Raw genomic sequence first — 238,218 nt, 5'->3', positions numbered from 1 at the left:
AGTGAGAGGACCGACTAGAGAGGAAAATCAGTTTAGCTGCAGCATTCATTACAGACTGTAGCGGGGCAATACGGCTTTTGGGGAGACCAATCAGGAGAGGGTTACAGTAGTCCATGCGGTAAATTACTAGAGCATGGACAAGCTCCTTGGTAGCATCTTGCATAAGAAAGAGGCGGTTGCGGGCTATGTTTTTGAGTTGGAACCTACAGGACTTGGCAACAAACTGGATGTGAGACTCAAAGGTGAGACCAGAGTCAAGTGTGACGCCAAGACAGCGCGCTTGCAGGGATGGACATATGTGGATATCACTGACTTGAAGGGAGAGCGAGAGAGGAGGATCAGTATTAGGAGGAGGAAAGACAAGGAATTCAGTTTTAGAGAGGTTAAGTTTGAGAAAGCGTGACGACATCCAGTCAGAGATGGAAGAAAGGCAAGCAGTGACACATGCAGGACAGCAGGGGAGAGGTCTGGGGAGGAGAGGTATATCTGATTGTCATCAGCGTACAGGTGGTAGTGGAATCCAAAAGAGGCAATACGTATTCCAAAGAGAGGCAGTATAAAGAGAAAATAGAAGGGACCAAGGACAGAGCCTTGGGGAACTCCAACTGAGACAGGACGAGGGGAGGAGGTATCCTTGGAAAAGGAGACACTGAATGAGCGTTGGGAGAGATAGGAGGAAAACCAAGAGAGGACAGAGTCACAGAGACCGAGCGATTGAAGAGTTTGAAGGAGGAGAGCATGATCAACTGTGTCAAAGGCAGCAGAGAGGTCAAGGAGAATTAATATGGAGTAGTGACCTTTGGATTTAGCAGAGATTAGGTCATTCGTCACTTTGATAAGAGCGGTCTCAGTAGAGTGGAGAGGGCGGAAGCCAGACTGAAGAGGGTCAAGGAGAGAGTTGGAATTAAGGAAGTGAGAAACACGGGTAAAGACAATTCTTTCCAAAAGCTTTGATGAGTAAGGGAGCAGGGATATGGGACGACAGTTAGAGGGGGTGATGGATCAAGAGATGTTTTTTTCAGGATAGGCAATACAGTGGCATGTTTAAGGTCAGCAGGAACAGTGCCAGAAGAGAGAGAGCAGTTAAAGATGTGTGTTAGGGTAGGCACAAGACAAGGGGCGAGAGATCTGATGAGGTGAGATGGGACAGGATTGAGCGGGCAAGTGGTGGGGCGAGAGGAACGGAGAAGCGCAGCCACCTCTTGTTCACTAGCCGGGGAGAAAGTCTGGAGGGTAGGGAAAGCATGATTTACGTGTGGTTGAGAGAGAGAACGGCAAGGAGGGGAGAATTGTTTCCTTAGCTGTTCAATCTTGTCAGTAAAGTAACATGCAAAGTTATCAGCTGTAAGGTTAGTTTGGGGGGTGGCCACAGCAGGGCGGAGAATGGAATTAAAGGTGTCAAAGAGACGTCTGGGATTGCGGGAGCATGAACTAATGAGAGAGGAAAAGTAGGACTGTTTGGCGAGGGCAAGGGCTGCGCTGTACGAAAGCAACATGAATCTATAATGAAGATAGTCTGCCTGGGTGCAGGACTTCCTCCAGGAGCGTTCAGCACAACGGGAGCAACTCTGCAGATAGCGTGTTAATTTATTATACCAAGGTTGGGGTCGTGTCCTCCTCGAGGTGCATGTTTGGAGTGGGGCTGCAGTGTTCAAGGCAGATGTGATGGTAGTGTTACATGTGGAGATGGCCAGTGAGGGACAGGAGAGGGAAGGGATGGATAGCAGTTGTGAATCAATGTCAGCTGACAGCTGCTGGAGGTCAATAGAGTTAAGGTTCCTCCTGAGCTGAGGGAGGTTAGGCTGAGGTTGTTGGGTGAGGGGGTAATTGAGAGGTGGTGATCAGAGAGAGGAAATGGGGTGTTGCAGATATTAGATAATGTACATGAATAAGAGAAAATAAGGTCAAAGGTATTGCCAGCTACATGAGTGGGAGAATTAGCCCACTGCAATAGTCCAAGGGATCATTATCTGTCCCTTTTGGCTTGTCCAAATTATTTGTCTTGTAATGACTGAATGGGTGATATTTATCCCAACGGAAACATTAAATGGACAAATCCCAAAATGACCGTGACAATTTTTTTTCCCAGAGACAAACTAAATTATTTGCCATGTACAAGTCTATTACTGACATAGACATGCAGCAGGGAATACTGCCCAATATTGGGAATCATGATATCAGCACAGAGCAAACTAAACACTTATGCCATGATACAACTTGTCTAATATACTCAGCAAGCTGTTTGAAATGGGGTGGCTTCCATATAAGAAGAGAGTGCTAGAAATAACAAAATAAAATATATTTTATCTTTATAGATATCTATTTGAATATCTACAAGACAGATACCTACATACCCCTTGTGGCGGTGCAGTGGTAAGCATAAAAGAAACATAGAAAATCTTAACAAAAAAATTAAGTAGATCCCCGTGAGTTTGAACTGTATACACTTATGTCACTAAGTCCTGTCCCTTCCTCAGGACAAAAGCCGAGGAACAGCTGAGCACAGGTCTTGGTGCTGCTCGGGACAAATCTTTTAAGCCAATAAGTCTGAGAAATAAGGAAGCCTCTTCAGGTGATGTGGCCTTGAATATTTTTCCCTTCTGATAGACCGCCAATGTCCCCGGAGACGAGCGATATGTAATGCATGCTTTGTATTTGGCTGCATGTATTTCCTCCATAGTAATGTGGAATGATGTAAATCTTAGAAGAACGTGATATGATGTGTTTCAAAGTCAAGAGGCACTTTCTCCTGGAATATTTTCATTTGCCTTTGCTTGTCTGCATAGGATTGACCTAAGTATTTTGTCTCTTGATGAAGACCTGGAAATATGATAGGCCCAGTCTGTTGTTATCTGCTTAACTTGTTTACTGAGCATCACAGAGGCCATGAGTCGTCTTAGGAAATGGGGTAGTTCTTCAGGCGTTACCGAATCTCATACTCCTCCGACTCCTGTCATCGAGAGTATCCACTGTGTGAGTGTAGCGGTACTTACCCTCTCCAGGGGCCGGCCGGGGTCCTCTCTTCTCGCCGCGCGCGGTCCTGCTCCTGCACGAGCCGCGCGCGGCTCAGCCAACGATAAGATCAGTCAGGCGGGCAGTGACCGCGAGAAGCGGTCACGTGTCCCGCCCGACACTAAGAGCGCGCTGCGCGTCTCGGGCGCGCTCTTAAAGGGACAGTGGGAGACTAAATTAGAATCAGTCTCCCATTGGCCCCTGTCATGCCACGTTCCCCATACACTCACGTTTTGGGGGCGTGGATATGACAAGGGCCAATCAAGTGAACATTAGGGTATTTATACTCACCTGTTTCCTTTGCTCCTTGCCCTATCGTGGTTTCTGTCCAGTTCCCTTTAGTGCTTGTATCGTTCAGTTGGTTTTTTGGTGCTTGACCTTGGCTTTGTTCCTGACTCCGCTCTCTCCTTATCCTTGCTTGCTTATCCGCTGTTTTGTCCTCTGTGTACCAGTCCTTGGCTTGTTCTACGTTACGCTGTCTCTCAGTTCCCTTGACCTCGGCTTGTTCTAGACTCTGTCTTTCTTACTCGTCCTAGTCCGGCCATTCTAAGGTCCGGTAAGACGAACCCTGGTTTCTTGTCTCTTGACTATTGAACTATTCCTGCGTGTTGGGGTATATTACCGTGACATTACGATAGGGACATGGACCCCGCAGGTTTAGGACAACAGATGGCCACTCATGAGGCTAGATTCGCAGAACAGGATCACCGTATGGATCAAATGGCTCAAGCCATCCAGACACTGTTATCCAGATCAGCTCCGGTACCTGTACCTGCGCCTCCTGTAAACCCTATACCAGACACAGCTAATATGCCTAATGCTTCAGCACATCTAACCCCGCCACCTAGGTATGGAGGGGACGCTAAGACATGTAGGGGATTCCTTAATCAAGTGGAATTCCACTTTGAAATGTACCCACGTTCATTTCCCACTGATAGATCTAAGGTGGGTTTTCTTATGCACCAGCTTACGGATAAGGCACTAGAATGGGCAAATCCTATTTGGGAGGCTAATGGGCCTATGGTACACGACTTCAATAGCTTCCTCACAGCGTTTCGTAGAACATTTGACACGACTAAAAGGTCAAAAAATGCCGCCAGGGCATTAATGAGAATAAAGCAAGGATCTAAATCTGTAGCCGATTATGCTATTCAGTTCCGTACCCTTGCCTCACAGGTAGATTGGACTAATAATGGGCTTACTACTGCGTTTATGGAAGGTCTGTCTGAAACTATGTTGGATGAGGTAGCAGCTAAGGACCTCCCTGTACCCCTGGAGGACCTGATTGACTATCTTATCGATATAGATAACAGGATCCGTGACAGGTTATATACCAGGTCCAGAAATAGACGTTTTGTTCCCGTTAACTCACCTAGAGCTGAGACCCCCGAGGGATCTAAAGGTTCTGAGGAGGAACCTATGCAGTTAGGGGTTGCCAAACTTACTGACGCTGAAAAGCTTTATAGGAGAAAGGAGGGACTTTGTCTTTATTGTGGTAGGAGGGGTCATATGAGACAAGAATGTCCCGTGCGTCCGGGAAACTGTCGCACCTAAGACCGTATAGAGGACTGGCCTTGGGTGTGACATCACAGTCCTCACATTTGCCTCTTAATAAATTACTTCTCCCTGTTTCCCTGCACCTTGGTAGTAACTGCATAGCAGGGAATATACTAGCCCTGGTTGATTCCGGAGCGGCCGAAAACTTTATTGATTCCAGTTTTGTCAAGGAGAATAACATACCCACCAGAGAGAAGGAGACACCCTTGGCCGTTGAGGCCATAGATGGTAGACCATTATGCTCTCCAGTTATCACACATGAAACTGTTCCACTTCATATGTCTACAGGGGTGTTACACTCTGAGACCATTCGGTTTCAGATCATTACTTCTCCTTCCTCTCACCTCGTGTTAGGGTATCCTTGGTTACGTACTCATAATCCCACCATTGATTGGGAGTCAGGACAAATAGTTTCTTGGAGTGATTCTTGCCAAGAGTCTTGTATTGTTAAAATCACCCCTTTGAATTCTACTAATATACCTCCCGTGCCTACGGTCATACCCCCTCAGTACCTGTCTCTTAAATCTGTTTTTGATAAAAGGGAGGCTGAAAAATTGCCACCTCACAGGCCTTACGACTGTGCTATTAATTTACTACCTGGTACGATGCCTCCCAAAGGGAGAATATATCCTTTATCTCCTCAGGAGAATCTGGTTATGGAGGAATATATTAAGGAATCTTTAGAGAAGGGATTTATAAGAAGATCCTCTTCCCCGGCAGGGGCGGGTTTCTTCTTTGTATCTAAGAAAGATGGCGAATTAAGGCCTTGTATTGACTATAGGGGCCTAAATAAAATCACAGTCAAAAATGCGTACCCCATACCTTTGATCACAGAACTATTTGATAGGCTTAAACAGGCCACAGTTTTTACTAAATTGGACCTTAGGGGTGCTTACAATCTCATACGTATCAAAAAGGATCACGAATGGAAGACCGCATTCAATACCAGGAGTGGCCACTACGAATATACTGTGATGCCCTTTGGCCTTTGTAACGCCCCAGCAGTTTTTCAAGAATTTATTAATGATGTCCTACGTCAATATATACATACATTCGTTATAGTATACTTGGACGACATATTAATTTATTCTACTGATTTACAGACTCATCACATGCATGTTAAATTAGTGTTGAGAACTCTTCTGGTTAACGGTCTCTATTGCAAACTCGGAAAATGTTCATTTGATCAATCTGAAGTCCAATTCTTGGGTTATATAATCTCTGCCAAGGGTTTTCGTATGGATCCCAAGAAACTGTCTGCCATTATGGAATGGCCTCTACCTCAGGGTTTGAAAGCCATTCAGCGTTTTCTGGGGTTCTCAAATTATTATAGGCGTTTTATTAAAGGGTTTTCTGCCATTGTAGCACCTATAACCAGAATGACCAAGAAGGATGGTAATACTCATGTCTGGAAACCAGAAGCACTCGAGGCCTTTGAATTCCTGAAGGCTTCATTTGCCTCTGCTCCTATTTTACAGCATCCTGTCCCTTCACTGCCCTTTATTCTTGAAGTTGATGCTTCTGAGATAGGGGTAGGTGCTATCTTGTCGCAAAGAGATTCACCTGAAAAGCCGTTACACCCTTGTGGCTTCTTTTCCAGACAGATGTCCAAAGCAGAGAAGAATTATGATGTAGGCAATCGTGAACTCCTTGCCATCATTTTGGCGCTCAAGGAATGGAGACATCTGCTAGAGGGTACTAGGGATCCCATCCTCATTTTAACAGACCACAAAAACCTCTCCTATCTCAGTGAAGCAAAAAGATTGTCTTCTAGGCAGGCCAGGTGGTCTCTGTTTTTGTCTCGTTTTAATTACATAATCACATACAGACCAGGTGATCGTAATACTAAAGCTGACGCTCTGTCCAGACAATTCGAGACTACTGACAAACTCGAGGTCGATGTTACCCCTGTCATTCCGCCTGACAGAATAATAGCTACTACTGTTCTTTCTATTTCGTCTTCCCTCTTACAGGCTATTCAGGCTAAACAAAACTTGGCTCCTGGGGAGAGGCCTGCTGATAAGCTATTCGTTGATATACCGGAGAGACGAGACATCTTGTCATTATATCATGACACTAGAACTGCTGGACACCCTGGTATTTCTAAGACATTCTCAGCAGTTTCTAGATATTTCTGGTGGGCTTCCTTGCGCAAGGACGTCACCGATTACGTTAATGCCTGTAGTACTTGTGCCAGTATGAAGTCCTCCCACAGAGTTCCTTGTGGGTTGTTGCATCCGTTGCCCATACCCGAGAGGCCGTGGTCCAATATATCCATGGATTTTATTGTTGAATTACCTCCCTCTAATGGTAAAACTGTCATCCTGATGATTGTGGATCGTTTTTCTAAGATGGCTCATTTTGTGTCTCTTGTCAAATTGCCATCATCCAAGGAACTTGCCTCTATCTTTGCCAGGGAGGTGTTTCGGTTGCATGGTATTCCCACTTCGATCGTGTCCGATAGGGGTAGCCAGTTTATCTCCAGATTCTGGAGAACGTTTTGTACAGAGATGGGTATCTCCCTCTCGTTTTCTTCCGCCTACCACCCCCAGTCTAATGGAGCTGCTGAACGTGCCAACCAATCTCTAGAGCAGTATCTTCGTTGTTTCTTGTCCCACCATCAGAACAATTGGGCTGACCTTCTTCCTTGGGCTGAGTTTGCTCGTAATAATGCTGCTCATGAATCCTCCGGTAACAGCCCTTTTTACGTTGTTTATGGCCGGCATCCCGTGGTTCTTCCAGCTGCATTCTCCTTACAGGGCATGCCAGCTCTGGACGAACATTTGGCTAGTCTACGTAATACTTGGGAGCAGGTTCAGTGTTCTTTGGTGGCTTCAGCTGCTCGCCAGAAGATTCAGGCAGACAAGCATCGCAGGGCGGCTCCATCCTATGCTGTGGGAGACCGGGTTTGGCTTTCTACTCGCAATATTCGTCTTCGTGTGCCTTCTATGAAGTTGGCCCCTCGTTTCATTGGTCCTTTTCGTATCTTGCATGTGGTTAATCCTGTCTCGTATGCTTTGGATCTTCCTAGGAATCTACGCATTCCTAACGTGTTTCATACCTCCTTGTTAAAACCCCTCCTGTGCAACCGTTATACTCGGCATGTCCCTCCTCCTCCTCCGGTTTCTGTGGAGGGCCATGAGGAATTTGAAGTGGCGGCTATAATTGACTCTCGTTTTCTTCGGGGTCGCCTCCAATATCTGGTACATTGGAAGGGCTATGGGTCTGAGGAACGCAGTTGGATTTCCGCTGACGCTGTTCACGCTCCTCGCCTTGTGAGTTCTTTCCACGCTCGTTTTCCTGCCAGGCCTGCTCCTCCCCGCCCGGTGGGCGTGTCTTCAGGGGGGGGTACTGTAGCGGTACTTACCCTCTCCAGGGGCCGGCCGGGGTCCTCTCTTCTCGCCGCGCGCGGTCCTGCTCCTGCACGAGCCGCGCGCGGCTCAGCCAACGATAAGATCAGTCAGGCGGGCAGTGACCGCGAGAAGCGGTCACGTGTCCCGCCCGACACTAAGAGCGCGCCGCGCGTCTCGGGCGCGCTCTTAAAGGGACAGTGGGAGACTAAATTAGAATCAGTCTCCCATTGGCCCCTGTCATGCCACGTTCCCCATACACTCACGTTTTGGGGGCGTGGATATGACAAGGGCCAATCAAGTGAACATTAGGGTATTTATACTCACCTGTTTCCTTTGCTCCTTGCCCTATCGTGGTTTCTGTCCAGTTCCCTTTAGTGCTTGTATCGTTCAGTTGGTTTTTTGGTGCTTGACCTTGGCTTTGTTCCTGACTCCGCTCTCTCCTTATCCTTGCTTGCTTATCCGCTGTTTTGTCCTCTGTGTACCAGTCCTTGGCTTGTTCTACGTTACGCTGTCTCTCAGTTCCCTTGACCTCGGCTTGTTCTAGACTCTGTCTTTCTTACTCGTCCTAGTCCGGCCATTCTAAGGTCCGGTAAGACGAACCCTGGTTTCTTGTCTCTTGACTATTGAACTATTCCTGCGTGTTGGGGTATATTACCGTGACAGTGAGTAAGATTGGAATGTGAGTCTTGTAACTGTTGTATGGTTTCCTCCAGTGCAGATAGGCCTGATCCAACACATCCTCCTCATTAGCTTGCACTATGGCCGTTACCGAATGTGCTTCCAGTTTCACTAAGGCAATGTCTGCATCAATCAATTTCCTTATGTTTTCATCCAAATTAGAGCTATCTAGTTTAGTAGCAGGGGTTGTCCCTAAAGTCTCTGACAGCAATGCCTGTGTTAGGCAGAACGTCTCTGCTGTTCTATAACAGCCGGCAAACCTTCTTTGTCCTCCGATGGTGTAACTGTGGCCTCCATGTCAGCAGGGCTTGCCATCCTCATGTGCTTTAGATTAGCGTGCCAATATCTGTACTTTCATTTAATGTTGCATTAGGTGTTTCCTATGTTCTGCGGCCCATCTCCGTAGAGGTTGGATTCCCCGTATAGAGCGGTATGTATGCGATCCAAGCTCCAGACTCTACCACGAGGTATTCTACGGCTAGCAGGCTTTCTGGTCCTGATCTTCCTTATTACTTGAACGGCAATTTGTTGTGTGAAACATAAAAGAAGGGCATCTAAAGAATCATTGGTTACTCCCACAGCTATATCTAGCACATCTGGGTATGGATGGATGTAGATTCTCCTGAGATTAGCAAAATATGATAGCTAAGGTCCGGAGCAGTAAAATATGGCGACTGAGCGGTATGGGAACTAGGCTCTACCCCCCCCCCCCCAAATATAAATTTTATTGTTTTATTAAATAATGTTTTTTTTAAGAAAAGTTCAGATAACAGTGCTGCGCATGTCTATAATTAGAAATGAATATATTTATCATCTGCTTCAAATGTTGATTTGAAATTGATTAGTTAAGCAATGCATTTCCTTTGGAATTCTTTCTTGATTCTTAGCTTTGCCTCCTGAAACTTATGAATAATACATATCGCAGGGCATCACTTTCACATACTGCGCAACAAAATGAAAAGTCATATGTATCCGGGAAAACATGCTAAATCTGGCAACCTAACGTGGAGTTTACTTGTTTTGCTTAGACGATTGTTCAGAGTAAATATTTGGGAATTAAAAGTAAATTCAAAGTTAATAACATTATAAGCTACAATAGATTAAATTGAGAAAATATCCACGTCAACTATGTTTCCAGTTCAACTATTTATGCTTAAAATTATAAATTCACATTTTAATAAATAACCGTACTCTGGGTTTATTCGCTAAACGCCACACTGACATGAACTGAAATTGAAGCTATTTGAAGATCCCCCCCAAATCAGCTATTATTTCCCATATCTAGCAATTAAGTTTCCAAATGCAACACTGATAGTATTTATTGAATAAATCTGTATAGCATTTGAACTGTCTGGAGTTGCTATTTTCTATTTACATTCTGCTTCTACGTAATTATTCTTGGAAATATTTCTCACTGGCTTCATCCCTCAAGGCACAGAGGGAAGGGGGCGGACCTGTCCAATTATCTGCAGATCTCAGCGGCCATCTTTGATTTGGGCATCTGAGATAGTTATTGTTGGTGTAATAGATATGATGACACATTTTAAAACTTTTTTTTTTCCAAAAGGCAGAAATTCAAATGTCCTGAAAAAAAAAAAAGATTTTTCATTAAGAGAATGGAAATATAATTTTTTTTTTTTTTTTTTTACTAAACTACCTATTTAATATTAATCTTGACAAAATTGAGAATCCCATTATAATTTCTAATTTTTTGCCTTTAATTTTTGTTATGATATAGACACTATATCCATGTTACCACATGTTTCCCACCTCAGCTTCATGAAGAAATGAGTGCTGTATGTTTTCAACCTGTTTATCCTGAGCTTTAAAACACTGTTTTACATTTGTATTGAATTAATAATAGTGATAACAAGAAGCAGATAACTGGGACAGTACTTAGATAACAGTTACCCAGCTCAAACAATGCTTTGTAACAAACAATATAATATATGTAAGAGTCCTGCTGCTTGTTGCCACATGTATTGCTGCACACATTGTGCTAATGGCTTGCCCCATACAAAGATGGCCGCTGGGTGCTCATAGCCCCGCCTACTGGTGGTTTGTCCACCAACAGCCCGTAGCCCCGCCTCTCCCGTGCTCGCTGTGTGCTGATTGGATGGGGCGCTGGTGGCAGTGCAGGGCCAGATTGCCGGCTCTGTCTCCGGGAAGCTGGTTGCGCATGCGCGGCGGAGTATGAGTAGCGCTGCTCGCTTGGGATGGTGACTGTTTCGGGGCTGTCAGTGGAGCCCTCGCTGCTGCTAACAAGGGGGGGTGGGAGCCGGGCTGGGGGGAGCCGGAGATTGTGACTGAAACCCGGATCGGCAGGATAAGTAGGAGAGAGTCCTCGGGGGATCCCTGACATCCAGAGCCAGACTGCACAGCCCAGGGGGGAATGATGAACAGGTTCAGAAAGTGGCTGTACAAACCCAAGGTGAGCACTGACACACGGTATACACTATACACACTGACACACGGTATACACTGTATACACAAACACTGACACACGGTATACACTATACACACTGACACACGGTATACACTATACACACTGACACACGGTATACACTGTATACATAAACACTGATACACGGTATACACTATACACACTGACACACAAACACTGACACACTATACTCTGTATACACTGACACACAAAATGTATACACACTGAAACACTGTATACACTATATACACAAACACTGACACACGGTATACACTATATACACAAACACTGACACACGGTATACACTGTATACGCAAACACTGACACACGGTATACACTATATACGCAAACACTGACACACGGTATACACTGACACACAAAATGTATACACACTGACACACTGTATACACAAACACTGACACACGGTATACACTATACACACTGACACACAAACACTTACACACGGTATACACTGTATACACAAACACTGACACACGCTATACTCTGTATACACTGACACACAAAATGTATACACACTGACACACAGTATACACTATATACGCAAACACTGACACACGGTATACACTGTATACACTGACACACAAAATGTATACACACAGACACACGGTATACACTGTATGCACAAACACTGACACACGGTATACACTGTATGCACAAACACTGACACACGGTATACACTGTATGCACAAACACTGACACACGGTATACACTGTATGCACAAACACTGACACACGGTATACACTGTATGCACAAACACTGACACACGGTATACACTGTATGCACAAACACTGACACACGGTATACACTGTATGCACAAACACTGACACACGGTATACACTGTATGCACAAACACTGACACACGGTATACACTGTATGCACAAACACTGACACACGGTATACACTGTATGCACAAACACTGACACACGGTATACACTGTATGCACAAACACTGACACACGGTATACACTGTATGCACAAACACTGACACACGGTATACACTGTATGCACAAACACTGACACACGGTATACACTGTATGCACAAACACTGACACACGGTATACACTGTATGCACAAACACTGACACACGGTATACACTGTATGCACAAACACTGACACACGGTATACACTGTATGCACAAACACTGACACACGGTATACACTGTATGCACAAACACTGACACACGGTATACACTGTATGCACAAACACTGACACACGGTATACACTGTATGCACAAACACTGACACACGGTATACACTGTATGCACAAACACTGACACACGGTATACACTGTATGCACAAACACTGACACACGGTATACACTGTATGCACAAACACTGACACACGGTATACACTGTATGCACAAACACTGACACACGGTATACACTGTATGCACAAACACTGACACACGGTATACACTGTATGCACAAACACTGACACACGGTATACACTGTATGCACAAACACTGACACACGGTATACACTGTATGCACAAACACTGACACACGGTATACACTGTATGCACAAACACTGACACACGGTATACACTGTATGCACAAACACTGACACACGGTATACACTGTATGCACAAACACTGACACACGGTATACACTGTATGCACAAACACTGACACACGGTATACACTGTATGCACAAACACTGACACACGGTATACACTGTATGCACAAACACTGACACACGGTATACACTGTATGCACAAACACTGACACACGGTATACACTGTATGCACAAACACTGACACACGGTATACACTGTATGCACAAACACTGACACACGGTATACACTGTATGCACAAACACTGACACACGGTATACACTGTATACACTGACACACGGTATACACTGTATACACTGACACACGGTATACACTGTATACACTGACACACGGTATACACTGACACACGGTATACACTGACACACGGTATACACTGACACACGGTATACACTGACACACGGTATACACTGACACACGGTATACACTGACACACGGTATACACTGACACACTGTATACACTGACACACTGTATACACTGACACACTGTATACACTGACACACGGTATACACTGACACACTGTATACACTGACACACTGTATACACTGACACACTGTATACACTGACACACTGTATACACTGACACACTGTATACACTGACACACTGTATACACTGACACACTGTATACACTGACACACTGTATACACTGACACACTGTATACACTGACACACTGTATACACTGACACACTGTATACACTGACACACTGTATACACTGACACACTGTATACACTGACACACTGTATACACTGACACACTGTATACACTGACACACTGTATACACTGACACACTGTATACACTGACACACTGTATACACTGACACACTGTATACACTGACACACTGTATACACTGACACACTGTATACACTGACACACTGTATACACTGACACACTGTATACACTGACACACTGTATACACTGACACACTGTATACACTGACACACTGTATACACTGACACACTGTATACACTGACACACTGTATACACTGACACACTGTATACACTGACACACTGTATACACTGACACACTGTATACACTGACACACTGTATACACTGACACACTGTATACACTGACACACTGTATACACTGACACACTGTATACACTGACACACTGTATACACTGACACACTGTATACACTGACACACTGTATACACTGACACACTGTATACACTGACACACTGTATACACTGACACACTGTATACACTGACACACTGTATACACTGACACACTGTATACACTGACACACTGTATACACTGACACACTGTATACACCGACACACTGTATACACTATACACAAACACTGACACACGGTATACACTGTATGCACAAACACTGACACACGGTATACACTGTATACACAAACACTGACACACGGTATACACTGTATACACAAACACTGACACACGGTATACACTGTATACACTGACACACAAACACTGACACACGGTATACACTGTATACACTGACACACAAACACTGACACACGGTATACACTGTATACACAAACACTGACACACGATATACACTGACACACAAAATGTATACACACTGTATACACTATATACACTATATACACTGTATACACAAACACTGACACACGGTATACACTGTATACACTGAAACACTGACACTGTGTACACTATATACACTGTGTACACACTGTATACATGGACACACATACTGTGTACACACTGTATACATGGACACACATACTGTGTACACACTGTATACATGGACACACAAACGCTGTACACACTGTAAACGCGGACACACAAACACTGTATATACAGTATACACTGATACTATACACATTGTACACACTGAGAAACTAAACGCTGACACACTTCATACACATTGTAAACACGGACACACAGACACTGTATATACACACTATAAACACTGAGACACTATACACATTGTACACACTGACAGTCATTACACACTGACACAGTCATTAAACAAAAACTGACACATTAAACGCACTGATACACACGGTGACACGCTCATTACACAAACTGACACTTTGATTACATACACTGACACACACTTCAATACCGACACTGGCACACAGATACACTGTCTGACACAGTCATACACACAGATACCCACACTGACAACAAATAAACATCTGGTAGACACAGTGACAGGTATATACACAGACTCTCAAGCTGTCACATATGTGTGTATTTATTACAAACACACTGGCACACATTAATACCTACAAATGCTGACACCTACACAGATACACTCTGATCCTGGTAGGCACAATGACAGACCCTCTGATACAGTTGCATACACACACAGATAGTAATGTATAAATATATACATACATGTACACACGGTTACAAATATAGATACAATAATAGGTATTCACACATGCATATATGCAGGTATGTGTGCATATACACGTGGGTATAGTTGTCACATGGCTGGCAACTATACCCACGTACATTGATATACACACTTACAAGTATACAGAAACACTAATACACTATGACAAGTGTACACACTGAGACACATACACATTCATACATTTACATACCCGTAAAGGTATACATCCAGATCATCTGAAACACACAGTGACACAAACAATATCATGTATACTTCTATAAAGATTGATGCATACAGAAACTCTGATACAAAACATAAACAGGGATACATGCAGAAACACATAAACAAACACTTACATGTATACACATAGACTCACTAATAGGTACACACTATGATACATAGACTTATACAATGTGAAACAGCCTTGTTCTGTGCATTTTTTTTCTAAGCTATGACATCTGTTAAATGTGACAATGTATTGGATTATGGCAATCAGATTTTTTTTCTGTATCATGATGTCAAGGTATATGCCAAACAGCCTTATCCTATTATATGACATCATGTTCTATGAGCTTTCCTGTATTATTACGTGATGTCATGGTCTATGCCGAGCTTTCCTGTATTATTACGTGATGTCATGGTCTATGCCGAGCTTTCCTGTATTATTACGTGATGTCATGGTCTATGCTGAGCTATCCTGTATTATTACGTGATGTCATGGTCTATGCCGAGCTTTCCTGTATTATTACGTGATGTCATGGTCTATGCCGAGCTTTCCTGTATTATTACGTGATGTCATGGTCTATGCCGAGCTTTCCTGTAATATTACGTGATGTCATGGTCTATGCCGAGCTTTCCTGTATTATTACGTGATGTCATGGTCTATGCCGAGCTTTCCTGTATTATTACGTGATGTCATGGTCTATGCCGAGCTTTCCTGCATTATTACGTGATGTCATGGTCTATGCCGAGCTTTCCTGTATTATTACGTGATGTCATGGTCTATGCCGAGCTTTCCTGTATTATTACGTGATGTCATGGTCTATGCCAGGTGTAGGTAACTTTCAGCACTCCAGATGTTGTGGATTACACCTCCCCTAATGCTTTACTCGCCCTTGGCACTCCATTCTGAATGGCTGGCTTAGTGTTATGAGAAACGTAGTCCGTGTCTTCTAGACAGCCAAAGGTAATCCATTGTCGCTACTACAGCCTGTGCTGTGCTCCGCTCCCATCTTACAAGATGAAGCAACGACTGCTGCATTGGATTGCTAATTTAATGAGTTGAAAATTCTCAGGCATTCTAAATTCGTACCTGTGGATTAGTCACTGCTTAATTTTGCACACATTTTGCACTTGTCCTCCCCTGCTCTCTTACGAACATAAGCTGAGATGCCACTGGTTTTATTTATAAGAGGTTGTTATTATAAATTGGAAACAGTGTAATGTTGGCCATAGAAAGTACTGATCAGATTATTTTCGAGAGACTTTGCACTGCTGCAACGAGAGCGTTCGGTCTTGTTCTGTAATGTTAGTCTATATCTGGCTGTTACCTCTTACCCCAAGGCAAAGTCAGCTTCACGACTTTTTTACTTTCTATGTGTTGCTTAGAGGAGAGAGAACTTGTTGTGAACCGTTCATATAATTTTTGAAATAAAAATCCAAAAATGCTTTGTCAGTTTGTGTTCTAAAGTAGCCTTTGGCAGACAGTTTGGGGATTTCCAGTCTAACAAAAGCCAGAGAAACTTATACCTTGTTTTCACTGAGCGGTACGGTTCGGGTCAGTACGGTCTAGTACGCTATTTTGAGTGTTTCCATTATGAAAGTGACCCATACCCACCAAACCGCATTATTCCTGGGTCCCCTTCAGATGTAGGTCCATAGGAAATGGTACGGCTAGGGCGGAGCTACTGGCGTCACACTATATAATCCATTGATTGGCGGACAGGAAAACGTCTATGCTCACGACAAATGACACACTAGGCATTTGGTCTAAACCCCGCATGCCGCCTGGCGGTTCGACTTGCAGTGGAAACGCTCACCTGATTAGTTTGACCATTCTAACCCTTCCGAACCGTACCGACCCGAACCATACCGCTCAGTGGAAACGAGGCATTAGTGGTTCATTCTCTAAACAGGACCTTTTAGAGAATTGAGAATCTGATCGCACATTTTAGGACAAAATAGCTGAGATGGAGAATTTTTCGATTTTTGTCTAAATTTTCTTTCCCCATCATCTGTTATCTACAATTCCTGTTTTAGTGACTTAACCCCATGTACGTTCTGACCCTGTCTTCAGATTTTAAAATTAACTTTTGAATGCTACTTTATATCGCTCGTATTTTAGATCTTGTATACAGTTTTTTAAGGGTCACTCGACTATGTTACTTTGCCAACTTTTTCTTTTTCGTGTTCCCATCAGGCCTCAATATGTACTGCAGTACTATGAGTTCATGCCCGATACGTGTTTACTGTACTGATCAACGTTCAGAGCAGAGGGAGGCCTGTCCTAGTATTTAACTATTGCTATGCATTTAATTTGATACATTGATCTCGCCTTACAGCTATTTGCTCTGCAGATTACCTGGGAGATCTCGGAGAATCATGCTTGTAGGAGATTAAAGGGATATGTTTAAAACTTTCCCATTTTATTATGGACACTTACAATCACTTAAAAAAGGTGACGTGATTCATCTTCTTATGCAACTATTTAACCTATGACTGTGAGTCATCTTTTTTGTCATTATTATTGAGTCTACACCGGTTGTGTGCTTTAAAATGGAATCAGGTTATGAATAATTTATACACTGTTATTGTTGTCTCTCATCTTGTAGCAGCTCTCGTTTTCGTGATACGTCACACTGTAAGGTCTGAGGCAGAGTTAACAGTTTGTGTGCCTGGGGCTTAACCCTTTAAGTCCACATTGCAGTCATTGCATTCTAGAAATGCAAAGCCCAGTGTTGGTGACACTGATCCTGTAATTGAGGCTTCCAGCACAGTGTGCGATAAAATCTCTTTGGCCTCAGATGCTGTTGTGCTGCAGGCCTCTTTGCAGGTAAAAGCGGTGAATATGCTGTTTCATTAGCTGATTCACTTAAAGCGGCACTGTCATGCCGAACTTACCTTTCCTCAATCTCTTCCTCTTCTCCCCCTCGCTCAGGATCTGTTATTCTTTTCTTCCTTTCTTCTTTAGTTTTCTTTAAAATCATAAGACAAAGTAGGGACTCTGTCTTATGGAGGATTCCTCTGCTTGACGAGCACTGACCAGCGGAGGAGCAAAGTGTGCTTCATTTCCGCTGGTCAGAGCAATTTTCCCATAATCCTTACCTTTCCTCTGTGTTCCCGCGGTGCTTCCTGTCATTTTAGACGAAACTGCCGAATTGCGTTCTAACTGAATGAGAACAGTATGTTTGTTTCTGTTAAAACGCAATTCGACACTTTGTTCGGATCGGAATTTCATTTGAATGAATGAAACTCCGATCCTATTCATTGCTGCGGCTGCATCTTGCAGCCGCTTAGTAGATAACTCCCTAATTCCCACGGTATTAGGGAGCTATCTACTAAAAGGCTGAAAGACCTAAATTGGTCTTTCAGCCACATTTACTAATACTAAGTAAAGATTACTTAGTATTAGTAAATAATATGCCCCTACTCGCTATATCGCGAGTAGGGGCATGTGCAGTAAGCAGCATGTGTAGTAAGCGCGGTGGGTGGGGGCCTTAAATAAAGATGGGGGGGGGACCTACCGCCCTCCCCCCTGGCCCCCACCCCTGTGCGGTGGGTGGGGGCCCTAATAAAACAATAAGGGGGGGGGACCTACTGTCCTCCCCCCCTTGGCCCCCACCCCTGAGCGGTGGCTGGGGGCCCTAAATAAAGATAGCGGGGGGACCTACCGCCCTCCCCCCGGCCCACACCCCTGAGTGGTGGGTGGGGGCCCTAAATAAAGATGGGGGGGGGGACCTACTGTCCTCCCCCCCTGGCCCCCACCCCTGTGTGGTGGGTGGGGGCCCTAATAAAACAATAAGGGGGGGACCTACTGTCCTCCCCCCCCTGGCCCCCACCCCTGAGCGGTGGGTGGGGGCCCTAAATAAAGATAGCGGGGGGACCTACCGCCCTCCCCCCCGGCCCACACCCCTGAGCGGTGGGTGGGAGCCCTAAAAAAACAATAAGGGGGGGACCTACTGCCCTCCCCCCCCCTGGCCCCCACCCCTGAGCGGTGGGTGGGGGCCCTAAATAAAGATGGGGAGGACCTACTGTCCTCCCCCCCGGCCCCCACCCCTGAGCGGTGGGTGGGGGCCCTAAAAAAACAATAAGGGGGGGGACCTACTGTCCTCCCCCCCCCCCTGGCCCCCACCCCTGAGCGGTGGGTGGGGGCCCTAAAGAAATAGCGGGGGGACCTACTGTCCTCCCCCCTGGCCCCCACCCCTGAGCGGTGGGTGGGGGCCCTAAATAAAGATAGCGGGGGGACCTACCGCCCTCCCCCCGGCCCACACCCCTGAGCGGTGGGTGGGGGCCCTAAAAAAAGAGTAAGGGGGGGGACCTACTGTCCTCCCCCCCCTGGCCCCCACCCCTGCGCGGTGGGTGGGGGCCCTAAAAAAAGAGTAAGGGGGGGACCTACTGTCCTCCCCCCCCCCTGGCCCCCACCCCTGCGCGGTGGGTGGGGGCCTTAATAAAACAATAAGGGGGGGACCTACTGTCCTCCCCCCCGGCCCCCACCCCTGAGCAGTGGGTGGGGGTCCTAAAGAAAGATGGGGGGGGACCTACTGTTTTCTTTTGGCTTTCCTTTCCTAATGCTTCATGTATCTTAATGATTATACCCACTCGCTTGTCACTTGGCTTTATTTATATTTACTATCTTTTCTTCCTGGTGCCAGATTTTTAATACCTGGGTGCAGCCATTTTGTTCTCATCTGCCCACGATGTCTGCCATTTGCCCTTTTGTGTGATGATTTTACTGATGGATTGTGGGTAAACTTGATTGGTAACAGAACATTACTTTAAGCTCCTGCCCATTGTCACCTAAAAAATTAAAAGCGATTCAGATATAATGAGCTGTATAGAAGCAGATTAGATATAGTATATTTTGGTGACTTCTTCTTTAAGTTTTTATTTTTTTTAAATGATCCCTTTTTGAGGTTGTAATTTTTTTTTTTTGCCTGATTTATTGTAGAGTATGTAATTGAGTTATCAGATCATTAAATAATTTAATCTATACAGTGTGATAGCATATGCATAAATTTTACAGATATAAAAAATACCACACCTCTGGTTTGCATATGTTGTTGCATTGAAGGCCCATTTGTCTGTCTCTTATGTAGAACCCTCTCCGATATGACCCAGAATGCTTTTATTTTGAAGCAAATGATAGAAAATACTGAGTGAAACAGACATCTTTGTGGCTACCTTTTTGTTCTGGTCTGGAACTGAAAATATTTAATTTTTTTTTTAGAATTTGTTGTTTTTCTACATAATTTTTTTTTTCTCAGACATAAATTTCCTTCAAGATATTGCAATGCGTACATTTGTTCTCTACAATACCTGCAGGCTGCAGACTTTAAGATCAGCAGTTTCAAAGATTTGCCCATAGCAAATACTTTACTATTTAAAGTTAAAATTGGCCTCTACAAATCGTATGGCTGACAAGTTCACATTCAGATAGATACAGATGCAATCTATACACTGTGCTGGCAAATTTTCCATAAAATGTATAGTTAACAGAATTTCTTCTTCTTTACTGCTTATCTAACATGGCATTCCAAAACCGTCAGAGCAGCTCCAATCCTTTCCAAAACGAGGAACGCTCCATCCCTTAATTGCTGTGAAGCCCAATATGGTTAAAATTAATGTTCAGTTAATTAACTTTTTATCTATACCTTTGCTAGCAATTTGTGTAACACTGGATTTAGATACAATCTTATTCTCTATAAATGACAGCTGTCATCATATTCTTGCTTATTATTATTTTTTGAATGGTCATTATATTTTTTTGTATAAAAATGATGTACATTGTTTTAACACTTTTTCATTTTTTTTCTTTTTTAAATCTGGCTGAACAGCACACTACTGATATTGGACCGGCGACTACTCGATCTAACTTGCCTGCTGCTGCTGCAGTTTCACACAGAGCAATCACAGCAGCAGGCAAGTTAGGTCGAGCAGCAGTTGGTCAGGTATCTGCCCAGGCAGATGGAAAAGTGGAATTTTCTCAATCAAATCAATATGCATTATTTAAAAAAAAATAAAAATAAAATAAATAATAATAATTGAGCTTCATTACGTGTAGTAGTGAGTATTTAAAAAAAAAAAGACATTTAAAATGTGACGTTTTTTTTAAACCATAGATACACTCCACTTAAAATTAAACTAACTTTCATAAAGTGGGTATAATCATTGAGTAGGACCGGGTTAACTTGATGTAGGTATAAAAACTAAAAGGGATATAAATTTATAAATATAAACCTTTGATAATGCCGGAGTGGGTAAAATGCCATTTAGAATACTAGGCTTACCTCCATTCTGTTACATTGAGTTTACTGTCCCCTAATCCAGTAGTCTCACTCTGCTCCACCTTATGGAGTGGTCATTCTTTAACCCATAGGGGGCCCAACAGGTAGATCCCCAGATGTTTTAAAACTACACCTTCCCCTATGCTTTGTCATTCTAAAGGCACTCGAAAGGCATGCAGAGCATCATGGGATTTGTAGTTCCTTTTGGGCACCCCTGCTCTATCCAATCCAGTTTACAGGCACTACGGGCTGTGTGCACAAAAGCATCACTATGCTGCACCACCTATGCTTCTCAAAGGGAAGCATTGAATCTGGTGCTTCTATATGAGAAGCAGTGCCTTCCTTGTGTTGATATTTACAGAAGTGCTTTTGGGGTTTTGAGTGTGTATCTATATACTACAATTACATTAATAAAATATACTGCAAGCTTGCTAATGGCTGCTTCATGCATCTTTCTTAACCAAAATGCTTCAGTGTTGTATCCCCAAATTCAGATACATTGGTGGATGCAGTATTTACCCCCATCATAGCATCCTAGAGGTAATGAATGAAAACATAATATTTAAAGCAGACCCACTGAGCTGAATGTGAACAAATTATTCTGGTTGAATTTGCAATAGCTATTTATTTTGGGATTAGACCTTTTGTATATGTATTGGTAACACTTTATATTGCACAATGAACAGATTCCCTTTTATTCGTTGATATTGCATGCTCTTGCGCATGAACTCGAAAATTGATATTATTGTCTGGAATAAGAACATTGCAACAGCATCTGTCTCATACAGTATTCATCTCTTGTTGTTTTTCCCCAAAATAATTTTATCCGTTTTAAAAAAACAAAAAAACAGGTTACCTACTAGTTTTAGTATTGAACATAATTCAAAATAATCATTTTATGTCCTAATAAAACCAAACATGCAAAATATGTTATTGAACTATATAGTTTATGGAGTAACGAAAAAGCAATGAAAAGAGGAATTCATAGTAAGGATAATTGAAGAATTGAAATAACAATCCCTGTGATGCAATAATGTTTATTTATTGAGTGCACTCTCATTGTGATTAGTCTGTTTAAATTAACCTATCCTCTTCAATACATCTATATTAAAAAGCCAATGCTGAAAATGAGAAATTATGTTTATGTTTATGTTTAACTTTTTTCAGCATAAGAAGTAACGCATGTTTTGATTTTTTTAAAATCATCTTTCACTGGAAAATGTATTCATGCCAATACCATGTTTGCACACACATTACTTCTGTTTTTTGCTCTTTACCCAATATATATTTACTAGAATATACTTGACCTACATACTGCATATTGTCCTCCTTTTGTCCATGTTATAAATAAATAATGAATATTCTTGTGAAAAGGTTAGGTGTGACACCTATACCGCAAATACCACGGATTTTCAATGGCTGATAAGTTTGTTATTCATTTTCTTCCTCTTACATTTAAAAACTTGTTTAATTTTTTTTGTTTTCTTTTTAATGTCATTAAATGTATTTAAATACATTCTGTTTAAATTCTGTTTTGACAAATTAAGTAAAATGAACTCACAAAATCAAATGCATTTCATTATCATTCATTTTTATTTGCGCCGAAAACTATTTTCCCAAGATATTTCCTTTTTAACTTTCTCTACCTTATTTCTCTATTTCACCAACCCTTTTCTGTGTTCTATTTCTATGTATTGTCGCCATGTGTATATTGTGCAACACTGGGTAGTGTAACCAATATATTTTCATAATACTTTTTATTTGCTGTGTACCTTAATATTCAAGATTTGGTTTAAAAATGCTTGCCATCACTTTCATATTTTGTTGTAAGTAACTTTTTGTGTGTCTGTGCACTAGAAAATATTAGTTTTTCTTGTTTCTTTAATAAGAGTCAGCTCATTTTATTAAAATTTTATTTAACAAAAAAACAAATAAAATCTTATGTCTAGGCTGTTTTAAGTAGTAGTTGTTGTTGTTGTTGTTGTTGCTGTTGTTGCACTCCTGAACAGCATTTCTCATATATAATTGGTGTAATATATAATTTGTAATTTTAGTTTTATGACAAAGGTGCTTTTAGTGGGTTAAACTGATAGAGTTCAATTTGTTCTGCAAAACCTCGCATTTATGCAATATTTCAGACATATTACTTATGGGGGTGTCTACCTGTAGGTTTAAACTGTTTGCCTGGGGATTTTTTTTGAATGCCTTGATCTATACATTCAATCGTGCTTGATTGCTGCTTTACAATACCTGCCAAGATGCTGCTATCGGACCCACTTTGTTGCCTCGTGGCTGCGTGCACAAAGTGGCATCCCTGACAGGGGAAATCAAAAGATATCTCTGTTTAGCCTTTTGGAACGTGCCTTAAAAATGCATTGCTTTCTACTTACACTTCTCGTCTCTTGGTGCTTAATCAAAAAAGCCCTCTAGCTACAAACAGTATGCTTTTGAATCCAGGAGATCAAACGCCCATTGATATAGAATTCTGACAGATCCATATGGAGGCTGTCGTTAATGTCCAGTGGGTGAGATTTGCATAGTAAATTGACTTAGTGCCTACTGAACGTCCTAAAATTGTTCTTCAGTGGAGAATGGTTTGAAGTGAAGATATAACCTAGCTAATCTAAAAAAAAAAAAAAATCTTATTCATTGTCCTCTCTTCTGGATTCTATTTGAATGTGTGTTTTTTAAAATATAAAATAAAAATGTTTAAGTGCCAACATATTTAATATTCTTGCATTGTAAGGTGTGCACTTTATAGGGCATACGATTGTTTATGCTCTTCCCTTTTTTTTGTTTTTTTTTATTTAATTAAAAAAATATATATATATTTGGGTTTTTTTTTTATTAAATTTTTTGTTTTTTCTCCATTTTGTGTTCTACTATTTTAATGCAATATCATTACGCTTTCTTAATTTACCGTTTTGTTTATTATTCACTAAAGAAATTGTGGAAAAATGATTGAACTCCTATATTTTTCTAGCTTGAATAATTTTTTTCATAAAATTGGGAATAGGTGAATTAATTATTGTGTGCCTGTGTGTTTTAGGATGTCTATTGTGGTGACAGTTTAAAATACTTGAAAGAAAAACAATTTTAATTAAATTTAGTGCTTTAAGATTTGTCCTTATTTGTTTGTTTTTGTTTTTTTCAAATTTATTTTTAACTTTTTTTTTTTTCGAGACTCTTATTTGTAATTCATATTTCTTTTTCTGAAAAAAATTAAATTAAATTTCATGTGTCTAAAATACATTAATCATCCCTTGCTGTTGGTGGCAAATGATGTTTTAGTAGGGTTGCTGGACAGCAGAGTTGTGTGCAGTGTGTATCAGGGCTCTGTGTGCTGCTGTGATAACACTTGTGCTGTTTATTTTATATTTTTAATTTACAGTTTATTTTAGAATTTACAGTGCTTACCTGCCTGTCCAGCTGTTGCCAGAGCAAACAATGTAATTTTAACCCCAGTAGTGCTGTCCGCATGGGCGATTGTGTGTCACTAAGGAGGGGGATACATTTGTGCTGCATTTCTCTGCAGAAACCGGCATGCATCCGGAGCATCCTTAGGGACGTGATGTTGACTTGAACACAGAAGTGCTGTGGAGGTGTTTTGCTTACCTGTAAGTATCCTTAGTGATGAGAGAGAGTGAAGAACAGCTGTGTCCAGAGAAGTGATGCAGTTCAGCTTTAACGGAAATTGAGTCCCAAATTAATAATAATTGGAGGATTGATAAATCAACGCATTAAATCTGGGATCCTTTTTATTTAATGTAATCTAATCTTTACACCTGCATTGCCATGGAGGTTCGAGCATTTTTCTATACGGCTTGAACGCAAAAAAATAACCTCTTGCTGAGTTTGATTGTGCACATCATTGGTCTTTTTCAAGTTTGAAAAGTATATGAAATAAAGTGTTGCATTATAATAGTAACTGTGAATTCAAATGGACACTGTAAGTACCATAATCACTGAAAACCTATCTGATTTTAAATCATTCCTGGTTTTGTGGTTTACATCTTCATCTGCACTGTCTGAACCTCATTCCCACACCACTGAGTGCACACTTGCACAACAAGAAGATAAGCATATTCAGAACCTGCTTCTTAGCAACACAACCATAACTGTAATACGCTGCAGTGGTTATGGTGTGTTTAGTGTTCTAATACTGGATTCTATTGAACTCCAATTCTATAAAAAGGAAGAAAAATGCTTGCAAGATGTATAGTTACTATACATTCCTCAACGGGTCAGCTCCCATAATAGTCCCCGCTCTAAGTATTTGCATGATTCTAAACAGAACAAAATTATACGGAAATAAAGATCATAGCGTTATAGGAAGTGAAGTTTCAGACTTTCGTGATGTATTTGGATTCCGGATCCAAGACATTAATCAGTAATGATGGGCTGGGAGTGATTCACCAAGCCTCCAGCAGCTTATCATTGCTGTCCAAGGTTGGACATGTTCATTTGGATAGTGCTAGCGTGTAAGTTCTGCATTATTCATGTAGCTGCAGAGGAGCTAGGATATGGACGCTGGAGAAAGACTGCTCCAAAATAGCTTAACAGAAAATTGGGGCATGGCTCACCACCTCAAAACCGTCACAATAAGCCGTAGTGATTATAGCGCAAGAAATAACCTGTCCCCATTTCCTGGTAGTCTTTCTGGCAATGGGGTAAACTGTTTTGGCCCCTGTGGGCGCCAAAGGCCCTCTGTGCCTGCTGACATTCATCTAGCTACTGCAGCGCTGTCAGCCTTGCTGGCCATTCTGTTAATGAATGCACTGTGCGTAGAAATAGGCACGGAATTGACATTAGCTGCTGTCAGTTTAAATGCAGACTGTTGTTCTATTTAGTGAAGTGAGTATTATTTTGCTATCGAGAGAGCCACGGACTGCAAATTAACTCTCCAAAGCTTTGTTTTCTAAGTGCTGTATTTGCAGGATATGCCTAAGCAAAGCCATTGATAATGAGTAAGAGATTGTTTGCAACTCAACAAGCAGTCAGTACAACATAGCTATATATATATATATATTATATAATTATATTTATTTGTGCTCTTGTTCTAAATGACAAATGCTATAGGTCCACATTGATTATACAAGCAAGTGGTGTGTTAATGTACTTGGATTATATAATGGTAATGGAACAAATTATTTAATTTTGTTGTAGGAAATTAAAATAAATAAAAAAAAAAAGGGGGGGGGGGGTGGAGAAAGTATATATATATGCATGTAAGTTACAAATCTTTAAGAAGAAAACAGCCCTTCATTTGCATACAAATCGGTTGTGATGTGAAAATACTAATAAAATGTTATGGGAAAGCCAGTAGTTTGACAAGAAGACTGTAGTCTACAACGAAAGCCTCTGTAGTCTAGAGACAAGTTGTAGGTTTCTTATGATGTGTTTGTATATGACGCGAATGGCATGATTTCCTTTGTACGGATTAATGATTGTATTCAGCTCTGTCGATAGGGTGTGTGCATTCCTAGGCCACCCATGTGTATCAGTCACTGCGATTATCATTGTCTAGGTGGAGTAAAGCATTGTTCGTGTTTTGATTTTTAGTTCAGTCCTTGTTTTTAATGATGTTATAACAGTTAAAGAAAGTTCAGAAACATGTCACATTAGTGGGATGGGCAGCTAACATCTTGAAGTGTTTATAGGCTGTATACACTGATAAGATTTTATGACAAGTGACTAAGCAATAACAATATGGCTGTTGGAAATATATTTTCATAAGCCTTCTTAAAAAGGTTCCGTACATGCAGTGATTGTTCTTGGTGCGACTTAGTGATAATTATCTCATTGTCTTTTATTATTACAGCCAGAGAATCCCTGGTATGCTCATCATTTAATGAATACGAATTTTATTGACACATTCCGCATGCATTGTGACAGCAGATTTTTTTTTTTTTGCCCGGATATATAAACGTCTTAGTAAAATCTCAAATCTCAACTTTTGGACCAAGTTCGTTAGAAAATCCTCAGATTAAAAAAGTTTGCATTAGTAATTGGGAAGATTATTCTATTTAAAATATAACCCTATATATATATTTATTTTATATTCTGTAGGTCATGGCTGCCCAAAAGGTAGACCTCCTGATGTTGTAGAACTACAGCTCCCACAATGCTTTGCATGCCTTTAGAGTGCTTTAGAATGGCAAGCTGTTTTATGGGAGCTGTAGTTTAAAAACTTGTGGTGGTCAACCCTTTGGGCACCCCAGCTGTAGGTAGTGCATAAGATGGCATTAAAAAAAATTACTTCTATTCAAGATTTACCTTGTAATGTTATAAAATCTCCTTGTATTTGCAGACAGACATCTCCCACACCAGGGTGAGTTGCTCCAATCAGGGAGTCCCATTCTGGCGTGTGGGGATTGATCTTAATCTATAAATTCCCTGTCCAGCAGTGATTTTATTCAATAACTGGTTTATTCCCCAAAGACTAATTGTACAGCGCTGCAGAATCTGTTGGCGCTTTATAAATAGTCATACATAAATAAAATAAAGAGTTTAATGCATCGCATAGGATTATTGAAACCGTGTAATAAATTGAAAGCAGCCACACTGCATGTCCCCCACCCCAATCACTGCTACTGAAGCACATGTAGGTGTGAATCTGCCTGGCATGCTCTAAGTACCATACACCTTGCAAATAGGCAACATACACATGGGCTTTAACCTTTTAATCCTGTGCTGTCACCTGCTATGCCTTCTGTTACCTGCCATTAGCTTGTCCGGAGTGCCTGTTCAGATGCCCGTCATTTCACCTATAGATCTCAGATGTCAGGCCTTGGCTAATGCTCATTCATGAGCACTCTAAAAGTTCTAGAGACTTGTTGAAGCCTGAGATTGGTAAAAGCCTATTGCCATCCTGTTTCGTACTTCCTTTGGCATGCGACCTTGATTAGTTCATTAACACCAGAGTTTCATATAGTGCTGTGCTTGACTTAAAGTGTCACTGTCAGCGTCTGGGGACTTTGCAGAATTCGCAATTTGAATTTGAATCCCTGTCTAGATACAAAGCTTGTATCAAATCCTACGTTGTAAAGAGACCTGGGTAGCAATGCCACAGACGCTAGTGGCAGATATAGTTTCCATTTTTACTAATTTTCTTTTCCTACTTGCAGAATGTAAATCTTTCATGCGGTCATCTTCTGCAAGAAAACTGCAGCCAACTGCACAATCTAGCTTTGCTAGGAAGCTGGAATTAAGGGAATCCATTAATTAATCACTGCTGGCATCCCATAGGAAAACTCTCTGATTAAATGATTCCCTTAACTCCTTCTGCATATCCGCACCATGCACTGCTTGGCTTCCTCATTGAACGTGAAATATTTTATGCAGCCAGTAACAAAATATCTGGCATTGTAAGCTGATCAGAGACCTGGGGGGACTGCACGCTACGACATGGTTTCCTTGACACATCACTTCTTTTTGGTGATAGGACGCATATGAGAAGTACTGCTGTGTAGTATGTAGCATTCCAATGCTGCAGGATAGAAAATTCATACCAGTCCCTTTTGATTCCGCGTTGGTGTAATAAACTAAGATATACCTAAAAAAAAAAAAAAAAAAAAAAAAAGTACGAAACCCGAAAAGCAACTCATGGGGTAATACAGTAAAAACTCTTAAAGTATCTAAATTTTCGACAAGATTTTAAGAGTTTCTACTGTATTTAGGTATATCTTAGTTTGTTTATGTTTTTTGAGTATAAAGTGGAATCCTTTGTTATAACTATATCTTAAATGTGGAAGGCTGAATACCATTTAGTTTTTTTTTGTTTTGTTTTTTACTGCACCTACGGTGGTGGTTATACTGTTTTGAAGCTACTTGGTTTCATGAATTGAGTTCCCTTCTGACGTATATGAATTCTACATGCAGGCGAACACCATTGTTTATGTGCATACAAGTATTGTGAGGTATGAAAGCATGATGAGGTGTGCCAGTAATGTTATAGTGTGCATTCTGTATTATATATTTAGGTGTGCCAGTAATGTCATGTACATCACCAGGGCACTGACGAGAGCCGGCACGTCAGGTTTATGTACAGGACAGCCGGGCTAAGGGATGCCCATGTGCAGAGCGTTCTGGTGTGTGCTGAATGCCCTGAGTTTAGTTTGCACAGAGAATGCTGTCTAATCTCTTTAGTTCTAAAAGTGGGACACTAGGGAACATTCTCTGGGATGGTTGGCAATGAAATTCAGGACTGCCGTGCCAAATCAGGGACCTTTTGTACCCAGGGGAATTGTGTAACAGCCATGCCATATTTCATTAGATGAAACAGAAATGCATTTTCCCCTTTTGGATTATACTTTACGTTTAGCTCTTTGATTGGCAGCAGTGTTTATAGCCCGTGGCAAGGTATCATGGCTACTGGGTATTAGATGTTATCTTCCCAATAACACTGCCTGCACCACTGTAACGGACCGTTTCAGCATACAAGGGGAAAAATGCGTTTAGGCGATAATCCCCTTTTCCATAGACAGGCACAGCTACTGCAGAACATCAGAACTCACGAGCTGGATACGAAATAACACTCCGAACTGGAACAGCTGAACAAGAAAAGCATACAATCGGCTTACACTCTTGGCAGTCAGCTTACAATCCAATCCCCCCCAAGAACGAGACGACACTTCATTTTGAGGGTTAAGCAGGAACTCCAGACTGGGACACCCAGTCTGGCTTTTATTACCAACAAGTACATACAGGACACTCCCAGGGGGAGGATGAAATTAACCAATCACATGGATGTACCTCCCACACATTTCCTCCCCTTAGATTAACACTTAACACAATTATACTGTACACCTTTTTCCCCAATTCCTGGATGTACCCCAAATACATATGCTACACCTCCAAAACAGGTATCCCCTGATAGCCCTTATTCAGGGGGACAACATATGCAAGAATCAGCCCATTCGGATAAATGGTTCAGGAGTTATGGAACTTTAAAGTATTGACCGACCGCATGGGTAAAGTATCCGAAATCAGTTCCATGCATTTTGGCCCTGCGGTCGGTCACAAACAAGGGAATGAAAATAGGCGAATTGCCTGTGTTATAGAGCCTGGAGAGGGTTAGAATGAATTCCCTTGTTTGTGGGGTTCTTTCTACCGAACGGCGGGTCATTCGGTAGTTTCCATACGAATTTCTGGAAGTATGGAGGTCTCAGCGGTGTTTGCCTAGTCAAGTGTCCGATTTTAGTTCCAGACACTCGACGGCAAAACACCGCTGTTCGGTAGTTTAAGATGGCCGCCGCCACGTGGTTGTTTCCTGAATGGCGGCCACCCAGAGGACACAGAACACATTACATGATTGCCAATTACCCGTTTGCAACATTGTTGCAAACGGTAATTGGAGGCACACTTAGTCCTGGGTGGTCTGGTTGTTCGGTAGTTTCCTCAATACAATGAATGGAGTGATTCTACCGAACAATCAGATGAATGCTGTACACACATATAACCCAGGTTAACTGCACACAAAAAATACATACATGACATGAAAGTATTAAAGGCAGGATTACTGTACTACGCTCCACAGTCTTAAAGGGACAGTAGTCCCAAAATGTCCATTGCTGATTTTAAAGGGCCAGTAGCAGCAATACAAATTAGTACATGCCCAAATATAGTCTTTAGAGTGTAATATGTCCAGGGGCCATAGTCAGCGGGCAGGAGGCTAGCAGCCAGGCCTCTCCAGTTCACAGTGGCGAAGCTGGTTTCGCCACAACCACTGTTTTGGTTCTATAAACTTTCTGATTTATCTGGATATTCGTAGTTGTCACACAGGGGTTAAATATGTCTGTAGGTTGTCTTATTTGCCCAGCAGCTGATCAGTCACTTGCATGTGAATGGATCAGGGTGCGTGAGGTTATCAAGGTCCTAATTCCACACAGGCACGTTCTTTATCGATCAGGAACATGTGAGATCCATTTCACCTGCTGTTATCTGAAGGAGAGTATTGACTAGTTGGTCATAATATCAATTAATTGCTCTAGGGTTTCTTCCTGGGTTCTCACTTGCTTTTAGAATAAATACACAAATTCAGCGTTAAATTAACATGGGCACAAAAAATAGCTTCCCCCCCCCCGACTGTGTTAAACAGCTATGCCAGCATTGGGCATTATCTGCACTGCCCCTTTAGTTAGAGAGCTTATAAAATATTCATTTCACAGGACAGAAGGATTGTAAAGACCTGCAGTATGAATTTTCCATAAGTGTCTCCATGAAAATGTTAAAAGTGCTTTAATTCTAAGATGCGTATTGTGGTGCTTGCCTTATGCGGCTGTGTTCTATTTGTAATTCACCCACAGCTGGAGGTGGGAATTCAAAAGGCAGCTTATATCTGTGATTGCTGTGGCCAAACCGGTTGAGTAGGAAGATCAGTATTGGTGGATTTAGTCAGAAATTTCTAACTTGAGCTGTTATTTTCTTAAGCACATGAATATATTGCTAGCAAGGGCCAAGCGGACTATACATGCTGCCCTTTTTCCTAGATTTTATTTTATACCTCCCCCTTAGTTTTCTCTCTCCAATTTATATCGTCCCCTGTATTGTTCCCCTCATTTCATGCCATATTTACTTTGTCATTGCTATTTACATTTCTTCTGTTTAAGGTAACTGTTATTTCCTCACTTTTAGCACACCCAAATAGCCAAGTAAAAAGCTAACTATTGCTTGTGTTAACAATTTTTAAAAAAAAATTTAAACTTGCACAAATGTGTAATTTACGGAGCTCTTGCAGTACCCTACTCCCGACGCATGCATGCGTACAACATACTAGAATTCTGAACGTGCATGTGAGCACTTGAGTCACCAAGGGGGTAACAAAACCCCCAAAATGTGAAAGTGGAAGCTGGATCCTGGCCTTGGGACCAGGGTGGGTGGACGACAGCGAGACCCCAGCCAAGCTGTAACGCTGGCTGTGGGTTTTAAAGTGGTTATGGTGTTCGGTGGAGTGCTTCGGAGTACTCGGTGTTGCTAGAAAGGCGCGATTGATGGAGGCACCCAGTCGGGTGCCAGGAGGTCCGCCACAGTGACAATTCCTCTTTAATCAGTGATTCTTCCTTTTTTTATATCTCCATTTTATCTTTGCTGTCTCCAATTCAAATATCAAACTTGATGTGTTTGATCTGTCCCATCATATCATATCACCCCTTTTTTCCATTAAATCTTTGCTCTCTTTATTGCGTTGCTCCCTCCTTATGCCCACACCAGTCCTCATGACAGACCAGCTCTGATGAGAAGATTGAGGGAAAGTGTAGCGGAATCTTATGATTATACTCCTTTCGCTACCCTTTAACTCACTTTCTGGGCATTTAAAGCTTTTGTGCTGGGATCTCATTGCCTACTTTATGAACAGATATGTTGTCTGTGACATCCAAGGCTCACTATAGGCACCTAGACCACTTTATCTCCAAGCAGTGATCCGGGTGCAGTGCCCCTGGCGTTTACAGCAATGTTTTGAATGCAAGGTTTAACACACGCATTAGCTGTCTTCGTGACACTACTAGAGGTGCTTCCGTACCCATGAGAGTTTCACTTGGTTATGGGATGTTGGAAACATGCACTTCTTTCCAGTGCTTCTATATGACATCATGGGAGGAGGAGAACGTGTCAACACTGAGTACGTTTCTGTGCTGGCTAAAAGTTAAGTAACCCCCCCCCCCCCTTTTTTTTTTTTTAAATTTAAGTTAGGGGGCCCATCTAATCTGATCTAAATTTTGAGGATATTCTATAGCGTTAGAAATACATGTTTATGTTTCTAATACTGTAGTGTTCCTTTAACTACATCATAGAAATGTTTTCTACCTGCCTTTTTTTTCTTCTAATTGTAGTATCTTATTTTACCAAGCAGTTTTTGTTATTTTCTTATTATTATTCACGTCAAGCAGTCACAAGATTTTAATTAGGTGGACTTGTCAAGTCATGGTTATTAGGCACCAGGATCTCTTCATTGAAATGAAGCAGTTTGGGTGCCCATATTATCCCTTTAAGCTACAGTTGTTTTGCTATTTAGAGTATCTCTTTTAGAACTCAAATATGAGGAAGTTATGACCATCTAAGGGTAATCTGATTCACACATGTCTCTAAGGAAAGAGGAGCCAAGCATTTACTTTTGTTTATTTGTCTTTCACTTCTCTCAAAGTTTGATTTATCCAGCTTAGTACTTTAAGATGTCTATTTATTTATATAACCTTTTTTATGGTTGCACCTTGAACCTCCTCTTCCTCTCCTGATCATTGATTATGGTTTCCTGGTTCCTCTAATTATAGCCCTTATATCCGTTTTTAGTCCATATTGGCTTTTGCTTCCATATTTTTAATATTTCAAGTACCAGTAATTTCTCTTGCTACATCCAAGCAAGACACCTTAATTTCATTAACTGAATTCGTTCATCTGTTTAATCTTCGTTCCCTCCACTTCATATCCATCTTCACAGCTATTTGTTATGTTCTGTTTGCACCAACCATTTCTATCTAGTCTTGCATACATTAAATTTTTGCTTTCTCCAGTACTTATCTCTCTCTCTCCTCATCCATTTCCAGTTTATCATTAAGTATATTTCACTTTCTTAATTTCAGAACTCTTATATCCCTACTATCTTTCTCATCTGTTTAATATTTACTCCAAAATATTTACCTTTCTCCCATCCATTTAAAGGAACACAATCATGTATTCCTGACCCTATCGTGTTAACACCACCATCTAGCCCCCCTTCTCTCCATAAATATAGTAAAAGCCTACTTTTGCCCAAGTCTGCAGCTGCTGGCTCTGCCCCCGATCTGCCTCATTGACTGACATAATCAGAAGGGATTTTCTGAACCAATCACAATGCTTACACATTGGATTGGCTGAGACTGTCAAGGAGGCAGATCGGGGGTAGAGCCAGCACAAGTCAAACACAGACCTGGTCAATCAGCATCTCCTCATAGAGATGTATTGAATCAATGTATTTCTATGTGGAAAGCTCAGTGTCTCAATGCAGAGGAGGAGACACCGAATGAGTGTGCAGCACTGCCCCAGGAAGCACCTATAGCAGCCATCTGAGGAGTGGTCACTGGAGGTATCCCTAGCCTAGACAGACATGTAAACACTGCATTTTCTCTAAAAAAAAGTCTACTCACCAGAACAAAAGCAATAAGTAGTTGCTGTAGTTGTTCTGGTGACTGTAGTGTCCCTTTAGTCTTTGCTTCCCCCTATTTCACATCTTCTTTAACACATTGCATTTTTGCTCCCTCCAGTTGTCTCGTTCTGACCCTTTTTTACCCTTCCATCCGATACTTGGTGATATTCACTAAACTCTGAATTGAAGCGAATTGACAGCCCACAAACTTTTCATGCTGGTGGCTCTGGGGATGATCATACAGAAGCTAAAATAAATATTCTCCGACTGTGTTATAATTACAGTTTAGCTATTCTAGCCTGTGTTTGCTTGTAAAATTCACTGCAGTTCAAAGTTTAGTAAATATCCTCTTAAATTTCCCAAACTCAACGCTGCATTTCTTAAACGCCTTCTCTGCATTATTTTCGCCTTGTTCCCTTGTCATTTTTGGCTCTCCTCTCACCTACCCTGATCAGAATGCAGCGAGGATCCAATTGTTAATATGTGCTGAGTTTTTTTTATAATCTGCATAATGATGTCATTTTTGCTACTTCCCTCCTCTTTCAGTGTCAGATGATGGCTCTATCTACCACTCTTTATTTATTTTCCCTTCCTCCTTTATATTATCGGAATGGCATTTTTTCCCCCCATACCTGCTTTAATCAATATGCTGGTTATTTTGTAGCTGCAGATGAATGTACCTGATAAACTCTCTCCAAGTGACTGCAGTGTCATAAATATCTCAGGAGGTAGCTAAGACTCCTCTTATGTAAGCCGGCTGTAAACCAGGAGACAGTTTAAATCCTTTGCAATGGGTGCTTATGACACTCTCTGACAAGCAAAATCTAATATTCCTCCTCTGTATTCCCTTAGGTTATACACTGGAAGGTTCATACAATAGAGAGCCCTTGTATAATTACATTCTGGGAATAGACAGAGCTTTGGGTAGTTGCAGGGCAGAAAGGGTTAACCTATCTTTTTCCAGATTTTGAGTACATTCTCTCCAGATCCCTTGTATGGTACAGTGATTTGTTTTGCTTGTTTTTTTTCCCTCTGTCATCATGTCATGTATTCTTGAATACATTTTGTGTATCTCTGCCTTGTATATGTGTGTGCACCCCTGTCTCACGTTGTGTTTAATCCTTCAACTCTCCTGTCTCTCTGTTCACTCTCCACCTTTTTCTGACAGTGTGTGGGTATTCACAATACCCCTTTACCAAGCATGCATGTGTTCACAGAAACCCATGTTATGCAGGCTTGCATCTCCCAACCTCTAGGTAGGTACCCGTGGTGTGGGTTGTTATGGTACTTTTTAGCAGTAAACCAAAATGTTTAAATGTCTATCTGTTCCTGTCCAAATTAATAAAATTGAATTGCGTATATACGCTGAAGTAATTAAGTCTGACACACAAGGTTCAGGTTAAAATAACTTCGAGAAAATTTATTGGCAAGTGATTAAAAAGCGGGCGCGCAGGCCCTTTTAAGAGGCATTTTACGTCATCATTGATTATTAGAATATCAGCAAATAAACATCATTAATTGGATTAATTGTTAAGTGTCGGGATTAGTGTCCACCTATCAATATTATTAATTGGCTCAAAAACTAAGTGGTTAGTCCCGTGCCCACCCACCAAGAGGTGGGATTGTTCTGGACACGGGTGGGGACAAGGGGGTCTTGAGCGTCATTTTACACGGTCGGTGATCTCAGGCCTCGTGGCCAGGTGCAAGGTCTCTTATGAATAGAACATTTCATTACTACTGTGTTCTCATGGCCTTCAAGTTATACTATGTTGCAAGTTAAGGGAAAGTCAGCAATTTCTGTGTTAATCATGTCTTTATACTAAATACAGTCTTTGTCTATTGTATTAGATGTGCTGGGAAATTCTGTCATGTAAGGTAGTTTTAAAATGAACAAGTTAGGTTATGAGGACAAAATGGAGGAATGAAGAAGTCAGGTTAGGAGGACAAAATGGAGGATTCACAGTATGAGGTTAAAATGGAGTTAGTGCAATAATTGAATACAAGTACAATAAGGATTTTTAAATAATCCCACATCATGGGTGACACACTTAGTGAGCAGAATCACATCTTCTAGAATACCTTTGACCACCAACGATAGTACTTGTGTGTGCCACTTCATTGCCTTCAGTATATTTCAGTGTCTGTGCTGCACCATTGAACTTTGTATGTGTGTGCACATCTTCATTGTCTTCTGTGTTTCTATGCTTGCACTTTACTATTAATCAAGTGTTTGTGTGGACCATCTCATTGTGCTCTGTCTGTTTCTTTGTCTACACTACACCTTTCAACCTTAATTGATCCTTAGGTATGTGTGTGTGTTTGTATAGGTATGCATATATGTGTGTGTGTGTCTGTGTGTTTCTGTCTATCTATGTATGTTCATACACACAAATGTCATTTTCATGTTCCTCAAATCATTTCTGGCAGGGTGCATTATCTTGCTTAAAGAGGTGACTGATGATTGCCATGAAGGTATGTGTATGTATATACGCAGTAAAATAGATTCTAGTGCGTGGTCCATTATAAAGTGATTCTCTATGTGATTATAGGTTATGCACAGGAATGACATCAGCCTTTCAGGACAATACAGTTAAAGGAACTCTATGGAGTTGATAACACAAACAAATATAGTGTTTAACTATTTAGGTCCCCAACCAAGCTTGCATTGCATGGGAATGGTATATGATCTCAGCCAATCCAATTATTTCCCATAGGAATGCATTGGGAGGCTCTTGCTCATGTGTGGGAAAACGCCACGCTGGGCTCCTCATAGAAGTGCATTGAATCGGCGGATCTCTATAGTGAATGTTCAGAGTCTTCATGCAGAGCGTGGAGATGTTGAACTCCAAGAAGCACCGCTAGTGACCGTCTTAGTGACCAGGACTACAGGTGTAACTAACCAGCATTAGAAAGCCTGCAGGAACAGGCTACAAATTAAAGGGCCACTCCAGGCACTCAGACCACTTCTGCCCATTGGAGTGGTCTGGGTGCCAACTCCCACTACTGCTAACCCTGCAAGTGTAATTATTGCAGTTTTTTTTAAAACTGCAATAATTACCTTGCAGGGTTAACTCCACCTCTAGTGGCTGTCTACTAGACAGCCACTAGAGGTCTCTTCCTGGTCCATAGCACAGGAAACCTGTGCTAGAGTGTCGCTGGAGGTCCTCACGCTGTGTGAGGACCTCCAGCGTCGCTCATTTCCCCATAGGAAAGCATTGAAATTATTTTTCAATGCTTTCCTATGGGGAGCGCTAATGCGCCTGCGCAGCATTGCCGCGTATGCGCATTAGGTCTCCTCAGCCGGTGGGTGGGATCAGTCTCGCCCACCGGCCGATGCAATGCAGAGGAGGAGCGGCGCGGAGGAGGAGACAGCGATGAGGGACATCGTCGCTGCCTGAGGTACTCTCCCTCTCCCCCTCCCTCCCCCCTCCCCCTCCCCCTCCCCCTCCCCCTCCCCCACCCTCAGGGACCCCCTCCCGCCCGGCTCTGGAAAGGGGAAAAGGGTTAAAACTTACCTTTTTCCAGCGCTGGGCGGGGAGCTCTCCTCCTCCTCTCCGCCTCCGTTCCTCCCCGTCGGCTGAATGCGCACGCGCGGCAAGAGCTGCGCGCGCATTCAGCTGGTCGCATAGGAAAGCATTCATAATGCTTTCCTATGGACGCTTGCGTGCTCTCACTGTGATTTTCACAGTGAGAATCACGCAAGCGCCTCTAGCGGCTGTCAGTGAGACAGCCACTAGAGGAAAAATGGGAAGGCTTAACTAATTGATAAACATAGCAGTTTCTCTGAAACTGCTATGTTTATAAAAAAAAAATAGTTAACCCTAGCTGGACCTGGCACCCAGACCACCTCATTAAGCTGAAGTGGTCTGGGTGCCTAGAGTGGTCCTTTAATGTTTGATGTGCTCTATTAACCGTTTATAACTCCTCTAAAATAAATGAAAATAAATACCTTTTTACTCCAACGGTCCTCTCTGGTTCACCCCGGGGTGATTCTCCGTGCCGACCGTATCCTTTCCTGGCACAGTGATTGCCCAATAGAATTCTTAGTTAATGTTTCCCTATGGAATCCCTTACTTTGATACACTTTTACTAATGGGAAGGGGTTGCTGTTGGCCCTTAAAGCATTTCAGCAGTCTGAAAGGCTTTAGGACTCTGGAGTGTGCCATTAATACCTCACTTTTTTATTTATGCATAAAAATACATGTATTGTAGATCACACATTGTTATTGTAATTCAGCTTTAAGGGGTCCTGCCACCTGCGTTCTTCTTTATATAGATCAATTTAAAACCATACTCCTAGCTGATTAATATTTGCCATCTAATGAAGCTATAGTAAGTTTAACTACACTGCCCACATTTTCAGTCTGGAAGGCGATCATCTTGAAATTGCATTGCCATATTTAACACCTCACACAAAATTACTGATACGAAGAAATACCCACAGCCTCCGGACAATCAGATTAGCTAGACCTGTATTATTACATCTCTATTAAAAATAAAATGGGTACACTGTGTAGCAGAGTTAAACTTTACCACACCAAGATCTCCGTAGTATTTGCAGTGTTATGAGTGAAAGAAAATGTCAAATCAAAGTCACTTTCATTTCTTTGTACCAGAATCCTGCACTATTTCTGTTTTATATAAATTGTATAATAACTTGTTTAAAGTTTTTTTATTTTTCATTTTTTTACAGCGCTGCGGAATAGGTTTGCGATTTATAAATGCCAGTAACAAATAAATAAAGATTGGGTATTCCTGCAGGGACTGGTCCATACTGCTCTTTTAGCTGAGGAGCTGTTCAGAGTGTGGTGCTGGTGAATCCTAAATCTGTTGAATAGGTCATTAGAGCAGCCATCCTCCGCATCCTTAGGATAAAAATGACGCTTCGTGAATCATTGATTTGTGCTATTGTAGATCTAAGGACACAGGATACGCAGAGAATGGACTGACCCACACCGTAGTACGGATCTAAAGTCTGTTTTGAATCCTTGTGGTCAGAAGTAAGGCACCCATAGATTAAACTGAAAATCTTCTCATAGAAATGTAAAAATGTGCATAAAGCCAGTCATTTTTTATACCCCGATCCTCTGTCAGCAAGTTTTATATAGACTGCGTTTGTAAATGTTGAACTCGTGTATTTATTACTTTGATGCTGCAAGTTTAGATTTTTAATTTTAAGCTTTTTTTTCCTGATAATATTGTGTTGTATAGCGTGTGATATGAGGAGTTTGATTTATTTTTGTTTCTGTATTTGAACAAATAGTAGTTGAATTTGGTTGCCAAGCTGCTCCTACCTATTTCGATGTCCGTGACATCTGCGTGACTTAGACATGAGAAATTGTTACCCAAAAGATAAGAGTGTTTGACGTGAAACACGCCAGCATGTGCTTTTGGCTTTAACCCCTTAAGGACCAAACTTCTGGAATAAAAGGGAATCATGACATGTCACACATGTCATGTGTCCTTAAGGGGTTAAAGGGAAACTAACAACCAAGGCTTTTTAAGTAGTATATTAGTTATCCCCTATATTTAATTGAGTTGTAAAAGGTCTGGAAAATAAAATAAATTGTCAACATGTACACCTATCCTGAATTTAGTCCCGCCATCTTGGCTATTTGGCAGTCATACTTGTAAAATCTGCTCTTTGTACCAGTCAGTCAGCAAAGAGACCTTTCTGTTCCTCCTGTAATACCATGCACCAGCACTGGACAGAATTGAGACATCAATTACAACGTCTTTAATATACATTTAATAGAGCACAGAGCATTCCATGAAAAAGGTTAACACAAGTCCTAGGTGATTCTTCAATGCCCTATTCAGTGGTGTAACTTTTAGCTCCCTTTTAAGAATCACCAACACGTTGCCATGTGAATCTATATCACTGTTCTAAAACATGTAACTTAGGATTTAACTCACATTACCTTGCCTTGATTCTACGCAATAAGGGCCATTGTAATGGTGCTAAAAACTTCAGTTATAGGATTACTCCAGTACACTTCTAAAATTGAAAAGTGGTTATGGTGCCTGTAATTTGTATGTGCAGCATTTAGCTTTGAAACGCTGCACATACTGAGTTTACCCTTCTGTTGCTGGAGGTGTACCTCCATCTCCGGCGGAGTCATTGTGGCTTTCCTGGCTAATCATGGCAGCATCACTTATGGGTAGCTCCGCCCCAATCAGGAACAGGACAGGATAAAATCAATTAATCAGACCAGGCTGGGTATAAAAGGTCCCTCCTCCTTCTATCCCACAGTCTTTTTTCCTGTCCTTTCAGGACACACAGGATATTTTATTTTGGGCCACCTCCCCATGTGTACCATGGGCCTCCAGATGAAGTTCAGCCTCTCTTCATCTGAAGAACTCAGTAAACAGCCTGCACGGGCAGGACTAACTGAGTTTAGTACAGATTAGTTTCTGTACTATATGGGAGAGATCTATATTAGGAGATATGATGTGGGGTCGGCTGTTGCCTTAAAAATTTCCCCTTATGACATCCACCCCCCCCCCCTGATCTGAGGTCAGTGTTTTGGAGAAGCCAGGGTAAGTTTTCTTTTCTTTTTTTTTACCTGTATATTCTTTCTTGTATTCTTATGGAGAGAACAAGATATCTTGCTCTAAAATCGGATCATCTATCTGTTTTCTTGGTCAGTTGGTCCTTACCTTCATTCTGACTGACTGGCAGGGTCTGTGTATCCTCCGATCCTGCTCTTCTGTGCTCGGATTGCCGGCGCATGCGCAAAGCGGCCGCCGGACGCCGACGGTACTGCGCATGCGCGGGTTAATTGCGCGCTTAAAGGTATATCGCGCCAAAAATCCGAAAATTCTAAAATCGCTCAAAATTGATCCTTGTATCTTCCCTGAGCATCTGGTAACAAGGAAAGCTGCCTTTTTCCTCCAGAAACTGGTTTTTAAGGTAAAATTCCTACTTTAAATTTTTTCACAATCTTTAAATTTTCAGTTTAATTTACATTGGTTCTGTTGAATCTATATAGATTAAAATATTTTTTTTCAGCATCATCTGGTGAATGTGTTTGTCTTGTTTTTTCCCACCCTATGGTGAAGCTTGGGTATTACCCATAAGTGATGCTGCCATGATTAGCCAGGAATACGGAAAATTTTATCATACTTACCGTAATTTTCTTTTCCTGGCTATTATTCATGGCAGCATCAACGAACCCCCCCTTGTTTTTGTTTTTTGCTTTAGGACTAGACTGTGGGATGGAAGGAGGAGGGACCTTTTATACCCAGCCTGGTCTGATTAATTGATTTTATCCTGTCCTGTTCCTGATTGGGGCGGAGCTACCCATAAGTGATGCTGCCATGAATAATAGCCAGGAAAAGAAAATTACGGTAAGTATGATAAAATTTTCCGTATTATCAGCCAGCCAGGAACTGGAGTTCCGTTCTGACTGTCAGAAATTTGGATGCACAGAATCTTAATAATTGGATTTGGATTGAGAGAGTACTCGGGTGAATGAATGAGGAAATATCTGAGTTCTGCAGCTCTGCAGAAGATGAATGTTGTAAATCGTGCTACAGAGGAGGACCATGTAAGAGGACCCCCTGTTTAATGCAGTTGGGACAGTGAAATCTTTACCGCTAGGGATGCACTCAAATGAAAATTCTGTGCAGAAACCGAAAATTCACGATGCCCTTGGCCAAAAAAACGAAACCGAAAATGACTTTTTTATCCAAATGATTTCAAAATAGTTTTTTTTCTATAATTGAACTAATATTAGACTTTTTAATGAAATTAATTAATCTAATATGAAAAACGGCAAGCAAATAAAATAACCACACTTTTATTGAAAGTAACACACCAAAATTGGACAGAAAATAAATAAATAACTTAAAAAAAAATCTACATTCTGTTACGCCGGGTGAATTCATCTACACAGCAGTGAGAATCAACAGTTTATGACAGTCCATTTTAAGTATCAGCTGTGTTGCCAAGTGAAACCAAAATAGTAGCATACAAGTGTGTATTGACATTTTTAGGAATTTATATAGGTGGCAGAATTGGCAATAGCTTCAAACCTTTTGCATTTTTTTTATTAGCCAGAGAAAAAGATGTGAGGATGGTTAAACTTGATGGACTGTTTTAGTTTTTATTAAAGTCTTGATTACTGTAAGGGTGCTCATTCAGATTGACCAGAAGCAAATCTTTATGTAAAACACAGTTTAATAATTAAACTAACACATGGATGCTTTGTAGTTGTTTGGCTTCCTTATTTACATTTTTTTTTTTAACTAACATATTCTTAAAATAAAACAAATATCTGAAAGCCAGTAACATTCCAAGCTGATGATTGCTCTCTTTTTATTAAAGAGATATTGTAATAAAAACAAATTAACAAAACATACTAAACTATTACCTCCTAATCCTGGAAATCTTCTGCAGTCAGCCCTTGACCATGGGTTCTCAACGGAAGTGTTGAGTATGCCATAAATCCAACCTCTGCTGAGGAATGAGATTGTTGGATATATCCGCACTCTACAGTAATTTCATTCATGAGAAGACATGAACAAAATCACTACGCAAGCTAAGAGATTCCTTGTCATACGACAGATATGATGCAGTTGCATTACTGAGTTTGTACTTTACATAGTATGTAAAATAATTATTCTATTTGCCCACACAGTATATAGATAAAACATAGCACTCCTTAATATGCACCTTGATCAAAATCACATGGTGACACTTTAAAGGAAATACAATTTAGTCCATATATTGTGCTAGTCAAATTGCTGTCAAGATATGTTACACCATTTCTTCTTTTGCTTTACTGTTATGCCGTTCACATGCTGTTGGCATAGCAGTAATGACCAAAAACTTGGAGACTGTCATTTACAGAGATCGCTGCCCTGGGCTGAGGGGAATTCAGGATGACTGGGGTCTGAGCCATTGAATGAGGCCTTGCCCCCCATCCTCCACCCAGAGTGCCCCAATCACGGCTCACCTTGACTCCCATGAGGTGGGCGCACAGGCGGCTGGCTGTAATCCGAGACATGGTCGGTTTGGTTCGCGGGAGGGAGAGGAGGAAGCGGAGGCTGCGGCAGGCCCTGAGGTGAGAGCATACCGGCAAGGAGCGAGCCTGAAAGGTCTGAGCCGGGTCAAGGTTGAAAAGGAGGACTCAGGTGCCTCCCCCTGCACAGTGGCACCACTACGAACACGCTCGGCCGCCATTTTTAGAGAGGCAAAAAGCAAATGTGCTTCACTCCATGAAGGCGAACTGGGAAAACTCCCGGTATGTCCGGGAGAGTTGGGATGTCTGCACATGCTAGGAAGGGGTGTATTTTCGGTCAAAAATTTTGGTGCACCCCTAACTGCTGCTTCTGCCTTCCAAGAGTAGAGTGAGGTTTAGTGTATGGTTGTTCCTGTGAGTGATGTGAGTTGTACTTCAACAATAGATCAGGATCTGCACGGCTTTGTTTCTCTTCCCTCACCTTTATTGTTCTGAAGTATAAATGTAACAATAACATTTAACATAAAAGTGCAGTATGCAAAATAGATAAATAACAAAAAACAAAGAGAACTTTCAAATTACGTCTTTGTCAAAAGGGTCTCTATTATGCTGGCCAAAGGACTGCCACTAAGGTTGCCATATTCAGATAATATAAAACTCTGGCAAAGTTGACCAGCTATATTGCACATATATATAATCCAATCGACTCCTAACCCACAACTGTGTTCAACTCTACTTGGATGAAACTTGCAGGTTTCCAAATAACACGTAAGTAGTGCTTACTGAACTGGCCACCGAGGGCCATTTGATGAACAGGTGTCTGTCTCAATTAGAAGACGCTTGTGTAATCCCTATGTTACGATCTGTTGGAATCTAGGTTTTGAGAAAACTAAAAGAGAGCACTGCGTGTAGAGAAACTATGGGGGATACAAATAAAGTGAAAGCTAGTTTAGCATTGTTTGAAAGAGTTTGACCTCCCAAATCTAATGAGTCATACCCCAGCTCCGAGCCTTGACCTGTATGATTACGTTTTATTTATTTTTTTGTTAGTATTGATTTCTTAAGCAGTTAGCATGTCAGCTGCTGGAGAGTGAGGAATTTCACAACACAATGCGCTGGTTTACAGGCAATGCCTAGAGCACGGAGGCTGCACTCTCGCATGGTCGTAAATGCTTGAGACCGCAGCTCCTGCCTGATTGGGGCAGATGAATGGCATGCATTCCTGCTCTTTTAATCCACCTTTTCGTGTTTGATACGTCTCATTGCCTTAGATTCCTTATTTGACAAGATCATCAGCTATATGAGTTTTGACTAGTGACACGTATTGTGAGATATGTGTTGCTTCCTTTATAACATCATCCTTTCCCCCTGTCCTTCTAACAATGTCCGACTCCATCCCTGTCATCATATTCTCAGTGCTCTAGGAGAAGATTAATTATGACTCTGCAAGATCTAAAGTGATTTGGATCGGTGTGCAGAGAGACTTTACGGACAGGGAATTTTCAGCTGAACTGACAGCGGCGTGTACAGACCTTGCGTGAGCCAGCTGCTCTCTGGCTGCTGAAATGCAATCGGAAATAAATGTAATAAAAAATGACCCTTGGAAAAGAAAAAGCCACTTTCTACAATCAAATATAAAGCACTGTTCAAAATAATGATTGTACTTCCTATAAAGAAGTAGAACCTATTTATGAAGTTTACTTGCTTTTATCTTGCACTCATCCACCAACCTTTACAACGTGCAGAGCACTCCAAGCACCACAAAGCTACAGCGATCTGTAGTGATTATGGTGCCAGAAGTGCCCTAGTTCCCCTCAGTGTAAGTAGAGGAGGAGCGGCAACTTACCCAAGGTCCGCCACGTGCCTGTCATCTCGTCCATGTCAGCCAGAAGCTCTCCGTATTGACCTATGCCTGCAGGTGCAGGAACGGTAGGTCTTCGCTCAGTAGAGCTAATGAAAACTGTGAAGGATCTTCCAATTCCCAGTGACTGGCGCACGGCAGACCCTTGGTAAGTTGTCAAATTGTTAGCAGACAGATTAACTACTTTCAGTGGGAAGAACGCCAGGGCACTCATGGAACAATAACCACTGTCTATTACTTAGAGCAGTGAGTAATTTTTCTTTTTGCATATAATTTAGAAATGGCAATTAAAAGGTTAAACAAAACCATTTGTCATAATCTGTATCTAATCCATCAGTAACTTAATTTCTTCCTTGGAAGTACAGTCCCTTTTTTGAGAAAGTGGCAGTAAAGTGTCCAGGACACTGTTCCCTGTAAAATGTATGTGCGCACAGGTTGTGACCCTCTGCCGTGGATGAGTAAAGACCTGGGACTATGCTCCCTTACTCTCACTGCGCAGCTCGGTGTAACTCAACAAGGCTCCTACAAGATGTTAAAATATCTTGCGGGAGAATAGCTGTCAATCACAGAGCCATGCAGCGTGCATAAGAGAGCACAGAGTAAATTCATGAGGTAATGCAAGTAATGTGTAGCCAGTGACATGGATGGGCGACTACGACACTTGTCAGAATTTACCTAAGCAGTCTATTCGTGGCACTAAAGTTGTTGGTGACCTACATTACAGGTCACATCAATCTATGTCCGGGTGTAGAACGAGCATCATGTAAACTGCAGGAAGACCATGTGAAGGACACACACACCGTTCTTCTAACTGGCACGCTTGCTTTTTTCATGAGCGAACCTGTACTACTCTGTGGCTGGGAATGTCTTCATTTTTGCCTGCAGAGTCGTTGAAATCATGCCTTTTGATGAATGAAACTTCTTGCAAGTGTAGAACTAAATTTCCCAAATCACTCCTTTCCTATTGAACAATGGACGGGCCTGTACTTCTACAACTTCTGAAAGAACCAGTAAGTGTCTAAAGCAAGGTTTCTCAAGCAACAAACAAATTTGGACATCAGTATGTGGTGGGCGTTATTTTGTTGTTGTTGTTGTGTGCATTCATGGGATGCTGTGGTCCGCGTTATTAGTAGGCTACAAAAAGAGATTGCACACTGTAACCACTTATAAGAAATATATAAATGCATTTATTCAACCAAAAAAGGTATACATTCAAGAAAACAACAACACAAAGAGACAGTAAATAGGCAAAATAAATCAACAATAATGGTTACCAAAATTCCACAAGCCTACTGGGACAGAAACACGAGCCACCAATTCCCCCAACGTTTTGGCACCTACCGGCTGCCTTTTTCAAGGGTGTGAAATTTTGGTAACTATTTTTTTTTTTTTTTAAATTCTTTATTTTTGCACAAGATAGGAACAGCAAGAATATAGTAATTTTTGGCTTGCGCAGAAGCCCACTTTGGAAAGAAACTTACAATGATGTAGTGAACATAAGCACATATAAATAAGCCTCTCTTTGGTTCCCTTATTCCTTGCCACCTATCTAGGATTTTATGATTATTCCAGGCTACGCAACTGAATGAGGAGCTCTAACTCTGTATACGCTAGGTTCACCTTTAGGCATCCTCGTTTCTCCGTTTGTGGAAACATGCCCGGGAGACAAGAAAAAACAAGAACAAAAAGAAACTAGTAAATAGCAAAAAATAAAGATAATAAATGAGACCTAGAAAAGAAGTGTACCCCTTTATACTAAGGGGCATAAGTCCATACAAGCCAGATCGTGGCCTGAAATAGGACTAAACTAGAAGAAAAGAGAAAAGACTAGAAAAAAGAAGAGGGGAGAATGAGAATAAGAGAAATCGCAGGTGGAGGTAGGAAAAAGGGGGGGGGAGGGTACGGGGAGGGCTGGTCAAGGCCGACAGAGTCTAGGGCGCTGTCGGTATCCCACGGCTCTGGTGTCCAGCTTTTCTCTCGTTCGTATCCCCTCAATCACCACCAGAGCCCACCAGACTGTTGTCCCATGGTTCCCAGGTCCTCTGAAAAGATACAGTCGTCCCCTTCAATCTTGCGGTCAGGTCATCCATGACTCTGCCTTCCCGTATCCTGGATATAACCCCTCGAATCTCTGGTCCCTCGGGTGAGAGCCATGCCGTAGCTATCGCTCTGCGCGCGCTTAGTTATCATGTGCACTAGTTTCTGTTCCCTCTTCATCCACCCCTCGATAGACCTGTTGAGCAGGTAGATCCACGGGTCCATGACCAAAGGTTTACCGAACGTTTGTTTCAATAGGTCTTCTACTGATTTCCAAAAGCCTTGTATTTTCGGGCATTCCCACCACATGTGGATGTAAGTGCCTCTTAATCCGCATCCCCTCCAACAGTCGTCCGTTGGTAACTATTATTATTGATTTATTTTGCCTATTTATTGTCTTTTTGTGTTTTCTTGTATGTATACCTTTTTTTTGGTTGAATAAATGCATTTATATATTTCTTATAAGTGGTTATAGTGTGCAATCTCTTTTTGTGGTTAATATAGTAGTTTGAGGGAGTGCCTGAGAGTATTTGCACCTAGTGGTATTATCTTGCTTATGTTGTCTCCCCGTACGGTGTTGTTGTTACCGCATTATTAGTAGCACACAGACAAACTGATAGCAGCACTGAGCAGGAAGTGTAAAAACACTTTAAAACTGCAAGATATTCTTGTGTCTGAGGATGCTGAGATTTGTTTGCATTCAGCTGGAGTACCGCTGCTTGCAGCCATATGCACTGCCTTTTATCCAGCAGAGCTTGTTTTCAGGATCATATGGGAAGATGGTTTGTCGCGTTCATCAGATAACTTGTTCTCTGCCAGGGACCTACTAAAAGAGCTTCCTTAACATTCCTCTCGTCATGACCTGTTTGCCAAATCTATATCCAAGCTGCTTGAAAGTCCTCTGTGTAACCCACAATCTCTCTTTGCAATGCATATATATATAGGGAATTAATTCCATCTCGCTGTTCCTGCTGCATGCTCTGATCCAAGGTCTAAACTGTAGAATCAGCAGGACAGAGCATCGAGATGGAGAGAACTTTATAAAAACAAAGAATAACAATCCGATATACTAACATAAAACATATTGGAGGAATAATAAGACCAGCTTGAAAGACAAGATCCTAGCGGAGTCTAACCCATCTTTCTTCTCACAAACTGTCATTGAGTTTCTCTTAGTGGATTTTTAATATTGAAAAGAATAAGGAAGCCACTATTTCATTCATGTGATAAGCTAATCTATGCGGTGCTTGAGCAAATAGGATTGTGTTTCAAATTCCATGCTGAATTAATGGCCACTCCACCTGTTCTGCGTGGATTGTGCTAAAATTATTCTCTATCTATACTGCCTCTCTTGGTAAACTCATCAGCTCCTTTGGCTTCCGTTATCATTTATATGCAGATGACATGCAAATCTACCTGTCCTCTCGTGATCTCTCTCTGCCCATCTTGACTCGTGTCTCTGACTGCCTCTCTGCGTTTTTCAACTGGATGGCTGCTCACTTCCTTAAACTGAACCTGTCCAAAACAGAACTTCTGGTCTTTCCTCCCTCAAGTGTTGCTACTCCCGTGTCTGTCTCCCTCTAAGTAAATTGTGCCACCATCACCTCTACCTCGCAGGCTCGCTGCCTAGGTGTTTGACTCCGACCTCTCCTTTACCCCTCATTTCGAGTCGATCTCCCAATCCTGCCCATTCAATCTCAAAAACACAGCTCGCATCCGCCCCTATTAAACACCGGACACAGCTAAGGTGCTGGTCCATGCTGTTGTTCTTTCTCTCCTTGACTACTGCAATCCTTTTCTCAGTGATCTTAAGTGTTCCCAGCTTGCACCGCTGCAATCTATAATGAATGCGTCGGAGTGGCTCATTTTCCTGTCTGCCCGTGTCTCCCCCCTGTGTCAGTCCCTACATTGGCTTACAGTTAAATATATGGCTCAATTTAAGATTCTGGTGCTTGCTAACAAGTCCCTACATAATGCTGCTCCAACCTACCTATCTTCCCTAATACACAAGTATGTCACATATATCCTCTGTCCACACTCCCACCTCTGATGCTCGCCTTCAAGACTTCTCCAGGGCTGCTCCTTTTCTATGGAACTCCCTTTCCATCTGCGTTAGACTTTCACCCAGTCTCCACTCCTTCAAAAACTCTTTGAAAACACACTTCTTCAGGAAAGCATATTAATTTAACTGTTAGCAGTTTTTTTATCCCCCCTCCTCCTCCATGACTCCTCTCCAGCAACTGTCAAAAATAACCTAGCAACCTATTTCGTTCCCCTACTTATATCCTTTGTGTCACTTTACCCCACTCCCTCTAGCATGTAAGCTCATTGAGCAGGGCCCTCAACCCCTCTGTCCCTGTGCATCTACTTACCTGTTTACAATTACGTATCTGTTAGTCCACCCATTCTACAGCGCTACGGAATTTGCTGGTGCTTTATAAATAATAATAATAAAATAATATGCAGTGTGTTTCCTTTTCTTGGTGTTTTTATGGATTTTTAGCCATTAAACAATGAATTGTTAACCTAGCGTTAGGAATACAGACCTGTATTTTACGCTATAGTGTCCCTGTCTCTAGATCTATATAGCCAGTGCATATTGTATTTGAGGTGGCATACGTATAGATTTTCTGGTGTGAAGTTTGACACACTTTACTGTAGGGTAGCGTAACTTTGTTTCTATAAACTTTATACAGTTTGGCAACGGTGCTTATTCTGTGCTTTTTTTTTTTAGGCGTTTGTTCTCTGGTGTCCCCAGACGTGAGTCTATGGGACAAGGATACCAAGAACGGTGTGCTTTTTGTTATTCCATCTTGACTCTGCATTTGATTTGTTGACTGATGTGGATGTCTTTCACTGTACAGAAGCAATGAATTAAACATTTTTCTGTGTGGAAAAAGTACTCTCTTTTTTGTATTTTTATACATTTTATACTTATTTGAAATGTATGCCTTGTTTTCTATCTAAGATGTATTAGTAGCGATAGGAAAGTCCAGAAAAGGCTTTTTTTTCTTTTTCTTTTTACAATGGCCATTCTTTTTCCAGAAAATGTAAAAAATATATATTTATATATATATATTTTCGTATGGAATATAATTCAAAGTTGATGACATCTTAACATTGTTTCTATATTTAAACCCCCAATATTTCTAAAATCTTTAGAACGATAAGACGTTTAAGTCTCTAATTATTGCAATTCCTGTAACCTGAAGACAGGTAAATCCTGGAGTAAAATTCAAAAACTAAAAATACTGATGATGCAATTCTCAAACTAAAGAGAAATATGCTTTTCTGTCTCCAGGTAACTAAGAAAAAGGTTTCATTTATTTTACTTGTGGTACAGTTGATTGACTTGTTTCTGTCAGTTAGGTTAAAATTCCTCTGAATTCTGAACTTTGAGCCATATTTAGACTGCATTAGTGTATCTTCATAACCTTTTATCTAAATGATGACTTGAATCTTTCCCTTGTTCAGCTCGGATGCATCCTGTTCTCCATCACAGCATACAGGGTTATTTACTTAAGTGAATTCAAAATTTAAAAGGGACACTACAGTCCAACCACAGCGTATTGTAGTTGCTGTGGTGCGTATGGTCAGTTCCTGCAGGTTTTTGAGATAAAAGGCAGTGTTTACATTGCTCCCTAGGGACGGTCCAAGTGGCAGTCACTCAGATGGCCACTAAAGGTGCTTCCTGGATCAGTGCACTTCAAGGTGACACTGAAGTTGAACTTACCCTATAGGGGTGCAAATTGGGAGATGCTGATTGGCCAGTGGGGTGTTTGTCTCCACCCTCCGCTCCAGAGCCACCTTGGCTGAGATTAACAGAATTGGCAATCTCAGCCAAGGAGGCAGATCGGGGTGGAGCCAGAGTCAGCAGATCCGCGCAACACTGGAAAAAAAGGTAGGTTTTCTACCTTTTTAACGGGGACACGGTGGCACTAATATGTTTGCTTTTTGTTTTTAATACTATAGTGTCAGGAAATACACATTTGTATTCTTGACCCTATAGTGTTACTTTAATGCTGAGTAGTTGAACTGGAAGTATAATTGGCTTTGAGAATTGTTTTCATTTCAGTTATTTTCACCTTAAATTTGATTTTCTTTTTGAATCCTCACTTTAATAAATAACTCTGTTAGTGTTTACCTGTAATCTGGCTACTAAATTGTTAGGGAGGGGTGTTTACTCCTCTCCGTAAAATGGTGAAACCAACATCCAGTATTTGGAAACATTTCCACATTGCAAGTTCTTCAGAGAAATAATTCTGCAATTTGCAGTTACTGTCAAAAGAAATATGCTTTTCCAAATGCATGTGTCCTAATGAGGAGGAATAAAATATTAGCCAATACTTCCCTATGAGAAAACTCACTACTAGAGAGTATAGTTCACTCGTACTGAGAGAGGAAGCCCTGCTGGGTGTCTCCTTCTCATTAAATAGGCATGTTAATAAACCAGGATTAAGGGGGGCTCCTAAACACCTCTGCAAGCCCCTGTTTTAGGGGCAAGAGTGTCTCTTTAATGGAAAAGAGTGCTTTCTCTATGTATAGTACTGTGAGACAGTAGAGGGTTTAGAAGAGACAAAATAACATTTAGTTTTATAATGCTGATGTTTAATTTATTTCCATAGCTTTTTTTTTTGGGGGGGGGGGGGGGTTGCCTGTTCTAATTTACTGGGAAAAAGATACCTTATAGATCATGTGTCCTCATATTCAGAATTTGTATTTGTATAAATGGAGCATTTGTTTCTGTACTGTTGTACTATTTTTTGTCAAGCATAATACTTTCCAAAAATGTAAAAAAAAAAAAAAAAAAAAAAAATTGGGGAAAAAGCAACCCTGTTTTCTTTTTATGGGTTTAAAATTTCCTGAAATTATTTATCTCTATGTATCAGAAGGATCATTGGAATTGTAGTTCTGCATTAGCTAGTGGGCTGCGTTTTAGTGACCCCTACTGTAACAGAATCCCCGAAGAGCTGCAGCTTGATAATCCATGTATGGAATGGTTTGGCTGAGCCCTCATTAGAAAGCAGACACGTGTAGGCATACGAATTTGCGATATGACACGGAGCATTGGAACATGCCGGTATATCTCCTTACTGAGCATTTATTATTCAGTTCCAATTCTTGGACATGCACAACACATCACATTAGGGTGTGAGCCCAAAGAAAATTACCTTTAAAACGTGACTTCAGAAAATGTCATGTAAAAAATATACATTATGTTGGTGCTGATTGAGTGTATATATAGAAAGTATGTTTTTTTTTTTTTCTAATTTTTTTTTATTTTTATTTAGAATAAGCTAACCAAACTCGTGCAAACATGGCCATAGAAACAGGTGACACAGAGGGCAATTTTAGCTCTGCATTGAGGTGATCATATTTTCCCATGTAACTAGATTCTTTGTGAATGAAAACAGATAAATGGGACACATTTCTATTAACACTTCTAATTGTGATGTAGTACATCATTTGGTTTAGTGATCAGGACCATGGTCTTGTATTTACGTGAACTCTGCGGGCTTTTATTCAACTAAATGGTGAAAGACTTTTATTGGATATTTTCCTCTTGACCGTGACCATTCTGATCCCCCATGTCTACACTTAATTTATCGGGTATACCCATAGTATTTACATATTGAGTGTTTTTTCCTCAGAATTCATTAAATTGGTGGCTGCTACATAGATCGTATAATTATAAAACTTGGAGTCACAGATTTATCTTCCTTGGAAGCATGAACACCTTCATATCCAAGCGATTTACAAGAAAAACACATCCAGAATCAGAGTATTTTGTATGTCCTGGAAAGTAACGCTTAAAGGATCACCCATAAGCGGTTTTCCTGACACTATAGTGCCCTGAGGGTGCCCCCACCCTCAGGGTCTCCCTGCCATGGCGCTGGATGGGTTAAAACCCCTTCAGCAGCTTACCTTAATCCAGTGCCGGGCTCCCTCAGCGCTGGTGACCTCTCCTCCCCCGCCGACGTCCGCTCCTGAGTGGAGTGGAATGCGCATGCAAGTGCCGCGCACATTCAAATAGTCTATAGGAAAGCATTTCTCAATGCTTTCCTATGGACGCTCTGCGCAATGGATGCGCCTCTAGCGGCTGTCAGGAAGACAGCCACTAGAGGTTGGCTGAACCCCTAATGTAAACATACCAGTTTCTCTGAAACTGCTTTGTTTGCATCTGAAGAGTTAAAACCTGAGGGACCTGGCACCCAGACCACTTCATTGAGCTGAAGTGGTCTGGGTGACTATAGTGTCCCTTTAAATGTATTTATCATTTGCGTACACCTAGATAGCATGTTATTTAATTGGGTACAGATAAGCCAACTGTATTGTAAATAAATATATATAAAAAATATCACCCTCATTGGAGCCAGGGCCGGTGCAAGAATTTCTTTTTTTATATTTCTTTATTTTAAATTATGTGAAAGTTTGTAACATTCATGTGTGAGATACCCCAAAGGCAATTCTCCAACGTGTTGAAACAATTAAACACATGTTAAAACATACACATTTTTTCCAAGAATGCAAGGATTTTAAGCTACGCAGGGGACGATGCATTCCCCCCTACCCTCCCACACAGCACTTGTGTCTCTTAACCCCCCCTCTTGAATTTCTTACCCCTCTTTGTGTCTTACAAATCCTTCTTGTGTGTCTCTAACACACACATGCTGACAGATACACACACTGTCATACACACAGACACATACACTGTCTGTAACACACACACCATCAGAGGTGAAAGTGTCAGTGGTAAAGTGAGTTTATTGCAATGAGAGTCTGATGTCTTCTGACTGCTCTTTTCTGGTGAGATTTTAGTGATAGAAGCCAGCCACCCTCCCCCCTAGCAAGAAGGGTAATTGATAATTGGGGGATGGTTGGCTTCTATCAATAAAATCTCCCCTTCAGCCACCCTTCCTTTGCCTGGCACCCTGGGTGGGCATGTGGCTGGCATTTCTCCCCTGCAGCTCCTATCAGCACTCCAACCCCCCTTCTCTCACTAGCTTGCTTTTTGGTAGAGGGGGTGAATAGTAATTTCTACTCGGCCACCCTCAGTTTACCTGGTTTTCTGGGAGGCAGCTCGCTTCCAGCACTGCAACTCTCCTCCCTGCAGGCATTTGCCCTCCTTCAGCCACCCTCAATTTGCTCTGTGTGAGGGTCATTGTCCTTCAGTGTGTGCTGGCTGCTAACCAGCTGTGTTTCACATGGAGCTAGGGGGAATGTGATGTATTACAGTCCGCCCGTGCTTTGTATGAAAACAGCATGGGCAGGGAGATTAAACTTCTGACTTCCACTACTCCCTCGTAACCTCCAGCTGCTGAAGCTCTGGCCAGAGGAAAGATGAATACAGACAGTCTGTATTCATCTCTCTGAAGTTCATAGCGTGGCAGCTTCTTTGCGTTGTGGACTTCAGGAACTGGAATAAAGGCATAATTTGCAAACAAAATTAGTTTGCAATAAAAAAAATTAATTTGGAATTATGTAAATTGTGCATACACGATCGTGTGATATGAATGCATACTCGGACAGTCGTGTATGGTGAGGTGAAGTGGTTAAAAGCTTAGTTGAACCTTGTGAAAACTGAGGTTTGAAAAGGTAACATGGTCTATGAATTGTCAACTAAATTGTCTCAGCCCCCTCTTGTACAACTATCAATAATGAGATACTTGTTTCAGAAGCCAAGAATGAGCAGGTACAGCTCTTCCAAAACCTTGATGTGGTTGGGCCTATTTCGTGTTATGTTGATGTTGGTAAAGTATTCTGTAATACGTTTACATGGTTTGTTTTTTTTTCTTTCTGGAATGTACACTGAATATTATCCATTCAAACCTGTCCACATTTTCACTCTAATGGTAGTAGTTAAACGCTATGCTTCTATTTGGGTTCAAATTGATAACTGCGGGTCTTACACCTGGTACCTTGGTCAGCTGACCACCATCACTTGGACAGTGGAACAATTTGTGTCAGTCTGTTCAGACAGCTGGCTGGAGATGTGGTTGGGCCTGTTATGTATAATGTATCTTCTGTAATACCTATTTTGGTTTTTATTTTTACTTTTATATTTTTTGGAAATTGTACACTGATTATTATCCACACAAATCTGTACAAATTTGCATTGTAATTATAATAGTTAAACAATATGCTACGCCATCCACAGCACATCACTACCCTTCAGTTTTGTATGATGTATACTTATCTGGACTGCATTATCATTGCAGTAATGTAAGGACAGCCCTGTTTTTTTTTTTTTTTGTAAACTGTTTAGGTGTTTGTTTTCTCATTGATAAAACTGTAGTGATTATGGAGTTTAGAATGTACCTTTACTAGCAATGTGTTTTTAAATGAAAAAAAGTTTCTCAAATACACAAAAAGTCATAAAATTCAGTAACCGTTGGTGGATTTTGTATAGATCTCCAAAATATACAATTTAATGTTTGATTAAATAAATCTCAAAACGAGCGATGTCTTTGTGTGTGTGTTGGCAATTCCTGTGATTCTGGAAAAACACTACAACTAGGCTTATTTACTGATGCAGTTGCAAAGATAGATGAAAGGCAGACTGTACTCTGGGAGATCTTGCAAAATGTAGTACTTTTAAAAAGTACTGGAAAATGTATAAAACATCAAGGACTTAATTTAGTCATTCCCGTCTGTGTGTTCATTAACTGATCTTTCAAGAGAAACTTATCTTGCACCCCTGCGGCAAACTCACCTGTCATCAGTTTTTTTTTTGTTTTGTTTTTTTCATCCTGTAAACATCTTAACCTACAAATTTAAGATGCAGAATAAACAAAGTTCATCTTCTCACCAATCCTTAACTTATTATATTCCCCCACCCCCTCATTCCCACTAAGCTTTGTTGATCTCAGCCAGGTAGGCGTAGAGGCAACATGGAGACCGGCACGGCGAGGCTAAATGGTGGTGGTGGGGGGTGGGGGCGGACTTCCAAATAGTTGGCAAAGGACAATAGTGTTGTGGTCAATAGTGATTGTGATGTTTCCTATATGTAATGCATTGTGTATTCTGTATTCACTATTTGCTCACCATTTCTGTGCAAGGGGTGAAGCACTGGTGAGCATCACTGAGTGTGTCACGTTCCGACACACCGCACCTCCCGACACTATAGTAACTTTAGCAGTATTGCTAAAGATTATATTCTTAGCACCAGGAGAGAGTGTTTGTATTTCAGCTTTTTTCCTTTTAAACCGTGGTGTAAAAGTCTTGATCTGTAGTGCGGTTTCAAAATGTTGCACTTTTGCAAATTGCAACAACCATTTGTCAGCCACGGCCACTTTCACTTCTCAGTTTTGGCTTGGCGGTTGTTTTATTGAGTTCCAATTATTTTATATCTATCTGCAGACAGATGTTATTTTTTGTTGTTGCAGTAAATTTATGCAAATTATTTCTATATACCATTGCTCTACAGCAGCGGAGGTTCTGAAATGTGAAGTGTATAGTCTCCGGTGTTCATTTACTTGGATTGTTTTTAAAATATTTTAAATAATGCAATAAAAAAAGACGCTTGCTCCTGAATGTCAATTTTTTATGGGTTTTCTTAGAAGTCTCGTTCTCCTAGCGGCATCTGGTGAAATCGGGAACTGACGATGATCCCTTATACAGCGCCCAATCTCACATTACTTTGAGTGGGAACATACATGTTGCATAAGGGTAGTGAGTAATTATGCTACAACACTCATTATAACCACTTAAAGGGAAACTCCAGTGCCAGGAAAACAATCCATTTTCCTAGACATGGAGGGTACCTCTCCCTCCCACCCACCAATCCCCAGTTACTGACGGGGTGAAAACCCCTTCAGTCACTTACCTGAGGCAGCGGCGATGTCCCTCGTCGCCGCCTCCTCCTCTGCGCCGCTCCTCCTTGTGATTCCGTCGGCCGGTGGGCGAGACTGATCCCGCCCACCGGCCGAGAAGACCTAATGCGCATGCGCATTAGCGCTCCCATAGGAAAGCATTGAGATTTTCGCTGGAGGTCCTCACAACAAAATCCTTGCTACAAATCAGGAAGTGCCCTCTAGTGGCTGTCTAGTAGACAGCCACTAGAGGTGGAGTTAAGCCTGCAAGGTAATTATTGCAGTTTATAACAAACTGCAATAATTACACTTGCAGGGTTAGGAGTAGTGGGAGTTGGCACCCAGACCACTCCAATGGGCAGAAGTGGTCTGGGTGCCTGGAGTGTCCCTTTTAAATACCATAACCACTACAGCCCTCATTGTAATTAATCAAATTATCTTGATTAATGGTTTGACATCTTACTTGGGGATAAGCTGGGTGACACTTCTGACCCCTACTCCAACCACCACTGCATGTGCAGTGTTCCTGCTTGAAGGCTAGTTGCAACGCGGACCAGGTGACATGGGAAGCCTTCGCTATGTTCTGGGTCTATTGTCAATTCTGTAAAAAAATGACATCTGTTGCCAGTACACTGGCAGCAGATATAATATGCTGCAAGGGTAAATCTACATCTCTTCTCTCCCCTCCTCCCTGCATTCGTAGTAATTCAGTTTTTATTTATTTATTTTTTAAATTCCCTTTCTCCCCTACCAAGCTTAAAGTAGGCTCTGAGTCTTTAGAATGCACAAATCAAATGCCTCTTTGTTCATTTGATTGGACCACAATTGGTCAGCGGTGATGTCAGAACGGGACGTGGAAACCAGCATGGAGCACTTTGACCGGCACTGGATTCCAGGTAAGGTAATGCTGTGTTTGCTGATTCATAAGGGGGGACCTAGTGAATAATGAATTGTAAACTAAATAAAAAGATGTTATAAACAAGGGTTAGACTAACCCTTTATGGAAGCTGATCGCGATCTATCAATGAGCAAAGCCATGCACCACCAAAATTAGCTTAAACAGAGAGCAACACAGAACTTCTGGCTTTCTGTGTGAAGTAGTGGAGGCAGGGAGTTACACACAGTGGACCCCATATAACAAGTCAAACCGCTCTACAACTTCACACACATTTTTTCATTACTTACCTGAGGTATTATTTTGGCGCTATTACCGTGTGCGCAATTTCAATTGAAATATTGGTGTACTACATGTTTTGTTTACGATCAGTCCAGAACCGGGATGAAAGCACCAGGATCTTTAGCGGACAAACAGCGACATTCTATCAAGTAAGCATTTTCTGCGGCGTCTACCCCTTGATGTTTTGGCGTGGCGGTATCTTTTACAGGGGATCATTCTCGGTTCTATATCACACTCGGGACACACACTGCAAATGAGGTGGAGACATAGAAATATGGTTTCATTTCTCCTCTTCTCTATATGCTCTCTCTACTCTGATTGCCAGGTGCATGGAGCAGGGAGCGAAGATGGAGGTGAACAGATGGATTATTTTTTTGCACCTCACAAATACATATTTGTAATACTGGAAAGCGACAGTTCCCCCTTTAACTTGTATAAAACGATTTGCTTATTCCCCCTCCCCACCCCCTGCTTGTGGTAGAACTTGACATATACCGCATGATGGGGATTTCGAGAATATCTTGGCATGTAGGGACTGTTTACAGGTAGCTCTCTAGCGGTAACATAACTACACCTAGCCTAAGGGAAATGTTTGCTACACAACTGCAGATTATTCTGTTTTCCACAAGTGCATCATGGGTGTTGTAGTTACACAGATATTGGAGAGCTCCCTATTTATTCTTGTTCTAGGTTAAATATTGTTGAAATGCGAAAATACATTGAATGCTGTCACAGGTTGTTTTGGCCTCCGAATACACAATGCAACTAAATCAGTCCTTATCCCTCTATGATTCCGGGCTTTGTTAAGGAAGGGTTAAGCGTAATAATTTGTTACAGGACCCAGTTAAATAACTCCCCTAAATAAGTGGACTTCGTTTTAGATTTTGAAACTGTTTATGGTGCTTGCCGCATTAATCATTGAAGTTGGTAAATATTTCTACAAAACATTAATTTAGTTGTTCCTTTGGAAATTTACCTGACAGCGCTGGTACTGGAAGAAAAGATTAGCATTCTTACCATGTTACTTTTTAAAGTGTTTCTTAGTTATTACAAAAAATGTAAAATAAAGTAAGACCTGAATGAATTTTTGCCCCACACGTTTTCGAATTAAAGAACTGGATGTCCAGGTTCAGGGACACAGCGATCTTGCGTATCGTGTGACGACTATTGAGCCCTGTTAACGCTATCCATTTTTAGTTTTTCATGTAGATTCCAAATATTTTGAATTAGCAGTGTTGGAGCACCAGTGCCTTAACCCCAGGAGGTAAGAAGGTGCCTAGACACTCCGAGTCCTGCTCCACTTCATAACAACTTAAATAAGCATTAGTTGTTCTGGTACTGGAATTGTTCATTTTATTGCTGTGATTTAGTGAGACTGGGAATGTAAAGCAGAAGGGACAGAATCTTATTTGGTAGTTTTTCTGCTTTTAACCAAGGCTAGTGGTAGGCACAGAATGAGTCTTAATTTCCTTTTTCTATAGGTTTTTACGTGATGGAAAACGCTATGTGGCCATTTTAAACCACACAGTATTGTGCTCTTGCAGTGTCACCATTTAAGTATGGTTTGCTAGCATACCTGATGTCAGTCAGATATCTGCCCCTGCCTTCAGTGGAGAACTCTCAGGTAATGAGCTCCTACCTGCACTTCCGGCTTAGCTTTGTGCAGAGCATTCTGGTAGCAGGGGAGGTGGCGACCGGTGCCTGCAGTCCCCAGGTCAATCCTGGCACCGTGCTAGTGCAGCAACTGGTGTGATGAACTGACTGCAGTGATTATGGTGCTTGGAGAGTTCTTTTAATTAACAAAAAAACACCTTGCTTTTTATATTTTGTCAGTGCTCAGATAGTGTTGCCTTGGAATATTTTATTTTTCTTTCTAGATTGCTACTGAATGATAACAGAGCGAGTCTTGGATTTTAATGTGGCTAGCAAATATCTCAACATTATTAAAAAAATCCCCGAATATGTTGAGTTTTGTCACTTTTATTGTGGAAGTAATTTTAAAGAAGCGAACACATATTCAAATTGCATGCGATAGTGGTTTAAAATAACCTAAAACCAGCATATCCTTTATTATTTTATACTAATAATGTCATAAATAAACCGGAATGCTGAAATGTGTAGAATTAAATGCCATCAAACCGGAATGCTGAAAGGTGTAGAATTAAATGCCATCAAACCGGAATGCTGAAAGGTGTAGAATTAAATGCCATCAAACCGGAATGCTGAAATGTGTAGAATTAAATGCCATGGACCCATTTCATTAGGTTACTGGGAGTATTCCAAAAGTGAACAGAAATATTCTTCTGACAGGTATGCCGCTGTCGCTGATGCTCTTTGTCCTTGCCCTTGTACCATTCCTCCAAACAGTACGACTGAACCTGGATATCAGTGGTTTCCGGGTGGGTCGGGTCTATCACAAAGTAGCCGCATATTTGGATGAAGTGCTGTTTTTTTCCCCCTCCCCTGAAATCCCATTACCCAACGTACTGAGCGAGTTCCGTTCTTATGGGGCACTCTGCAATCTTAAAATGAAGTTTTCTAAGTCTAATAAATGTAACTGTGCCAAAGGGGAGATTTGATCCAGTCCACCGGGGCTTGCCATTCCAGTGGGTGGATAGGGCAATTAAATATTTAGGGGTTTGACTTACCAGGGACCTTGACCAACTTTACCAAATTAACCTCCTTATGTTAACCTTTTTCTGTAAAAATCTAGAAGATTTGTCCTACACATATATCCTGGCTCGGCCAAATTGCTGTTACTAAAATGAACTTTCTGTCACACATGCTTTATCTCTTCCAAACTCTCCTCATTCACACACCCCCATCAAACTTTGCTGCCTTACGCTCTGCTGATTAGATATATCTGAGACACTTGATACTCACCAAAATGGATGGGGGGCATTGGTGGTAAAAGACCTAAAGCTGCATTACCAGACGACACGCCTACTGAGGGTGGTGGAGTGGACCAAAGACGGTGTACACAAATTGTGGAACACCATAGAGAGTGCCCAGGTGTCTAGGCCACTTGCCACTTTGCTGTGGATGAATCCTGCCATCAGTTAGAAACGTTCGAGCAACCAACATAAGTTCCAACTTACTGATGCATGGTTTAGCGGCCAAACTGGGGCTCTTATCTAGCCTCTCTCCCTTATACCCGTTGGCTTACAATCCTGACTCCTCCCTGGGATAGATGCAGGGGCCCTGTCCTGCTTCTTCAAATACAAAGCACCACAGTTGACACATGCAGTCACTGACTGCAAAATAAAAACCTTCCAATCTCTCCTAACTGACACAGAGGCAACGTTCATGCAGAGCTGACGAGGTTTCTTCACACCCTACCCCAGCAATCAGACGTACATAGGGACCGAACGCTTTTCCAACTCCTATGTGTCGCCTATGTGTATTCCACCCTCCAACTGAAACCTCTCCCCCATTCATGAGCAAAGGGGAACCGCAATCAGCAAAACTCTCACACCCGCAGTGACCTAAGATATGCAACTTAGTACATCACTGCTCTCTCGTTAGTAGGACACAGAAAACATAGAATGTGACGGCAGATAAGAACCATTCTGCCCATCTAGTCGCCCAATTTTCTAAATACTTTCATTAGTCCCTGGCCTTATCTTATAGTTAGGATAGCCTTATGCCTATCCCACGCATTCTTAAACTCCTTTACTGTGTTAACCTCTACCACTTCAGCTGGAAGGCTATTCCATGCATCCACTACCCTCTCAGTAAAGTAATACTTCCTGATATTATTTTTAAACCTTTGCCCCTCTAATTTAAGACCTCTTTATGTCCTCTGGTTGTGGTAGTTTTTCTTTTTAAATATAATCTCCTCCTTTACTGTGTTGAATCCCTTTATGTATTTAAATGTTTCTATCATATACCCCCTGTCTCGTCTTTCCTTCAAGCTATACATTCCTTCAACCTTTCCTTGTAAACCACCTACAAAGTCCAAACCATGTGATACAGAACCCCAAAACTACTGAAGGCACTTTACCCAAACCTGGACGGCCTTTGGTATTTTGGTATTTGGTGGGAATGCCCCCTCATATTGGAGTAAAATATACTGCTGTAATTCTCTAACAACCCCCCATATTTCTGCTCAGTCCCATACCCTCCTGCACCACACAACCACTCCAGCCTCCTGTTATGAGAAATCCCTCACCATCACAGGTCTACTACAATATATGGGTACAATAGTTGACTGCAGCCTTTCCCCCAACTTTTCCCAGCTGTTTACCTATCAGTAAACTGAGACAATGTGGCCTGCTACTTCTGAGCAGGGGGAGTGGTTGTCTACGTTCCCCCTATGGCCCCGGGTCACCAGGTTTCCAGGTTGACCCACCCTTCCTGAAATATTTACCTCTCACTGAGGTTTATATTTTTCACCCGTTCACTAGTGCTACGCTCAAGTCCTGCTAGTATTATTCATATACTACTTTTGTTACCATAATGAGCCACAAAAAATGACAACTGATCTGTCATAAAGTGAAAGCATGGACCGTTATGTGCAGTATATTTTATACCTTTTCTGAAAATGCCAAACACGTTTATGTATACACTTTTGCCTACGAAGCTGTGTTTTTGAGAATGTTTGTTTTTTACTGGTTGGAAATACTCTTTTTTTTTTTTAACTCACTTTTTTTTTTTGCAAGAATTGCCAAAGCGCTGGATCGCTTGCAGGTTAATAAGACTCGTATAGCATCTTTTGAAACGATGATCTCCTTAGAGAGATTTTATTACGTGTCATCTCACGTGACTCTGTCATAGCCAATCCTCTTGGGGCTCTCCAAAGGCTGTTCAATTATTTATTTATTTTTGTAAAAAAAAAAAAAAAAAAAAAAACTGCTCATCACAAGGTCTTCAAGAACAGAGATAGACATCAATCATGTTCCCCAAAGGAGGAAAGTACTATCCGTGAGACATCTTGCCATTCACATGTCACTTTCTGGAGAATCTTCACAATCTCTAGTAGTTGCCATTTAATATAATTACCGGTAAGCTAATGAGATGTTGGTTTTTCTGGAATGTCATAAAGGTTAGCACCTGTTAGTTTGAGATTTAACTGCTTATTTATTATTATAAAAAATGTTACGATGTCAGAGAATATATTTCTGACTTATGCTCTAAATGCATGTAATGGAATGAACGTGATGTCAAAGAGTTTTGTTCGATATCCCTTTTTTCATATAGCTCTGTTTAATATTTTGAGATTACAATTACCTGATTACGGTACATTAAAGTATAATGTTACTGACTTCACTGAACCAAAATATCTTTACTGCTCTGCTGATAACGGTGCCATTTTTAAAGATTAATTTGTGGGATACACTGCTGCACGCTCTGTTTAGATCTGCACCTTTTGAAATAAGAATGGTGCAACTTGATCGAGTTAATAGTGCCACCGAAATTCATTGTCCATGTTTATGAATAAGGGACATCGATAAAGTGAATCATTGTGAGCTGGCCAGCCTGATGCTGATGTTACAATAGGGGATGTTTTGGATGACCTGGGCATTCTCTGAATTTAGTACATCCCCTGTGTTCTTTTAGAGTGGAACTCTGATGGTTCACCATCCCTGAATTGCAAGAAGCTTTTTTTTAACCAGCTGTCATTCGTGATATTGATTGCTGAGTACAAAACTGTGTCTGATGTTAGTAACTCTTTAAAAACTAATTTTCTGGTGGAGGAAAAACACAGTGGGTAATGTTATATCAAAAGGGTTTACATGCATTGACTGAGTGAGCTGTGTTGTTGGCTGGTATATGCTGGTCTATGTATACGCCTGCTTATTGGATGTTCTGCTTTGACATTTTAAATTACAATACTGCGTCCTCCTAGCTCTCCCATCACAGTTCTGTCTGCCTGCCTTATCCGTGTTTAAAGGTCACACAGGCTGTGTATTGATAAAGCATTGTAAGGCTTCTCAGCAGCGTAAGCAGGCCAGTCTACACATCCAGGTCTCAAAAGGTTTTAAAATACAGAAAAACCTTTGGATAGATTAAACGGACAATCTTAGCACCAAAATGACTTCATCATAAGAAAGTGAATTTGATGCATAAACTGTGACCCTGCAGCCACATTAGTGACTTCCAACAAAAATAGATAACATTCTATTTCCAGGTCCTGTGTCCTCCTGCAAAGTGCTGTTATATGGTGCGTGAAAAGGCAGTGTTTACAGTGAAAAGGCAGTGTTTACAGTGCTTAGCCTACATGAACAGGCTTTAGACACCAGAACCACCACATTAAGCTGTAGTCGTTCTGGTGACTATAGTCTCCCTGTAAAATGGAAATTCAAATTCTATGCTAAAAAAAATAGCCAACTGGCAGAAATATCAGATCTTCATCTCTCTTTATTTTGTTTAAATTAGCAATTCAGATACCGTACATAGTGGAATATAAAAATGAGTGGAAGTAGGTGAGTGCAGTAGCTATAAGTTAATGAGTTTAAGCCCAACGCTGACAATGGTTAACATACTGTTTTCTCTAGACATGTGAATGTGTTTCTTTTGCAAGTTTTTTTGTAGATTACATAATGTCAAAAAGCACTCTAAACGTATAATTTATACATTTTAGTTTTAAAGTTAGTGTTCATTTTCTAGTTTAATGACTTAATTTTAGGGATGTGAATGGGGTGTGGCCAGGGGCGGGGCCATTCGGAGAACTTTTAGGTGGCTTACTAATCACAATTTGTCCAACCGAAATGTAGTTTATTATAAGAGCAATGTATATTATTCACACAGTTGATTTCTAAACACGTTTGTTGTCATTTTAAAGACACATTACTTGGAGTATTTTTGCTGTGGAGCTCTCTTATACACTCAAACAACAACAATGTGGAGCGTTTAAACAAAAAATAAAGAAATTGGGATAGAAAAGAGGGGAAGAGCTCAAAATTAGGGACTCTCCCTCCCAAATAGGGACAATTGGAAGGTATGTGACTGTGCTCTGTACTCTTTTTATAACTGAAGAATGGATCTCATTTCTGGACACAACTGGAAAATGCTGGAAAATGTATGTTTCTCCACATACCATATTTAACAATGTAACACTATTCCTTTTCTATTTTCAGAGGCAGAGTGCAATTATTATCACCTCATCAATCATAAACAAGTTTTGTAATCCCAGAAAAATCTAACGATACAAAATAGCTAACGTACATCACTCATCTTAATCAGATAGTCTTGAAGGAAAGTCTGGCCATTTGTTTCTTGTTAAAATGATGGTTATGAATTAAAATTGCAAGATATGCATAAAACTGTCCCATTAAATTGTTGAATGTGAAGGGATGAGCATCTTGAAGGGTTATGGTATTACAATGAACCCGAAAGCGTGATATAAATTGCATATCTTGTCACTTATGTAGGATATACACTGAAACTCTGAACTTTCTTCTTGCCGGAGTTGCGGCCACAAGTAATAAGAATTAACCTGGGCAGGTAATACTCTACTGTTGATCCTTTGATTCCTTTAGGATTAACATCACAAAGCCCATGATCTAGCATTTCCATAGGCTGTGATTTTAAAAATAACAATTCCTTTGCCTTAGTTGAAGCTGTTTTACTGAAGAGGTTTGTTACTGAAATCCTGACGGTCATATTCCTTAGTAGAAATGTTCCTGTAGATGAAAATGTAACTTTCCCATTGGAAAGGAATGTTATGTGACTTAATCTGGGGGCAACAGTGACACATTCTTGAATCCACATTGCCATCACTCTGTGTGTGTATGACGGAGTATCATGTAATTTAATTATTCGTGCCAACAATACTCCTATTGTCCGTCCATTGAGTGACAAGTCTGCTGCGCTCTGCGGTTTTATTCTGTCTCAGGCTATTATGTACATCGCAAACAGCTTGGCTCTTGGAATTCGTTGGCGGAATCACTGTAATGCCAACAGCCAGGGGTTGCGCTCCTCCCCCCCCCCCTTCCTGTAGGCAAACCGAATTGGCCAGTTGCAGTAATTTTTTTTCTCTTTATGTCCTTGGGAATATCAATTCTTACCACGTCTCCACAGTTAGAGGATCCAGAATTAATTGGCATATGACACACAGAATATTTAATTGATAAAAAAAAGATGTTTAAATATTTCATTATGGGGAATAATCACTGCCTGCAGTGTGCAGATGGTACCTGCTTGTGTGGAGAGTATTTTATCGTGGCTTCGTCTGCCAGGCTTCAGGTGTAGGGGAATAAAGACTGGGAATATATCTCCCCATGTCTCAGACTGCATCTCCTATCTATAAGGGAGTGGGTAGAATGCAGCATTTAACTACGTATATAATAAGAATTCCAGCAGAGGATGTATCCATTCCGTCTATGTGGTGCTGAAGTATTGAATTGCCAATACCCCTTGGAGAATGAAATCTAGTAAGATGAGATTGTTGGTAAAACCTCCTCTATTAACATCAGAATGAGTGGTTTTATAGCTGTGGAATTTTGTGCAATACTACAGTTATAAGCATCTGTGTGTAAACATGTATAGGTAGCAGGAGATCTCCTGTGCTCAGCTTTTTATATTTAATATGTATATTGTGTTTGTGAAATATGACGTGCATACAAAGTTTAACTCCGTTACTGCCAGAGGTGTAACTCCACCATCATCGGCGGTGTCAGTAGCCAGCTTGCAACTGGAGTTTCAGGCTGGCTAAAGTCAATTCTGTGCATATTGGATGTCTGACGTCCGCACGCATAGCATGTTGGTGGGTGGGGGGTGCGAGGAGACACATCAGTGAGCGGATGAGGATTGGGTTGCGTGAATCGTGCTATTGTTTTTTTTTTTTAATTCTTTATTTTGTTGTGCAGGTGATTACAATTTGATTCAATGACGCCACAACGGCGTAAACTTTGACATTGCAATAAGAACAGTGGCATGTAAGACATTGCACAGTTTATAATATTAATAAGCTTAAACTAACAAACCCGTTACAGGTTGAAACTAAACATTTTGCGATTAGGGTTTTAGAACATACTAAGCGTCTTGTGTTCGAGCTCGTTACACCTACTAGACTTTATTCACAGGATGGGATAGGTTACAAGCATGTATATTATGTAGATAGGTCAGGCTTGGGTAGTTAGAGTGCTCTTTGGACCTTGTTAGTGCCCTGCATAACTGAGACGTATATTCATAGGTCAACGAAGAGTCACCTAGCGTCCTCTGGAGTATATGTGCCGAGCTAGTTGGGCTAACTAACCCTAGGTGGAACCAGCTGGCTTTAACGGTCTTTGTTCTGTTGAGCTTATGAGTAGGTATGCGGTGTACACCGATTCTTAAATTAAGTGTGTGTCAGTTTGTGTAGTCGTGCATAACATTTAGTGGGGTGGTCAGCGCTGTGTATAACTGACAGTCAAAAGGCAGTGCTTACGGAATGTAGATAGATTTTAGCAGTAGGCTGAGGGATCTGCCTGCTTTGTGTAGTGTGGATAAGTGTGATCTCTAGCTCAGTAAAGAAGTGGTATCTGGGTTAACAAAGAGCTTGTCATGCATGAAGGTGCTGCAGCCACAGTTATTAGCTAGTAGATCAGTACCTAGAGAGAACAATATCTTGGTGTACAAGAACAGCACAGGTACATGTGTGGTATAAATTTAACGTGAGAAGATATTGGGTCAGATATTTCAAATTAATACTCGCTTGTGTCCAATCTGGCATAAGGGTCTGCCTTGTGTGAGAGGTGAGTCCCGCAACCGCCTATTGGGTCCGAGTCCGTGTGTCACGGTTCAGACCCTCCTGGGTCACCAAGCTGTGCAGTCAACCCTTACCCGTACGGGGTTTAAGTTCCAAGCTGGTGCGCTGAACGGTAGGGGGAACCACTGGTGAGGAGCCGTCCTCGCTCCGGATTTGTGGGTTAGCGGGCACCGACATCTTGAGTGTACGAGATCTTGCAGTTTCCAGTCCCATCCCCCGTAGGGCAAAGAGCCGGGATCCATGGGGCTGTCGTGTGGATCGTTTGCAGCGCTGGACTCTTAGGGCAATGGTGAGGTACGTGCTATTGGAGGCCTCCTTCCAGGCCCATGACCCTGGGTATGTTGTTCTCGTAGCTCCGCAGATACTCCGACCTCTTGAGGCCCTGTCTGTCCCTTTTCGTGCTTGGTAGATGGCTGCTGTATTTAGTCGCCGCCTGCGGCGGGCGGTCTGCCTGCGAGTTGTGTGCTGCTTTGAAGGTGTTCTCTGGTCGACTTTAGGGCCAGGTGGGTTGCCTGCCCGAACTGTAGGGGCTTGGGTGTGTGGCGTGTTGAAAGCGGCTTGCTTTCCTGTCCACCTCTCCCTTGGCTCATGGTTAGATGGAGATGGCGGCAATGCCATGTGTTGGTGCAGCTTTTCCCAGAATCTTTCAAAGATTTTGTCTAGACGTGTTAACGCTTCTGTCACGTAGTTGTTTCTCAGATGCTGAGGCTCTCGCACCGACGACCAGGGTACGCCCGCCATTTTGTTTGGCCTTGTAAGTTTCATGCTGCTTTCTTGGTGGGCTGCTGGGGGCAGTGTAGCCGATTGCTTTAGGTCGGTGGGGACCGGGATAACCCCAGCCGGTCCATAGGGGGGGGAACGGGGTTCCACACTGGTGTGTGCAGCAAGGTGTGGTGATCGGGGAGCGGCCGTCTCCCTTGCGCCATCCATGCTGGTAGGCCGTGGTAGTTGTTTAGTTGAGGCCGGTGGGTAACACCACATTTTCGGTACTCCCGTGTAGGTCTCCCGGTCCTCTGCCGTTTGGACGGCAAAATGAGCTGGTTCTCAGCCTTGATCAGTGCAGAATTCAAGCGATTTAGCTTGGCAAAGCTGGAGCTGCAGACATGTGCGTCTGTTCGGCTCTGTAGTCAGGCCCCGCCCCCGTTTTTTTTTTTTTTATTGTTTTTTTATGTTAAGGTTTGGAGTGAGGGACCAGAATAGGAAGGGTTGCTCTAACCAAAACCGATGTTTTATAAAAACACTGTTATTTGGTTGAAGTAACCCCATAATGTCTCAACATGTTAACCTAATAACATATTAACCTCTAGATGTGAGACAGTTTAAAAATGTTTTGTCACTTCTAAAACGTAGAAAAGTTAGCTATTGATTGTGCTTCAAAATATAGATACATTTTGGTTTTAATTTACATGCTTTGCTGACGATACCAAACAGCAAAGTGTGCAGATAACCTCTGCAGTGAGCATCTGGTACTGCTGTAAAAAAAAACCTTGAGTGTTCATGCACTCGTGTGAGTGGGCCGAAGCATCATGGGATGACTTTTCTCCTAGGACATGGAAGTGCTTTGGAGTGAATTTACATTATCTTTTTTGTTCTGTTTTATACACCTGCACAGCTTTATTCAACCCAGTAAACGTGAAGCAGAGGAACAAAAAATTGTCACTTCTCTGTAAATGAGAGTTCCTCTTTAATAACTGTGATTCTGGATGTCTGACAGAACTACAAAAGGCTTTTTGGCCAAACTCCCAATCCAAGGCATTAACAATTTACTAGTAATTTTAAAGTTCTAAAAACCAAAGACCGATGACTGGGAGAGGTCAAACAAAAGCAAAAGCAACAGAGATCCTTGTCTTGATTAATGTGGCCTTCTAACAGACGCACCTATTCTCATTTCTATTTCAGTAACCTTGAATCAAACAGCCAATTAACCCTAGGGGTCTCTTAACGGTGGAATCTGCTATTTTTCCAAAGCACGTGGCCAATAACGAAGCCCTTGATCAGAGCACAGAGCATGATTGATTGCTTCATTATGTATTTAATAACCATCCTTCAAGGCAAACCATTGTGTTGGGAAATCATAAAGGAGAATGCTTAGCGGGAGACCTGTTGCATTTTGTTTGCAGTGTAGCGTTGGTGATTTAGTAGCGCCATGTGAAATCGTTCTATTGAGATGTGCATTAAAGAGGCAGCGAAGCATGGAATCAGTCAACACTCTTTATCTATGCTTACGTAACAAGAATAAAGAGCTAGTCTCTCGCCCACCTCTTCCGAACATCGAAAACATTGAGCTTATTAAAGGAGGATTTCATTGTGTTAAGGAGTTAAACTAAACACTTGTTGTCCCTCTTACATGAACCTTTTAGTTATTAGATCTATGTAATCTTCCTTTCTATATCTGACCTGAGACCTCTTTGGAATGTTAGAAAATCCCTCTGCAACTATTTTTTTTTTTTTTTATGAACGAGAACATTTGTTTATTAGCAAGATCTATTTAATCTATCTGTATATTAAAGGAACGCTAAGGTGGTAGGAGTACAAACATAAGGGAACACTGGGAGGCCAGTTGGGCCCTACGCCATTTAAATGCTCTCTAAGAGCAGGATTTGATTGAGAACCAAGGCTGATTAGAAGTGTGTTTAGCTCTTCAAGGTAAATATTGCAGTTTTTACAGTGCACCATTGACATGAAGTGGTCTGCCTTTATTGGTCCTTTAATCTGACTGGATACCTGGTCGCAATGTGTCTTTTAGAATTTACTGAAGGGAAAACATTTTATGTTGTACACCCAAGAAAAGGGTTGACTTGTTCAGATGAGTGGTTCTGATGAATGGTTTTATTGGCTACCTCTCTCTAACAAGCCAACTTCAAAATTAAATTTTTTTTAACTTACACAATTTTTCTTTTTCTTTATTTGTTAATCCTTCCTAAAAATATTTGGGAAAGGAAAAGCTGTAGACCTTATACGCTAGCTGAGCATCATGGGAAATGTAGTCGAGAAACAATTTATGGTGTCAAGGTTAGCCATCACTGGTATACAGTGTCCTTTTTTTCTGCAATATTTTACACAGGGTGTGAAATATTAGTGTAAAAGCAAAAATAAAATAAAAACGCGGGGGTGGGGCCTGACCATCATGGCGGGGAGACGTGTATTACACGAGCTCCTGCTTAATCCTGACAAAATAAGTGAAAATCGGCTCACCCAGTCGCAACACATGGCATTGCCAGACGTCCACCTGTCACCCATGATAGAGGGCACACGATGGGATCCTGTGCAACACGATTGGGGCCAGCTGAAGACTCAACTGACATTGCGGCCTGGTGCTCAACGGGAGGGGGAGGCGGCCGCTCCCCAGCCCTGGAGGCACCCTGAAGCTGCTCACAGTACAAGCCAGCCCTGCTACCCCCCCTTGGACCGGCGGGGGTGATCCCGGTCCACCTTAGGGGGCGACCCCAAGCTTGAGGAGAGATGGAATACCGCCAAAGACGACGAACGGAGGCCTCTCTAAGATGGCCTCTCTAACATGTGCCGACCACCCCAGCGACTCCCCACAAGCTATTGTCACACGAATCAACTACCACTTTGAGACCTTCTGGATGAAGCTAGCGGGTATACTGAATCAAGGTGCTCCGCCACAGCCACCCAATACCACAAAGCAAGCAACGCTCACCTACTCCCATCACATGAACGGCAGCCGCCCAGCACTCCTACTCGCTCGAGCAGGGTGCCAACGCAAACATGCCCTCCCCTCCCACCGATAGTGCACGAAGGTCCGGCCGGGACCGACTCCGCGCTCCCAGATCACACTATCAAAAGTCACATGTCGCAGCGCCACCTACAGCCGTGGTCGGGACTCGTGGAGATCAGGGCACACTGATAAGGAGAAGAATGCACTGACAAGACTCACCTCGCCCCAAAACAGAGCGACGCAAGTCCGAGGATGGAGAAGGTTGGGCACAGGGCCCAAAATGACGGCAACACCTGGTCATTCAGCTTCCAACTCGCGACGCCTCCTGAACACACGAAGAGACCAAGACCAGGATCCACAAAGGCACCCGAACAGGACTGTGGTATGCCTCCTGCGGGTGTGGGCTGACTGGGACACTAGAAGCCATAGATGAGTCACCCACCTTGCCTCACATAGACTCTGACTTTAATATGGCAAATTTAATGTTTCTATATGCATTTGGTGTTACTTTTATACCCCTATGCTCCTGAGTTATGCTTAACGTTTATCTGGTTTGACCACCTCCCAATTCAGTTCTCCTAGCCAATAATAAAGGCACACCTTATTAAAGACTCCACGATCGGGGCCCTCCCTCCTGGCGGTAAATTCCCAACCCCTTCGCTATGCCCACTGACTGCCTGCTGCAAAAGCCTCGCCGTGGCACCCCTAGAGCTGCACTGGCACTTGAGGAAATAGCAAATCTCACTCCATCTTAGTTCCTTCCCCATAGTGCGGCAGCATGCTATTCCTATTCATGCTAGCGCTATTGAAACTCTCACGAGGTTCACAACATGTGAATCTTAGAAATCTACTAATGTTGTTGAAAGCTCATTGTCATTTGTGTTGAAGATCGTTAGCGTACTTACCTTACTCTTAGCAAAGCAACCTCCTTACAAAAAACTATTGACTCAAAGCATGGTTTCACACCATAATATAAAAAATGTGCTGTTTTACATGCCACGCTATGTACTGTTTTGTTACCGCTTGCAACTGCCGTCGTGGCTTTGCAGGCCTGTTTGATACTTCAAGCACACCACAAATAAAGAATTAAAAAAAAACAAAAAACGCATGTGACAAAAATAGAGCAATAAAGGAGATCAAATACCTTGCTTATAGGTATTTGCAAGGACCATTAGGCATTACTACAGTCTTTCCCTGAAATTAAGACCGGGTCTTATATTCATTTCCACCCCGAAAAAGCAAAGCCGCACCAGCCCTGCGCCCACGGTTCCCGGGTGTCTGGCAGGAGGGGAGAGCTGTGATGTGCTGCTCCCCTCCTGCCTGTGTGTTGTGTGGCCGAGCGGTCGGACAGGAAGTCTGTGGTTTGAATAGAGAGAGAACCCCCTGAATATAATCCACGTTTTGGTTGAACTGGTATTTCTGGCAAGTTCTGATCCACAGCCTGTCCAAATGACTTTCCTTGTGTCATGCGTTTATAGACGCCTTTACATCCACAGTGGTTGCTTATAAGCCATATTTATTAAGCCAATTGTGGAAATCGATTTTGAAGAGTTATTTATTTTTGGAATGGTACCAAAGCACTTACTTTGCTTAATTGTGTCCCTCTTCTGTCATGGCCTTTTGCGTTATTTTTGTTAAAAGTACTTTTTTTATTTGTGTCTTCTCGTACTAGACTCATAAAAGCTTAATTAAATCTGTGCAGTAGTCTGTGTGACCCAAAGCCGAGGTTTGCTAAGTGAAGAGCTTTTCCAGTGTCTTATTAATTGGCTGAACAGTACAAAGGACTGAATCCCTGTGAAAGGGTTAATTAATCTCTGCGGTGTCTGGTTTATCCACTGCCCTGCTCATATCCCAGAAAATAGCCAATATAAAGTGAGATCTCATTATAATGCCAAGTCTGCGTGCCCACATTCAATGCAGCGAATGTATATGTGCAAGTTACGGTCACTAATCTTTTTCTTTACCCAGTTTATCCCATTTGTATAGTTCTCCAAAATATGCTGTATTTTTTTAAAGAATATTTCTTAGCCTGAAATGGTGAGAAAGGTTATATATTTAATTTACCTGATTTTTGCTATGGTACATTGGTAGGCTCAGTGGTATTTACAGACAACCCTGATAGACATTTGGGGCCAGGAAAGAGACACCTCTGTGGGTTTCAGTATAAAATGCCCCAGTAGGTGCAGGTGGTAACATAGCTTAGGTGACATGCTTGCCCCCCCCCTGGGGTTTGAGATCAGAATGTATTGAAGCATAAAAGCAATTTTATTCTTTCATGACCGTTGGTGTGCCCGAGCTGTATTGATACAAAGGGGTTTGTGTTGCTTCTTGCCAGACTTGCCAAAGCAGTCTTGATACAATGGGGATTGTCTTCTTCCATGTTGATGAACTGTGGGGCTGTTCTGATTATAAAATTTATTTTTTTTTTTATTCCTCGCCACAGAGTTGCTAAGGTTGTCGTGATATAAAGGAATTTGTCTCCCTCCTTCTCACAGATTTGCCAGGGCTGTTGTGATAGGAAGGGGATTATCCTGCTCCTTGTTAAAAAGTTGCCAGGATTGTCATAATAAGAAGGAGATGCTCTTTCTACTTTTGGCAAAATGAAGAAAGTAGATGCCCTTATACCCAGACAAACTGTAGCAGCAAGCTTGTGCCATCCACATCCTCTTCTCTGGACACTATACTCCACCTCTTCGTACCTACATATTATAATCCAGTTGGCCACAGAGAGAGTCTTGCAGTTTTGGTGGTGTGGACAGGAGACGTTATTCGTTATTCTGTGATTTTTAAGCTGACTTCATTAAGGACTGGTTTATTTTTACATTGCTTAAAAGGACATAATCACTTGACAATTGTTTTTTTTTAAACTAGCAAGCAAACACTTTTAGACAAACTTGCAAACCAAAATAAATCAAGAACAACTTTGAAGATTATGTAATTAACACTTATAACTTGCTATAAACTTGGTCAGATTGCATTACTGGGCACACCTCTCAGCTAGAAGAGTTTCTTCAGCACCCCCGCCCCCTTCCCTTACCTACCCATCTCCGTTTCAGAGCAGTCCAATAATAAGAGAAACAGGGCATCATTGTGAAGAAGCAAGAGAGAGAAACCCAACACCAGAACCTGCTCTGCACGAGCTGCAGACTCACTTTATTCTCCCCCATCAGGATGTTGCAAGGTGAAGATATCTTCCAGCTGCATAGGTATAAATCTGTCAGGCATGCTCAATGCACCTTTCCAGAATTCCTAGGGATAGGACACTGATTGGAGTGGGTGTGGAAAGCATAATGAATAAGCAGGTAAACATGAAAAAAAATCCTATTTACCTGCCTTTTCAGCCTCCAGAGTGAGGAAACTGTTCATTTAAAGGACCACTCTAGGCACCCAGACCACTTCAGCTTAATGAAGTGGTCTGGGTGCCAGGTCCAGCTAGGTTTAACCCTTTTTTATATAAACATAGCAGTTTCAGAGAAACTGCTATGTTTATATAAGGGTTAAGCCAGCCTCTAAATCCTCTAGTGGCTGTCTCACTGACAGCCGCTAGAGGCGCTTGCGTGATAATCACTGTGAAAATCACAGTGAGAGCACGCAAGCGTCCATAGGAAAGCATTGTAAATGCTTTCCTATGCGACCCGCTGAATGCGCGCGCAGCTCTTGCCGCGCATGCACATTCAGCCGAAAGGGAGGATCGGAGGCGGAGAGAAGGAGGAGAGCTCCCCGCCCGGCGCTGGAATAAAGGTAAGTTTTTACCCTTTTCTCTCCCCAGAGCCGGGCGGGAGGGGGTCCCTGAGGGTGGGGGCACCCTCAGGGCACTATAGTGCCAGGAAAACGAGTATGTTTTCCTGGCACTATAGTGGTCCTTTAAAGCTGAGGTTTTTGAATGAGACCGTTGTCTCAAAGGGATCTATGTCCCTTTAGGTACATTTAATTCAGACCAAGACTAAACCATTTAGGCTGACTAATTTACAAACAAAAGTTACTGTAGTATCGTGAGTATTATTGCTAGGCAGATAATTGTACACTCTCATGCCACCAAAAATGTAGATATTCTAGAAGAGAGATGACAAGATTTGGGGCACAAAATGGTCTTGCCCTCCTGAAGTGTAATACTTGCAGGGAATGCGTTTTCAATTCTACAAGAGAATAATACTGATAGTGGCCTACTGATCCTAGGGTTTGCTGTGAGCATTTGTTTTAAAATGTTGTCATACTCTGATCTTTTAAAGTAACTAACCATTAAATTATGAAAATATACAAAAAAGAACAGTTATGTATCCTACGTCATGTGTTTCCAGAAATGCTGACTACAAGTTTCTGTAAGCTGCACTGAAATATTGCTGCTATTAGTTTCCTCTAATTTGCAGAAGTTTTTGCGATTTTTGTCAGTCTTGTGTACGGTATGCACATTTTTATTTTTGTGATTGTTTCGTTTTTAAACATCCTGTTTTGCTCCTTCTCCCCCTAAGCATTCTTGTGTACAGGTAAGTGTTTATAAATACAGGGAGTGCAGAATTATTAGGCAAGTTGTATTTTTGAGGATTAATTTTATTATTGAACAACAACCATGTTCTCAATGAACCCAAAAAACTCATTAATATCAAAGCTGAATAGTTTTGGAAGTAGTTTTTAGTTTGTTTTTAGTTATAGCTATTTTAGGGGGATATCTGTGTGTGCAGGTGACTATTACTGTGCATAATTATTAGGCAACTTAATAAAAAACAAATATATACCCATTTCAATTATTTATTTTTACCAGTGAAACCAATATAACATCTCAACATTCACAAATATACATTTCTGACATTCAAAAACAAAACAAAAACAAATCAGTGACCAATATAGCCACCTTTCTTTGCAAGGACACTCACAAGCCTGCCATCCATGGATTCTGTCAGTGTTTTGATCTGTTCACGATCAACATTGCGTGCAGCAGCAACCACAGCCTCCCAGACACTGTTCAGAGAGGTGTACTGTTTTCCCTCCTTGTAAATCTCACATTTGATGATGGACCACAGGTTCTCAATGGGGTTCAGATCAGGTGAACAAGGAGGCCATGTCATTAGATTTTCTTCTTTTATACCCTTTCTTGCCAGCCACGCTGTGGAGTACTTGGACGCGTGTGATGGAGCATTGTCCTGCATGAAAATCATGTTTTTCTTGAAGGATGCAGACTTCTTCCTGTACCACTGCTTGAAGGTGTCTTCCAGAAACTGGCAGTAGGACTGGGAGTTGAGCTTGACTCCATCCTCAACCCGAAAAGGCCCCACAAGCTCATCTTTGATGATACCAGCCCAAACCAGTACTCCACCTCCACCTTGCTGGCGTCTGAGTCGGACTGGAGCTCTCTGCCCTTTACCAATCCAGCCACGGGCCCATCCATCTGGCCCTTCAAGACTCACTCTCATTTCATCAGTCCATAAAACCTTAGAAAAATCAGTCTTGAGATATTTCTTGGCCCAGTCTTGACGTTTCAGCTTGTGTGTCTTGTTCAGTGGTGGTCGTCTTTCAGCCTTTCTTACCTTGGCCAAGTCTCTGAGTATTGCACGCCTTGTGCTTTTGGGCACTCCAGTGATGTTGCAGCTCTGAAATATGGCCAAACTGGTGGCAAGTGGCATCTTGGCAGCTGCACGCTTGACTTTTCTCAGTTCATGGGCAGTTATTTTGCGCCTTGGTTTTTCCACACGCTTCTTGCGATCCTGTTGACTATTTTGAATGAAACGCTTGATTGTTCGATGATCACGCTTCAGAAGCTTTGCAATTTTAAGAGTGCTGCATCCCTCTGCAAGATATCTCACTATTTTTGACTTTTCTGAGCCTGTCAAGTCCTTCTTTTGACCCATTTTGCCAAAGGAAAGGAAGTTGCCTAATAATTATGCACACCTGATATAGGGTGTTGATGTCATTAGACCACACCCCTTCTCATTACAGAGATGCACATCACCTAATATGCTTAATTGGTAGTAGGCTTTCGAGCCTATACAGCTTGGAGTAAGACAACATGCATAAAGAGGATGATGTGGTCAAAATACTCATTTGCCTAATAATTCTGCACTCCCTGTAAGTTGGTGATAATTTGGTCATGACAGGCACTGCAGGAAGTAGGCTGGTGAACAGGTCTCAGAAGACCTGATTGTTCCACACCCCTTCTCATTAGTGGCATTGATGCCACGAGAATTCAATCTCTATGTCTGATTGCACATGCCCATCACTCTGCCCCCATGAAGATTGCTGTACGGGTCAAAGACGTTCTGCAATGTTATTGTCTCACGTGAAAGAAGATGGGTAAGATGCAGACTCCCACATGCACACATTTTACCACTAGATGCAGGCTCCCACATGCACACATTTTACCACTAGATGCAGGCTCCCATATGCACACATTTTACCACTAGATGCAGGCTCCCATATGCACACATTTTACCACTAGGTGCAGGCTGCCACATGCACACATTTTACCACTAAATGCAGGCTCCCACATGCACACATTTTACCACTAGGTGCAGGCTGCCACATGCACACATTTTACCACTAAATGCAGGCTCCCACATGCACACATTTTACCACTAGGTGCAGGCTGCCACATGCACACATTTTACCACTATATGCAGGCTCCCACATGCACACATTTCACCACTAGATGCAGGCTCCCACATGCACACATTTTACCACTAGATGCAGGCTCCCACATGCACACATTTTACCACTAGATGCAGGCTCCCACATGCACACATTTTACCACTAGATGCAGGCTCCCTCATGCACACATTTTACCACTAAATGCAGGCTCCCACATGCACACATTTTACCACTAGGTGCAGGCTGCCACATGCACACATTTTACCACTAGATGCAGGCTCCCACATGCACACATTTTACCACTAGATGCAGGCTCCCTCATGCACACATTTTACCACTAGATGCAGGCTCCCATATGCACACATTTTACCACTAGATGCAGGCTCCCACATGCACACATTTTACCACTAGATGCAGGCTCCCACATGCACACATTTTACCACTAGATGCAGGCTCCCACATGCACACATTTTACCACTAGATGCAGGCTCCCACATGCACACATTTTACCACTAGATGCAGGCTCCCACATGCACACATTTTACCACTAGATGCAGGCTCCCACATGCACACATTTTACCACTAGGTGCAGGCTGCCACATGCACACATTTTACCACTAGATGCAGGCTGCCACATGCACACATTTTACCACTAGATGCAGGCTGCCACATGCACACGTTTTACCACTAGATGCAGGCTGCCTCATGCACACATTTTACCACTAGATGCAGGCTCCCACATGCACGGATTTTACCACTAACGTTTTTTAGACTACTTGGTAGGATTTAGAGACACGTGAAAAATGTTCTGCCTTAGACACCCTGCTTAGTTATGCTGTTAAGCTCTTGGCTAGGACAGTATACAGCCCGACAGCGATTAGAAAATAATTTATTTTCTGTTGTATCTTTGTTAACCTTTGGGCTATGTTTGTGTTTACTATAACTGTCTCCTTCGGCTGGACCAACCACTTAGGCCAGCCATGGACCTCATGGGCTTATAGTAGAGCCGCATGGTCTGAGAGCTGTTCCCTTGTGTTTTGCACTCATCTGATGGTGCATGACCGTCTAAATTGGTGATGTTCAGAAATTTCCCCTGCTTGAATGCAGAATACAAAAGCTATAGCTTTGTTTCGAAAAGCTACATCAGTGTCTGTTAATTGAACTATTTTATCAGTTAGTCTGTGCACAATTCCTCTTATCAGTGTACATTAGGTAGGAATGGAGGCTAACTAAGTAGGTAGGTAGATGTTATTCCCTCTGAGATAATTGCTGTAGTGCAACTTTATATTTTGACATTGCACATCACTCTCAACCTCTTTGTATTTAACCATGTACATATTTCTCACACGGTTAAGAGGTTAAACTAAAAAGTAATAAGGATAAAACATTATTTTAAAGGATCACTATAGGGTCCGGAACACAAACATGTATTCCTGACCTTATAGTGTTTAACCCACCATTTAGGTGGCTTGCCCCCCCCTTAACCCCTCTATAAAAGTTTTTTAAACTCACCTTCTTCCCAGCGCTGCGTGGGTCTACCGCCGCTGGCTCCGCCCACTTTGTGACATCATCAAAATGGCCAAAACGGCAGGGCTGCTTACTGTGTAAGCAGCCCTGAGCCAGGAAGCCCCTCCATTTGCCATCTAAGAAGTGGCCACTTGGAGGTGTCCCTAGGGGCAATGTGAACACTGCCTTTCTCTGAAAAGGCAGGGTTTACATTGAAAATGCCTGAAGTACCTATTATACTCACCAGAACAATTACATTACGCTGTAGTTGTTCTGGTGAATATAGTGTCCCTTTAATTTTTCCAACAATGTTGCTGGTTTTAACGCTTTCCGTTGTAATGCATGATCTCTCACGCTCCCATTGCCATCTTTTCATGTAGAAAATTATGACCTGAAAACACCTTCTTTAAAAATAGAATAGATTAAGTTAATCTGCTTGTGCTCCAATTCAGTGGCTATAATTATTGCTCATTTTAAGAAGGTTTTATATCCAATTTGCCCAAGTGATATACTAAGCGCAGTTTTAATTACAGTTAAACAGTGCATGGATACTTGAGTAATTGTACTCTATGGGACAATGATGTCTAACCTTGGCAATGAACATTTTCAGATGATATTTCCCATGATCCTCAGCCAGCCAGTCATGTCTACATACATTTCTAATACCAAAGGGAGTCATCTCTATCTTGTATATGAGAGAAAATAGTCATGCTGCGCCTACCCAGGATACATTTTCTTTACACACCAGTCTGACCTTGCACATTTCGCATCAACTGCAACAAGCTAATTATATTTTCAATAATGACATAATAAATTGTACCCCCCTAATATATTTATATATATATATATATATATATATATATATATATATATATATATATATATATTCTTTTTTAAATCATTTTTTTCTAGTTCCATTACATTAATCCAATCTAAACTATTTTTTTGTTTTTTTTACTTTTTAGTCTGTTTTGATTTATACCATAGTGTTGGGTAGGTAAAAAAAATAAATAATTAAAAGGAATAATCTGACTTTACTATTGCTATAAAATGCTCTCAACATTATGTTGATATTTTAAATAGTGCCTAAAGTTGAAGCAGAGGGGTAAAAGCAATAATTTAAAGCACACTGAATTCCTCCTCTTCATAAATGGTTGTCCCCTGATAGAGTAATGTGTGAGCAGGAATTCTGTATTTGACAGTAACTGGTCAGCTAGCAGAAACTCTTGGACTATGGAACATTGGCTACAAACGATTCTTTCATCGAATGAGAGGAATTCTTAGAAGTAACTCTCTCTCTCTGTGTAAGGTATGTTCGGTTTGGATTTGGATCGATGAACTCACATAGCAGGCCGGGAAAAGGCCTCGATAGCCAGGAAGTCTGGAATCAATAGAGAAAAGTATAATTTATACTCATCCAGTTGGTACCAGTCACACACATCTCACTCTCTTGAGGGATGACTGCTATCCTGCCAGTAAAGTCTTTTAACCTATTACAATGTAGCCTTAGAGGATTCCAATCAAGCTGTCCTGCATCAGCCCTGGGATTTATTGCGGATTTTACTCGACATTTAACTCTTTAGCAGCCGAAGAAAGCAAATGGAGTAAAATAGCCCTGAGTGCTTTCATTTCACTGTAAAATATGGAGATTTCTTCTTTCTGGCATTCAGTTACATGATCTGTTACCTCTGGAGGGAATTGGTTACTTGAGCATGGGTAAGGTGCCCTCAGACGCTTTGCCCTATAACCACTGCAGTAAGCTGTATGATACTTAGCGTGCCCCTGGAATAGATCATCATGGACAGCTACTTTACCTGCTACGTTTAAGGCTGGATTCTATTAAAGTAGCTGCCGCCATTTATTTACTTCCTTCAGATTTGGAATTGTTTTGTACGGTTACTGTACTGTATATACATGCTTTATTTAAGGAACACTCTAAGCACCATAACCACTACAGCCCACTGCAATGAGCTGTACTGGAATTCATTCATTGGCTGAGTGTGGTCAGTTGATGCTTTTAACTTATGAATGAAAACCTACATCGACATTCAGGAAGACTGGAAGAAACCGTCAACAGTGGTACCCGGGTTAGTATCAGAATGGGCTAAAACTATTTGATGGATTACACTGCGATGGAGCTGGGCACTCCAGGCAACATAACCACTAAACCAGTCTGTAGTGATTATGGTTCTTGCAGTGCTCGATCAATTTAACACCTTTTCTCCCGCATTCCCCAAAACGTTTTACCACATTCTTTCAGTTGTGGGTTATTACTCATATAACTGTTTGTCTGTAATCCTAAGCATCAAAAATGAATCTGATGGGGGCGTGGCCGGCTGCCGAGCGATCAAGACGCAAGTGTGTGGAGCTCCGTATCAGCGGACAAAACAGTAAGCACTCACCCGACATCCAGCTCCCAAAATCGGCCACACACACGCCTCCCGACTAGAGACACTAATGGGGCGCAAAAATAAGAAAAAACGCCAGCCAGAGACACCCAAATTAGCCGATATCCGGCTATCATTTACAAGGCCTAATCCACAGGCAGCCGCCAAGATGGCGGCCGCAGTTAGCAGTGCAGAGGAAGACTCCCAGGACGATAGGGAAAGCCTTACCTCACATACAGCAGAGTCTGAGCCCCCATGTCCTGACACAGAATCAGAGGCAGAATCATCCCCTGTCACGAAAAGAGACATCAGGGATCTCTTACAAGAAATGAGAGAAGTGTGGAGGGCAGATATTTTAAGCACACAGAAAGAGGTGGGGGACATCCAACAAAGGCTCACAGCAATGGAAACTAGAGAAAATGCAAGAGACCACCAGATGCAGAACTCCCAAGACACAATGCAGACCCTCTCCTCACAAGTCCAGAAACTAACCCGGACTGTCACCACTATGGAAGCTCGACACAGAAGGCGAAACATACGCCTCAGAGGGATTCCAGAAAACGTGGAAGGAGAGGCATTAATACCCTATATACATCGCCTATTGTCTTCAATGGGTCTTAAAGGAGGCGCTGACCCCGCCGCAATACTTTCAGCGTTTCGAATCCGGAAAGCGGCAACGGCACCGGAAAACGCGACTAGAGACACTATAGTGGTCACAAAGGACATGGCAACCCGCGCCGCAATCATGTCCCGCTCAAGAGACCTGGGCACTGTGCAAATGGAAGGAAGCACGGTGGCCCTATATGGGGATCTACCATTCGCAGCACTTGTGGAACGGAGGCAACTTGCACCAGCTGCCAAACAACTGCGAGGAGCAGGAGTCAGATACCGATGGGGAGCAGACGGGTCCCTGGAGGTACCACGGGGAAACCAGACGCTCATCCTGACTTCTATGGACGACCAAAAGGAGTTTCTCAACCAGCTGCACCTTCCGGAGCCCGGGGGGCCAGAATCCAAAGAAGATGACACCGCAGCGCAGAGTACGCCCAAAAGCAATCTGGGTCCGAAGAAAAACATGTATATAGCGAAAATGCCCAAGAGACACTCACAAGCCTCACCACTAAGTGGCGGCACACACACCCTCGGATCCCGCATAGCTGACCAGCTGTGGCGCAAGTAGCGCGAGAACAGTCACCACCTGAAACCTCACCTAAGCGTCACCTACTCTTCAAATATACCTATTACAGCCCCAACAGACGACTTGTTAATGTAACCGGACATTAAATGTAGATATAGTCATGTTGATATCTGTTACACTACAGCATAGTGAACTCTGAGACATCACTATAATACTGTGCTACCTAATTCTTATTATTGTTATAATCTTATGTTACCTAATTCTTAGTATTACTCTCATATTATGACAAAGTTATATTATGAATATCCAATTCTAATAAAAACATAAATTGAAAAAAAAAAAAAATGCATCTGATAACAGCACGATTTCTTTCACAAAAGAAATCCGTTTGTATTTTCTCCTCCTTTCTAAGAGCTGGTGGGACTTGTAAAGCCAAACATACAGCTGTTCACTTCCCATGAACTCCTGCACAGCTGTTGTCTCTTTCAAGTCATCGAGAAATGCAAATGCATGCAACAGAACTGCTCATCCACGGCTTCCATTCACTTGCTTAAGAGCATCTTATTTTTTTTTTTTCAAAATGAAAAGCTGTGAGCATGTTTTTTTTTTTTTTTTTTGTTTGTTTCTTGTTCATAAGTGAAAACATATTGCTCATGCACATTATTGATGTCATGCTCGGGACCAGCGATTTCAACCCGTTCCTATTTGAAGAGGACATTAATGGAGAAGCAACAGGTTTTTGAAAATTAGCCGTTCAGAGGCACAATTTTATTTTGTATAAAAATTGTTAAATTCGTTTTTTTTAGGTTTTTTAAAAATTTATTTTTTGTTTGTTTGGTTCGGTTCGTTTGTGCTCATTTAGTGCTACATAAGATTCATTTTTTTGCATCTTGTCAGCTATTTTTTTCTCTTTAATTTTTAGTCTATTTTTTTTTAATTCTTTATTTTTGTGTGATAGTAGTTCATTCGTTTATACAATCGTAGGAAGATGAAAAATATACAAAACGTCACTTTGCTTTAAATAAAGTTTCAATTAAACAAGCTAGAAAAAATAGTTGAACAAAAGATGAACATCAGAGCCATACAACATGACGAGTGGGGAATATGGCAGATTTGTGTATGATATTTTGTGACAGAACAGAAAAAAAAAGGACCCAGTGTATAAAGATTGAAGTAACCCTTTTATATGTAGGATACCGACTTGTGGACACAAGATAGGTGCAGTTCTTAAAAACAAATGTAATACTTTATACAGAGCCACCATAATGTCACAGGTTTTGTAATGCAGTGTTGGACAAATCCAAGGCCACAGGATTCCATGGAGAGACAGAAATGGAATTGTGTTTCCTAGATTATACTGTGATTTGGCAGTCCAGCATTATTGTTACAAGAAATATTTTGATTCATATCTATATCTGGCTTATAATGGTCTTTTATTTTAAGAACAAATTGTCAAGCTTTGCTGATATGCATTACCCTCTGTTCATAATACGGGTAAAAAAAAATCCACATTGTAGTGAATGTTAAATGTTTAAAGGACCACTATAGCCACCCAGTCCACTTCAGCTCAATGAAGTGGTCTGGGTGCCAGGTCCCTCTAGTTTTAACCCTGCTATGTTTCATTGAGGGTTAATCAAGCCTCTAGTTGCTGTCTTACTGACAGTCGCTAAAGGCGTTTCTGCGATTCTCACTGTGAAAATCGAAGTGAGAAGACGCTGGATGTCCATAGGAAAGTATTGAGTAATGCTTTCCTATGGGCGGTTTGAATGCGCGCGAGGCTCTTGCCGCGCATTCGCATCTGACGTCGGCAGAGGGTGGAGAGTTCCCCAGCACAGAGGGAGTCCGGCACTGGAGAAAGGTAAGTGGCTGACGGCTGTGTGTAACCCCTTCAGCCCAGCGGGTTTGTTTTCCTGGCATTATAGTGGTCCTTTAAGTTGCGACAGCTGAATGTTTTTGTACGTGGTAGCCTTTGGCATGCTCAGGTTAAATAGCTTAGTGGTTTGATTTCGTATTTTTTTTTTTTTTTTTACCAGCTCTCATCTTGTACTACCTGCTTGGTGCTAATTATCTCAATTCTCAGAGACCTAACACACTTATCGAACCAGTTAATTCCTTCCTCTGTCATGTCTCATCTTTTATCACAGCTGATTACCGGATGGATTTAGTTACTAGCAAAACCTAGCTTGTAGCTTTTCTTCTCTTTTTCTTCAGATTCACCCTCTCCTTCGTTTTCATTTACATTTGTGTCAAATGCAAAACTGTCCGTAGGGGAAAATGGCTCTAGGCACCCTGGGAAGATACTGGTGCGGCAGAGGTGAGAAGGTTTCTTGCCTCTGTTATACATGACCTCTGTAAAAATGTCTATTCCAAAGCTCTGAGAATGACTTAGTATCTCAGTATTGCACATTTTATATTTATTTAGAATTTAAAGGGACACTCCAGGCACCCAGACCACTTCTGCTCATTGGAGTGGTCTGGGTGCCAACTCCCACTACTCTTAACCCTGCAAGTGTAATTATTGCAGTTTTTCATAAACTGCAATAATTACCTTGCAGGGTTAACTCCAACTCTAGTGGCTGTCTACTAGACAGCCACTAGAGGTCACTTCCTGGTCCATAGCACAGGAAACCTGTTTTCCTATGGGGAGACGTAATGCGCATGCGCGGCATTGCTGCGCATGCGCATTAGGTCTCCTCGGCCGGTGGGCGGGATCAGTCTCGCCCACCGGTCGACGCAATGGACAGGAGGAGCGTCGCGGAGGAGGAGTCAGCGGCGAGGGACATCGCCGCTGCCTCAGGTAAGTGACTGAAGGGGTTTTCACCCCTTCAGTAACCGGGGATTGGGGTGTGGGAGGGAGAGGGACCCTCCAGTGCCAGGAAAACGGATCGTTTTCCTGACACTGGAGTTTCCCTTTAAAGATTATGTTCACCTACTGGGTGCACTGCCAGGGCCGGACTGGGAACAGAAAGCAGCCCTGGAAAAAAAATATTTCAGCCCTCTAATTCATTGTGTCAAATAGTATGCTTGTATTGTTTATATGTATGCACTTTGAAGAAGACTTTTGTCTTACCTGCAGCCCATCGCTCTAGATGATCCATGAGTGTTACAGTGCTATAACCACCACCCTCCAGGATGCTCCCTGTCCGTTGTGACTGCCTCTGCTTGGGGACAATTCTTTAAGCAGGGAAACATTCCATGCCAATATCAGCATATCGGCATCAGTGTGTCAATTGTATAATTTCAGAAAATATATATATTAAAAGAATGTCCCACATTAATAAATCACACTAGTTCAATGGCGCACACACACACTGACTACAGAAAAGCTCACTGACACAAAAGAGCTCACTGCAGACAAGCTCACCGATAAACACAAAAGCTATCTGACACATGCACAAGCTCACTACAGACAAGCTTACCGCCGTACACAAATTCACTGACATTCACTCAAGCACACTAAAGACAAACTCAGTGACAAACACAACCTAACTACAGACAAGCTCACCACACACAAAACCTCTCTGACCAACACAAGCTTGATAATGACAAACACAGAAGTGCTCTGACCCACACAAGCTTACTGACACACAGAAGCTCTCTGATACACACACAAGCACACTACAAGCTCACTGATACACACACAAGCACACTACAAGCTCACTGATACACAAGCACACTACAAGCTCACTGATGCACACTAGAAGCTCACTGATATACACAAGCACACTACAAGCTCACTGATACACACCAAAAGCTCACTGATATACACATGCACACCAGAAGCTCACTGAAGCACACCACAAGCTCACTGATACACACCACAAGCTCACTGATATACACAAGCTCACTGATACACACAAGCACACCACAAGCTCGCTGATTTACACAAGCACACCACAAGCTCACTGATATACACAAGCTCACTGATACACACACAAGCACACCACAAGCTCACTGATACACACCACAAGCTCACTGATACACACCACAAGCTCACTGATGCACACTACAAGCTCACTGATATACACAAGCACACCACAAGCTCACTGATGCACACTATAAGCTCACTGATATACACAAGCACACCACAAGCTCACTGATACACACACACACGCTCTCTCTCTCTCACACGCTCTCTCTCTCACACGCTCTCTCTTTCGCACTCTCGCTCACTCTCGCACATGCTCACACACTCTCTCTCACACACACACTCTCTCTCTCTCACACTCTCTCTCTCACACACACTCTCTCTCACACTCTCTCTCTCACACACACTCTCTCTCACACACTCTCTCTCTCTCACACACTCTCTCTCTCACACACTCTCTCACACACACTCTCTCTCACACACACTCTCTCTCACACACACTCTCTCTCACACTCTCACACACTCTCTCACACACACTCTCTCACACACTCTCACTCACTCTCTCCCTCCCTCTCTCCCTCCCTCTCTCCCTCCCTCTCACCCTCCCTCTCACTCTCTCTCACACTCTCTCCCTCCCTCTCTCCCTCTCTCTCTCCCTCCCTCTCTCCCTCTCACTCTCTCCCTCACACTCTCACCCTCTCCCTCCCTCTCCCTCTCTCCCTCACTCTCTCTCACTCTCTCCCTCACACACACTCTCACCCTCTCTCTCTCACCCTCTCACCCCCTCTCTCTCACCATCTCTCTCTCTCTGTTTCAGTATCAATCTTACATTTACCTGTCCCTGGCAGTGTGAGTTCAGTGTGAGGATCCTTCATGAGGTGCTTCCTCTTCCTGTACTTCCTTTTCCTGTGTGAAAGGTCACCTGGCTGAGGCTGGTGGGCGGAGCTCCAGTGCAGGGGCTGATCCTTACCAGACAGGCCGTGCAGAGGAACTGGCAATGTGGGAGAGACTCTCTCTCCTCCCTGCTGCAGCTGGCTGCCACCTCTGACTGTGTAGCAGGCACCTCGGTAATTATTTGTCTGCCCCAGCCTCCAAACAAAACCTCACAGGAGGGAAAAATGTGTCAAATGCTGCACTGCCGGCCCCAAGTCCACCGGCCCACCGGGAAATTCCCCGGTGGGCCAGTCCGGCCCTGTGCACTGCCTTTCTTCCCCAGCAGTAGTGTCCCCTGCTCTAATCCCTTGCCCATTCTCTATTTTAGTAATTTCCAAAACAGTCCTCAAGGCACCTCTACCAGTCCAGGATTTAGGGATTACCCAGTTGTGTCTAATGTGTTTTTTTTTTCTTTCCTTTTTCTAAAAAACACCTTAGACGCAACTGGGTAATCCCTAAATCCTGGGCTGGTTGGGGTGCCTTCAGGACTGGGTTGGGAAACACTGCTATCTAAATTCTCCTGCTTGTCTAGGATAATGTGCTGAGAATTTGTGTAATTACCAATAAATCACAAGTAGAAACCATTTTGATTTACCTTCCTAGCGTGCTTTTTGCTTCTGATTTGTCAGCATTGAATTAATATTGGCTCATGTTGAGGGCATCTAAGGACCTGCAGCCTGCATATTGAGCAGGCGCCCAGACATCAGGAGTTCTGCAATGGTGTATTGCAAACATTGGCAGAAAAATATTTGCTTCTTCTATCGTTAATGTGTTGGCAGAACTCGCATCACTCATGTTGTCCTCCCTTTTCCCACTAGTAATGGGTCATGATAAAGCAGTCAATAGGAATTATAGGAGCTAATTAGCAGCCAGAGCGATTCTTGCTGCTGGTTCATATTTCATGAAGTGTGTGTCCCGAATATACATGCTAGTTTTAAATCATCAAGAACAAAAACCTCTCTGATCTAAAACGTAATTCTACTCATGATAGAATGCAATTTCAATGCACACATCCTCTTCACCCAGAGTTCCGTTATCCACCTTATAATGGACACTTATCATATGCGGCTTCCCAGAATCCTGAATTCAGTCATACCTCTCAATTGTCATGCATCTGGAGGAGGTTGTGCTGGATGAAACTCACAGGATGCATTTATAACAAATACACATACCCGATGCTAATATCTCGCTTTTACCTCTCAACCAAACCAGTATCCTCTGACATCGGCGTCCTGTGAGTAGAACTTCGGTGTGCGGGTAAAAGAAGGTGGTCCATTAACTTGAATTAGGTCACTGGCACCACACAAAGGGGTTGACTGGCCCAGGAAAGGCAGCTGGTCTGTCTAAAGAATTGTATGTCAAGCTGCCTGCCAATCATGCGGGCCCGCCAACTGAGGGTGGACTATCTACACAGAGCTGTTTCAGTGCCCTGAGCTTGGCACAAACGCATGTAATGATGCGCTCACTCTATGCATTCTGAGGACAGTTCCTTGGTGTCACTCAGCACTTACTTGTCCACTTCTTTCCTTCCCTTCTTACTAGCAGGAGGAAGCTTCTGGTATGCATCCTGGGATAGAGAAAAAGGTGGATATAGTGAGTGTAGCAGAAAGGGGTCAAGCCACACTGTTAGAGAAACAAAAAGATCTAGAGCATTTGCATTGTGCACAAAATTTGCTTTACCTTAACAAGTTTATAGTCAGCCAGTCCACACACATTTTGTTCTTAATCTTGCCTAAGTTTCCCATACTTAATTCCTTCTGCTCAAAGGTAGAGCATGTGGGGGGCGAGGTGGGGAAATAAATAAACATATATCATTTGTTTCATTTTAATCTTTCAAATCAATGGGCCTATTCCTTGGGCCTGGAGCTACATCTCGATTAGCCCCTATGTTAAGCAGGCTCTGCATTAACCCGTTTCAGTGACAGCATTAACATCATTGGATCCCAAAAGGTCTACTGATTACACTTCGCCTGTAAAATATATTAACACAATGGAAGGAATATGCTAAATTGTGCCAATCCTGGGTTACTCTGTCTGCTATTGTGTATCAAGGCTCAATTCATTTTAAAACAGTTTGACCACTACAGCTGTGCTGGATTACAACTCCCATAATTGCTCAGAATAACAGAGGATTATGGGGCCTGTAGTCCAATGCAGTAGGGTACAGGTTTATGCTACTAAAGTAATGCATTTTTAGCTCACTGGCTTTATACTACTAGCTGGTTGCACGTTAGCCTGTGTGCATGAGAGCGGTGTTGTGCAGAAATTGCTTGATGCATGCAAATTATCCTCATTGGAGAGACTTTGCACGTGTGCATACGATACGACGATTATTGGATTGAATGATAATGTAACCAGCATTTTCTTAAACATCAATTATACGCGTAAACACTGGAGGCAACAAGTTACTCTTATGGATTGATAGTTCATTGCCCTCTAACCCATTATTTCTCAAGCCAGGATTTAAGGACACTGGAATTCTAGAAGTTAATTGTATCCCAAATTTGTTATGGTAGTGATATTACTGAATTTAGGACAGTTAGTTGATTTCTCGGAGTAGACTGAGAGTAATCTCTGAATAAATGGAAGGACAAATGGGTTTTTAAAGTGGCTCTGTCACACTAAACGTACCTTTCTCCAGTACATATAAACACTATCATTTTCATTATTCAGTTATGACACTGTTTTTATTTCGTTTTTTTCCCACATTAATTTTTCATTATATATATTTTTTCTTCTTCACAATGCTCTTACAAACAGATTAATTAAATACAATTTAGTTCATTTAGCACTAGCACTATTTCATTTGTCTCCCACATTAAAATGAGTGTACGACCCACCGATATTGGGGTACTATGAAGTAGTGGCCATATGGTGTAACTGAATCCCCATATTTGTTTGCCGATATTGGTGACTTTAAGTAGCCTTTTAAAATGTCAAACTGTATATTTGTGTGTGGCTTGTTTTGAGATTCAGTAATGAGGTGCATAACTACAGCCTGATTTAAAATTCTTAGCGAAAATAAACTTTACAGGTGATTTTAGAGTTTGTCTGTGACTTTTATAGTAAACTTGCTTGAATTGTGCTCACCGTGTGAGTGTAGAGCAGTTGCTATGCTACACTTGCTGGGCTTACTTGCAAGGCACAATGAGTTATCTGGCAAACAAAGACCATAGAAGCATAGTGTAGGAAAGCAATATTGAAGATGTGTCTTTGAGTTGTATGCCATGGCATATTTACCTGGTACAGTTGTATAAAGAATAAATACTCTGATCCTTGTATCCTACAGGTTTGATCTATAAGCGTAAAAATTGGAGCTCCCTGGTGGTTCCAGGGAGCGATTGTTATGCTACTGGGATAGAAGTTTCACTCTAAAAAGCGCTCTTCTGGGTTGCGGATAAAGTGAGGGTCGCAGTTCCAGAGCAGGTTTAGGCTGGTCCCGTTGATAGCGTCTGGATACTCTGGCTCGGTTAGAGAACGGGGCATGGAGGTAGGAGCTTAGTGGATCATAGTCTTTTATGAGTGAGTTAATCACAACACTGTTAAGTATAATTCCCCCCAAAAAACACAAAAAATATATGCACAGTGCAGCACCATCTTATAATGGAGTGCAATCAATACAATATTTTAACAATCTGTGCTGTTTGCTGCAGGCTGTAAACTGGCTGCTACTGTCCTATATAAACTATTACAGGGAATCTGTCATTTCTCTGGAATCAACACTATTGCATAAAACATTGGAAATCACCCATAACTTGCGTGTTTATACATTTATAACAAATTTATGTTAAAGGTTAAGGAAATGATACCATAACCATTTCATAGTTCGCTATGATGACTGCCAGGTGCAAAGGGCTGACCTTCTACAAATGACTGACAGGGAGCTAAGATAAAGGCGCCAAACTGCAATGTAAAGAGGTGTTCATTTCTGTATTTAATTTTATTTTTCACACCTCACAAATATATATTTGTTAAATAAAGGGATAAATAAACATATGAAATAGAAATAAAAAAAAAAAATGGATTCAAGTTCCCCTTTAGCCCAGGTAAGAGTAAGGGCATTCTCGAGAGCTATAAGAGTGTTAGTTTTTCTTTTTCAGATTTGTCAAACCCTAAATAATAATTTTCTATACATGACGAATAGGAAATATGTAATATTCTACACACTTATTTCTTGAAGAACGTCCCTTAACCAGTCACTGCCCTATCTGATCTTTAATTCTTACTGAAAGATAACATTTTCAAAACTTGGCTCTTGATTATACGAATGTAGCTAAATATCTACCATTTTTATTTTTGATTTATTTATTTAGTTTCAAAGAAAATCCTTGCCAGAGAACAGACACATGCTGCGACTTTCTTTTGAGTTCTCGCTGTTATTTGAGAAATATAGATTTTTGCCGAGTAATTTAAGCTATATTGCAGTGCAGCTCACTTCGTGCATAGTATACATCTTAATGTTTTGACATTTTGTCATGTGGCAGAGTGGAATAAATATTCCTGTTTTTCACCCAGTGCACCTCTGTGTCTTTGGAGTCGTCCTGCTGGCATTTTAAATCGGTGCTTGTTTTTGGATATGTCCTTGATTTTACTATGTTCAAAAATCCAATTTCATTTGCCCTGTGTTCAAGGCTTTGAAGGGAAAACATTTAAGTTACTTGTGTTTTCTGACAAATTTAAGCCATAGGACATTCTAGTCCAATAACTATCCCTACGCTTTAAGGGTTACTCCAAGCACCAAGACCAATTCACTGATCTGAAGAGGTCATGGTGCCTGAAGTCTGTACGTGCAGCATTTCTGTGTAATTCTGAACAAATTTTTACCCTTCTGCTGCCAGAGGTGTAAACCCACCGTCAGCTGTGTCACTGGGGCATCATTTTTTAATATTCTTTTAAAGGGATAACATCTTGGTATGCGTACACTAAAGAGATGCTACAAACACCATAAGCAGTACAGCTTAGTGTAGTAGTTATGGTGCAAGACGTCTATGTGCTCGTTCAGAGTTCTAGAAGCAGTTTAACAAACCTGGGGTTCTCCTGACAACCAACGTTTGTCTCTTCAAACCTAGTTTGGACAATTCCTCACATGGCTGTATTTCAAAGCCAGTTATTTTTGGCATTTTGACGGTCAGCATGCTGTTTGCGGAATAAACTGCCTAACCTTGGAAGAGGCCATGTTAATGAACCCGAATTCCCACAATGCTCAGCTAATCACAACAGATGTAATCATTAGTGTCCTAAGTGCTTATGTGTGTTGGGTATGAAAAGTCAATCCATCCTGCTTTAATATTCAGCTTGCTAGTCTGCTGCAAATGCTAATTTTAGTCAAACCTTTATGTTAAATTTACCCAGGCATTTATTAATATTTTTTGTATTCGATGCTGGCAAAGCATGACTTGTTGCTGTGTTGGATCCAAAGCACAGAAAAAACATTGAAGTCATGTAAGGCCCTGAACGGGATTAGAGTTCTGTCCATTTATTCAATCTGTCCAGTGCTGTGGAATTCGAAAGGTATCATTAAAGGATTAGAATAATTAGCAGGGTTTAGCATTTCCACTTTCCCACCAGCCATTGGCAAGTGAAAATTCAACCATAGCAAGCAGAAATTCACCCCAGGTGTGCGCCATTGACCCTCCAGGCTTGCAGGGCAATTAACATTTAGGCCTGGCTAGTAGTAACCCTGGGCCTGAAGCATGTGGATTGTATGCAAAATCTTTTTGTGTATACTGACTACTAGAGTAGGACATGACATTTTTAATATCTGGGAATGGACAGGGTAGTAGCATGTGCAGCTAATTGGAAAATAGATAAACTTACTTGTGATCTCTCCCCCTTATAGAAGTCATCTTGTCTAAAGGAGAGGATATACAGGCTGTAGGTGTTAGTATTTGAAATACTTCCTGTATGAGTTGGGTTAGGGCAGATGGTTGACTGGCAGATTTCTACATTCTCTACAGAACTATTAACTAATGGTGTACTCCCCTAGTTACTAAGCTGCTGCCCCTAAAACTAATAACATGCTATTGCAACTCTCTGGTAAGGATGGATGAGATGTGTATGAGAACAAGTCCTAAATGGGTAAAGAAAAAAAGGCAAAAATGGTTCTAATGTCTTTGTAATCTTTCCTGCAAAAACAAGATTTGAATTTTCCCAAATACTTTTAAATGAACTTGCTGAAGTGTCCCTGCAATTTTATTTTTAGAAAAGTACCAAAGATAATCAACATTTTTAAAAATTCCATCCTTACACCTTGATCACATCGATCACATTGATCTTACCTGCCAAGCAGACGGCTTGGAGGATATCCTGTCTTACTTGCTTTGAACGGTACTTAATAGCAGAAGTGAGTGCTTCTCATAGACAAGTTTTGGTTTCATTGATTCTCTAGGTCTAGGAGATGCATTATTGGCAGACTCAATGGCTGTCAATAAGAGAATGTGATTGGACCAAGGTATGCGTAATGATGACTGCACAGGAGGTGGATCTGAGCTGCAGTGAGTAGACTCTGCCAGTGCTATCATAAAGGCCAGTATAATTAACTTCAACTCTTCCAATAATGAAATGATGGTGGTGGTGGTGGGGTGATCTCTAATAACAAAGAGGAACCCTACAATTTAAAGAATACATACATACGTTTTGTTTGTTAATACTCTTAGTCATGCTAACAATATGAGATGAATGTGGAGCGGTTTGTGTGTTTTTGTATTTATTTATTTTTGTTTAAACTTAGTAATAAGTTCCACATAATGAAATTGCTGTTTTCTCCTGAATAAACACTTTTTTTTTTACTTCTTTATAAATCTCCCTTGGATCCTGCAGTGTATTTCTCATTTGTACAAGGCCAGACGGCCTGCGCCTTTCTATTCGCGACATGCAATCATTTCATTACAGACAGCTGCCTAGCGCTGTTTGAAATTTAAGTGCTGCACGTAGAGTGACAATTTACACGTGTAATTCTACACACGTAAGCATTTGTTTTCTGATGGAAAAAAATCTTCTGTAGAAAATTTCATAAGAATTGGATTTCTTTTGTTTATTTCATCAAAACCCACATGGCGATGTCGCCGGAGTAGGAGGCTAGGCAAGCGCAAAAGGATAACGGCGCTGGAACGAGTGAAGTGTGAAAAGGGTTTTTAACGCTTTATTCATGGGGGGTGAGGGGTGCGGACATAATATAATAGAGAAAGGGACTCTATATTGATTATAACACGGTTTTACCGTTTTGTAATTCCTAACACAATAGTATTCGTTTAATGAGAGATCCTAATCCTAATAACCATAATTAATTATACAAAGTACTGCCCACATACCGATCTGTTAGTGAGTCCTCGGTCTGATTTTCCAGATGTGTTCATTCTATGCTGTGTAAGCTCAGACGACAGGGATTCAGCATTGTGCTGTAGCTTGAGGGGTGCCTGGCAGGCTGAACTTTGAGTGGTGGCCTAAATTCTAGTTCACTATTCTATGGCTTGTAAGCATGGCATCTTACTAATGTAGAATCTCAGCTGGAAAACTTGCCCAGATGCAAACATCCCCCTCCCCCTTATTGTTAATAGTGGGCCATCACGTCCCTTGATTTTCACATATCCCTATGTGTCAGATGAAAAAGTGACTGTTCCCCTTTAAATTATTAAACTGCCAAAAGTAAGCAGAAGCACGCTCGTCAGACGACATTTATCCCTTTTTTATTGATCTAACAGCCTCTATCCTTTGGGAATAGTGGTGGGGGGGTGGGGGGAGGGGTAGACTTTACACCCTGGCCAACAATAGGTGAGGAGAATTTAGCTAATCCACAAATCAAATGGGTCATTTACTATGTAGGCAGATGTTTGATTTCCTATAACGAATATGTTTTTAATGGGTTCCCAAGGCTGGAATTGTACCATTATGTGCGTTCCTTAACGAACCACTAAAATCATCCAAGCCACTTAATCTCAATGAAGTGGCTACGATGCAGTGCAACTGCTCCTCTAGTACATATATTTTTTGTATAAATGGGGAGCTACTGATTGCCTGCGCTCCTACTTGGCCACAGTCCGTGCTTCCTCAAGTTAATTTTCTAAAACCAGGTGTTGACAGGGGCAGCAAGGAACGGCAATAGAGAGCCAACTTTGGGGTTAAATAGTTTGTGAACAATTTAACCCCTGATGGCAAGGAAGCACCAGGAAACCCCTGACGCTATAACAACTTAATTTTGATAAAGTTGTTACTGCGCCAAAAATATTCCTTTTAAAAGACACGTAAAAACACCTAATCTGAACTAATAAACCAGACACAAAATCTACGTGACTTATACATTCAATATAAAATAAGACCAAAAAAGAACCCAAAAATATTTTCTCTAACTTATTTTAATTTAGTTTATTAACCAAATAATTCCACTTTGTAATCGGTGTCATTATGCAGTCACGTGTTGAACGTTGGTAAGTGCTGAGTCAGTGTAATTGTTTTATATCCATTAATTATATAAAGTAGATTTGGGAAGAAAGACATTGGCTTTGAGGCAATTAATGAAAACATAAAAAGTGATTAACCTTCTCCCTGCCATGTAATGGAAATTACTGCAGACAGACTCTGTTTATAAAACGCACTGACCTTTACATTCCAATATTGGCCATTGTTCTTCCAGAATGAAAATGGACTGATCTATATATATACACCCCTCCTCCCCCCCCCCCCTCCCCATTGTATCTACAGTTTTACATGTCTGATAATTTATCTGTCATTATTACTGAGAGTATGTTATCTTGAAAACATAATATGTCTGGATTGATGAGCAGCGAGTGCCACCCTGCAATATATGCTTCATTTACTCACGATACCATACAGTGAAGGGCCCTGCCAAGCACCAGAGCTAGCACGGGACACTGTAACACGATATAGCCTGGATTGGACTAGCATGGGACACTGTAACACTGGTGCACTATAGTCACCAGAACAACTACAGCTTATTCTATATGGTCTGGTGAGTAGAATCACTCCCTTCAGGCTTTTTGCTGTAAACACGGAGAAAATGCTGTGTTTACATTACAGCCTAGGGATACCTCCACTGGCCACTCCTCAGATGGCTACTGGAGGTGTGCTTCCTGGGGCAGTGCTGCACAGTGAGCAACACTGCCATTAACTGCATGGAGACACTGAACTTTTCTCATAGAGATGCATTGATCCAATTAATCTATATGAGGAGATGCTGATTGACCAGTGCTGTGTTTGACTTGTGCTGGGTCTGCCCCATATCTGCCTCCTTGACAATCTCAGCCAATCCTATGATGAAACATTGTGATTTGCTCAGAGAATCACTTCTGATGTCAGCCAAGCAGGCAGATCAGGGGTAGTGGCAGCAGCTGCAGACTTGAATACAAGTGTAAGATTTTACTATATTTAGAGAGGCAAGGGGGGCTTGTTGGTGGTTTTAACACTATAGGGTCAGGAATACATGTTTGTGTTCCTGCCCTATAGTGTTCTTTTAACACAGCCTTTTAGCGTTGTTTAACCCCTTAAGGACACATGACATGTGTGACATGTCATGATTCCCTTTTATTCCAGAAGTTTGGTCCTTAAGGGGTTAAAATATGGATGATACTTGTATTTGGTAAGAATTTGTGCTCATTGTTCATTATAAGTTATGTGTTCTCAAACACCTCATTAATATTAAGCAAAATCCCATAGTAATACATAAAAAGATTAAACGAATACGCTATGTTGAATCCCGCCCTAATTTTTTATTCATTTTTAGCCAACAGATTTAAAGAATGCAGTCAAATAAAGATATCTTTTTAAAATCCCTTAATTTGTTTGGTTTCTTTTACAGTGAGGTCAGCCTAGATCAGGAAAGGACTTGCCCATTCAGGCATACTTACCCTAGCAAATGGTATATGTTATTCAGAACTTGGCAACAATTCCATTCATCACATAAACATCCCTTTGAATTTAGTGAGCAGAACTACTAACTGTGATACCCTGAAACTCACCACTGAATATGTACGCAGCCTTGGCTTAAAGGTAGGATGGCACGTAACCCCCATACAGGCATATGGATAGTTTGAGGAGGAACCATCCATGGCTCCCGTTTCTTGATATCTGGCATTAAAGGGACAGGGTTAAAGATTCTGTGTGTAAGGACATAGGTATGTGGCACCTCCTTGGATCTATGCATTTATTATGTGGCTTGGTGTGTCTATTTAATGTGATTCTAATGAGTCTTTAAAATAGTCCATTATAGATTGCTTCTTTTTAATGTGAGACAGTATTGATTTTTCTTTGTGGCAAAATGCTGACGTTCTCTTTATTATTGAGAGCATGGATCACACTGGTAACGGTCATGTATGTAACAAAGCAGCTACTGTGGTGTCACATGACTGCCGCATTCATTAACAATAATCACATAATCTCTCATGCTACAGGGACAGAAACATTGTAACAGCAGAGAAACTGGCAGGACACCTTTCTTCATTATAATTACTTACAAATTGCACAGATACCTTTTTGAAGAATCAGAACGTTAAATAAAATATGCCTTAAAGTGATACTATAGGCACTCAGACCTCTTCATCTCATTGCAATGGTCTGGGGTTAGTGTCCCTGTCCACTTAACTCCTTCAATGTTTATTATAGCAGTTTCTGAGATAATCCAGAGGGGATTCTGATATCACCTAACAAGAGTTTCATATATGTGCATTAATACAAGTTGCAATGTTAAGAGTTGTGGCTATTTTTTTTTTTTTTTCGAGATTTGCAGGATTAAGCTTAATAGGGACACTACAGTCACTAAAACAACTTTAGCTTACTAAAGCAGTTTTGGTTTATAGATCATGCCCCTCTAATCTCACTGCTCAATTCTCTGGAGTTAAACCACTTTAGTTATATAGCCTTAGTCACACCTCTGTGACACAACCTTCCTAAAAACGTCCTGTAAAGGGTCATCTACTGTTTACACTTCCTTTACTGCAATTTCTGTTGAATTTAGAATGTCGTATCTCTTGCTCTGTTAATAGCTTGCTAGACCCTGCAGGAGCCTTTAAAGTTCAATTTACAGAGCAGGAGATAAAATAAAATTTAAAGTAAGTTACATCTGATTGAAAATGAAACCATTTTGTTTTCATTCAGACTGTGTCAGTCACAGCCAGGGGAGGTGTGGGCAAGGCTACATAAACAGAAATAAAAGTGATTTAACTCCTAAATAGTAGAGAATTGAACAGTGAAACTTCAGGGGCATGATCTACTCACCAAAACTGCTTCATTAAGCTAAAGCTGTTTTTGGTGACTATAGTATCCCTTCAAGGCCAATATACAGAAAATCCATTAGAGTTTAGTTCAACACTGTGTATTTGTAACACTTATTTTCCATTATAGGTTCAGCATCTGTTTGACAGCGACATACTTGAAAACGAGAGAAATCTCAATGTATCTTTCCTGGTAAAATATTTTATAAATAAATAAATATATCCTGGATAACTATACTGTTTTAATTTAGATATTTGATACATTGCAGTTTAAAAAAAAAAACAATACTGTGAGGGGTGTACCGTTCTCCTATAATATAATGCATGTAGGAAAGTGCGTACTAATTAGTGTTACTAGGGATGTTTAAGGTGGTACAGAAAAAATGCTGCCCAGCAGTATGTTGAATCTATATGCTGCCAGCAGAAATCCATTAATCAATCACAGTAAGGATCCAGTTGGAACGGCTGTGACTAATGAATTGATTTTCACTGGCAGATTATCAATTCTACATACTGCCAGTCAGCGTTATTGTGGAAGTTACAGCTGTCAGGGAAAACATAGCATTAGTGGTGACTTCGTATATAAGAAATGAGGGAACTTCAGCTAGTCATTTTCCTTCACTGGATATTTATGGGTGAAGCCTCGCAACTTAATTTATCTTGATGAGTGAAATCACTAATGGTGTGTGCTGTACACATTCAATCTTCTTACACAGAGATTATTGATTATTGGATGTCAGTGGCTAGATATATATACACACACACACACACACACACACACACACACACACAATAAACAATACACAAGATCCAGCGCACTCTCCTATCTACTAAACAGCAACTTCAATGTTGACAGATTTTATTAGTTTTTAAATGTATTTTTAAAAACACCTAATCTAGGCAAAAAAAATAATGGGGATTTAGTTACATTATATGATCATACATTGCATAAGCCTGCCACAACGTCAATGTACCCCATCTTTGGCAGGTCCTACTAATATATATATATATATATAGAGAGAGAGAGAGAGAGATAATCATGTTTATTGTCAAAATTAGGATTAAATAAAATAGGTCCAATGCGTTTCTTCCACCTAGAGGACATCCTCTGGGACCATGAATAAATAATAAAGATACAATGAACAATTAAAAATTAAAGCTGAATTCCCCCCTTGGGTTGGCTTTTATAGGGGGAGCTACTGTTGATAGCTTGCCAGGTGTTCCCTCTGTTCTAAGATGGTATCCTATTCTCCAATGTCCTCCTCCATAATCCAGGCATGCCTTGAGTTTTTACCCAGTTTTGGTGCAAAGTAGGGCAAAGGAGGTTCTAGCTCCCCGACTACATAGTGGGAACCACCCTAAAGGGTTCCTAAAATCAATTTCTAGCTGAAAATCTGGAAGTTTTGACAATAAACCTGATTTTCAATGGGGGTTCAATAACTTTGATTACAACTGTATATATACCATAACTATACCCTTTCTTATGAGATATGGAAATGAATGGGGGCGCTGTAAATGTGTTATAAGATACCTACAGCTTTATGCTCATTAATGACACACTTGGAGATTGGAAGTGGGGAAAACGATAAGGTAGAAACACATTTTCCCTGTATGATATACCTACTTGACTGGAACACTCCAAACTGCATAACCACTACACAGTGAGCGAAGTTGGGCTTAGTTTAGAAAGAAAGCTTCTGGCTCTCACAGAGCAGACCTTCCGTAAAAAGTCAAATGTTTGGCAAACCGTTTGACTGCTTACATTGTTGGGGAGGGCACTAGGACACCACTCACCATAACCCCTACAGCCTGATGTAGTGTTTATTGTGCCAGGAGTGTAACTTTAATATAGGATGATTTATAAGGAGAAAAAAAAAATCTGGACTGTGGATTTTATCCCCTTCAACTACCAGTACTTGTACTGAGAAAGACTGAAGGCTCCTGGAAATAGTACTGCTAACAACTTACAATGGGTATTGCCCATAAGATAAAGAAGTTTGCTGGCTGCTAAAAGCAGTCTAAATGGCTTCTAAACAGACTTCCTAAATTTATTTGGAGTTGTTTAATACATAGATTGAATGTTGAATTATAGACCTCTCCTGAAGAATACTGTTCTTGTTTTATAAGAGGGACTAAGAATGTCCTTATCATTGGCCTTTACGGGCTGAGCCCGTCGGCATACAATAAATAATGGTGCTTGGAGAAAAAGCATGCCAAGCCAGTAATGAATGGGCGATAAAAGAATGGCACATCAGTCTCAAACTTAGAATAATGGCAGAATACATGCGTTATTATTATTGCCATTTATATAGCGCCAACAGATTCCGTAGCGCTTTACAAAATTATGAGAGGGGGGATTTAACTATAAATAGGACAATTACAAATAAACTTACGGGAACAATAGGTTGAAAAGGACCCTGCTCCTGCAGGTTCTCTTCGGCTTGTTGAATATGATTCTTCTGTTCTAATCTGTGGGTAACCCAGTTTAGGGTGACAACGCAGGTTAATACCTGCTGGATTAACCTCTTTCAGTTTCTACCAGGTGAGGATAAATGCTCTGTATTTCATTTTGGTAGCTGTGTTTTCCTTGCCTCATTAGTATCTATGTTTGCAAAGGGGCCAAATGTAGGGTCGGTTTACTTTCTGACTATTTACACACATTTCTGTTTTTGCTTTATCTATATTTTGCAGTTACAAACACATTCCACATCGTCCAAAGAGATTGAACATTCCCGTTCAGACATAAACATTTTCAGAACAATCTGGGCAGTGTTTACATGATTTGAATATAACACCAGGACTGTGTACACTTGACTCTACTAACTGGGTCACCATCCATTAATACAGTTCACGTAATGAATGGCAGCCGTTAATTGCATGGGGAGTGGAAACAGATCATTAAGTTTACTTCATTGTGTTTGTTCTTCTGTTTTCATTGTGCATTAATTAGAAAGATGGACGCTTTTTAAAGCCATGTATTAATTGCGGCTGTGCAGGGTAGACCGAGCACACTCTACCCATTTCTGAGAAATTGATAAGTGCTTGGCATGAATCTGTTACCTTTTAATTCCTTAAGCTTTGTGCGTTATAACTACAGCAAATTAATAGGCATTGGAATTTCGGGAGAGTGTGTACCTTTTTACTGGCAGATAATGCATGATCTTAATCCGTTTTTAGTTAAAAAATAACATGTCCCCCAATGTATCCGTCTATATATGACAATATCTGACATCCCGAATTAAAAAATATTTTTTTTGTTTTTTGGAAAATACCCTTTTATTCTGTTTTGTGGTGTGTTTTTTTTAACACGGGTAATAAACCATTATTTTTAACTTTCTAAGGGATTACTTTTTAAACCAAATTATTCATGGCATATAAGTTATTTAAATTCCTAGTACTTTTAAATAAGAAATGCTGTCATATTAAACATATTTTTTTTTTCATAGAGGGGTTGTGTAAGTCGACCAAGTCTGTAGCATGTTTGGATGCTAGTTGGGCTGTACCAGGGTCCCTTTAGGTGTTGTTGCGCTGCAGTCTAGGTGTTTTGTGCTTGGTGTTTTAGGCTAGGTCTTGAATGGGTTGTAGTCGTGTAGTGTGCTCTTGGGAGTTTGGGTGGTTTGTGCTGCCTGTCTGGGCCAGTGTGTTGCCGTTTTTAGGCTGATAGCTCTATGTTTTTGGTGGGGCGGTTGGAGTGGGCTCCTTTGCTGGATGTGCCCCTGTATCCCTGGGGCTATGGGGGGGGGGGGGTGGGGGGGGATGACACTTAACCACCTCTGCACTGCAGGTGGTGTAGCGTGAGTGTGCTGCCTCAACGGCCTTTGGTCTGTGGGGTGCGTTCAGTACAGTATATTATGTGGTTATAGTTTCAACGGGTGGGAGCAAACAGGGTAATGCTTAGCAAGATAAAAACACATAGTTATAACAACATTAACTGGTATCATATTGTGTGTGTGGTCCGTGCTAGCAGGCTCAGGTCGGTGCACTAGTCTTCTCTCCTGATGATGAGCTTGCTGCATAGCATGCGGGTTGTGATGAAAGGTTAGACTTTATCGCAGAGTTCAAAGTATGCTGGGTGAGTCCTAGTGCTGTGGGCAGCGCTGGTCCGTCTTGTGGGCCTGTGGCCTTGTAGAGCAGTACATCTTTTGTAACCCAGAGCGTCTCTGGTGTAGCCCAACAGGGTGAAACGCGTTAAGTAGTGTTAAGTATTGTTATTGCTACTGTTATTGCCAATACTGCTTTTACTCTATATATAATACAGTACCTATAGTTTTAAAGAGATATTCTCTTTTTTATTATTTTATATATATATATATTTTTTTTTTTTTTTTTTTTCTCCGGTCATCTACATTCCTGGTGTATCCTGCATATCCTGGGTGTGGATCATACCACCAACGCTCTCCATATCAGAGCAAGTCATGCTCTGGATATTGTAAGTATGATACCATCTTTTTATTTATGCTTTTGCATACTACACCATATATACTGGAGGATAAGAACTGCAGATCCATATATATCCACAGACAGGGATTGTACCGTCCAGGCGATTATCAGCAGAGCTCTCCGTAGCTCAATTAATTGTGAGTGCGCACTTTACACACTTTACTTAACATTAAATATTGCTTCTACATATTGCACTATTTGTGTATATTCTTTCTGTTTTTTTTCAAGATACTTTGGAGTCACAGATGTCATCAGATATATAAGTATATATACCTCTGTTTGCACTATCAGCACTGTATATTCACTTTATAGGGCGCGGTTTATCACTCTGTCTACCTATAAGACAAAATAGTCCCTGCTTTGTTTAATATTTTTGTTTATTATTGTACTGGCATGTCAGAAGCAGTATTGCTGGCTTATGGGGGTTGCCCTGCCCACGTGCACATATGTGCTAATGTTTTTTATTGGGGTATCACCGTGTCTCATTACTTGCCCTTTGTATACATTACCAGAGTATATCAACTAAATAACTACCCCAGCAAGGCTGCCAGGGTGCATGGTGGGATGTTTTGGAGGTGCAGACAGGTTAGGGTATTCTCATACTGGTATTGGAGTGAAGTCAGTGGTGGTGTTTTAGTATAAGTTGAGACTGTTTAGAACATTATACGCTTGTGTGAAAGGTAAATGTGAGGATATTTTAAATACTAAAAAGGATATCTTTTGGGTTTTTTAGCACAGTATGTGCAACAGTAAAGTAATCCATGTGATTTTGTTCTTTTCCGTTTTATTTCTACCTTGATTTAAAAAAAAAAGCCAAAATACTTGGCAACTCTGACCTGCATGGGAAAAAATTCCCAATTTATTTTCCCTAGAAACAGAACAGATGAAGCGTCCCAGGTATTAGTCTCCCTTCTCCTTCTGTATCTATTGTAGGGTTTATTTTTATCAGTTACTTACAAGAGTCTCTTAAGGACTTGCCCCCTTGTGCAACATTTTTCATTTGGTTTCATTGGAGCCTTTTGTCACACTGCAGTGGAGTATGCTGAAATCGTTGCTCAAAACCAGTGAATATAAATAACCGTTCTGCCTGTGGGTTATAGCTTTTATCGTCTGACAGAAGAATAGAGAATTCTGTATAGGCATCACTCGTCAGGGCCGCGATCAGGAATCCATCAGGGATTTTAGACCAGGCAGTGATCAGGAAAGTTTAACCCTCTTTGTACTGTTGACGTCAGGTATCTGAGAAATCAACACAGATATGAATTAAATATCACTAAGCAACATGTGATGCCTCTACAGACTACACTGCATTATACTACAGACTGAAGGATATCACACATGTATACGTATCATACACAATACCACAAACTAACTACTCATGAACATATACATTATAACAGCCCACATACGCGCAAGTACAATGTTACAGCACTCCTAAATAACACAAGCACAGTACGCCACCATACACACCTCAATTTAAATACAAAATAGGACTGGCACGCCAAGAGACTTCAAGACCTTCTATTGGCACAGTACTACTAAAAGATTGCCTACTCCTTGTATTTACTAAATTAGACAGGCACTTTTGCCTATACATCTGCTTTGTTATCTTAACTCACTGACTGACAGAGATTGGCTGCTTTCTTTTGAACCACTTATCTTGCACCATGTAAAACGGTTAGTTTTACCCTAATTGTGTTTAATTTTAAATCCTGTATTATCTATTATATTGGTGTGCTCTGTACGCCTTTGTGTGTTACTGATTTGTTCTTGCCTGCATTTTTTTAATAAAAATGTTAACACTGGGGGGAAAAATGGTTGATCTTACCCATATAATGTAGTTTGGATACTATAAGCTTCACACTGCTAGATATCTGATCCTGCTTTGTTTTAATGTTAATTATATATAAATCAGGGCTAATATTTCCAGAAACAATTAACATCTAAATCCCTTAGCCCTGTCAACAGTGGCCTAGCATAATAATCTTGCATTAAAATGCAAAACGCTTTTATTTCTGACTGCCCCTTTTTTCATCTCTGTCTCTGTACAGAATTTGTCTCTTGAAATATTCAGCAATGAATTCAGTGCATAAATTATCAGTGATAATGTGTAGAGTAATTGTGTCCTATAGGGCCCTAGGTGCCCTTCTGGGTATGCACATATGTCAATTTCTGAATGATTTATAATAGTCAACAATGGGGTCTTTTAGAAGGCTTGGAGGTGATGCAATGTGAATGGAACTAATTGGATTGTTGTTGAGGTTTGTCTGCACTGCTTACTACAGATCATATTCTTGTAGCTACCAATAAACTTATCCAGCATAACAAATGAAAATATGTTGGCAATTTATTCCAATGTATTTTGTCTTTCCTAGATAAACCCTACTACTGCCTTAAAGGCTATCAAGAAATAATTAAATATCCGTCTAATTAAAGGACACACCGTACTGCAGTGAAATTATCTAGCTTAAATCTTTGTATGGTTCTCACACTGTGAGAGAACCCATGTATTCAACAGATGGAGGCAATTGGAGTTAATAGGTGTGATATCGCATATCCTTGCAGTCTCCATCAGTATGACCTGCACATCACGGGGAATATTCACAGAATATGGATGGCTAAGTGATGCAGGTTTTCCTATGATTGCATTGACACCCGCGTCTCATGTCATCCATTAGCCACTTGTAATTACTTTCAGAGACGCCATACTAACTTATCATAGTCTGGCAATCCAGTTGGCCCCAGGTGCTGCCACCTCTGTGGAAATATTCCAGTTGGCCAGTCCAGACGTGGAGAGCACAAAGCAACAGACTAGTGGGCTAGCCAAGACCGTGTACAAGCCCTGCCTGCTGCCTAACTGTTGTCTTCTGACCGCAGGCATCCCCAATAACCTTCAGCAGAAGGCTGCAGCAGGTTACAAACCCTGTATGGGGTGGGGGGCATTGCTCCCCTGGCAAGCCCTCTGATTCGTGTTAGCCATATTCTGTCATAATCTTTTTTTATATGTTTTACTTGAGCTTTGTACACTGCTGTCCTTGAGCTGGTGTTGGATGACTGTAAAGAAGCATTGTGAAAGTTGTAAATTGAAGATTTGAAGTGGTAAATAAATTCTCATGTTTGCGGTTTTCTTTTTTGCTGTGCATGATAAAGTGAGCACTCTGCTCTAAGCGATAAGGCGAACTCTACTTGTGAGTGACATAACATTGTGTGTTCATTATTGAGGCAACAACATGACAGATGGCGATTCAAAGGTTCGGGACAAAATGAAGAGTCTAGAAGGTTTAATTAGGGACAGAAGGATGACGTGACCAGGTACCTCTTAGGGGTGATGGCTAGGGACAGAACAGACTTTGGTGACAGTTTGACAGGAGTGAGAAGAATTGAATGGATGGGGAGAGAGCAAAGGAAACAACATTTAGTGAGTGAGTTGAGAGAGGGCAAGATGAGATGGAAGAAGTAAAAAGGCTTGGGGCAGATTGTAGGAGGTAGATTTAGAGAACAGATGCAAAATATGTTATGTTACCAAGAGGCTACAGCCATAAACTAAACACTTTATACGTTTAAGCTGTATATATGCTTGCAATTCTACTGCATTTTATGTTCCACATTGCCATCTAGAATATTTATTTTGAAATTAAAGATGGTACCTCTAAGCATACTGCAGACATACTAGCTGATGTAAGCAAATATACAGAGCAGCGCATGTTTAGTTTGTACAACAGTCTTCAATAAAATGACTATCATGCGGCTGTTAATTAGTTTATACTTGGCAGTGTGGATGAAATCTCGCATCAAATTTATGTCCCTCTAAGGGTGATTAAAATGTGAGGATTACACAGCAATATTTAGAGTTTTACAGCTGGCTTGTAAACTACAATTTGCAAAACTGCGTACACAGTTTATCCTGCATCCACTTTTCAAGAATAATTTTGCCAGCGATCGTGGTATAACATGGGACCTTCTCCAAGATCACGCTCTGCGTAGCTTTTTTGTTGTTGTTGTCAGTGAAAGTGTTTTATAAATTGCTCAATCAATAGGATGTTCTGTATGTGAAATATATTTAGCACATAGTGAAAAAAGAATAAAAAATTGTCCACAAAACTCAGGGGTGTTCACCCCTTAATGTGACTAAGCCAAGAAAATGATATATATGGAACAATGACTACTAAAACTTAACTTTTATTTCATATTAAATAAATAAATGTGGAAGTGTAATATTGACTTTGTCATTTTGAAGTCAAATCAAAATCACTTCCTATAGTCTTGCTGGATAATTCCTAATTTCATGACATTAATTAAAACTGTGTATATATCCAAGTATATATATATATCTATATCTCTAAAGATAACAGAATTCCATTTCAGTGATAGCCTCTGATAATCCGGAGGTAACCTCTGAAGACTATCATGTATAGTTTGAGAAATGCTTTCCTATGGACTGATTGAATGCGCGCGCGGCTCTTGCCACTCATGCGCATTCGACGGATGACATCGGAAGAGGGAGGAGAGTCCCTAGCGCCAGGTAAGTGATTAACCCCTTGAGCCCGGCGGGAGGGGGACCCTGAGGGTGGGGGGGACCCAAAGACTCTAGTGCCAGGAAAACAAGTTTGTTTTCCTGGCACTATAGTGGTCGTTTAATATGTTGGTGATTAATTCGTAAAATATAAATAGTATTGACCCAGAAATGACATATATGAGAAGCAGACTTTGTCCTCAAACACTTTATTGCTGGCGTCTATAACTGATCTTACGGTAATCTTCTCAAGGTAGTTATCATTTAAGTAGCTGGTCTCCGTTGTTAACAGATTCTGTACATTTCCATTCATGACAAACCTTGAATCGCCTGAATACCAAAGGTGACAATTTATATAGCTTGTTTAAATCTGAGGCCTCCTAAATCACAAACGAGCTTGATGTGTACGGCAGGCTTTCATTGCATTCCTCAGGGGCAGAGTAGTGGACGAGTCCGTTTTACTGCGTGGAAATATTTCTATTGCAGCTATGTTTCTGGTAGAACGAACAAATAAATAAAATATGTGCTAAAAATAGCACACCGTGCAGACAATTTTTGGGACAGCACTGAAAAAGAAAGCACCGGATGCATTATCACAGTTACTTATAACATCAACAGTGAATCACAAGATATAGGAGTAAAGGACTTATTGAAATAGATTATATTGGTCAGTGTTGAAATGCATCATATTGATTTATTCATTCTTTTAAATGGCTAGCTGTAATATTTTTTTTTTTTTTAATCATTCATTTCTTTATTAAGCAGACAATCATACGCATTAGAGCAATATAATGTACATGAGCTTGTCCGATAGGTAGCTACATCACTGATTAATGAGTTAAAGACTGACTGCCTATATACAATAGATCCAAAGCAAAACATACTTTTTCCTAGTTTATTGCAAAATTGGAAGCGCTTCAGACTGGGTTTTTTGCCTTCTTTTGGATCAACAGCAAAAAACATATGTGAGGAAGGCTGAACTTGATGGACGCAAGTCTCTTTTCAGCTATGTAACTACAGCCTATTTGAGAACAGCAATACTATGGATGTAGATGCATGTTGCACGAGTTACAAAAAAAGAACAATCACAGATCAAATTTGGCAAAGGCCAAACAATGGAGTTCAATAGACAGGCCCCTGAGGGCGTGGATCCACCGCTCACTGTCCCCAAGCTGGTTAGTGCTTCACCACTAAGAGATTAGCAACTTGAAGGCCAACAGCCACCTGCACCTCTGCTGATAACAACATGTGCCTCCATATATGCCTTTCCCATTGCTGGACACTCATATGAGACAGAGAACGCATAGCCTCACAGCTACCGGTCTGCTGGAGACCTCAACATCCTGGACACAGCTCTCGAAGTCCCTCTCAAAATCCAGTGGTAGAGGCTCCAGAAATCCAACAGGGAAGCAGCAGGGAAAATGCAGCAGCAAATCATTGGCCTCAAGGGCCACAGATGAGTTGTTGGGTTAGTCCTTTGACCAAGTGAGCAGCAATTCCTAGTCTCCAGGTGGATAGCAGGAAAGCAAGAGAAGTGTGGAAAAGGGGAGGGAGGGGGGAGAGGGAGCAAGGCCACAACAAAAGCCTCAAATGGCCCTCAATGCCGCTATAGACTCTGTCAGTTGTTCCCAACCCAATCCTCAAGTACCCCCTAACAGTCCAGGATTTAGGGATTACCCTGTTGTTTTTAAGGTGTTTTTAGAAAAAGAAAAAAAAAACACTTTAGACACAACCGGGTAATCCCTAAATCCTGGACTAGTAGGGGGTACTTGAGGATTGGGTTGGGAAGCCCTGCTCTAGGTGGTAGTTTCATCTATCTGACAGGGTATTTCACTTAGGTTAGACAGAAGACATCCAGCTGATGCATTAAAACCCGCTCTAAGTCAGACTCGAAGGAGGAAGTAGGCCAGAGATGCTGTCAGCATCGTTCTTGTGAGGTTTTCATGAAACAGAATTAATTTATGAAATTGCATATCTAATCATAAAGTAATCAATATGTAAATATACCTTAATGTTGATGTCTTGATTATGTTAGTGTTTGTGCTTTTGCAGTTCATCCAACCGGACTTTCTCAAACAGTCTTCACGTGCATCCCAGACATTCAGCAGCAGTCAGCACGTGACAATTTCTCACAATCACACTATGTTGTTGTTACTTACAAAATGTGTTACAGGCTTATAGTAATTGTTGCGTCTAATGATTGATGTTTCACTGCCTTTTGCTGTGGCTGTCTGCGACCAGATTACCCTACTTGCATTCATCTTTGTTTATTTGTTAATCGAATTGCAATTTGACTTAATTGGAGAATTTTTTCAACTGTTCTATTTTGGTTGGTATTCATTCCTCTGTGATCTGGTATATGGTCACTTAATCCCATCTATGTTAAACGGTAATGATTAAAGAGTTTGATACACAAATTGTTGTTTTTTTTGTTTTGTTTTTTCTGTTTCTTTCTTTTTTTTCTCTTCAATCTCACCAAACTATTTTCCATTGAAAATCTAAATGTAAAATGCAATAATCCTATAACCAGTTATGCCAAAAAAAAACCATATAATGGAAATGACTTGGTGTCTCTGACTTTTTGTTTTTTTCTCTCTTTATTTTAGAGGTCAGACCCGCAGCTTCTTGCCCAGTTTTACTATGCAGACGAAGAACTTAACCAGGTGGCGGCAGAGCTGGACAGTTTGGATGGGAGGAAAGATCCTCAGAGGTGTACTCTCCTAGTCAACCAGTTTCGATCATGTCAGGTAAATACCATTGACCAATATTTCATTCTTGGAATTATCAATGTAACAAAACTAAGATTGCCCATTTAGGATTGTCAGCGATACCTGCACCCAGAATGTGTCTGTGTGTGTGTATATACAGGCACATGCACTTGCTTATAGCACATGTGCAAATACAGTGTTGTTTTATCCTCATGCTTACATATTCTGCCCAAATATTATAAATATTGCTTCCACATATTTGCCCTTCATTTTTTTTGCTTGTCCCTGCTTAATTCTACCCCCAACCACAGCCCTCTTCCGTTTTCAACTCTTTTCCTCTCTAATCCTCAGACCTTTTTCACACCTCTTCCTCTCTGCATTTCCATTCATGACCCCACATCCACTCTGTTCCATCTTCTCCAGCCTACTTCATCTCTGCCTTCCATTCCTAACCCCACATCCACTATGTTCCACCTTCTTCAGCCTACTTCCTCTCTGCCCTTCCATTCATGACCCCACATCCACTCTGTTCCACCTTCTTCGGCCTACTTCCTCTTTGCCCTTCCATTCATGACCCCACATCCACTTTGTTCCACCTTCTTCGGCCTACTTCCTCTTTGCCCTTCCATTCATGACCCCACATCCACTTTGTTCCACCTTCTTCAGCATACTTCCTCTCTGCCCTTCCATTCATAACCCCACATCCACTCTGTTCCATCTCCTTCAGCCTACTTCCTCTCTGCCCTTCCATCATTCACTTCTTTTTTTCTCTGCCGCTCCCTACATCACCTATCTTACTCTCTGCACCTGCTTACTTCATCAATTTTCCCCTCTTTCTATTCCATCATCCTCTTTTCTTCCCTTCCCTTCTGTCGCCCTTCCATCTTCTCATTTCCCCTTTCCTACTTCTTATTCGTCCTTTCTTTTAGCCATCATCTTCCAGCTGTACTTACCTTCTGTGTTTTCCCCATTTCCTCTTCATTATCTCCATCATCAAATGATATTTATTTTGCGGAGTGCCCAAACCCTTCCCAGAAATAATTGTTTATAAATGCAAATGTTTGCATTTTAATTCTAAGCTATAGGCTTTGACATTACAGCAGCAGAGTAAACCTGTAAACAATTTATAAAAATACTATTCTTTGTCATTCTATTTTTACAGATCAGTTTAGCGCGCTTTTTTGGTAACTATTTGTCTATATTCTGTGTATACTTCTGTGCTGCCATACTGTATGTTTTATATCCTATAGCGCTGACTCACTGTTGGTCTCTTTTCTGTAAACAATTTATGTCTTCTTTAAAAATACCAAAGTACTCACCTCCCTTCCTTGCACGTGTTGCACAATGAGCGCCTGGGGCCAGCATACATTCAAGATGAAGTCCCAGTGTGAGCACGTTTGCATGTGACCGCCCTGCTCTGTGGAGCCCCTCTGGGAATGCCGTCATGGCAACCCATAAATAAAAAACAAATCTACACGTGGGGCTAATAGCACATTCACCAATACAATATAGAACATTAAATGAAACCATATACTTTAACATTTGGCTAGTGCAGCTGTAATTCACCCTCGGCATGCTGTAATCACAAGTAAACCGAAATCACAGAGACGGATCGGTTTCATTTCACTGGATCCACTATTGAAGGCATCATGGTTACTAAACACATTGCAAATATGCCCTATGGAGCAAACAGACAATACTCTTCCCAATCTTTAATGTAGGTATAAATGGTTTGTATGTTTTTTTTTTTTAATGTAGGTACAAATTGTTTGTATGTTCATAAGCTCTGTCCCGATCAAAGTTTGATGTGCAAACTCAAACGTAGATTTAACATTTTTTGAGCAAATTAGTTATATTTTAAGAAAATTGGATGATGTCCTGGGAGTGTTATCCTGATATTGATTACTACATTTTTACAGCACATGGCATGTAATAGGTTAATAATAGGAGTGCAGGATTTTTAGTATACATCTATCTCAGGACACAGCTACGTATCTAGTACACAGTTGGTGGGCTAGAAGCTCCTTCGCCATTCGTTTCAACAAAACTGGATACAATCTCAAGATTCCAGGTCGGTAATGATAATAATTTTGCTGTAGAATAATTTCCATAGAATAAAATAAAATTGAGATGATATAAAATAGATCCAATGTGTTTTGCAATGTGTTTTTTCCCACCTATTGGACTTACTCGGGACCACAAATCAATAAAAACAGTAAATATACAATGACCTTCAGTCCCCTTTTATAGGACTAATCATTGTTCATTCATAGCTTGCCAGGCTCCTCTGGGTGTCCTATTATCCAATCATAATCCAGGCACGCCTTGAGATTTCACACAGTTTTGGTGCAAAGAAGGACAAATGAGGCTCTAGCCCCCTACCTACATTGTGGGAGGCACCCTAATTGAGGGGTATACCTTATTTATGTGTAACATTACTTCAATATGTGTTGCTATATATACACAGATGTATCCCAATCTATATATATTTCAGTGGTTTGACTGAAAATGTGACTCTCTCAGCACCCACAGCCCAGACTTTTAGCAAGGGTGGATTTTGTGTTCTGGGAATGTCCTGTGTTTATCATAATGTGATCACAGTCCACAGGAGCCGTATGTGGAATATTGGGTCCACGTTGGATCGGGTCACCTCTCTACGTTAGCTTCTGGACCCATGATTGGTAACCTTAGCACTGCAGATGTATGGTGAAGGCTAATGGAGGAAAATGTATAGGATATTTACACCTCAAAAAAATCTGTGCTGCCAAGGTTAGCTGTCACTGTCCTGTGCGTTTAGAAAGCAGATGCCATGTGCATATTTTCACCAGAGAGGCAATTTTGTAATCTTATCATACAAAGCTTTATTGAAAATAATTTACCCTTAGCTGTTACAAAGAATGCACTAAATGCAAATTAGGTTGGCCAGATGCCAAAGAACTCTCAAGAGGTTTTTTGTTAGAAAGCTAATTAAAGGCTACAGATGTAAATATTGCTTGTTTTGTGTCCCTAATAAAATGACAAATGCTCCAAAGACAGGTCACTAAATGAATAAACCATGCGTTTAGGTCACCGCAAAATGAACGATGAATGAACAAGTTCAAACATTGTCGTTTAAATAGCGGGTTCTAAACAATATGTGAATCAATTACTACATGTTCAGAAACAAAAAGAGACTGCAGTGGAGAAGTGATTATGCAAAGAGTCTAAACTCCAGGAATATTAATTTATGGATCACAAGGGAAAGCCAACTCAAACTATAAACTCTGCTTTTAGGGTTACTTAAAGCAAAAAAATAAAAAAAATAGTTACATTAATTGAAATAATTGAAATGCAGAGCAAACACATTTTAGGTTTTTTTTGGACTTAGACTTCAGCTTTAGTAAAAAAGAGAAGTCCAGTATTCCCCAATTATTAATACAATCTTCGGCAGCTGATCTTTATTCCCCCAGCTTGATAACTTCAGGATTCCCCTCCCTGCCACCCCAATCACAAACAAGAGGCATGGCTCCACTCTGGAGGTTCTACAATGTATAAGTGTACAGTCCATCAAGGAGTCAAGAGTTAGACAAAGATTAGCTCATTAAAGTCCAACCACCAGCAATGGTAATTCAGAAGGTCAAAATGACCCAAAATGCCTCAAAAAGAATAATAAGGAAAAAAAGTACTTTGAGCAGTCCAACAAAATAAAAATGGCAAATTAATCATTAATACCTTTGCTAAGCTATCTGCTAGTGCTACAAGCATTCAGAAGGAGTTAGCCAAAATACATAATTATCTGTATCCAAAATGCTGCCCCATAAGGGTAACCATATTCAGGGATGGTATTATGCTATTCTAAGAACTGCAGGCTCTGTACATGGTATAGCTATTTAAGCCACCTCCTAGGTCACTTTCTTCACAGGAATCCATCACTGTAATCTCAATAGGCAATAAGTGATCCGCTAGGATATTCTTTAAGACAATTGGAGCCCAGATTGCCTATCTAGACATTCTGTAACGCTCGGATCTCCTGGTTGGAAAACCGTCTTTCAATATTTGACCAGCAGAGAGTAAAATGCATCTGTCCAATATGTACCAACTCTTTATAACCTTCACAATATGGACTTCGGAATAAATGTTAAACTGATTTTGCTCACTGCTTGTATCCTGTAAAGACTACCCCACAGGGTAAATGCGAAATCCCAGTAGGAATTTGTATCTGTACACGAGGAATGTTCGCAAAACTACTTGCATATTGTACCTCTCTGGGATATCAAAATCTATTTTGTAATGTACTAAGGATACCATTCTAAAAAATAAAACTAATTGTGCACTGTAGCTTAATTCGTTCTCTGTATGGTACATTATCTGTATCCACAGTTAGCTGTATCGATATAAATTGTCATTTGTATTAAACCCAGAAATATTTTCCAATTATGTGGAACATGCAGTTGTGAGAACTGTTTTACTTTTTTCAGTTTATACTGCAAAGATTTCCTTTTTCTCTTTGTAGCTCTGCAAGCAGCCAGTGTATTTTACCAAACAAAACGTATTAACAAACATGTTCCGGAGAATAAATGGATACAATAAAAAAAGAAATAATCTGATGAGAAATAGCTGCTTCGTTGTTAACCCTCACACAACCTGCAATTAAGTGGGCCTGGAGGAGTACCGTTTCCTTTAAAGGGACACTATAGTCACCTGAACAACTTTAGCTTAATGAAGCAGTTTTGGTGTATAGAACATGCCCCTGCAGCCTCACTGCTCAATCCTCTGCCATTTAGGAGTTAAATCCCTTTGTTTATGAACCCTAGTCACACCTCCCTGCATGTGACTTGCACAGCCTTCCATAAACACTTCCTGTAAAGAGAGCCCTATGTAGGCTTTCTTTATTGCAAGTTCTGTTTAATTAAGATTTTCTTATCCCCTGCTATGTTAATAGCTTGCTAGACCCTGCAAGAGCCTCCTGTATGTGATTAAAGTTCAATTTAGAGATTGAGATACAATTATTTAAGGTAAATTACATCTGTTTGAAAGTGAAACCAGTTGTTTTTTTCATGCAGGCTCTGTCAGTCATAGCCAAGGGAGGTGTGGCTAGGGCTGCATAAACAGAAACAAAGTGATTTAACTCCTCAATGACAGTGAATTGAGCAGTGAAATTGCAGGGGAAAGATCTATACACTAAAACTGCTTTATTTAGCTAAAGTAATTTAGGGGACTATAGTGTTTTTAACTAATTGGTTTAGATTTATTACTTTTTCCTGCAAAAAGTACGTGAATCTATTTTACAAATATGGCTAGGGTTACAGCAGATCGGAGTGAATCCTGCAGAAGTTCAATGTCCAATAAATATATCAATGCTATATATCTTTACAGTTTTATTTGCCAAATTGGGGATTGTACTGAATCAGCAATGAAACTTCAAATTCTAGGGGGAAATTATCCAACAACAACTCTAAACTTAACTGAGTTAGAGAATTTTTCAAGTGTTTCTGTTTTGTTACCGGTTTAATTTAATAACCAAGTAACCAAGACTCATTGCAGCTGAATGACATCCAATTTCTTGTTTGATATGTAATGCCCAATAGATTAGCCTTTCATACATCCCTGTATTTGTTGTTGATCCAAAAGCAGGTGGTAATCCCAATTTTAAAGGGATTTCTAATTGTGCCACAAAACGTATGGACTAATATGGATATCTGGTTTCTCTGCAGATAAACTAAATAATAATATTAATAATGATAATAAAGTTCTGAAGGTTCTACTTTGCCAACAAACCACACCAGATGTTAGAACCAGATGTTTTAAATATATCCCTGTCTTGAAAACTTGTTCATACTGTAAATGACCCTATCCTTTGCTGCATGTAAGACTTTCTAGCTAAAGGGTTACTCCAAGAACTATAACCACTTCAGTTATTTAAAATGGTCATGGTGAATGCATTCTTTATGTACAGCGTTTTGCTTACAAACACAAAAACAATAATTTGAGTTTATCCCCAGTGCTGCCAAAAGTGTAACTCCAATGTAAACCACGTCATTGGGGTGGAGAACAAGAGTTCCGGGCTGGCTGATGGGAATTCTAAGAATATTCCTATGGACCGCATTGCATTCATTGGCTGAATGGCTGGCAGGCTCAAATTCCAGCTTCTGCAGCTCTGCAGAAACCCGTTGTTATCACTGGCCATAGGAGAACAGTCGCAATTTGTGTTGACCCATGTTAGAGAGCAAACTGTTGCAAAGCAGTTTGATCTCATTAGCAGAAATTGGGGACCTGTTACTCCTGGCATCATGACCAATACCGCGGGCTGTAGGGGTTATGATACTTGGAGTAACACTTAAAATGTTTAACCAGTTACCTGCTGTGTGGGTTTGCTATTTCACGTAGACTTTGTGCTGTATAGAGGCATGTAGAACCTAATGGAGACCTTGTTCTGTTAAAGCACCCTGGGAAAGCTGTAGTCAGGACTCCGGTAAAACATCCAACCTTTGCTTGATTAGTGAATATATTTGTGCTGGTTATTGTGGTTTCTTATAGGCATTGATTATATAAGAAAATCTTAAAGGGTGAGCTCAGCAGCCAGGTTTAATACTGTCCTCATGAGTTGGCGACTTTTGAGTTGCGTTCTACGCAGGATCTCTCACAAATTGCTGCAATCTGTCTTTCTGTCTGGAAACCCTGCAATGTTCATAATTCTCTTTGTGTTTGTCAAGTTGACATAGAGGAAAAGAATATCTGAATATACATGCTGTTTTGTATGAGCTGCAAACGAATCCGTGTGTTCCTAAAGAAAAATAGGAAACTGGTCTTTCACCCAAAAGAACAAAGCTTGTCTGATATATTCTACGAGCTGCCATGGAGTGACACCATGCACATAGATTTTGTTAGTTACTATATTAACTGCTTAGAACTCTAGATCTATGATGAAGTCGGAAGGCTGTTTCATGCATACGTTCTTCACACGTGACAGGCTGTAAAGGGCTCAGGTTTTGTGATTATTAATTACTTTTTCAGTTGGTTTTATGTTTTTTTTACTTGACAGCTTGGTATATCATTCAGCTGCCAGTCCATCCATGTAGGTTAGTGCAGTGGTTCCCAAACATTTTAGGCTCAAGGCGCCAAATGTAAATGGTTACTCTAAGAACTATAACCACTTCAGTTATTTGAAACGGTCATGGTGAATGGAGAACATCTGGTGTGGTTCGTTGGCAAATGTACATCTACATGTAAATGCTTGGTTGTAATGTTTGCATTTACATGTGGATGTATATTTGTGTGTAGTGTTGATGTACAAAGCTCTAACACTATAATGTCCCTCTCCTCCCTCCCTCCACCCCCTTCAAGCGCATTGTGCACATCAGGCCTTCTTCACAGGAAAGCATTGAATCAATGCTTTGCTGTGGGGGATTTAAAGAAGCTGGACACCTTCATGCAAAGTGTAAGAACGTCTAGCGTCCGTTCACGGAGTTAAACTCCATGAAACTACCAGACAGTTACTAGAGGTGCTTCCTGCTGACAGCCTGTAAAAGCAGTGTTAAAGGGATACTAGAGTGTTGGGAATACAAACGTGAAACCCCCCACCCCCTCCCATAATGCGCATGTGCGGCGAGCAATACATGTGCATTAGGCCCTCCCTATAGGAAAGCATTGAATCAATGCTTTCCTTAGGGTTATTTCTCTGAGTGTGAGGACGTCCTGCGTCAGGCGACCAAAAGTCTCCAAGCAAGCATGACTAAGGGCAAAAAGGGACAGTGTACCCAGACCACCTAAATGAGCTGAGGTGGTCGTGGTGCCTATAGTGTTCCTTTACCTTGCAATACAAATCAACATTGCAGTTTCTCTACCACTGCGCTATTTTACATTGCATGGCTAAGGGAACACGGACACTGCACCCAGACCACGCTGCCTATAGTGTCCATTTAATATAATTTACTGGGGGAAACATATGAGGCTCTATCTGCAGAATGAGTATTGCACCTCTTTTACCCATTTCCGAGTACTACAAATAGACATTTTCATCAGTGTTCATAAAAGTAATCTGTATCTTGAATCACAGATTGCCTTGCAGGTTTCTTGTGTTTTGAAAGGAAAACTGGTTATAATTTCCTGTGTACGTAGCCTGTTCTTTTATTTAATTCCATTGACAGACGAGGCTTTGACCTCTAATGACTTCTCACCAGATTCTCTCAAAGATTTCCTCTGTGATGATATTAATTCAAAGAAACATTTGCATTGCCATACAGGACTGATGAAAAAAATTAACATGTGGATGTTTAGTAGCATATTAAGGTAAATTTTGTAGATTCCTGCAACACAGGGTTTGTGAGAATTTGTAGTTTTACATGCAGGTGTCAGAATCCCGGCTGTAATACTGTGTCCTGATGCTTTACCATGCTACCTGTCGTGTGATATTGTCCTGTTCCGTGTGCTTGTTCGGATGTAGCAGGGCTCTTGCTAGTTTTTGTTTAACTGATGGTGAGAATAGTCGGCCAGGATTAAGGGTTCTCTATACTTTTGTTTGCCATGTTAGCATAGTGTTGTGTTTCAAACACGAGGCATTTCTGAGATTTTTAAGAACACCAAAGTGCCGAGCTGTAGAGTGTAAGTCCACATGCTCGTTACATAATGAAGGTATTTTCTTCAAGAAGCTTTCTTTGTAGCAAACTATTCATTCAGGTCTATTTACGAAACACAGAATTTTGTCTGGATTTACAAATGTTGGTTAAGTTGGCCAAATGTTGACAGCATTGGCAATTTTAATATTTACTAAAACCTTATTCCAGTTGGCATTTTGTAAAATCCGACTTAATCTGAACAATCACCGAATGCATTTGGTGTTTATGATATCAATGCTTTTCACATCCGAATCATATATAAACTATAGGATCTTGCCATTTACAAAGCTCAGTATTGAAAGAAAGTTGGGACCAAATACATCTGATAGGATGCTGCTAATTATTGTTCACTTGCTTTTTGCAAGCCAATAATGATAGTCAGTACTGTTTGGGTTAAATGATATGGCTGTTGGCCAGTGCTTACTAGCCAGCTGCCAGATTAAAAAGGATAAAAATACAATTGAAAAATCGATTGGAGTCAGTATGCCCCCATTTTACTGTAAGGAATGTTAAATACACCCCTTATGCCCCCACTTGCGATATTGTGGGCAAGGGTCATGTCTATAGAGTACTTTTAGATGACTGTCTACTATAGAGTACTTTTAGATGACTGTCTACTATAGAGTACTTTTAGATGACTGTCTACTATAGAGTACTTCCACATGACTGTCTACTATAGAGTACTTCCACATGACTGTCTACTATAGAGTACTTGTAGATGTCTGTGTACCATAGAGAACCTCCAGATGACTGTGTTTTATAGGGTACTTCTAGATGACTGCTTACCGGCGCTCCGCTTCGGGAGGACTGCCTCACAGCCCAGACAGCCCCACCACGGCAAAAGAAGCCCCCGGGGGCCATGTGATCACTCTCAAAGAGCGATCACATGGCCCCCTATAGCTGGCTGTGGATCTGCCAGCAGGGGGACTGTCTAAAATGTCACAGTCCCCCTGCTGGTGGGATCTGTAAAAAACAAAATATTAGACATGTGTAAAATTAAAATAAATATATATATATATATATATATATATATTTAACGTCATACATAGTGTATTTTAATACTAATATAAGTACATATATTAGTATTACAAACACTTAGAATGACGTTACATATATATATAATATATATATATATACACATATATTTTATATATATATATATATATATATATATAAAAATACGTATAATTACAATAATAAAAAATAAAATAATAAAATTAATAAATAAAATATTGAAACAAAATGTAATATAAATTATATATGCATATGTAATTTCATTCTAACTGTATTTTGTTATTAATATATATATATATATATATATTGGTAACAAAATACACTTAGAATGACATTCTATATATATATATCTATATATAAAATGCAAATATAAATATATATATATATATATATAGATGATTACATATAATTACATAAAAGATTACATTAGTATACACGTAGAATTTAAATACCTATAAATGCATATATATTAAAATTCTACGTGTATATTTAAGTAATCTTTTAACATAATTAGGTGATTTGATTAATTAAAAATTGATTGACATACCTGACAACACAGGGAGAAAGTGCAGAGAATTTAATTCGCAAGTACTATATTTGACCCTGTAACTCTCCAAGACACCATAAAACCTGTACATGGGGGGTACTGTTTTACTTCGCTGAACTCAAATATTAGTGTTTCATACTGGTAAATTGTATTACAACGATGATATTTTAAGTAAAAGTTTTTTGCATTTTTTTTACAAACGGCACTTTTATGGACTATATGGTTGTTGTAATATGTTTTACTGTTTTAAAACACTAATATTTGTGTTTAGTGAAGTCTCCCGAGAATAACAGTACCCCCCATGTACAGGTTTTATGGTGTTTTGGAAAGTTAGAGAGTCACATATAAGGCTTGCATTTCATTTTTGTGACATTGAAATTTGCCAGATTGGTTATGTTGCCTTTGAGAGCGTATGGTAGCCCAGGAATGAGAATTACCCCCATGATGGCATACCATTTGCAAAAGTAGACAACCCAAGGTATTGCAAGTGGGGTATGTCCAGTCTTTCTTAGTAGCCACTTAGTCACAAACACTGGGCAAATATTTGTTTTTTGCTTTTTTAACACAAAAACAAATATAAACGCTAACTTTGGCCAGTGTTTGTGACTAAGTGGCTACTAAAAAAGACTAAACATACCCCACTTTCAATACCTTTGGTTGTCTACTTTTTCAAATGGTATGCCATTATGGGGGTAATTCTCATTCCTGGGCTACCACACCGTCTCAAAGGTAACATTACCAATCTGGCAAATTTCTATTTGAAAATGGAACTTTCTATATTTGACCCTGTAACTTTCCAAAACACCATAAAATCTGTTAATGGGGGGTACTGTTGTACTCGTGAGACATCGCTGATTACAAATATGTGCATTTTTGTGCAGTAAAACCTAACAGTATTATGACATTCACAGCTAAAATGTCAGACTGAAATACAAATTTTTAAAAAAAATCTTATTTTCTCACATTTTTTTTAATTTTATTCATAATGAATTATGTTTCATATATGAATAGTTAATGATAAATTAAAGCCCTGTTTCTCCTGAACAAAATGATATATAATAAGTGTGGGTGCATATAATATGAAAGAGGGGAACTACGGGTGAACAGACATATAGCGCAAATTCCAGTTTTTCTTTACGTTTTGTTTTGGTCAGAACGTGCACTATTGACTCTGTCCTGAGATAATCATTGGCCCTGAGAGAACATAGTAAGTGGAGGATAGAAACAGTGGGGTAAAGTGCTGAGTTCTGAAAATTAACACAAAGTTATAAAAGTGAGGTAATCTTAAAGGGACACTATAGTCACCAAAACAACTTTAGCCTAATGAAGCAGTTTTTGTGTATGTATCACTGACTTTAGACGTTTTTCTCTTCTGCTCTGTAAATTGAACTTTAATCATACAAAATCAGTGACAGGACCTTCCTCATCTAAATGGGCACTCTCTGCACCATGATCATTTCGTTAAATAGTTCTAGTGAAAGAAGTCTTTGGGTGTTGCTCAACCCCTTAGCCATTTGAATAATAATGTAGAAGATCTACTTACACATTATCCATCCAAATCTGTTCATATTATATTGCAGTCCGTGCCCTGACGCAGCAGGAAAAAAATATTATAATCTTATATCTGTTTTAGTATTTTTTCTCATGTCCTAAAACTATTTTATTTTATTCTATCAAGAGCAGTATTTTTAGGTAGGATTTACTCTCTTTAATGTAATCAGTACTATGCAATGTAATCCTACGTCTTGGCTTTCTCTTTTTGCTTGGATGTCAAATACTATCACTCCAGTTAGCGAGGAGAGCGTAATAGATTAACACCTGGTATTCCGAATGATCCTCATCTCTGAATGAAAGCATTTTGTATTAGAATAGCTATTATTTTTTTTTCTTGTATAAATAAACTCCAATAACCGCAGCAGTTTCATTCGTAAACATCAATGAGCTCATCCCCATTGCAGGCCGGGAATTGAATTTTAAAAATGTTTAATATGTGCTTTTAATGCATTACTTCCACTAGCTAAAAACATTGTATCGTTTTATCTGTCTACCTTTTCAGGATAACGTTTTGAATATAATAAGCCAGATCATGGAGGAATGTATTCAACACGAGCGCGCAAACAGAGATTTTTGTGTAAAGTTTCCAGAAGAGATTCGGCATGATAACCTCGCGGGACAGCTCTGGTTTGGAGCGGAGGTAAGGCACGCAATTAAAATATTTCACTCCGCGTTCCGTCTTCACATGGATCCCATCTATTTTATCCCAATTTTATCTCTGCTGTGAATACTGCCTTGCATAATGTTTATCTGATTGCTTTCACCTTTCTTTATGACAATATATATCATGCTGCTCTACACTTTTATTTTTGTATGCTGCCATTTTTTTTGCTGATTAAAATAGGTGAATGCTGATGAGAAGGAAATAAATAGAAATTGAATTATCACTATGGCCTTATACAGAGTAGAAATAATAATGCAGTCTGTCGCTATGGAGCAGTTCCCCCTCATTTTAGAAAAGTGTTATACAAGATTATAGAGGATTGTGAAAGTTGTCCTGTAGTTGTGGCCATGAGTTTATTCTATCCATCCCGGTGGTTTATCACCTCTTTCGAAAGCCGTTTTCTGGAAGAAATTATATACTGTAATTACAAATGGAGGAGCTCGCAAACTGGAAGTGGCAGAAGCAAAAAACCTTCTTTGGGCTCTAGTTCATTTTTGCCTGGGGACTTTAACTTGTGGCTTGGTGAATAGTGTCGGGAGCAAGGGTTTGGCTCTGTTTGCAATGGAAATAAACTGTACAAAAATATGGTTTGCATCTTTCTCAAAAGGGAACAAATGTTCTCAGTGAGCAGTTCAGAGGTTTTGCTAGGATGTATTTAATCGGGGGGGGGGGGAGGTGGGGGACAAAATGGTGATTAAACATCAATCCTATACGCCTCCCCCCCCCCTCAAAACAAGGACAGAAGGTGCCTGTAGCAAGTGTGTTAAAAAAAATTATAAGCTTAGTCATGTCTACAAATGCTCGCAGTTTAGGGAATAAGATCCATGAACTTGTGGCAATAATGGCAACTGATAATGTAGATTTAATCGCTGTTACTGAGATATGGTATAATGAGAAAAATGACTGGGACATAGCAGTACCAGGGTCAGTGGTATGTACGCCAGTGTGGCCACCTCAGGGCCCCCCAAGGCTGGCCCTGGTGTCACCCCTGAACGCTCTCTGCCCAGCTCCCTCGCGTACACCGCACTGGAGCCGGAATATGACGTCATACTCCGACTCCGGCATCAGTAAGCGGCGCGAGGGAGCTGAACAGGAGGATCTGAGTGCTCCCTCGCGTGCCAGCAGGACCGGCCGCCCAGCAACACCACTGAACACCAGGAAATCCCCTCAGCACTCCCAAAGGTAGGGAGGCTGGGGTATCACATTTTTTTTTAAAACATGTGTATGTGTGTTAGTGTTAGATTTTGTGTCAGTGTGTGTGTTACTGTGTGTGTGTCAGTGAGTGTTACTGTGTTTGTTACTGAGTGTGTTAGTTTGTGTGTGTCTGTTAGTGAGTCTGTTTGATGTCTGTTGGTCAGTGAGTTTGTTTTGTAAGTCCGTGTGTATGTGTGTCTCTGTCAGTGAGTGTGTATGTATGTATGTCGCTTAGTGTGTGTCTCTGTTAGCTAGTGTGTATGCGTTCGTGAGAGTGTGTGTGTTTAAATGTGCATGCGCATTCCTATGGACGTCCAGCGTCTTATCACTGTGATTTTCACAGTGAGAATCACGGAAGCACCTGTAGCGGCTGTCAGGAAGACAGCCACGAGAGGCTGGATTAACCCTGAGTGAAACATTGCAGTTTCTCTGAAACTATGTTTTCAGCTGCAAGGTTAAAACTAGAGGGACCTGGCTCCCAGACCACTTCATTGAGCTGATGTTATCTGGGTGTCTGTAGTGGTCCTTTAAGTGTGTGTGTATCTGCATGCACTGGAGTACATACCGTGGTTGCAGGGGTCGCAGCCCTGCGACCAGGTGCCCGCCGCCATGTGTTGCGGTCCCGGCCTGCGCAGAGTAAGCGCGGAGGGGGAAGGGGGGCCACAGATCAATTTTTGCACCGGGCCCTATGGGTTGTGTGTACGCCACTGGCCAGGGTACTCTTTATATAGAAAAGACAGGGAAAGCAAGAAAGGGGGAGGAGTGGCCCTGTATATGAAGGATAGCATACAATCTAGCCTAATAAATGTTAGTGAGGCGTACATTGAGTCAGTTTGGGTTATGTTAGAATTTGGTAATCACACAGTAACTCGTGTAGGTGTGATTTATAGGCCCCAGGACTAATGGAAGAGTTAGATAATCTACTAGTTGAGGAAATCGCTAAAATGACAATGAAGGGGGAGTTATCATCATGGGTGACTTTATTCTTCCATATGTGAACTGGAAAACCAAAATAGCTGCTTGTGCCAGGAGCACACATATTCTAAACTCCCTACTGGGATTGTCTCTACTGGGATTGTCTCTACTGGGATTGTCTCTACCGGGATTGTCTCTACCGGGATTGTCTCTACCGGGATTGTCTCTAAAACTAGTCGTTGAGGAGCCAACTCGTAAAGATTTAGTGTTAACAAATGGAGATTTGGTATCAGATATTACTGTAGGTGAAAGTTTAGGATCCAGTGATCAACAGTCAGTGTGGTTTAATATAAGAACAGTGACTGAGTCACACCACACAAAAACAAAAGTTTTAGACTTTAGAAAAACAGACTTTTCTAAAATTATAATATGTGTAAAGTAGTCCCTATGAGACAGGAGCAATTTAAATGGAGTCCAAGAAAAATTGGATTATTTAAAAGTTGAACTGATAAAGGCAACAGAAAATTGCATTAGGCTTGTCAGTAAAAGCAAAAAATTAAAAAAAAAACACTGTGGAACTCTGCAGATGTGGATAAAATAGTAAAACAAAACTAAAAGTTAGTATTTAGTAATTATAAAAACAAAACAAAAAAAAAAAACAGTGAGGAAGACAGAATGATCTATAAGATTAGGCAGAAAGAGGCTAAGCAAGTTATAAGAGCTTCTAAATCACACACAGAAGAGAAAATAGCACAGTCGGTAGAAAAGGGGATAAAACCTTTTTTAGATACATAAATGAGAATAGGAAAGTAAAACAATGATTAGTTAGATTAAAAACAAAAGAAGGCAGGTATGTAGAAGAGGATAAAGGTCTAGCTGACTGCCTCAATGAATATTTTTGTTCTGTATTTACAGATGAAAATTAAGGAAAAGGGCCTCAGTTAGGAAAAAGGATAAATGAGTTATTTATTACACGTGAGTTTACAGAGGAAGAGGTTCTATTTCAACTGTCAAAAGTAAAGACAAATAGGTCAATGGGACCTGATGGAATACACCCAAAGTTATTAAAAGAGCTTAGTTGTGTACTAGCAAATCATTAATTTATTTAACCAATCATTGATAACAGGAGTAGTCCCACAAGATTGGAAGTTAGCGAATGTTGTGCCTATTCACAAGAAAGGTAGTAGGGAGGAGAGAGGCAACTATAGGCCAGTAAGCCTTACTTCAGTAGTGGGGAAAGTAATGGAAACCATGTTAAAGGATAGGATTGTTGAACATCTAAAAGCAGATGGATTTCAAGATCAGAGACAACATGAGTTTACTTCAGGGAGATCATTTCAAACTAATCGGATTTTTTTTGATTGGGTAACTGAAATAATAGATCAGGGTGGTGCAGTAGACATTACTTACCTAGATTTCAGTAAGGCTTTTGACACTGTTGCACATAGAAGGTTTATGAATAAACTGCAATCTTAACCCCTTAAGGACCAAACTTCTGGAATAAAAGGGAATCATGACATGTCACACATGTCATGTGTCCTTAAGGGGTTAAAAGTTTGGATTACAATATTGTTGAATTGGTAAGGCAGTGGCTGAGTGACAGGCAACAGAGGGTTGTAGACAATGGAGTATATCTGAAACATGGTCTTGTCACCAGTGAGGTACCTCAGGGATCTGTACTTGGACCCATTCTCTTTAATATTTTTATTAGTGATATTGCAGAAGGTCTTGATGGTAAGGAATGTCTTTTTGCTGATGATACTAAGATATGTAACAGGGTTGATGTTCCAGGAGGGGTAAGTCAAATGGCAAATGATTTAGGTAAACAAGAAAAATGGTCAGAGTTGTGGCAACTGACATTTAATGTGGATAAGTGCAAGATAATGCATCTTGGACATAAAAACCCAAGGGCAGAGTACAGAATATTTGATAGAGCCCTAAGCTCAACTTCTGAGGAAAGGGATTTAGGGGTAATTATTTCTGATGACTTAATGGTAGACAGACTATGTGATAATAGAGCTGCAGGAAATGCTAGCATTATGCTTGGTTGTATAGGGAGAGGTATTAGCAGTAGAAAGAGGGAAGTGATCATGCCATTGTATAGAACACTCACTTGGAGTATTGTATGCAGTACTGGAGACCGTATCTCCAGAAGGATATTGATACTTTTAGAGAGCTTTCAGAGAAGGGCTACTAAACTGGTTTTATTAACATGTATTGCAGGATAAAACTTACAAGGAAAGGTTAAAGGATCTTAACATGTATAGCTTGGAGGAAAGACGAGACAGGGGGGATAGGATAGAAACATTTAAATACATAAAGGGAATCAACACAGTAAAGGAGGAGACTATATATAAAAGAAGAAAAACTTCCACTACAAGAGGACATAGTCTTAAATTAGAGGGTCAAAGGTTTAAAAGTAATCTCAGGAAGTATTACTTAACGGAGAGGGTAGTGGATGCATTGAATAGCCTTTCAAGTATTGGTGGTAAAGGTTAACACAGTAAAGGATTTTAAGCATGCGTAGGATAGGCATAAGGCTATCCTAACTATACGATAAGGCCAGGGACTAATGAAAATATTTAGAAAATTGGTCAGGCTAGATGGCTGAATGGTTCTTATCTGCCATCACATTCTATGTCTACCCTAAAACCTGTACATGGGGGGTACTATTTTACTCGGGAGACTTTGCTAAACAAAAATATTAGTGTTTCAAAACAGTATAACATATCACAGCGATGATATTGTCAGTGAAAGTGAAGTTTTTTGCATTTTTCACACACAAATGGCACTTTCACTGATGATATAATTGTTGTGATATGTTTTACTGTTTTAAAACACTAATATTTGTGTTAAACGAAGTCTCCTGAGTATAACAGTGCCCCCCATGTCCAGGTTTTATAGTGTTTTTGAAAGTTACAGGGTCAAATATAAGGCTTGATTTTTTTTTTTTAAATTTGCCAGGTTGGTTATGTTGCCTTTGAGAGTGTATGGTAGCCCAGGAATGAGAATCACCCCCATGATGGCATACCATTTGCAAAAGAAGACAACCCAAGGTTTTGCAAATGGGGGTATGTTCAGTCTTTTAGTAGCCACTTAGTCACAAACACTGGCCAAAGATAGCGTTCATAATGTTTTTTTGCATTTTTAACACAAAAACAAATATAAATGCTAACTTTGGACAGTGTTTGTGACTAAGTAGCTACTAAAAAAAGACTGGACATATCCCATATTGAATGCCCTGGGTTGTCCATTTTAAAAAATATGTTCATGTGAGGTGTGATTCAGAAATTTATGACAGATAACAGTGTTACAATGTCACTATTGATAAGTTTAAAAAATATATATTTTGAAAAGTAATTTCCTACTTGTACTTATAGCCCTATAACTTGCAAACAAAAGCATGTAAACACTGGGTGTTTTTAAACTCAGGACGAAATTTTTAAACTATTTAGAAGTTTTTTTCATTAGCTTCTGTAGATAAGTTAAAGATTTTTCAAATAAAAGTAAAAAAAAAACATAATTTTAAAAAAAAAAGTTTACCATATTTTTATTTTATTTTTTCAAGCAAATTGTATGACTTGATACAAATAATGGTATGTAAAGAAAGCCCTTCTTGTCCTGAAAAACAATATATAATTTGTATGGGAACAGTAAATATGAGAGTGGAAAATTACAGCTTATTATCAGTTGATACAGACTATACAGTAGGCAGCAGAGTCACGATAGGGTCCTCTATAAAGATTGGTTCTGGGGGCATTATGTTGGTTTCCATGGCAACTGCTCAGCACATATAACTTTGCCCCGCGTGTATTCTTTGTGGAAGTGAGCCCCATGAAAGTGTGTCCTTTGGAGTGGTAATTACTATCAATTATTTGAAACCTGGTTAGTGTGGTTGAGATATAGGATAAAGGAAGCAAGTAATTATTGTGTTACAGACGCTGTTCTAGGGTATGTGTTATGGGATATGGTTAAGTTATAATAATTATAAATGCAGAACCTTTTTGGGAAAAGCTACTAAAAATAGGCAGTCAGAAGGGACAGTAATTATTCCACTTTAAATGGTTACATCCAGAATTACTCTCATGGCCTCCATTGTCCTTTTTTAAAAATGTTTTTTACAGTTTTTGTTGTTGTTGTTTTTGTATCTTTTAATTGTTTAGCTTGAATAGAACTACATAATCCAATTCTGTGGTTCAGAGTTGTATAAAGAAAAGCTTAAAATGGAAACCATCTGAGAATATTTGATATTTCCAGATCTTGCATATGATGTCTGGATTTATGAACACATACTTGATCTCGATAACTTGTATGGCTTTTGTTATGATGTGCTTCTGACCAAAGAGGATGTAGATAGCTGCCCCAAAAGAGTAAGCCAAATTATGTACTGAAGAGTTTCATTTACATGCACAGTTGTAATCAAAATTATACATCAAATGGTGCCTTTAGGAACATTCAGTGTCTTCACTATCTTTTTGTATCCTGTTCCTTGTTTGTGAAGGGTGATGATCTTTTCTCTTAATTTTGTGGACCGTTCTTTTGACTTAGCCATATTTCTAACATGCAGTCAAATGTGACACTCAACAAACCATTAGGCGGTTCAGTTATTTCACGTGTTCCAACTCAAGCACAACTGGTGCAACTAATGAAGTCCTTGATTAGTTGCATCAGGTGTGCTTGAGACAAAACATGTTTTGCATATTTGTGCTGCTAGGAGGGATTCTATTCAGGGGGATGAATAATTTTGAAACCGGAGAAGTCATTTTAAGTTGCATTTACCGTTGAATTTGGGGAAACCACTTAAATCATTCATTGTGTTGAGCTATTTCAATTGTGCTTGTTTGATTTGTTCATAGAAATCAGTCTGTAACCTTTGACAATAAACCTGATTTTCAGTGGGGGGTTGCATAGTTTTGATTACAACTGGATATGCATAGCAAAATAATAAACACTTGCTTAGCCATCAGGTAGCCTTTTGAATTCATGGATGAATTATGGCTTAATTTAATATTTTTGGATACACTTTTAAAATTATTTTTATTTTAATATATTTTCTATTTTTCTATATTTAATTTTCTATTTTAATAAATAAAATATAATAGTTACTATACTTCCTTTTAGGCCAAGTCTCAGGATTTTCAGGATGTCTGCACAGTTCAAACATGTGCATGTTTCTGTTATATAGTATGTTTTGCAGCATGCCCGTTTTAGTTGTCACAGTTCTATTTCACTAATCTCATAGACCGATTGACTGATTTTGGCATAACCGTTCTGCTTACATGCTTTACTGTCCCTTTAGGGCTAATCACTGTGTTTAAAGGACTGCAATTGTGTAGGTCTCATAGACCAAATAATTACATATTTAGCTCAGTAGTTATACAACTCACTATACTAGTTAAACTTACAATTGTCTTAGAGTTATTTGTGACAGGAAACTCCTTTTTCCCTGTAGCAGTAACCGATGCTTGCCAGCTATAGAAGATGTTTAACGTTTGGTATCGTTGTTAAGATAGCGAAGTAGCCAACAGTATATATTTTTCTTTACTTTTACTTATTTTATTTAAACCTATCTTTCTTTGAGTATTCAATGGAGATTTTCTCTCTCTCTCTTAGATTTCAGATTGGACATTACTGTTGACCTATTCAGTGCTAATACTCTAACCATTCTTTTTTCTGGCATTGCATTGTACCATAACAACATATGCTCATTGTGCTAGTCGTGGTGTAAGGATGTCTCCTGTCCTTGTGTTCTTTCACGCAGTTGCTTATGACTGCAACAAAATGTTGTGAGTACTGAACAGAGGTTTACTTTATGGATAACGGTAACCTCTTGGAATTAACAGGCTAGAATTTGTCAATGTAGAGGAATGGAGAACCCAAATATACTTTTATTCCCTTTGTTCGGCTGTCTGTACACCCCCGTTCGTTTACCGAACCCCCTCACTGTGTTGCTCCTTGTTCGCACCTTTAAAGGGACACTCCAGGCCAGGGCTGCCATCAGAAATTGTGGGGCCCCTGACAAAGCACAAGGTCTGGGCCCCCCCCCCCCCCGCCCCCTCCCTCCCGGGCCCGCCCACGCCCTACCTAGTCCGCTGACAATGATGCGGGACTGAATGTGGTGTGTATAGTGGAAGTGAATTAGAATGTGTGTAATGGATGTAGTGTTTGTGTGTATTAGATACTGTTTGTGCAGTGAATGCAGAGTGTGTGTTTGTGTAGCGGATGCAGTGTGTATAGTGAACGCAAAGTGTGTTTGAGTAGTGCATGTAGTGTGTGTACAGTGATGTAGTGTGTGTTTGTGTAGTGGATGTAGTGTTTGTATGTACTAGATGAAATGTGTTTAGTGGATGCAGTGTCTGTAGTGGATGCAGTGTGTGTATTAGACGCAGTGTCTGTGTATAGTGAATGCAGAGTGTTTCAATTTGTGGTGGATGTAGTGTGTGTACTGTGAATACAGGATGTTTGTGTAGTGGATGCTGTGTGTACAGTTAATGCAGAGTGTGTGTCAGTATAGTGAATCCAGAGTGTGTGTTAGTGTGTAATGAATGCAGAGTGTGTGTTAGTGTGTAGTGAATGCAGAGTGTGTCAATGTAATGAATGTAGTGTGTGTGTGTTAGTGCAGTGAATGCAGAGTGTGTGTTAATGTGTAGTGAATGCAGAGTGTGTGTTAATGTGTAGTGAATGCAGAGAGTGTGTTGGTGTGTAGCGGATGCAGAGTGTGTGTTAGTGTGTAGCGGATGCAGAGTGTGTGTTAGTTTGTAGCGGATGCAGTGTGTTAATGTGTAGTGAATGCAGAGGGTGTGTTAGTGTGTAGTGAATGCAGAGTGTTAATGTGTAGTGAATGCAGAGTGTTAATGTGTAGTGAATGCAGAGAGTGTTTGAGTAGTGGATGTAGTGTGTGTACAGTGATGTAGTGTGTGTTTGTGTAGTGGATGTAGTGTTTGTATGTACTAGATGAAATGTGTTTAGTGGATGCAGTGTCTGTAGTGGATGTAGTGTGTGTATTAGACGCAGTGTCTGTGTATAGTGAATGCAGAGTGTTTTAATTTGTGGTGGATGTAGTGTGTGTACTGTGAATACAAGATGTTTGTGTAGTGGATGCTGTGTGTACAGTTGATGCAGAGTGTATGTTAGTATAGTGAATGCAGAGTGTGTGCATAGTTTAGTGAATGCAGAGTGTGTGTTAGTATGTAATAAATGCAGAGTGTGTGTTAGGGTGTAGTGAATGCAGAGTGTGTCAGTGTAATGAATGTAGTGTGTGTGTTAATGTGTAGTGAATGCAGAGAGTGTGTTAATGTGTAGTGAATGCAGAGAGTGTGTTAATGTGTAGTGAATGCAGAGAGTGTGTTAATGTGTAGTGAATGCAGAGAGTGTGTTAGTGTAGTGAATGCAGAAAGTGTGTTAGTGTAGTGAATGCAGAAAGTGTGTTAGTGTAGTGAATGCAGAAAGTGTGTTAATGTGTAGTGAATGCAGAGAGTGTGTTAGTGTGTAGCGGATGCAGAGTGTGTGTCAGTATAGTGGATGCAGTGAGTGGGTTAGTGTGTAGTGTATGCAGAGTGCATGTTGTATTAGTGAATGCAGTGTGTGTATTGTATTAGTGTATGCAGTGTGTGTGTTGGTGTATGCAGTGTGTGTGTGTTGTATTAGTGTATGCAGTGTGTGTGTGTTGTATTAGTATATGCAGTGTGTGTGTGTGTTGTATTAGTGTATGCAGTGTGTGTGTGTGTGTTGTGTTAGTGTATGCAGTGTGTGTGTGTGTGTGTGTGTGTGTTGTGTCAGTGTATGCAGAGTGTGTGTTGTGTCAGTGTATGCAGAGTGTGTGTTGTGTCAGTGTATGCAGAGTGTGTGTTGTCAGTGTATGCAGAGTGTGTGTTGTCAGTGTATGCAGAGTGTGTGTTGTCAGTGTATGCAGAGTGTGTGTTGTCAGTGTATGCAGAGTGTGTGTTGTCAGTGTATGCAGAGTGTGTGTTGTCAGTGTATGCAGAGTGTGTGTTGTCAGTGTATGCAGAGTGTGTGTTGTCAGTGTATGCAGAGTGTGTGTTGTCAGTGTATGCAGAGTGTGTGTTGTCAGTGTATGCAGAGTGTGTGTTGTCAGTGTATGCAGAGTGTGTGTTGTCAGTGTATGCAGAGTGTGTGTTGTCAGTGTATGCAGAGTGTGTGTTGTCAGTGTATGCAGAGTGTGTGGTGTCAGTATATGCAGAGTGTGTGGTGTCAGTGTATGCAGAGTGTGTGTGGTGTTAGTGTATGCAGTGTGTGTTGTGTTAGTGTATGCAGTGTGTGTTGTGTTAGTGTATGCAGTGTGTGTTGTGTTAGTGTATGCAGAGTGTGTGTTGTGTTGGTGTATGCAGAGTGTGTGTTGTGTTGGTGTATGCAGAGTGTGTGTTGTGTTGGTGTATGCAGAGTGTGTGTTGTGTTGGTGTATGCAGTGTGTGTGTTGTGTTGGTGTATGCAGTGTGTGTGTTGTGTTAGTGTATGCAGTGTGTGTGTTGTGTCAGTGTATGTAATGTGTGTGTTGTGTCAGTGTATGCAGAGTGTGTATTGTGTCAGTGTATGCAGTGTGTGTTGTGTTGGTGTATGCAGAGTGTGTGTTGTGTTAGTGTATGCAGTGTGTGTGTTGTGTTAGTGTATGCAGTGTGTGTGTTGTGTCAGTGTATGTAATGTGTGTGTTGTGTCAGTGTATGTAATGTGTGTGTTGTGTCAGTGTATGTAATGTGTGTGTTGTGTCAGTGTATGTAGTGTGTGTGTTGTGTTAGTGTATGTAGTGTGTGTGTGTGTGTGTGTGTGTGTGTGTGTGTGTGTGTTGTGTTAGTGTATATAGTGTGTGTGTGTGTCAGTGTATGCAGAGTGTGTATTGTGTTAGTGTATGCCGTGTGTGTTGTGTTGGTGTATGCAGAGTGTGTGTTGTGTCAGTGTATGTAATGTGTGTGTTGTGTCAGTGTATGTAATGTGTGTGTTGTGTCAGTGTATGTAATGTGTGTGTTGTGTCAGTGTATGTAATGTGTGTGTTGTGTCAGTGTATGTAGTGTGTGTGTTGTGTCAGTGTATGTAGTGTGTGTGTGTGTGTGTTAGTGTATGTAGTGTGTGTGTGTGTGTTAGTGTATATAGTGTGTGTGTGTGTGTTGTGTTAGTGTATGTAGTGTGTGTGTGTGTCAGTGTATGTAGTGTGTGTGTGTGTTGTGTCAATGTATGTAGTGTGTGTGTGTTGTGTCAGTGTATGTAGTGTGTGTGTGTGTGTTGTGTCAGTGTATGTAGTGTGTGTGTGTGTGTTGTGTCAGTGTATGTAGTGTGTGTGTGTGTTGTGTCAGTGTATGTGTGTAAATGTGCAATCTGAGGGGGGGGGCATTTTAACATAATAAAAAAAATTACATTTAATTAAATTGTTTCTCCCCCCTCCCTGCTTACCTGTGTCTAGGGAGGGGGGAGATTCCATCCCTGGTGGTCCGGTGGCATGGTGGGGCCCCCCGGGTTCCCTGATACCGCAGAGGGGGCCCAGGCAGCACACAGCCTCTTCTCTTCGCTCTCCTCTAATAACTCTCGCGAGACCCGCGGAGCGTTGCCATGGCAATCGGGTCTCGCGAGAGTTATTAGAGGAGAGCGAAGAGAAGAGGCTGTGTGCTGCTTGGGCCCCCTCTGTGTGCTTTCCTATGGGGTCCGCTAATGCGCTTGCGCGGCATTGCCGCGCATGCGCATTAGGTCTCCTCGGCCGGCAGGCGGGATCAGACTCGCCCACCGGCCGACGTAAGCAGAAGGAGGAGCGGCGGTAGAGGAGGAAGCAGTGACGTGGGACATGTCGCTGCCTCTGGTTAAGTCACTGAAGGGGTTTTCACCCCTTCAGCAACTGGGGATTGGGGGGTGGGAGGGAGAGGGACCCTCCAGTGCCAGGAAAACGGATCGTTTTCCTGGCACTGGAGTTTCCCTTTAATCACCGACCACCCCTGGCTGTTAACCACAAATTGGTTATTAGTTTAAGTGTTTTCCTTGTGTGGCCGCTGTTCGTATAAACAAACGCACGTGTTCAAACAATAAGCAGCCATTTTGTCTCCCGAACGCAGGCAGCGGTACATAGTTGTCGACAGTGTGGAAACTGGCAAATACCTGGGAAACTGGTACTGCTGCCCATCCAACTTTCTGAACAGTTAGCAGAATAGCGTTCGGGAAGCATAAACTACCGAAAAGGGAGAGCATTCGTACCCTAACAGCCAGGGAATGGATTCATCAGTGTTCGTGTGGGAATCCCAAAAGATGACCAGTCGTTGCCTTTTCTCCTCTGGAACTGTTTTGGGGCATTACCTCGTGGCGGACGGTCAAAATTTCATTTGAATGGCGTTCCCGAACCAACAAAAGGATCTGAGTGATATTTCGGCAAAGTGTGCGCTCAGATCCAAGTTATTAGGTGATATGAGTTTCTTGGGGTTCTGAAGTTATTAAAATTATTTTTTGGGGTGCTTTAAAATATTGTATATATTTTTGTACCTAAGAGATTATTAAGTTATAGCTTTTTCTTACGCATTTATCGATCAGGCACAGATAATCCTGGGAAGAAAAGCCCTGTATTTTTGACTTAGAAACCCCATGCTAGCGGCAATGTATAAAAGCCGCGTGCGGCAGGAATAAAGGCAGGTGTACTCTCATAACTGTGTGTCGTCCAGTTGCTGGGGAGGAGGTGGACCATTTACTTGGTATTCTCTTGTTCCTGATTCTACTCTTGGTGATCCATTGGAGGAAAGTCTCTGCCAGGACTATGGCTCTGCTACAGTCCATTTTTTATGTATTTTTTTTTTTGCATTATCTTATAAAGTGTTTGTCAAGCCCAGGCTGTAACGTAGAAATGTAGACGGTGACGGCAGATAAGAGCCATTTCCAATCTTCTGAGACTACTCCCGTTAACATTGATTGGTTAGATAAATCAGTTAACGATTTTGATAGTGCACCACTTGTCATGTTTTTTTCTTTAACAAATGCCAAACAAAAAAATAAGAACCACTCACTTTTTATTTTGAGACAGTTTCAGCACGGCAAACTGATGTGGCAGCAAAGCAGAGAGATAAACTGACAGTCCTTGAAAATAGAAGTTTAGGAGATGTGTCCAGGGTTAGTCCATAAGCAATGTCCTTTATCCAGTCCAAGGTCGTTCAATAGGAGATCAAGCAGCATTGAAGGAAATTCCAAAAGCAGAGTCAAGGCCAGTCCGAATTAGTTAAAGGGACACTATAGTCACCTGAACAACTTTAGCTTAATGAAGCAGTTTTGGTGTATAGAACATGCCCCTGCAGCCTCACTGTTCAATCCCCTCTGCCATTTAGGAGTTAAATCCCTTTGTTTATGAACCCTAGTCACACCTCCCTGCATGTGACTTGCACAGCCTTCCATAAACACTTCCTGTAAAGAGAGCCCTATTTAGGCTTTCTTTATTGCAAGTTCTGTTTAATTAAGATTTTCTTATCCCCTGCTATGTTAATAGCTTGCTAGACCATGCAAGAGCCTCCTGTGTGTGATTAATGTTCAATTTAGAGATTGAGATACAATTATTTAAGGTAAATTACATCTGTTTGAAAGTGAAACCAGTTTTTTTTTTCATGCAGGCTCTGTCAATCATAGCCAGGGGAGGTGTGGCTAGGGCTGCATAAACAGAAACAAAGTGATTTAACTCCTAAATGACAGTGAATTGAGCAGTGAAATTGCAGGGGAATGATCTATACACTAAAACTGCTTTATTTAGCTAAAGTAATTTAGGTGACTATAGTGTTCCTTTAACCATGTTATCGAAGATATAGGGGTATGAAGAGGAGATTCAGAAAGGGTCCGGTGATGGAACACACGGTCTCTCTAGGATGATCCAAATGATTAGCAAGGAAGTTGATGCAATCAGTCAGATTAACACATTGGATAAGAATTAAGATTAACACATTAATTGTGCACTGAGGTGTTGAAGATTGGAGTTTAAATATCCAAGCGGTGTGTACTTTTATGCCCTCTTAAAGGGCCAGTAATAAACTAATACAATTCCTGACACCACTAAGTTCAGGCCCCATCGACTTATTTGTCTTTATTTTAGACAGCTGAAATAGAACCTCTTCCTCTGTAAACTCACATGTAACAAATTCCTAATTGGGATCCCTTCTCTTCATTTTCATCTGTAAATACTGAACAAAAATATTCATTGATGTAGTCAGCTGTACCTCTTCTGCACACCTTCCTTCTTTTGTTTTTAGTCTAAATAATCCTTGTTTTACTTTCCTTTTCTCATTTATGTATCTTCAAAATGTTTTTTTTTTTTTTTTTTACTGACTTTGCCATTTTCTCTTCTGTGTGTACTTTGGAAGCTCTTATAACTTGCTTTGCCTCTTTCTGCCTAATCTTATAGATCTGTCTCCTCACTCTGGGTAGTGTCCCCCTTAAGTGGTTTTATGTTTACCAGTAATCTGTAATCTGCATCTATGACTGTATTTGATTTCAAATTACCCTCCTGTATTACTATTGAGCATATGATATCAACCTCTCGCAAGGAGAGCTAATCAATGCATTACCATGTGCCCTCACTGCTTGGGTTCTGGCTTTATCTGCTAATTCGGTGTATTCTGGGTAATCATTTCATTTCATATTGGATTCAATTTTTTTTTTTTTTTTTTAATGTAGTTTGCATCATCGATGTTTCTTTGCAGACTGTACCCTGGTCCCTCTCTTTACCCAGCATTTCATAACTACAGTGAAACATAGAATGTGACGGCAGATAAGAACCATTCGGCACATCTAGTCTGCCCAATTTTCTAAATTCTTTCATTAGTTCCTTGTCTTATAGCTAGGATAGCCTTATGCCTATCCAACGCATGCTTAAACTCCTTCACTGTGTTAACCTCTACCACTTTGGCTGGAAGGCTATTCCATGCATCCACTACCCCCTTCCTATATTATTTTTAAATCTTTGACCCTCTAATTTAAGACTATGTCCTCTTGTTGTGGTAGGTTTTCTTTTAAATAATGTCTCCTCCTTTACTGTGTTGATTCCCTTTATGTATTTAAATGTTTCTATCATATCCCCCCTGTCTCGTCTTTCCTCCAAGCTATACATGTTAAGATCCTTTAACCTTTCCTGGTAAGTTTTTTCCTAAATCTGCAATGAGTTAAAACTCATTGGAGCTGTAGGAATGCCCCCTAAATTGGTGGCAACCACTTATCCTTCTTTGCTGTCTAAATTACTTCCAGTTTGTGGGCACACACAACTTTGGTAGCTGAATAAAAAACAGATTTTGAATTATCTGTTTGTGAAACAACTACTTTGTCCAGGAAGGTTCTGTCTGCTCCTAAACTTGAACTGATAAGCAGAACCAGCAGGATATTTTAATAGATCTTTTTTTTTTTAAATCTTTTTATTTGGTTGCATTTTTGGACACATTTTGATGTCATTTGCTAAATCTTTTATATATAATTTCAAAGAAAACCAAGTATCACAATAACGAAATTAAGGTGCTACAGGTTAAGGTGATTTTCAATGTTCTAATAGAGTGGTGTAATTTCCAGGGATGTCCTGGTTCCTCTTTAAAATGACTGTCACCCTCCCTTCACCCACCGCTCCAGAATGAGTAATTTATAAAGTTAGAATCTTTATGAAATCCTCACATCGACTGTGTTGGAATTTACGGAAATCCAGCCCAGTTAAAATCTATTCTGAGACAAAGTAGGGACTAGTAGATTTCCCTAGCTTGACAAATGGAGGTTTTCTATTTTATTTTAATTTATGACTTTTTATTTCTCCTAGTGTTTGGCTGCTGGCTCAATCATTATGAATCGGGAAATAGAAAGCATGGCTATGAGACCTCTAGCCAAAGATTTAACCAGAAGCCTTGAAGAAGTCCGAAACATAATCCGTGACCAGGCTCTCAGGGATCTCAACATGTACACGGACAAAATGAAAGAGTCCCTTAGACATTTTGATGTTCTCTTTGCAGAATTTGAACTAAGGTAAAATATAGCAAATGCTTTTTTTTTCTGTGATTCAGGGGAATCATTGTTGGTGAAAACCCTATGGCTAAAACACATCTCTATTTTCCCTCTGTCTGTCTTCTTTTCTAAGAGCTCAATATTGTTGGTGTGTCTGAGTGTAAACCAGTGCTCCCCAGCAATACTCACAGTAATGGGTCTTTAAACAATAATAAATGTGTTTATATACCAGTCTGTGTAAATAAGATGTGCTCCTCTTGTTCTAAATTACATAGTTACATAGCTGAAAAGAGACTTGCGTCCATCAAGTTCAGCCTTCCTCACATATGTTTTTGCTGTTGATCCAAAAGGAAGCAAAAAACCTAGTCTGAAGGGTTTCCAATTTTGCAACAAACTAGGAAAAAAATCCTTCTTGACCCCAAAATAGCAGTCCGATATCTCCTTGGATCAAGCAGCTATTACCTCACTAAAAGTTACAGATTAGTTGCATAAACTGTTATTGGTAAGTCATCTAAATGTAATCCCTACCCTGGCTACACCCCTACACACGCACCTAAAATGTAAGTGTTCCTTCATAGTCCAATTTTTTTTTTTTTTATTCTTATTTTTGTTGTGTATGTGAAAATACAGGGTTGCACAAGATACAAATATAACAGTGAAACGGTTTGTCAGATATAAACAGTTGTACGTAGTAATTAAATTAAATGTTGTTTTTAGTTTTTTTTTTTTTTTCGTTCTGTTGTTGTCAGTTTTGTTGTAGCGTGATGAGCTTAGCGGAGATTTAGGAAGACTTTTGCAATAAGGTCTGAGTGATAAGTGAAGTAGATTGGTGATGGGTAAGAGTCCACCAGGTCGTGGTCATTGTTTCCTTTGGCCCCTCCCATGACATTAGAGTGGCTGAGTGACACGTCAAATAGACTCTTCTTAGTCCATTTTAAATGTTGAGAGTTACGCATTATATCTTTATATAATTTGCAAAGAGTTATTTGTACCTTTACATTTTTTTTATTTTTTTTTTATTCTTTATTTTTGTGTGCTAACGTAAACATAGCAACTCACTATGCCACAATAGCATTTGCAAGTCGTAAAGTATTACAGCATTTCACAGGTATGGCATTTAAATACTAGCACTTTTTTAGATTGAGAGGTAAACAGGCAATACATAAACGTCGAGTGTTTGTACACAGAAGTTAAAGAAAAGCATGTATACAAGTCGTGATGGATAATAAAATTGGTAAAATAATAGTAAGGGCAACGATCATAATGCACAAGTACAGTGTATTTGGATCAGAGGAGTTATGCCCTGTGGAACATCTGGACTCGGGTAGCCAGTTGTGCTGTCAGTGCTAGTGTTGCTGTGCCCTGTCTGGGAGAGTGAGGAAGAGGGTAGATGGCATGTCATGCATGTTAGAAGAACAGGCTTAAATGAAGCCGAATGGTCTTTATTAGTGAAACAGCTGCACGAGAAGCTTTGTACGTTTTTATATGTCATAAGCAGGCTGAACTTTAACTGGGCTATGATGTCCGGGGTTCGGCCGGCTAGGCTAGTAATTTAGTGAGAGATTTTTACAGCATGCTAGCGAGAAGCGTTGGCTAAAAACGGGATAAATAATAACCGGATTATAGCGTGTAATGATTGGGCTTGCAGTGTTAGGTGCATGAGGGACATCCGGCCTCCCAAGCAAGGGGGCAGTGTGAGATGTGTGGTGGAAGGCTGTCCTACCGCTAGAACAAAAAGAAGGGTACATAACCGCCGCTAGGTATACAGCGTATAAAAACTACATATGCACTTAATAAGTCCCGCTCTCACCCGGATGGGCGCTGGTACAATAATAAAAGGAGCTGCAAGCCGTCCCCCGACACCATTCGCTCGCTTAGGTGGGTAGGTCAGTCCGTGGCTCAGCGTGGTGGAGGTCGTGTTTGGGAGCGCAGGGTGCTGTCAGACAGCTGTCCTGAAGTGCTATATATATGGTGGGGCAGTAATTGCCCTGGTAGTGGTCGTCCATAGAAAGTCACATAAACATTCGGGACCGGGAACATAAGAACCTCAGAAATGCAGGTAGTTGTTCAGGCAAAAGTTCCTGTGGGTATGGGCAAGAACCCTGGGCTATGGGGCCTTCAGCCTTCGTTGAAGTTCAGGTTGTGGCCGCATCTGCCGGTAAGTCAGATGGCCACCTGGGGACAAATTCCGGGGCGTTAGCAGTTGCCCATCGTGGAGGGTGTGTGAGACTCGTTGGAGGCTTAGACAAGTTAGGCATGTCCAGGGGTAGGTCTAGATGCCTCAGGGCCATCGTTGCTTCCTGCAGGGACCGAATGGTGTGCGTGGATTCGCCTTTGGTAACCTGCAGGGTGTGCGCAGGGCCCCAGCGGTACTTCACGTGGTGTGTTCGCAGGTGGGCAGTAAATGGCCGCAGGGCTCTCCTCCATGCCAGGGTGGCCCCAGAGAGATCCGCATAGAACTCAAGGTTCATGTCTTCGAAAAGGTAGGTTGGGTGTTCTCTGGCAGCTGTCTGGACTGCGGTTCTGTCCCTCTGGGTTTGGAATTGAAGGATCACATCTTTTGTAGCCGTGGCTGGGGCTGTTGCAGGCTTTGGGATGTGGAATAAGCCTTTCAGCGTCACTGCCTTAGCAGACTTCGGGGTCAGCAGTGCTGTGAGGAGCCTGCGTGCGAGATGTGGCAGTTCAGCATCAGGTATATCGTCCTTAACACCCCTGATCTTTAAGTGTTTCAGGCGGCGGTTGTTTTCCATCGTGGCGAGTTTCAGCTCAGTCTTTTCGTTTTGCTGTTTAAGCTCTGTAATAGCTTGCTGCAGCTCCTTTATTTGGCCGCCGTGGGTTTCTATGGTGGTGTCCACCACCCTGAGCCTGCCGTCTAGGCCCTGCAAGGCCTCCCTGAGTGAAGCCACATCGGCCAAGATTTTTTGGTGGTGTTCCGCCATCAGTTCCCTGATTGCCTCCATGCTTACCGGCGTGGGTTTTACCGCGGTTGGCTGGGGCTGTCTCCGAGTCGGTGGCTGCTGTGGCTGGGCCGGAGGGGTCATCTCCTCTGCTTCATCGGATGTTTCCTCGTAAAAGTCTGAGCATCCTCCATGCATGGACGCCATTTTGGAGCTAGTTGCGCCCTGGGCCTGCCGCCAGAGTTCGTCGATGTGCAAGTCCATTCTGGGTTTGTCTGGTTTAAGTTTTTTAGTTTTCCGCCCCATTTTGGTGCCGGTATGCTTTGGGGTCCCCACGGGGATGGATTAACCCGTTGGTAGGGGTCGAAAACGCTGTTTTTAGGTTGTAGTGGCCCGGAGCTCCTCAGCCATGCGACCATTCGCTTCAGTAGTCAAGCGCCGCCCCCCTACATTTTTTTTAAATCTGTCATTCACATCATCTGCACGGTGTGTTGTGAAAATCTCCAGGCTATGACGTATGCTTCTGTGGAGAGCCCTGCTTCCTTACAACACATTGCCTTCCAAAATGGATTCTCCCGGTTGCTCTGTGCACTGTTTCTTTAACCACAAATTTGGTTTATTCCACATTTCCCACACTGCACTCTAGGAGTTATAGGAAGTGTTTGTCAAGACATGTCCTGCTGACCATGCAGCCACCCCTGACCTCTATGTTTGTAATCATAGCAGGTAAATATACAAAGTTACAAAAACACCTAGTAAAATAATGTTTCATGGAAACAGTTGTTATCAATTTGTCTAGTACAATGTATAATTCCCAGATTTTACTATTAACGTGACGTAAAGTCAAGAATTTTTTTTAATGACACGGAAGCGAGTATTATGCTTTCTCTTTCCTTTAATTTCCCTCATCAGCGAAGAGAGAGATGTATACAGAAGAGAAAAAATAAACATAACGTTGCATATTAACAGTGCAACCAATCAGCACTCAGCAACTAGTACATAAGGTGTAGCACTCCACATTTATTCCTCTTTCTGTAGCGATCCGAAGACCAGCAGAAACCAAAACCTGTAGAACCGTTCTGTGAAACTGGATAGCAGACATATGTCCTTCCTCCGTGGGATAACTATTTAACGCCTTCTCAAGGCTTCTGAACGTTGATGTATGCATTCAAGCTGAATTGAAGAGAAAAATGGTAATTTCGAAATTCGACTTCAGCTTATATATGTGACGTATTATCAAGAAAACAATTCAAAGTTACACATATAATATAGCAAAACCAAATGTCCTTACCTGAGATTTCATGTCATGAACCTATTATTATGTGTACTTACCAACACAGACCTTAATAACTGTAGTCATTCAATAAAAAGGTCATCCCAAACACAAGGGAGGATGGGTGGGAATAATACTCACCTCCGTGTTATTAATAAAATCATGGTAGGAATGTCGCTTTCCTGGTGCCCAAGCATTTGCCAGGAGTTTGGTAGTTGTGTGTGAAACATCTTCGACTGTCCATGGTCCCCGGAAATGAGCCATGCTAATAGACGCAAAAGGCCTTGGTCTATGAGTCCGTGACTCTCCCCATCCAGATTGGTCATGTTAATAGTAATATCTGGAAATTTTATTAAAGACACGGATGCCTATTATGCTATTTTAAAGCTGAGCCACAACCAACTCTGAGAAGTGTTGAATAGGTCTAAAGTAATGTCGGAAAGTGGATTCCGTAGACCAATCTGCAGTTTTCAATATGTCTTCTAATCTACAACCTATAGTCAACGCTGAAGAGGAGAAGAGAGGTGAGGTAAGACCACCCCGTATCCAAACGTGCTGATCCCCCTCAAACCACCACCCCAAAGCAACGTCTTAACAAGAAAATAAATAAACTTTATTTGAAATAACTAAATTAAAACAAAAAAGCTAGGAACTCATAAATAGATAGGTTCCTGATAGCTGCAAGGATGTAGCTGTAATAGCATGTATCAATCCCAAAACAATGTAACAGTCCAACTCATAACAGAGTTGTTAATAAAGGCAATTGTTGCAATATAAACTAAACCTTGCAGATCATTACTGAGGACCAAGGAGGCAGTAAATAAAGAGCTACAAATATATAAAGGAAATCAAAAGGACAGAGGAGAGCATGTAGTGGGAAAAAAAACCATTTTTTCATACTTCCTATTGGGTTTCCTGTTTAGGGAGTACTTCTATCCATAATATTTTATACGGTTTCAATACCAGGGTTATATAGAGTGGTTTATCTCCTTTTTTTAAACATGGCTGGCTTCTTATCTAATAAAATCGAAAGTAGTGTCTGGTTTAAAGATGCAGAAAATGTGTTTTTAAACACAAAACTCGACTTTAATGCCATTACTCCGGACATTAATAAATCATTTAATAAACTTCACAGTCTATATAAGAAACAGATTCGAACTTGCTGGGAGATTTCATTCTTAGAGAACTATATGAGTAAAGAAATGATACCAAGAGGTCTCCGAGTGAGGAACATTCCTTCATCTTACTCTGAAAATGCAGATTTGATGAAGGAATGTGAAGCGGCGGCTGGTTCTTGCTCTAAAACGTTTATGCAAATTATTTGCAAATTTGAACATGAACAGCAAATGCAGGTCTGGATGAAGAGATTAATGGAATTAAACAGTTTCAAAATGATCCAAATTTCACTTTCCTTGAATCCAGGTTGAAACAGAACCTGGATAAATATCAAGAATCAGTGAAATTTAGGAAACATGATAAATTCCTAAGGGATTCCCATGACTATCAGACTGGGAATGTCTATAAATCCTTCAACCGTAGAATGCGACGCACCTCTGATAATGGTCTAACCTCAGACTATGACTCCTCAGACACAGACTCTGGAAGTCAAACCCAAACCAATTCAGTAGAATCACAGTCACAATCTACTCTATGTACAGCGAACTCTAATCCCAGAGGGATCCTTAAAAAGGGGGTTAATTTCTTTAGCTCCAGGCTATCAGGAGGAATTTCCGATTCAACGGACGAGATATCAGACTCGCAATCCAAGAGGAGGGGGGAGGAGGAGGTATTAGATGATATTCAGGTACTAGAACGCAAGTCTCAGGTCATTAATCTGTCCTCTCGAATATTAACTGTTGATCAAAATGTCGTTCTGGGGAAAGGTCTCTCATTTGTACCTACACCACCTTTCGATAAGTTTGGTTGGATTAGGGACCTCCATCTCTTTGTTAGAAAGTTGGCTTTACATAAATTCCACTCTGTTCAGAACGAAAGAAAGGCTAGAGACCTCGGACTTGCACCTAAAGATTACCAATGCCTCACCACCCTGTTAGCTCTCTTAGATGAAAGCGATTCAAATACTATACTGAATCGCACGGGTTTAAAGCCAAAGAGTCGCTATACACCTAATTTTGCAAGCTTTAGGAATATCGAGCTGTTCTTAGAGGCAGCTAAAACTGAGATTGAAAAATTCAATCTCAAATCTCTCCGTATCCATTCAAGGGATAATCTCCTTAGGCAGGAACAACGTGCCTTAAAAACTCTACAAGATGATGCTGATATCATCATCAAACCAGCCGACAAGGGGGGGAATATCGTGGTAATGGATGTGGATAAATATCTCGGAATGACTGAACAGGTCCTGAGACGTACACAGTTCTCAAATACGATCCTACGAATGACTTTCTATCAAAGTATAGGGAGATATTGGAAGATGGCCGCAGTAGGGGGTTGCTGTCGAGTGACGAGTATGAATTTATTCTTAATCATCACCCAAAAATAGCAACCTTCTACTGCTTACCCAAAGTTCACAAGAACTTGGAGGTACCCCCAGGACCTCCAATCGTCTTTGGGGTTGACAACCTCACACAAAATGGCAGCCTGTATATTGACAGAGTTCTAAGACCTTTTGTGGAAACCCTACCTTCCTACATTAGAGATAAAAAGCAAGCCCTAAATAGACTTTCGAATCTTAAATTTTCCCCCACTGTCCAACTATGTAGTCTGGATGTCTAATCACTCTATTCCTCCATACCTCACGATAGAGGAATTGAACATGTGGGATTCTTTCGTGATCAAAGATCTCCCAGGGATGATTTACACACAGCCTTTCTTTTACGCCTCCTTAAGTTCATTTTATCACACAACTACTTTTTGTTTAACAATCGAACATACCACCAGGTGAGGGGTACTGCTATGGGGATGGCTTGTGCCCCCTCATATGCGAACCTTCACTTGGGATGGTGGGAACATCAGATCCGTAATTCAGATGTTTTGACAGAATACTTACCTAAGGTCCTTTCTTGATTGTCTGACAAGGCACCCCCCGGTAATTCTCAGATAGGGTAGTATTACTTAACCACAATGATAAAAATCTTCGGTTTACATCTGAATTCGGAGGACGTTCCATTAACTTTCTTGATGTGACTATTAGTATTAACGAAGATGGCACTTTTCAGTCCACTTTGTTTAGGAAATCCACGGCAACCAATTCTCTCTTACATTGGACTAGTCACCATCCGCGACCCCTCAAGGAGGGTATTCCGGTGGGCCAGTATCTCCGCCTTCCGAGGAACTGTAGTGACACTCAGGACTTTATAATGAAAGCGAAACAACTTCGGCTACACTTCAAGGAGAAGGGTTACCCGAATCGCTGTTTGAAAAGGGCGTATAAAAGAGCACTTCAAACTGAGAGGAGTGACCTACTGTGTGATCTCCCGAAAAAGCAAATCAATAGGGATGCTGGAAATATGCGCATGATTGCAACATTTGATGTAGGGTGGCTAGAAATACGGAAGTCACTTGAGAGATTCTGGCCTATCCTGCTAAACGATGTACATCTTAAGGATGCTCTAAGCCCACATGTTAACATCACAGCTAGACGGGGACGGAATATTCGTGACCTATTGATACCTAGTTACTTTTCCACTAAACCACAGCCACGTTCCACTTGGTTGGGTACCCCTCCAACTGGCACATATGGCTGTGGTAGATGTGTAGCCTGTACGTTTATTCTCAAAGACTCTAAGACTATTAGCGATAGCATAGGACAAGGCTCCTTTAAAATTAAAAGTTTCTCTAATTGTAATACAAAGGGTCTTGTTTACCTGCTATCGTGTACATGTGGACAGAAATATGTAGGGAAAACCTTTAGGGCCTTTAAAGATAGGATCATGGAACATGTAAGATCCCCCAGGAATCGTCTTTAGACACCTATCTCGAGACATCTTAGAGAAAACCATCATGGGGATTCTAATAATCTTAGGTTCTGTGGACTCGAATTGGTAAAAAGGACCCCTAGACGTGGAGACTTTGACAAAATCCTAAGACAGAGGGAGTCTAGGTGGATATATGAACTGAAGACACTTCAACCCTTAGGTGTGAATGAGGGCTTTTCTTTTGCCCCCTTCATATAACCATTATTTTGAAGTTGGTTCTTATTCATCTTTTCTATATGTCTTGGTGATATATATATATATATATATATATATATATATATTTTTTTTTTTTTTTTTACTAAAGCAGCCAGCTGTAGTTTAATGATTTACTCTTTACCACTCTCCTTTGTCTTCTTGTAATTTATATATTTTTATTTATTTGCAAATGTAATATCAAATTAATATTTTTTTTTACTTTTTCTTTAATCCCCCTTCCTCTATTCCCCACTACCTACCCTTTCCCTGATGGCTTTATTTCTAGCCGTTCTATATCTGCCTGGAGAGTATTTAAGTACCTACTAATTTGAATATGGGCACAGTTCCCTGCTCAAGTTTACAGTCCTTGTATAAAATGTTCACAAGTTCCTGGGAAACATTACACTTGTACACATGCCGTGATGAGATTGAATTAAAGTTTCAATCTACTCTCTGTGCTAAGTTCTTGCGCATGCGCCGATATTACGGCTTGGACATGGGCACTGATCGCACAGTTAGTCCATGGATTGTGAGAGGCTCTGTCTTGTGCGCATGCACCAATATTTCGGTACGACATGTGCATTAACTACATCTCCTCCCCATGAGACGGTTAGACGGCATTGGCTACCTGGGACCAATGACAGCAGATGGGAGGTACATAGGAGGTATTTAAACAGGTGAGGGGGGACCTTCAGAGTTGGTTTGCTCTGCCCTTGAGAAAGGCGGTTAGACCGCCGAAACGCGCGTCGGGCTTTTCCGATGCTGCCATTGCTGATTTTTATTTAAACTCTAGTGAACTCATATTGGCAGTCTGTACTGTGCTACATTGAAACCTGGGCTGGCCGGTTTTTGAAGCAGTAAAGTAGGGATATTGGGCTACTTGTATAGGGCTATTCTAGGTGGAGTTGTCCAGCTTCTGTAAAGCTTGGACCCCCTTGGAAGCTACTCCTATTTTTTTTCCACTACATGCTCTCCTCTGTCCTTTCGATTTCCTTTAAATTTTTGTAGCTCTTTATTTACTGCCTCCTTGGTCCTCAGTAATGATCTGCAAGGTTTAGTTTATATTGCAACAATTGCCTTTATTAACAACTCTGTTATGAGTTGGACTGTTACATTGTTTTGGGATTGATACATGCTATTACAGCTACATCCTTGCAGCTATCAGGAACCTATCTATTTATGAGTTCCTAGCTTTTTTGTTTTAATTTAGTTATTTCAAATAAAGTTTATTTATTTTCTTGTTAAGACGTTGCTTTGGGGTGGTGGTTTGAGGGGGATCAGCCCGTTTGGATACAGGGTGGTCTTACCTCACCTCTCTTCTCCTCTTCTGTGCTATATGCAAGGTTATGCCCTTTTTGCCACCCCTATAACCCCTTTTTTCGTACTTCCTATTGGGTTTCCTGTTTAGGGAGTACTTCTATCTATAGTCAACGCTTTCAAGGCCATAGTGCCTCTGACTGAATGACCTGGGAATCTAGGATAGAAGACGTTCTTAGTTGCAGACTTCGTCCTTCGTGAGAGTCGAAGGATACTCCTTCGGGGGTGAACACCCGAGCTTTCAATCCAAAGATCTGACATCAGATACTCTTTTGGAGTACAAAACAAACAAAACAGCATGAGTAACTTGGCCGATAACTGTTTAACTCTGCGACAGAGACAGACCACCAGCAATTGTGTGTTTTGCCACTGCAGCACCTAAGCTGGAGTGAGAGACAGCCAGTGCCGTTGGTCCTAGTGTGAGACTTGAGTTCAGGCTGAAGAACTTCAATAAACTTTTGCTAAATTTTGCATGACCTGGCAAGAAAGTCTTTGAAAATTGTACAGACAGAAGAGGGCTGTGGATCTCCCTTAAAGATCCAAGAGGGCTACACACTAGAGCCAGGTGACTGATTGTCTCTCTACTTGTGAGTTGGAAATTGTTATGTCTACACTCGTCTATTATTGTATATACCATCTGCACTGTGATTGTGTCATATATTGTTTACAGGTTTCTGTAAAAGATTGCAAAAAGTGCATTCATCTTCAAATTATATTACTCAGGTACATTAGAGCTCCACTTATACTATATTGGTGTGTGATTTTAATTTCATTGTGGGGGTTAAGGGGATCCCTCACATAAGTGTTGAGCCTATCCTATTCATTGTATTTGTGTGTACATCCTTGTATATTCATATTGATATAATTCACCATCAATATCAATACTATTCTTCACGTACAACTTAGACTTCCAGATAAAATAGTCCGTAACATTAAACTTTTTAAAAACAGAGTTGAAAGAAAAATAAATAGTTTTGGTAAAATGTTGGGAGGAACGTCTAGAGAACATCTGAACATTTAATCGTTTCAGAGTTTATTTTTGCGCATGCATTCTGATCTTCACACAATGCACGACCCCAGAACGAAATGAGTGCAGCCACTCAGATTCCTTTCTGGGGAAGTGCTGTATGTGTATTACTGTTCTGGCAAGGATGAGAACACCCTGTGAGAACAGAAATTAGTCTTTACATTTACGATCTGGCCAGCACAACATATAGATAGTGAGTAATGAATTGTATGACTACCTTTAGGGAGCCTCATTATCCACTCATTTGAAAATGACAGGTCCACTTTAAATGCTCTTTATCTTAGTGCCTTTTAAAGCATGCTTGAGGCTGTAGAACACAGCCATAGTTCTTGTAACTCTACAATTTCATCCGACATGAAAGCCAATTTGATGCTTTGTGGTTCTGCAAACTATGTATTAAGTCTGCGTACCCTGCAGGTGGTACATCAAGCATAGCATTCCTTCTGGATGGCTCGACCAGGATTATCTGAGTGTAATTTTATTCAGTTAACATGCAAAGTAACTCTGTAACTTGTCAAAGTCTTTCATATTTATTTATGTATTTATTTATTTCAGCTATGTTTCAGCCATGGTACCTGTAAAATCCCCAAAAGAGTACTACGTCCAGCAGGAGGTTATTGTTTTGTTCTGTGAAACTGTAGAAAGGTATGTGTGCCAGAGTACAAAGACAAATATACTATTAGTTAAAATAAACCGTTTTTTTTTTTTTTTTTTTTTTTCAATAATATGAAGAAGTAGAAGGTTTAAGAACCCTCTTGTTTGAAATACAGACACAAATTGTAACTGGGCATTAGGGGAGGTGTATAAAAGTGCATTTAAGCAAAGGAAGAGAAACTGTGTCTAAATTAGAATCTGTGTGAAGCTAATCGTGCATAAATACAGATTTATTTTTGTGTTATCTGTTTATTGATGTCTGATTACCTCCATAAAAAAGAGTGTAAGGAATCTGTGCCAAAAAGGAAAAACTATCTATTTTAAAAAAAAGTTTTCTGTAGTCAACAGTGCATAAAACATTAGACATCTTTATATATGCTATAACAGTGTAAACCCTCTATCCAACATATTTATACATACCATAATAGTGCAAAATACCAATCCAAAATCTTTATACATACCATAATAGTGCAAAGCCTCAGACATATTTATACATACCATAATAGTGCAAAATACCAATCCAAAATCTTTAACCCCTTAAGGACACATGACATGTGTGACATGTAATGATTCCCTTTTATTCCAGAAGTTTGGTCCTTAAGGGGTTAAACATGCCATAATAATGCAAAACCTTAATCAGACCTCTTTATTTATATATATATATATATATATATATATACCATAATAGTGCAAGACATCTTTTAGACATATTTATACATGCCATAATAGTGCAAAACCTTAATCAGACCCCTTTATACATACCGTAATAGTGCAAAACCTCAATCAGACATCTTCACTCTATTATCTATTGTAGGGGTAGTCAACCCTTTAATACCTACCGCCCACTTTTGTATGTTTGTTGATTTTAAGATTTTCTTACTGCCCATTAGTGCCGCTGTGACTAATTTTATAGCGCAAGTACAATTTCTATTTATTTTATTTGTATTTTTAGAAAGGAGGGTTTAAAAAAAAAAAAATATATATATATATTTATATATATTTTTACTTGAATGTATCTATTATTTTTGTGAGTGAGGTGCATTGTGTGTGTGTGAGAGAGGTACAGTGTGTGTGTGTGTGTGTGTGTGTTTTCTGACCAGTCTGCTCACGGGAGGAACACAGAGCCTCCCAGGCCCTTCCCTCCCTCTGCTGGAACTAAGTGCCAGTGGGCCAGTGGGGGAGATCATTGATCTCCTCACCAGCCCTAGAGGCTCTGCATGGGCTGGTAATGGAGATGAAAAGATCTCCCCGCTGGCCTTGGCCCACGGCCATCGAGGTCCACAGGGCGTTCTCTGCAGAACCTACCACCACCCACCTGAAAAACCCAAACTTCCCACTAGTGGGCAGTAGGGAAAAGGTTGACTACCCCTGCTCTAGTGCAAAACAACTATTGTACACTGTTATACATGCAATAAAAGTGCAAAACATCAGAAATGATTGTACATGCCATATTAAGCCGCAACATTTATCAGACCTTTTTATTCATGCCATAATAGTGCAAAACATCTATCATACATTGTTATACATGCACCATAGTGCAAAAGATCTGTTTGACGTTGTTCTAGATACCATAGTACAAAACATATTACAAACATTTTTATAATACCATAAAAGTGCGCATCAGACATCTTTGTACATATAACAATGCAAAGCATTTGTCGGACATCTTAATACCATCATGCAAAACACATGCGATAATAGTGTAACATCTAGTATCAGACAGTCTTTTACATGCGATGATGGTACATAAAATCTACCAGACACATTTATGCACTATAACATCGTTCTATATTACATGCAGACACTACGTAGCTTAAGGATATTTGCACAATTTAGAAACAAAATGCAAAAAAATTAACGCGATGGTCACATTTTTTATTTTAATAATAGCAGCATCGTTTATTGGTCTTTTCTTGCCCACATTGTATTTGTCTGCTTTATAATACCATCCCTCGGTATACGGAGATCTTTCCTTAGTTGGACTCCTGCATCATCCATTGCTTTGCTTCCATAGGTTATTAACATGTGGCTGTCTTCCTTTTTATTTTATCTAAGTAAGGGGAGTTAATGGTAAGCAGCGAATGTGTCGCCTATTCACATAAATTCATATAACTTAAAGGACCACTCTAGGCACCCAGACCACTTCAGCTTAATGAAGTGGTCTGGGTGCCAGGTCACTCTAGGATTAAACCTTTTTTAATAAACATAGCAGTTTCAGAGAAACTGCTATGTTTATAATAGGGTTAATCCAGCCTCCAAATCCTCTAGTGGCTGTCTCACTGACAGCCGCTAGAGGCGCTTGCGTGAATTCTCACTGTGAAAATCACAGTGAGAGCACGCAAGCGTCCATAGGAAAGCATTGTAAATGCTTTCCTATGCAACCGGCTGAAGGCGCGCGCAGCTCTTGCCGCGCATGCGCATTCAGCCGAAAGGGAGGATCGGAGGCGGAGAGGAGGAGGAGAGCTCCCCGCCCGGCGCTGGAATAAAGGTAAGTTTTAACCCTTTCCTCTCCCCAGAGCCGGGCGGGAGGGGGTCCCTGAGGGTGGGGGCACCCTCAGGGCACTATAGTGCCAGGAAAACGAGTATGTTTTCCTGGCACTATAGTGGTCCTTTAACTTTTAAAGCAAAAGTTCTACTTTTGAGAAGAAAAATAATTACCAAAATCACAGCTCACAGATAAAACGATTATTCTAAGCCGATGAGAATGCTGCCTTGACCTACAGATTAGAGAAATCTGTTTCTGAAAGGGCAATATCTTCTTTTTTTTATTTTGTAATTGAATCATTTTTGGCAGGAAAGCTTATGAAATATTGCACAGCCTCCGTGTTCTACATTAATGTATAAAGTTCTTTTAAAGCACATTGTTCTGTAATCCTGTTAAAAGCTGAACGTGCGAGATTAGACGCACATATTGTTCTACTACAGCCAAGGTGGTACTTTTCATTGTTCAACACCGAACCTTAAAATACTCAGAGTGGTCTCTAATGCTTAGTGTGCAGACCTCTTTACGTGGGGTCATTCTATGCTTGCATTAGAATCACACTTCTCAATATGAGCATAGCTATTACTGTCACTAATGGATACCTTTTTAGGATGGTCATTCAACCAGCTGCAGATAAATATTACTGCTGAGTTATGTGAGCGAATGGGGCTAAGGTCGCACGTTTGGTCATTTTGAACACTTGCCTATTAATCTGTTCAATCTGTTGTGATCTAGGACTGTCCAAATGCTGTAAATAGCGTGCTCAGGAAACACAAACTCACACTGGAGAGAGGCGTAAAGCAATACAAGAGTCCAATGTTTTATAAATGAAATAGCAGTGGCCGTTATAACTTTAACTAAGCGGAATATAGTAAAATATGCCACAAGTAAAAAAAATTAAGTTTCCAGTGATAATTGTCCTTACACTTTACACACAGATTTAAGCGTTTTATTGCACAGCTGTTAGAGATGAAATATGAAAAGAATTTCCACATCTCCTATAGTTTCTCTAAATTGTATGTAAGAGCTTTGCATCGTTATATGACATATTAAGACTCTACTGGTGTTAAATTCAGGAAGCATGGCAGACAACAGAGGGGCGTTGTAACCTAAATTGGCTGGACATTCAGTAGCTGCAAATTGCAAAATGTAGGAAAAAAGACGTGATCTTAAATATTCACCAAGTCTTAACTTAGCTATTTTTCCCTTATTTTTGACCTTTGGATTTAAATTTGCTTGAATTCTAAATGTAATGCATAATCTCCATAGATTAAAATGGAAAGCCATAATGACACAAATCCGTTACATGTCTGCCACAGAATGCCATTGTTTTCTTATTCATGCTTTCTGATGTTGGTTTTTATTTTCTTTATATTTTGTATTTAGTTATAATGGATAGTGCAAGCATACAATACCATAAATGTAAGTATCAGGCAAGCAGCTCTAAATATGTCTGTTCAAAGTACAGTGAGGAAAAAAGTATTTGATCCCCTGCGGATTTTGAACATTTTTACATAATTTTAATGGTAGGTGATTGTAGCCTACCATGTACCGTCAAACCTTGGGTAAAAACCTCCTTCCCTCAGCCAGGGCATTGATGGGGAAGGGGGTTTGTCATGCTGGATGGGTATTCCAGCATGGCAATGACCCCAAACAAATACAGGTAAAGGGAGTGCTCCTAATCTCAGTCTGTTGCTTGTACACCTGTCCACAGAAGTAATCAATCAATAAATCAGATTCCAAACTCTCCACCATGGCCAAGACCAAAAGCTGCCCAAGGATGTCAGGGACAAGATTGTAGACCTACACAAGGCTGGAATGGGCTACAAGACCATGGCCAAGCAGCTTGGTGAGAAGGTGACATCAGTTGATGCGATTATTCGCAAATGGAAGAAACACAAAATAACCCTCAGTCTCCCCCTGTCTGGTGCACCATACAAGATCTTACCTTGGGGAGTTTCTATAATCATGAGAATAGTGAGGAAACCGCCTAGAACTACATGGGAAGATCTTGTTAATGATCTCAAGGCAGCTGGGACCATATTCACCAAGAAAACAATTGGTAACACACTACGCTGTGAAGGACTGAAATCCTGCAGCACCCGCAAGGTCCCCCTGCTCAAAAAAGCACATGTACTAGCCCGTCTGAAGTTTGCCAATGAACATCTGAATGATTCAGAGGAGAACTGGGTGAAAGTGTTGTGGTCAGATGAGACCAAAATCTAGTTCTTTGGCATCAACTCAATTTGCCGTGTTTGGAGGAGCAGGAATGCTGCCTATGACTCCAAGAACACCATCCCCACCGTCAAACATGGAGGTGAAAACATTATGCTTTTGGGTTATTTTCTGCTAAGGGGACAGGAGAACTGCACCGCATCAAAGGGACGATGGACGGGGCCATGTACTGTCAAATCTTGGGTGAAAACCTCCTTTCCTCAGCCAGGGCATTGTTGGGGGAAGGAGGTTGGTCATGCTGGATGGGTATTCCAGCATGACAATGACCCAAAACACACAGCCAAGGCAACAAAAGAGTGGCTCAAGAAGAAGCGCATTAACGTCCTGGAGTGGGCTAGCCAGTCTCCAGACCTTAATCCCATAGAAAATCTGTGGAGGTAGCTGAAGGTTCGAGTTGCCAAACGTCAGCCTTGAAACCTTAGTGACTTGGAGAGGATCTGCAAAGTGGAGTAAGACAAAATCCCTCCTGAGATGTGTGCAAACCTGGTGGCCAAGTACAAGAAACGTCTGACCTTTGTGATTGCCAACAAGGGTTTTGCCACCAAGTGCTAAGTCGAAGGGGTCAAATACATATTTCATACTTTTTTGACATGCGTTTTTATGGATTTTTTTTATTTTTTATTCTGTCTCTCACTGTTAAAATACACGTACCATTACAATTATAGACTGATCATTTCTATGTCAGTGGGCAAACATTCAAAATCAGCAGGGGATCAAATATATTTTTTTCCCTCACTGTATGTTATCAGTGAATAGTCATGAGCCACACTTTTCTACTTTTATAATAGGAAATGCCTATTGGGGAGAGGAGAAAAAAATAGTGCGGGGGTCATACCTAAGGGTCAATACCACAGTCCTCCAGTGTAAACCCTAGGGTGCACTAATTCCCAGTGCTCTGACCTAGCATCCCAAACTTTATGGAAGGAGGCAGAGGAACTATGTACCAGGGTGTTCAGTTCGTCCATAAGTTAATTACTGGTAATTTTTGCTATGATCACTGGCAAAAGGAGAGATGCAAGGCTAATTTATTAAATAGTTGTTTTTGAGCTGTGGTGAACGCCTCCACAGGACAGGAATGCAGAAATGTCCAGGGGTCTAGATCAACAGTCTCACTATTTTCTACCCTCCCCAATATATGGGAACAAGGGACTGATCGCAATAGCAGGCAAGCAGCTATTAAGATGATGTATAGAGATGTAATGAGTCCTTGATGCAGATTGATTTGATTGCTATCATAGGAACGGTTTCCGCAGTCCACACTTTAGGAGTTATGATAAAACCTGTACGTTGTAGGTATCTGAGAAAGTCTTCAGGAAATGTCTAGTGTTTTATAACATGGATAACATACCATCTCTCTTTATTATGAACAGAGCCTTAAAGCATGGTTACCTCACCCAAGACATGATTGATGATTATGAACCAGCATTAATGTTTACAATCCCAAGACTAGCCATCGTGTGGTAAGTATTACATTTACTGTTGGGGTGCTTCTGGTTAGTAGGGAACACATTTTAAGAGTTCTATAAAAAGTAGTAACAGTGCGCCATTTTTATTTTTTATGCAAGGTGTTTAAAGGGTAATAATTTAAAGAGTAGCTAGAATATAATCTTTTGTTTTGGAGTTGTGGGTGATTGTTTATTTGTATGTTATTGCTATACTCCAGGGCTTCACAGGGCTTTTTTTTTTTCTTTTTTTCAAAAAACAAACATTTAATGGAGCACTCCACACAACATGGCCCTGGATGCACTTCTCCTTTCTCCCCAATTTTATATCAAACCACTTGGAAATAGTTTTTTAAAAAAACAAGGGCTCTCCACAGCACTTGGAAACCTACCCCTCCTCAGCAGCACTGATAATGTGGAATTTACACTTCTGCATTATTAGTGTCTATCCTGTCCAGCCTGGATGACACTGGTTCCATAAGGAAATAAAATGGATTTAATATGAGAACATGCGGATGAAGAGTACAGTACTGGAATACCTTTTTTTTTAATTCTCATTTTCTTTGAATAAACGGAGTTCATTACATTGTCATTTACCTTCGGAATTGTTGAGTCTTCCTGTAAATGTCAGAAGAATTAGATTTTTCTAGATTATGTCCCTTGCTGTTTTTCCTTTCACTGATGTATTGAAGCTCACATTTTAAGCATGTATGTCTCTTCTAAAGAACTGAGCAACTTTCTTTTAACAGATAAATTCTCTTTCTTAAAATGACTCTGAGAAGGAACGCTACATCCATTCAGTATATGTTTGGTTTTCTTTTTTTATTTTATTTTATTTTATTCAAAATAATAAAATGATATACTACCCAATCATAGGGAACATTTATTTATAGTACAGCTGTACTATATTAAGTGTATGTATGGATTCTGTTGTGTGCACTTGGGGCCACAAATTCTTCATTCATAAAAAAACATGTACGAAGCTATACCATTTGTCTACTCCCTTGAACAAGTAGCTTGCATCCTGGTTTAATGAATTAAGCCAACTCTAAATGTTGTATTTGTCGAGGCAAGTTAAGTTTTCAGTAGAAAGCAGTTTGGTTAAATTCAAATCCTAAACGTTGCTGCTGTTGGATAAGTAAACCAATTCTGTTACAAATAATGGTAACATCTACATTGTGTAAATCTGCTGGTTATAGACTTTTATAAAGCCATAGGTTCCAAGACAATCCATATCTGGTCTGTTGAGAATTTGCTGCAAATCCTGAAGTTTTAAAAGTACCACCATATTAATTAGATACTCGTTAAATGGGAAATGTCACTTCCCAGGTTTTTAATATTATGTCTGCCTTTCCCTATATTTTTAACAAATATGTACTTGTAAGGTGTTAAAATTAAAATTAAATTTTAAAATCCAAGCCTCTTTTTCTAGGTAGCTCCATTTTAACTTCCTGTCAATCATTGGATTACGCTTTGCCCTTTGCACCTGGCAGTCAGCATAAAGAAAACACTTAGAGAAAAGGAGAAATAAAACAATGTTTTAAGTTCTCTTCTTCATTTGCATTGTGTGCCCTGGCCTTGCCTTATCTAAACTGGATTGTGTTGTCGTTTGCTAAATCTTTAATATAACTTTAAAAATGGACCATTTCGTGAATAAAGGTTACCACAAGTTATAGGTGGTTTTAAGTGTTTCATTCAACAATGTAGTAAATTTCAGGAAAGTAGTAACCGTTCCCCTTTAAAATACTCTCATGTTACTTCCAATAGCCAAAATCTGCTTTAATTTTTAAATAGACCGCATTGAGGACATGTTTATGTGCTTTCCAAGATATTTAGTAATCTTTGTGTTTTTATTTTTTCCTTCCTCAAACAGTGGGCTTGTTGTTTACTCTGAAGGACCACTTAACCTCGATCGCAAACCAGAAGACATGTCAGAACTTTTTCGTCCTTTCCACACATTGTTAAGAAAAATAAGGCAAGTGAAGATATAGAAAATTTTTATGTTTTGTCTTTTTTTTTTTTAAATTCTTTATTTATTTCATTTTTTGTGAAACAAGGGATGGGAGGTATCAAAAAGTACATTTCTTCGTTTTTTTTCGTAGCTATGTTGAGCCTATTGTACACATTACAGTGAAATTCAGTACAGGTTAACCTTTGTTAGGGTGCACATGCCGTGTAGAGGTCTTGACCTCTAGCCCTTTTGGGCGTCCTGGTGGATGTGACCTTACTGTTTGTTTGTGGTGGGTTTGATCTGTTGGGTGCTGAGCAGGAGGTGCGTTGCTATTGTTTTTGTGTGCAGGGTTATGTTTTGTCTTTTATGTGCAATAAATATAGTTTTGGTTTATAGTTAGTACATCCACTGTAATATGTTTTAATGGTTAATATCCCAGGAGTACCCTGGCCTCGATTCCTGGTATTGTGGCTTATCGTTTTACCCTCTTACCTGGGAACCTGGCAGGTATCATGGGTCCTTCAGTAGCCAGTGATGACTCCTGGCTTCTGCAGAGCTGCACAAGCCGGAAGTCCATTTCGCTGACCATTCACTGGCTGAGAGAGTCAGCTGAAACTCTCAACCAATGGATGTAACTCTGTGCATACAAATATTAACATTAGCCACCCTCACTTTTTGTTACAGGCTGGCTACTGACTCCTCAATGACCTTGCCGGTGGTGGAGTTACACCTTCAGCAGCAAAGGGGATAAACTCTGTATGTGCAGTGTTTTGTAGTGCACAGACTCCAGGCACCATGACCTCTTCAAATCACTGAAATGGCCATGTTGCTTAGAGTAACCCTTTAACTATTGGGCTGTGCAAGAAAATTCACGTTTCTGTTTTGTGCTTTAAGTGGTGTGCAGTATAAATTGTGTAACTCAACTGTGTCATCTCCACAACCAGTTTTGTCACCATTGTTGCAATTTCTCATGTTTTTATAGACAAACTGAGTTAAGCCAATTGTTCCATATTTATCAAAATATAATACCGGTAAATAGTGTAAATTTTGGTTAGTTGTTTTTTTCTTCTTCTTCGAATATCCTAATTTTTGATCCAGCTGTCATCTTCAACCCTCATACAATGGTTTACTTTAATTTGCTTCTCCATTAACAATTTTCCTATTAATTTTGTTAATTTCATTGTGCCCAGGGTGCCATGACATTGCAATTGAATGTGTTTCACCAATTACTGTGAATGATTTAACTACAAGCTAAGTAATGTACTTTGCAATATGCACAAATTGCACTTAGTGCCACACAACAGGTGTTCCCTGTATTTTAAAGTGAATGTCTTACCATATGTGTACTGATTGCAATAATTGTTCTACAGCAGGGGATTGAAATTGAATTCTCCTTTCCAATGAAAGGTGACTGCAACTCCCATTATACACAGTAAGAGTTGCCACACTGCCATGCTTTGACAGACTGTGCATACAAAGCCCCTGGCAATGTGAGATGTGTGGGTGTGTATATATATATTGCACAAGTAAAGTCTTCTTCTCAGCTCTTGCTTTAAAGGGACACTATAGTCACCAGAACAACTACAGCTTATTGAATTTGTTCTGATGAGTAGAATCATTACCTTCAGGATTTTTGCTGTAAACATTGTCTTTTCAGAGAAAATGCAGTGTTTACATTACAGCCTGGTGATAACTTCACTGGCCACTCCTCAGATGGCTCTTAGAGATCCTTCCAGGGTCATGGCTGCCTAAAATGCATCCAAACATTCAGTGTCTCCTCCCTCTGCATGCAGACACGGAACTTTCCTCATAGAGATTCATTGATTCAATTCATCTCTATGAGGAGATGCTAATTGGCCAGGGCTGTGTTTGAATCATGCTATCTCTGCCCCGGATCTGCCTCCTTGTCAGTCTCAGCCAATCCTATGGGGAAGCACTGTGATTGGATTAGGCTACCACTTCTGATGATATCAGCAGACTGCTTGTTTTCTTTGAGGCAAACAGAATGCAGATCTACAGCTTCTGGCTTGAATACAGTAAGTGTTTGCTATATTTATGGAGGCATGAGAGGCCCAGGGGGGCTTGATGGTGGTTTTAACACTATAGGGTCAGGAATACATGTTTGTGTTCCTGACCCTATAGTGATCCTTTAATATCTTATCCCTGATCATCACCCCCTCCTCCCCTCTCATTTCTACAACATATGAATTCTGTAGAATGATATAAGCTCTTTTGAGCAGGCCCTCACTCACCTATTGTTCGTGAATGACTAATGTTCCCTTTTGCATTTACTTATGTTGGTCCACCCATTGCACAGTGTTGCCAAAGCTGACAATTAAGAGTCACACAATGATCCATTCATTTGTTCCCCTCCAAAATGATGATCTGTTATCCTCTGCTCTGGGGGGGATGATGGAATTTGGACGTTTCCCGGTGCAGTGTAGCCTCTTTGCTGCCTATTTTTTCTTTCTTCATTAAGCCGTTTACTTTAAAACTATATGCTTTCATTCTTCGATTTGCTCCTCTGTAGTCTGATACCCCTTGTCTGCTTAGCACTGAATCTTGTCTTGGGCTGTGTGCTTTGCAGTCTTACCATTCTAAAGGTAAAACCTCATCAAATGAATTTTTACAGCGATGGCACAAAAACAACCCTCATCTGTGTGAAGTTATTGGTTTGCTTCAAGATGTAATATGGAACCAAAAGTAAGGTCTCTCTAAAGGAAAAGCCAGGCATTAGATGTGCCACGGTACATTAACTGCACAAAGTCTCTTGTTCTCTGGCTGAGTCAGGGGCACAGCGAGTGTAATCTTGCTTAGCTTTTATCCTGGGATCATTAATTCTCAGCATCCTATGGAGCCTTTTTATTTACCTGTAGATTTGAACATTTATATTATCATCATTATTAGTTTGATCACTGTAGAGATTCTCATACACTCTGTTATAATGGAAACAAGTTTTGAAAATAATCTTCGCAGTTGAAAATCCCAAAACAGAGAAAATAAATTGAAAAGGTTGACATAAGAAGGTGTTAAAGTAGTCTCTCCCCATAAATGTTAGCTGTAATACATTGTAGCACGTAAAATGCCTATACTGATGATAAATCTCGGACTTGTTGAGAAGCTCCCAGTGGAATACTGGAAGCTGATTTTTTGGAATACCTTGTTCTGATTGGCTGGTGTGATTGCACGCTAGAAGTAGCTTTTTATTTGTAAGCCACAGTTGTCATTGAGTGTTTAAAGGGTTACTCTAACCACCATGATGTCAGGATCGGGACAGGGATCCAACACGCAAAGTACAAACAGGACAGGGTACGTATACCAGACCTTAGAATGGCCGGACTAACGTACGGAGAGTAAAGAGAATGGTCAGAAACAAGCCGAGGTCGAGGGAACGAGAGGACAGGTGAGCGAGGAACAAGCCGGGTCAAGGATACCAGAGGGAAACAGAGTAAGTCAAACTAGCCGGGTCGGAACCAAAGGAATAACTGAAATCGCCAGAGCACTGTGTGACTAGACAGGCTAGAACCACGACAGGGCAATGAGTGAATGGGAGAAACAGGTTTAAATACCCTGGTTACAGTGAGTATACCCGCCTCCGACGAGTCCTGAGTGGCTTCCAGTCACTTGAGTGACAGATCAGTCCGGACTGACGTCATGACGTCGGGCAGCGTGCGTGACGTCATAAAATGAGACGGATCCCTCGCAGCCGGCGTGAGAGTGTCTAGGGGAGCCGCGAGGGATGGAGGAAGCCGACCTGCTGGAGGAGTAAACTACTAAGTCTCTACCTCTTTCGGAGGTAGAGGCTTCAGGTACCCTGACACATGACCAGTTTAGTGATTTGAAGTTGTCATGGTGTCTGTGTGCAGCCTTTCTGCTGGAAATGGACGTACAAAGCTTTCTTTTTGCAGGCAGTACCTGCAAAGGGGAAACCTTTTTTTTCTCCTCCGTCCTTCCCAATAAAATTGCTCAATGTAAAAAAAAATCCCCTCCCCTTGCCAGCTCAGATTGCGTGCATTTGTGCTCTGATCCGGCAAAACTGATAGAGATACCTGTCATTAGACCACGTAAGGCAGTGGCTGACGTCAGGAAGGGGTGTGGAAGTCAGCACAGAGAGTTAACATGTTTTGTTTGTTTTTTTTGGTACAGATTTTATGGCAAAAAAAAAGGGGCACCTAATTAATATTGTGCAACTAGGCATTCTACACAGAAAAAGGTCCCCCTCCCCCCCCCTCCCCCCAAAAAGGGTTGGAGTGATGTTTTAAGGGAACACTAAAGGGTCAGAAACACAAACATGTATTCCTAACTCTATAGTGTTAAAACCACCATCTAGCCTCCCTGACTCCCTCTTGTCTCCCTAAATATAGTAACATTTTACTTGTATTCAAGTCTGTAGCTGCTTCCTCTCTGCCCCTGTCTGCTGACCTCATCAGAAGTTTTGTTCTGAGCCAGTCACAATACTTCCCCATGGGATTGGCTGACTGTCAAGGAGGCAGATCAGGGGCAAAGCCAGCACAATTCAAACACAGCCCTGGCCAATGAGCATCTCCTCATAGAGATGAATTGAATCAATCTCTATGAGGAAAGTTCGGTGTCTGCATGCAGAGGATGGAGACACTGAATGGCAGTACTGCACACTGTGCAGCACTGCCCCAGGAAGCACCTCTAGTAGCCATCTAAGGAGTGTCCAGTGGAGTTTTCACTAGGCTGTAATGTAAACACTGCATTTTCTTTTTCCAGAACAAATGCAATAAGCTGTAGTTGTTCTTGTGACTTTAGTGTCCCGTCCCTTTAGGCATTGTGATTCAGTTACAAAATGTTTCCCCTTTGGCCTAGAAATCAGTTGCATATCAAAATGTTAATTATGACTGATTCTTCTATAGCTTGTTTCGATTAAGAAAAATGCTGGTTCACTGCTCCTCTGTCCTACTGGTTAAGAGGCCAGGAGCGGCAGTAAAATGCCATAAGCACATCTGCCTAAGCTGCTAAATTTAATCTCCACCAATCTAGTGACTGTAAAAAGGGAGGGGCTCTGCATCGGTACCAGCCCACTGCAATAGAAACTTTGAAAACTACAGGCTGCTGTGTTACATTCTTTATCAACAAGTTCAATGATTTTATTAAAGACACGGAGGCTCATATTATGCATAACTCTTTCTTTATTTCCTCAGCAGCAAAGATAGAGGAATATAAATATTGTCAAAATGAAAGAAAAAACTGTATAGGCATATAACGGGTAGCCGATCACATGGTAGAGGAAGTAGCTATATAAGTCCTGTGTCTCCCACAATCCCCCTCTTTCTTTGCTGCTTCCTCAGACAGATAAGTGTTTTGCTTCTCTCTGACTCAGTTTTGATATTCATTTACTTGTATTGATTTTTCGTTGTATACTGGCTTATAGCTTGTACAGTTTTATCCTGTTACCGCTAGCGTTCCCCCTGGGACCCCTTAGTGCTCTACTCCCTGCCCGGGGATTCCTTTAACCTGCCCTTCCCTCCTCCTCGTGCTTCCGCACGGGTCCCGACTCTGTGCTTTTGCCGCGACCGCTCTGCTTTTCGGCCGCGGCTGCGCACGCTTTCTCCCCCGCTCGCGGGCGGGCTCGGCGGGTCGGGTGCACGAGCCCCTTCCCCCGCCGGGTGCCCGGTCGCGTGCGCCTTCCCTCACGTGCGGCGGCCATCTTGGGCGGACCTCGATCCATTCCCTGTGCTGCCGTGCGGTCACCTTAGCTTTGCCGGGTCCCCTGGGAACGCTAGACGGTCTGCGTATCGCTTTCTGTGGGTTAATCAACCCTTTGCTCTCCTTTCTTCACCTTAGTGTCATTTGGCTGTTTAATTTCTTTAATTGCCCACTACAGCTATATATCATGCAGGATAGGGAGGATGGGCCTACAGGTCCCCCTGGGGATTTTCACTCAGACAGTGCTGAGGGTGCTATGGCCTCCCAGGAGTTTCAGGCCATGCTGGAAGCCACTATGGCCTCCTCCATTCAGAAGGCTATCGCCTCGGCCATGGGGGCTGTTACTACTTCATTTTCGCAATCCATGCACTCCCTGGTTTTGCCTGCTCTGGCCTCCCCCGCCCCTACGGGTGTGGGGCCCCCCTCCCCTGCTCGGACTGTGCCTGGAGCCCGTAAGGCAAAGGCCAAGTCCAAACATGTCGGCTCCCACTCCTCGATGCAGGTTCTACCTGCCATGACTGACACGCTTGAGGCGGTCGCAGATGGCGCGCACCCCACGCGCAAAAGAGCCCCTGGCCGGGCTAAAAAGGCTAGGTTATGGAAACGGGCTAGAGCCCTTGATGATGGGTCGGATACCGACCGGAGTGTGGAGGAGGAATCCGACTATATGGAGTATGACTCCTTTGATGATGATGATGTATCTGGCGGGGATTTGCCCCTTACGGGCGTTAACCCATCGGAGTCCTCTGCCAAGGCCCGGGGTCCAGTATTAGGCCCCTCTGGGGATGACAAAACGATCCTTGATCCGCAGGGTAACCCCCTGTTTGACCCAGACGACCTGCGTCACCCCCGGTCCGCTGAATGGGTCCCCCCGGATCATATTGCCCAGTATGTGGCCAAGCGTATCCGCACACCCCTTTCCAGAGAAGGCCGCAATAAACTGCGCGCCGAATGCCCACGCCCTTCTCTCCCGGGCGCTGCGGGTAAGACCCCTGACATTGATCCACAGATTGCCCAATTCCTGGGTAAGTCAGGCTGGAAGCCCAAAAAGGGCCTTGACCATTCCCTGAAGGGATGCCAGGACAAGATCCTGGATACACTGGGACCCCTCTCGAAACTCTATGAGCTTCTAGATGCTGCTAAAGCTGGGGATTCAGTTTTGGACGTGGACGTGGCCATAGGTTGGGTCCAACGAGCCATATGCTTGCTGGGGAACGCCAATACGGCGATGTCTACGGAACGGCGTAAGGCGATATTATTAAAAATCGACCCTAAACTGGCCACTATGACTGTGGCGGAACCTGACCCGACAGAGGAGGGTTTACTGTTTGGCACCTCCTTTGTTAAAGACATGGGGTCATATGTCAAGACCTTCACGGCGATTGACAAGGCGCAGGCGAGCATGAAACGTGTGTTCGCGCCTAAGGTTTTCGGAGGGGCCGGGCGTAGCAGGAACCGTCCACCCGGCCGGGGTTTCCGAGGCGCATTCCGCGCTACCAGAGGTTCCTTTTTTCCCTCCCGGGGATTTCAGGACCAAAGGACCCCTCCCTTCTTCCCAGCCGGAGGTCGGGCTTGGGGCTCCAGATACTCCCGCGGTGGTACCACCAGCAGACGTCCTTACGGTGAGTACCCTTTCTTTCCCTCCAAAAACATTCTGATTTTGTCCCAATCGAAGGAGAATCTCCTTCTACACCTAGAATGGACTACCGCCCTGCTACAGAAGTTGGGTTTTCTGATCAACTGGGACAAATCGGTCCTAGATCCCGCCCAGTCCATAGAGTTCCTGGGATTCAGAGTGGACTCCGTCCAACAGTTCCTGTTTCTACCGAGTTCCAAGGTGAGAGCCATTCAGAAGGAAATTCGAAGAGCTCTGCGTGTCGCAGACTTGTCCATCAGACAGCTGGCGAGAATAATTGGCCTTCTTGCGGCCTCTATTCAGGCGATCTTCCCGGGCCCGCTACACTACCGGGCCCTTCAACGACTCAAAGGGTCACACCTTCGGTCAGGTCACTCCTACGAGTCTCGGATACGTTTGGACGCAGAGTCCAGAGACGAGTTGGTGTGGTGGTTAGCACACATGGAGGCGTGGAACGGGAGAGCCATCTTCGGCTCCATCCCGGACGTAGTGATCGAATCCGATGCCAGCTTGCACGGCTGGGGTGCTCGTTGTGGCGACGTTTCCACAGGAGGCAGATGGTCAGACGTGGAGAAGTCGTTGCACATCAACTGCTTGGAACTCCTGGCTGGGGCTTTCGCGATCCGCAGCCTTACCCCAGGACGGGCGAATTGCTGCGTTCTCCTCAAGATGGACAACGTGTCAGCGGTCCGCTACATAAATCACCTGGGGGGTACGAAGTCCAAGATGTTGGCAATTCTAGCGAAAGACTTCTGGCAGTTCTGCCTCTTCAACAACGTCTCGGTAACAGCGGAACACATTCCGGGCCTAGACAATTCGGGAGCGGATTGGAATTCCAGACACTTAAGAGACTCTGGAGATTGGCGTCTACACGCTTCGGTGTTCCAGAGCCTGGACATGTTGTGGGGAAGATTCCAGATGGATCTGTTCGCATCTCGACTGAACACTCAACTGCCGAAGTTCTTCAGTTGGAGGCCGGATCCGGCAGCGGTGGCTACCGATGCCTTCCTTCAAGAATGGCCGCAGGGTCTGCTATACGCCTTTCCCCCATTCAACATGATAGCGCGCACGATCTCGAAACTGGTTCGCCACGACTGTCGTGTAGCGCTAATCACCCCGCTTTGGAGATCTCGACCATGGTTCCCCCGCTTGATGGAGTTGTCGATCGATTATCCTCGGTTGATACCAATCTTCCAGGACCTCCTTCTAGACCCGGATGGGAACTCACACGGGCTAGTGTTACAACACCAGCTGCCCCTGATAGCGTGGTTCCTTTCAGGAGACCTTGGATTGTCCCAGACGTTCCGCAGACAACTCTCCTGCTCCTCGATAACGCCTGGGCCCCAGGCACACGAACTGCCTATCGGACTTCATGGAGATCGTGGTCTGGTTGGTGCATGGAACGGGCAGTGGATCCCGTATCTGCCCCTCTACCTTTGATCCTGGAATTCCTCACGTTCCTGTTTGACTCGGGCAAGGCGTACCGCACGATTAACCTTTCCCGCTTGGCTATTTCGGCCGGACACAGGGGTTTGGATGGTTCCCCTGTCGGCAGACATCCTTTTGTATGTCGTCTTCTCAAGGGTATTCGCCTTGCTCGTCCTCCTCGGCCTCGCTTCTCTGCCTTTTGGGACGTTAACATGATGTTGCAGTTCCTCTCCTCATGGTACCCTAATCAGGAGCTGACTTTGAAACGACTGTCATCCAAGTTGGTTATGTTACTCTGTTTGATCTCTTGCAAGAGGGTCTCTGACGTCAAGGCCCTGGATTGGGACGCCATTGCATTCACCCCGGAGGGTGTTACTTTTGACATATCCAGGAGGACTAATCTGCATCCAAGTCATTTTCATATCCCAGGTTTCCTGGTTGTCCGGCGCTCTGTCCGGTGGATTGCATCAGAGTTTACCTGGATGTCACGCGTTCCCTTCGCTCTGCCGATCTACACGATTTGTTCATATCTTTTAAGTCGCCTCATCGGCCGGTTTCTACACATACCCTGGCACGTTGGGTGCGTGAGCTGTTATCCTCTGCAGGTATAGACACCTCTGTATTTACGCCCCATTCTGTACGAGGCGCGATGGCTTCAAAAGCCTCCTCAGTCGGATGTCGTCTGGAGGATATTATGCGGGCGGCAGATTGGTCCAGAGAATCGACCTTTAGAGACTTCTATTTCAGACCTATTGAACACATCGCATCTCGAGTGGTTGCACAGCTTTGAACTTGCATAATATGAGCCTCCGTGTCTTTAATAAAATTCCCAGATTTTACTAGTAACATGACGTAAAGTCATGATTTTATTAAAGACACGGAGGCGAGTATTATTCCCTCCCGCCCTCCTGGTGTGGATTTGGGATACGAGATGCTTGAGACTCTACGGGTTTTGCTGTTCAATTAGGTATGTATTAATTATATGTATTTATTTATATGATTGGATGGTTTGGTACGTCTTATTATGTTTACTAATTATTTATATCTTGTATTTCAGAACCCAGTTTGTTGTTTGTGACTCCTCACGGTGATGTTTGGTAAGCTACAGTTTTGAGTCTGGAAATTACCATATTTCTCTGTCTTTTTTAGCTTGAAGTTATCGCATTGTTCCTGTTTCCTGTGTTGATCAAGTAGGACATCGTTCTTCTTACCTGGTCTTCGGTTTTCGCAAGAAAGAGGGGGATTGTTATATAGCTACTTCCTCTACCATGTGATCGGCTACCCGTTATGCCTATACAGTTTTTTCTTTCATTTTGACAATATTTATATTCCTCTATCTTTGCTGCTGAGGAAATAAAGAAAGAGTTATGCATAATACTCGCTTCCGTGTCTTTAATAAAATCATGACTTTACGTCATGTTACTAGTAAAATCTGTGAATTGTCAGTAAAAAAAAATAAAAAAATTAAACAATTCAAAATGTTATAAAAAAAATGTTTTGCTTCAGGTATGATTTAAGGAAAGTCACGGAGCGCATGTTCTCAGATGATGACAGAACCATTATAAAAGTAGTTTTAAAGCCATAACCTATTCCACATTGGTGGATGTTTTTAAAGAAATACTCTAATTGAAGAAGAAAAAAACATTTATTTTCAACTATTTTTTAATATATGTTCATAGAATATTTGATTACTTTTGTGCAGTCAAATGGTTTTCACAGAGAAGTTTTTTGGACATATGACACATGAGCGCCTATCGCTGCAATCAGCCAGTCCAATGCCTCTCTGTGACAATAACTAAATGCAATGCTTCTCTGTGACAATAACTGAATACAATCGTCTCTGGGACAATAACTGAATCCAGTGCTTCTCTGTGACAATAATTGAATCCTATGCTTCTCTGTGACAATAATTGAATCATATGCTTCTCTATGACAATAATTTAATCCAATGCTTCTCTGTGACAATAACTGAATCCAATTCCTTTATGTGACAATAACTGAATCCAATGCTTCTCTGTGACAATAACTGAACCCAATTCCTCTCTTTGACAATAATTGAATCCAATGCTTCTCTGTGACAATAATTGAATCCAATGCTTCTCTTTGACAATAATTTAATCCAATGCTTCTCTGTGACAATAACTGAATCCAATTCCTTTATGTGACAATAACTGAATCCAATGCTTCTCTGTGACAATAATTGAACCCAATTCCTCTCTTTGACAATAATTGAATCCAATGCTTCTCTGTGACAATAATTAAATCCAATGCTTCTCTTTGACAATAATTAAATCCAATGCTTCTCTGACAATAATTGAATCCAATTCCTCTTTGACAATAATTGCATCCAATGCTTCTCTTTGACAATTATTAAATCAAATGCTTCTCTGACAATAATTGAATCCAATTCCTCTCTTTGACAATAACTGAATCCAATGCTTCTCTTTCACATTAATTGAATCAAATGCTTCTCACATAGAAACATTGAACACATGCCCAGTATCTCCATACTTTCCATGCTGGCACTGGATGTAAAATAGATTTACTTATTGAATCCATTTTAGTCTGAAACTACTTTAAGCTTATTTACTAAAGGGAGAATTACTGGGAATTCAAAGTGAATTTCACATTTAAGTCCAAAATATCCAAACTGAAAAAAATCACCAAGTCAGCGATGCTTCTGGTTTATTTACTTTGGCCTTAAATGTAATCACTTTGAATTCATGATAATTTTGAATTTAGTTAATAACCCTGCTTGTGTTTAAATAACAAGCACTAGATACTTGCAAATGTATCACCAAGGCTGCGTGGGCAAAATCTCATAGATCACATTGTATGGATATGAGTGGATATACACATGGAATATACCCTTTTTCTATCCGTCACAGTGGTTGGGTGTTAGATAACCGTGCTCCTTAGGAAAACATTCAAATAGTTTATAATCTGGAGGTTTGTTTTCCTTTCATTCTATCAATAAAATGCAATAAAACTTGCAGTGTTGGCTTTTCTTTTTCTGAGTTGTAAGCTCTCTGTTATGCGTACAGTAGAATAGGCTTGTCGTGCTATTTTGTGTTAACAGACTTGTAGGAAGAATAGGCTGATTAGGGCAATGTGTTTAGCATGCTCAGGAAATAGAATGCTTTTACTGTTGTGTCAGTGTATTACACTATAGATCCGCTAAGCCTGAGTCTGTGGCTGAATGGTTTTAGTTTGTTTTATTTAAAGGACCACTCCACACGCCAAAAGCACTGCTTTATGCGTGAGGAGTACCCAATTTGAAGCCCAGTTTATTCTATTAAAAATCAGCATTTTTCTAAATACATTTAGGAACACCACCCCTGGCTGTCAAACAAACAGCCAGGGAGGTTTGCAACCTCCTTCTGTTAGCCTTCCTGCGCTAACAGAAGTCACACAGACCTCAGATCAGCACATCCAGATCCTCCAGGCCTCCGATCGGATGTGCATCTTCATGAGAAGCCTCTGATTGGATATTTCTCAGTGAAGAGATTGAAAGTCACTTCTGGAAAAAAGGGAATGGCTTTAGCTAAGGCTGCAGTTCATGATACCTGCACCTTTTGCAAGCTATTTTCAGATATACCTTTAATGAATACTTGCATTAAATAATCATGGATGTATTCATTGGGGTTATTTCTACTAAACAGTGATTTGCATTTGTTCCTGAAATGCTTTACAGCTTGTTATCCCTGCCTCTATGTATTGGGCTCTATATGTTCCTGCAACTCAAACTCTCCTTACACTTCCCCAACATGCTTTTCAATGCTTTCCTATGGGTAATTGAGAGACGCTGGAGGTCCTCACACAGCGTGAGGACGTCCAGCGACGCTCTAGCACAGAAAACCTGCTCTATGAAGCAGGAAGTGCCATCTAGTGGCTGTCTAGTAGACAGCAACTAGAGGAGGAGTTAACCCTGCAAGGTAATTATTGCAGTTTATGAAAACTTTATAAAAACTGCAATAATTACAGTTGCAGGGTTAAAGGACCACTATAGTGCCAGGAAAACAAACTAGTTTTCCATAGTGCCCTGAGGGTGCCCCCACCCTCAGGGTCCCACTCCCGCCGAGCTAAAGGGGGAGGAAGGGGTTAAACACTCACCTTTCTCCAGCGCCCGGCGCTGGGGACTCTCCTCCTTCTTTGGCTGTAATCGGCTGAATGCGCATGCGCGGCAAGAGCCGCACTCGTATTTAGCCAGTCCATAGGAAAGCATTCTCAATGCTTTCCTATGGATGCTGACGTCTTCTCACTGTGAAAATCACAGTCGGAAGAGCCTCTAGCGGTTGTCAATGAGAGGGCCACTAGAGGCTGGTTTACCCTAAACTGCTGAAACTGCTTTGTTTACAGCAAGCAGGGTTAATCCTAGATGGACCTGGCACCCAGACCACTTTATTGAGCTGAAGTGGTCTGGGTGCCTATAGTGGTCCTTTAACCCCTTAAGGACACATGACGTGTCTGACACGTCATGATTCCCTTTTATCCCAGAAGTTTGGTCCTTAAGGGGTTAAGGGTAGTGGGCGTTGGCACCCAGACCACTCAAATGGGCAGGAGTGGTCTGGGTGCCTGGAGTGTCCCTTTAAAGGGAAGCTTCAAACACCTAAAGCACTTTAGCTTGCTGAACTGCTTTATGTGTGAAGAGTGTGTCCTCTTCTTTTTATTTATTTTTATTTTTATTTTATTTTTTTGTTCTGCAATGGAAATGGCATCAAATGGAGATCTCATCACTCCATTAAATGCTAGCTATATTGCCACGTTAATTTCTTTTTTCCTTAACACATTCACTACCAAAATTGTCTACATGTAGCCCATACAACTTCAGCAACTTTGTTTTTTGGTAAAGAATTAGAGCTTAACCCCTTAAGGACACATGACATGTGTGACATGTCATGATTCCCTTTTATTCCAGAAGTTTGGTCCTTGAGGGGTTAAAGAAACCAACGTATCTCACCAATATTTATTCTGTCCCATTAAATATTATCAGTAATTTACAAACGGAGGATACCGTACTCACACTTGGGAATCCAGGTGCTTATCAGGGCCAGTTTTGGCAAAACCCAGTTTGCTAGATAAAATAAATTGGGTCCAGGCACTCAGAATTTCTGCAGGAAAACCGGTTTACTGAAACAAAAAGTGCAACGTTTTGGCTTATACAGAGGCCTTTATCAAGCTCGATAAATTGCAGTTTGCAGTTTGTTTTGTCAGCAATTCTCTTCCCTTGTCCTTTGTTGTGAGTTTGAATTAAAAACTTTGACACATTCTAACCTGAGAAGGTATCAATGTCAGTCTGTATAGAACATGGCATATTACAAGTTCTTATTTCATCTTCATCTCTGCATAGAACAAACGTTTTGTCATACTTGGGCAATGTGCCCACATGCAGACATTAGTTTTATTTGGCATTTTTATGAAACTGCGTTGCTACAAATGCTATAGGATTCTGTGCTAATATCCATAAGAAGGATGACTATTTTTATTGGTCTATTTTTGTCACACCTACTGTGTGTGTGACAAAATGTAATTTCTGCCCATACGCTAATATTTCAGACCCTGCTTAAATATTGAAGGGCCAGGGATACAATATCACAGGAAAAATACCCACATTTTCCTGTAAAGTATGAACGAGTAACACAATTTTACACAAATTAAATTGCTGTTTCATCCTAAATATATGTGCTATGCCCCCCGCCCTTGTTTCCAATAAACAGTGTTCAAAAACAAAGTGTTTGGCAGCAAAGCAGTAACTGTCACTTTTACTTATTACTGTTTTTATACCACCTAATAATTGCACCCTATTTACATTTTTCAATTTTTATTCAATTCGCAATGTAAAACACGAGTCTGTGGATTAGCGAACAGCATCTTGGTAGATCACATTGCACAGAGAGTTAGGGATTTGCTATTTCTGTTTTCTGTTTGTTTGTTTGTGTGTTTTAACAATAGGACCAAAAATATTTGTATTACTTTAGACTGTAGAATGGAAATTGCTTATGTACCAATTAGTTTGAGGAATTTCTGCTCCAGAATCAAAGATCTAATGTATAAAACTCATGAGGTCGGAAACTGGAAATTAAAATAATAATGCAGAAAATGACTATCTTTGAAAGTACATGTTCGAATAAATGACGACTTGCCCGTGTTTGCTTATTGGATGTTTTCCTCTGTATTTTTTGTTTGCTCTGCTTCCACTGATATTGATTTATATACCAATGCTGTTCTGGATTATATTAACAAACTGTGTTGAGTCAGTAACATCATCAAAGATAATAAAACCCTTTCCAAGCCAGATAACGTGAATGAACAACAAAGTTAGATCTTTATTACATTAGCGGGATGCTGCTTGTAGATATGGAGATCAGAATGCTTATAGTTTAGCTAGAGCAAATCGGAGAAAGGGAATTAAAAAGGCCAAATATTTTTATAAACAGCAAGTGGAGGGGGGTGCGGAGCCAAGCAACTGACCTGAGCGGACGCCCGGTGATAAACACTGACTTTCAAGCCTCTTCAACGCAGTTCCATTGCCCCTAACAACCATGGGCAGGAAAACTAAAGTTGAAACACGACAGACCCAAACCGGGCATGAACATTGGTGATCTTCTCCGCCAAGCGCGGAAGACTCAGAGGAGCTATCCCCAGATGAAGAGGAATGCAGACAAATACTGCTATTGCAGCCTCCACCTAAGCCCAAGACCGGCGACACCAGAACATGAGGTCCATACAAGCGGATGTGCCCTTACTCCGCACTGACATCACAGGCCTGGTAGGCCGCATAGGCGCAGTGGAAATAACCTCCGAGCAGTACACCCAAACCATAGCTCGGCTCCAACTAGACATCCAGACACTTACCAAAAGACAAGCAGCCTCTGACCTATGATTTGCCCTGCTGGAAGACAAACGACGCTGCAACAACTTAAAAATCCTAGGAATTTCCTCATCTCCTCCGGAGACGTTTTAGCTCAACTACTCAATCTTTTGGGTTCCGAAGCCCAAGAGAGCGCCTGATTCAGCACCCAGAGACTTGATTGTGAGGTTCTGCAGCGGTGCAGACAAGATGTTGGTTCAAAAGGCACTTAAGGGAACTACCTCACTCAAGTTTGAGAACATGGTACTCTCTTTCTTCGCAGATCTCTCTGGTGAGACGCTACAACCCCTCACAGTCCTACTCCGCAGCCGTGGCAAAGAATACCACTGGAGATCCCCACACACCTTGCAAGTGAGACAGGGAGATACAATGCACTCACTCACAGATATATCAGAAACCTCCGCACTCATCATCAAACTAGGCATCCCAGGAGACGCACTACAACAGCCTAGCACCCAGGCAACGACAATTACGGCTCACCGCTGGCACCCAAACACAATCATGCCATTCATCCCGAAGGCAGCAACGCCCGCGGCACCCACGACTGCACCTACCTGAGGTGGACAGTAGGCGAACTGCACCTTCCTCCTTCCGTATTTGGGACTTATACACACTGCAGTTCAAAGTTAGTTAGACTACTCTTTAAGTTCCTTTTTTCTTCTTCTTTTTTATTCCTAAATGGCCCACAGGTCAGAAATGCACAGGTTTTACCTGATCCTAAGCCAGACTCTCACATCTCCCTCTCCCTCCACCTCTGACACCATAGAACCAAGAGGCCGGTTACCACAAAGGGATGGAGGTGTAAGTTTAGTCCAAACCACAATCTGCAGACTTATGCCCCACTATTAAGTTACACCTGCAGTTGGCATGATAACGTGCCCCTACCGTATGTCTCGCGCTTATCTTAATGCCTGTTCTAACTATTGCACTCCTAAGATGTTCATAGAATTTCTAATGGCTGTGTACTTGCGTATGCTTCTTATAACCTTTTCACCAAAAAAAAAAAAAATACATTCTGTGCATGTATACTGTGTGCCACAACACTGCTATGTTTCGTATGACTTCCAATGTTTGATTTGAATGTTGAGGCTTTGCATGCCTGTTTTACCCTGCTGCACACAAAAATAAAGAATTATAACAATAAAAAAAAAAAAAAGGAAATGTAGGAAGAAGAATTGAACAGGGATCCTCGTTGCATGTGGCACGTAATTCAAATGTTGACTGATTTTTAGATCATTTGGCTCTCAACACTAATGATGTTTCTTTTCCTGAAAGATTAAAAAACTTCTTTGCTCGAATTGATCAGGGCAATGATAAAGCGTCTAGTAAAGGACGAGGATGAATCATTGTTTTCCTTTCCTGTTAGTAGTGTGTATGACAGACACCCTAAGCAGGTTGAATAAGCATAAGGCTGTTGGTCCTGATGGTATCCCTGGTCGATTGAATAAAGCTTGTACAGCAGAATTGGCTGATGTACTTGCGAATATTTTTAATTTATCCTTATTTCAAGCCACTATGCCATCTCACTTTAAAGCGGATAATATTGTAATATTGCCAAATAATTCTGCTGTGAAGGACTTTAATGATTTTAAACCAGTTGTCCTCACTTCTGTTGCAGCTAAGTGCTTTGCGATGTTGGTTCTTGCATATTTTTATTTTTTTTTAAATTCTTTATTTTTATTGCGCAGGTGGGTACAGAAAGATTGGCAAATGCCACAACAGCGTATTTGTGCATTTCAACGTGCTAAACAGTGGCAGCGCTATGTGCGCATTTTTAGGTATAGGTTTAAACTAGACAAAAACATGCTGAACTTAAATAATGGATTACTGCGTTGCTATAGGTTACTGTCGTTAGTCATAGCAAGGATTACACATTTATAATATTATGATGACAAACGAGTGATGATAAGCTAATGCAAGGTGTCAGTAGGTAGGAGAGTCTCTATGGTTTGATAATCAGGCTGTCTTTACGGACATGGGTGCCCCATGCACTGAGTGAGTGAGCTCGTCTAGGTGTACAGGCATGGAATATAGTAACAGGCTACGGGTTTGCTTCAAGTTGGACATTCTATGCACCCTATCGTATCTTAAGACAGTGTGTCTGGCTAAGCATGGTTGCAGTGCTAGGGATAATATGAACAAGCAAAAGTCTGTGTACGTTAGTGTAAGCTCATTTACAGGAGTCCGCCATGTGTGTAAGGTTCAAGGGTTGTCTGTGCCGGTGTCGTCACCGGAGCTGGCCAGCAGGCAGTCCGGGTCTTCTTGCCCGCTCATCCAATTCCCCGTCTATGGTTGTGCTGTCGACCGCTCTGCCCTAGGCTGGTTTCGTGTGAGGCTCTGTGTCGTAGTGAAGAGTGAGGCTGTACCCCTGCTGTGTGCCTCATGGTGCTCCGCCATATTGATTTGCTGCCTGGAGGGGTTGTGATTGCTTGAGTCCCCAGGTGTCGGTGCTCGCCATAGGTTCTCTCTGCCCTGTGCTTCCTGCTGATTTTATCGGGCTTCTGCGGGATAACAGGCTTGTGTGGTCTCCAGGTTCGGGGTCTCCTGCGGTGGTGTCGCAGGTTAGTCTGGGCATTTGATGGCTTGGGGCGGTTTGTGGTTCCACGTTGGTTGGTCAGAGGTTTTGCTGATTTTGCCGTGTGTAGTTCTGGGTTCGATGCGCCTGTTTGTCGCGCTGCCAGTCGTGCCCAGAACCTATCAAAGATTAGGTTCAGCTTCTCTTGTGTGGTCGCCAGTTGGTCCTCTAACGTGGGTTTGTTTGGGCACTCCGCCATCTCGGGTCGTGCTCCGTGGTGTTGCTCAATAGGCATCAGGGGTAATAGTAGCGTATCTCCTGAGACCGGGATATCCCCCCTGGTCCAATGGGGGGGGGGGGGAGGTTACCAATACCCGCTGCGGTGATCAGCAATCAGCGCCGGAGAGCGGCCGTCTCCCCAACGCCTACTGTAGTCGTAGGCCGCAATACTTCACAGGTAGGTTGTTTGGGGTTGTATCATACCAAGTTTGGTACCGTTTGGATCTCTGCTTTCCCCTGGTTGTAGCCAGTGGGTCTTTGTCTCGGTTCCCGTAGTTTGGCTGCTTTTAATCACGGTTTTGGCTTGTGCGACCCGGGAGCACTTGCCATGTGCGTCCATTCAGTTAGCCGTCAGGCCCCGCCCCCCGGTTCTTGCATATTTAAAATGCTGTTTGCCTCCTACACTGGACCCCCGTCAGTTTGCCTATCGCCTTAATAGGTTAACAGAGGACACTGTTACTATGTCCCGGTTCATTTGGATAATTGTAACTCTTATGGGAGGATGCTGTTTTGTGATTTAGCTCAGCCTTTAATTCTGCTACTCCAATAAAGTTAATAAGCTCACACTGTTGAAAATTAGTACTTCTCTTTGTAATTGGATATTGGACTTTCTAATAGACCGGCTATATGAAGTTGGCAATATGATTTCTTCCACTTTGACTTTGAGTACTGGTGTTCCACAAGGATGCGTGCTTAGTCCTCTCCTCTATTCTTTGTGTACCCATGATTGTGTTCCTGTATTTGATTCCAATGTTTTAATCAAGTTTGCAGATGATACTGCAGTGATTGGCATTATTGGTAATGATACTGAAAGGGCTTACAGGAGTGAGCTCTAGTTCCTTTCTGATTGGTGTGTCAATAGCAACTTATGCTTAATATTCAAAAAACCGAAATAACTAATTTTGGACTTTCGTTGCCATAAGAGGAGATACACACAGCTATTCATATGAACGAGAATGATGTTAAAAGCATCTCTCATTTTCAGTTTCTGTGAGTGCATATCTCAGATGATCCGTTTTGGAGCATCATCTCTGTTTCTATTGTCGGACCTTGTAGGTTTGTGAATAGTATTGTTCCCTCTGGGGTGATGTCTTTGCATTATATGCTTAGGCATTAGCGTTTGAGAATTTAAGTGTGTGACTGTATAAGGTTTTGTTGTAATGGCCAGATCTTCCTTTTTGTGTAGCGGATACATTAGCTTTTTACACAAGAGTTTGTATATTGGTTTATAATTTGCACTTAGTGGCTTTATTTCCACTTATTTCTAGGTGTGGAGGATGGTTTCCTTATACATTGCACTCATGCATATGGTGAATGTGCTTATAATTTTTTCACTTTATGTATATGGTCAATATATTCACGTTTGCACTTTATGCACATGACCAATGTAGAATTTGCACTTTACGCACATGGTCCATGTGTTCTCATCTTGCACTTTACGCACATGGTCTATGTGTTCTCATCTTGCACTTTACGCACATGGTCCATGTGTTCTCATCTTGCACTTTACGCACATGGTCTGTGTGTTCTCATCTTGCACTTTACGCACATGGTCCATGTGTTCTCATCTTGCACTTTACGCACATGGTCTATGTGTTCCCATCTTGCACTTTACGCACATGGTCTATGTGTTCCCATCTTGCACTTTACACACATGGTCTATGTGTTCTCATCTTGCACTTTACGCACATGGTCTATGTGTTCCCATCTTGCACTTTACGCACATGGTCTATGTGTTCCCATCTTGCACTTTACGCACATGGTCTATGTGTTCTCATCTTGCACTTTACGCACATGGTCTATGTGTTCCCATCTTGCACTTTACGCACATGGTCTATGTGTTCTCATCTTGCACTTTACGCACATGGTCTATGTGTTCTCATCTTGCACTTTACGCACATGGTCTATGTGTTCTCATCTTGCACTTTACGCACATGGTCTATGTGTTCTCATCTTGCACTTTACGCACATGGTCTATGTGTTCTCATCTTGCACTTTACGCACATGGTCTATGTGTTCTCATCTTGCACTTTACGCACATGGTCTATGTGTTCTCATCTTGCACTTTACGCACATGGTCTATGTGTTCTCATCTTGCACTTTACGCACATGGTCTATGTGTTCTCATCTTGCACTTTACGCACATGGTCTATGTGTTCTCATCTTGCACTTTACGCACATGGTCTATGTGTTCTCATCTTGCACTTTACACACATGGTCTATGTGTTCTCATCTTGCACTTTACGCACATGGTCTATGTGTTCTCATCTTGCACTTTACGCACATGGTCTATGTGTTCTCATCTTGCACTTTACGCACATGGTCTATGTGTTCTCATCTTGCACTTTACGCACATGGTCTATGTGTTCTCATCTTGCACTTTACGCACATGGTTTACGTGCTCACATCTTGCATTTTATGTTCATGGTCAATGTGTTTGCAACTTGTGTTCTGTACGGTAGGGTGGATGTGTTTAGTTTAATCGTGTAATGCGTTTTATTCTCACATGATAAAGGTGTATTGTTAAGAATTCTGTACATTATTTGCACTAATTTATGCTAACTGTATTTGCAGTTTGATGCCCTTTATTTGTATATGATGTTTTAGTAAAAATGTTATTAATTTAGTTTAAATATGGAGGCTACAGGTTATATAGTTGTATTGTATAACTATTGTGTTGTTTGTTTTTTGTTCACTCTTGGTCTATTAATGATTAAGGAATTATATTTGTAGGTATTAAATATATTATGGCATTATGTAATACCTCTAAAGTTTACATTGATTGTATTATTTATCAATCATTACTGTGTTTAATTGTCTTTGTATGTAAACTGCACAGTGATAATAAAGTTGAATCTAATCTAATATGATGAAGCTCACTGGGTGTGAATATAAATTGATCAATTAGCAGGGAATGTCTCAGAGACTATACCTTTTACCACAGATAGTTTATTCTGTGCATTCATTGCCTTTAATTAGGCTGCAGTATGAGCTAATCTCCAAACTAGGACATGAATCTTGCTGAGTTCCTTCCGTATCGCCCTTGTAAAATGTTTGGCACAATGGCTGCTGCATATAAACCATTATTATTTGCTGTTTATATAGATGCAGGGCATTGTGCGTCACACGAGCAAGCCACGTTCCTCTCTGCTTAATCAAATTCAATATATACACACACACATATGTCTGCCTGTCCATCTGTCCATGTTATCTAGAGGTCTAACTTATCTCATATCTCCCAACACTTCCAGATTCATCACGTCCTGATATGCGACTCCTGCATCACTAACACTAGAATTTCCAGGCAAACTTACCCCATAAGAGCAGAGTGTGTGCAAACTGAGCTAAGGGCATTAGGCTATATGAGTGCTTTAATAGCCCCTGTGCATCCCAATAGACTGTCAAACGACCTTTACCATGGGCATTGCTAAGGGCAAAATATCCTGGGGCTTCAGCCAGGGGTACATCTTTGGCCCCTTCCCCATATAAAGTCCATACCTAGGACTGTCTCTTAACCCCTGCATTACGAGTCCTGTTCTCTTAAGTCATCCTGCCATTATCATTTTATTTCAGTGCCACAAACCCTATTCCCAAACTCATTGGCCCTGGTCACCCCCTTCAACTCCCCCCTTCCCCCCACCGATTGTTATTTTTTTTTTCTCTCCAATTTTCATCCATGTGACAATTAGGCAAACTGCTTGTAAGATAAGGACAGACAGATTGATTGAGACAGACAATGAAACACAGACTGAGTGTGACTGAATGTTGGTTTGGTAGAGGTAGGCAGACTGACACATTGACAGAGGTACATAGTAAGACACTGCGGTACAAGCAGACAGATTGATAGCCATGCTGAGAGACGCACAGCTTGAGACGGAAATATAGGCCGAGACACGCAGACAGATAGAGAAACAGACAGACATAGCGACGTTTAGGGGACAAGCAGACAGACTGAGAAACAGGGAAAGAAAGGACACAGAGGAGACAGGCAGAGATCATTAACCCCTTAAGGACCAAACTTCTGGAATAAAAGGGAATCATGACGTGTCACACACGTCATGTGTCCTTAAGGGGTTAAAAGACCAGAGACGCTCACTTTGTTACAAAAGTGTATGTTTAATGTTACAAAGGGTATGTTTAATGTTACAAAGGGTATGTTTTATGAATGATTGTATAACTTTTATGTACAATTTATGTAAACCACTTCAATGGTATGGATAATTACCTTGCTACCATGGTCCCCTGCCCACCCACCCCTTTTCTCATTTCTGTACCCCCTTTCCCTGTTTTGTCAAAAATCTCCATAAAATCATAAGTATCAAAAGACATTAGGAAAGGAATGGAGGAAGATAAGCAGACAAAATGATACAAAATGACCAAAAAAAAAACTTCAGCTTGCTAAATAATTCCTATTCGTTTAAAAGTTAGAGAAAATATAGGTCCTTGAATTTTTATAAAGAGATTTTATATAAAGTATTTATATCATCCCAGATCAGAAAACAGGAACAAGTAGTTGGCCCTTACCAACATACTGGCCAATTTTTTTCCTTAGATTTTTAATGCTGTTTTGTAATAAGTGTAACAATGGCATCATAGATCACACGTATCCATCCATGCAGGTGTTAAAGGTACTGGGCTATCATTAAAAAACGATTCTCTGGACTGCAAATTAAAATCTACTCAAATATTCATATTCAGACCTTTCGAGAAAAATGCACAAGAATATAAAAGTGAGGAGATTTTTCATAAAGTGTATATTTAAGCATCACCGCCACTTATGATTTCTTTTTTTAATTATATAGATTGTTTTTTTAAAAGACGAGATACAGTTTCACTTACATATCTTGATGTCTAAAAATATGTTAAACCGCAATGATATAAAGGAATGATGCAGTGATTCTACTCCTTACCTCCCACAACCAAATGTTTTGTGAATACGTTACTTCTTCCCCCAGTCTTATATCTTTAATTTTAGTGAGTACTTGAGTAACAGTGATTTTTAGAATAGACCAACAGAAACCAAAGCTCTGTGAACAGCTATGGTCATTTTGCAAGATCATTGTTATCCAGGAGCTTCGTTAATCTCCGTAATGCTCGAGATTAGTTGAAAGGACCAAGGGCCAGAATCTGTATAGTCTTATTAAAAATAGTGGATACAAATCTCCCCACACCTCACAAGGATTATGTAAGCTCATTTGATAAGGACACTCGACACCTTCTGTTCCTGTGCGTCCAACTTGTCTTATTGCCAACTCTTGTTAGTCCACCTATTGTACAGCGCTTCACAATTTGTTGGTGCTTTTATAAACAATAATGATGATATTGAAATTCTAAAGTTAATAGAGTGAAATGTATGTTTATGTCAGTGTTTGCTATGAAATATAGTCTTCATTTTCAAATGAAGGTACTCCTCAATATGCTACGTACCTGCTTTACGACTGCTTGTACTTATGACTAGCACAGGGATTCGTGTGTGTGTGTTTTTTCACTGTATGGGAATACATTAGTGTAGTGATTCCCAAACCAGTCCTCAGGACCGACCCACCAACAGCCCAGGTTTTGTCAGTATCTCCATTGAAATAAAACAGAGAAATGCATATATTCTGGATTGTTGTTGGGCCATAAGGACTTGTTTGGGAATAACTGCTTAGTGTATTTGCTCCCCTGTTCTCTCCCTGTGTAAATAACCAACTGTCCCCCTTTTGCTGCATGTCACAAATGAATCACATCATTAGAGTGCAGGTCGCATGGAGCTGCACCAATAGGTACAAGCTGAAACACAGCTCCAGGTGACTGCTATGGACATAACTGGCAGCGCATATGCTCTGCAGCCACTGGTACAGCTGTACCCATAACATATTCTGGTTTTCTACCTTAGGATGGCCTGTTTTACTGGCACTGACGCTTGGCTCCTTATGTTGAATAAAATCCAAATGCAGATATCACAGATGGAATCACCTCTGGATATTTAGCGGTTAGCTGCTAACATGTACATGAATGAATGATGCTGAACACAAGATTGTACAATTACTGTGTCACCTAAAATAGAGAAACTGAATAAATATATTAAAGCTGACACTCTGCACTGTATCTCCATGGCTGGTGTTTCATTTAAAATCCAATGTGCTGCAATACAGACACATATCATCCCTCCCCCTCTCCATTTTATCCCATATAGTGGTGCGATAACTCCCAAACCTTCTCTAGAGCTGTATATATAGTGCACAGGGTGCAGCTGTATGTGGTCCGTGCCTGGGCTGTGAACACAAACTTGGTGGCAAAACCGATCCTGGCATTTCAATGGTGGGATGTTTTGAGAGTGAAATTTAGTGTTTTAAATCAGCTGGTTTTTTTTTTTTTTTTTTTTTTTAAATACACAACAGCCTTGTCCTCAGCCGCTTCCTTTGCATTCAAGTAGTTTTATGTCTGTATTATGTTAAGTCTCATGTAATATTTCACTGTATGTCTTCTAGTTTGTGACATCCCTTGTATTGTACAGCAGTCTAAACAAAATTGTGCGCTATAAACAAAAATAATACCCTTTGCCTGTTTTATCGTCCATTCCTCCAGCTGTTTAACGCTGATAATGGTTAATGGCAGCCTGGTGTCATCGTTCCCAATGAATAACCTCCAAATCAAAAAGTGCGATCCTTAACTCCTCGAGTGCCATTTATTCATCTCTCTAGAAATCACAATTTTAATAAAATAGAATTCAGTGCATTATACGATGCTCTCTGGGAAATTGCAGTATTGTTGTTTGTTATTGCTTGAACACATGGCACATTATATTTGTATTCCAGAGTGCTTGTTCCCTTGACTCTCTCTATTCCCCCCCCCCCTCCCTCTCTCTTGCTCTCTCACACACTCTCTATTTCCCTTGATACCTAAAGACTGTCTTCATGTTGTTTGCCTCATTATTATTTTTGTTCTTTGGGCTAATCGTATTAATTTAGATTTTTCTTAATATTCTCTTGTCATAAAAAAATAAATAAAAAGGCCGTCTTTATTGTTGCACTGGTGTTGTCGGCATTGCTTCAGATGATTAGCATTTAGATTGTTTGCTGGCGTTTGTTACAGAGTGCGCCAGTGCGGCCATTGAGCGTTATTAAGACGCTGTCACGTATTGGCTTTAGGACAAATGCTGCACTAGGGGAAAGAGAAGGTTTGCAGCAAATCATACCCTGACTTTCAACGCTAGCTATTACTTTTAATAGATGCTTGTTGAAGGATTTTTATTTTGTTGTTTTTGTTTGAAGCAAGCTAGTGTCTATGGAACACTAAACTACCCCAATGCAACCAAACAAGCTAAGAATTATTATTATTTTTTTAATATCTCTCTAGCCCACTGCTATGCGCCTTTTATTTGTATTTGGAAGGGCTATTATGAAGTAATCTATTCACACAGGGAGCTGTCTCCTAGAGCATCATCCGTACTGATTTAGGCTACAGACTGGGCCAGAGGTATAATGTGGCATAATGACCCAGTAACTGTGTGTTCCAACCAGATTGGGATTCTAGAAGGCTGACATGTAAACCAGCTGCCCAGTTTTAAGTAAATACATTTAGTGGTTGGCCAGATGTCATGCCCCTGGCAATATGGCACGTTGTTTGTAACTCTAGGTCAGAAAGTGCAAACCCAGCTTGAGTTGGCACGCACATTTTAACAGACCCGCGATGGTTGTAGGAAAAGTATTTGAGACAGAGTCCTAAAAAGGAGTCGTTTAAGCACATGGTTAGAATGATGGAGGCTGGCTTCACAGCAGGTTTGGAGGAAAAAACGAAAATGAATTTATACAAAAATAAAGTATAAAAAAAAACTACTATTTTTTATTTTTTTTTTAAATCAGAATTTTTCCCCACCCAGTCCTTCTCCTAGGCTGAGATCATCGCACTTGATGACCTCAGCCAATCAATTACTTTCCAATAGGAAAGGATTTGGAGGCCATTGTGCATGTGTGGTAAAACACCACCCTGCTCCTATCAGCATCTCCTCATAGAGTTGCATTAAATCAGTACATCTCTATGAGTAACTTTCAGCATGTCCAGGCATACCACCTCTAGTGGTCGTCTCACAGCCACTAGAGGTTTTCCTAGACAGTAATGTAAGCACTACCTTTTCTCTGAAAAGGTAGTGTTTACATTAAAAGGTCTACATTAACAATCCATACTATACACACCACAACAACTTCATTAAATTGTAATTGTTCTGGTGACTATAATAATAACTAATAACTAGTATTTAAATAGCGCCTTTCTCCCAGTGGGACTCAAAGCGCTTTTCAGCGCACACTCTCGCACAATATCAGCAGCTGAATAGTAATATATGTTATTACCCAATTGATAGTACTCATTTTATCGACCTCAGAAGGATGAAGGGCTGAGTTGAACCTGTGACCTTGCATTTTTGAACAGTAGTCAGGGAATTTTCCAACTGAGCTACCTCACCGGCATGCTATAGGGCATGTCCCTTTTAAGCATCCTAAAATGACTGATTTGGTAAATGTTAAAAGAACAATTATAGATTTTCTATTGGTTAGTGTAAAGTTTGTCACATATAAGCACGTTATCGTAAATAAAATAGCTAGATTAGTAATTAGTAGATTCATTTTTCAAAATTGCTATGTCTCTTCTCTGTGCCTTCATCATTCATTCTTGTATATGGATTGTGACCCGGAGATCTGTAAATGTATTTGAAGAGACAAAAAATGGGTGCGCTGCGTTACCAGAAGCAGCCATGCAATTAGCTGTGCATACTTTCCATGAGAGAGGTTGATAGTTACGCAAAATCTAGATCACATTTGCATGGCTAATGCCAATATAAACTAACTGAAGGCATACACACGGTTGAAAAATGGGTTCATAAATTATATATTTAATGAAGCTACAAGTCAAATTCATTATCGCCACAGGTGTGTTGCAGATTTATCTGCAAGAAATAAGCACAGGGAATACACAATGGGAATAAAATATGAATGTGTAGTTCTTATGTTTTTTTTTTTTTTTTTTTTTTTTAAATATATATATTTTTATTTATTTTTGTTCTCTTGTTTCATTCTCTTCTCTTGCAATTTACAGCGAAAAAAAATGTTTTTATGATGCATTAACGTATGTCAGACATTTCCAAATGTCACAGAGACATTTAAAGATTCAGTACATTGTTCAGTTGTAGCACCTTAAGTTCTGCTAATTTATTGCTTATTGTTACGAGAACATCTGCAGTGAACATTTGAAAACTTTATTAAAATGCCCTTGCTCCTCAGAATACATCGCTTTTATGCTAATTTTATTGCTTCTTGCGCCATTCATATATATTTCATATGCAATATTTTATGGCTTTGCTGTCATGGTAACTTTATATCGTTTTGTCAGATTTGTTTACTTACTAGATAATACGTTTGTTTTGTACATCGTTATTCAAGTGGAGCAATTAATCTTGGTTGAATAGGGCATGTTTTATGGTGCTTTTAATGACCAGTAATATAGTTTTTGAAATCGGTTAGTTGGGCATCTTTTTCAAGTATAATAAGAAGTTAATTTTGCTGTTAATGGTTGCCCAGCCTGGAACAGTCTCCTTCATACTGAGACTTGCTAAATCAGCTTCTCCTGAGATATTTCAGAATTAATGAAAGACTACTCAAAAAACCAAAGATGCAAGAAACTATCTGCCAAAAATAATGTTTTTTTCCCCCCATGATGCTAAAAATGCATAGTTTTTGAGTAATGTTGCTGACCAATTAACATGCTAAGGATCTATAAATTGGTAAAACTATCTAAAATTACTATTACATCTATTTGAAATAGTAAATCTAATAGTATGTTGTAAACTATAATGAAAACATTTTTTATGTTAAATATTTGTTAGGTTTCCCAATCTGTTTAATTTTTTTTTTTTATAAAGATGGTATTGTTTTTCTTTAAGTGAAAAGTTTACTATATTTTTCTTCTTTTTCTGAATCCCACCTCCAGAGATCTTCTTCAGACCTTAACGGAAGAAGAATTACACACGTTGGAGAGAAACCTGTGCATATCACAGGATATGGAGTTTCCAGCCAATTCAGACCCCGAAGTGCCCTCTGCAATTTCTCCTGTCTTAGTGACTGCCTTACCAACCGAGGAACCACTGACCGCAAACGCTGATAATACAGAGGCAGAACTTGCCTGCTCCATGCAGTATGATGAACAAGAGCTGGAGGAGCTAAATATGATGGTTCATAGAGTAGGGGATGAGATGTCTTCTTTACTTTCTCCACCAAGTGTTTGCCAGTCTCCTGCTCACAGGGCTAACTCTAGTACGGAGGCCTCCCCATGCAGACGCCCCTTGAATAACCTTGTTGATGAGGAGGATAGGGTATTTTTCATGGAGGATCTTGATTTAGCAAGTGACAATCTGGTTAGGCAGAGGTCTTGTGAAAATACCATTGCATGGGTGAACAGCAATTGCTACACTACCGAGCGACCATCACAGGACTGCATCACACAGAAGGATGAGGTGGACAATACCGATACTTTGACAGACACAGAAAGCGATTTAAGCAATAACAATACTATCAATGGCAGTAAAATTCAGATGGCTAGCACATCTCTACAGAACTCTTGTAGCTGTTTAGAGGTTACAGATTCACAGTTATACCTCAATGGGTGGGATGTAAATGGAGATGATGCAGAAACTGCGGAAATGATAGCCCACAGGACAGGTGGAATGAAGATATCTGCCACTGTTATATTTAATCCCAAATCCCTTACAAATTCACTTTCATCGGAAACCTCACCGGATTTAGCCGGTAGTCGAGTTCCCATTGCTTCAGATCCGTTGACCGGTGATGAAGAGGATGAGTCCCATAAGCTCAGTATAGCAGCCACTAACTGTTTAATTAACTCTTGTGTATGCTGTGGGAGCTGTGACGACTCCAGGGAGGAGAGCTTAGAAGGTTTGAGGAATATTCATTCTCCAGGTAAAGTTATCAATGCTTCCTACAGCTTAATAAAGTCCAAAGAACTGGGCCACCTAGAAAGACCAGACTGTACAATGTCTGCCAGTGAGGCATTAAAGCTGGAAAGTCCCCCCGTGTTGTTATTAGAGAGAGACACAAGTAGACAGGAACAAAGATATCCCAACTCAAAGTGCCTGGCACACAACTCGGGTTCACAGCTAGGAACTGACAGTGAATCAGAGGAGACTGTGAGCGTTTCAAGTCAGCAAAGGAAACGAGAGTCAAAAAGGCAGCCAAATGAGAGCACAGAAGGACAATCACACAGACCGGATGAACCAAGCTCCGACATAGCAGCAAAACTAGATATGAAATCTGTGTCCAGGTAAGGGATTTTCTTTCTTCCAGACGGTTTGTTTTTTTATTTTCTTCATGTTATGAACCCAGGTTGACTCCAAGCAAGGTACTTGTTTGGTATTGGTTTATCGTTCACTTCATATGTACGTTGAAGCACCATTACCCAAGTGATATTTAACAGGGACGGCTAGTTTTAACACATGGCAATGTTGGCTCTGTACCAGAGGACCTTTTATATATAAAATCCAGTCCAGCCTCATTAAAGAGTGACACATAAAATGATTCTCAGAGTTGAATAAACATGATTAATTGCCTCATCATCGTCTATAAAAGATTGATTTTATTGCATCTGTTTACTGCCTTTCAGATAAATTCTGACTTTGGCAGAAGTGGCCAGGGTGCATGAAAACAAAAGTTCTTGTGCATGTATTCTTTCATTTCATCTCTGGTTCAGCAGCCACCAATCAGCTGTTTCACATGTGGCCGATAGATAACACATGAATAAGAATGCAGCTTTGATTTATATAGAATGGCTTAGAGCAGAACAGTTACTTCCCAGGATTAAAATTAAAATGGCACTGTCACTGTCTGTGGACTTTGCCGAATTCTTAAAGACCTCAGACGGTGACATCACCACTGGAGACCTAGGTGGCAGAGCAGAGCAGGGCAGGCAAAGGTGAGATATTTTTTTTCCTGAACTTCGCAGGCGCCGCCATCTTCCTCCATCTGTTCCTCTTCAGCTCTCTGTATATTTCTTGACCGGGGATGAAATTTCAGGGAACTATCACCACAATCAAAATTAGTTTTTCATAAAGATTCAGTCTTTTTTAAATATTTTTTTAGGGGGAGTGACAGTGCCCCTCTTAACACAGAACTCCTATCCTATTTATCCTGCTACTGGGAGCCTCTTTCTTGGCTTCAAGTCACTCGTGGTTATTGGCTCTCTCATTGCACCTGGTGGTCGTCATAAAGAATGCATACAGGAGACGAGAACTGAAACAATGTTCCTATTTCTTCTCAGCATTTGCAGTGTGTGCCTTGCTGTGCCAGGACTGGACTGGATTGTGATGTCATTTTCAAAACCTTTATTTTAAATTTAAAAGAAACTGGAGCATCAAATTAAAAACAAAAATAATCCAAGTTACAGGTGTTCTTCAATGTTTTATTCAATGGTGTAATTTTAAGAGAATTGAAGATTCCTCGTTAAACATTATTTAAACAACATATCCCTCTAACTCTAAATACTCACAAATGTAAAATTTCCCTGACTAACTACTTCTAACCCCTAAATTTAGCCCTAATCACCCTCGTACTAAACACACACTAAATTAAATTATAGCCCCCTCATATTAACTCCTTAAGGACACATGACATGTCTGACATGTCATGATTCCCTTTTATTCCAGAAGTTTGGTCCTTAAGGGGTTAAAAGAATGAAAGAAAGGAAAAGCACCAATGCCAAGTTCTCCCTGTGATTACTATTAAAGTTAAAGCAGCAGCATTCCTAATTTGGATAAGGCTAATTTTGGCTAAGGTTATTTTTTTAACACATAAAAAATTCACTGGTTGTCATAATTATTCTATAGTATCCAAAATGTAATGGAAATCCTAGACATGTGTAAATCTTCTCAAGTGGGGCTACTAAGTGATATTATTTTGAGTTACTTTCTTAAGTTCCACTACTTGTATAGAAATTATGAGCAAACTTGTGTGGGTATATATTCCCCCCCCCCATTTCTTACTATTTTGTTCCTAACTTTTCTTGTATAAAGTATACATGTAGGATATCTGAAGAAAACCCTATCTGTCTTTTAAAAACTATACGCTGATCAGCCACAACATTAAAACCACTGACAGGTGAAGTAAATAACATTGATTATATCGTTCAATAGCACCTGTCATGTGGTGGGATATATTAGGCAGCAAGTGAACAGTCAGTTCTTGAATTTCGTGAGTGGGAAGCAGGAAAAATGGGCAAGTGAAAAGGTTTGAGTGACTTTGACAAGAGCCAAATAGTGATGGCAAAACGACTGTCATTGCATCATCAAAAAATGTTTAACCCCTTAAGGACACATGTCATGATTCCCTTTTATTACAGAAGTTTGGTCCTTAAGGGGTTAATGTCTACCAAAAAGTGGTGCAAAGAAGGACAACCGGTGTCAGGGTCATGAGCACTCAAGGCTCATTGATGCATGTGGGGAGTGAAGGTTAATCCGTCTGGTCGATTGGCACAGAAGAGCTACTGTAGCTCAAATTGCTGAAAAACTCAATGCTGGCCATGATAGAAAGGTGTCAGAACACACAGTGCATCGCAATTTGTGCTGGGTAGCCGCAGAACAGTCAGAGTCAGAAAGCGCCTTCAATGGGGACATGGTCAGAACTGGACAATGGAGCAGTGGAAAAATGTTGCCAGGTTAGATCACATGGATAGCTGGGTGCATGTGCATCGTTTTACCTGGGGGAAGAGATGGCAATAGGAAGCATTATGGCAAGAAGGCAGGTCAAGGCGAAGGCAGTGTTATGCTCTGGACCAGGGGTAGTCAACCTTTTAATACCTACTGACCACTTTTGTATCTTTGTTGATGGTATGTTGTTTTTTTGTTTTTGTTTTTTTAGAAAGGAGGTTTAAAAAATAAAAAAAGTACTTAAATGTATCTATTTTTTGTTCTATATGTGCGCGTGCGAGGGTGCAGTGTGCGCGTGCGAGGGGGCAGTGTGTGTGTGTGTGTGTGTGTGTGGGGGGGGGGGGGGGGGGGATAGTGTGTGTTTGTGTGTAGGTGGTTGAGATGCGAAATCAATCTTAATGTCTCTCCCTCCCTTCTTCTTACCTTTTACCAGGGAGGGGGGACATAATGCTGCAAGTCCTGGTGGTCTAGTGGTGGCATGTTCACTTTAGACTGACTTTTCTGTCCTCCTGCGAGCACAGCACTGTATCGGAGCATTGCCATGGTAATGCGCGGCAATGCTCTGACCAGCCTGCTCGCAGGAGGAACATAGAGCCTCTCAGGCCCTTCCCTCCCTCTACTGGAAATTAGTGCAATTGGGCTGGTGAGGGAGATATTTGATCTCCTTACCAGCCCCAGAGGGCTTACAGCAAGGCTGGCTCTGCATGGGCTGACACGGGAGATGAAAGGATCTCCCCTGCAGGCCTTGGTCAACGGCCATCGAAGCACACTGGGCGTTTTCTGCAGAACCCACCACCGCCCACCCGGAATCCCAAACCGCCCACTAGTGGGCTGTAGGGACCAGGTTGACTACCTCTACTCTGGACAATATTCTGTTAGGAACCTTGGTTCCGGGCATTAATGTGGATGTTACCTACCTAGAGATTGTTGAAAACCATATACACCTCTTCATGGCAGTGGTGCTCCCTGATGGCAGTGTCCTCTTTCAGCAGGATAATGCACCCTGCCACACTGCATAAATAGTTCAGGGATGGTGTGAGAAACATGTGGTGTGAGACAAAGTTATTATTATGAGTTATTATTTTTGCCCTTTATACAGCGCTAACTTATTCCGCAGCGCTTTACAATATTATAAAAGTAGGACATTTAAAGGGACTATAGTCACCAGAACAACTACAGATTGTTGTTTTTGTTCTGGTGAGTAGAATCATTCCCTTCCAGGCTTTTTGCTGTAATGCTTTCCTGTGGGGAGGTCTAATGCGCACATTTGGTCAGCCGGCGGGGCAGGAGCATGGGCGGAGCCTGACCCTGCACCGAGGGACATCTGCGCTGGATTCAGGTAAGTCACTGAAGGGGTTTTAACCCCTTCAGCAACATAGAATTGGGGCTGGGAGGGAGAGGGGCACTGCAGGATCCTACAGTGCCTGGAAAATGGATGTGTTTTCCTGACACTGGAAAATCCCTTTAAAGGAAAAGTGTTGAATTATAGTGAAACCCACACACAGCGCAAAAAAGTCTGTCACAAAATGAGAGCATTTGCGAAAAGGCTCAGTCATGAAAGGGTTAAACAGTGTTTCCTTCTGAACATAAAAGTCCAGCTTTCTTCTCCTCCCCTCGCCCTTTCTCACTCTCTCCTCCCCTCGCCCTTTCTCACTCTCTCCTCCCCTCGCCCTTTCTCACTCTCTCCTCCCCTCGCCCTTTCTCCCTCTCTCCTCCCCTCGCCCTTTCTCCCTCTCTCCTCCCCTCGCCCTTTCTCCCTCTCTCCTCCCCTCGCCCTTTCTCCCTCTCTCCTCCCCTCGCCCTTTCTCCCTCTCTCCTCCCCTCGCCCTTTCTCCCTCTCTCCTCCCCTCGCCCTTTCTCACTCTCTCCTCCCCTCGCCCTTTCTCACTCTCTCCTCCCCTCGCCCTTTCTAACTCTCTCCTCCCCTCGTCCTTTCTAACTCTCTCCCCCCTCGTCCTTTCTTACTCTCTCCTCCCCTCCTCCTTTCTCACTCTCTCCTCCCCTTGCCCTTTCTCACTCTCTCCTCTCCTCCCCTTGCCCTTTCTCACTCTATCCTCCCCTTGCCCTTTCTCACTCTATCCTCCCCTTGCCCTTTCTCACTCTCTCCTCCCCTTGCCCTTTCTCACTCTCTCCTCCCCTTGCCCTTTCTCACTCTCTCCTCCCCTTGCCCTTTCTCACTCTCTCACCATTTCCCATATTTTCTCATCCTCTCACCCTTTTTCTCTCTTCCCCTTTCACCCTTTCTTCCTCTCCTTCTCTCCATCTTTCCCTCTGTCTGCACCTCTCACTCTTTCTTTCTCTCTCTTTCCCTCCTGCATGTGATGGTGAAGTCTTGGAGTCATGTTGTAGGTGGGAGAGGAAGGGGTGCATTTTTAAATAGTATTGAAAGCTATGCATCTGTCTCTCTAGTTTGATCGTTTATATGCTGCTATTTGTCTTGATGTCAACAGACTACAGTTTGTATTATGATTTGTATTTAGTTTAGTACATTCTTTTCACGGATTCCAGGAATGTCCAACCTTTGATCTCCATTTTGTGAAATGTAGTCCTAGATTCACTCTAGATGGATGGACACCCCTGTTATAAATAATCCCTAGTTTATACAGAGAGTTAATCAGATCAGTGGAGAGACCAGACAGGTTTACAGTTGCCTGCCTATTAGATTGACTTCTCCACATTTAGATTTAGCTCAGGGGCTGATTGTTTGAAGTTCCCAGCATGCTGACTCGTGCCTCCCTTCTCCGTGTCTTCTACTGTTAATTCTCATTTTCTGCAGGCGATCGTACTCTGATAGAAATTGAGATGTTTCCATTTATTCATATAACACTAGAGATGGCTGGTGATTCCAGTTGTAAAACAAAAACGGCTATTAGGTTTAATTCTTATGTCCATAAAGGCAGCGAGAGGCAATGCAATGAGAGAGGAGGGAGAATCATGACATAAATAAGATGGAAGAGTATTTAACGGGATTTGTAATGCAAACAGAATCTGGTTCTTTTCTGCCATTTGCTGCCTTTAACCCTTCCATAACAAAATGTTTAGCAAACCCTGTTATGATGTGCGTTATCCTTGCTTTATTGTTGACAGTGTCCATTTAGAGGTTAAGTCACTGTTCTAACTGGAGTTTTGTTGCTCTGAGTGGAATAAAATGATTTGGCGTTTGTGGCTAGCTTGCTGAGAGGTCTGTAGCCTTGCTGTGCAAATATTTGTAATCAATGGCCCATCGACCTACTAAAAGTCTTCTAACTAAACCCCATTACTTATGTTGGACAGCAGTCACTTACATTGTAGCGTCATGCAAATGGGTACATCTATTTTGTGCCAAACTCTAATGTAGCCAACAAATGGCCATTATCTTGAGATTGCATGAGACTGAATGCATGCTGTCTATATATGGAGTTAAAGGTGGAGAGCGTCATAAGACACTTAGTACTGCAGTCATTGGATAGTACACCAAAATGGGTAACTGTTAATGGATGGTAGACATGTGCTTTTGTTGCAGCCTTCTTTAAAAGAATACATTTGTTTGGCATAGAACCTCTTCCGATTTAATTTTTAAACTGGTCTATTAGCTTAAAAGAGAATCAGAAGGCTTCTATGCTGGACAAATCGATTAGTGTGTGAAAGAGTACAACAAATGCTCAAGTGTACTGGATAGTGTGCCAATATGCACTGCACTGGGTAGTGTGCCAATATGCACTGCACTGGGTAGTGTGCCAATATGCACAGCACTGGATAGTGTGCCACTATGCACGTCTACTGGATAGTGTGTCAATATGCAGAGCACTGGATAGTGTGTCAATATGCAGAGCACTGGATAGTGTGTCAATATGCAGAGCACTGGATAGTGTGTCAATATGCACTGCACTGGACAGTGTGCCAATATGCACTGCACTGGACAGTGTGCCAATATGCACTGCACTGGACAGTGTGCCAATATGCACTGCACTGGACAGTGTGCCAATATGCACAGCACTGGACAGTGTGCCAATATGCACAGCACTGGATAGTGTGCCAATATGCACAGCACTGGATAGTGTGCCAATATGCACAGCACTGGATACTGTGCCAATATGCACTGCACTGGATAGTGTGCCAATATGCACGTCTACTGGACAGTGTGCCAATATGCACAGCACTGGACAGTGTGCCAATATGCACAGCACTGGACAGTGTGCCAATATGCACAGCACTGGACAGTGTGCCAATATGCACAGCACTGGACAGTGTGCCAATATGCACAGCACTGGACAGTGTGCCAATATGCACAGCACTGGACAGTGTGCCAATATGCACAGCACTGGACAGTGTGCCAATATGCACAGCACTGGACAGTGTGCCAATATGCACTGCACTGGACAGTGTGCCAATATGCACTGCACTGGACAGTGTGCCAATATGCACAGCACTGGATAGTGTGCCAATATGCACAGCACTGGATAGTGTGCCAATATGCACAGCACTGGATAGTGTGCCAATATGCACAGCACTGGATAGTGTGCCAATATGCACGTCTACTGGACAGTGTGCCAATATGCACAGCACTGGACAGTGTGCCAATATGCACAGCACTGGACAGTGTGCCAATATGCACAGCACTGGACAGTGTGCCAATATGCACAGCACTGGACAGTGTGCCAATATGCACAGCACTGGATAGTGTGCCAATATGCACAGCACTGGATAGTGTGCCAATATGCACTGCACTGGATAGTGTGCCAATATGCACGTCTACTGGACAGTGTGCCAATATGCACAGCACTGGACAGTGTGCCAATATGCACAGCACTGGATAGTGTGCCAATATGCACAGCACTGGATAGTGTGCCAATATGCACAGCACTGGATAGTGTGCCAATATGCACAGCACTGGATAGTGTGCCAATATGCACAGTACTGGATAGTGTGCCAATATGCACGTCTACTGGACAGTGTGCCAATATGCACAGCACTGGACAGTGTGCCAATATGCACAGCACTGGACAGTGTGCCAATATGCACAGCACTGGACAGTGTGCCAATATGCACAGCACTGGACAGTGTGCCAATATGCACAGCACTGGACAGTGTGCCAATATGCACAGCACTGGACAGTGTGCCAATATGCACAGCACTGGATAGTGTGCCAATATGCACAGCACTGGATAGTGTGCCAATATGCACTGCACTGGACAGTGTGCCAATATGCACGTCTACTGGATAGTGGGCCAATATCCACGTCTACTGGATAGTTTGCCAATATGCACGTCTACTGGATAGTGTGCCAATATGCACGTGTACTGGATAGAATGCCAATATGCACGTCTACTGGATAGTGTGCCAATATGCACGTCTACTGGATAGTGTGCCAATATGCACGTCTACTGGATAGTGTGCCAATATGCGCAGCACTGGATAGTGTGCCAATATGCGCAGCACTGGATAGTGTGCCAATATGCACAGCACTGGATAGAATGCCAATATGCACGTCTACTGAATAGTGTGCCAATATGCACGTCTACTGGATAGAATGCCAATATGCACGTCTACTGGATAGTGTGCCAATATGCACGTCTACTGGATAGTGTGCCAATATGCACGTCTACTGGATAGTGTGCCAATATGCACGTCTACTGGATAGTGTGCCAATATGCACGTCTACTGGATAGTGTGCCAATATGCATGTCTACTGGATAGTGTGCCAATATGCACTGCACTGGACAGTGTGCCAATATGCACTGCACTGGACAGTGTGTCAATATGCACAGCACTGGACAGTGTGCCAATATGCACAGCACTGGACAGTGTGCCAATATGCACAGCACTGGACAGTGTGCCAATATGCACAGCACTGGATAGTGTGCCAATATGCACAGCACTGGATAGTGTGCCAATATGCACAGCACTGGATAGTGTGCCAATATGCACTGCACTGGATAGTGTGCCAATATGCACGTCTACTGGATAGTGTGCCAATATGCACAGCACTGGACAGTGTGCCAATATGCACAGCACTGGACAGTGTGCCAATATGCACAGCACTGGACAGTGTGCCAATATGCACAGCACTGGACAGTGTGCCAATATGCACAGCACTGGACAGTGTGCCAATATGCACAGCACTGGACATTGTGCCAATATGCACAGCACTGGACAGTGTGCCAATATGCACAGCACTGGACAGTGTGCCAATATGCACAGCACTGGATAGTGTGCCAATATGCACAGCACTGGATAGTGTGCCAATATGCACTGCACTGGACAGTGTGCCAATATGCACGTCTACTGGATAGTGTGCCAATATGCACGTCTACTGGATAGTGTGCCAATATGCACGTCTACTGGATAGTGTGCCAATATGCACGTATACTGGATAGTGTGCCAATATGCACGTCTACTGGATAGTGTGCCAATATGCACAGCTCTGGATAGTGTGCCAATATGCACTGCACTGGATAGTGTGCCAATATGCACGTCTACTGGATAGTGTGCCAATATGCACAGCACTGGATAGTGTGCCAATATGCGCAGCACTGGATAGTGTGCCAATATGCGCAGCACTGGATAGTGTGCCAGTATGCGCAGCACTGGATAGTGTGCCAATATGCGCAGCACTGGATAGTGTGCCAATATGCGCAGCACTGGATAGTGTGCCAATATGCGCAGCACTGGATAGTGTGCCAATATGCGCAGCACTGGATAGTGTGCCAATATGCGCAGCACTGGATAGTGTGCCAATATGCACAGCACTGGATAGAATGCCAATATGCACGTCTACTGGATAGTGTGCCAATATGCACGTCTACTGGATAGTGTGCCAATATGCACGTCTACTGGATAGTGTGCCAATATGCACGTCTACTGGATAGTGTGCCAATATGCACGTCTACTGGATAGTGTGCCAATATGCACGTCTACTGGATAGTGTGCCAATATGCACAGCACTGGATAGTGTGCCAATATGCACAGCTCTGGATAGTGTGCCAATATGCACGTCTACTGGATAGTGTGCCAATATGCACAGCACTGGATAGTGTGCCAATATGCACAGCTCTGGATAGTGTGCCAATATGCACGTCTACTGGACAGTGTGACAATATGCGCAGCACTGGACAGTGTGCCAATATGCACAGCACTGGACAGTGTGCCAATATGCACAGCACTGGACAGTGTGCCAATATGCACAGCACTGGATAGAATGCCAATATGCACGTCTACTGGATAGTGTGCCAATATGCACGTCTACTGGATAGTGTGCCAATATGCACGTCTACTGGATAGTGTGCCAATATGCACGTCTACTGGATAGTGTGCCAATATGCACGTCTACTGGATAGTGTGCCAATATGCACGTCTACTGGATAGTGTGCCAATATGCACAGCACTGGATAGTGTGCCAATATGCACAGCACTGGATAGTGTGCCAATATGCACAGCTCTGGATAGTGTGCCAATATGCACAGCTCTGGATAGTGTGCCAATATGCACAGCTCTGGATAGTGTGCCAATATGCACAGCTCTGGATAGTGTGCCAATATGCACAGCTCTGGATAGTGTGCCAATATGCACAGCTCTGGATAGTGTGCCAATATGCACAGCTCTGGATAGTGTGCCAATATGCACGTCTACTGGATAGTGTGCCAATATGCACGTCTACTGGATAGTGTGCCAATATGCACGTCTACTGGATAGTGTGCCAATATGCACGTCTACTGGATAGTGTGCCAATATGCACTGCACTGGATAGTGTGCCAATATGCACTGCACTGGATAGTGTGCCAATATGCACAGCTCTGGATAGTGTGCCAATATGCACAGCTCTGGATAGTGTGCCAATATGCACAGCTCTGGATAGTGTGCCAATATGCACGTCTACTGGATAGTGTGCCAATATGCACAGCTCTGGATAGTGTGCCAATATGCACAGCTCTGGATAGTGTGCCAATATGCACAGCTCTGGATAGTGTGCCAATATGCACGTCTACTGGATAGTGTGCCAATATGCACGTCTACTGGATAGTGTGCCAATATGCACGTCTACTGGATAGTGTGCCAATATGCACGTCTACTGGATAGTGTGCCAATATGCACTACACTGGATAGTGTGCCAATATGCACGTCTACTGGATAGTGTGCCAATATGCACGTCTACTGGATAGTGGGCCAATATGCACGTCTACTGGATAGTGGGCCAATATGCACAGCACTGGATAGTGTGCCAATATGCACAGCTCTGGATAGTGTGCCAATATGCACTGCACTGGATAGTGTGCCAATATGCACTACACTGGATAGTGTGCCAATATGCACGTCTACTGGATAGTGTGCCAATATGCACGTCTACTGGATAGTGTGCCAATATGCACATCTACTGGATAGTGTGCCAATATGCACAGCTCTGGATAGTGTGCCAATATGTGCTGCTGCTCTCAGGTGTAATGGGACAGTAAAACAATATGAAGAGAAATAATTAACTTGCACTATGTACACAGTACATTTGATCAGCTTTGTGTAGTAATAATAGTATATAAGGAAGTGTACCGATGGCAATATGTAAATAGAAGTATCAATATCTCACATTGTTACACAATAGCATTTCAGGAAAACATTCATTTTAGTATCCATCTACTCTATTTGTTGCAATATTGATAGAAGTTCAGAAACTATATTATTCATGTCTGTATTCACAAGTGTATATGTGTGCTTATAAGTCATAATCAACCAAGTACATATTCTGGCTCCTTTTAAATAACAGACTGATGAGAATCAATTAAATGTGTGTCAATATTCAGGCAACTTGGTGTGGCACTTCTCTGTAAGTACAAGCTATGTCTTGTTTTGTCTTTTGTATAGTGGACTTTATACACTGTTAGTAGGTATCCTCCAAGTGCCACACGAGGTCTGTGGAACTACTGATATCCAGCCATCATGAGATATGTTTTCGTGCCTATCACGTTATGCTCTCAAAGCAGCATGGGAGTTGTAGTTCCATAAGAGCTGGAGACTTGCTGACTCTTGTGTACCTCTAAAAGTTTCTAAGTTAAGTTCTGTGGAGGAAGCATCCTGCCCTCTTGCATGATAGAATTGTTAACATTAAAGTTCCCAAGGCTGATGTATGTATACAGAACCGCTTAAGCTCCTACTGAGTCCCACATTCCTTCTGTTGTCGTTACAGACCAATTTGTTACCACTGTGCCTTTCATTCCTTTGTTCGATGTCGTTCATTTTATTTCCATATTCTTTTCAGTTTTCAGGATGGCATGCACGAGTCTCCCCTCAACTCCATCTCCAGCAGTGACTATGAGAGTGTCTCTGTCACTACATGTAGTAGCATCTCCAGCATATATACACTGAGGTAATGACACTGTCTCGCAGTCAGATTCTCCAATCTTTTAAAGCACTCTGTAATGGGATCTTCTTTATTCCTTTCATTCTGAGCTAGTTTGCACCAGTGTGGCAGCAAACCCTTCTATCTCCATCATGTGTGTTTTCCAAACAACACTCCATACTTTTGAACATATCAAAGTATATTTTAATCTGTTTCTGCTCCTGTGGTCTGCATGCCGTCTGTCCTTTTCTTTCCGTTGTGTGGGTTACAGTCTCTCGTGTGGTGAGAAAGCGTTTTGCGTTTGAAGCTCTTCCTTCTGTTTTTCATTATCGTTTAGTGCATGCTGCTCTTTCCGGGGCAATATCAGCCAAATAAAACGTTTCTTCTAAATGGAAAAAAATTAATTGTGGTATTTGTGAATCTTATTTGTAAAAGTTTAATGCTCAGCTGAGAGATCCACAAAACTAAGTGTCAATTGGAAGAGAGTGCTATAAACTGTTTCCAGTGGCACAGACGTTATTTTTATCTTCCATGCTACTTTGCATGGTCGCACGTCGTCAGAGACTGACAGCGAGTAAATATGATGTTTTAGGGAGCTCTCATTACAGGGTACTGGGAAGACACCTTACTATCTTCTGCTAGACTTCTCTTACTACCTTCAGCCAGACTACTTTACTTACAGGTTTCTGGGACTTGGTCTGCCATTCACGACTGATTCACACTTTCTCCTTTTCTCCTGGCAATGGGTGGTGTTTGTTTTATTCCTGTTCTTTGGTGATTATTTTAATATATTCTGTTTTATGTTTTGTTTTTATTTAAATTCAAACTGTATTGGCTTAATGTATTTCACTCTCAGTTCCGTGATTTTATATAATCAAGGATTATCTACAGGTGCTGATGGTGTGGCCCCCACTCCCCAGTTTTTGCTGCATTAAAAAAACAAAACAAATCTATTGGCATGGTTGGGGCTAAATGTTTTTACCTTCACCTACTGGCTTTGTCATGGGACATCCTGGACATCCTCAAGATAGACCTGCATATTGTCTTGTCTTTTAGAACTCGTTTATCAACATCTTTGTCAACTTTTTATATTTAAATAGATAGTTAAAACAACAATAAAGAAGAATTGATCCCTCAAATATGAATCAATTTCCACCTGTAACTTCTGTGCAACGTATTGGAATAGAACATCTATTTAATGTAATTAAAAAATTACTAATTAACAAAGCACTAATTATTTTCCGCAGAAGATTTTAAAAAGTCTCATTCTGGTTGATCAGTTGTGGTCTTCTGCTTATCTACTGATATCCATACCACAATAAGCTGTTTATATACCAGCGGTTCCCAAACTGTGTGCCTTATGTGCACACAGGTGTGCCGTGGAATATTTTTCCGATGCTATAATTATAGATCCGGTAAAACATTGCTGCTCAACAGGGACCCGTTCAAGTGCCGCGGTCCTTTAAGACCGCAACCAGGGCCCTGTAATGTCGGCCGGCTGGGAGGAAGTTACAGCCTGTCACTTCCTCCCAGCATCCTGCAGGGAAACAGTGCGGCAGGGAGAGGAGGCAGCTGCAGCATGAGGGGAGAGGAGCATGAAGAGCTCCAGACCCCTCACTCCCACAGCAGCAGGACTCCAAGCCACCCTCCTGGCACATAAGGTAAGCTAACAGGAGGGTGGCTGGAGATATAAAAAAATAAAAATAAATCATGTGTGTGAGTTTTTGTTTGTTTGTGTAAGTATTAGTGTGTATATATGTCAGAGTGTGTGTTTTCATGTCAGTGTGTATCTGTGTCATGGTGTGGGCATGTATCAATGTTTGTGTGTGTCAGGGTGCATGTGTGCATATGTTTGTATGTGTCGGTGTGTATCTATATGTGTGTATGTGTTGGGGTCTATATGAATTTGTGTGGATGTGTCAGTGTATTTATATGCATCTGTGTGTTAATGTGCATGAATATCTGTGTATGTATGTATGTATGTATGTGCATACATCCAAGCAGTCAAACACCAGCACAACATACAAGCACACTCCTGCAATCTAACACAGATATTACATACAAACACCACATCCCTGCATTCAAACAAAACAAAATTCACAAACACACAACTTTACTCAAACACAAATACTTCCCACAAATGTACATCAGCATTTAAAAGTGAACATTACATTCAGACACACCCCTGCAACCAAACGCAAACATTACATACAAACACAACCCTGTATTAAAACACAATAAATGTATACAAGGATCCATTCAAACACCAACACTGTACATTACACTATAGCGCCAGTAAATGCAGCAGCGCTTTACATACAACCTAGAAATTTTGACTTGGGGTGCCTGGAAAAATACTGAAACATTAAGGGCGCCTTGAACTTAATAAGTTTGGGAACCACTGTTATATACTATAGTTTACTTCCTGTTTACTTTTTAGAGGTCCTTTTAACAGTGACCTATCTTCTCAGCCTGCACCACACTAGAGTTTTTGTGGGTTTATGATTATAATTTTTCATCCACTCCTCAATAAAAATACTTTCTTTTTTTTTTTCCTCTGGAGATCTCCTACTCTTGTCTTATATTTGTTTCTGCCTTTTAACACTGCATAATGTTAACAGGTAATCATACATACCAATGCTGCCAGGGATTCTGGGTCAAAGACATTCCAAAGGATTTTTTTTTTTTTTTTTAACCATTCTTCCTAATGGTCTATAAGCGGAATATATATTAATACAGAGCTTATTAATGTCCTTGTTAAACTTTCAGAGTTTCCGCTCTCTCTCGTTCACTATTTTTATCCTTTTTGTACACTTTGCGGTCTACATTTCCTCTTAATCTCTTCCATACTACAGGCGCGTCTTTCATCTTGTACCAACATAAGGATTTTATTATCAGTAGTGTGATTGCCCTTATCAACCACTGCCATCCATTAACTGTGACTGCAGATAGCAATCAATGTCGACCTTCCCCGTTAGCGCAATAAACTCCCAACGACTTTATCACATCTATTCATAACGTGCAACTTTATTCAGTTTTCATTCTATCCTGCGTGATTCCCCACATGCACACTTTGGCAAGTTTTAAAAATAATTGCACAGCACCTTATTAAGCAGGTAACACCGGACAACTGGATAATTAGAAACATGTCATTGTTTACATTTGTGTTTGTCAATAGCTCTTCAAAAATAGCCTTGCGGCTTTGGTACATACCCGAAAAAGTATAGATTAACGGTAAAGGAAAGGCAGAACAACATTAAAGCAACATTTTTTTAAAAAGTAACCTTGAATTTAAAAGCATGACTTATAATAGCACTTTTAATTTTAGTCTTTAAATTTAAGAACACGGGGGTTTATTCACAAAAATCTGAATTGTAGCTTATTGAAATTGGAATATAAAATTCATGAAAAATAGCCATACTGTATCTGTAATTGAGTATATATATATATATACTTACATGCACACTTTTTTTTTTTTTTTTTTACATTTTTGCCGTACAGTCATATAAACGTAATAAAATCTGATGAACGTTAAACTGAGAAAACGTCAAATCCTAACAAGGATCATAAATGAAGAATAGGTAAAACAATAATACTGACTGCCAATACAGATAATATCAGCAGTAAGAGGGAAAGAGGAGGAATGGGGGATCAGGAATGATATGTAGGTCAGTTAACGAAGGGATCGGGATTTTCGTGGAGCACAAAGCCCTGAACAAAATGTTGAGGTGAAAGAATGTTTTCTAAATTTCCTTGTATTAGGCATTTTGTTTTTACCGCCATACATATTGTAATAGGTATACACTTTGTTTTTAGAAAACAATTCTGATTGTCTCCAGTGGTTTCTGTTGCTTTCCTGTGCACGCTGTACATAATGTTTATAAGCTCTACCCATTTCTTAGCGTGTTATGTTTTATGGTGAGTAGAGCTGTTTTGGGATTAACAGCATACTGTATCTACCCACCCCCGTGCCGTCTGCTCTCAGCATTTCTTACACATCTTCCCTGATGCATTTAGAACCAGAGATTAGTCTTTTAACCCCATAGGTGCTAGATGGTTGCCTAAGCTTATTGGAGATGTTGCACATTGTTCTGGCAGTTAAAATTACCCCCACAATATCTTTGGATTCAAATAAGAGATACTCCATGAGATCCTCAAAGAGAAACCCCGGAGATAATGATTGATGAAAAGGAGTGCTGTGTATCTGGCTATTCTGCTGTTCAGCCTGGCAATCCTAAAGGCTGAGCTACTCCTTTAACCCTTTATGTAGCAGGAACGTTGCATCTAAAGGCATATTCTGCTACCGAAATACAAATGAAATAAAGTCACTGTTTGGTAGATATACCCCCAATGGAAACATGCATACGTTTAATTATGTATATTTTCTTTGTTATATCTAAACACAGCTTGCAAATGCTGCAGATCTCTACACCTTTTTATTTTTTTATTTTGGTGACATGGTATCATACTTGCCTCTGTGATAAATTAAATCCATCTTCCAGTACACCAAACGGTATTAATTTCAGATTCTTGGTATACACACTCTTTTCCCTGATACTCTGTTTTATTAACTTTCGTAAACCCACTTTGTTAGCTCCGTGACCTTCCTGATATATACCTCTACGTTGGCAATATGATTGTTCCCTAGGAAACTGTGTACATTACAAGTGTCCCTTATTTATGTCACAATCCCCAAATATTCTGCTTCAATTTTATCTGGCCACTTTCTTTATTCTTCTTAATTGTACCGTGTATTGATTTAACACTGAAAAAGTCTATGTATATCTTACCGATCTTAAAAAAGGATTCAAAATCATATGCAGTGCCTTTTCATCCAAGTACCAACAATAGACTGTAGTCCTAAATAGTTTAAAATGGCAGAAAATGTGTCGAAAAATTGTAAAAAGCGTATTAAGTATCTAGTATGCATTTAATTAAATATAACGGAGTATGTCTTATTTGCTTACAGACTAACATTTCTAAAGATGGTATCCTCCCCGCCGCTAAAACATTATGTGATTCACCTCTCTCTCAAAAAGAGTGCGCCCAAACATTGTGTGATTCACCTCTCTCTCAAAAAGAGTGCGCCCAAACATTGTGATTCACCTCTCTCTCAAAAAGAGTGCGCCCAAACATTATGTGATCCACCTCTCTCTCAAAAAGAGTGCGCCCAAACATTGTGTGATTCATCTGTCTCTCAAACTCTGTATCATCACACAATGTTTGGGCGCACTCTTTTTGTCAGATTTTAGAAAGAGCTAGTATAGGAAGCAGGACCTTGTAAATTTGATCTGTATTTCTGAAAGGTCATCTTTAGAGTCCAAATACACGTCTCCCTGTTAGATTGTCCCTCGTTGTCTACGAGAAAGTGTCTCACAATTTGTTATATGTATAAATAACTCCAAAGTAATGAAACACACTGTAATCTTTCTGTAATGTATAGTAGATACTTTTCGAAATCTAGTTTGTGCAGATACATGTACACAATATTCTCTCACCAATTTTGCCTGATATTGATAACAATGTAATCCAATGAAAGTAAAGCAGGGCTGTCCAACCTGCGGCCCCCCAGATGTTGCTGTACTACAACTCCCATGATTCCCTGGCTATCTTTTTAATTGAAAGAATCATGCGAGTTGTAGTTCAGCAACATCTGGGGGGGCCGCAGGTTGGACAGCCCTGAAGTAAAGGGAAACGTGATGTCATGGCAGCCGTCAGGAAATCTTCAAATAGACCACAAAAAATAAAACTAATAACCTTGACACTATATTTCCTTTTAATAAATAGTTTTTTTTCTATCCATCCCACCATTGTGCCATTTTAAACTATTTGGAATAAAGAATCAAAAGTTTTTCTTTAAAGCGGCACTGTCATGCCGAACTTACCTTTCCTCAATCTCTTCCTCTTCTCCCCCTCTCTCAGGATCTGTTATTCTTTTCTTCCTGTCTTCTTTAGTTTTCTTTAAAACCATAAGACAAAGTAGGGACTCTTTGTCTTATGGGATTCCTCCGCTTGACCAGTTCTGACCAGCGGAGGAGCAAAGTGTGCTTCATTTCCGCTGGTCAGAGCAATTTTCCCATGATCCCTAGCTTTCCTCCCAGTTCCCACAATGCTTCCTGTCAGTATTGCCGAAAGTCCTGTCACTTAGACAGAACGCCGGCAAAACTGCCGAATTGCATCCTAACAGAATGAGCACCGTTTCTCCATTGGTGTTAGGAAGCAATTCGGTACTTTGTTCGGATCGGAATTTCATTCAAATGAATGAAACTCCGATCCTATTCATTGCTGTGGCTGCATCTTGCAGCCGCTTAGTAGATAACTCCCTAATTCCCACGGTATCAGGGAGCTATCTACTAAAAGGCTGAAAGACCTGAATTGGTCTTTCAGCCAAATTTACTAACACCAAGTAAAAATGACTTGGTATTAGTAAATAATATGCCCCTACTCGCTATACCGCGAGTAGGGGCATGTCTAGTAAGCAGTGAGCAGCCTGTGGCTGCTCACTGTAGAAAAAAAATAAAAAAAATATTGCCCCCCACCCCTAAATGACGGGTGGGGGCCGTAAAGTAAAATAAGGGAGGGAGACCTATTGTCCCCCCCCCCGGCCCCCACCCCTGAGCGGTGGGTGGGGGCCATAAAGATAATGAGGGGGGGGGACCTACTGTCCTCCCCCCCGGCCCCCACCCCTGGGCGGCGGGTGGGGGCCATAATAGTAGTAGGGGGGGGGACCTACTGTCCCCCCCCCCCGGCCCCCACCCCTGGCCGGCGGGTGGGGGCCATAATAGTAATAAAGGGGGGGGGGGACCTACTGTCCTCCCCCCCGGCCCCCACCCCTGGGCGGCGGGTGGGGGCCATAATAGTAATAAGGGGGGGGGGACCTACTGTCCTCCCCCCCGGCCCCCACCCCTGGGCGGCGGGTGGGGGCCATAATAGTAGTAGGGGGGGGACCTACTGTCCTCCCCCCCGGCCCCCACCCCTGGCCGGCGGGTGGGGGCCATAATAGTAATAAGGGGGGGGGGGGGATCTACTGTCCTCCCCCCCCCCTGGCCCCCACCCCTGGGCGGCGGGTGGGGGCCATAACGATAATGGGGGGGGGACCTACTGTCCTCCCCCCGCCCCCACCCCTGGGCGGCGGGTGGGGGCACTAAGTAAATTTCCCCCCCCCCCCCCATCAAGGTGACTAGGGGTGCCCAAGCCCCTAGTCACCCACCCCCCACCCAAATAAAAAATGCCCCTACCTACCCCCCTCACCCTAAAAAATAGTGAGGGGGGAATAAAATTGCTAACCTGTAAAGTAAAATTAAACTTACCATTCGACGTCTTCTTTTTTCTAAAATCTTCATTTTTCAGCCCCAAAAAAGGCCAAATAAAAAACCATCATAGCCGTCGAACTAAAAATAAAATAAAAAACCCGAGCGCAAAAAAAAAAACCCGACGAAAAGAAAAAACCCGAGCGCACAAAAAAATAATCCATCTTCACCCATGGAGGGCTCCGCGCAGACTGAGCTCCGCAGGGCGGGGCAAGGCTTATAAAGCCTTGCCCCGCCCTGCAATTAGCCTAAGAACACTCTGATTGGTGGGTTTAAGCCAATCAGAGTGCTCTTTGTCATTTTACAAGCGTGGGAAAGTTCTTTGGAATTTTCCCACGCTTGTAAAATGACACAGAGCACTGTGATTGGATGGCTTGAAAGCCATCCAATCACAGTGCTCTGTGTCATTTTACAAGCGTGGGAAAGTTCTTTGGAACTTTCCCACGCTTGTAAAATGACACAGAGCACTGTGATTGGATGGCTTGAAATCCATCCAATCACAGTGCTCTGTGTCATTTTACAAGCGTGGGAAAATTCCAAAGAACTTTCCCACGCTTGTAAAATGACACAGAGCACTGTGATTGGATGGATTTAAAGCCATCCAATCACAGTGCTCTGTGTCATTTTACAAGCGTGGGAAAATTCCAAAGAACTTTCCCACGCTTGTAAAATGACACAGAGCACTGTGATTGGATGGATTTAAAGCCATCCAATCACAGTGCTCTGTGTCATTTTACAAGCGTGGGAAAATTCCAAAGAACTTTCCCACGCTTGTAAAATGACACAGAGCACTGTGATTGGATGGCTTGAAATCCATCCAATCACAGTGCTCTGTGTCATTTTACAAGCGTGGGAAAATTCCAAAGAACTTTCCCACGCTTGTAAAATGACACAGAGCACTGTGATTGGATGGATTTCAAGCCATCCAATCACAGTGCTCTGTGACATTTTACAAGCGTGGGAAAATTCCAAAGAACTTTCCCACGCTTGTAAAATGACAAAGAGCACTCTGATTGGCTTAAACCCACCAATCAGAGTGTTCTTAGGCTAATTGCAGGGCGGGGCAAGGCTTTATAAGCCTTGCCCCGCCCTGCGGAGCTCAGTCTGCGCGGAGCCCTCCATGGGTGAAGATGGATTATTTTTTTGTGCGCTCGGGTTTTTTCTTTTTCGTCGGGTTTTTTTTTTGCGCTCGGGTTTTTTATTTTATTTTTAGTTCGACGGCTATGATGGTTTTTTATTTGGCCTTTTTTGGGGCTGAAAAATGAAGATTTTAGGAAAAAGAAGACGTCGAATGGTAAGTTTAATTTTACTTTACAGGTTAGCAATTTTATTCCCCCCTCACTATTTTTTAGGGTGAGGGGGGTAGGTAGGGGCATTTTTTATATGGGTGGGGGGTGGGTGACTAGGGGCTTGGGCACCCCTAGTCACCTTGATGGGGGGGGGGGGAATTTACTTAGTGCCCCCACCCGCCGCCCAGGGGTGGGGGCGGGGGGAGGACAGTAGGTCCCCCCCCATTATCGTTATGGCCCCCACCCGCCGCCCAGGGGTGGGGGCCGGGGGGGGGGAAGGTAAGTAGATCCCCCCCCCCTTATTACTATTATGGCCCCCACCCGCCGCCCAGGGGTGGGGGCCGGGGGGAGGACAGTAGGTCCCCCCCCCCCTTTTTTCCATTAGGGCCCCCACCCGCCGCCCAGGGGTGGGGGCCGGGGGCTGGAGGACAGTAGGTTCCCCCCCCCTTATTACTATTATGGCCCCCACCCGCCGCCCAGGGGTGGGGGCCGGGGGGTGGAGGACAGTAGGTCCCCCCCTATTACTATTATGGCCCCCACCCGCCGCCCAGGGGTGGGGGCCGGGGGGTGGAGGACAGTAGGTCCCCCCCCCCCTTATTACTATTATGGCCCCCACCCGCCGCCCAGGGGTGGGGGCCTGAGGGGAGGACAGTAGGTCCCCCCTCATTCCCATTATGGCCCCCACCCGCCGTCCAGGGGTGGGGGCCGGCGGGGGAGGACAGTAGGCCCCCCGTCCCCCCCTTATTACCCTTTTTTTTTTTTTTTTTTTTTTTTTTACAGTGAGCAGCCACAGGCTGCTCACTGTTTAGTGGACATGCCCCTACTCGCGATATAGCGAGTAGGGGCATTGGGGAGGTTTTAATCTCCCTTGTGCTATTATGGGGGTCATATTGACCCCCATAGAGTGAGGGGGGGACCTGGGGGGCTTATGAAGTGGTGGGGAGCTCTGCTCCCTGCCGCTTCTATAGTTACATATTACAAGGAGGGAGCTGCACGCCGGTAGCTCCCTCCTTGTAATAAACTGAACGAACAAACTAACACTGATACTCAGTGATACACAGTGTTAGTTTGTTCGTCTGATTTTTTCTATTCATTCATTCGTCTGTCTGATGAATGAATGAATAGGTGAAATTCCCGTTCGCATGTCCAGGTGTTTCACTGGGCATGTGCGGGAATCTCACAGTCTGTGTAGTGTGGGTAGATGACGTGTCCCATAGGGACTTCACCTACCCACACAAAGATGGCGGCGCCCTGAATAAAGATCGGGCAGAAAATAAAGAATAAAAAATAGGTAATGTGGGGGGCATAGGGGCATTTGGGGATGACTAGGGGGTCGATTGGATGTAGTTGAGGCGGGAGGGGGGTTAAAAAAAAAACGGAATTCGGCATGACAGTGCCGCTTTAATTCTTTTATTTCTTCCTCTTTATATCATTTGAAAATGGTCCCAATCATGCAGTCTATAATGTTCTTTTAATTTTCATTGCATATGTTAATAAATTCAATCACACTCCATTTCCTAAAATGACCCGGGAATGTACCAAAGCATCCATCGTTGGCCAGTCAAGGCTTTGGGAACCCTCTATGCCTGGGCTTGAGGACTTTCTCTTCTGTGTTTTAGAATTCATATCACTGTCACGGAGTGTAGTGTATATAGAAGAGTATATAGCTACCTGAAGATAGAAAAACAACCAGAGAAAGCCAGGTTTCCTTAATATGAACAGAAGCACAGGGGTTGACCACCACCGCTGACAGGAGACCAGGAACCTGTATCTGTAGATTGGTGTGCCTAGGGCCTATCGCTGACGTAGATGTACAGCGTGCTTGTAGGGCCAGTTTGAGATGACGTTTTCATTCTAGTTTAGTCTAAACCCAGTCCCTTTGTAAAGGAGCAAAGTCTTCCAGGGAATCAGGGCTGTAATTGAATCTTGCATAGAGGGAAGTATGTCAGGTTCTGAATAAAGACTAATTATCTGCAGCTCCTAATCCTGTTAATGGCACATAATTGTTTTTGCTTTTGCTATCGGGGTAATTTGAGGTTGTGTCGTGTTACATGCTGTAACATCGATTTTAGGATTAAGCATCAATAATAAATATATTTCTGTTATGCTAATGCTGGGAGGGAGATTCTTTTATTTTTTGTTAATTAAAACAAGTGCAGAGAATGGAGACCTAGAGGCAGATTTAACCGTGCCCGCACTTGCTGGCGAACAGCGCAGCTGGCACTAATTATGTGTTTTTTGTTCTGTGTTTAAACATTACTGTACCAACTGGAAGACCTTTTCCATTCGGGGTTAAGTAATAATCATGGTTAGTTTGCGCATGCATGAGTCTTTAGAAAGTGACACCGTAGTATCATAGCCAACAACTCCTATGCTCCCTTGTTAAACTGGCAACTGTGCTGTTCAAAGATCAAACTTACCCCTCCCTGTAAGACCAATCACATTTCTTATCATCCCTACAATCCTACTCCCTGAAGCCCCTCTGCAAACATAGAATTCTAATGTTTCTTAGAATTGGCAGCCGTGTGCAGACCTCATACTGTTAAAAGTGGGACATTCCATTAGGACTGTGAAGTCTGTAAATGATAGATTGGTATGATAGAATTATACCATTACACGGTATACCATATGGCTATTGATATACTGGACCTACTTATAGATGTACCGGTACTTTAAATAGGTTGTCTGTAAAAACACTTGCAATTTAGTCAGTATCAATGTACATGCATACACAATTTGCACTATAAAATATCTGTAGCCGTCACGAGTTCTGTTTTTTTATTTTTCCTCCGTAGCAACACTTGACATTCCTAGTACATGTCTTGATTCAAACAGGTGAACAAACATATACATTACTAACCCTTAACCAATACAAATGCTAGCCATAAGAAATTCTAAGAAATAATTGACTGGACAATCCCCAACGATACAAAGAAGTAGATGTCCCTCTTGTAAAAGCTGATTTAACTTGCCGTGAGTTCCTAGATGAAAGATGAGAGGCCAGTCCAGCTAAATAAAAGAACAAATACTTTTAGATATAGTACGCATCGCAAGGTATCCCTCTCTGTCCAGCAGTATGACCCCCATAATGTTGTTGAGGCTTTGACCCCAGGCATTGACACATTTATTGGCAAGGAAAAAGTTATATCCAGGATTGAAATGGGCTGGGGGTTTGCTGGTAACATCGCAAGTCTCTGAGCTGCGGTAGGGAGTGCATTATTGTAAAGCAATATAAGGGACTGGAATCCTATCTGCAGATTGTCACAGCCTGTCCCCTGTAATCACAACTCTGGTGAGGTTATCTGCCAGGGTTGTTAGAATGTGAGATCACTGTGCATTTGTTACATCGCTGCAGACTGAGTTCAGATCTCCTGTGACACCTTCTGGAGGATTGGGTGAATGATTACTTTCAATGTTTCACACAGCAGTGGCAGGACCAGCTCTTGCTCATCAGACGACATTGATCAGGAGGAAATTCAGTTGGCCCTTCAGGCTGCAAAAATTGCTTCCAGACAGAAGATCAGATCCCGTTTTCACAGCAGTAATGATCTCATTCACAGGCTTTTTGTGTGCATCTCAGGTGAGTGTTTTCTTCAGATCCGTTGGCACTCACTATTGGCTGTGACCGTTTCAAAATGTTCAAGACGTGATACTGTTAATTGGAACGCAATGTGGAATGTATACTGTAACCTGTGCCGGGGTTATCAAATATGTTTTCATGGTTATGTACCTCTGTTCTCCTCACATTGTTATTGTATCCTTCAAATTAGTAATGAGATGTTTTCAAATGGGAAAAGAAAATCAACAAAACCTATTAAATTAAGAATTTATTTTAAAAAAAATTTATTCATGAGAAATCCCAGATTTAGTTTATTTACAGTAAGAGTAGTAAATAAATGAATTCACCAACTATGAATTCACCAACCAGAAAGCCCCCTCACAGAAGGTTGCAAAAACAAACCACTCTTCCCTAGCCACACATTATTGGTGGTCCTTCCTAAGTGACCCAGCATGATAAACAAACCATTCCCTCTTCCCTAGCCACACATTATTGGTGGTCCTTCCTACGTGACCCAGCATGATAAACAAACCATTACCTCTTCCCTAGCCACACATTATTGGTGGTCCTTCCTAAGTGACCCAGCATGATAAACAAACCATTCCCTCTTCCCTAGCCACACATTATTGGTGGTCCTTCCTATGTGACCCAGCATGATAAACAAATCATTCACTCTTCCCTAGCCACACATTATTGGTGGTCCTTCCTACGTGACCCAGCATGATAAACAAACCATTCACTCTTCCCTAGCCACACATTATTGGTGGGCCTTCCTAAGTGACCCAGCATGATAAACAAACCATTACCTCTTCCCTAGCCACACATTATTGGTGGTCCTTCCTACGTGACCCAGCATGATAAACAAACCATTCCCTCTTCCCTAGCCACACATTATTGGTGGGCCTTCCTAAGTGACCCAGCATGATAAACAAACCATTCCCTCTTCCCTAGCCACACATTATTGGTGGGCCTTCCTAAGTGACCCAGCATGATAAACAAACCATTCCCTCTTCCCTAGCCACACATTATTGGTGGTCCTTCCTATGTGACCCAGCATGATAAACAAACCATTCCCTCTTCCCTAGCCACACATTATTGGTGGTCCTTCCTATGTGACCCAGCATGATAAACAAATCATTCACTCTTCCCTAGCCACACATTATTGGTGGTCCTTCCTACGTGACCCAGCATGATAAACAAACCATTCACTCTTCCCTAGCCACACATTATTGGTGGGCCTTCCTAAGTGACCCAGCATGATAAACAAACCATTCCCTCTTCCCTAGCCACACATTATTGGTGGTCCTTCCTATGTGACCCAGCATGATAAACAAACCATTCCCTCTTCCCTAGCCACACATTATTGGTGGTCCTTCCTAAGTGACCCAGCATGATAAACAAACCATTCCCTCTTCCCTAGCCACGCATTATTGGTGGTCCTTCCTATGTGACCCAGCATGATAAACAAATCATTCACTCTTCCCTAGCCACACATTATTGGTGGTCCTTCCTACGTGACCCAGCATGATAAACAAACCATTCCCTCTTCCCTAGCCACACATTATTGGTGGGCCTTCCTAAGTGACCCAGCATGATAAACAAACCATTCCCTCTTCCCTAGCCACACATTATTGGTGGGCCTTGCTAAGTGACCCAGCATGATAAACAAACCATTACCTCTTCCCTAGCCACACATTATTGGTGGTCCTTCCTACGTGACCCAGCATGATAAACAAACCATTCCCTCTTCCCTAGCCACACATTATTGGTGGTCCTTCCTACGTGACCCAGCATGATAAACAAACCATTCCCTCTTCCCTAGCCACACATTATTGGTGGGCCTTCCTAAGTGACCCAGCATGATAAACAAACCATTCCCTCTTCCCTAGCCACACATTATTGGTGGTCCTTCCTATGTGACCCAGCATGATAAACAAACCATTCCCTCTTCCCTAGCCACACATTATTGGTGGTCCTTCCTATGTGACCCAGCATGATAAACAAATCATTCACTCTTCCCTAGCCACACATTATTGGTGGTCCTTCCTACGTGACCCAGCATGATAAACAAACCATTCACTCTTCCCTAGCCACACATTATTGGTGGGCCTTCCTAAGTGACCCAGCATGATAAACAAACCATTACCTCTTCCCTAGCCACACATTATTGGTGGTCCTTCCTACGTGACCCAGCATGATAAACAAACCATTCCCTCTTCCCTAGCCACACATTATTGGTGGGCCTTCCTAAGTGACCCAGCATGATAAACAAACCATTCCCTCTTCCCTAGCCACACATTATTGGTGGGCCTTCCTAAGTGACCCAGCATGATAAACAAACCATTCCCTCTTCCCTAGCCACACATTATTGGTGGGCCTTCCTAAGTGACCCAGCATGATCACTGTTCTCACACTGACTGTAGTTACACAGATAATACCGTTAGACACCACACATTCTCTCCCCTAAAATAGACACCATACTTGTGGTGCTCTGAATCTACCAAAGCACGCTCCTTAAAAATATCAATATCACTGACCGATATCACGGTAATCATTACTGATCACACACAACACCTACACTTCCCATTTAGCACTCCAAAGTTTCTGGTTTATTTTGCAGATATTACAGATTTACTCTGCTCATGCAGACAGATATACAGGCTGAGTGAAATAGGCTACAGGCAGCCTAAAACCTGTAGAGTTACTGGAACTTTTTATATTTTTTTTTTGGTCAATGAAGGTTAGGCAAGAAGAGCAATCACTATGGAAACCAATGGAATGTTCCTACTGAAAGCTCCATTTTAGAATTTTACCTTACATGGAAAAATGTTGGTACTTTATATTTTCTTTTTAAAGCAGATCTGTAATGTATTTTTTTTTCTGGCCTCCAGTCTCCCAATAGCCCCTTCTTCCCCCCTCTCCCTCGGCAATCTTTGGGCAGTACTGGGAATTCCAAACTCTGCCCTTCCTCCAATGGACCTGTTTTGATTCTGACGATTGTCTGAGAGTCAACACAGAGTGTCAGTGACGCACTGCTACTGGAAGTTGGAGAGTACAGCCGTTGAGAAAGGCTGTGGAGCTTGTCTAAAGCTACACCCTTTTGTCAACCTTGAGGTTATACATAAGGAAACTTAGTTCCTACTTTTCCTTATGTTTAACTTTAAAAGAACTTGTAATTTTGAAAACAAACAAAAAGGATAAAACAAACAAAAAGGATAAAAACGAGGCAACTAAAGGACATGCCAACATAAAAAAGTGACAGATCTGCTTTAATTGCATTTAATATTTTATGCATCAGTATTTCCTGTTCTCTTTGAATTGTCTACTCCCTGCTCACGTCATTGATATCTCATTTACAGGTGTTGCTGATCAGTTGCAGACAAACTATGCAAGCGACTTAAGAAGTATATTAAAAACTTTGTTCGAGGTCATGGCTACCAAGCAGGAAATAGATGACAAAGGGAAACAGAAGAAAGGTAATGGCACTTTTCACTTGTTTCTTCAACTGCTTTAGTACAAAAATCAACATGGATATTTTAGACATCTCATCTCCGCACTTTGAGATGTTCGTGACAGATATATATATATATATATATATTGATGATAAAAAGAATGGTAATCTGAAAGAAAAAAACAACTACATTGTGAATACTGTGTAACCTCTTCTGTTCTGTTACATCTATCTAGTTATCTGTTAATTGGATGAGATGTGAGATGTCTGTTCCATTTTGCAGTGAATCAGGGTTTGCGGAGTGCAGCCCTGGAAGATTGTGCTCTCTGCCAAGAAACCATTTCTTCCTCAGAATTAGCTGCGAAAGCTCGAGATGGAGAATTTGAAGGTATAGTTATCTGACAGGTTGACAGGATGTTATTGGCTGTTTATTACATCTTTCACACCTGTATCATTTCAATAAAATAAATAATATTAAGCTGGGCTCGCCAGCTTCTCATCAGCCATCAGACCCCCTGGGAACCCAGCAGACCTCTACCATGCCAGATCACTGAGGTTATTAGCTGTGGAAACCTCAGAGTTACAGGTTCCTCCCTATGATAAGTGTGGCAGAAACACATTTTAATTGGCATTTAGACACTCAAAAATAGGTCTTGATTCATGGGACATATTGTATTTTTGTGTTTGTATGTTTGTAGTTTTTCTTTTTTAACAGTTCCCGTGTGTATATAGAAGATTGTGGATTATACACCAGTCATGGTTTAGTATACCTGGTTGATAATTAGTCTTGCTGCATAGATTTATCTTTTGAGACTATCTGTTGAAAAGGCATATTCTACTTGGACTCCAAATTCACAGATAAGATAGGGAAGTGTTTATGTTGCTCGCTCAATTGTTTAAAGAAAAATTCACATATTTGTATATAGACTATGAGATTTAATAATATATCATTACATTTTTCAATCTGATTCAGATCCTCCTGAATGGGTACCCGATGAGGCCTGCAATGTATGCACTGCTTGCAAAGCTCCGTTTACCGTCATCCGCAGGAAGCACCACTGCCGGAGCTGTGGCAAGGTAACTTCCCTCTTTATTTAATACTGCCCATTTAAGAACAAGCCATTGCCATCTTCTTAAACTGGCAGTCTGAGCAGTGAATCATTACAGCATATTGTAGCAGGTATGGTGCAGAGAGTCTTGGGGTAAAGTCTCACCATATTTTTTTCCTTTCTCAAACAATTATCCAATGGATTGACAAAGAAACATGGCTTTTCCAGCACCCATAACCCACCCATTCTGCTGCCACAGAAACAATGAAGAACTTCAGTTCCTTATGATCTATCCAAATTAAGATGGATAATAGCAGGGAGCACTGGAGGCGTGTTTTGGGTCAGATTTTTCAAACCACTCAGAAAACAGTTTTGTAAAGACTCCTTAAAGGGACATTATAGTCACCAGAACAACTACAGCTTATTGAATTTGTTCTGGTTAGTAGAATCATTACCTCCAGGCTTTTTGCTGTAAACATTGTCTTTTCAGAGACAGTGTTTACATTACAGCCTAGTGATAACTTCACTGGCCACTCCTCAGATGGCTGTTAGAGATCCTTCCTGGGTCATGGCTGCCTAAAATGCATCCAAACATTCAGTATCTCCTCACTCTGCATGCAGACACTGAACTTTCCTCATAGAGATTCATTGATTCAATTCATCTCTATGAAGAGATGCTGATTGGCCAGGGCTGTGTTTGAATTGTGCTGTCTCTGCCCCTGATCTGCCTCTTTGCCAGACTCAGCCAATCCTATGGGGAAGCAGTGTGATTGGATCAGGCCACAGAGGTCAGAGAGAGTTCACAGGCAGAGGCAGCAGCTTCAGACTTGAATACAAGTAAGATTTTACTATCTTTAGGGAGGCCAAGGGGGCTAGATAGTGGTTTTAACACTATAGGGTCAGGAATACATGTTTGTGTTCCTGACCCTATAGTGCTCCTTTAACCACTACAGTAAGTTAGATTGTTCCTTTAGACAAGATCATTACATCTTTAGAGTTTTAAAAGCAAAAATATAATAAGCTATAGGCAGTTTCAAATCATACAGTAATACATGTTCTAAAAGATAATTGACAGATTATCAGGTTTAAAACCACACCCGGTACATCATTTTAGGATTGCAGACATTAATTAACATATGATTAGTAAGTCCTTCTTTTCTGTTATAATAACTGATTAAAAGAGGGTCTCTGAGATCCATGAGTCATGCATGGCCCAGCTCTATTTCCTACATGTGTTGATCCCCATGCCTCTTCTAATATTTGAAACACAAGCTTTCTTTCCCCGTAGGAGGAATTTTAAGACTTGTCCTTCTGCAATCATAAAGTTCCCTTGATAAAAAAAATTAATGGAAATATACGTTAAAAAAAAATAAAAAAATAAAAAAATACATTGCCTATAATAATGTAATCACAAAATATTTGTAAGATTTTTTTTAGTAACTAGCTTGGTGATGTAGTTATTTAACCCTATATGACTATACAACATAGATATTAACTTTACAGACAGAAAACAATAATTACCCATTTTGGCACACGTGCATTACAATGTTACTGAAGCCTTGCCTCCACTGGGCCAAGCGTTCCTTCAAGCCTATGAATTGTTAAGCCAAATAACAGTTTGTGAGGAAGTATACCTGTATAGTACACAGAGATATAATTCCTATAGTGGGATCATTTTAACTCAAACCATGTTGATTGTCATGTAATTAAACTGGGTAGTTTCCCACTGTAGCAATCAGAGATGTAATTCCTCTGTTGATGTTCTGGCCCGCCCCTCTAGTACATAATGGATTAACCCTTATACAGTTATTGAGGATGTCTGCCCCTTGGAGCACACATTGTAAGTCCATGTACAGCCAACCTTTCTCTGTTGGCTCATGGAAAACTAATCTGTATGCTTATAAAAAAAGGTGTAGCCTGAGGAGCGAAGCCTAGCAACTGAACTGGTTGGACGCACGATCAATGCGCTCCTGCCGCACAAGTGTTACAACGGTGATTTTAGCAGACACAAGCAACCAGAAAACGCATCCACAAGGTCCCCACTCACCATGGGCCGCAAAACCAAAAAACAAAAGTCAGACAAGCCCAGGTCTGGCATGAATATACAAGATCTCCTCCGGCAGGCGCATGGCGTGTATCGGACCAAGATAGCTACTGAACTCGAGGACTTCTCGTATTCCTCCGAGGATCTGGACCTGAACGAGGGTATCAGAAGGATACTATCTCTTCCGAAACCACGGCCAGCCCCAAAACCCAGAGACTCCAAACCTGTGATGGCAGGGATGTTCAGGGAGATGCTAGGCAGCCTTCAGAACACACGGCAGGTGGACATGGCTATGCATCGCACAGACCCCACTGGTCTGGTCATCTGCCTGGGAGCAGCAGAGAAATCTGTGGATCTGCGCACGCAGACCTCAAACTATAAGTACTCACTATTGAGAAACAGCAAGCACTAACGGAACAGCAGTTTGCCATGCTTGAAGATCTGAGGAACTGCAACAATCTCAAGATCAGAGGGGATCCCCACAGCGGCGTTTCCATGCTTCATAAGACGGCTAATGGGAGCACTATTGGCCCCAAAACAAGCCAAAGGAGTCAACTTTGATGGGATTTTCCGGGTCCCAAAACCCATAAGACTCCTGAATCAGCCCTTGAGACCTGGTGGTGAGATTCCGCAAACAACGCTGACAAACAAACAATGCTTTCTGCCCTCAAAGGGAATACATCTTACTCCTTTGAAAATACAATTCTATAATTCTATACGGACCTTTTGGGAGACACCCTACAGTGAAGAAGTGTCACATATTCATCTGCACATAAAAATGTGATTAATGGCATTTACTGTTCTGACAGGAAAAGTTGTGCTGAGCAACATTATTGTCCTGACAGGAAAAGTTGTGCTGAGCAGCAATCAATCCACAGGAGGGTTTGTGCTGAGCAGCAATCATGCAAATAGGAACCTGCTGACTGCCTTTGGGCTCAAAGGCCGGTTACAACCAATCAGATCCACAGGCGGGGTATTTAGGCCCAGTTCTCCTCTTGCTCTGTGCCCTGTCGTGGTTTCCGTTGTGGTTGTCAGAGAGCGCGTTATTGATTCTGTTATTCTGGTATTTTGACTTTGGCATTGATTTTGACTTCCCTATTTTTTGGCATTCCTGACCCCTGGCTTTTCCTTATCGCTGTGTCTCTTTCTGTGTCCCTTGACCTCGGCTATTCCTGACTATTCTTTGGTACGTTAGTCCGGCCATTCTAAGGTCCGGTATACGTTACCTGTCAGTTCTCTGTGTTACACAATTCTACGTGCTGGATCATACTGTAATCCTGACATTACGACATGGCCATAGATCCTGTAGAATTGTGTAAGCACATAGCTGATTGCAAAAGGAAACTGGAGTAAAATGATCACCGCATGGATCAATTTGCCCAGGCCTTCAGTACGCTTCTTACCCGAACAGCGCATCTGCAACCTGAGGCCTCTCCTCCACCTTATGTACCTCCACCTGTAGTACACAAGGCACCTACTATCTCCCTATCTCCTCCCCTGCATTTTGATGGTAATATTCAAGAATGCAGGGGATTCCTTAACCAAATGGAGTATCATTTTGAGGCCTCATCTGGATCTTTTCCCACAGACAGAGCTAAAATTGGTTTCCTACTGAATCAGTTAAACGGTAAAGCTTTAGCTTGGGCCAATCCATTATGGGAGAGTAGTAGGAGTGTGGCACACAATTACCAGGAGTTTCTTACAGAATTTAAACTTACGTTTGAACCATTAGGCAGGGAGGACGACGCCTCCACTGCCTTGATGCACATGATTTAAGGGAACCCGGACGTGTGCCATAGAATTTCGTACCCTGGCTTCTGAGGTAGACTGGATTAACAGTGAGCTAATCTCTGCATTTGAAAAGGGACTATCTGACACTATGGTAGATGAGATTGCTGCCAAAGATCTACCCAAGAAACTTGAGTTCATCACATTTGTTATGCAAATTGATAATAGACTAAGAACCAGAGAGAATACTAGACATAAGATCAGACGTATGACTATGCCTTTAACACCTCGTCTCTTCGAACCTGTTGTTCCTGACCTTCCTATACAGTCCGAACCTGAACCTATGCAGTTGGGGGTCACTAGACTGTTAGAGGCCGAGAAACAATATAGGAGAAACGAAGGTTTATGTTTATACTGCGGTAATAGACATATGAGAGACAATTGTCCCATTCGTCCGAAGAAACTACCGCACATAAGCGCCTTAAGGACAGGTCTTGGGTATAATGGAGACGTGCTCTGAAAAGAATAAATACAGACTTCTCATTTATATTTCGATTATTCTTGACAATAAGAACTTTTCATGCAAAGCCCTGATGGACTCAGGGGCTGCTGGAAATTTCATTCAATGTCCAATTTGTCAAGGATAATACTATACCTATCAAGGAGAGACTATCACCCCTAGCCGGTGAAGCTATTGATGGGAGACGACTCTCACAACCATTGATACCGCATGAAACTATACCTATTAATATTTCCATTGGTGCCTTACATAAGGGAGATTACATTTCAGGTGATGGCATCTCCTTCTTGTCCTATCATATTAGGATTTCCATGGCTTAGCAAGCATAACCCTCACATTGACTGGACTAATGGGGAAATCTTAGAATGGGGTAAGGAGTGTAATGAAAGGTATATATTGCATGTCACCAAAAGAGTGGGCACTATCGAATTATCCACTAGTACACCTCAAAATCCCGAGATTCCTATACAATACCGTGACATTAAAAAAGTATTCTACCTCCTCTTGACCATATGACTGTTCCATTAACTTACTACCCGGCGCTATGCCACCTAAGGGAGCAGTCTATGCTCTATCTCCTCAGGAGAGTAGAGTAATGGAGGAATATATTAAGGATTCATTAAATAAAGACCACATACGAAAATCATCCTCGCCTGCTGGTGCAGGATTCATTTTTGTATCGAAAAAAGATGGTGCGTTGCGCCCATGTATCGATTACAGAGCATTGAACAAAATCACCATTAAGAATGCCTACCCCATTCCTCTTATTGCTGAATTATTTGACAGACTCAAGGGTGCTAAAGTGTTTACTAAGCTTGACCTTAGAAGCGTGTACAATTAGTGAGAATCAAGGAAAACCACAAGTGGAAGACTGCATTTAATACCAGAAGTGGACACTATGAATATCTAGTGATGCCATTCGGGTTGTGCAACGCTCCAGCGGTTTTCCAAGCTTTCATTAATGATGTACTCAGGTATTACATTTACTCATTTGTCTTGGTATATCTGGATGATATCCTTATTTATTCTCCTGACCTTCAGTCTCACCACGATCACGTTAAACAAGTTCTGCCAACTTTAAAAAAAAAAAAAAGAACTTTATTGTAAATTGGAAACATTTATCTTTGACCAGTCTGAAGTACAGTTTTTAGGATATAATATTTCTGCCTTGAGGTTACAGATGGATCCTAAAAAACTAGAGTCTGTTCTACAGTAGCCTTTACCCACTGGGTTGAAAGCCACTCAAAGGTTCATTGGTTTCGCCAATTATTACAGAAGATTTATAAAGGGATTTTCTTTAGTAATAGCCCCCATCACCAATATGACACGCAAGGGGGTTAGTAGTATGAAATGGTCTAAGGAGGCTATTGAAGCCTTTGAAACTCTCAAACAGCGGTTTGCCTCCGCCGACATATTGATACATCCTGACACCAGTAAGCCTTTCATACTGGAGGTTGATGCTTCAGAGACAGGGGTAGGGGCAGTTCTCTCCCAAAGGGAGAGCCAGGAAACTCCATTACATCCTTGTGGTTACTTTTCTAGAAAGTTGTCTCCTGCTGAGCGCAATTACGATATTGGCAATAGAGAATTGTTGGCCATTATTTTAGCTCTCAAGGAGTGGCAACATCTTTTAGAGGGTTCAAAGAGGGATCATTTAGAGGGATCATTACTGATCACAAAAACTTGGCTTATAAGAGATGCCAAGCGATTATCTTCTAGACAAGCTAGGTGGTCTCTATTTCTTTCTAGCTTTAATTTTCTCATCACTTATAGACCTGGTTCTCAAAATGTCAAGGCTGACGCCTTGTCCAGGCAGTTTTATACTGAGGCTATATTAGAGCAAGAAACATCCCATATTATTCCCCCGGAATGTATCATTGCGTCCATTGTCCTTTCATTGTCCTCTCCACTGCTTGGCTCCATCATGCAGGCTCAGGCACCCTGCAGTAAACCTCAGGACAAATTATTCATTCCATTGGGGGAAAGGGTTAATATCATGAAGGTGTTTCACAACAATATGTCTGCTGGTCACCCAGGTATTAATAAATCCACTTCTGCTATCATGAGGTCTTTCTGGTGGGATTCCCTCAGGAGGGATTTTAAGGAGTATGTGCAGGCTTGTTCTGTTTCTGCGGTTTCCAAAGTACCTCATAAACTCCCTTGTGGCTTGTTGCAACCTCTTCCTATTCCTAAAGTCCCGTGGTCCCACTTGTCCATGGACTTTATTGTTGAACTCCCTAGTTCTAATGGTTATACCACTATTCTTATGGTTGTGGACCGTTTTTCTAAAATGGCTCATTTTATTCCTCTCAAGAAATTGCCCTCATCTCAAGACCTGGTACTAATCTTTATACGAGAAATTGTCTGTCTGCATGGCATTCCTCACAATATAGTATCTGATAGAGGTTCTCAGTTTGTGTCCTGGTTTTGGAGGGCCTACAATAAACAATTAGGGATTAAATTGTCTTTTTCATCCTCTTATCACCCCTAGACCAATGGTACAGCTGAGAGGGCTAACCAGTCCTTGGAATTATATTTGCGTTGTTTCGTTAATAGCACTCAAGACAATTGGTCCAAATTACTACCATGGGCCGAGTTTGCTAGGAACAATGCTGACCATGACTCCTCTGAGCATAGTCCATTTTTTGTTAATAATGGTCGGCATCCTACTGTTCTACCGGCTGTTTTTTCTGATACGGCTATTCCTGCTTTGGATGACCGTCTGGCTTCTATGCGTGATACCTGGGTTAAAGTTCAATCTGCTCCTGGATACTGCTACTGACCATTTCAAGCATTATGCTGATACACATCGAGGTGCCAACCCTGTTTACCAAGTGGCTGAGAGAGTTTGGTTATCTTCTCGTAACATCAGGCTCAAAGTCCTGAGCATGAAATTTGCTCCTAGGTTCCTTGGACCTTTTTGTGTCCTTCGTAGGATCAATCCTGTTGCGTACTCTCTGGCCCTTCCAGCCTCCTTGAAAACTCCTAATAACTTTCATGTATCATTGCTCAAACCTCTTATTTGTAATAAATATACTGTCCCGAGTGTCCCTCCTCCTCCCTTAGTTGCTTCTGGACAGGAAGAGTATGAGGTCTCCTCCATAATTGATTCCAGGTTTTCTCGGGGCAATTTACAGTATTTGGTGGATTGGAAAGGTTAAGGACCAGCCGATCGTTCTTGGGTTCTGGCATCTGATATACATGCTGGCCTGCAAGATACGCTATTTTCACGCTAAGTTTCCTCTCAGGCCTGGTCCTGCCCGCCCCGGTGGGCGTTCTTCAGGTGGGGGAGTAATGTCACGTATTCATCTGCACATAAAAACGTGATTAATGTTAATGGCATGTATTGTTCTGACAGGAAAAGTTGTGCCGAGCAACATTACTGTCCTGACAGGAAAAGTTGTGCAGAGCAGCAATCAATCCACAGGAGGGCTTGTGCTGAGCAGCAATCATGCAGATAGGAACCTGCTAACTGCTTTTAGGGTCAAAGGCTGGTTACAACCAATCAGATCCACAGGCGGGGTATTTAGGCCCAGTTCTCCTCTTGCTCTGTGCTCTGTTGTGGTTTCCCTTGTGGTTTCCCTTGTGATTCTGGTTATTCTGGTATTTTGACTTTGGCATTGATTTTGACTTCCCTGTTTTCTGGCATCCCTGATCCCTGGCTTTTCCTTACCGCTGTGTCTCTTTCTATGTCCCTTGACCTCTGCTATTCCTGACTATTCTTTGGTATGTTAGTCCGGCCATTCTAAGGTCCGGTATACATTAACTATTAGTCCTCTGTGTTACACAATTCTACGTGCTGGATCATACTGTAATCCTGACAAGAAGACACATGCAGCTACTCACCACTTTCCTCAGAAACCATGGCATACAGTATAGGTGGCGTTCACCAAGAGCACTACAGGTCATGCAAGGGGAGACTACTCATTCCATCTTTGACCTCCAAGAAGGAAAAGCCCTCCTGAGCAAGCTGGGCCTACCAGAATTTTCCTTGCCTCAACCTGGCCTCAGGGGCACACACCAGATAGCACACAGCTGGGACCCGGCAAAGGTCGTACAGTTTGTCCCGCAGAGAGCCTTGCTGGAAAACTACACTGCAGCTCCTACCTGAATCAATGGGACTGACACATAACATCAAGCTTGCTCTCTCCCAGGACTGAAGCCGATTAGGTACTTTAATGAGCCCTAAGCTTTTGAAACCCCCTACACCTCACAATATTCTCTTTTAGTAACAACAGGCCCACCAGCAACATGATTCATACGATCTTTTGAAATGACCATAGGCAGTCCCTATGCGATAGCTATACCCTACAGTAGCCAAACCAAAGACCGGTTCTCAGCATGTCCCCACCAGTTTTAGTAGTAGACCATAAAAAAATAAAACCCTCTGCTCATAATCCTCACTCGCAGGATGTCATAAATATTGACTATGTTTTTCTATACTATTGTTTGCATTAACACTGCTGTATGTCCTAAACATTATGTGCTTGGCCCCTCATACCTGTGAGTGGAGCAAAAAAAAAAAAAAGGTGTAGCCTGCTATGCTTGTCACAAGAAGTTAATCTCTTAGGTGCCTTCAAAAACCATGAATAATAACTTACTTAAGGGTTGGGGACGTTTGTGCTTAAAGGGTTAACTGTAATGTGGGTGAAGTGCAGATTCTTATTTGCGCAATCATTAGTAAGTTCCCTTTCCTTTTTTCAAAACCATGCATTTAAAAAAAAATAGTTTTCCATCAAATGGTTCTTAGAAGATGCTTTAGGGCACAGCTCTTGGTCAAGCACTGTCAATACTGTTCTCCGCAGTCTAACTTGTCTTGCTTTTGCAGTGCTAGCCCAACTCGATGACATGAATTTCAATAATTACAGCTTTCTTCTGTACCAGTGATTGATTCCCCTCATTTAGTACTTGGGCATGGTTACAGATCTTACCACTAATAGTTTATTTTGTTTCCTTTCTATAGATCTTTTGTTCTCGCTGTTCTTCCCATTCGGCTCCGTTACCACGATATGGGCAGATGAAGGCAGTTCGGGTCTGTACGCACTGTTACATATTTCACGTCACCCCGTTTTACAGTGACAGGGCTGCCATCTGACACACCATAAAACACTCACTCCGTTGGGCCTTAGGTGGACTCTCTTGTGACATTCAACCTAAGCCACGAATTATCCTGGAAAAGAAAAGGATTTTTTTTTTCGGCACAGTGCAGGAAGCATGTGGGCTTTAATTTAAACATTAATGTTTGTACAGAGAGTTTTGATTGTGTTTTCCTAAGCTGCTATAAAGAATAAAATGTCTGCAGACCTCTGCTTCAGTACAGTCTTCCAAAAGACCCCGCTCCAATATAACAAATGCCATTAAACAGATGCAAACTACTTCACAGAGAGGAATAGGGCTACGAGAATACATTCACTCCATCACTGCTTACCTTAAACATGAGCGGCGTAATGAATGATTGTTCGTCTCTCACAGCAGCAAGCTGAGACATCTCATCTCGTCACATACGGACTGTGCTAAAACACGTAAATGTTGCATTTTTATTCCTGTAAGATCCGGATCACTTGTCTCCTTTTGGGTAGAAACAAATTAGACATCCTTGTGTTGGATCAAGTAAAAGTAGTTCCCGGGTCCAATTGCCGCCCCAGCTGTTGATGGATTTAAGATATTGAGACCATAAGTCCCCTTAAAACTCTGGCAGAGAATTATAGGAGTTGCGGTCTAACATATAGATATGTATTGTTTGTATGTTACAGAGCAGTGTTTGAATACATGGAGAGACGGTTCTGCAGTTAAATTTGGTATAGCATTTTGATATAATTTTATTTTTTTATTTAATTTTAATCACAGCAATAATTTGGTGCGGTAAGCACTGGATATATGGAGATATTTCTTACGCCCTCACAGTCTCCCTTCATTTGTTGTACATCCTCATATTCTTCCAACACCCAGCATTCCAAAATCACTTCTATATAACCATCTAAGTAATGTCTGGGTGACGTGCCGCTCCTGGCCAGACAGACCATCACCCTGGATCTCATCTTACTTACATACATAGGTATATGGCAGACCTCTTAAAGGGGATTCACAACAACTGAAACATCAGTCTAATTATAAAAAATGCCTTCACTAAGTGCCAGCGGGGGAGCATGCCATAACACACAGACATCAATATTGTTTCAGCCCCAAATAGTTAAAAAATTAATAATAATTTAAAAGCTGGGTTTTCGTAAAATAATTACTGAAGTTCCTTACACTTTAAAAAACAAACAAAAAAAAAACCATTGTATCCACATTGTGGAGGTATTGTATGTTTAAAGAACAGTACATTATTCCTTTGAATAAGAATAAAATACACCTTTATAGTCTTGATCTGGAGAATATGAAAAAAGTATACATGAGTGTACAAATAGAGCATATATACAGATTATACTTTAAACTGTCACAATGTGTGACGCACATTTTAATTTTAGAGGAATGCCTCAATCGTAATGTGACAATATAGTCTGATTTTGTTTCTGCCTGTACCATTTTACCTGATGGACTAAGGTATCAGTATACTTGATTGAAATTCTTACACTGGAATTTTATGAAACGGGTTAAGCAGTAACTGGCTCAAGTACGCATTAGTAGACTCAGTCAGTGAAGAAACAGAGTTACTGTGAGAAGTCACAATGCTTCCTAAATATGGCAAAGTATGTCCGAATGTTTTGTTTTTCACTTGTTTTGAATATTTAGTCAGTTTCTTTAAAAACTCTGACCGCTATCCCAGTTTTCTGATCACCTACCCGGAGAATGTGTAATGTGGGTATTGAGTGGATGTCTGGTCTGGATGGCCTCGTTGGCATTAATGTCTTATTTAGATAGTTACTTTTTTGGGCACTCTGGGGGTGGGATATGAGTTTGGTGCATAGGCTTAGGTAGGTAGGATCAGCATACAGACACCACTGCTTCTCTCAAAAAAAAAAAAAAAAAAATATATATATATATATATATGGAGGATTTTGTAAATGATGTATAATATACACATATATAAACACTGTGTATTATGAGCCTTGTAATACCACTGAGTGATTCTAGAGGTAATTTGTACGGTTCATATGGCTGGATAAGACCGGGCTTACCTTCAGGCCTATAGGGAGAGGTCATCTGGTATTGCAGTGACTGTATCTAGCCAACCTGCTTGGCAGCACTCATTCCCTCCACATCCCTTCATTACTAATGTTTGATTTCTCAATTTTTAATTTTTACTTGGCCTGTGGATTCAAACTCAAGCAGAAATATAAGATAACTATACTCTCAATGTGAAGTAGGTAAAACACTGGAATGTGATTATATAGCCAATGTTTACTAATTTATCTTTTTTTTTTTTTTATTACTACAGTTGATTCTTTTTGCATTTAGTCTCAAATTGTGCGTGATTTGGGCAAGTCGTCGGTGAATGTGGCTTGCTACATATAAACACTGGAAATATGTAATATTATCCTGGTTAAGATCTAAAGATTATATAGATAGATATATGTACAATAAATAGTTTTGTACTACTGAGGGTTGTCAGTAAAATGATGTACAATCTTATGTGAAAGTGCAGGGATGCCATGGGTGGTATTGTCAATGACTGGTTGTTATCTTGCCATGGTCCATATTTGATTTATTTTATTGTTTACATGCCATTTTAACTTGTTTCTGTTTTTTGTATTATTCATTTCTATGTCTTGTTGACTAATAGGTTAGTTTCATAAGCTTTTTGCTAAGGAACTCTCTGCTACACATTTGGACCACAAAATAGTGTACTTATGATACACAAGTTCTCAGAAGATTGAAAAAAATGCGTGACAAGTTGTAGGTTGTCATAAGGCCATTAATGTCTACTTGATGTTCGCCTCATATGTCAGTTTGGGCTTTTTAATTTTGATGTACAGTGAAGAGGTTCTTACTGGTAATTTTTCGTAAGATGCTGCAATAGATTAAATGATCACCATTGAGGTTCTTGGACCTTACATTGACGCAATATGTGCCAGTCAAATTTTGCAATTGGATTCAAATGAGATATTCACTAAAGTTTATTATTAACATATAATATTAACAAGAGGGGTTAGCTCTACTGACACAGTAGATGTTCAGTTCCTAACATTTGTACTTGGAAACCTTGTAATTGGGTTAACCCTAAGATAGTCAAAGACATGAATTATGCGTACAAACTCAACAATGTGATAATCAAATGGTTCTAATTTCAGATCTCATGAAAACGCCAGTTAGTCAAAATGTAAAGATGTCTTTGACCATGTGAAACATTGAATTTATGATATTCTACTAAGAAAAAAAACTGTTAGAATCTGGCATTGTCAAGTCTTTGCAACATATGTGCAGAGTCTTCATGTATGACCTTGAGAATTACAGGTCTACATAGTGAGTTCCCAGATATTGTCAACACTGCAAAAATGAGGGCGAGAACTCATGTTCCATACAGAAACAAGCATCAACAGGAAATGTTAAAAAGTCTTACTTTATAAATTGATTGCTGCTAATATAACCGAAATAATAATCAGAAAAAATAGATTGTAATAGTCCATATTAATGTTTAAGGTGAGGAAATCTTATTATAGTTTAGCAGTGCACAGAGCAGTGTGCTACCCGCCATTCTTATTATAGTTAAGGTGATACTATGGGCATCAAATCAAACGTAATAAAGTAGTCTGGGTGTATAGATCATGCCACTGCTCAGATCTCTGCCACATAGGAGTGAAATTCCAAATTAATCATATTATGCAATAAAGGAAGTGTAAACATTAGATCTCACTTTACAGGAAGTGTTTAGGAAGCCTGTGCAAATCACATGCAGGGAAGTGTGACTAGGGCTGCATAAACAAACTGATTTAAGTCCTAAATGGCAGGGAATTGAGCAGTGAGACTGCAGGGGCATGACCTATACACCAAAACTGCTTCATAATGTAAACATCGTTTTGGTTATTATAGTGTCCCTTTAAGTAGTGCACAGAGCAATATGATACCTGCCTGTTGGTAACGGTTATGCAGAGCAGTGTGGTACATGTCATTCAGCTATAGTCATGCAGTTGGTACATGTCATTCCCCTATAGTCCTGCAGTGTAGAGAAATGATGGTTATGCAGTGCAAAAAGCAGTTTGTTATCTTCCTCTCCTCTAAAGATATGCAGTACTGTAAACATGGTACTTCCTAATAAATCATATCCAAGCTTAAATCTCAGGCTTCACTGTGCAATAGCTATTTTTATTTTAGGACACATAGTTTGTTTTGTATGATTAAATAAAATACCGTATACTTCAAAAGGGGATAAATATGCACCAGACAACTCCTCCTGTGATACAGAATGAATATTATTTAATGGATTGTACCTTATTTATTTAAAGCCTGTTCTTATTTTGTAAATGCGATAATTCAGTAAAAAAAAAACATTTCCATAAATCTATTTGCAGATCTCAGATTCTGTACAGTAGTTTCTTATGTATATATTTGGATTTTCTCTTTCTGAAAAGCACAATATGAATATAGCTAGTTCTCGTATGCACTCACCACGAAGGGAGACATTATGTCTTGTAATCTCATCAGAAAAGTAAATTGTCTGTAATTTCTGTATATCTTCTGGATTTTATTTCATTTATGTTTTAAGTAGATTTTTTTGTTTGTTTGTTTGTTTTTGTTTTTTTCATGAGCTGCTGCATTTCACGGGGGGGGGGGGGGGGGAATCTTTATCGAACTAATTACATGCTTGATTGAACTCGACTTAATTATATAAATACAAAAAGATTGTTTCCAAATGAAGCAAGCTTAATGCGTGACACTGTAAATAAATACATTTTTCCTTATCTTCAAATTATTACAACTTACTACGTTTAGGAGATATTTGCATATTTGTACAATGGGTGTTCAATACTTCAGTTGTGAGTATTGGCCATTGAGCCAAGGGCTCTGATTATCCTGTAATGAAATAATTCAATTAATGCAGAACAATACAATTGGCTAAATATACTGAAAATCTGTTGTGAGACTCCTGGCTAAAACCATGAATTATGCATTGTCGATATGCCTGCAATCATTTACCATGTGTTTTTTTGTTGTTGTTGTTTTTTAATGACAGATTTATTTATTTTTATATTGAAAACAAAAAGAATATTCTCCTTTGCCAATCTTTCTCCTTCTTACCTCCTGCTAATCCATACCTACAAGAATCATATAGTAGTATAATATGTGCTGTGTACTTCCCAATTAGCCCTTTTCAATACCATTTTATGGACTTTCCCGTGAACTCACTGAATCCCTCGACCATCACTCCTTATATATGTATTTGTAGACGCTAGCTGTACTTTTATGCCCATAAAATCCAAGCAATCATATAACGTATGATTGAGTATGTGCATGAAGAACATAGCACGTGTGTGATGGTTGTACTTGTATGTAGTAAGTAAGCACGCACAGCAAATCTCGTGCCATAGGACAGACATTGGAGGCAAAAACTAAATTCAAAAACAGAAGAGGTGAGTCTTGATCAACAGCACAGATCACAACATTTAAATGTAAATGACAGCGTTTTCTACCTACTAAAAGGAACGTTGTGCATTTAAAGCGGACTATAATTGTCCCTTTAGGTACACGTTGCACTAGCTGTACTGCAAACTAAGAATGGATTTGACATGTCGGAGCTGTTCGACATATGATGGTCTTATTAGTGCTGGATACCAACATGACTAGATGCTGATGTTGCTATAACATTTGTGATTAGAATCTGCCTCCAAATTCAAACCATGAGGGTTTTTCTTATTTGGGCTTCCCCTGCCAATATATGTATATATGTACCATTAAAATGGAGATGACCATGGAATTATCCACTCTGAACACCTTCCAAAAAGAAGAAAGCACTGCTCAAACCTTTCTTCTCAGCACACCGTATTCTCAGAATGTACCCCAACATTGCGCACCCCGACAGTGAGAAGCAGACTGAACCATTCTGCTGCTGAGATAGTATAGTCACACGTGTTGTATCTCTATTAGGGGAGACAAGTATGATAAATAGCAGTTACAAAATAACACATGCAAAAGTACAAGGCCCATTTTAAGAGTTGGTAAGATCACCATGAAAAAAACAAAGAATAATAAATGTGGTTTGAGCAATCCATATGGTAAAAAAGTTACGCCTTTTTAATGTGTAACAGTTTCTTATTATGTCTCCCTTTTGTTTACTGTATATACTTCTAATTATGTTGGTAGTAAGAGAAACCCATAGTATATACCTTGATTTATGTGTGCTTCTGTTAGCCATATTGCTGTCTACCACATGTTGCATGCTACTATTTCATTCTAACACATGTGGTAAAGCAGAGTAGACCTGCTACAAGCCACAGCTATTCTCAAACTGCTCACAAATGGATTGACGCTATCAAAAGGTGGCAGGGGACATCTGAGGACTCTTAGCACCATAACTGCAATGTGCTGTAGTGGTTATGGTGCTCAGGTTGATGATTTATATTAATGGCCTTTCTGAAATTATCATCCACAACATGTCCTACATCTCCATGTAGGTAGACCGTAAGAGCTCGAGTTCTCCATAAAGCTGGAACAGGCAAAAGATTCGGCCTCCTAAAGTATAGTAACAAGACCGGAAAACGAAATGTTAAATAACACTTATTGACAAAAAAAGTTTATAAAATAATACCCCACCGAACCTTCCTTTTTTTTTGAGAAGTAGTTTGCAGAAGTATAATCTGTGTAGATGAAAAGGGCCGTGGCACTGTTCTTTTGGACCATAGCATTTCCATAGTTTTTCTTTATTCCCACTATTCAGAATTCAATGTAAGATACTGGCAGAGCCTGGGGATACGGGGATTGCATTACAATACTCGCCATAGCTCTTTGCTAGTGTAAGTACCAGCACTTCAGATGATTCATTCCATGTTTCAGTGTGATTTAGAGCAGACAAGACCTGAATATTGTCGAGCTGATAAAGAGCTCACATATCGGTGCTTTGTTAGAGCAGGCAGTGCAGTATAGATCATCTCAGTGTGTATACTGTGTATTGAATTGTCACAGACTGGGCTTGGTTTTACTGGATCGGCCGGTATTTCTAACCTCTCCCCTTTTATCTCAATGCGGCAGCTGCTTCTTCTGTTTATCTTCGATTAGGTTTTTTTGTTTTTTTTTTTGTTTTTTTTTATACTTATTTTAATTAAAAACCAACAAGTGCTAGAATTAAGAACAGGAGGATTTCTTAGCAGACCTCTTCGAATTAATTTAATAATCTGTATATTGATCTATTGTAATACAATGCTGATCTTATTTTATTCCTGCCTTGCAGTCCTTGTTACACTGGCTGTTTACTTGGTGCCAAGCTAAGACCCACTCCATCGCCATAGGTACATAGACCAAACGCCCTGTTTACCGTGAGGGGTGGGGGACAGAATTAGGAGAATTTGTAGAAAGAGCTATTCCTAAAGCAATGCCTATTGTGAGCTGGATTAGCCCTTCTCTCAAAGTGGTGCTCTAAGTAGGTAATCGGCCTCTGTGAATCCACGTCTGGTATATACAGTGAGATAATACTGGATGAAGGTTAACTGCATTCATTTCTATACAGTTTGATGCAGAAATATAAACCGCTTTCAGCAGGTGTACCTAGTTTAGTAAAAGAGCAGGTAGTCTCTTTGCTGTGTACATCATGTAATAACATCAAAACCCGTTGCTGTGTAATAAATGCTTATAGGGTGGGAGGTTTCCACCACCCCCCCCAAATGCAACAAGCAGACAATCGTTTGCTAGACGTCCCCTCCAGAGAATGCTTAAAATGGGATGTAGACTCCAAGTGATGAGTTTATAAACAATGGGAAAAATCAGATAAAAAACAAGGCATGTCAACCTGGACTCCAGTGTGAGATGCTGTGTGCCAATTTTAAAATCCATCAGGTTGAGAGTACAGTGGGACCTCGGTTTATGAATTTAATGCGTTCTCCGGGACATTTTTTATTGCGAAACATTTGTAAACCGAAACGCGGTTTCCCATAGGAATGCATTGAAAACCAATTAATCCATTCTGGAGGTCAGAAATAAGTCAAAATGAGCTGGCATGGAAACCAACCCACAATGCAGAACACACAATAAAAGGCATGCAAACGACGAAGCTCAGCTCCCCACCATTCCACCGCTTGAGAAATGCACCAAAAAGTCCCAAAACAACTGCAAACAATTTCCAGAATGGCTCCAAAAGTCGATGCAAAAGTCGCTCCAACACCTCCACACTCAACGCCACGTGCTACCCACAGGCTCCAGCATGCAGGGGGCGGTGCTACAAACCTCCCAGGTGCAATTGTGTATTGCAAAACAAATTTGTAAACCGAGGCATTATTTTCAATGGATTTTCATTTGTTACATAGTTACATAGTTACATAGTTACATAGTTAGATAGCTGAAAAGAGACTTGCGTCCATCAAGTTCAGCCTTCCTCACACCTGTTTTTTGCTGTTGATCCAAAAGAAAAGAAAAAAAAAAAAAAAAAGAAAAAAACCCAGTTTGAAGCACAATTTTGCAACAAGCTAGGACAAAAAATTCCTTCTTGACCCCAGAATGGCAGTCAGATTTATCCTTGAATCAAGCAGTTATTACCCTACATTGAAAGATTATATCCTTGAATATTCTGTCTTTGCAAGTATGCATCTAGTAGCTGTTTGAACATCTGTGTGGACTCTGATAAAACCACTTCTTCAGGCAGAGAATTCCACATCCTGATTGTTCTTACAGTAAAAAAAAACCTTTCCTTTGCCTTAGACGAAATCTTCTTTCTTCCAGTCTAAACGCATGGCCTCGTGTCCTATGTAAAGTCCGGTTTGTGAATAGATTTCCACACAATGGTTTGTATTGGCCCCGAATATATTTGTATAATGTTATCATATCCCCTCTCAGGCGACGTTTTTCTAAACTAAATAGGTTTAAATTTGTTAACCTTTCTTCATAGCTGATATGTTCCATTCCTTTTATTAATTTTGTAGCCCGCCTCTGCACTTTTTCTAGTGCCATGATATCCTTCTTTAGAACAGGTGCCCAAAATTGCACAGCATATTCAATATGTGGTCTTACCAGTGATTTATAGAGAGGCAAAATGATATTCTCGTCCCGAGAATGAATGCCCTTTTTCATGCATGACAATACCTTACTGGCCTTGGCCACTGCTGATTGACATTGCACATTGTTGCATAGTTTGTTGTCTATAACAATTCCCAAGTCCTTTTCGTGTGTTGTTATCCCTAATTCGCTTCCATTAAGGGTATACGTTGCTTGTGTATTCTTTACGCCGAAGTGCATAACTTTGCATTTTTCAACATTAAATTTCATCTGCCATTTGAGTGCCCAGTCCCCCAGTCTATCTAAATCCTTCTGCAGCAAAGTAATATCTTGCTCACATTGTATTATTTTACAAAGTTTTGTGTCATCTGCAAACACTGAAACATGACTTTCAATGCTGTCTTCAAGATCATTTATAAAAATGTTAAATAGAAGGGGTCCCAGAACAGACCCCTGAGGGACACCACTTGCCACCTCTGTCCAGCTTGAAAATTTACCATTAACGACAACTCTTTGTATTCTGTTTTTAAGCCAATGTTCTACCCAAGAACAAGCATTTTCATCGAGACCGATTTCCTTGAGTTTGAACACTAATCTTTTGTGTGGAACTGTATCAAATGCCTTGGCAAAATCCAAATAGATCACATCCACTGCAACACCCTGATCTATACTTCTACTTACTTCTTCGTAGAAAGCAATCAAGTTAGTTTGACATGACCTGTGCTTCATGTAAACCAGAAATTATGTTAACCGAGGCGTTTGTAAATCGAGGTCCTACTGTACATCATGGCCAATTGCTATCCACTCACAATGTATAGTGAAATCCCACATTACAACTAAAACAGTGTTACAAATGTGAAACAAAACTGCATACATCTCTTGCATAATACAAACATTTACACTTTAAATTGCGTACAGATAATAATTGATATCCCCACTACATGTTAATATTGTGTAAAATTCCGTCCTTCAAGGTGTATAGCTTTTGAAATTACAATCATAGGTTTGCCAGACTAAAATAGCAGTTCATCTAATCCATGGATTATCTTAGTATTTTAGCCCATTCATTATGGGCGCCATATTCTTTATGTCACCGTCACTAATAATGGTCAACATACTGACTACTGTGGCCATTTAAATATTTCAGAACAGCTTGACTTCTTACTTGGAGTCCTTTAAGGGGCTTCTGATAGCTCTCCTGAGCCAAGTGCAGGGCCAGCTTATTTGATAAAAGCATCAACTAATTGTTCTCAGCCAATGAGCTGAGCCCTGATTACCGTGGGGGATGAAGGGCACCAGGGATTTCCTGGCAACATAACTACAACAGCACTTATGTAGTGGTTGTGGTGCTTGAAGTGTTTATTAAAAGAGAAACCATTAGATTATAGTGGAACACACAGCAACAGTTTCAAATAGGTACATACTTTGCTTTTTGATGATGCTACCACTTTAGGTATAACTATACATTAACATCTACAACAGGTTTATATGTACATGGGAAACATTGTTACATTTTTTATTTATTTTGTAAAGGAGTTATATCACAATTTAGGAATATGTTATATTTCCACTTTTATGATGTGATTCACATTTTTTTTTCTTCTATACTTTTGTGGTTAAAATACTGGTGATCACGATTTAGTAGATGAGTTTGGATTGCAATGGTGTAAGAAAGGCACCTGGAAATAATAAAGGGATTCTCTATACTTATCATATTTAAGGAACACAATAATCACCCAGACAACTTCATTGTTGTTATTATTTATAAAGCGCCAACAAATTCCGCAGTGCTATACATTCCAACATATATTCAAGTATTCCTAACGCTATAAGGTTCCTTTAAACTAAAGTGACACATGTTAATATTTGATATTTAAGAAAGACAATATAATTTAAAAAAAAACTTTTGAAAACAATTTATATATAATCAAATTAATTTATTTCTCAGGTTAGCTTTTAATACTAAGGTTTTTAAAGATAAACTGCTAATTCCCATGAGAAACATGTCATTATATATGTAGCTAGTTAGACATAGTAGATTAAATACTAGAATGATCTATTGGTTGCGAGGGCTGCTGTTATATTTTGTATAAAGATTTTGTTTGGAAAGGTATCTTGCAATATATTGTGTATTGGAACTGAACGCCTTGTGATATCAACCATTATTTGCAGAGCCGGATTAACATAGGGGCTGATGGAGCTGCAGCTCCAGGCCCGGGCACATGGAATAGGCCCATTAAAAAATATATATTTTTTTTTTCCACACTACTCTTAGGTTTGCCACTTGACTGGTATTTTACCAGCAAAGCCAATATTTGAGGCTGCCTGGCCGTGACGGTATTGCAGTAATACCGGCAATACAAATGCAGATATTTTTTTCAGTATAAACGGAGATTACTATGCAATACCAGCACCAGCCTGTAGGGGTCACTGTGTGTGTAGAGATGCAGGGATAGGAAGTTACAGCATATCCCTCCCTGCCTCTCTCTACTCACTGATCTGCGGGGGAGCAGCTACACAGCACAGAGAGTTCAGACAGCAGCTCCCAACCTACAGAGACAGACTACAGTTCAGGGAAGTAAAGGATGGGAGGGAAAGGCAGCAGGGAAACATGGGGACCCTGAGACACTAGGGGACACATGGGGACACAGACACATGGGGACACTGAGACACATGAGGATGCTATGAGACATAGGAATATTAGGAGACACATTGGGACACGGAGACACTAGGGACACAGTGTTTCCATGTCTACAGCCAGTGTCCCTAGAATCTCAGTGTCCCCATGGCTACCAGTGTCCCCAAGTCTCTCAGTGTCCAAAGTGTCTGTGTCCCCATGGCCCCCTGTA

At 41.3% G+C, this 238,218-nt stretch overlaps 1 protein-coding gene across 3 annotated transcripts; it reads left to right on the top strand.

The window, feature by feature from the left end:
• Nucleotides 1–10,884: 10,884 nt before the first annotated feature.
• Nucleotides 10,885–227,530, top strand: ZFYVE28 (zinc finger FYVE-type containing 28). 3 transcript variants are annotated; one of them, XM_063457688.1, is made up of 14 exons: nucleotides 10,885–11,031; nucleotides 111,009–111,149; nucleotides 123,322–123,459; nucleotides 139,349–139,551; nucleotides 150,733–150,822; nucleotides 156,919–157,008; nucleotides 158,864–158,965; nucleotides 187,310–188,656; nucleotides 200,260–200,367; nucleotides 212,365–212,519; nucleotides 215,858–215,974; nucleotides 216,233–216,337; nucleotides 216,923–217,026; nucleotides 226,254–227,530. In XM_063457688.1, exons 1-14 carry the CDS (start codon nucleotides 10,993–10,995, stop codon nucleotides 226,383–226,385), a joined length of 2,871 nt encoding a protein of 956 aa, XP_063313758.1. In that variant the 5' UTR covers nucleotides 10,885–10,992; the 3' UTR covers nucleotides 226,386–227,530. The 3 variants fall into 3 exon arrangements, with proteins under 3 accessions (XP_063313758.1, XP_063313759.1, XP_063313760.1); XM_063457689.1 differs by lacking the exon at nucleotides 200,260–200,367; XM_063457690.1 differs by lacking the exons at nucleotides 10,885–11,031; nucleotides 111,009–111,149 and adding an exon at nucleotides 116,349–116,407.
• Nucleotides 227,531–238,218: the final 10,688 nt, after the last annotated feature.

Source organism: Pelobates fuscus, chromosome 6 (assembly GCF_036172605.1).
Source record: "Pelobates fuscus isolate aPelFus1 chromosome 6, aPelFus1.pri, whole genome shotgun sequence".
NCBI lineage: Eukaryota > Metazoa > Chordata > Amphibia > Anura > Pelobatidae > Pelobates > Pelobates fuscus.
The sequence above is the reverse complement of the archived record's forward strand: the minus strand, read 5'-3'. Positions and strand labels throughout refer to the sequence as shown.

Bases quoted from the DNA above. Each gene is read 5' to 3' on its own strand.
- ZFYVE28 (XM_063457688.1), top strand. From the start codon at position 10,993: ATGATGAACAGGTTCAGAAAGTGGCTGTACAAACCCAAG. The intron at 139,552-150,732 runs GTAAAATATAGC...TATTTATTTCAG, and splicing joins TTTGCAGAATTTGAACTAAG to CTATGTTTCAGCCATGGTAC. The intron at 212,520-215,857 runs GTGAGTGTTTTC...TCTCATTTACAG, and splicing joins GCTTTTTGTGTGCATCTCAG to GTGTTGCTGATCAGTTGCAG.